This window comes from Rhipicephalus sanguineus, chromosome 1 (assembly GCF_013339695.2).
Source record: "Rhipicephalus sanguineus isolate Rsan-2018 chromosome 1, BIME_Rsan_1.4, whole genome shotgun sequence".
Lineage (NCBI taxonomy): Eukaryota > Metazoa > Arthropoda > Arachnida > Ixodida > Ixodidae > Rhipicephalus > Rhipicephalus sanguineus.
The window spans coordinates 226,802,598-227,047,489 of record NC_051176.1 but is presented as its reverse complement, the minus strand read 5'-3'; the positions used below and the strand labels follow the sequence as shown (position 1 = coordinate 227,047,489).

General features: G+C 46.1%; 2 protein-coding genes and 1 long non-coding RNA gene across 4 annotated transcripts; 2 read left to right on the top strand and 1 right to left on the bottom strand.

Moving 5' to 3' along the window:
- Positions 1 to 5,914: 5,914 nt before the first annotated feature.
- On the top strand, positions 5,915 to 37,469 carry LOC119373603 (PRELI domain containing protein 3B). The gene is made up of 6 exons (XM_037643658.2): positions 5,915 to 6,131; positions 10,070 to 10,235; positions 12,545 to 12,631; positions 19,946 to 20,016; positions 23,535 to 23,637; positions 34,805 to 37,469. Exons 1-6 carry the CDS (start codon positions 6,100 to 6,102, stop codon positions 34,973 to 34,975), a joined length of 630 nt encoding a protein of 209 aa, XP_037499586.1. The 5' UTR covers positions 5,915 to 6,099; the 3' UTR covers positions 34,976 to 37,469.
- Positions 37,470 to 49,840: 12,371 nt separating this feature from the next.
- LOC119373592 (clotting factor C) lies at positions 49,841 to 199,839 on the top strand. Of its 2 annotated transcripts, XM_037643648.2 has the most exons (18): positions 49,841 to 50,271; positions 67,555 to 67,681; positions 68,917 to 69,077; positions 71,651 to 71,746; positions 72,715 to 72,879; positions 73,785 to 73,991; positions 77,805 to 77,877; positions 79,149 to 79,346; positions 80,166 to 80,236; positions 82,204 to 82,374; positions 82,902 to 83,093; positions 86,488 to 86,676; positions 88,096 to 88,192; positions 90,807 to 91,048; positions 91,573 to 91,874; positions 92,586 to 92,753; positions 93,549 to 93,871; positions 199,775 to 199,839. In XM_037643648.2, exons 1-18 carry the CDS (start codon positions 50,253 to 50,255, stop codon positions 199,803 to 199,805), a joined length of 2,832 nt encoding a protein of 943 aa, XP_037499576.2. In that variant the 5' UTR covers positions 49,841 to 50,252; the 3' UTR covers positions 199,806 to 199,839. The 2 variants fall into 2 exon arrangements, with proteins under 2 accessions (XP_037499576.2, XP_049275871.1); XM_049419914.1 differs by lacking the exons at positions 49,841 to 50,271; positions 68,917 to 69,077; positions 199,775 to 199,839 and having other exon boundaries at positions 93,549 to 95,136.
- On the bottom strand, positions 195,205 to 196,852 carry LOC125760189 (uncharacterized). Its single transcript, XR_007417822.1, has 4 exons — positions 196,613 to 196,852; positions 196,317 to 196,512; positions 195,842 to 195,928; positions 195,205 to 195,472 (listed from the first exon to the last, which is right to left on the bottom strand). It is a non-coding gene; the product is annotated as an uncharacterized LOC125760189 (long non-coding RNA).
- Positions 199,840 to 244,892: the final 45,053 nt, after the last annotated feature.

Below are 244,892 nucleotides of genomic sequence, written 5' to 3'. Positions count from 1 at the left end.
GTAATTTGCCTACTTCTCAGCCCCATTAGAATTAGTCTTGCGTAAGTGTTTTGTGGGTGTCTTGTCGTCATGCAGAAGGCCCACAATGTGGCAGCACCGCAGCAATGTCACAGTAGATGAATGAGGCATATGTTCAAATATATTCTCATAATCAAAACTAAAAATGCTTCTTTTGGCCCTTCATGATGTCGACGATCTTGCGGGCGACTATTTTGCCAAGGCAACTATGTCTTGTGTCAATTTCTTCTGGACTGCCGCAACCGCACTCGAAAATGTGCCTGAAAGATTCTGTAAATAAACAGAGCCATGAAATCAGAAAACAGTAACACATCTTTAATTAAAGTTTACCTTTGAAGCAATGTATAGAAAGTAGGGGGCACAGTGAGAAATTATCTAGACCTTCATTCACTGCACATGTTCTCAATGTTGCAGCAGCTGAACTATAGCAAAAAACTGAGTGAAATATTACACACCCAACTGTGGCCTATTGCGTGAAAGAAAACAGTATATCAGCAAAATTTTGCGGCAGAAAAGGAAGGAAAAGAAAGGGGCAAAATTAAAAAAAAAAAATTAAGCAGCGCCTCGTCCCGTTTACACGCTTGCGCCCTGTGTTCTTTGAGCTGTACTCAAGAATGAACTGCAAACTCGTCCTTAAATTACAGCAAACTCAATAATCACTTACTATCTATGACGTGCTCTTTTTCACGATGGTGGGGCGACTATCATACCTAGAGCCTGCCACTAAATTTCAACTTAAAGACGGCATGAAATAAATTAAACTAGGGTAGATTCACGATGAGGCAATCAGTAATATGTAAGAGTGTAGTAAAGGGATTCCATGTCGTTGCAAGCCCAACACAGCAGTCAGGCTGCAATGAGTTGGATATAACACACGTGCTGCATGTTACATGCTTATGCAATTAAGCCAACAACATTAATAAATCGCACCAGTGTAGTACCACGGCCGCTCTCATCGAGCGGCCGTGGTAGTACATATGCTGTCAGTGGCGCACCGACGGGGGGGGGGGGGGGGGGGGGGTTTCGGGGGTTGTAACCCCCCCCCCCTGAGGCCGACCAACCCCCCCCCCCCGTAACTGCCCCGCTGTCCTTCTCATCGGTAGTCCAAGGTTCATATCCAGAGGTGTCCTGAGGTCGACTTTTCCTGACTGGCTCTAGAAATGTGTTATATTCACTCATCTACTCCTAAATTGAGGAGTGCTCTATGGCGTGCTCTATGGCTCTGCGTTCCTAAATTTCCAGGGAAGCAGCTTTCCAATAATAATATCTGGGGTTTAACGTCCCAAAACCACGATATGATTATGAGAGACGCCGTAGTGAAGGGCTCCTGAAATTTTCAACCCCTGGGGTTCTTTAATGTGCACCTAAATCTAAATACACGGGCCTCAATCGTATTTTCGCCTCCATCGAAAATGCAGCTGCCGCGGCCGGGATTCGATCCCGCGACCTTCGGGTCAGCAGTCGAGCGCCATAACTTATCACTAGACCACCGTAGCGGGGCGCAGCTTTCCAAGAAAAAATATGCTTTCACGGGTTGTCAGTCTGGCCCCTTTTTTATTTTCTTGCCCCTTTGATTACTACAATAGAGCATATGCCACGGCAAATATAAGAATGGAACACATCGAGGGACGAGCTCTCATTTCACTCCAGCCGCAACCAAAAATATTTCTCAGATACGTCTAAACGACTGTTTTTCGATCGTCAAGAGATCCTACGTCATAATTTTTCTCTCTCATATAAATTTCATTGAACGAGAATTCAATTCGCCCTTAAAACATAAGACTCTCGGCCGTCTTTCGATGTTCCCGTAGCCTGAAAATAAAACTCTGCAAAAACACCTACACAAGTCGATATCTTCGGTTTTCTTCAGACCCCCCCAAAAAGCGGAATATATTAGTCTTAGACATTAATACGAAGAGCCGGAACATACTGCAGCGCACAACGTGAAAAAACAAAAGAAAAACAGATGATATATTCAAGAAACTCACCAAGAACAGCTACGGAAAGTCATTTATTCAGAAAGCAGTTCACTTCCAAAAACACGACGCAAGCTGATAAATCCAGCAACACCCCCCCCCCCCCCCTTTTCCAATCAACACCACCACATAAATGCATCAGTCTCTACTATCCGAGTAGTTATCGAAACCATCGCTCCCAATGACCGGCCGCCGAAAGAGAAAATTCAAGACACCAGCTGAACCGAGAACCTGAAAGAAAGGCGGGAACCAATTTTGCAAGAGATCGCAACTCATAGCCGAAGATTCCGAGGACGCGGACCGCCGAATCAATTTTCCTGAAACAACAGTTGAAACCAACTACCAGAAATGAATCCTGACATATGTTAACGACCCAAACAACGTGAACCGCGCTCAATGCAACCTACCCCTTGTGTACAGCACACAAAAAAAAAGAAAGAAAGAAAGAGAGAGAGAGGCATCTGCGTACCCACTTCGACGCGTCCGTCTAAAAAGCTCCCCACCCCTTTCACTGTTCAACTCATGCCTTCCGGTCAAGCCCTTGCACTGCTCTGTTCTTTTGCCGACAAGCAGGGCCGCCGCCTGAAGCACCCTTCCATACCCGCCGAACAAGAAAAGAAGCCCTATTCATGTGTTTCCCTTCCTCAAACTCCGAAGAGGGAACCGTATGGTTTCGGGACAATGCTCACTCAAATTTTAAAGATAAGAACGCGTCGGCGGCATCTGATCCGTCCGCCAAGCTTCGACGCACGTGTTTTCTATTTTCTTCGGGGCTGCTGGTGAATGGTACCGTCTGTCGCTTAATGGCTGCAACGGAGTTGTCGCGCATTTTTTTTTTCTGAACCTCGTTGACAGCGGACGAACGAGACGTGTTAGTGCGGCGAGAAGAAAGGCCACCTCGCAAGCGGCTCGTTCATCAAAGAGACCGCGAACCCACGGAGGCTGTTTCTGAGCAAGCCTTGGAGCAACTAGTGTGTGCGTCGCCAGCCATTGTCGCAGCATCGCACGCACACAGTGACTCTAAGCATGCCCACGGCCGGTCTGGAGGCGCGCGCCGGCCGTGGCATGCCATGCGGAGTCTGGCCGTCACAAAGATGGGAGGAGCAAGAAGCCGTGGCAGAAGTAAATGTTTTTAACGACGCCTGCTAAGAAAAAAAAGAACCTTGGGAAAGTGCGGAAGGTCTGTTGGGGCGGCACGTTTTCTTTTTCTCAGTAAACGTCTCTCGCCCTCTCTTTTTACCACTTCTTTTTTGCATGTACATCGGACGGAAACTACAAAGTTTGATGTGCACACATGCGTGCACGTTCAGTTTGCTTGCTAGAACTTGTTGCTGTGTTTGCTGCGTGAATGTGAAGCCCTCTCTCGAAGCGCCTGTCGAACGAGGCTATGGTCGAACACATCCTCACCTACTACCCAAAAAGGATTTCGTGTTCATATTCAAGCGACGCAGCAACAACACCGGAATGCCCGATTACGTCCGTAGAGGAACCGGTAACTCAGCAGATATCGTCGTCTCATGCGTCCATTGACCAGCCAATTTTTACTAAGGATGGTTCAGCCGCCGAACCTATATGCGCCGGAGTGACCTGGGAATCTACGCTGGAAAGTCAGTAAGTGCGGCTCTAATGCAGTTTATCCGTGAGCTGAGAATTGTACTGTACGTGTGCTGCATTGAACTGTACATGCTATTTATAATCAATACTATGTAGTTTATAAGTAATATTTATGGTGCGCTTTGAAATTTATTGTTTGGTGAGACTCCAAGGAAGCGTAGGAAATTATCAGCTGCAGCGTTTTTAAGAGTTAAAGTTGCCATGCATGCGGGCTTGTTCGTATCATCGTATGGCATTTTCTTATTACACTGGTAGTGCAAATACACGGGACACAAGAAACGCACACGAAAACACACACGGCGCTGGGTGTCTTCATGTGCCTTTCTTGCGTCCAGTTTGTATGCGCTACCTACCATAGTAATAAAGTTTTAACATCATTGCGCGACCGCCAGCCAGCCGACATGTCGGTTCAATTTGTAGTTTATTTTCTACGTGCACTGCTCCACTGAACGGTTTTTTGGCCTTGTCAAGCTATTTCAAGACCTTTCTGTAAAACGCTGAATAATCATCATCATAATTCATGTTATTATTATTATTATTATTATTATTATTATTATTATTATTATTATTATTTTGTATTTTATTTGTTGTCGCATTACTCCAGCTGAAGCAAGGAAATGTCATATTATGCAATGTGCTTGCCCCCCCCCCCCCCGCACTCCTGTAATCTTGTCAGAAGTTCAACCCCCCCCTGAGAGAAATCCTGAGTGCGCTAATGTATGCTGTGCACATTTTGTATAATGAATTATCATGGGGCCTTCATGTAGTTCTTGTGGCGTTATGTCGAACAGGTATGATAAGCCGATTGGGGCGCACTACAACACAAACGGCATCGACTAGAGCGTTTTATTATGAGGCAATTAATAAACGCGTTTTCGGCTCAACACGCACGTTGTACATCTTACAAATGGTTTGCGAGACTCCAACTACACTCACGAGCACGGCGCCTGTCCTTTAACTCTAATCTATGCTACGTTTTTTTGTGCATACTGACAAACACAAAAAGAAACTGCAATAATATATGCACTCAGTCATTCAACCTCTATTAGAGCGTGGGGACTTGCAATCGAGGCGTCGCTGGTCTCGCTGTCATCAAATACCGGTGACAAAGGACGACGGACTTGTTTTCCCGGCCTTTCGGATTCCTCCCAAGCTTGAATACAAAAAGAAAGATGATATCAAACAAATACTAAATAGGAGTAAATACCATGCACACTCAACTCACCAAACAATCGGAGCACATACGGACCTTGAAGGTTGTTGCTCGTCTTGCCATTATTCTTGGTGCCACTTTGTAGAGTCGAAATCCAAGACATTTATGGCTGAGAACGTCTTAATCTGGTACACGCTGAACACAGTCTTCACGTCAATAAAGATGCTTCTGCGTCGTCTGAGCTTGCATAATTCCTATTGCTGAGCAGCGTCCCGGATCGTCTGCATGCTTACTGTTTTGATTGCAAAAGGCATAAAAAAGCACATCGCTGTTCATTCCGTGCATATGTACACCTGTCTATCTATCACACTAATTTGAAGTTATGCAGATCGAAACACACGAGGAGATCCGGAAGGATAACATTAGCAGCATCAGGTGAGTTGCACGACCACCCGTCACCTGCATCAGCCAGAAAAGCAGTCGCAAGGTCTTGGACAGAAAAAAATACAACACTCAATGACGAATGCTGATCCATTCCTTTAGAGATTTTACTCTTCAAAGGGGCGCCAAAGCGCAGGAATGCAGCTAAATGCACCGCGATGTATTCGGGGTGTTGGATTTATCCTATGTGAATAAGTCCGTAATTCCAATCGCTCTGCAAAAACTTGAATGCATCAGGCTTCCTCAAACACTGAGTTGGCCACGCACACGAAAAAAATTCGCTAACGCATCATGAGAAACAGAAGGGAACAATCTGGGAACAATCAACAAGTTTCCCACGTACACGCACGACCAGCGCAGCAACTACAACTGCCCATCTCGGAGGCTTTGTATCTCAACTTATCATAAATTACTTCAGGGGGCGGCGTCAGGTGGCGACACAGTAGTACGGTGTGCTCGCGCACTGTACACTTCTCGCACGGCACACTACTATAACACTACCCCATTCCAGTACACCATAGTACTGTGACGTGCTTGACCATCATTTTTTATAACATAATTGGAGACGGTCGAGCGCATTGTAGAGGACATTTGGCGTAGAATCACCGGCATACAAACTAAATTTTGTAATGCATACTTGAAAGCAAAACCGAAACCGAAACAAGGTTTAAAACACCGGAAGTTCGTCATAGAACGCTAGTGACTGCGCCTTGGACTTCCTCCCGCTTCCTCTTTCCGCCAAGGCTCGCCACAGCCGCGAACAGCTAGCTGACGCTAGTCGCAATTCATTCAAAAACGATACCTTTCCCGGAATTTGAAGCATCGGACGAAAAGGTTGGCCATCCAAGGCTTTCGTAACTGTTGGTCAGGTTCAACAATCTAAAAGGAACGCTTGAAATGAAGATCTGGACGTCAGAACACACGTTCAAGTAAGTGCGCGCCGTCTTCGACCTTGGAGGATCTGATGCAAGTTGTTTTGCTTGACAAATGCACTGCTTGGTGTCCACCGTGCTCGTACATAATTGTGACTGACGTTGTGGACGTAAAGCAACATTTATATCCATGAAACAGATGTTTGATGCACCTGGCATATAACTGTTGGCATCGACCTACAGCCCATTCAATCTTCCGTGTTCGGGCACTGCCGTTCGTTGGCCTAGCGGTATACAATGTGACAGTGTCAGTGTGTGTCGTTATACTGCTTTTTTGAGATTAAGTGTTCGAACTCTTCGGGGAGTACGTATATTGTTGATTCAAGGTTAACTTGGCACCTTTAATTTGCGGTGACGCTAAGAGAATGTATGAAATGCAGGACCGTTGCTTTCCCCGGTAAGACATTGTGGGTAGCTTCGCTCAAAGTTGGCTTGGGCGACGTGGTGCAGTTTGTTGTGCAGCGACTAAGAGTTCTTATCTCAATATTCTTCCTACACCCGGCTTAACGGAGAACCACCGTAGACTGCATGGTGGATGCCACAGCGGAAGAATGGTCGGTGCTTTGCGCCATGGCGTGACGTCACGGCCTTGTTGATAACGCTGGGAATGTTCCGCTCGCTTGCTGCGTTTCGTCGGTTTGACGTCAACCTCTCCAGTTTTAATTCGTGTGGTGTGCATTGAATGCCGCCGCCACAACTACTTTGTTGAAGACATGTTGCGTGCCTGATTGAAACATGCCGGTTTCAATCAGCCATTTCGATCTCGAGCATGTCCGATTTGCATCGAATTTCTCGACCGCATTGGTAGCAATCCGCATGTTCCGCGGATAAGCCAAATGTGATTGAACGTGCACCGTGTCATTCCCACACACGATTGCCCTCCACTACTTGGTTGCCATATTGGGCTACTCTTTATTTCTTTTGTCGTCTAAGAAAATTGATTTACCTGCATAGATATATCTGTGCTATTCTTTACCTTTGTACAGCGAAATGTAAATATTTGCGTTTAATCACAATAGTTTTAGAATAGGGTTCGGAGCACTTGCATTGCTTGTGTACATATGCTGTTTTCGAAATATAATGTGTGTACCTAAGAGGTTAGCGTAATATGCATGCACAGTGGCAACAAACGCTAATGCAAAGCTTTGTCTACCCTATTCTAAAACTAGAAAGTAGAGAGTTTTGAAATAGGGTTCGTAGCATTTGTGTTGTTTGGTTACGTAAGCTGTTTTTGAAATATAACGTGCCGACCCGCATCTTCCCGTAGCCACGCTTCCGGTTAGCATATGACGCATGAACAGTGGTGACAAATGCTATTGCAAGGCTTTACATACACTATTCCAAAATGCGCCTAATATTGTTTTAGCTGTACCAGTATACAATATGGTAATTACGCCAATACCGTACCGTTCTGATTGACACGCAGCCTTTTTTAAATGTCCTAGCCGTGCAAGTTGCTCATTGGATACGGTAACATGATGAGATGATGGCAGATAGAGCCCTTGCAGACTAAAAGAAGATGTGTACATTACGACCACAATGGTACAATATTGCCGTACTCACCATGTGGTAAACAGGCGCTGCTAAAGCACCCTATTTTAGAATAGGGTTTTTAGCATTAGCGTTGCTTGGGTATGTACGCAATTTTCAGAATATAACGTGTGTGCCCAAGGGGTTAGCATATGACACATGTGCAGTGGCAACCAGTGCTAACGCAAAGCTTTGCATACACTATTCTAAAACTGCCTAATAACCCCACTTCACTGCTACACAGACATCAAGTTAAGTCTGTAAAACCACCAATCAGCACTGCTTCATAAAATATGCATTCTTTGCCTGTTTTCATCGCTGCTAAGGCCTGTGGTTTGCAGCATATTCTTCTGCCAGATAACAAGCCTGCAACAGGTTTGTGGGGCGAAACTTTTAGCATGCACATTCTGTATATCTGTGTGGTGGTTATTTAGATGCCAAACATCCGTCCCGGTGGTCTCGTGGTTATAGTGCTCGACTGGTGACCCGAAAGTTGCGGGATTGAATCCATGCCGCGGTGGCTGCATTTCGATGGAGGCGAAATGCTAGACGCCCTAGTACTTAGTATTAGGTGCACATTAAAGAACACCAGATGGTCAAAATTTCCGGAGCCCTCCACTACGGCATCCCTCATAATCATATCGTCATTTTTGGACGTAAAACCCCAACAATTATTTTCATATTAGCTGCCAAACAAACAATTGTTGGACCCTGTGCTCTGTGTTGTGACAGTGAAAACACATTTTCATTCAAACTCGGTATCGTACATTTGCATAAAGCCCCAGTATCTATATGTGAAGAGACGAGTTGTGCAATTGACTTTTGTTGTTTTTAGGAATGTTGTACATTCTGCTCACCTCATGAGTAAATGTAGTGCAACGAATTTGAAACATTGAAGGCAAACTTTTAAAAACTTTAACATTAAAGAAAAGGGCATTGTTGTTTGTGTATTCCTCATTTTTGCTCTCAAAATGTGATTGTAGTGTATAGCTGCATTTCGCTGGAATTTAGCAACCCAGACATGCCTGCCTACTCATTTTATGCACACATTGTCTGAAATCATTATCTGTTATCATAGTAATCCAACAACAATGAAAAGGAGCAAGATGCTGACAGAAATCTATTCCTGTATTCATCTGTTCATGCTCTTCACACGGGCTGTCATCCAGTCACAGCTTTTCAATATAGTCGCTGTTAGCATCATGTTTTGAAGCATTCTTGTTGTAGAGCCAGTGAATGCCAGCTTGAAAATTGTATTGTAGACCTCTCAACCACTATGAGACAACTGAGACAGCCACTATGAGATCTGGCTAACATAGTGAATGATTTTAATTAACACTGAAACCATATTGTCCTCTTTTTTTCTTTGTTCTTGCGCACCGAAAAGTGGCTTAAACGAAACAAGTACTTCTCCAACGCGGAAAAGAGTAAAAAAAATGCTTGGATTTCTCCTTTATGCATCTATAAGGCACATTTGTAAACTTAAGCCAAGCTGTTCTCTAATGTAATACAGCTAAGTGTGAATATTTTAACAATATTTAATGCTAAAAAAGTATCCAACAAGCAGTGCATGTTAATGGCGTACTGTAGTTCTGAGCTCACCGTGGCCACGTCACAGAAATGAGACCAGCTGTGTAATGCAAATGCCAAGAACATGGAATCGGGACAACAATGGCATATGTTTATTATTCTCGTCACATTAAGTTTTGTAAGAAAAAGCCCACACACATTGAATATGTATTTGGATGTTTTTTTACTACGTTTTATGCCCACTTGGTGTTTTTTTTTATTTGACACTAGCTTAACAATAATCAAGATGTGTATTTTTTTTTTAGTTTTGCAAGGCTAGTATGTCTATATTTCTCTTGCTTCAGAAGAAAAAGTGATCTATGGTTCACTAGGCCATCGAACCTTTTTCGCAAGTTAAATACAAATTGTAGACAAATATCTGGTAAATAAACGAGATAATGGCTATTGTTTAAATGTGTTTATTGGAAACGCTAAAAATGAGAGCTCACGAAAGTTTCATGAAGTGAATTGGGGAACCTGTTCAAGTTGGTATGTTCTGTAGGAAGATAGCTTGCATTTGGAGACAACCCATAGATTTTAAGTGCCACAAACCATTTATATAGTCCTGTTTTAATGCCTCTCTGTGTTGTCTTAGGTACTGACCAGGTAATGCTGCAGCATATGTCTATGCTGCCAATGTAACTTTCTTTTTTTTTTTCATGGGAGCATTTAGGAATAATTCTGTGAAAAACAGATTTAATGAATGAGTGTTTACTCATCTGTAAAGCTCTCACCCAAGTTCATCTTTGTTCTGTGTACAGTTCTTAGTGACTGCTTTAAGAGAATGTTTGGTGGGTGCATTGTCATTGTGGCACTTTTTCTGGCACTTTACACAGCCATCCGTGGGAGACAGTTGCCCAGGCTGCATGGCGGAAGTACCCTAATCCAATGAATCCTGCTGTGGTCGGCATTGATGTTGTAGACAGACAGGTACACAACGGTGTCCTCAAGAGTCACCGCCTTATCAGCACAGCGTGGGGATTTCCTGCGTGGGCACAGAGGGTGAGCTGTTTTGTTGTGTCTACATTTGCTTTTAGTGTCTGTAGGTGTGCAAGAATGAAGTCTGACAATGCACATTCGTAAATATTGGGCATGTATTGTGACAAAATAGCCATTGTTTATTCCTGCGCTTTGACTGGCCTGTCACTCTATTTTGCTTGTTTCATGTTTTTCTTTCAATTAGATTAACTGAAACTATAATAACTGACACATTTGTTGTTTCTTCCTCACATTTATGGCTTGGTTCAATAACATATTTCAAACCTATATGGGGCTTTAGATGCTGTTGATGTGCACTTTTTTTTTTGGTCCTTGCACAAATGATGAGAAGCACATATTGTAAGCCTCCAGCATTTCACATTTTTCTCAACCTTTGCATTATATAAAACCTTTCTTCCCATGTGTTATGATGTAAATAATGCAATGAAAACTACTCATTGGTATGATTTTATGTTGGCTCTTATGTGAATGGACGAGTCAACATTATGCCTACTGTGATAAAAGCTGAAGACAGTGGAAACTAAAGTGTGTGCTTTACTTAGACCTAAATTGGTGCGTTTCATTCTGTGAGCTGTGTGCATCACTTTTCTTTGCATGCCACTGCACATCGTAAGCTAGTACTTGCCACGGTGACTTGGTGGCAGTGGCATGTTGCTGATGAGCGAAACCTTTAGAGCACATTAGTAAACCCAGCTATACTCCATCTCACCACTACCGTTCAGCACTACCAACGCTACTGGGTGTAAGTAAGCCACATGCATGCGCAGCAAAACATAGTTCCAGATATAATTACCTTACAATTCACTGGATTGAGACATTTGCACTTGTTTAGCAGATGCCTCTTCACATCAATGTGACATGTTTATTTTTCATCACATTTATGTCGTATTTCTTTAATTGTTGTATCAGTAACCGCCCGTAACTGTGGTTGCAAATCAACATGGCAGCGCCCATGCAGACGCGACTGCCCGCTTCGATCTGAACTTGCACTTGCTACTCGCCCACAGCGATGACAGCAACAAATGAATGGTGAAATGAACCATTGCTTTGTGCCATTTCACGATAACGACAAAGCATCAGGTACATTTTGTCGTTATTGGCGATATCACCTGTCTGTTTACACATGCCTGCTAAGCCTAACGCACCGAGAATTTGATAGTGGTTCATGAAAATAGTGCACTATATTCACGAACACACTGCTCTTGAAGCGTCAGGACATAAATATGAACCAAATAAAAGTGTAGGTATTGAACTTAAGGCCACACAAGGCACGACGACTACGTGATAAAATCGAGGTGGAGGGCACCAACATCGATGGGTGCAGCCATGTTCTTTCTTTTTTTTCGGCGCTGCCGTCTGCTTGCTTTGCCCAACGCACACGCGCAGACACCAGGGGGACGCTAAGCAGACGATGCGGTCCGGATGAGTACATTGTGACTGATTTTCTCCCTATTGGCTAAGGGGCCTTGTAGCCTCCGCAGTGTTGAACGGAACTTCTGAGATGGAGTATAGTCGAAATTCATTCGGTTTCCTCCACTATGGAATATAGCCTCATGGTTTGCTTTAGTACGTTGAACCCTACTATTGCACTTTTTAAAAAAACAATTATGAGGAATGCTTAGGACTTATGAAGATAGAAGCCTGGTTGAACCTTTTGTTAATCTGGTGTTAAAGCAGCTGCCTCTATCTCTGCTAATTTGGCATTCCCAGAATGCCTGCATCATAACATTAGGACCACATGTTGCTCTCATCGGCCTACTGCCGCAGCTTCATCCATAGCGGCTTCCTCCCGACAGTGGTTACATGCTAAACTTCGAGCTGGTCTAGCCTCTTTTGCCGTGGTTTACTTTCTTGGTCTCCCCCTCCCGCCACTAGGGCCTGGTCATGTGATATTTGTGCTTTCTAATTTTTTTTTTTTCTCATGCACTCGCTTGCTTTTTCATTTTTTTTACTCACATGAGCACCACAAAGACGAAAACATTCAGCTCGTGCACTTGTGTGATATATTCTGTAGCTCACAAAACAACCTTGAGAAAGATACATCAAAAGCTTTCGCCTTAAATATATTTTTGTGCTAGTGGTGATCTCTACTGATCTTGGTGGCCACTTTGCAGTAAGATGCAGCAGGGCACTTTTTGAAGTCATCCTGTTTGTTACTCTACTCCATAGAGTAACATAGAGTAGATGTTTAATTTAGTAATATACTGAAATTAAAACAAATTTTTTTCGTCACAGTTCCTGAATATTTAGCAGTGTAGTTTCACAAGACATTTCAGCCTAACATTATGCAACTTATTATGGCATGTGGGCAGATTCTGGGTGCCGACCGAACCTGCTATGCTAGCGAGCACTCTGTGGTGGACCCTGCACGGCGTACCATGACTATGCTGTCAAGAAATGTGAGTTCACTCTTAATTGTTTCTTCTCTCTGAACCTACTTTACGGGGTCATTGTTACTTAGGCTAAGGCCAAAGTTTGCATAGATGATTATTGAGTTGGTGCCAGGGTGTTGTTGAACAAAAAAAAAGGCAAGTTGGAATCTTATTATGGACATCCTTTTGTAATGAGAACGAATTTGAATTTTTTTTTTAGGTGTGAATAAATAGGTGGCATTGAATAGTTGTGGATGGCTGGTATCTTACCTCTTGTCTGGGTTATAGTATGTGTTTATTTGATGTGCAGTTGTCCTAGCACTATATTCCTTTGATAAGTATTTTCCTGTTGTGACAAATTGATTCTAAGTTTCTATTATAAATTGCTTTTCTTCATACAGTATGTGCACAGTGTCTTACAAGAGCCATTTTATTTGGACCTCATTTTCTTTCATATTGTTTGTTTTTGTTATATATATATATATATATATATATATATATATATATATAATAGTGTTTCCTTACCTGTACTGAACGTTCATAGTTTTCTTGAGAATGAGAGGATTAAAAAAAATATATAGAGGTCTCTTTACAGAAGCATTTGGCCTCTAACCACTGCCTATATTTCACTGGCCTGGAAGGTAGGCTCTGGTTAGAGGCTTTGCTTCTTTCTACCAGCACTTTTTTTTTACAGTGTCTGTCTTTATTGTGAAGTGATTACAGCTACTATTGGTACTCTTAATTTGCCTTCATACAATTTTCACTGTGGTGTGATGCTTTCTTTCCAAGGAAAACATGTGGGTTAAAATTGTAGGGGGACTACTTTCATATTAGAGGTTAATGCCTTCTTCTTCTTTTTTTGCTTTTACTGCAACAGCGGTTGAGTGTGCTTTATACTGGGTTAGTTTTTCTGTACATCTATAAGTCCCGTTACAAAGACTTGTCATGATTATGTTTCATTTGTCATTACGCCACCAAGTTATCCCTAGCCCAAGCATCCGCTGATTGATTGATTAGTGGGGTTTTGTGGCGCAAGGGCCATGGGTGGCCAAAGAGTCTTTGATGTGATAAACCGTCCGCATAGGGAAAAATAAAACTGTGCTCAACTGCTACCATAAGGAATCAGACCCATGCCACGGCAGTAATGTGTACTGGTACGAGTTGGGTGTGCTAATAACTAAGCTATTATGCAACATCAGTGCTATTACTGGAAGGTTTTCTATTCTACACAGACTATGAGAACAGCAGCATGTGTGCATGTACTTCAGAGGCCAAAGCTAGGAATATTGATGTGATGATATACAGCAAAACCCACATTATATGATCACGGCAGGCATGAATTTCGATGTGAAATGACTTCGTAATATTGCCTGGCCGAAATGTACTGCTTACTATGCAGAAAAGATTGGCTGTTCCGAACAGTTTTTTGCACTGTAGCGGATCATACGAATGCGTGAGCAACAGCGGCGAAGGTGGCAGCTGAGCCGTGGAGAACCATTCTCGGCGCGCATGAAGTGTGGAAGCTACCAAGCATGGGAGAGAGAGCCAGCCTTCGACAGCCTTACCTTTTGGCTCATTGGCAGGCACACCGTTACTGTTTTTTTTTTTTTAATATGCAACACTTGCCGTCTCGCCTCGCTGCCGCCAAGCATGGCTCTCTCTGCCTTTTGCGGAGTTCAGTAGTTAATGCGTGCGTTTTCATGTTCGCTTCATGTTACACGGTTTTCTCGTCTTTGGAGTTTGATCTGTTCCTCGCCAACATGACGCAACAGCGAAAGCCTAAGTCATTGCAGAAGTTTGACATTCTTTGTAAGTTGGATGAAGATCCAAAAAGAAAATGAACTGCCCTCACCAAGGAGTTAGGTTTTGCACCTTCCACTCTGCACAATTGTCGGTCAGCATGACTAGATAACACGCAATGCTAAAGAAGCAAAAACTGCACATCGTGTGCAGCTCAAGGAAGTTCTGTTAATGGGGTTTAGAGAAGTGATGGCGGTGGGAGTGCACATCATAGTTGGAATTGAAAATAGGGGTGAGCTGGGAGTTACTACTTGCACCGCGGACAATTCTGTCAATGCCATCTGCAACCGCGGGACCTGCAGTTTGCGTGCTGTGGAAGACATTGCCGAAGACCTTTCGACATCATAGCTTGATGCTTTGGTCAGCAAAGAAGAAGACTGTGCACTGCAGCAGCGACGGCCGAAACGCAATATTTGCTTCATGTGCTGAGCCGTGCGAAGACATCGAGGTCACAGTGAGGTCACATGTTCGCATTTTTACGAACCAGAAGGCAGTTGTTTCAAAAAAAAAGAAAATGCGGACGGATATTAAAGTTTTTGTGCCATGAATAAATTCATTTTTTCTTGTCTTTGTGTACTTTCTGATGATACGGTTTTTGGGTAATGCAAATAGTATTTCACCTGACCCTGCAAAATTTGTATCCCCAAGATTTTGCTGTATGTTGAATACATATAAATCGTTGTACTCGCGAAAACAGCATCGACAGTACCGAAGAGGTGACTTGACGATGTGAATGATATACCTGGAACATAGCAAATATTAAAAATAGAGGATGCTCCAAAAATCACACATTTGATGGAAAGCAACAAAGAAAGCATTTGATGTCACTATCGAAAATGACATTATATCGATTTTGCCACATAGTTTGTTACATAGTAGCTCACAAGATTTAGAACCACCAAGTGTCCGACACAGCGGTACTGCCCCTGTACAGAGATAAAAGAAAAAGAAAAATTGTGGCTCATGTTTTGTACATGGCACCATGTGATGTCACTTACAGGCATAAGTTGTGTAAGAAGATATGGCTTCAGAGTTTATTTGGCTTTGGAGGGCACAAAATTATCGCATTCAATCTTTTTTATTCTTGCTTTCAGCTGGATGAGTTCAGCATGCACAGGAAATAACTGATTGTGACATTCGCGGACGAATTCGACCAGGACCTTCTCCATTGTTGGGTAACAGTTGTAGGCCCATGGAGTGCTTCCTCTGTTAGTGGTTTGAAAGGTGCTATCGCAAGCTTCCTTCAGCCTGGACTTGTTGATTTGCATAGTTGAAGATGTTGTGCTGCACTTGGATTTCCTCTCACTTCAGACAACATGATTCTCTCTTACTGAAATGAAGCAATATACTGAGCTCTCTTCTCATTGCACCGGCTCCGTATTGTGCACAAGGCAGGCGTGAAAGCAATTGATGGAAACAGGCTTGATGAAACTCAAGGAAGAGCAAAGCTGTTCTGGATGGGTTTTACCAGAGAACAACTATGGTTTCATATGTCTGGTGTGACGGAATCCTGCAGTGTGCACGGGAAACAGTGGCACGCATTATGTAGCTGGGTGTACATATTCCTGTGCAGCCATTTCTGGGAGTGTTGCTGTGGTTGGTGACCTGCTGACAACGCATGTTACCATGTACCCACCTTAGCTGAGGCTGCATTCACCTATCTTTGAGGCATAAATTTGGCCTGTAGATTCTGTGTAGTGGCTGTGTGAGCTGCATAACTGAGGCCCATTAAAATGCACAAGCCATCTCTGCTATTATAGCACTGCATGGCTTCCGTAGCACACTGGTCTGCTTCGTCCACACGGCATGTGTCTTAAGCCGTGTCCAATTATCATAACATAATTAGCATACAGGGACTGTGCCTTGCATGGATGATCAGAAATCCCTAAGCGCACAGCTGACAAAAGATCAGGGTCTTGAAATAACACTTCCACAGTGAACATGTTGAATGGACAGGGTTCGCATGCCAATGACAGTATGATGAGGTCATAAGAGATACTCCAATTTCCTTATGTCCAGGCAAGCATTGCGGGTTTACCCACCTGACATCGTCATTAACATGAAATTCGATCTTGGATGAACATGGTACTGCCAGTGGTTGAATGCACAAAGCTTGACTATAAGTTTTGTGATTGGTCGGCCACCTTCACTAATAAAAAGTAATAATATGGCTACTGTGGCGATTAGGTGGCACCTGTTATTACACGCAGCACTCTGTAAGAACTTAAAGGGGTCATGAAGCACCCCTTGGGCTTGTTGAAAAAACACATCCTGCGGAAAGCTGACATGGCTATGAACTGCTCTGCCAAATACTATAGTCGTGCGCGCCGCGTAAAGGCCACAAGCGGAGCAGCGAAGTTGCCGTTTCCCCAGGCGCCCTCTTTTCAAACAGAGGCCGGTTCTCACTCTCGTCGGTGGGCGGGGTGTCTGGCAGTTTACGTCGCAAGAGACATAGCATGCTTATTGGCCGATAGCCGACGTAAATCGAGAGCGGCAGTTCGGATCAGATGCGCTTCTTGCCGCGGGGTGCCGCCACTTGCCGGCGCCGCACTCCTCAGTACACGGTAGCCGCACTCGCGCGAGCGAATCACAGCGGGAGAGCGATCGCGTTTCATGACGCGCGCTGACGTAACTTCTTTCCCCCATGCCATCCCTCCCTGTCTAGCTTCCAGTGCGCTCGTCGGCACGAGAAAAGAGAAAGCGCTGGGAGCGTGCGCCAAACCCCCGTAACTCCGCTGATCTTGACGGATTCGAGAAATTTTTGCGGCAATCGATTCGGGAGGCAGTAAACTCCGATACTGAGGTCATTACATCATTACTTGGAAAAGTGGTTCATGACCCCTTTAAGGGAAATGCTTCCCGGCTGGAGTCCAGGTGTTAACATTTTCCAGGGGTGTGAGAATATCAAATTTTCAACTTTGTAGCTCATTTGAATAATGGAAGCAAAGTGCGAATCAAATCAAATACACTCAAACCTTGATATAACGAAGCCGGATATAACGAATTATCGGTTATAACGAAGTAAATGAAGAATAGTCTTGTCATAGATACAGTGTTACAAATAAACGTTTATAACGAATTTTCGGATATAACGAAGTTATTCTCATGGCAGATGTGACTTTGTTATAATGAGGTTTGGGTGTATTTTTGAACATTATGAGTATACCACTACTTAATTTAGCAAAAAAAAAATTTTTCACCAACCAAAGATGAAAAAGCAAGCTTGTTTTACAAGAAATAATGTGCAAGAAACCTTTGCATTGTCCAACGCTAATGCGTGACAGTACCACATCTGCAGTTATTTAATGTCATGAAGGAAGGGTAGCTGCTCTGTATGTTAGAGAAGCAGCGACACCATTGTGCATGTCACATTTCCTCAGGCAACGAAACCAGCTGCTCCCTGGACACTAGTGTTGGTGTGTTTTAGCTTGTCCTAGTTTAATCCTCTAAGCATGCTTTCTCACTTTCGAGGTGCAATGACAGCTGATCGGCATGATGTTCAGTTCAGGAGCTTCATCGTAGGTTAGCCCAGAATAATGCTGGTTTTCTTTATATGTAGGCATTTCTTTTTCATTTCCCAATAGCTGCCTATTTGTTTTGGTGGTTTTCTTCAATACTATAACTTCAGCACTCTGTGCAGTAACGTGCATGGCCTCATGTGGCATTGCCATGCTCACCGCAGTGATGCTTGAGCACTGGTACAGTGTTTGCAAAAGTGCACTAAGGGGGGGATGTGGCAGCTCAAACCAATTTGTCTATTTTGCACAAAATTTCGTGGTGTTTAGCACAGGTATAAAATTCCTTATGCTAATTTCAAATTACTTGTTATAGTTCTGGAGTGACAGCATTTAGAACCTCCAGTGATTCATATCAAAATAATTTGTAAGGCTAATTTCACTAGATTTTTTGGGCTATGTTCCAAAGGCCTCTTCTGTGCCGTAAAGTTACTGCATTATTTTTTTGTCCCCACTGTGCACAAGAAAAGAATGTGAGAAGTATTGCATGTACATTAGCATGCAAGCCAGTTTCGAAAATTGTTGTTGCATATCGGGCTGATATGCAACAAACAGAATCCTTCTATCATGATTTCATGGGGAATAAGAGAGATGCATAAAGGAAACCACAAAAGAACATAAGCTGAAAAAACTGGCTCCTAAGTTAACTCTGTCAAGTTAGCTTGAAAAAAATGTTCATAATGCTCAAAATTCACATGGACCAGTAGTCATTCATCACTGGGGTTTATTTTGTTTTGAATACAGTGTCATTTCAGCCATTTTGGTTGCACTATCAGCTTTCAGCATTACCAAGCACAGCTTCATGTACGCCTGATTTTTTCTGCCAGCTGCTTGTTGACATAACTTTATCTGCCCGTGAAGTGCTCGGCTGTGGACTCCGATATGCTGACTCTTGAATATCTAGCTGCAGTTACAAGGAGTCGGCGTGTGATGTTTTTGGTTTTACATTTTGATGCGCCAACGATGCGTGAAGTTTGTAGCTGCAGTTCCGAACATTCAGTGCACAATGTGCTTCTTTGTGCAGTTCGAGGTGTCGATCTATGAAATGTTTAGCTGCAGGTTCGAGGAGTCCATGTCGTGTACGATGTTCTTGACCACTGTGGAGATAGGCTTGCGAGACGCTTACCTTACGAGGCGACCGGCAAGGGACGCGACGTTCTCCACTGCCGCAGCGAACAAAGACGCTACGACCAGCTTCGTCGACTCTCCAGCACGGCGCAGAAAAGGCACTCGAGGCAGGATGTCAACAAACACAGGTTTATTAACCCAGGATACAGCACAGTGCAACAATCACGGGTTTGCGGGCCGTCAGGGTAACTCCGCAAGACCGATTGAGTACGCTTGCCGGCGGCGCTTACGACCATCACACAAAGGGCAGCAGTCGAGCGCACGGATGAGAAGCCGCCTGCTCGAGCAGCGCGTCAACCTCTCGTGCCGGCCTGAGTGCATCTCCCGCGAGCAAGCCCGCGCCAGACAGAAGCGAGCTCATGGGGGAAGGGGGTTGTCACTGGCGGCCAATGAGGACAGACGTTGCGCAGTGACGTAAGCTAGCTTGGTGGCGTGAGCATGTTCGGATGCGTGGCTCGTGCGGGGAAGACCAACGCATGGCTCGCACCTAGCAAAAAGGCCTGGCGGTGTAGCCACGGTAGGCATGTCGCCGGCGGTTCCCGGCGCTCGAGCCGCGCGGGGCCAGCACACGCGTTAGCTGGGGAACGAGGCGCCAAAAAGGAGGATGCGCTCGATTCCCACACCACGCAGGTCGATGAAGTCTACTGTATCTTGCCTTGCCATGGAAATTTGGTCATAAATTTATGCTGTACACATTATTTGGGGGCCATATTGTGACTGCATATCATTGTGTCGTTTTAAGATGGTTGGTGTAAGTAAACATTTCGATAATATGCGCATGTGATCGCTTTTGCATATCTAGCAATGGTCGTTGAATACACATTTAAATAGATGCATATATGCCATATGTAGGTGCATTATAGGCTGTTTAAAATGCTCCTTTGTTTTATTCTTGCAGCTGACCTTCTGTAATGAGATTTCCATTGTGGAGAAACTTACTTACACAGAACACCCTCAGCAGAAGGGCAGGTGAGTACCCAGTTTGGCTGCATACCACACTGAAAAGTAGGCACTGTTTTGTTCTTGGGATTCTTGGGAGACTCAGAAAAAACGAAAGAGACAAGTACAATTTGCCTTGATAGAATAAAGAACTTATTCTCCTGGCAGTTCCTTTTCTTCTGGGATCTAGATTTGCTGTCTTTAAGATCACTTCTGCATATGCATCAATTGCATGCTAATTCAAGGGTTGTTACCTTGACAATAATGGTCTACACAAAGTTGCTGAAGAAAGACTGCAAGGTGGTCTTTGAGGTTGGGATATTTCCAATTGTTGGCCTGTAGAAACTCTTCCTAGTCGACACGCAGCTGAAGATCTCCTTTCTTTTGTTTTTGTTGCTCATGGTCGCAGTCCTCCAGCACACAAAAAAGGCGCGACGCAGCTATCTTCAGGTTGTGAAATAACTTTCCTTTGACATGAGCTCCTGTACTGAAAGCAGTGCATCGCCATTTGCCCTTCATTGGGAACCGATATGATGCATACACGTTGCAAACGAGCACAAAATAAACCCTAGTCAATGGCACTGACACTCTCTGACCTCTCCCTCTCTCTCTCTGACCTCTCTGAGGAGATATGGTTGCCAACACCATGAATGGGGTTTTTGTTTTGGACTTAATTCTAACAAACAGGCACATTTTGGACTGGTTTTATTGGAAGCAAGGCGCCCGTTAGACTTGAATAAATGCGGTAAAACGGCCTTTCCTTGCAATCCTGTACAATCGGAGTTGCAGATCACAAGGTTGTGATTTAAGCAACTTTCACATGATATTTAAGCATAGTTATGCTGGAGAGACTTTGTACTCAAGTAAAGAAACCTATGGACATTTTCACTCCCATCTTCGGTTTAGTGGTGCACGTCCGGTGGAGGGCGGGGTCTTCCCACTATTCCGCAATCCATTTTGGCTGGCTTGGAACACAGCAAACATGTAAATGCCTATTGCTAGGCAGAATCATAGAAGCAGATGTATGCTGCGATATGTGAAGAGGGACAGGAATGGTATATCTCTCGACTATTTCAACGAATACTATTGAGACCATTTAGTTTATAAATGTACGTTTAACCCTGCCAAAGGTGCTTATTGTTTCACCAAATCCACTATTTATTTCTGCCAAAATCTATGCTAAAAATCTTCGAGTAATCTGTGAGCATTTTGTAATTGTGTGTTCAGCTGACAGGCAATACACTGACGTTTTCCTAGCTGAAACAGTTTTTAGCTGCTCTCTTAAAGGGACAGACAACCACACAGAACACAAATTGATATAGCTTTGCTAATATAAAGATTGTCTATTGTATTGGCTAAAACAAACCCTGTTTTTCTCTTTAAACACGGATTTATATTTTTATTTCTCCACTAAAGTCGGTAAAAATTACTTTTGGCACCCCATGCGGCAAAAAAGTTAGGATGCATATGATCCCCATCACGGGACCTTTAACTGGTGTACATGCTTAATTGTATCTATATTAGTGTTGAAATGCAGTACACTTTTTTATTGTAATCTTTTCTAACCTAAAACGTGCAGATATGCCTTCATTTATACTGAGCAGAACAGTGGCGCGGTCTTCGCTTGACGTATGATTTGATGCTCATGAACGGCAGCATGAAAGTTGTTAGCTGAGGGCCTAGTGGCACCTGCCGAGTTGGAGAAGTATCAGGAGCGTCTGACTCGTGAGCATAGGTCGGCAAACTCACTCATGAGTCGACTCACTCAGACTCACTCAGACTCAGATCGAGCCCTGAGTCTGATTCTGAGTGAGGTCGAGTGGGTAATATTTTGGTGAGTTTGAGTCCGAGTGATTCCGGCTGAGAAAAATTTCAGTGAGTCTGAGTCCGAGTGAGTCCGGTGGAGAAAAAATTTGGTGAGTCTGAGTCCAAGTGAGCTCTCATGGCAAAATATATTTCATGAGTGAGTCTGAGTGAGCACCACACTTTTTTGCCGACCTATCGTTATTTCTACACAACTTCACCATTACTATCAGCCCTATGTCGGCTCACGTTTGTACTCCCGCCGACTCACACATACTTCAAAGCACTAGCGTTGATACACCAGATCTATATTTATCAATCAAAGGCGTGAGTTACGTATTGGGGGGCGGCAAGTTCACCTCCCCCCGCAATCTCTTTCACAGAAAATTCTTGATAAAAATATATCTGGAAGTTACCTCTTTCAAAAAAATGTCCTTACTGGATTGCAACCACTGATAACTTATATTTGAAGGTACGAGGTCAAAAGGTGGTGCCAAGTAGAGCATCAATTACGCCAGATATTGGTGTTTAAGAGCATTGACACCATGGTCAAGAAAGGCAATTATACGCTAACCGACTCATGAGTCGACTCACTCAGACTCACTCAGACTCAGATAGAGCCGTGAGTCTGAGTCTGAGTGAGTTCGTGTGAGTAATATTTTGGTGAGTTTGAGTCCGAGTGAGTCCGGCTGAGAAAAATTTCAGTGAGTCTGAGTCCGAGTGAGTCCGGTGGAGAAAAAATTTGGTGAGTCTGAGTACGAGTGAGCTCTCAGGGCAAAATATATTTCATGAGTGAGTCTGAGTGAGCTCCACACTTTTTGCCGACCTATGCTTCGTGAGGCGGTAAAGGGACTTCAGGTAACGACGAGCGTTCGGAAAACATACTCTACCTGCTTTTTATATATTCAAAAACGGTTGAAAATGTCAAAATGAAGTTTCACTCACTCCTGTGAAAGCAGGACCTTGAGCATAATGAACAGTTTTCGAAGAGGGCTACTGGCATCGCTATTGCTTCTCAGCATTGCTCGAGGAAGGACTCGAACTTTTTTAGTGGCTTCTCAGGTCGAAAAATTCTGTTTACAAAATATCCACACGCTTTTGGAATCAACTGCTGCAGGTTTAATCACTACCGAGGGGGAGCTTTTTGTTGCACCGTAAAAAACTGGGCCAAGAAAAATCGGTTGTCAGTCTCTTCAATGCTCCAAAGCACTGTCTTCCGGTTTAGATGGGCTGCTGCACCGCCTTGCTCAACGATATAAGTCGTCACTATTGGTATTTGACATTCTGGGTGAAGTACACAGTGAAGTGACCATTCCCACATCTGCTTGAATTACTCGATATTCTCATTTGCCACAACTTGTTACATTTCGCAACTCACGTGTCACTCACATTTTTGTCATGGTGATTCAATGGCAGGCTCATTGCAATGACAGAAGCTTAGCACGGTGAGCAGTCCTTTGAAGCTCTTGCTAGAATTTAACAGTCGAGTGATGTTTCTAGCTGCGCGATACAACATTCTGCTAAGGTTGTGCGTGTACTGCGTTCTGAGCTTCTGTGTTCATAAAAATGACAGCGCGGACAGGAAACTTGTATCGTGAGCGGCGCCTAGTGTTACTAGTAGCACCCACTGTGTGCAGAATGTTGTATCTCAAGCTTGTGAGAGCACAAACAAAGCAAGTGTAGGGATTGTAAAGGGGAACGTAAGTTTCAAAATTTCTGGTAAATTGACCTTTTTTTTCTTTCAGCACGTTAATGACACAGGAAGCAGTCATCACAATCAGAGGAGTGCCTTTGAGCAGCTACTTGGAGGACTTTGTAGCCAAAGCAATCTCTTCAAATGCTGGGAAGGTAACAAATTGTTTTTCTCATACGTTCAACTTCTCTCTCGTTGCTCTTGAGCAACTTTGGCATTTACAGCTTTCGTGTGCGTAGGAGAGTTATCATTGAAATTGTAAAAGGCCCTGAGCATGCCGTGTATTCCAGTCTGTAAGACGTGGCCCTTATCCTACATTTTTGTCTGTGCATCTTATGCAAAATGAACATGCTAGCGTGACCAATACAGTAAAACCTCATTAATTCAAAGTCACTGGGACTGGGAAAAATCTTCGAATTAAACGGGTTTTCAAATGAACCAAACATACAAAAAGAGGTATGCAAGGAACTTTGCATTACTGAAAGTAATCAGAGGTGGTTGTTTGATGTGCCTGCTAGTTTGCGGCTCCAAGGGATACGTTTTCCAGCAATACCCGGGGTCCCAATTTTGCCGCCAGACCGGGAAAACGGCGGCCCTCACTGCTGCTTACGCAAGAAATAAAGGAAAAAGAAAATGGCCTCGGGGTCAACTGAAATGCGTGCCTGCGGGAAAGAAGACTTACTTCACTGCAACACAATGGTGACATGCCGGCAGCATGTTACCTGCTGCTCGCAGCGTCAGCGTGTCATGATGCGACGATTTACCCGTTCTTTCTTGTAAAATAAAGAATTTAATAATGACCAGTGTGATGGAATTCACGATGTGTTCTGGGTGGAAAACAGGATCATTGAAGTCTTCAAACTGGGTTTTCGAAGTAGGCATTGCAGGCAAGTACTCCGCCAGCAGTGCAAGCGCGCAAATTGCCGGAGCAACCTGCCATTTGGAGGTTCGCATACACCGCGAAATTCTGTCAGACCATCCTTTATGAATTCTTTATTTTCCCAGAAAGAATGGGTAAATCATGACGCTCTGATGTTGCGAGAAGCATGCGTCATGCTGCCCACGTGTCACCGCTGTGTTGCAGTGAAGCACATCTCTTCCGCAGGTGCACATTTCAGCTGACCACGATACCGGTTTTTTTTTGTTTTTTTTTTTGCGCTGGCAGCAGCGAGGCTGGTGTGCTTCACCTGTCAGTCATTAGTATTGCTACACTGCATTGCCTTGTAGCTCCTAAGGACCATCGTTTCTGCGGATTTGCGGCGGGCTGGGGAATTGGCACATGGCACCCAACGTTTTCGAGTTAACCGGGCTGGTACTGACTGCTCCTTCTAATTATCCACTCAAGTTTGCATTGCAAAATACGGGACCGCAGAAATCCTTTGAATTAAGTGGGATTTCGAAATAACCGAGTTCAAATTAATTAGGTTTTACTTATATGCATATTTTTTCTCAAGTGCAATAAACCTTGCACAACAGCATCCTGGACACTTTTAAGCTCCAGGCCAGACCTCTACTCATCATTGGAGTTTGTACCGATACACTAGAACCCACTTATAACAATATTCTAGTGCCATGGAAATTGTATTGTCATGACTGGGTTCCACGGGGAAAAGATGGGAGTGGAGATGGAACCTTGTCAGTGCTTCCATCATTGTAATGTTGGCAATGTGGCTGATGCCCCTCCCCTCCTTTGCCCGACTGTGTATTGTCCTGCTGCTTCCACGGGGAAAAGATGGGAGTGGAGATGGAACCTTGTCAGTGCTTCCATCATTTTAATGGCGGCAATGTGGCTGATGCCCCTCCCCTCCTTTGCCCGACTGCGAAAGCTCATTGAAGTTGAAAAGTGGACCTACCTCATTTCATGCGGGACACTGGACGCACAGCTTTGCCTACTATGCTTCATTGCCTCTTGTGTCTAATCTGCACACTTCTGTCACGTGTGGTAGGGGTCTTTTCTAGGCTTGTGCGAATATGCGAGCGCTTCAAATATTCGAACGAATACAGTATGACAATATTCGAATTCACTTCGAAACGAATTTAAGTTATTCAAAATTTCGAAGTATTCGACATGAATGGACATATATAAACCCCCTGTAAAGGTGGTTTCACTGCAGTGGAGGGGTGCTATATACACCTTTCCAGGGGAAATCCGCACTGCTGCGAAGTCCCACTTCAAGGTTAAATGAACAAGTTACCCTCACATCGATTCATAATTTTATTGCGATAGCAATTATATGGACAATCTCGGCTGGATTTTGCCGTCGCCGCCGCCGCCGTCATGCACCGTATGTATAAGTATGTATATATATATAAAAGCTCCAAAGAAAAATTATTCAGAAAAATGCTTCCGAAGCGCGGAATCGAACCAGGGACCTCCTGCTCCACAGCGAGTGGCGCTATCCACTACGCCACGAAATGCAGATCCTCCATGTAGCTAACAGCGAGCATTATATACACACCCTTTACCTCTGGACGGACTCAGAGACGGCAGGCGATAATAAGCGTTTCTTCATTACCAGCGAGATAGCGCTAGGAGCGCGACAGGCGCATTTAAAAGTAATCGGCGAGCTCGCTCGCTTCTTCTTATATTTGCGCAGGGAGAACCTTGTCCTTCCGCTGTCTGCTCGCGCGGTTTTCTCGTGGTGAGGAGAAGAGGGATGTTTCAAGCTTTCACCGTGATGTCTCGCTCATGTTACGGAGCGTACGAAAGTAACTCGAGCTCAAGGGACGCCGCTAAGCGAACAAACAGAAGACGAGTGCGAACTATCAAGTGTCACAGCTCGACACTTGAAGCACGCTAGTTTCCTTCGCTGCTTCGGCTGCCTTTGCAACAGGAGCGCTGTTCAAACTGAGAGTATCCATTGGCGAGCCTCACTTCGTATAGCATTAATTTCTTGCTATCGCATTCATTGCTTCGCCCTTACGGCAAAACTGTGACTTTTTTAAAGTTTAAAAGCTTGTTATACTGGCTTATATGCTCTAAGTATAGTGAATTTTAAAACATAACTTATTTTACAGGTTATCACTTGTATTCTACCGAAAGTCAAATCCTGCTATTATTCAATGTTGCTTCCACTTCCCTTTGAACCAAAAAGAATGACATTTGCACATGCCTTGTTTCAATTTTAAAAAATGTTGTGCAGGTTAGTTGGGTCATGACATATATGCTCATTTTTCTTTATATGTGATATATACTATTTGAATTAGATTCGAAATTATTCGACCAAATCACTATTCGCTTCGAATTCACTTCGAACCTAAAATTTACTCTTTGCACGAGCCTAGTCTTTTCATATTCACTGCTGTAACGCTCACCCCTACGGCCTTTCTTTGAGCCAGCCGCAGATGGCCTGCAAGATAGTGCACAGGCTCGTTATCTTGCCTTCTACCATGCTCACGCCTGCATTCCCCCCACCCTCTTTACCGGACTTGTTTATTTCTCAATGGAAGACTAAACATCGCAGCTTCTAACACTGACAAAAGACAAGGAGAAAAGCCACATGGCCGTGAACGACTTCGACACAGTCAACAAAGACAAGCACAAGTGACTTAATCCATTGGCAGAACTGTGTGAAATGAGGAGCCAGCAAGCATTCTGGCAGCACTGTCAGTGCAGTTGGTGTGGTCAGTTGGCATTTTAGAGGGTGGCATGGCATAGAGCTTTGGGCACAGCCCATTATGTTCGGAGAGGTGAAGGGGTGATGGAAGAGAGGCATGGCAGGCCGCTGATGCGGCGAAGGTCAGACCATGCTCCCACAAGGGTTGCAGCAAGTAGCACCACCTTTTTCCTTAACCCTTTCAGCCTGGATTTTTATTTTTCAAGGACATTTTTGTGTTTGTTTTCAATATTTTGTTATGACCTCAGAAGGCCACAAACGATTGAGCCAGTGGTGCAATTATAATGACATGACAGACATGGACATGGTCATCAGGGCTCAGCGGTTGTGAAATGAGAAAATGGCATCTTTTTTGCTGCTATTCACTAGAGTACACAAAATGTGAACCACGTCTCATTTTTCAATGTGATACTCATTGAAACAGCTTCGGTACGTCGACCCGAAATTGCGCTTAGCCGCCTCAGCTGACCCGCCACGGCGTCACCGATGACTTCGGTCCAAGCTTCTTCTTCACTACGGCTCCCAGCTCCGCAAGCATGTCACCATTTTGGTGTCAAACGCAGTGGGGATCATTGAAGAAGTATTCCCCCAAGAATGGCGAGTTTTGGTTTCATTTCCGAGGTGCTAGGGGAAATGTTGTGTCATGGTGTCAATTGACACCGCCAGGGCCGAAAGGGTTAAGAACCACTCTCTCTGGAAAGCATGTTTGATTGCGCGAGCATGCTGTGGCCATTGGGGCAGTGGTTGAGGGTTCAGCAGCTCAAATTTCATTTCTTATTTTCAGTTGGATGCAAGTCCACAACAAACATGAAGCGGCAAGAAACTGTAAAAACGATGTCGTGATAAGAGAGTTACGGTGTTTAATGATCGACAATGTGGCGTCGACGCATTTTGTGCTTTTCTCCGCTACTCATACCTTGGTGGATCTCTCCTCCTCGCAGGGTACTTCTTTAATACCTGTGACACACGGGCATGTTTGAAAGGCCATTGAGTCGATGGCCATCGAAACGCTATAACTACATCAAACTTGATGGAGTTCTCGCGTTGCCACATGACAGTTTTCAACGGCCGTTGAGTGGTTCAGGTGTTTCTCGCAAAAATTTTGTGGCGCTGCTCATCTTATTTTCGTTTTCATGTCGTCGTAAGTGAACTAAAATAAATCCACTTAAAAGCACACATTTGTGCGCTGTTTTGTTCTAAAATATCAAAAAAATTGTTTATACATAATTATAAGTGCATTATTAGTTATAAGCAGAGTTGGTTATAAGTTTGTTGAACAGCGAAACTGTGGCTACGTTACAACCGCTCTACCCGTCCGGCCGCTTTTGCGGGTTTGCCACGTAGTTTTGCCTGGTTTTGCGGTTGCGTGTACTCATTTCGTTTCATTACGTGCTTGAGTGACCGCGAAACAGATGACAAGGCCGCTATGGTGTTCTACATGGCTGCGATCATGCAGCTTGATGCTGGGATCGAAGCGGCTTGTGGCAAAACAACTTGTGACAAAGTGATAACTTGAAAACTTCGAAAACAAAGTAAACACGAGGAAATGAAAAATAAAAAAAGCAGAGCGCACGAATGCAGAGAGCAAAAAAAAAAAAAAAGCCAGCAATCATTATGGCAGCGGGGACACAAATGTTGCTTGTAGGGTAGGGGGGTAAGGTGTACTTGCTGGCGATAACGAGCACAGCGAGTGTTATCGCGAGCATACACAATTCCTACATTCCAAATGACACAAATACTTAAGTAAATAAGTTATAACGCCCATGCACACTACTTTTAATGCATACTCGTTAAATTTTTCCTTTTCTAATCATGAGTACGAGCACACTGGGAACGAGAGGGCGTGGTGACGCTGTTTCTGCTTCCGCCGCTCGATGGCCGTCGAAGTTTCAATGGAGTCATGGAGTGCTCCGTCGACTCGATGAGCCACTGACTCAATAGCCTTCGAAACTGCCCGTGTGGCAGCGCGTGCATCCCTGTTGAGTCAATGGACCATCGGTTCAATGACCTTCGAAACGTCCGTGTGACACGGGTATTAGTCACGTAAACTCTATGTCACTACCAGCATCACATTTGCGCTTTTCTGCTTGTTTCAAAACACTGTGCACTTCTGTTACAACAGCTCTGTGCTTTTCGTTTGCACACTTGCTACTTTGCCCCCCCCCCCTCCATCTCATGCTTCACTGCCATGGTGCTGCCATGACTTACCGGTCAAAGACCGCAGGCCGCCACAACTGGCAGCGCAACCATCTGCTACAGTTGCTATTCGGGATAAAATAATGCTCTAGAATAAAGCAGTGGAAACGTTATATATTTTATGAAAATATATAATGTTTGCAATGTCAGATGTCTAGCCTCAGCGCGAGTTCTGGGACAAATTTTGTTCAGCTGCAGTAGTGTGTATACGGATAGCAACAAGGCATGGCAAACCGGCTCGGCTGTGCTTCTTGCATTCTAGCCGATGCTGCTGTGTACATCAGAATATTTCCTGTGTTTAAATTATTGTGAGGAGAAGGAAAAGCGGCAACTAACAGTGTCCTAATTGTGAGCATCAGTGGTTCATTCCGAAGTGCTGTCCGGATACAGCTTTTTCAAATTGAAACTGAAAAGAGGCCTGTGACGGTACCGACATTCACATGGTTAGTGGCATCAATACTGATGAAGACACCATAGCATAGCCACAATGACCACATCTCTCTAGCAGATTTTCCATGTTGTGAGGCTGCTGCAAAAAATTGGTCTCAAACGCCGTCCTCCATCAGGTAAGAAAACTTGCCAGTCATGAGTGAAACCGCTGTCAGCCCACAAAGAACGTTTGGTGTGTTGTCGTGGCATTGACATCCAGCTGTTGTGTTGTGTGTTCCTCCCAAATCACACTGCCAAGCACAGATACACTCGAGAACGATTGTAATTGAAACGCAGGCAGTGTGGCACTGCGAATTGCAAGTCAAAACATGCACTACTTGTGGACACAAGCGAAACAATAAGGTATGTGGCAATACAATCACCGAACGTTTATTCGGTCTTAGTTGGAACCGCCGAAAAGTTCGAATAATCGAAAGTCCGAAAAAAAAGTACCATATATACTCGTGTAAGGGTTGCACTTTTTTTTTTTTCGAAATATTTGCTTGGTGCGGCCCTTCACGAATCAGGCCGAATGCAGCTCACCAAAGGTCTGTACTGTTTCCGCAACGCTAGCAGAGTTCAAGAGAGTCGCAAATGACATGCCAGGAATGTTTTTATTACGATGCCATTTCACTATCGCTGACCTCGCTATTGCTGTCCTCGCTATTGCTGTCCTCGCTGAACATTCCATGGAGTTCAGTGTTGCTTTTAACCCTTCGAGGGTCGAATTTTTTTGCCAGATGCGACCCGCCAGGGTCGATTTTTTTATTGCTGATTTACATTCTTATCCATTTCAGGAAAAAATGTAAATTTTTTAGGGTGACCATAAAGTGACAAAAAAATCATTTGCGTTGTTACAAACACAGGGTTTATTCATGTGAGATCAATTCTAAAAAAAAAAAAAAAAACCTATATGACTAAAAAAATTGTGTTCCAATAAACGCCTGTGTAGTTCACAGACGTACAAAAATAAGTGCACAAAATGGCGTCAAGTGGAAACACTGAGGGAGAAAAGTCTCTTTTGATACAGTCAGCATCGTCTTGCCGCTCGCTCTTTTGAGATGTCGCTCGCTCATAAACATCCGAGTCATAACTCATAAGGAACTCCTCGTATGACGGGCTGATGTTTACTGAACCAGATTCTGATTTGGCAGTCGTGCGGGGATTCGGAGGAATCACCCCTAGACTCACTTGCGGCAGAGAAACCGGTGCGCACATCTATAGTGCTAGGAAACTGGGCGGGTGAGCGCACTGAAGAAAACTATGTTGTTGTGAGTGTGTCCAGAAAGCAGAAACAAGTCCAAAACCTATAATAATCATTTGTCTTATCGCCAACGAGACAGAAACAGTTTTTGTGAGTCCCCGAAACCACAGTGGCATCGTTTTTGTCAGTGCACTGCCTGCATGGAGACAGGCGTAATCACGTGCTGAGGAGCAGTAAACAAGAGAATAACAAATCTGTCACCTTTTGAAAGATTCTAAGCCAGAAAGCCATCAGTATTGCAGGCGCAACAATGCGGGGAGCGGCCGAAGGACAAAACCGAAACTAGCCGGTGCACCGCTGTAGTAAAGCATAAAAAAAAAATGGAGAGACATCGGTGCAAGAAAAAAATTCCATGTATTCCTGCAACGTGGCAGCACATGCCAAGCAAGAAAAAGGATTTAAAAAAGGCGCGTTCTTTAAATATACAAGCGATGACGTACATGAATGTTTTTGACAGTCTTGAGGGTCTTAGCAAATGATGTACGTCATTGACCCTGAAAGGGTTAAGGCTCCAGGTTAAGCTTCAAGTTTCAGGAAGTTGTCTACATTATAAAGAGAGCAGACTCATGACGTCATTAAGAAGTTGGGCAAGTGGCCGCTTATAGGGTGGCATAGTCCTAGCGATTCCCAGAACATCGACAACTGTCGTGAGAATGCGGTAGCAGATAGGTTGTCAGTATAGTTGCTGCCAGATTTAGCATCCCTAAACCAAAGGAAACCTGAGTACAGTAGAACCTCATTGATACGTTTCCGAAAAAACCGCGAAAAATAAACGTACGAGCCAGGAAAACATATCATCCAAATCCAGTAAAAAGTGAGGCTGACAATCCCATATTGAGATGCAAGGGCAAAAAACATTTATTTCTCAAAAAACATAGAGGGACTCTCGATTTTTGAACTTCTGACATCTCGCTGGCACCCAGAGGTCAGCCACCTAGTTCAGGTCCTGACAGGAAACGTCCTGGTCACATGTGTTCAAATCCCGAGACAACCCAGATATTGCAAAATCGAACGCTGGGACAACCAGCATAAGCGTAAAGAACCACTACCGCCGTGGCAGCAAATGAAACCTTTGCGCCGCGTGAGCGTATGTTCTTTCTGCATTGGCGCTTGGAATAATGTGGCTAGGTTTGCTGAAGAGCTGAAGCGATTTTCTCGAACATACGCAATCAGGATATGATCATGCACAACTCACCCCGTCCGTGAAGAAAACTACCATGCCGCTAACGGCTTAACAAGCTCAACTCTGCGCAGTGCATGTAACAATCGCGGTACAACACGATATGCAAAATCTCGCGAAAGTGATGAGCGTCCCTGAATGCGACAGCTGTTCGTGGCTGTCGCGTACTACGTCGCACACACACGCTGATCAGTTTCCGTTCTGTCTTAACTTGAGACATGTGGCGGTATGTTCGCCGCCACTCGTAATCGCACCATCTCGCACGGCGGAACGGGTTTTAAAGGATAACACCAGGCGTTATGGCAACCGAAGGCGAAGTCCCCAAGCGCCCGCATTGCGATCTGTCGAGTCCTTCCAAATATGTAGGTGAGCATGTATCGTTTATTTTTAGCGACTGACAGCCAGAAACGTTCCAGATACCTTCCAGAACAAATTTCCTGTAGGTTCTGGCTACTTGCGGGTAGGCAGAAATGTCAAGCCAGAGAAAAACAAATGGCGATTGGAAGTGCGCCGCGCGATGGGCGGAGCAACCTTAAAACGAACGCGCTCTGGGTGAAAAGTGGAGGAAATGATGTCTTATCGGCCATATACACTGCGCACAGTCGCGGCGTTGCTATGGTTACGTGGTGCGGCATATTGTGTAGCGGCAGCGGTACGTGCCTTTGTAAGCACAGGCTGCTTACAAATGTGCCCATTTTCATTTTTAAACTCCTGCATCTTCTGAGCCCATTCAGAAATCACTGCTACGCAGAAAAAAGAAAAGTGCATAGGAAGCGAAATCACAATTAATACTACAGTCACGCAGTGTGCGTGTGAGTGCGGCAGGTTTTGGAAGAATATGATCAGAACCATCGTCACTGGGCTTGTAATGCTAAGTGGGTGCAGTAAGGAAAGAATTAAGTGACAATGGATTTGGGTGACCCATACCTTAAGCTGATCGAGTGCCTTTGCTACTGATGAACTCTGAACTCCCGGAGCAGCGTATGACACTGGCATTGGTGTACAGTGAAGGCATCATGCTAACCATAATTCAAGCTTATTTTAACATCTGCAAGTGGAATATTGCACAAAAGTGAATCAGCGTATTTTCCAAGCTAGTAGGACAATAAAACATAACATTCTGCATCTCTTTGTAACAATCCTGAGACCAAGCCTTGCTTGTCTGAGGAACACAATTATATGCTCTTGGGATCTTTCACAAAGACACAGTATTCATAAACTACAGTAAATGCGCGGTAATCCGACCCCCGTTAATTTGGGAAATTGGATAATTTGGGCGTGTTCTCTGGTCCCTGAAAGCATATGTATTGTTTAATGCCATCAAACCTTCGTTAATTCGGTCATAGTATTTGGTCGCAACCCGGTTAATTCGGAAGATCCTCGGAGTGCGCCAAGGATGAGGCGCTGAAAATGTGCGACGCAAATAAGCGAAAATGGCGTTTGCGAACAACCGAAACTGCCTCGGGCCTTCAGAAAGGCGTGGTCGCCATCCACAATCTTACCACAATTGTGTTGTCGGCAACCAAGGCTACAGCGGCGGCAGCAAACTTGTTTCGTTTTCGTTTTTACTCGGCGCACCTGAATTGCGTGGGCGCTATATATGATCATGTCAATACAGACTGGGGTCAGAGCTGCGACAAGCAGTAGGTTTGTTTTCACCGCTTGCCTTCAGAACTGCGTAGTTGCCATCCATGATTGCGCATTAGCAAGTCAGGTTTATTCAGCGGCAGGTGTGGTGCTGAGCAGTTTTGTTTTGACTCTGAACATAGGCTGGACGCATGCCTTCACAACTGCATGGACGCTTCGATGATGTCTTTAGCGACCACGGTTTCGTCCTCAGTGGATTCGTCACTCAGTATCTTCGTTGTGACTACAGGCAGTGTGCCCGCAATGTCACAAAACTCAGATATGGTGGAAGCTGTTAAAGTGAAGAGCTTGAACCGCGGTCCACATGCTGGCATATAAATCGCTTGCTACATTGTGATGGATGAATGGTCAGTTGCCGGCCATTTTTCTGGTGAAAAAGTTATCACCACATGCGTGTGGTGGTGTTGGTGACGGTGCATATTGAGGGGTTCAGAGCACGTTTCGGCTGACGGCGCAGGGCTCTTGAGCCGCGGTCACATTGTGTACGACGTCGCAAATCACGAAAATGGCGGCTTTTACACTGCTCTTGTGCAAAATAAGTACTGGATTTATGTATTCACCAAGAAAGTGAAAATGCATTGGTGCAATAGGCACTTAAATAAAACTTTTAGCTGGGTGAGTTGGTTCATATTTCAAGGAAAACTGTGTTCGTCCGTGTTTGTCTTACTGTGTCCCTGTTTATCATTTAGTGCATACCAGTTTTCCATGTAATATGCACTTGTTGATTGTTTTCTTGATACTTTCGATAATTCGGCATTCGATTAACTGGAACATTTTTTTTTTCGGTCCTGTGAAATCCGAATGAACAAGCTTTTACTGTATAAACATATGAGGATATTTTTCTCCTGACATCACATTTTTGTCACCTATTTTTCAGTGGTAAATTAGTTCGGAAAAGGAGTTGCTTTTCTGTGAAATACAAATATGGCCTTTACGTTTTGCAGTTGCTGTTTCTTACACGGTGTATTGGCCTCATTCTCTCTGTGCAGGGACGCTTGGCTATGGAATGGGTTATAGGTCGTATGAGCCAAGAAGTACAAGAACTGACAAGCCGTACTGTGAAGAGTGTTGACGGGATCATCACATCAGCTGCCAAGAAAAGTATGGATGACTTGAGCCACTTGACTGCATCAGAGCCACATTACCATTTCAAGAACTGACATTGGGCCTTAGCTAACTGTATGTTTTTAAAAGGAAGGAGCAAGACACCAGATTAGGAAACTTAACCAATTGAGGACAACTGGCTGAACAGCCATTTGTTCTATCTGTGCCAGTGTGGGCGTGATGATGGAAGAGCTGATGATGGATGATGGAAGAGAGGTTAGATGTCTTTAGGTCTGCAGTGTTTGTGAAGGTTTTTGACCAATTTCCATCTTGGTGTGCCCACGCAAAGGTTGTGCATTTGTCATACATGTACAATGTTCTTGATGTATGTTGCATTCAAGGGAGCACAGTGCGCACATGTACAGCTGTGTTACGTGTTGACAGGGACTGTTTTGTCTCTGTTGAAATGGCAGGGCAGACTATTTGGCTGGCATTAGTGCGTGCAGTTCAGTGCATTTTTGTAGCTCTCCAGACTGTCTATTTATATGTGTGGATCTGCAGCAGTGACTTCTTTTTTTATACCATCTGGAAGTGAGTGGATGCTGCTCTGTATACGAGCCTCACATTATTTAATGGCATTTGCTTGTATTTTTAAGCCATTTGGTTTAATCATACAGGTCTCTCTCAATCTGAAGCTAGTAAACTCGCATTCTTGTTTGGCTGAAAGATGTTTTTTTCCTTCAAATTGAAAATCGAAATTCTGATTAAAGATTGCTGATAAGGACAGTCAGGCTAGAAATAACTGGTATCTCACTTTACTATAGTACCAAAGTTATAGCCTCTGGAACAGTTTTGCTACAGCAAATTGGATAGAAGTGCACTGGTCTTTTGCCTGTACTGTAATGTACGCTTTGTGTGTGTGCTGTGCCAGCTGCATGTTATTTAATGTTTGTGAACATAGGCATTCAGTTTTATTATGTAATAGAATATTTTCTTTTTTGCCAGCACACTTCTTGATTTTCACTTAGGGAACCATTTCATTTATTTTAACCTTTGCAGTCCACTTGTGCAATATTTATGCACTAGAAATCCTGGTATGTTTTTCTGCCATATGCAGAAATACTGCTGTTCATGCATATTGCATTTTTATAGGTGTCTCCAGGTAACGCATGTTGCCGCATAATGTGTGAATACGCTCGTACCTGTAAATTATGCTTCCTATGGTAAATTATTTAATTTTGCAGATTGATTTGGATTGTGCATTAGTCGTTTCTTTTTTTTTCATAATCGTGCTGCAGTTATAGTTACGAAGCTTTCTTGTTACTTCAATATTATTCTTTTAAATATTGAATGAACTTTTGTTATTTGCAAAATCAAGCATTAGACTAAAATATATACCTGCTCATATGCGAAAATAATGCAGTTATATACAACTGTGTATGAATATTTTCTTTAGCTATATACAGTATCTCTCCATTAAAGATAAATGTAGATCTGGTTGATGGGTAGAGAGCTTGAGTATTGGGACTCTTTAGACGCCATGTGGCAGGCGTTTCAATCATGTAGCCTCTGGAAACCTTGTGTCTGACTCGCATTGTGCTATTTGGGTATTCAGAACCTCCTTGACCATGTCATAGGCCTGCAAAAGCCAGGTACCACATCTGTAGCTCGATAGTGCTTGTCTGTCGAAGACCTTTGCTGTAAGGAGCCTCATAAAGCTTTGGTGTACATGTTACAGAATGCATTCTGTCCACCAGTTTTAGTAAAAATCCGAAAAATTCTGTGTGGAGAGTGTATATAGCCAAATAGCAGCAGTAAAATTTGCGAGCACAGTTATGTTGTCAGTGAAAAAAATGTGCCACAGTTGTTCTGCCGTGTTCGAGCAGTTTTTTGAGGTGACAAGCTTTTGTGAAAGCATAGTTATGGTAACGCAGACCCTCACTTTTAGCCAGAAATCTTGAGGAAGGTGTGCAGGCATAGGAATTCAATTTGCTGCAATTGAAGACACAAGTGTGACTGCCACTTTCACTAGGTCTTTCAGATGTGATTAAGCAGTCCATCGCACAACTGCACTCTTGTCAGCTGTTGGATTGCTGCATACATTTCTCGTTCGTACCTGTCAATCGTGTGGCCTAACGCTTTTACTGTTTTGCTCCTGCAAAGTTATCAGTCTTGGAGCATAGTTTCTGGTATTGTGGTTTCTTGGTGCTGATGTGTTCGACTGTGGCATGTGTTGTTGCAGGGCTGTGTATGAGTTGCGTCCAGTGTTTTGACATTGGTTGCTTGCTCAGCCTTGAAATGTACCTTAGTGTAAGTAATGTGGGATCAGCCAGTACCTTGAGAGATTCTTCCACTCTTGCTTTAGCATACTAGATGTAGGAGACGGAGAGTGTGCATGCGTGCATTTGCTCCGGGAACAAATTAAACAGGCTATTTTTATAATGACCTGAACTTTTCAACATTTGGTGCAAACCACACCTTGATATGTACTATACGTGAGACCAGCCATGTACTGTACAGTATTTAATTCTCTGGATTAGGGTTTTTGTCTACCAACTGAAGGTTTAAAAAAGCAAGTTAAATGCTGTAAACAATTTGGTATGAATAAAAATGGGAACATTATCACTGTCTCCAGAATTAATGTAGTAGTGTTTTTTGTTTCCTTCAACACTATGACCCTTTTCATAAATACGCCACCTGACGGTGGGATTTTCGTCAGTTTCGCTTCGCAAAGGAGCGTGGGATAGCCCGCGCCATCGTGAGGGCATGGAAAGCGAGCCGTCAAATGCGTGAGTGCTGTGATGTTTGTGTTGGCGGCTAGTTCTCCGTGTCATCCGCTGAAATCTCACCGTTTGCGTGCTTGAACGAGCTCTTAGTACTCTCCGTTGGCCTTTCTGAGGCGCTTCCGATGCACAATGAGCAACATTTTGTACCCTTCAACGGGTTGGACGAGCAGTTTGGCTCGACTGCCGCGGTTGCGGGACCGTGACCACAGCCAACTCGCGTGCGCGCCCGGACCGGGAAAAAAAGGCTCGCCGAAGCTACAAACTTCTCGCCGAAAGCTACAAACTACAAACTTCTCACCGAAGGAAAGGAAGGACGTCACTGTCGCGGAACTATGCGACCGCCGCTACCGGTGAAAATCCTGTCCGCCGCAAGCCACACCACGCAACTATTTTGCGGACGCCACGCGTTGGGTATATTTGAATGCAGTGGCGTAGCCAGGGAGGGGGGGGGGGGGGGGGCACACCGGGCCCGTGCCCCCCTCCGAAAGTTTTTTTTGCCATGGCACACAGAGCACAAAATGACACTCTACCACATCTGCCTGCCCGGCCCTCACTTCAGATCAAGTTGCCCCCCCCCCCCCCTCCCGAAAAAAATTTCTGCCTACGCCCCTGCTTGTATGTACTAAATGAACGGTACGCAACTTCATTTTTTATTTTTATGGCTGGCCTTACGAACCCTCGCAGTATTTCTGCACAAACAATCTATCGCAATGCACCGCATGCAGACACTCGGGATGAAGACTATTCATTCGTAAAAGCAAGGCTACACATGGCGCTGTGAAATAAGCACGTCCGTTTCTGTAGCGCGTTTACAAAAACGGCGCCCTTCCGCACGTTCGTTTGACATCACGTACGGAGAGAGAGCACGTGAGTTTGTTGTTCAAGTTATATCGTGTACCTTATCGCTGTTCTCGTCGCGATATCCTCGATGGTGGCACATGGGAACGCAGCACTTCTGCAGCATTGCAGCACGCCGTCTCTACGAAAAACGTTGATGGCAGTTCACGATTCGGCGGTGCTGAAATGTCACGCACTGGCACATTGCCGAAGCCTGCGTCGTCTGCTGCGGTGCCCTCACAATGGCGGCAGACTGTAGTTTGCGTGCGCGGCGCCAGGGGCGCCCTTTTTCGAAAAGGGTCTAATTTTAATGTGTAAATTAAATTCCAATGACAGTTTGTACAATGAATGCCATTCGATCTGTGGTGGTGCTACACAGGGAAAAGTAATGTCATTCAGTCATCATATCCTCGATGCCACATTTTACCTTGTGTCTCAAGTAGAGAGTGTTTATTTTCAGAATACCTGCATTCGAGTGCAATGCCAAACGAGTTTCTCGAACTCATTTGAATGCAGAAGTCATTTGATTCTAATGGCATTAAATATCACTGTGTAGCAGCAGAATAACGTCATTAGATGCTAATGTCATTTCCTTTTAATGACTGTAAAATGCCCAGTGTGACAAGAGTATATCATTTGCAACATAAAAATAGGTGTGCTTTAGTGGTAGTAATCATTTTAATGGCAACAGTACTTGCATAACAGTCCCACATTTCATGGCGAAGTCACAGTTCAGTAATTGTGAAATCTGATTGTCATGCACCTTTTCTCTGCAGCTGTGTTCCTTAAACCTTATTAGAATAGTTTTTTTTTTTTCATTAACTTTCATGTTCATCAAGGGCACAATGGTTGCAGCTATGATATTTTGCTTTTGGCTTTTTCATATAATTCCATGACAATTGTAAATGGCACTTTGTCATGGAATTTATTTATTTCACTGAAAAGGACCTGGCCAATTACCCCCCCCCCCCCCCATTTTTTTTCACTGATAATACTTGGCAAAAGCCAATTTTATTACAGCAGTGGGCTTTCATGATTTTTGTGAGTTTCCGAATTTGTAGGAATCTGAATCTGCCATGCTCATGCCTACAATAATAGGCTGTTCCTCACGCCATATTATGAAAATTAGTGCATATTGTGTCATAATGGGAAACACGAAGTCAGTTTAGTTAATGAAGCAACGTTTGCTATTGTCATTAATTGACAACAGCAAATCAGAATGACAGCAAGTGCACAATCATTGCATATTGCCAGTAGTAACATTTTAGCACCTGCGTTGTATCAATGTTACTTTCGTCCGTGTTTCTTAAGTTTCGTGCTGCTGCTTTCAAGGTCATGTACAAACCAGCTAGCCCGGCAGTACAGCCAAATTAACATACGGGGCTGAAACTGGGAGAATAACAGAGAAACTGGGAAAAAAAATAATTATGGCAGCTGCACACCAGTGGGGCCAAGCCTGAAGGAAAAGGGGAGCTGGGTGGGCTTCCTTGTTTCTCTTTCTTTCTTCTCTTTCTTTCACTTTCTCTCTGTTTCTATTTTTTTCTTTCTATCTCTATTTCTTTCTATTTCTCGCTCTTTCCTTTCTCTCTCTCTATCACTTTCTCTTTGTTTCTACCTCTTTCTCTCTCTCTTTCTTTGTTTCTCTCTCCGGGTGACGGAACTTGTTCTTCTAGTTCTTTTTCTTTGCCCTGTGTTATTCACTATATTTTAGGACGTCATATCCGTGACGGAAATGCGTCAGTGGAGCCGTGGTGGACCCCGGCATAGAACACTTTCGTGTTAGAAAAAATAATGGTGCTGAGCAACCTACATGCGTAGGACAGACAACGAGGTTCAGTTACATCGACAAGATGGATACCAAGGGATGGGAAAAGCAACCGAGGAAGGCGTAGATATGGTGACGTGATGAAATTAAAAGACATTTGCAGGCATAAAATGGCATCGGCTAGCACCAGACAGTATTAATATCTGGGGTCTTAAGTCCCAAAACCACCGCATGATTATGAGGGACGTCGTAGTAGAGGGCTTCGGAATACACCTCGTGCTGTTCTTTTCACGTATATGACGTCGCGCAGTACACGGGACTCTACCATTCCGCCTCCACCGAAATGTGACCGCTGCGGCCGGGATCGAACCCGCGACCTTCGGGTCAGCAGCCGAGCACCGTAACCTCTGATCCACCGTGGCGGGCTGCACCAGGCGGTGTAGTGGAGATAATTGGGACGAGCACTCGTTTATAGGGACCGTAGTGCAGTGAGCCTCGCTCGCTCAGGAATAGCCAGAAACGTGGTCCCAGTTGCAGATAGCAAGAAGCAAAACTAATTTTGAATACGAAGTTTATAAACAGTGCTAGAGTACTGCAGGGACAACTTCCTAATGTGACAACAAATTGCTGAATGTAAGCAACAGCTGCATTTCAAGGCTGTCATCGGACAGCTTGACTCGCTTCTTAGCGAATACGTTCGCACCTACCCTAAATAGGAGCTCGACGGATGCGCTATGCGGTACTCGTGTATTCACTTTCAGGAAGAGCTGGCGAACGCGCTGAAAGTTTTCCTTGAGCCAGCTCATCGCGATGTCATGCGGCACCAAAGACAGTCGCACGTCTTCAGTTGGCGATGATTTCGAAAAGGCATTCCCGAAGAAGTCATCCTCCGTTCTGTTGGAGCTCACACCGAGTTTTGATGTACACAAGCCAAACAAATCTCGACAGCTCGCTTTTGACGGTTACGAGGACTGCATGTCGCTTTACTTCATCGACATTCAAGGACAACTTGAACCTCTATAGCAAGATAGCCGAAACTATAGCAGATCCACTCAAGAAATTTCGGCAATTTGCTCCCCATTACAATTTGCCCCGCACAATAAAGGACCCCACGCGAGGTCGCCTTGTCAACGTTTGGAGGGCCGACAGCAGTCCACCGCTGTGACACAATAACGTTGCGGCGAGCTCTGGGGAAATGGCTCCTACAAGACGAATGAACTTTGTGTAAAACTCCCGGGATAATTGAAATAAAAAGTAACGAGTAACGCGACACCTCACGTTGCCGAAAAATGGTAACGTAACGACGTTACCTATTACAGTTCCAAAATAGTAACGTGTACGTTACTATAAGTTAGAATAAGGCAGAAGCGTAGGGTCCCGCTAGGCGTCACATCATGTGAAATACGTAAAGAGTAAATCGTTTAGAGCTGCTCACCCATTATAAAGGGCTCAGCTACAATTCATCATCGTCATCATCAGCCACAGCATCAACAAAGCGTGCCGCTACGCAGGTGCGCGTATTGTAAAGTGACCAGACGTCCCTAATTAGGCGGGATATGTCCCGGTTTTGTGGCTGGAGTCCCGCTGTCCCACCAAGCTGCTTGAGGGACGGTGTTTTGTCCCGCTTTCGGCCGAACGCCAGCTCGCAGTCGCGGTCAGCTAGCCCGGCCACCACACCCCTACGATATACTGTACTATACTATATTATACTATACTATACTACATTATACATGGCTATGACCTGCTTTCTTTCTCTCTTTCTCTCTTTTTATCGTTCTCTCGACCATAGCAACGCAATCATATGGTTCCCATAAATGCTTGTTCAGCTACCGCGCCTTGATAGCCGAGTGGTCACGACGCTCGCCTTCAGACCGTGGATACCCGGGCTCGATTCCCGCCTCGAAATTTTATTCCGTTTTATTTAAATCTGCTCCTCCTCTCCACTTCTCATCGCCTCTTCACTTCGCCGAGCAGAGTTTTCGCTTAGCGCTCGCCTCCCTCCCTCTTCGCAAGTCCTTGCTTCAGCGCTCCTCGTTTTACTAGGCTTTACTCTCTCCCACCCCAGGCTCCAACCTCCTTCCCCGTCTCTCTCCATCACTCTTCTTTGCCCCGCCCTCTCCCTCCAATGTCTTCACTCTCCCTCACACCTGCTGTACATGGTAGTGGGGCTTGCCCAATTGCTGCGGCGCACACACGCCCGAGTTTTTGCGTACACTACGCGGACTTCAACCCTAAAACAGCCCCGCTGTTAAAAGTGGAATTTTCTGTTTGAGCTATATGACACGCTGTTTCTTCCCTCATTCCTGGGCCGTTAAACTCCAACAATTATTATATTATTCCTTCCGTCATTCCGCAACACCCCCCCCCCCCCCCCCCGCCACCCTCTCCGTCCCGCTTTGGAGTCTGCGGAATATGGTCACATTACCTTGCAGAGACGTAGTGGGTACTTCACTGCAGAGGCGGGGCGTAGGATGACGCTATCGTGTTCCACTGTTGCAAGAGATGAAACTAGTGAATACGACCATAAGGAAAGCCTTCAAGCACAAAGTGCTAACAACGAGAAAGTAGAGAAACTAGACCTCTACAACATCTCTGAGGAATACACGAGCGCGGTACTTACAGCTCAAAGAAATAGGCTTTGCTCAACAAACCAGGGACGTACCGTTCTAGAAAAGCTGGGTTTTACACCGCGACCACTATATTGGGTCGAGGAAACGGTGCTACTGGATACGGACCCGAGATCTCGTTTCAACTTGGAATATGCAGCACCGCTGCCGAAGAATATGCACCAAACATACCATGCCGGTAGAAGACGAGCACTAGCTATAACCCTGCGGAATCGTTTCAGGCAAGGTTCGGCCGCTTACTACACAGATGCTAGCCGACCAAGTAGAGAGATTCTGAGAACCACACACTAACGTTTACCAACGACAACGTATCACAACGGATATACTGTCGTAACACGATCCACGTACGCCCGCGATAGCCTTGACCGTCACAGACGCGGAACACAGGAACGAGTCTTCAGTCATATATACTGTCCGACTTGCAGGTGGCATGTCGCATGTTTCGCAGATGGATGGTACCCAAAATGGCGCGCAGGATTTTGGTACGAACCTTGACAGAACACCACGACGTGATAATGCTGCCCGGCTGACGAAGGCTTGGAGAGTAAGTTGTGGCAGACCGTATACCTGTGTAAAAAACTTAAACAAGCGTCCGTAACTTCGATCTCCCAACCTCTGTACTCCTCACCAGCAAGCATATATATATATAGGTCGAGGATTCATCAACCGAGCTCTGGCCGGTCCAGAAAACATCCATACGCACTGGCCGGGCCGACCGTGGAACTTATCACAATGCTCTCGTGATATTCCTTTACAGCAACGGGAGGACCTCAGAGATTACGGTCATCTACACAAAACCCCCACTAGAAAGCAGAGTAGGGACTGATGACGCATTCAAACAGGTTCTGAAACCTGTACCACTTTAGCAGAATACATCCCATTAGGTTCCTGGACGTCTGTCCATGGTGTTCTGACAAACCCAAGCTACAGCGGGGGAGTGCCAGGTAAGGCCTTCACATATTACTAATCCATGTAGGGTCATTCCACGCCAAATGTCCCAGCCATTTTGGCGACTATCTCAAATGTACTCGAAAAAAAAAAAAAAAACCCCAGATTGTTTCCTTCCGCATTGGTCGTTAGCTGTTTATGACTGGTCGAAATTTTCTGAGTCATTTACACAGCTCCTGCTAGTAACGCGATGCAACAAATGACTTCAAAATGATCCACTGCGCAATGACCACTCATGCACGACTACATAAAAAAATAAGAGAATGCATTATTTTCAATACGTCATATTTCTGGCCATTGTTTCTTCGCCATTCGTCAAAAATTTTCGGTGTGTGCCATAAGATCGCGTGCTTGTTACGTGACCTCGCAAATCTGCAAAATATCGCGGTGTTAAAATGACGTGTGCACACTAAACAGCGCATTACTATGCTGAACAATACCTAAACATTTTTAAATGCGAAGCATTTCTTAGCGAACTTCTGCGACTGAGCGTATCTATCTATCTATCTATCTATCTATCTATCTATCTATCTATCTATCTATCTATCTATCTATCTATCTATCTATCTATCTATCTATCTATCTATCTATCTATCTATCTATCCATGGAGGAAGGAAAAACTAAGGAGAGGCCCTATCGTATTCCAATGCATTGCGAAAAGTGTGGCGGAAGTGACGTCAGATTTATGGGGCAAACAAACCGGTATGGGGCAAACAAAACAGCAGACGCCCGGCGGCGTGCTCTCCGCGGTGGTTCGCTTCTGCTCAGATTTGTAGTCCCGGCGTAAACTTAGCGCGTATTGTGCGGTTCGCACGTAGTAAAACGTTGCAAGCAGACGTTTACCAGGCTGTTCGTGCGTGACAGGCCCGAGCACTGCGTACTGAAATTCTTCGTGGAGCGTTTTTGTGCAGCAGTACAGAAACTACCGGTACGTGCCGTAATCAAAAACATTCAGCCCCTACATCACCGTATGCGAACTCACCTAGCAGTGACTTACGCGTTCTGCTGGGCGTTAGATCTTTCTTTTCCTTTCTCGTAGCCCGATTTCCCGATCTATTGCCCGATTAGCGGTTCTTTGCTCGTGTATATGGAATGAGCGCAGTGGCTATTCGGCGCAACGCCAACCTATAGTTGACGTAACTTCACGTCGAAAAGAGGACCCCGCTGTGTTGTATAGGCGATCGTGCACGTAAAGTTTGTAATTCCAGTGCGCGCACAACACAAGCACGCAGCGAGCGCACACCGCACAATACATACATCACGTAGTCTGATAATAACAACAAAAGTTTATTGCCCTTTCGTTGAACGACACAGCCTCTAAAACGTACGATGCCTTCAGCGCATGTTATGTACGGCGCGTCAGACGCCAAAAACAAAAGTTCACATGAGTTCTGAGTTGACAGAATGAGTAACAAGCAACAGGAGCGCACATCCGAGAGCTTCGCACGCAAATACCGTGCCTTAGTGATCAGCAATGAAGCGAACGTATACGTACACATGAAAAGTGACACCCGGTATTGTCCGCAGTGCGCGCGATTTGCACCGAGTATACGCAACAGCTGGACATTGCGTAGCTTTCCCGCTTGCACGGCGAAAAACAAACAAACAAAAAGGGCTGCAAAGTTTCGCGATGCGCGCATGCGCTTGCAAACGTCGCAACGGAAATCGCGAAATGTTTCGCTGCGTCTTCGCTAGGAGGCGATGCGGGTGTTTGCGATGTGGGGGCTTCACGAATGTGACGTCAAGGCCTCTCCTTAGTGATTCCTTCCTCCATGTATCTATCTATCTATCTATCTATCTATCTATCTATCTATCTATCTATCTATCTATCTATCTATCTATCTATCTATCTATCTATCTAGCCGCCTACGACTTTGTGCTCTCCTGGCCGTTTCGTTAATCGGATGTATACCAAAATTGGTGTGTCATAACATGGCCTTATTACGAACATAAATGACAGGTCATATCATGAAATTCATGCCACGCATGTCATGAACAGCATGATTTACATTCCACGGCCTTTGGGCTCCCTGGCCGTTCCGTTAATCGGATGTATACTAAAATTGGTGTGTCATAACATGGCCTTATTACGAACATAAATGACAGGTCATATCATGAAAATCATGACACGCATGTCATGAACAGCATGATTTACATTCCATGGCCTTTGGGCTCTTGCGGCCGTTCCGTTAATTTCATATATTCCAAAATTGGTACGGCGTGACAAAGTTCATGACGAACATAATGACATGTCCTGACGTGCAAATCACGACGCGCATGTCATGTGCAGCATGATTTACATGACATGGTCTCGGGGCGCTCGCGGCCGTTTAAATGAAGGGATACATACGAAAACTGGTATGACGGGGCATTTCTGTATGACGAACATAACTGACACGTGGTAACCTGAAAACCATGATATGCATGTCATGTATGACATGATTTACATGCGACGCTCATGGCGCACTAGCGGCCGTTTCGCTAGATTGATATACACCAAAATTGGTATTGTGCGATGTGACTTTATGAAGAACATGAATAACAGGTGGTAGCATGAAAACCATGACATCCATGACATGTATGTCATGATTTACATGCCACTCTCACGGTGCATTCGCGTCCGTTTCGCTTGCGTGATATACACCAAAATTGGTGTTACGCGACACGACTGTATGACGAACGTAAGTGAGACGTGGTAACATGAAAATCATGACATGCAAGTCATGTACGCCCTGATTTACATGCCACGCTCATGATGCGCTAGCGGCAGTTTCAGTGGATTGATATACACCAAAATTGGTATTGCGCGATGTGACTGTTTGAAGAACATGAATGACAGTTGGTAAGATGAAAACCATGACATTCATGTCATGTATGTCATGATTTAATTGCCACGCTCATGATGCATTCGCGGCCGCTTCGCTAGCTCGATGTACACCAAAATTGGCATTGTGCGAAGCGACTGTATGACGAAGGTAAATGAGACGTGGTAACACGAAAATCATGACATACATGACATGATTTACATGTCATGCTCATGACGCACTCGTGCCGTTTCGCTTGCTTTACATACACCAAAATTGGTATTGCGCGACGCGACTGCATGACGAACGTAAATGAGAGGTGGTAACATGGAAATTGTGACATGCAGGTTATGTATGTCATGATTTACATGCCGCGCTCATTGTGCATTCCCGGCCGTTTCGCTAGCTTGGTATACACCAAAATTGGTATTGCGCGACGCCACTGTATGACGAACGTAAATGAAAGGTGGTAACATGATAATCATGACATGCATGAAATGTACGACATGATTTACATGCCATGCTCATGGCGCACTCGTGGCCGTTTCGCTAGATTGATATGCACCAAAATTGGTATTGCGCGATGTGACTATGAAGAACATGAATAACAGGTGGTAACATGAAAACTATGACATGCATGCCATGTATGTCATGACTTACATGCCACGTTCATGGTGCATTCGCGGCCGTTTCGATAGCTTGATATACACCAAAACTGGTATTGCGCGATGTGACTGTATGATGAACATTAGTGACAGGTGGTAGCATGAAAAACCATAATATTCATGTCATGTATGGCATGATTTACATGCTCTACTCATGGTGCACTCGCGGCCATTTCGCTCCTTCGATATACACCAAAATTGGTATTGCGCGATGTGACTGTATGACGAACATAAATGAGAGGTCTTAACATGCGAATCATGTTATGCATGTCATGTACGGTATGATTCACATGCCACTGTCATGGTGCGCTTCCGGCCGTTTTGTTAACGTGATATATACCAAAATTGGTATGGCATGACACGAGTGCGTGATGAAAATAAACGACAGGTCATGCATTTATATACCAGAATATGCGTTTCCTTGGCACGCATGCGTGCATGGCAAACATGCGATATATGGTGGACTAGATGGCATGGCATGAATGATTTCATTTGGCTCAAAGACAAACAAGGCGATGTATGCAGCTCTTTGCTGGCTGCTTCGCATTACATCGATTCCCACAGTGCGTGGGATCTGCCGATTTTTTTCCTTCCGAGTTGTATTTTGCCCTGTACAAGTCAATTCGAGATGGCTCAAGGCCAACCAGCCCAGCTGTCAATTCAGTCTCTTTTGTCCAGAAAACCATGGACCATGACCATTTCCCTGGTCCGGTATATATCAAATTGCAGGACAAGCTTGAAAGCTGGGCTTCCTAATGTACTCGAGTCCACTGCCTTATTCGTCGCCTTGTTCCAAGCTGCCGCGATCGCTGTAAGCTACCATATGATAAGCAAGGCAAAGAAGGTTAATCGGAAACAAAAGCGGAAACCTTGTTTAGCTCACCCAATGCGGCCCAACTAAAATACTCAGAATTTCTCACTCGTCGACTCATAGCAAATTGGATATAGAGCAGCGGTGATGTTATATTCCTTTCCGATGAAAGAAAATGAATTTCCCGAAACAGAAAGAGCGTTTGATCAGCTCATAAAACGTTTACTGGTTTCTGCCCGTATTTGCGTCGTCGATTATGTAAATTTCAGGCCAGGCAGAGCAAAATAAAATCATGACGGCGTGCTCTAACGTTATAGAGCCCCTACTCACGGGTCGCCTTCTCTGCAATGCTGTAGCGCAAAGCGCGGAAGCGTCGCATAGGCGGCCTGCACCTCAGAGAACCTACAGTGCGTGGTCGTTAGACACGGGAGACTTTCTCCACAGCAGAAGCGCAGGACAAATTTCATTATATAATTAAGTGATTGCTGTGTAGCAGTAAAACTTCGCCTCAGTTGATGGTTTCCCAGTGTGCAGCCCACAGTGGCCACTGTAAAAAGTGGGGGGGCTCCGCCCCCTAACTTTTCTCAGCCCCCCCCCCTTCCCGGCTGATACGCCTATGAGTGTATGGCATACCACAGAAAACTCGAGCCCGTAATCAGCTTGGTGGTCGAAGGCAACGTAGCGCGCAAACTTTTGACCAGGAATATGCGTGTCGGTTTGCCACCATGAATGTTACAGTATTTTTGTATACAAAGTGGGGGGAACTCCCCTGGGTTGGAAATCAGTCAAATGGCGCTCTGACCACATCCTGCAGTCATGTTTTCCCTTCTCTGCCTCATGTGGCTTGGGGTGTCCTTTGCGAACGTCTCTGCCTGCCGCATCAGAATGGCAGACAGTGCTGCATGTGACTATTGCGGCAGTGACGAAACAATCGAACACATCCTATGTCATTGCCCTTAGTACAACTCCCAGAGACAACCCCTCTCAACAGTGTATGCATGCCTCGATGACCAGCCGCTTTCTTAACAGTCAATTTTGGAATGCCGGATTCATTGTGCTTCACGCCAGAAAGCGACGAAGGCGTTGTCGAAGTTTCTGTGAGCGACCCACCTCGCCGAACGATTATGAGACTCCTGTGTGTTTTTGTGTGTGTTTCTGCTTGCGTCCCTCCCTCTCTCATTCCTCTCTTCCTCACTTTTCTGTCTCCCCTTACCCCTTCCCCAGTGCAGGGTAGCAAACAGGATATTTATTTTCCGGTTAACATCCCTGCCTTTCCGCATTACATTTCTCTCTCTCTCTCTCTCTCTCTCTCTCATGTTTTCCCATCACGCTACGGGAAAAGCACGTTGGGGGAGCCCGAAACAAAGATAAACTTAGTGTAGCGAAAGATGAACTTACTTCCGTGTTAGCGGAACTTACGCTCGTCTTCGTCACTACCATTCGTTCTAACATTACGTATGGTGTTTCATTTCCTTCCAAGAAGGCGTGCGCGTTGCACCCGCCTTCGCGAAGATGAGGTTTCTCCTCGAGCAGCGATGAGATGATGCGCACCCACGGCCTCGTGCCCTCGAGGCGACGCGTCGTAATCTACGTCTGCGGCTGAGTAGCGGACAATCAGCAGGCGTTTCCTTCTGCGAGCAGGAAATCCCCCGCCACCTTGCACGATAGCTCGGCCCGCCAGCACGTGCCGCTGTGACGCGAACGAATGAATCCGGTTTGCCCATGCGTTCACCCGCTGTGAGAAGGCCAGTTAGAACGCGTAGTGTGCCAGTAAGAGAACGAACAGTCTTTGACCCGGCTGTCATCGCAGAAAAGACGAGCAAATATTGCCGGCGCCCGAGCATCGGAGAAAGTTGCTGTGGTTGTCGGACGGTGAGCGATGAACCGCATCGTCGGGCGGTCGTGTTGCTCGCAAGCGGCGCAATGAAGGTGGTTCTTCTGAGAAGGCAGAGGGCATCTCAGACGAGTCTTACGTCGGGACAGGCAAGGAGAGGGTCATTTCTACACATTACTTAAGCACGCCCTCTTCATTTTGGAAGGGTTGTACGGTTTACCATACATACTGCCAAGCTGTGACGACCATCACGTTGGGACTCGGCGTGTGCTGCGTTTATCGGGTGTGACCAGCGCGTGGACATTGCCATTTGACATGATTTCGTCGATAATACGTGAGTATGCTGCTGATAATTAGCACAATTTACTTCTTACCGAAATGAATGCCTAGGGCCACTCTCTCTCCGCCGTGCGAGCATGATCGCAAGAACGAGGGAGGCTGTAAATAAGACAAAGCAATAACAAGAAGTTACTGGGCGGGTGTGTTATAATATATTTATACGTACGTGATAGTTGCTGCAGTAGACTTCACGCACAAAGAAGCAAATGGGCAAAATAATATATTACTCTATTTTCAGGATTTAAGAGAGAGAGAGAGAGAGAGAGAGCGACTGGCTCGTGAAATTAAGACAGACACTGAGAGCGAACGAAAGATCTACCGCGCGGCGGTTCAGTGGCACGCGTTTTATTGCTGCATGAGCACGAGATTCGGTAGCTGGCCACACCTGCTGCGTTCTGACTCGGTCGAAATTTTATTTGGAGATACCCGTGTACTGAAAGTTTGCATGCACGTTAAGAACCGGTAGGCATTTATTAATCCTGAGTGGAGCACTGCACGGGCCGTGATTCTCGGCCGCGTTGAAGTTTACCTGCCCGAACCCGGCCCGGTGACTCAAAGCGAGAGCCGGTCCCGGCCCGAACCCGAGAAAAAATTTCACTTACCCGGCCCGGACCGGCCCGGCCCGAGCGCAGATCGGGCCCGACAGGGGCCTGAGCCAATAATCTAGGCGGTGGTGCCCGAACATGAAATCGACAGCAAGGCGTTTTAAGTAGCAAATATCCATGATTTCATGGCGCATGCTATGCAAACAATTATGCTTTATTCTACGGTAATTCCTTGTACAAAAGGGCCCCACTGTGGTAACATCTGACGGGACATACTGGGTACTATGAAATGTTTGTTATTCGGTAGCGGTATACTGTGCATATTTTTTCTACAAGTACAATGGGAATCATCAAGAGCGTTTGATAGCAGATATTGTGGCAAGAAAAGTGATTTGCAGCATGAGTTCAGTTTCAACAGGGAGCGCAGTAAGAACAGAGCAGACAGAGAACAGAACGTTCTCGTCCCTTTGTTTTTATTGCGCTCTCTATTGAAATTTAAAGCATGCTCCACCATCAAACCCAATCGTGCATCATTTCGGATATGTAGCCCTTGTCTTTGGCATAGTAGCACCTTGCCACGGCAAGAGAAATACAGGAAAAAAGCCAAATTTATTACCTTTGTTGTAAATACGCTAACCTAGATAACCTTAGCGCAGCTTGCACAAAGTCGCGCAAGGCTTGGTGACAGCAGAGCTGCTGGGCACCTAGCTGCTCCTGGCATGGCTAAGCTTTTACCCTCTCATCTCTCTCTTTACCACCCCTTGCCATACCATGCTATACATGCCTGTGCTTTCTCACTCTTTTTTTCTATGTTCTTTTTCTGTTTCTTTCCATCTCTTTGTCTCTCCGTCTATTTCCCTCTCTCTCTATATTTCTCTGTAGTCGTCCTCTCGCCTTCTATCTTTTTCTCTCTTTGTTCCCTTTGTTTCTTTTGATGTGTCTCTATCTCTTTGTACTCGTTCTTCCCTCCTCCTCAGCCACACATTCCTTTCCCACCCCCTTGCTATAGTCTATTATACAAGGCTATGCTATGCTCTGCTAGTGCGCCACGATAGCCGAGTGGTTAGGACGCTCTCCTGCGGATCGTGGGTATGCGCGTTCGAATCCCACCTCGCCAAGAATCTTTCTTTTTCGCTTTCTTTCTCTATACTGATTCTCTCGTCCATCAGAGTTCTTGCGTCCCACGCCGGACAAATTGGTGTACGTGTTCTGGGAGCGAAGAAAAATATGAAGTTCTAAGAGAACGAAGAGAGCGCATGGCGGTTCATTATGACGATAATCTTCTTTCTACGACACATGACAAACCTCAAGTAGAGTGTACTAGAACAGGGGAGTGCCCGGAACGAGCTTCGAAAAGTGAAGCCCAAACAGGGTCAATCCGCTTGCAGCGCTGCGATCAATAGTCTGCATATGTGTCGTCGTTTAAGAGTTGCGCACGGCTCCGCCGAAGTGATGCAGGGGTAGAATCGAATCGCAGCTGTAGATGGTGGGTTCTTATTATTAGTGGCACCTTATAGCTGTATCGGTTTTCCTTTGTTTCTTAAAACTAGCTTCAGTTGCTACGTGTTGGTTCAAAAAGTAGCGCACAACTAATAAGTAAAATAGAAGAAATTTGGCAGTGAGCGCAGTTATTTGCAGCGCCACCGCCCGGGATTGAACAAAAACGTAAAGTATGGCCTCCGAGATTTTCGTGAATACGAGACTCGAAACGAGATTTCACATTTTACGTTACTTTTTGTAGCAACACGTAGCAACAGAAGCTAGTTTTACGAAACAAAGGAAAACCAACACGGCTATAAAAGGTGGCACTAAGAATAAAAACCTACCATCTACTGCCGCGATTCGAACCCGGGCCTTTTGAGTGGGAAGCGGGCATTCTACCCCTGCCCCACATTGGAGGAGCCGTGCGCAACTCTTAAACGACGACACATTGCAGACTACCGATCGCAGCGCCGCAGGTGGACTGACCCGGTTTGGGCTTCACTTTCAGTACATTGGTGCTGCGGCCGTTCCGAGCACTCCCTTGCTCTAGTCAATGCCTCCTTGACTAGATGCCCGCCGCGTCGCTCGCTTTCCCATTGCGGCGGCGGTTCCCTTAGTTCACCACAAAATCCGTGAGGCAGCGCTCGTAGCCTGACCGACTTCCGGCACCAGCGGAAATACGCTTACACCTTCGAGACTGTAACAGGCGTAATGGCAATCTCGGAGGCAGCAGCACGTGACCTTTGTTAGCAAGTAAGTAAAAGTAAGTAAGTAAGTAAGGTGTTCCTATTCCCTTTTAACACAGGACAGGCGTTTTAAGTGCCGCAGGAAGAAAAACCCGTTGCATCCGTTGCAGGCGTGCGCTATAGGGGACGCTCGTGGCCTGACCGCGGAGAAAAAAAGAGGGAGAGGGTACGGAACCGGGTTACCGGACCACGCGGCGGGCATCTAGTCAAGGAGGCATTGCTCTAGTACACTCTACCTCAAGCGTAACAGTTATGCTGTAAAACTATTCGCCGCGAGATCGGGCTATAGGTGGCAGCACCGTCGCCGCATTTGTGTGGGTAGGCGGTCGGCGGCGCGTATACAAATGTACGCAGCAGCGCTTCGCCGTAGGTGGTTTGAGTCGATTGTCGGCGAATAAAGCGCGTTGGCTGCAGCCTAATGGTTCTGTATTCGCCCTCCATTGTTAAATTAATGCACGAAATCGGCCTAACGTCCCTATTACGTGTGAGAGAAGCGCAACCTGCCAAACAATGGGGTACTGGCCTTCGGTCACATTCGTGTATTGCACTGTGCTCGATGTTTTTTTCATGCTTCATTTGCATGTGTTTAAATTGTGTTTTGCCTATACTATAATATAAATAGTTTTGCGCGACTGAGCCAAATAAGTATTTACTTCTTGCTGTAGCGTCTACAAAAAAAAAAGGGGGGGGGGAGCCTGTATTTCTGCGTAATTAGATAAAGTAGAACTTTGTGCACTCTGCTTTTCTTTCGTATGAATGCGCGTACTGCTATAGAAATTAGTGGCTTCAGGTCCTTTTACCGCTAACCGACCTCTCCAGAAGCTAGTTCATGCTTTGCGGTAACAAGGATTTTCAAATCGCCAACACTTCACGTGACGGTGTCGCTAAAATTCTGCATTGACACCTCGACATTTAGTACCTTTTTTTTCGTTTAGGACGACGCCAAATACACTATGTGATGTGCTTGAACGACAAAGTGGTAACCACATTGAAATGATTTTGGCGAATGGACGGTACGATGGTTAAACCTAGCGCCATACCGACACGTGCATGCGCTCGCGTATTAGAGTGCATACAATTCTAGTAAGGCGAAATGCTAATGTATATCGTGTAGGCATACGTACAAGCATGTGATACTGTGCTAGCACAACGGAATAAGCTGTAATCTGAGGACGTGCATGACGTACGCGCACATGCGAACATGGTGTGGCTAGCAGACGACGCAAGGAGCCATCCACACCACGGTGTTTCGTCCGCTCGCCGCTAGGTGCCGACTCAGCTCGATCTCGCGGCCAATAACGAACTCCGTGATCCACGTGTACTTTTCGAAATACGTATAAACAGCCGAAAGGACGAAAGAACCTATTTATTATAGCATTATTTTCATATATCACACCACTGCTAGTATATACAGTCTATAGGGCCGAAGAACTTTTATCTTTATTGATTGTTTGCTGCGTGTCTTGTTTGCTTTTACTTCTATTTTTTTACTCACTCCCCTCTCTAGCAAGACTTTGATTTGGGCGAGTTGGTACATGCTTAGCTGGGGAAAAACAGCGCAATAAAAGACGAGGACGCAAGAACACAGTAGACTGGACTGGAGTTGTAAGTTCAGCGCTCGTCCAGTCTACTGTGTTCCTGCGTCCTCGTCTTTTATTGCGCTGTTTTTCCCCAGCTAAGCATCCCCTCTCTAATGCCTTTGGGTTTGAGGGCATCAATAAATGAAAATGAAATGAAATAAGTTTTTTGTGGCATAGTTTACAATTCATTTCTTGACATGTTATTGTGCGAAATGTCAAATTACGAAGAGATTCCGGCTATAAGCACGCCATGCTCTGTTGCAGAAGATATCCTGCCGCGCAACAGTTTCTTGAACTGCTTGCGCTAGCCGCAGGGGAGCACGAAATCTTCCTTGCGAATTCTGAAGGCGGCGGCAGTCGTAGTTCTCAGACTTCCACCACTGGAGCAAATTTCGGACGTCTCTGCGGACTTCTGCAGAATGAACATAATTGTCCAGCTCGTAGCTTCATCTCTCTTGTTCCCGAACGTCGTGCCACTCCTCAACATAATCTATAAAACTCCTCGTTGAGGGTTTCTCCTTGCAGGTTTCAGTAGTGCATGTTACGCAGGGTTTGTACTGTGCTGTTTTTTTCTCTCATTATATTATGGCGTATGCCTTGCTAACGATGTTGTAAAAGCAGAAGGTAGTAATTGGACTACGCGGCTAGTACTGGCAGGAGGTGGACGAAGAGATTTCGATCTATTTTCGGGGTTCGTTCCAGTTCGGTAATAAAGGCGCTAATAAGCTTCTCAACGCTTAAGCATTGTATACACATGGTTCGAGGTAAGGGGACATCACCCAGCACGGAATTTGTAACTGTCTTTTTTCAAGCCAGATATATCGTCAAGTGAATATGGTCTGCCCGACACCTTGTTTATTGGACATATGCTATTCCTGCACATTCGAACGCTGTTGCGGTAGTATCACGTAGCTCTCGCACCATACAGCGGAACACGACGAAAGCTCAGACGTTAACAATGTGGGCCCGCAAAGCAAGCTGTGCATGTCCATGTCGCGTCACATGACCACTGGGAGCCGTGACGCAGCCACTGAAAAAGAACGTGTCTTTATAGTGATTCTACGTAACCTTTCGTTTTAGTGGACTGCGGGAACTTTCAAGAACGTTGCCCTGCTTTGGAGCTCTGTGATCGCTCTTTCGATGATAAGGTATACATATAATGTTACTATATAAATGTATGGTATTACATTTATGGCTGCGATTACAGAATAACACTTGGGATATAAAATAAAAGCGGTCGGTACGCATTTGGGCTGGTTGGTTCATGATTAACAGTAGACAAACAGCGCTAAGAGACGGGACGAAGCAAGGACACATACCACGGCGCTGAATGCAATTAATAAAGCACATAACAGTTTAGTTTGGAAAAGCTTTATTACACAGAATAGTGCGATGTTACACCTATATAAGCGCCTAGTCTATCAAGTAGCTTATGCAAGAAGCAAAAGAAGTTGAGTATTTGTCTCTCATAAAACTTCTCCGAAGTGTTTGCCCCAGATAAAAGAAAATGTTTTTAGGGGCGTAGCTCCTCTTAGTCTAACCTTGTCACGTCTCCGTTGTCCGGCGTAAACGGATCTCCCGTATGATGCAATAGATGGCGCTGTCTCATAGAAGTACACACAAACTGCAGTTCAGGGACGATATTCTAGATGGCGCTGTACACAACCTGTGTCCAGAGCCGTCGATGGGGAGAGTCTGGCGAATGGGCGGGGCAGTGACGTCGCGGCGCAGCGATGACGCTGTTCACGTCACCGCCACGCCTCCGCTCCGGCGGCGTCCGCCATATATAGTCTTTCCGCGCGACGGGCGCACGGCTGAGGCTATGTACGCTCTGTTCATTCGTGAAATCTAGCGCTACTAAAAAAAATTTCGAAAGCGAAATTGTGCAAGAACATTGTTATACGAATTTAATGAAGAATATGGAGTGAATTAGACGTGTCTAAATCATCGTTTAACTGAGTTATGCACGCCGATTCGAGTCCACGACGCGATACGCGCTGTGCTTTTTCGTCGCAGCTCTTAGACGCCTGTTCCTGTGTTGTTTGACATCGCCGTTGGCGTAGTCGGCGTAACCGATAGAGCGAACGATGACGAAATACAGCGAACGTGGATTCTGTCGATGTCACGAGCTACTGGCCTCTAACATTTCTTCCTCCGTCATGCGTGCTCGCCCTTCGGTCGGAGCTCGTGCGCATGTAGAGCTGGTGGGTGCGCTGCTACTGTCTCGCTTGTCGTGACGGGGATGTCGATGACGCCTGCAATGCACAGAGTGGCGTGCGTAGCACTCGAGCACTGGCAGTTTGTTCCAATGCGGATAGCCAGAAATTCAAACACAGTTCGCGTTGCCTCAACACAAAGCTGCGCTCAGAATTTGCATGAGGGAGTATCGTGATCATCGGTGACTTTTCGAGCTATGAAGACCTGTGGTTTTGCGTTTATCTTGGTTTTTTTAAATGCGAGGCATTTCTTAGCGAACTTCTACGACTTTGAGCGTATCTATGTGTCTATCTACCTATCTAGCCGCCTACGAATTTGTGCTCTCCTGGCCGTTTCGTTCATGGGGTGTATACCAAAATTGGTATGGCATAATGTGACTGTATGACAAACATAAATGACTGGTCTTAACATGAAAATCATTACATGCATGTCATGTACAGCATGATTCACATGCCACACTCTTGGTGCTGTTGCGGCCGTTTCGTTAATTTGATATATACCAAAATTGTTATGGCTGGACGAGAGTGAATGGCGAACATAAATAACGGGAGTTATTATGAAAATCATGATACGCATGTCATGTACAGCACGACTTACGTGCCACGCTCATGGTGCGCTGGCGGACGTTGCGCTAGCTTGATATACACCAAAATTGGTATTGCGCGACATGACTGTGTGACGAACATAAATAACGAGAGTTAATACGAAAATCATGACACACGTGTCATGTATGACTTACTTGCTACGCTCATGGTGCGCTGGCGGCCGTTGCGCTAGCTTGATATAGACCAAAATTGGTAGTGCGCGACATGACTGTGTGACGAACATAAATAACGGAAGTTAATGTGAATATCATGACACACGTGTCATGTACAGCGTGACTTACGTGCCACGGTCATGGTGCGATGGTGGCCGTTCCGCGAGATTGATATACACCAAAATTGGTATTGCGTGATGCGACTCTGTGACGAGCATATATAACAGGTGTGATTTTTGTAACATGTGACGTGACAAGTGTTACGTGAGAATCATTGCATACCACGCCGGAAAAGTCTGTGCACGTGTTCTGGCACCAAAGCAGAATATAAAGAAGCGGACGGATTGCGTGCCGCTTCCAGATGGTGACAATTTTTATTCGCCACTAACGGGGATTCTCCAAGCTTAAACAGCTCTGCTTTTAAAAGAAACAGATACCAGCGCACGTAATTGTATTAAGGCCACAAAAGCGCAAAAGCGGGCGTACACAAACGGCTTGGGGATCTCGAGCCTTAAATTTCCTCTTAGAGAATTTTAGTGCCGGGACTCCAAAGTGCCTTGCGTACGTAAGCCCCTTACGTTCCTCTTTATAGTCCATGGGTGCGGCTGAGAGTACAAGGGAACGTAAGAGGGTGAATAAGGAAGCGGCTTGGAGTCCCCGGCACTAAAACTCTCTAATAAGAGAGAAAAAAGAAAACTCACAGGGTCCCTTATGCATTCGCCTAAGACCACTCGAAGGCGAAAGCCGCCTTCCTTTTCTTCAGTTGATGTATTGTTCCTCACGCCCCCTCCCCCCCCCCCCCTCTCGAAAGCTTTGTGACCTAACATTGTTTTGCACTGCCTCCAATATCGGAGGCACTGCAATCTTTCTACACCACATCTGGTCATGTGCTGACGTCATCGCGTGAAGTCACGTTATTCGACGTCATGATGACGTCACAATCTTTGGTCGTATGGTCACGTCATTACGTGATGGTTTTTGACATCCCTCGTGTTGACGCCGCCGACGCGGGACGCCGACGCCGCGGACGCCGGCGGTCAATTTTCGCGTTTGCTGAGGCACTGAGGTTTTCGTCAGAGCAGGTGCAGGGCCCCCAGTAGGCGCGCGTTCAATGAAAACAATACCTCGTTCGGCTAGTCTTAAAGCGGACATCCTGTTGGTTTACTTTACAAAATCATTTTTCTGCTCAACATCTTCGCGCTCTATACTTCCTAATCACGAAATTTGATCGAGCACACAAGGGCCCCTTGCTATTCTGGAAGAGCTTCCTGCGCGAGCACAGACATCGTGCACTATAAGTACATGACTAAAAAGCGCAAGGCACATTCGCTTAGCACAGAGGCGCAGATTAATTTACATGCGCGAATTAAACGTGAAACTGCTGGCATGCACACAAGTGGCAACACAGCGGTAAATGACACCATAGGCTGACAGCCACAGAAACACAGACCACATAACGTACAACACATGCCAGGTAACCGCCGCAGCTGACGCGCGACGGCACTAACCTGCGATATCGAAATAAATCTTCCCCTCACAACATCACGGCAACATCCCAAGCTCGTGCTCAGAACGCGCGATAAATTACGTAAAGGCAACACATCACGCTTGAGACTTATAGCGTGATCGCTCCAAAATTTCAATCTGCCCAAGCGATCGAAACCATAAAACCCTTTATTTCAGCGTGACAAAATTATTTTTTAAGTATGTGCGCCTGAAAGGGCCTCATTGCACAACAAATAATAAGTTGGTGTTAATGAAACGCTGTTTATAATACCAGCAATATTCAAGCTAAATACTCAAGTACGTATCTCGCATAGCACGGAGCAGTCGTTCGGGGTCCATTTGCTGCGTCTGATGTTGCTGATCCAAAGGCGTCGTCGCTTCTTTTCCTTCGGAAGCATAAAAGGCGGAAACCCTGCGCGCTGCTGTTTGAACAGCCAACCGCGCAACAGCAGCCCACCGCACGCAACAAATTCACGCTTGAATGCGAGGAGCAGTCGCCATGACTACGCGCGGATTCGCACAAGAGCTTCGTAACCTACGCGCGCTCCTCAGCGATCGTGTAAGTGCGGCGCGCCGGCGTCTCGCCGTCGCGGCAGCGCCGGACTCCGCGCCGCGCTGTCGCCCGCCGCCGTCGGCGAGGAGAGAGGGTTTACGTCACGAGAAGAGGGCGGCGCTGGGGCGGAGCTCGGAGAGCGGCGAGATGAAACAATCGCCAAACTCTCCCGAAGGGTATATATGGCTCTGCCTGTGTCGTCATCACCATTTCTCGTCTCATTTCCTAGATGGCGTTGGTCCAGTAGAATTGTGTGCAATATGGCGCTTGTGTGAATCGACACTAGATGGAGCTGGAAGTGCCGCTGCTCTCCGATTGGCTGCTGCGCGGGCTGCGCGGGGATGCGCGGGGATGCGCGGGGAGCGAGCGCCTCTCTCATTCTCCTGGATCGTCGCCGTACGTGTCGGATCGGTGGAGCATGGACGATGCGCAGCGGCGGGCGCTCGCTTGGCGGCAGCCAGGCGGATCCCGTGACGGTGCGCGCCAAGGACGCCGCTGCGAAACGATCTCAACGAGAAGCGAATCCCGAGACCATGATTGCTTCAGGAGCTTCGCCCAAGCTCTTCATCATTCACCCGTGGATATGCTGTAATTTTTTTCGAAATTCAATATGTGGAACATATATGTATGCACAACGTGTGTGGAACAATCTTAAGAACTGAGCAAAGTCCAAGCCCGGCCCGATCCGAGCCCGCCACCTCAAACCCGGGCCCGACCCAAAGCCCGGAGCTTCGGGCCCGGGTTTTCGGGCAGGCCCGAGCCCGTGCAGTGCTCTAATCCTGAGGCCACCAGCGTCACTACCACGCTGCTCGAAAACGCCTGGTTAACGTTCAGGAAGCCAAATATCATCACCATCATCAGCCTAACTACGCCCACTGCCGGGAAAAGGCCTCTCCCATGTTTCTCCAATTAAGCCGGTCGTGTGCTTACCGTGGCCACGTTATCTCTGCAAAATTCTTACTCTTATCTGCCCACCTAACCTTCTGCCTCCCCCTTCCGCGCTTGCCTACTCTTTGAAAACAGTCTGTTACTCTTAATGACCAGCGGTTATAGTGACTTCTCACTGCATGCGCTGCCCATGCCCTCCTCTTCTCGATTTCAACTAAGATGTCATTAACGCGCGTTTGTTCCCTGACCCACTCTGCTCTCTTCCTGTCCCTTAATGTTACACCTATCATTTTACTTTCCATGGCTCGCTGCGTCGTCCTTAAAATGTTATGAGTGATTAATAAAAGAGACGTCTCCGCTGCACATTCGTGCTCCCGAAACCGCCATTATACGGACAGCCATATTTTATTTATTTTTATTTATTTACACTTCACCTACATCGCCGTAAGGCATTGCGTAGGGGAGGTACACATGGGTAAATAACACAGTTAACAATCGATGTAATAGTTACAACAACGACAACGATACACAAGATACTTTTAAGAAACAAAACACTCGAATAACAGTGAATTACACAAATTATAAACAATGACACAGTCATACATTTTTAACACCTAAACGCTTCGAGGCAACAAATCATTCTTATTGGCAGTGATATTGTGGGCATTGTTAGAGGGAAGAAAAAAAGGTTTCATTATCAGTTTCATTAACGATATCGTCCGGGAGACGGTTCCATTCCTGTATTGTTTTGACGAAGAAGGAACTGCCAAAAGAGTGGGTTTTGTAGGGGTATTCTAATATTTTCCGTGAATTATCTCGTCGATTTGAGACGTACGTTGGTGCTAAGAGATAATCAAGGGGGTTAATGGCATTTCTATTGTAGTAAATACTATGAAGAAATTTAAGCCGCAGTTTCTGCCTCCTCACCATTAGTGGCTCCCATCCCAATGTTTGTTTTATTTCTGTTATACTTGAAAAGGAATTACAGTTGTTGCTAACAAATCTGGCTGCTTGATTTTGAATTTTTCCAGTCTGTCAATCAAGTATTGCTGATGGGGATCCCAGATTACACAAGCATAATCCAGAATAGATCTTACATACATGAGATAGAGGGTTTGTTTCACGGCCTGTGTAACTTGCTTAAAATTTCTGCGTATGAAGTATAGCATTCTACCCGCCTTTGTCACATTCTACCCGCCTTTGTATATTTCTGTCGTAACCGAGAACACTATACGCGCTTCTAAGCCAGGGTTACTGATATACCATACTCATATGTCGCGCCTCGTGGCGCACGTGCTGACTGCCGACTGCAGCCTGGACGATAAGCTCAGTTCGGTTCCTGTTACACAAACGCGCTGGGAAGCGAGCCTTTTATCTGCCGACACGTGCCTCGACAGATGCGTAGAACGCCATTGCAATAATTCGTCGGGCTCAATCACGATGTAACTCGGCTTTACACAGGACTAGGGCTTACCTCATCGTCTGTGCGCGATAATGTTTTTCGTGCATAAGAACGGGCGTCCTCCAGTCGTGATAAAAACTCATGGTATCATCCCAAAAACGCTGGCTGAGGACAGACAGTTAAAAAAATGTGTATAAATCCACGGCCCCCGATCCATAGAAATGTCTACTTGAAGTCTAAGACGACGATGAGATTTTATTTGTTTATTAAATGTTTACCCACGGAGACGCTGGCGCCTCTTGGAGGCGCCGGCAACTCGTCTGCTATGACGTATTCATAAATATAGTTGGAACACCGTGTGATATCGCAATTACGAGTGGCATACTACAGCGAACCAGCCTACTTGCATACTTTAGTGAGGTGGGAAAGATGTGTTGTGAGCTCGCACTGGCGTGTATAAAGCAAGTGAGAAAGAAAACTATCCCGTAATCGGAACGATCCAATCAAGCATGAAATGTACAGACTTAGTCTTACCTTCACGTTACCTCTAGTTAGGCATGCATGCGTGCCCTTCATCGTTCACCAATGTTACTTCAATTTCATGCTTGGCATCCTATTTTTTCATCCGTGGATGACGTCAAATGTATCTGACGTCCGTATTGGGCGAACAGAACGCCCAGAGGCATGTTATCCCACCGGAAAATATTAATGACGGAATTTTAGTGAAGTGGACAAAGTTATTTCAAGATCTTTGCGAATGATGTAGTAGTATGTATGCTGTCGTTCTCCAATACAATAAATAATGAGTAGAGGATATATGTCGTAATTAGGTACATACAGTTAAAACTCGATCTAACGAAACCCGATTTTACGAAGTTTCCGATCTAACGAAGAAATTTCGATTCCCCAGCAAATACCCATAGGGCTCAGTGTTATCATCAATCTGAATTAACGAACTAGCTTGGCTACCGAACCCGATTTAACGAAGTTTTTCCAGAAATAACTGAGTGAAAAAGCGGTGATTTCCTTCCAATTTTGCAGACAGGTTTTTCTTCGCGCGTGCGCTCTAACGATATCGTATTAAAACGTCTAGGCGCCCTACTCACGAGGCTGCACGCCGCGCCCATGCATGGAGCAATGGACTCGACCGTCGGTAGCGCACCGGATGGTGCTACGGGCGACGGTGGTTGGTTTCGTGATGTCATGGCACGTGTCATCTCCTCGCAACTTTCCGGCTCGGTGCTCGCACAATCACTACATTCGTTCTCCGCGTCTCCGCATATTGTTCGCCCGTCATTGCTTCACCTAACTAACGTAACGGTCTCTCTGGCTTGCATCGCCCGGACATGGTGCCCCGTATTTCCGGGCGACATGGGAGGCTCCATTTCAGGGCCGCCCTCGCATACTTCTCACGTGCGTAGGAGTAGATTGTTAGTAAGAACAACGACCTCGTAGCTTTTGGTTTTCGCTACTTTACAATTTCAGATTTCGAAGAGACGAAAAATCTCTTTCTCAATTTTACGAACTTCCCGATTTAACGAAATAATTCGAGCGTCCCCATCACTTCGTTAGATCGAGTTTCAACTGTATATCAAGGCAGCCGCAGTACTCAAAGCAGAGACTTATACAAGAAGTTTTTCTCCGTGCACTGGTTTAGAGAAATAATTACGCAGGAATTGCTGCGGAGTACACTGCAGTGAATATGTTTCCGGGCTATAAGAATATCGAGTTCGGAAAACTCTAAACTTTACCGTCAACGCCTTAACACCACATTTACATCCATGCTTCTCGAACTGGCACTAATCACAAGGCTTCAAACCTGAATGTTATGCTATAAGCACCGTGGCTGACTTCATGTGTGCAATAAAGACATGTCTCCTAAGGCAACTAAGTTGACAATTAAAATTTTGTAGTAACTATATTGGATATTGTAGCGCAAGTTTTTATGCCTGCAACTATACTGCAGTATGAATGAAGCTTGGTCAGTAAAATTTATGAATTCAAGAAACGTGGCGGTGTAATTGTCGCAGTGATCTAACGCTGACCCGTGATATTGCTGTTTACCGACGTGATTATAAGCGCCACCCGCGCAAATTACACTTTCGGTGACGGTGACGATGATTTCGATGCAACAGAGCACAAGAGGTGTTGAGCAAGCGGCAAACAATATATAAAAAATTAGGTGAGAAAATTTAGCACCACTGTTCTACAGTGCTGCAGCTTAAAAAAACTGTACGCATTATGTTGGTTGGACATTCAATAGGGATCGTGACATGGCCTTTCAATTGGGTTCGCGAGTTGAAGAAATGCCGGTTTGAAGTAATTCTGGTGCATGTTGAGAACTTCAAATCGTCAAACTTAAACGAAAGCTTCCCACATTAGCATTATGTATTACCTATATGGTGTATTATTGCAAATTTTGCAAAGTTTAATAAAAATTTGTGATCAGGTGTTCCTCTGCATAACGCCGTCGGTTTGAACTTCAACAATAACGCACGTTCAAAACCACCAGCAGTATTCGGATGCACAGTTAGACTGACAAAGCGCCTACTCTGCGCCGACATGAGACTCCGTCTTCTTGCCCTTATCAAAATCTGTCACTCTTGCAAACCAGGAAGCGCACTTGCACCTGACGGCGTTGTGCCATTCATTTTATCGTATACGCTTTCAGTGATGCACTGCAAGGCAGCTTCGTCAGCTGACACGTATGCTCTCTTTGACGAAGGGGAACATTCTAAATGTACAGCGTACCAGAAGACATCATCTGAGCCGTTCGCTGCAGCTCCGACTTCTATCCGGATTTTATCGACCTGAAACATCGCTTCTCTGCCGACTCTGGTTGGGAGTTACCCTCGCGAAGGCACTAATTGAAATGACCGGCAATGTTGCGTGCGAGCTCGGCGGCAGTGCAAAAAAAAAAAAAAAAAAAGTGAGAGAAGAACAACATTGAATACCATTTGTGCCACCGACCTCGATTTGACTCAGAAGCCGAATCACCTTATAACACGTTGCGACGACAGGACGGCGAACGCTTTCCGTGCAGGTGCTAACAGAATACAGGTCTCGTCGCTAGTTGGCCCACAAGGCAATAAGTGCACTATCGTGCTTCTTGAGGATGACGAGCCTTTGCGCATGCCTTTGACCAAGTGATGCAGTCCCGCACGCGTGACCGATCTATCGCACATTTCCTTCTTTCCTTCCCTCCCCTTTCTCTCGTTGTTTTATTCCCTTTCCCCCATTGCAGGGTAGCCAACCAGACGTTTTTATGGCTAACCTCCCTGCCTTCTGCCGTTCTGTTTCTTCCTCCTATCGGCATCAACTGGGCAGTCGCACTCTTAATGTGCACTGAATTGTTTCAAAGTGATGGTGGCCACACACAATTGAGGCACATGGAAAAAAGGACAAGACGGGACAAAGTTTCTAAACATTCCGCTGCCACATTCGCTATGAATTATTACCAACATACCCACTACCACGCCTTCTCACTGAAATGTGACTGATTGTGTTTCACGAAAAGTTTGCCCTGATGAGTTATATTGGTTCGACTGCGCTAGAAGTACACTCCACTGCCGGATAACAAGTGTTCGCTATCGTCAAGGTGTTCATTCCACTCATATAGGCTGACGGTTTGACCCGCTTCCTTCCTTCGATATCTGAACCTTCATATGCTGCGCGTTTTAACAATGTTAGCCACCCTAACAGCGGAGCCTGGTCCGGTCGGAGTGGAACGAAAACTATCATTATCATTAGCGCTGCTTCTCACGAGCTATGCATGACGTTGGCAAAAACTCGGAAGGCGCACGCTCTCTTCGTCCTCTTCTTCACCTTCTGCATAGAAAGAAAAAGAAAGAGAGAAAAAAAGAAAGAAAGGGAAGAAAGAAAGATAGAAAGTGTGCGAAAGAGAGAGAAAGAAAAAGATAGAAAGAGAAAAATCGAGAGAGGGAGAGAGAGATAAAAAGAGAGAGGAGAAAAACTACAGAAAGAGCGAGAAAGAGAGAGAAAGAACTAGAGAGTGAGAAAGAAAGAAATGGAAAGGAACAGAGACACAAAAGAGATAGAAAAACAGAGAGAAAGAGAGAAAAAGAAAGAAAGAGAGGAAGAGAGAGAGGGAAAAATAAGGACAAACAAGGAATGCCGCCCAGCTCCGCTGTTCATTCAGGCTTGGCCCCACTAGTGCGAAGCTGCCTGAATTTTTTACAGCGACAGGTGTTATGAGATCACAACAGCAGCCGATTTTGGAGCCGTAGTTGTTCGCCGCCGCCGCCGGTGTCCGTAACCGCTATCGCGCCAAATAAGAAAAACATGGCTGATCCCCCTTTCATAGGAATCGGTATAACACGAAAGTAATACATGTCTTCACAGGGGTAGTTGAACGTTTATTGTGCATTGTTTCGCCACAAGTGCGAAGGAATGAATGCCATGGAAACAAATTCTAATGTCACGCGAAGAACGGCAAGCAGCTCGGAACTTGCAGCGCGCTCTAAAGCAGAAAGGACGCACGAACAGTACATAAACAGGACGAGCGTGAAAAACTGTCACAAATGTTAGTTCTTTGTGTGTGAGCAGCGCGCGCCTTTCGGAAACGCGGCCGCTGCAGCGAGAGAAGTGACCATCGTGCTCTCTGTAACGTCAACGGAAACTTCCGGTGAAAGCACAAGACGTACAAACCACCCCATCGCGAGATAAGCGCGCGCGCACGAGAGCTACCCCATGCATAGGGCGCGCTCGCATCGCAACGTGCCTCTACGGGGTTTAAAGCGCACCCTCCGCGCCATCTCGCTAGTGACAACAAGAACGCGCTGAAGCCACCGAGCTCTGAGTACCGCCATCGGTAAATGGTGTATATAAATGGCTCGCCGTTAGAAAGCTGACGAACGTACGCTCTGTGGCCGAGTGGCTTCGCGCCGCGCGCTGCCGGAAATACGTCAGTGGAGCCGTGGTTGACCCCGGCATAAAACACTTTCGTGTTAAAATTTAAATGAGAAAAAAATTCTAATGTCGCATGGGATTTGAACCTAGGCCCACTCCGTGGCAGTCCAATATTCTATCACAGAGCCACACTGGTGCCTGAAACTCCTTCGAAAAAAGACCCGATACAAGCGTCATGTCGGGCAAGGAATCGCGTCAACATACTTAATAAGCGTGGTAGAAGAGTAAAACAACAATCAGGCATCACGCAATGCGAATTACGCAACGAGTCGGTCGTCAAATGCTTCCAACCCATTACAAAAGGATCATTCATAATTCTTCATCATCATTAGCCACAGCACAAACAAAGTACACGTGCCTTACAGATGTACGCGGGCACCACGGTTTTCCGCAGAATGACGAAGAATTACATTGTGGGTGTTTCCCTACTTCATAAAAATTGCGATGATTTATGGCGTAGTGGATACCTTGCATGTGTACTTGTATTAGTTGCCCCAAGAAAGTCTACAACGGGCTCTTTCAGCTTTCGTTGGGACTGTGCTGCGTGTTCCGCGCAGGCCTGGCGATTTTTTTTGTTTTGTTTTGTTTGTTCGCTTGCTGTTGTCTTGCGAAGTTGTACGAGTTCAGGGGCACACCTTTGTTCTTTATCTTTTTTTCTCTCTGAAACTTTCAGGTGCTGCAGTGTTTACTGCGTTGATTCATTTCATTTACTCGGTTGACATCAAGGGTTTCTGCCATAACGAGTCGCACGACTGTCCTTGCGGTTCCACCGGGACAACAGTGAACGTTAAAGTAGACGGGTGAGTCGCGCTGCAGTTATAATAAAGCAACATGAGCGGTACACGTGCATTCAATTTCTCTAACTAAAATGCAAGACAGGAGCACTATTGTGTCTGCGTACTGAAAGCTCCTTATTCTCGCCGGATAATACATAGGACGCATTATTAACGAAAAAAGAAAAAAAGTCAGCGAAATCTCGTAATCAGATCTTGGTTCTTGCACGTAAAACCTCAGAAATGATTTTTGAAAATAAAATTCTTACCCGAAATTTGCGACGAACTACATTGGTTCATCACGTATTGCTTTCTACAAGGACATTTCTTAAGCAATACATTTTTTTCCTGTTTATTGTGTAGTTGTTTCTCATGCATTGTGGGATTTTTTTTAGATCTTGATGCCCCTATAACAATGTGCTACATAAACTAACTATGTTTGAAATTCAATGCTTTCTGTTCTGAATTCTAGACTATATATTTCGGGGTACAACTTTAGAAGGCAGAGGGATTTTTCTCCTTAAAGGTAGATGAGTGTGAGTTTGCACTAATGGGCGCGTACCCTTGAATGACGTCATTGGCAAGACGGCTGGTGACTCCGCCGTCGGGCTCATGCACGGAACTATTTCTTTCACGGGTCGCGCACTGCACAAGCACAAGGGAAGGAAGCAGAAAACGAAAAAGAACGGTTGCTTGGGCTAGTTGGTGATTTAGCTTCGACATGTTTGAATAGCGCAAAATGAACGAGGACGGAGAACGGAGACCGAGGAAAACGAGACAGCAAAGGGCGCAGACTTCCAACATTGGAAGTCTGCACTCTTTCCTGCCTCTTTTTCTGCTTCTTTCCTTCGTGCTTGCACAGTACGCTACCCGTTCGATATGAACCAACTAGCCTGCAACAAGGTTTTATTACTATTTATTTAGTCGCGGAGGCAATCGGTGGTCACGGTTCAGTCATCTGGACGGGCCTCCCCTGCCTTCTTTAGCTGTATCTGGCTGCAGTACCTATACACATGTGGAAATCTCAACCGATTTTTATGATGACCATTATAGCACCGTTGCTTCCCTAACTTATTTTTTAATTCATGCTCCGGGAGCGCTTCATCGTGATAAAACTGAACACTGTGTGTCGACGTCTTTTCCAACATCTATAGGCATAAACCGGATCAGATAGCTCGGCCCATTGATATGACTGTTTGTTGTGTTATATGACTCAAGAGGAATTGGTGTATTCTCACATATTCGAAATACTCTGCTTGCAGATGCAGCTACGTCCGTCGCTTCGAGTTTCGGTGCCGACCTTGTGACAGTGACACTTACGACAAGATCTGTCCAAACTATGCGCACTGTCAGACGTGTGCATCAGGCCTGAAAGGCTGCGAAACCTGCCCACCCGGAAAGTACGGCGTATGGTGCACCTTGGGTATGTTGTCAGCGAACGGATGGCTGCGGTGGGCCGATGAACTGTTTCCAAGTTGCTCAGGACTTTTGAAGTCATAATCACATCTTCCGAAGCAATATTATAACTTGTATAACGTAACCACGGGGAACAGTAAAGCTCTATTATGAAATTTAAAGTGTCCCTGAAACGTTCTCTTGAATTTGTGTAAACCCATATGGATATAAAGTGTTATCAAACCATTCGCAGAATAATTTAAGCGGCGCACCTCGTACCAGAGGAGATACAGGCGATCAACCGTTATCCTCCTTCTCGACATCGCTCTTCCTTCTCAACTTCTTCGCCGAGTGGTCGACATTCACCGGACACTAGTGGTCGGGGCTAGGCACCGCCTCCTGCGCGGCCGTTCGCCAGCCGCGCAGGAGCCGGTAATCCGACAATCTGAAAACGCCACGAAGTTGGCGGACAAACTAAAATGGACAGCGATCGGTAACCAGTGAGCGTAAATACAGGAATTGTGGCGGTAGTCTTGTGGCGTGAAGTGACGGCCGCAAACGCGCGGATCCTGGCGTCGATCCGATACCGAACGCACGATACTCAGTCCATACCGGTCCGCTGCAACCACTCCGTTGGCCGGTTGCCTTGCACAGGCATACGATGTCGCAGTTTGACACATCGCCAATCACTAGAGTTGCAACCCGCAGCGCAGCAAGGGTGATTCATGGTGTTGGAGAAAATAAACTTCAAGATCAACGCTGGTCGCCTATAGCTCACGTCAACATGGAGCCGTCGTGACACAGGCAGACGACGCTCGCTGTCCGCCGAAAGTTCCTAAGTGTGCAGTAAATCGTGATTGTGTATTCTCTTTCTGTTATTGATTTTTTAACACAACAAATTATAAAGCTTTCCAATTATTGCGAACATTAGTTCACATTTAGTTGGAAATATTATCCCTGACTTCAATGGTACAGCTAAATAAAGTGCTCGCCTATGGGACGTCGCTCACCCATGCACCGTGCCATGGGCAGGGGCGGCTGAACGCTCGATTATCAGCTTCGCTGCGTTCTGTAGCGATGCGCACATTTAAAACCTGTAATAAATTACACACTTTGCTCAGAGATGAAAAATCCCTGAACAGGGGGAGTTTCTTTTTGGAAAATCCTCGAACAAGCCTCCATTTAATTCCCCTAACTTCTTTCATACTTACACTAAACTCGGAGCGCTTAAGGTTTGCTAATGATCCGGAGGATTTGGGATACTGGCTCAATGCGTTTGTGCAAAATCGTGAAATCCGTGTCAGGGTCCCCGTCGCAGTTGTATGACAATGCTTTATTAAAAAAAAAAAACAGTCTTAGCATGGATAATATACAGCTTACACCAAAAAAGAAAGAAAAAAAGCCTACCATTGGGCTGCATTAAGAAATGCACTAGTGTTATTGTCTCCGTAGATTTCAGATCCGCACCAGTGACGAGAACAGGAAGTGATCACAGTGTATGCACCACCACAGAAATAAAATATGGAGATTTAGCAAGAAAAAATGGTCTTCGTAATGTCAATGCCCCCCTTCGTATCCCTATCAGTCATGTACCTGGTGCGTACACGTTAAAGAAACAAAAAAGACATCAAAAGTCCATAATCCGATCACCAATAGATATGATACATGTTTATAGCATCTGAGCTTGCAGAACAAAACTTCCAAGGTTGTAGGTCTGTCCCGTTTGGCTTCATATAACGATGTCTTCATTCGCTGTTGTTGACACAAGTGTTGCTGTTACTGCTAGTCTCATTATTGCACTATAGGCACTGCGACTGCGTCTATTAGCGCAGCCTTGAGGAAGCTTCGTGTTTTTTTAGAAGAAAAAATAGAAGTGCGTGAAGCAAAGTTAATTACTTTTTGCACAATGTGAAACAATTAAAACGGGATACATTCGCTTTTCGGACAGCAGGACCTTACTCGGAAGGATATGGGCAAGCTTTGTTAGCTTCTTAAAATGAAATGTAAGATGGCCGTCCTAGAGCTGCGGCGATATCACTTACGGGCCACCTACCTCATTTGCACGGCGAACTGTTTTGTCCGCATGAATTGCCAGCGCGTCGATTTGGGAGACACGACTGGAACTGTCAGCGGCTGATTTGGGACCGATTAGATTCAAGTGGCCTGGTGCTATTGCTTTCATGACAACGCCATCGGTTCGGAATGGAACGCCTGCCATAGAAACCATCGTGAGTAGCGCAACGTGACAGGACACCAGAAAGGAACAGACGAGCACAGGCGCAATGCTCGTCCCGTTTTCCTTTCTGGTGTCCGGTCACGTTGCGCTACTCACGATGGTTTCTATGTACAAACACCAACTCGCCCAACAGTCAACTGTTTTAACGCTAGCCATTTCTGGCCGTGGCAGTGTTGTTTCCTTCCACGAGGCCCTGAGAATGGATATCAAATTCAAATAGAAGTAAACGTCCTACATTCGCGATAAGCACAAACGAGAACTAACGGTGATTTTCTTTTACATAAGCTCTACGCCTGTATTGTGCGCCTGCATAGCACACTTTGGCAACGTGAGTACTTGTTTTGAAGCATGCCTTTCTCGTGCAGATTGCAGGTGCCAGAACGGAGGAGTCTGCGACAAGGACACCGGCAATTGCCGGTGTCTCCCAGGATTCTCTGGTACACTTTGCGAAATCAGAGATGGTAAGGGGGATGAGCATGCATCTTATGCTGTTTGCATTATTCATTGTTTAACTGGGGGAGCAGATAAGGGGTGTAATACGCAGACTGAAAAGGCGTGTTTTGCTGCCGTTAAAATAAACGTCTTTTAAAACGTCCAGCGTGTCATGTTGCTACCTCAGTTTGTGTTTTCGTATTACTCCTGGCACGTTACGCAGTAGTGGTACAGTAGGCATGTGTTACTGTTGCATCCACGAGCATGGACGTCGTCAGGGGTGTGCAAAGAGGGCAGTTTCTCCCCCCCCCTCCCGGCCCCCCTCGTAAGCCACACCGCCCCTCAAGCCCCACTAGCGACCCCAGCGCCAGGATTCAACATAAGTTTGACCCCTCCTCCCCCGCACCCCTTTACATCCCTCCCCGCCCTCCAATAGACATAATCCTGCCGACGCCTGCGACCACAAGCTGAGGTCGTATTTTTGTTTCACGTATAATTTTACTGCGCTCTTCATTAATTGACAGCATTATGTGTTACCTAAAAGAAATGGAAAGAAATTGTGTTTTGCTCAAAGCGGACATCACACGTCTGCAACGATCAAACTTTTTTTAGTACGTGGAGCGAGCCAAGCGAGTGATATTTATTTACTGCCATATCTGGTGTCCGCAGTAGAATTTTGCTATCCTTCTACGCTCGTTTATTGCCAATGTTTGATGTATCGATGCCACCGTGCTCCGGATAAGCTTTTGGTCATGTCGAGTACTCTATTTACTAGATTAACGAAGTAATAGCACGTACGTTTATATGTTCTCTTAACTCGTGGTTTCAACGCCCTGCTCAAGGTCTCATAGCCTTTTGATTTTGTATTTACTGGTCACCGTTCGTTCTTTATTACTTATCCAATTAAAACTATTTACACTTTATTGTTTTTTATTTTAATTGACCTACACATGATCGTTATTACTGCGTTGCTTAAATATTGCTGGATTCTTGTCAGGCTGCCCCCCTCCAGCTCATCCGCAAGGTGTCTTAGCTACCATGGCGCCTCCAAACCTACCAAAGATTATCCACTACAACTGCCCAACTGGCTTCAAGAGGATCGGTGCTGGCACCATCAACTGCCAGAACGATGGCTCCTGGAATGGAGTGCCACCCTATTGTGGTAAGACCGCCATCTGGATGCTGCGTCTCCTTCTCTTGTATTTTCTCTTCGTCGGATGCAAAAAAATATGGGGGACATTATATAAAGGACCTTCATTTATTCACTCTGCTCTATATGGTTAGCGTTATAAACGTATAATGGTGTCACAGCGCTGTGGGGATATGGTAATGATATCACTTGAAATCAAAGACCTCAAAGGTTATGTTGCATGATCATCGAACTTCAGTTGCCGTCAAGGCGTGTTAGCTTTTGTCCAACTTGGCGCGCTGGACGGGCAACACACACCGTGCGCCTTCTCGATCGCTCAAACCTATCATATAAATAGTTGTCGTAAAAATGCAGTCCTTTAACGACGTAATGGTCTTCGAGGGAAAGAACAAACTGAGTCGGTATCCTTTTATGGAGTCTTGAGAAGGTGTTCGGGATGGTTCAAGTTATGTGACTTCATGCGGTGATAATTTAGCAGCCTAAATGAAAGCCTCGTTTGGTTTCCAGTCTACCCCTCTCGTTCTTTTTCGTCATTGAATCCTCAGGCGACACCCACAATTGTAGCTTATTCTGGAACGCTCGCGATGCGCCCTACTATAACGCTCGCTAATATCCTTCGCTGCACTCTCTCTCAGGCTACCGCCTTTAGTGACTCTAATTATGCCATTGCCAGGGACACGCAGAGTAGAATGCAGACATTATGTCTTCGCCAGTCCGAACTCTCTCAGCTAAAGGAAATAAAAATCCAGAAAAGCGTCGGGAAGATCCACTTTTACTAATAGCGCCATACGAGAGAGCAATTATTTCGCAATCTACGTTTCACAAGCTTGCAGGACTCGCGCGGGGTTCACCTTTTCTCCCATATTTTCTGTATTTTTCTGTCCTTACTTGCCGTTTTTCGTGCGGCCCTTACGCAGAGAGGCAGGTGCCGTGCCCTCCGTTACCCGACGTGGCTCGGAGCGTCGTGCAGGTGCATGGCGCCGCGACGAGCGTGCGGGAGATCCAGTACAACGGCACCACCGTGACCTACTCATGCGCCGACGGATACGAAGCCGTTGGCGCAAAGTCTCTGGAGTGCACCCACGAGGGCGTCTGGACGGCGTCGCCGCCATCCTGCCTCAAAGGTCAGTCTGGCGAGCAGAGAAGGCTTTAAATGTGTACCGGTGATCACGCAGCTCACATAGGCAGTCAGGAGCGAGAAAGCAGCAGCCGTATATGAATGAAGCAAACGGCTGATCTGCATATTGATAAGAACCCAACCACCAATAAGTGTATTGATGTCCGTTGGCATAGTATGCACTTCATACCACGCAAGAGTGACCGACTGTTTCTGTGTGTGCTATGCTACCACGCAAGAGTGACCGACTGATTCTATGTGTGCTGTGTCGTGCTATCTTTTTATCTTTCTCTCTCTCTCTCTCTCTTTCCTCTCCATCTTTAAATCTCCCCCACCCTGTCCCCATGTGTAGGGTAGCAAACCGGTTGTCCTATACTGGTTAACCTCCCTGCCTTTCCTTCTCTACTATTTCTTCTCTCTCTTCATATAATGCGTCTCAAAATTATTCTTTTTTGTATGATATTATTTTGTTTTGTGCGGATTAAATGTTGTCGGCTCTGCAACTGGCACCCTGACGCGGCTCCACTGGAAGCATAAACGGTTTTATCGGTCAAATATCGGCCTTCATACACGTTCCAAGTGTCGGGTATCTTCTGTAAATGTGAATTAAATTTTAGATGGATGTCGCCGAGGGCAGTTATGGTATCTGGCCAGTATTCTTTAGGTGTGATTTCATACCTTGATATTCACGTTAATGCAAGTTAAAACTCAGGGAAGAGAGGAGGCATCGTTGGAAACTGTGGCGCGGCGCCATACAAAACGCGCGCCCGGGCAAACTTTGAGTGCGGATTCCACTAGCGACCTGTCTTGTCCTTTTAGACTTTTTAACCTTTGCCCATAATCAGGAATGTTAGTAATAATACAACAAGTGCCCCTTCGACAGATCAACAAAACGCTTGAATTCTCCTGTGCTTTTTTTTCTTGGAACTCTCGTTCACTGATGTGTTTCTTGGCAATTAATTTATACGATATTAGATGCGAAGCAGCTTTTGCTCGGGGCCGAGTCCGGCGTCGGCGGTGGCGTCCGCGCTCCACTGCGCATGCGTCTACTCTCTCTCCCACTCTCCTCCTTTACGCAGGTGTTCGGTCGCCTTCTCTCCTCTCCTCCCCCGCGCTGCAGCCGCGGCGCAGCCTCTCCTCCCACGTGATGCCGCCGTGCCGCAGCCAAATATACAGCCCGTAACCCACTCTCTCCTCTCCCTCCCTCATTTCATGTTTATATAAGCGCGTGCGCTCGGTCGGCTTCCGTCATTCTCTCTTCGCTCCCGTTCAGATGAGTTGTAAGGTCAACGTCGGCACCACTCGTTCACTCGGCGCTAACGGAAAGCAACGCACAAACACAACCTAATGAGAACAGAAACACTAAATACAAACCTCACACACTAACGGAAACGCCGAGTGAACGTAATGGAAACTTGGTGTGCGCCCCCAATGCTGCTTCGCATCCCCTCATGGTTCCCTTAAGTGGGAGATGGTGTCATTGTCATTTATGTTTTAGCTGTTAGGTGTAGCTTCAGAACGACTAGTTTTGATTCACATAGTTGTATCAGCGCACTTCATTCGCAGAACGAGTACATAGTGCATGGACATGCAGAAGCCATTGCTATATCTCTACAAACCAATTTGTGTAGCTTTGTTGAAGAGTCGACGAGTGGGCGATTTCGTATACCGTATTATTGTATACAGCCACACGACACAATGCGCTCTGCATCGTAGAATTTGCATCGTTTCTTCCTCTTTCCATGCTGCTCTGTTGCTATGCCCACAATGGCGACGCAAACCAGCGCTAAAAGGGAACACATTGATCGTAATTAACTTACAAAGCTCATTTTTATTTCCTTGCTCAAGTAATGAACTTGTAACCAGCTTGACGTGCGGCTCCATGGAAGTTCTATGTTTCTGCAGGGCCGAATTCATGAAGTTCATATAAGTATATTCTTTTGCAATTAGCAGCGGTACCCCTGTGACGTCGGACATCATGTCCACTCTTACGAACATTTCTAAAGAAGTTTTTGTAAGCACGAGCCATGATTTCATATGGATACACAGACGCGCACACGCCCAGTAGATCGCTTTCACAACCATGCCGCAGTCATGGGAGCTGGGTCAGATGGCGAAAGAAGTACAACGGCCTATCTTAGACAACGAGACAATTAAGAACATTTAAGAGATGACTGACCTCGCGTTTCAGTAAGCTAGAAAGAGCTCACTGGGGCAAGCATGAAACGGGAACGAAGTATCTGTTTTCGGCCTCTTCACATTCAGTAGTTTGTGTCTATACGTCCGATATTCCACTAAGCTACATAATTCATTATACGTGCATTGTTAACGATTTTTTAAATCAATGTTTTTTTCTCAACACTACTAATGCGTCTTCTGACCGCATGTCGTGCTCAACTAAAGCATGGAAACCATGAAAAAAAAAACGAGAAAAAAACTGGGCGTAGCTTGCTCTAGTGGCGGAAGGCTATAGAGACACTGCGGAGCTGATCGGTACCTAGCTGGTCCTGGCCTTTCGAGGTTTTGCTTAGTTTTTACCAAGCTTTGTGAAGTCATACTAGGTTTTACTATGTTGTGCTAGGCATTGCGAAGTTTCTCCTGTGTTGCCAAGTGTTGCGAGGCGATGCCCAGACTCGCCAAGTCCCACTCTGTCACTCTAAGCCAGCCTTCAGACTCGGTAGGTGCTTCCGCATCAAAGACGAGTGCAGCATTGCCGGGCGGTAGCCAGTAGTGCTCAACTTCGGGACAGGACCAGCTGTAGGTGCCGATCAGGCTGCGTTGTGTCTCTAGCCTTGCGCCACTAGTGCAAGTTACGTCCAGATTTTTTGAGCCATGTAGCCGGCCTTGCCGCGTAAGGGCTAGATAGCGGAGTGAGGGCGAAGACATGCACAGATGTGCCAGGGGTTGCTAGGCAACGCGAGGTGGCGTCATCGCTCCGCCAGGTTTTTTGTCCACGACGGACGTACCATACACTCGGCTTAAAGAGCTCCGTTGTTGAAAAAAAAAAAGGTTCCTGACAGCTTCAAGCTTCCAATTGAACCTGAAATGTTCGATCATGCAGTGTATGCGTCACTTGACTTCTGCAAACTACCTTCCATTTCTATGCTGCGTGGCGAAGCCTCGAAGCAACTCTCGTAAATAACCCAAAACGCTGGTAACACGAGATAGAACGTGGCCCACAACACAAGCACTCGTGTTGAGCGCGTGCCTTCTCAGTGCGAAACGGAGCGACATACTTATATATACACTATGAGTAAAAAGTGGTGTACGCATAATCGTGTGGCATGACGTATGTAGACCCGACGGGCAGGTGCCTGAACGACATATTCAAAGAGTCTAAGCGTAAAAGAGCAAAAATACTATCTGGTATTTAGCTACAGACTGCAGTTGCGCTCTTTTGTTGGAGGATTCTAGCGTATACTGCGTAGATCAGTTGATCGGGTGACTAAATGCTGGGCGAATAATGTGTAAGCGAGGTACGCCATCGGTCAAGGATGTCTACTTCCTATCGGCATCTGGTATGTATCCGCGGTTTGTCTTCTTGTTGATTTTCTTCCCTGTATTACTAATAATGTGCATCTTCTGTCATTCTTGCCAACCAGCTTTTATTCTTCGCGGTGAAGAAATAACAACTTCCGTTGTTAGTGCGCCTTGTCTATTTATTGTTTCTTGTCCTTCGTCTTCTCTGGTGCCGTCTTCTGTTACGATACTCTCTGTCACGAAATCAGGCTCTCACTAACTGTCTCGCTTCTTGCCGATAGAAAATCAATGTGCCGCGTCTAATACTCCTCCACACAGAAAGGGATATATTTTCTTCCAGTTGCCGAAACAGAAGTGACGTGCTCAACAAAAGCCAACGAGATCTTATCTGATGACAGCGACACGGCGGTGAGGTAAGTTGAGCACTCACACATTGTTCATAATGCGATAGAAATTTTCTTCAACTGTTTCTGTTCATTGAATGATTGCGCATGTTTATTCCACTCATGTTGACCAATTTGACTGTATTATGAATACGTACCTCCTCCCCCTTATGTATTACCCCAATCGGAGCGCTTTGAGGGAAGGATAAATAATGATGATGAGGACTTTGTCGACAAACATTACAGGAGATGCGCACTCTTTAACGATGAGCTTGCTGCAGTGTTCACCTGGTCTCATGGTCGGACAGCCGTGCATAAGCTATTACTAGACGTTGTGCCGGAATTGCTCCTTTATACTATACGCCACGTAAGTATCAATGAGCTTTGTACAATTTTTATAACGAAGGTAAATACTAGGTCCAAACGATAAAGAGACACATATCTTTGAAGTTGTTCCCTGAACGCTAATAACAGCCCTGTTATTAGCGTTCAGGGAACAACATGTTTCGCCTATAATTTGCCCCTGGGCAAATTATAGGCGAAACATGCATATCACGTCCCTGAGCCCTCATGGGAAGGAAATCCCTGCGGCTTTCCTTCGTGTGGCTTATCACCTTGCTATGTTCTCTAATGAAATAACAACATTGTTTTTTTTTTCTTCGTGCAGCAGATTCAGTTGCAACAGTTTGAAACAAACCTGATGGTCACTTCTGGCGCGAGCGCGCTTTTGCAAGCATGCAGTCTGCTTGTCGTGCCTCCTCTGTGGTAAATCATGGTGTCCGTCGAGCGGCAGCGCGGCACAGGTGTGAGTGGTGGTTGTCCACGAACTCGTACCGTGCAAAAGGCACCCATTCCAGCTTGAGTCTCCCTCTGCGGCTAAAGTTCGCAACCAGCGGTATATTCATTTTGCACTTATGTGGCGCCTGCGAATAGCCGGCTCCTCACGTGAAGGCACATGTTTACACCGCTAAATATTTCAATTGTTTTTTTGTCCTTTTTTTGTAGTTCTCGCATTTCGCGAAAGTGCGCTCAGATGTATATAACCGCTAAAAATAGAACGATTCCGCTTTCTTTTTTGAATTTCGTATCGCTGTATCTATTGCTAGCACGTACTGTCTATAATGTTGGGGTTTATGGCGTAATAGATGCTTTATAAAAGGTTAAGGTAAACAACAACTGCATGTAGCTGCGCTTCAACGTATAGGGTTGATTTGGCTGTCATGGACGGCGTTACTCTGAACTGCATCACGCGAATATGGTTATCTCATCTCGTCCCGCTGTAAATTGCTGACCACTCGCAGGGTGCACTGTCCTCCCGGCTGCGGCTTGGTGTCCGGCTCGGTGATCGGCTCCTATCAATACCACGTTCTCTCCTCGATCTGCCGCGCGGCCGTGCACGCTGGCCGAGTGAACAACGCCGGCGGCGCGGTGCATGTGCGAGCGGCGGGCGCTTACGCCGACTTCGTCGCCTCTACGGCCCACGGTGTCTCCTCAGCCAAGTGAGTTCTTCGGCCCCCGGGGTTTTTCTGTAGTGCGGTCTTTCCGATGCTCATTGACCTTGCGCTTGTACTTGAGCAACGTCTTGCCGCGTGTATGTATACGTATTGGGGGAAGTTAAAGTAGAGTTTGGGAAGAAGCCTGAAGTTTCTTCGGTTGCCTGTCTGACCAGACTAAATCTTTAGGACTCCAGAAATCCCAGTGACAGACAAAACGAGCATACGATATATACACTAAGAAAATAAAACGATGCATTTAAAAAGTATGTTCGCGAGAGGGAGAGAAATGAAGGGAGGGAAAGAGAGGGGGAGGGATGCTAACGTTCCCGTAATGCCGTGTGGGTTTTGTGGAATGGAGGCTCCGCATTGATTCTTGCCGCGAGAAATTCCGTAACAAACAGAGAAAGCACGATACTCGGGCGGTTTTCTTTATTTCAACGTCACTGAAACGTGACCGGCGCGAGAATTGAACCCCCCACCTCATACCATACTCAGCAGCAGCGCGCCATATCGACTGAGACAGCACAATATGTCCAGGTTTGTTCGTTGGCACGCTTACTCGCACCTGCACGTTCTCATCTTTTTTTTTTTTCTTTCTTTCTTATATCTATACTTTCACATAAATAAGTTAAAGCGATGTGGACCAGAAAAAAAAAAGAAGAGTATTCGTTGCCGGCTTCCTGTTGTCGAGACTTCCGTCAGGGTAGCCGACACCTTATTTTCTTCTGGGGCCGCCGCGACGGTCCTCTTATTGTCGCTTCCCGACCAGACGGGCTTCCGCCACAATCTCGAATTTATGCTTTCATATTTTCGTTATTTCAGCTTCTCCTCTCTTGGAGCCAGTTTCAGATTCGTCACTGTGGACGACTCGCAATGGAGGATTCCTGATGAAGGTGCGTATATCGGCATACGAATAAACATGCGCGCATAGTGCTACGCCGTGTATCATTATCGGCAATGCCTAACATGAACGCCTCAAGAGGAGCACTGCAGCTGATAATACGTGAAGTATACATAAGCAACGATGTGCGATGACGTAGTTCCCAATGATCGCAGCTAAGATTCTAACAGAGTTGTTGCACGTACAGTCATCCACAAAAGCTTGCGGTCCTCGCGAGCGCGTGGCCAAGAGCCTCTTCGCGACATTTCCGCTACGTCAGCGGTGATCGACAGCAGCGCTACGCCCAAGACGCGACGAACTAACTGAAAGCAACGAACTAGCAGTGTGCTGCGCGGCCGCAGAAAATTGATATACCAGTGAACAACAAGATGTGTTTCCGGCCCAGCGCTGTGGTCGACGGTAGGTGGCGCACCGCTTGGTGGTGCGGACAGGCAGTTTGGCGCGCGCTCGCGTGATCCGTAAACTTTTGTGGTTGACTGCACCTAATTTCGGCCATTGGCACTTGTCATTTGTGGTCGTATCGGGCTTGTTCTTGACGGCGCTCCCAAACTTATGATTGCTCTGATGCAGAGCGTAGCCGGAAATCTTTTTCGGGCAGGGGGAGAGTGTTTTAACCACCCTTTATGCATGTTCGTGCGTGTGTTTTTATGTGTGCGTGTATATACACACATGCAAAATCGAAAATGTTGGGGGGGGGGGCGTTTGAACCCCCCAACCCCACTTCCTCCTAACTACGCCAGTGCTTTTATAGGTATAACGTACAATTCGGTCGGGCTATATTTGGCACAAATCCATGATGGTAGGAAACGCAAATTTTTTACAAAGACACTAAAACACTGAAGCGTCTTTGGTTTGTGGTTCGGTATTTTAGCGTCTTTGTTGTAGAAAACTTGCGCTACCTACAATCATTGCTTGAACACTTATACAAACTCGATAAGCAATGAAGCCAATTAAAACATAGTGGAAAATTGACGGTTCTTATTGCGCATAGCTAATCACTTATAAGAATGAAATTTACATTAGGCCTAATATTATAATCGAAGCGAAAAGGCCACGCAAGAACAGACAACTTGTCACCAGTAAGAACCGAACCTGGAACGTTTGCATGACGTGGGCAGTGTTTTACAAAGTGAACTACGGTGACGATCGTCCTTTAGTCAACTTTCTTAAGTATTCATGCATATTTATGACTCGTCATGCTAAGGTTAATAATAATAATAATATCTGGGGTTTAACGTCCCAAAACCACGATATGATTATGAGAGACGCCGTAGTGGAGGGCTCCGGAAATTTCGACCACCTGGGGTTCTTTAACGTGCACCTAAAGCTAAGCACACGAGCCTCAAGCATTTTCGCCTCCATCGAAAATGCAGCCGCCGCGGCCGGGATTCGATCCCGCGACCTTCGGGTCAGCAGTCGAGCGCCATAACCACTAGACCACCGTGGCGGGGCATGCTAAGGTTGCGAGCTCGGATCTTACCGGTATGTCTCTTCTTGCAATTTCACGTAAAAAAATCAAATTATATAAATTTATTTTCCAAATCACGACATGATTGAGGCACACCGTGGTGGCGTATCCGCATTATTAATGCGCAGTAAGGATTCCTTAATGCACATTTATATGGACGTTCATAAGCGTTTCTGCATTTCACCTTTATTTAAAGGTCACGGTCGCGGCAGGTATCGACCAGTGACCTATATGGAGATCAGCAGTGCAACTCCGTAGCCACTAAGCTACCACGCCGGGTCACTTACATGGCCGTTCTCCTTCGTTTAAATTGTTAATGTATCAAAGATTTAACGCGCATCCATAATTATACAGTTCAATAACAGTTTTCATATTCAATGCGGTTTTTTTTTAGTTCATTGTGTGTAGGGGTTCACTTGGTTGTCGAGTAAACCGATTCCCGTTGTTGTACTCGCTGATACAACAATTTCTGTGTTAACTCCTCTTCGCAGGCTGTCCTCCCAAGTGGACAGATTCCGGCAGCTTCTGTTTTTACTCCGCCGGAAAAAGCCGTCCTCAGGCACCGGCGAGGAATTTTTGCCGAAATCTGGGAAGCCAACCTATAGCTCTTCGCGGAGACAACGCTACGAAGGCCCTTGTTGCCGAATTTCTGGCCGCTAATGGTATTTCCTTTCTCTATTGGTTGTTCAAACGAAGTGCAATTTTATTGATTTTCGCCTACACATTCGCACTCGATAAACATTCGTTACAGTTAACTTCGTCATTAACGATGTATCTCAGAAATTAATCTCTTAAATAACATTTTTTTTTATTTCTTTCAAATGCAGAATATATTCTAGACACTAAGCGGAGGCTTAGGTTGAGAGATTGAAAGCGCTTGATTTTTTAAATCTATCTGGCAACTGGGCGATTGCATGCCACGATAATATAATTTCATCAATGGGCCAACAGACTAATAACCAAGATACCTTTAGAAAACTTGAAGGCTGCCTGTGTCAAGTGATAAGAATATCTTAAGCACCATTGTACAAATTCTTTAAATATGCTTCAAATTCTAAAAAGAAAAAAGATGCACCGTTACAATGCTGTTTTAGGAGTTAGTGTAGCACCGCCGTAATATTGTAGTGGTCAGCGCGCTTACATGTTTGCAATAAAAAGGTAAGTTAAAGCACTTGTGCTATACTTGCAGGAATCGTAGAAACATGGCTTTCAGAGCTGCAAGTCCAGTCGCCGTTCCTCCTGAACCCGGAAAACAGCGGCACGCCTGGGGACACCTGCGTGGCTCTTAGCGTCGCCAACCCCAGCCAGCCCGAAGTCATAACAAGGCCGTGCGGTCTTGCTCTTCCAGTCACTTGCTTTGCGCTCAAGACCTTAAAACTAGGTGAGAACGATAGCGTCTCTGAGCTTTTGCGTGCTTTGGGGTGACTTCAGAATTATACGGAACGAATTACATGTGATTACCTATTCGTAATCAATCACATTTTTTGTTTGTTTCTAAGTTAATCGATTACTTTAGTTGCCCACTTTAATTCGAGAAGCTATCAAACGCAACACAGTTTTGAGCACTTTAATTTGGAGGAACTATGCAACATAACCTCCAGAGGTCATGCCGTGAAGTATAACGGATAGGTGGGCAAATTGATTTGGGTTCATAATTCGTACAGCTGAACCTGGCTGCTTGCCTTTGTTTCTTTGTCCTGATGATGTTTGCAGGCTAATTGAACAGGTGTTGGTATGGCTCTGTAGCGATAGGCCCTGCCGCCCTGCAGCTTTTAACTGACCCTACCGGGAGGGCCTTCCTCGAGTCCTAACAATTGCAATGCTCTGCACTTTATGGAAGACCCAAGCGCGAGCATCGCGTTAATGTAGCCACAATCTTGTGCATAAAGTGCTCGCACGTTAGAACACTGCCCTTTTCTCCAGCGCTCACATCAAGCGAGTTTTCAGCGCATGCAAAGCAACGATGGCAAATGGCCGGCGAAAATTTCGTAAAATGTTAATAACTGCTGGGAGGAAAGTAACTCGGAAGTAACCGATTGCTCAAGAAAATTCTCAATTTCCTTTTGGGAATTAATTGGTCATTTTAATTAATTACAGTTCTGAAGAAAGTAATTGTGATCGATTGCTTTTTTTTTAACTTGAGGAAGTCTGCTTGGGTTAAAGCCACTTCCTTTTAAGAGTGATACGCTGTAAATTTTCGTTACAACAACCCGAAAGGGTAGCTCAAGCAGTCACTAGTTTTCCTTTAAGTCAGGTTACGCTCAGTTCGTCTCATTAGCTGAAACTTGTTATAGCTAATTGGCAGTCAGTTCCTGAATCCCTACAGATTCCATATGCTAAAATCAAATTAAAGTACATAGTAATCTGGCATATATGCGCGTTTCACTGCCAAATTATGAAGCAGTGCAACCACCTTGAAGATCACTCTGCGTGTTATCATTTCGCTGCAGTTAAACAGGATCCAGTACTTCTGGCAATACATCCGTACACGTCTGCCCGGTTAGCGAGTAGTTAGCGAGTAGTAAATGAACATTAACGTGCAGAATGAGGATCGTGAAGGGACAAGGAAGAGGTACTCGTACACTCTAAGAAAAAAGAGAGTATGCGTGACTCTTTTCGGAGAGTTCTGACTTGCCACGTATACGACTCTCTTTAAATAGTCACGGTGACTCTCTTGGTGGGTCAGGGTCGGCTCGCTCTAGGAGAGTCCCCTGACCCTCTAGGAAGAGTGCAAAGACTCTCATCGGGAGGATCACGTTATCACTCATAGGGAGTCAGACGACTCTTGCCGGTAACGCTCCTAGGGGGGTCAAGGGACCCACACCAAAGCATCAAGCGACTCCACAAGTATTTTAAGCTACTCATTTGATCCTTGCTCTATTTTTGCGCGACTACTGTTGAAAATAGTGGAGTATTCATTTTAAGCAAGTCCAATAATACTTGCCGTTCTGCCCAGCGACTGTAAAAAAAGAATAGTTCAGTTTTATAATTATTTTTAAAAAACTCGTCAAAACAACACATATTTTCCAACAAAGTTATATAGAAAGCGCGAAAAGATGGTCTGTGATTTCCAATTAAGAAGTTTGGGTATTCCTCATTTACATGCTTCTATGAGTATAGCCAAATAAATGTGTGACTGTGATGTGCACAGTGTCATATGGTGCTAAATGAACAGCAGAAATCGCCATCATGTTTCCATATTTATTCCTTGTGATTAAGAATAAATCAAAAAGTGGTGACGGCTGGAAGCATCAGACTTGTGGCTTGCTAGGTTGTCGCTCCTGTCCAGCGTGAGCACCATGAAAAACGGTATCTGAAAAGCAGAACGTGATATTATGATGAGAAAATGAAATTGCAGTAAACGTTTGCACAACCTACACAATATAAGTGGTTCACACAGACATAATAAAGGCTAACAACAAAACAACAAAGCACATCCTCCGGCAGCCAGAGGCATGCCGTGAGCGGTTATTGACCGCACGTTTTACAAACGTAACCCATCCTTAAATACTCAGATAAACAGATGCGAGTACTAGGGCCCGAACGACACCCAGCGCGTGCGTACGCCGTCTACGTCGAGATCAGACATGTCATATGCTAGAATTAGCGCACATAACTCCCACAATCACGTACACTCACTCGATTCTGTTATAGCGCCCAACGTCATCGCACTGTATGCAAACCACGAAAACAGCAAACAGAAACGAGGGAAAAGAGTGCACGCCGGCGGCCGCAACAACGCGCGCCGTCGAAAGTCTAGAGCTTTTTCACTTTCACCGGCGAGGCGTGTCCAACTTTAATGACTACCGCATACTTTCTGGAAGCCACCGTACTATATCTGCACCTCAAACTACCGTCTTTAAGCCAACAAAAACCATTACATATAGTGCGTCTAAGGGTTCTGTACACAGGCTCTTTTTTTTCACGTTCCCACGCGTGGAAGCACGCTGCACACTCAAGGTAGATAGAAATGTTATGATGAAGTAGACTTAAGTGCTTCTCAAAACGACATCTTGCACCTTCAGTAGTGCAGACACGACGTGCGATCAGCAAGAAATGACTCTCGATTATTGTTTGCATCGCTCACTTTATGGGAGCTTGTACAGCAACGCGCATAACGGTGGGAACTCGTTAACTGACAGCTATAGTTGGCCATCCGCAACAGCCCCGCGGGCACAGGCTGCTGTTGGAAATGGCTGGCAGATAACTTCCGCAGAGCTGCTGCAGACGCCCAGCTAAAGCTGTATAATTAGTGCCTACGAAAGCAGTACACTCACCGTTAACTGGCGCCCGTTGTCCGTATCCACAGCTCCATGAATATTCCGCCCTCCAAGCGTCACTTCGTGCACGGAGCCGGCGTCAATACCACCGAAGACGCGCAACCAACTCATCCACGCAACGCATTCCAATAGACCAGGAGACTGAGACGACTGAGAGAGGAGAGCGGCGCGCCACCCCGGCGCCAACCCCGTCTGCGTCGCCGAGCAATGCGCCACAACGGCGCCAAAGGGCGAGCGTGCGATATGTATGGCGTATACGGCGGCTCTTCCGTATACCGAAGCCAATCGAAACGCGCTTCAGGAGGGTCCAGTGACTCCTTCCCAAATGCGAACTCTTTTTTTCTGCCTGTACCTTCCAAAAGGGGTCAGATGGACACCCGAGGAGAGTCACGGTTCCATGACCCTCTTTTGACTCTCTTTTTTCTTAGAGTGTACGCGCAACAACGTGATGCAGATCGCGTCGATATGAACGCGATTGCCGTTTTTTGTGCGCAGTCCAGTGCGAGGACCCAGGCCCAGTCAAGGGTGGTTCGGCGCTGGTGGAGAAGACAGCGCACGGCCGCTTCCTGGAGGGAAGCCGGATATCCTACTACTGCAAGGAGCTGCACTACCTCAGTGGAGAGGGAAGGCTCACGTGCACCGCCAACGGCACCTGGAGTGCCCAGAAGCCTCGCTGCATTCCCGGTGCGTGCTAATATAGCGCCGCTACTTCGGCCGTACCGTGGAACGATCAATGCAGGGAAAACACTCGCACCCCAGCCCGGCGAAAACACTTGCTGGGCTTTAAACGAGTTCCATGCATTGTCTATGCTCGCTATAACAATTTTGGCTTCTTCTCTAACGTTTATATTTTTAGTTTTACTGTTTATGTGACGTATAACATTTCTGGAGTGGGTATAGTTCTTATATAGAACGTAAAACGCCCATGTGTCTTCCGGCATATTATTTGCCTAAGAAAAGTGCTCCACAGAATGGCGTTCAAGGCTTCGTGACTCTTCTAAGAATCCTCAGGAAAGAGCAGTGATGTTGAGTAGAGCACTGAAATAGCCGTGGAAAATACAATGTATTTTCACTGCTGCATGACGGGTACCTGCTGTGGTTGCTTAACGCGTAAAGTGCCGCGCTGCTGAGCTCCAGTGCGCTGGTTCGATTCCCGGCCTCGGCGGCCGCGTTTCGATGGGCGCGAAATGCAAAGAATACTCCCGTACTTAGATTTAAGTGCACATCCAAGAACATCAGCTGGTCGATTTTAAACCGGAGTCGCCCACTACGGCGCGCCTCATAACCACGTGGTGGTTTGAGCACGTAAAACCTCAGCAGTGTATGATTGATCCTTTTGAGAAAAGCCTATGCCGGCACACTAACCTCGGTCGCTGTGCAGATGCATCGCAAGCAGCAGATGGGTAGCAATGCGTGTTATTCTGATATGTCATTCTGGAAGAGTATAGGGAGAAGCTACAATATTTAATTTTTTTTATGTTGTTTCACTTTTTAAGCTGTGATTACCGTTTGTGAATGTCCAGCGGTCAAGGTTTGTACGTAGGCGAGCAATAACATGACCTACATTCTGGCCTAATGATGGCCTACTTCGTTAGATCGAACATGCCCCCCGTGTGTTTACAAATCCATGTAATATAGCAATGTCCTTATATTATAATTATAGTTAGCAACCGCGCATGACAAGGTTCCTTAAAGCGACCTTCAGTCTGCAGATTCGGCAACTGTAAAGAATCCAAACGCCAAATATTTGACCGCAGAGCTTGTACTATAACAACGTGTACATTGACTTTTTCAAACATTGATTCACACGAATTAATTTGCAGACGTACCGTGCACATGCACACGGTAAGCTGGTTGCAGTCAGTTCCGCATCTCCCGTATACTCGGACATCACATAAATGGTACAACTTAGTACTGAAAAATGGCAGCAGCAAAGCGATCTCAATTAACATGCAAGACGCTCAATAATTATCGGAACGTAAAGACGCTCGAATAAATATTGGTGCTTTGCTGGCTTGCGCCGCACAATTGGTAGCTTCTTTCGCGCGCTTTTTTTTTTTTAAATCCTGTCCATTCGTACCACTCTCCTGGTGATATCTGCAGTGGTCACCTGCGGAGAGCCCGAAGTTCCAAGTCACGGGACCATCCGCGTGCTTCCCCCTATACGTGGTGGTGATCCCAGGCGCGGACCAGTGCGCGGGTGAGCGATTTTTTTTCTCTCTTTGGTTTTAGGCTTCTATATGTTGTTGGAGCCAAATATATGTTCCAGCGCGCAAGAAAACAATATGAAAAAGAGCGCAGAGGCATAGAAGAAAAAAAAAAGAACGAACGACGGCAGGAGAGGTAGAACGAAAGGTGAGGCTGAATGAGAGGTTCACTCAGTCAGTTATTTTGATTCGCGTGGCTTTTATGAGGTCGACAAACATTATCTACGAACTTTATGAATGGCGGGTCTCATGAATGCGTGCGCATTCACAGCCCACGCATGCCTCCCAGTGTTATGTGAGAGTTTCTGGTAGTTCTTTCAGTGTCGCCGTTGCAGTCCTCCTAAATACTTCCAGGCATAGCTTCTTCGCGAGACCACATCGCATAAGTCTCTTAACATATTGTGGATTCGGCTGTACTCATAAGTGCTTTTACAGTAATTGAGTTCAGGGAACACAGCTCCGCCGAAGACGTAGAACATTTCTCTCTTGAATTGAATTGAAAACAATAGAATTAGGTCCTGCGGAACACGACTGGGCCGCGCTTAGACAGCCGTGAGCTGATCCTTTTCTCAATTTTGTAAAAGCAGTGATATTGCTGGCTTTAATTGGTACGAATGTAGCAATATATTATGACCAGAATAGGGGATCCTTGGATGTGGACAAGCCTAATCCAAATATAAGAGACTCTTCATACGACAAGTACCGGTCAGTACACAGTGACCTAGGATGAATTGCAAAGGCAGTTGGGTCGACTGACTCAATATCATGGGTGCCTCGTACATCGCAGATTCGGCTCAGGAGCGAAGAAGGGACAGTTATCAAATCAATTGTACGCCCTCCCTACTAACAGCTGAGCGCGACGTCTATGAGTCAGCGCCATTTTGAGGTCTCCCGACTACACGGAGACGTCAATGAGTCAATGAAAATGTTCTTCGATTACGAACTAAAAACAAAGAAGTACCCGTAACGCTCGCTGAAACTATCGTAGTGATTGTTTCTGTAGTCAGATACAACTTTAGAAGTCCGCGGCATTTCCTCCTCAAAGGCGGATGCACACAAGCCGGCACCAATGGCCGCGCACTCCGGAATGACGTCATGAGCCGGACGGCCGGTGACCCCGCCTTCGGAGAACATTGCCGAGTGAATGAGAGGGACTACTGCTTTAGACGCGGAGGTGATCGGCTGCCGTGCTTCGGTAGTCCGGGCGGGGCCTCTCCGGGCTTCTTAAGTTGTATCCGACTACAGTTGAAACCCGCAATAACGAAATCGGCGGGGTAAGCACAAAATTTCGCTCTTGCGGGAATTTAGTTGGCGCGAGAATGCGGCAGAAAAGACATGGAATTTACAAAAAACAGATTTTATTTCCAAAATTCAGTAAGTTTGCTTTCGCGGGCCTTACCATGCAGCAATTTCATGCCTCTCGATCGGGAATCTCGTTTGCCACGGCACAAAGTTCGCCCACGCACTGGTCAGTGCGTGGGCGGCATCTTCGCAGGCAGCGAAATCGCACGAAGCAATCGCAACACACAGTTCACGTTGCACCAAGCGGCTAAGCAAACGCTACACAAATGGCTCCCCACATGCGACCGCGTGTGCGCGCAAAGCCGACAAAGCGGATTCATCGTGCATCATCGTCAACATGTTCATGCGGCCACGACGACGAGGATGTGCATCATCTGTTGCTCGACTGTCCCAAGTACGACACGCATAGACAGCGACTCGAACAAGAACTTCACACGCTGGACTCTGAGCGATCGTTTTCTTTAGCGAAAATACTAGGCCCATGGCCGACTAGGATAAACCGTAAAGCAATGAAAGTGCTCCAGCGTTTTTTTGAAGAGACTAATATTTGCGATGGCTACTGAGTTCTTGAACTTGTACGACTGCTAGATATATATATATATATATATATATACATATATATATATATATATATACTATATATATATATATATATATATACTATATATATATCATATTTTTTTTTCTTTTATTTATCTGTTTATCTTAACAACTAGGTGGAAAGGGTAGCCGTCACCAAGCAATGGTGACAACAACTCCTTCATTTATTTTCTATTTCAATAAAAAAAAAAGCCAAGCTCAGAGCCAAGCAAACGAGCGAAACTCCATGAAGAATGTGGAGCCTGCGATAACGAGCAGGTTTTCGGCAAGCCATCATCATCATCATCACTGTCGCCAGCTTTGTTTTTTTGTAAACAATGATGGCGGCTGCTTCTCAATTGCGCTGTAGCGATAGTTCTGCAAAATTTAAGTGCAGCATGAATGCATTTCAGCAGTTTTCGAATGTAGTTAATGCTGCGAGAGTAGATTATTTGCGCACTCGCGTTTCAAAAATTTCGTTATTGAGGGAATGTGGTATGAATATCTTTCGTCGTCGCGAGTTACGAAATGCATGGAATCTTATGGGCGTTCGCCGGTGCTCCGAAAATATTTCGTTGCTGTGAGAATTTCGTTCCCGCGGGATTTCGTTATCGCGGGTTTCGACTGTATAGAGCATCACATCAAAGAATGAAGTCGTGGCAAGTGCAGTTAGTTGAGAGAACGTGCTTCGATACCAGCTTAATGGATGAGGTGGTGTGCGCGCAGGCATGCGCGGGCGTCCGTGCCTATACGTCTGCAGCGTCCGCTCAGCCTAAGCTCCACGGCGTACGATGGCAACGATACGAGGGCGGCTGAGGAGGCGAACGTGGTGCTGCCGCCGGGACATCACCGCGTCGGCTCCCGCGCCGAGTACGCCTGCCTGCCGCAGTACGAGATGGCTGGCTCCACGGTGCGGCGGTGCCTGTCGTCAGGACAATGGAGTGGTTTGCCGGCCACTTGTATTCCCGGTGAGTAGACATGCAGGGGACAGCGTACGATAATATCTCCCGTGTGCTTTCTCTAGCTCCCTGTGAACCGCAGTTTTGATATGTGAAATGAGACCCATCGTGTTGATTCTATCATTCATGCTTTCGTTTTTGTAGTCTTGGTTAACACCGACCGTGGATTGACGTAACACACACACTCACGCATATATATATATATATATATATAATATATATATATTATATATATATATATTATATATATATTATATATATATAGATATATATATATATATATAGAGAGAGAGAGAGAGAGAGAGAGAGAGTAACAAGACATGACCCGAGTCCTCCCCTATGCTACATGGAAGCGAGTCGACCGAGTTAGTCACAGATTCTAACACTTACGTGCTTTCAGCGGGGCACCGATGCCTCAAAGAAAAATCTTGCTGTTATACTATTAGTATAATTTATGTATTAAAAAGCCGTTGGAAAGTGATTGCGTGCTGCCTTTCTGCGCGCCGTGACAACGCCTTATCTACGCGCTGCAGTATGCGGCCGGTCGGACTCCCCACGCAGTCCGCTCATCTACAACGGAAACGCATCGGATGTGGGCCAGTGGCCGTGGCAAGCGGCACTAAGCGTGCGCAACCCTACGTCCAACGACAGTGCTGCCGAGTGGGTGCTCAACTGCGGCGGCAGCCTGCTATCGGAGACCTGGGTGGTGACCGCGGCCCACTGCGTCACGTATGAGGCGTCGCGCGTCGTCATACCGCGCGAGATCCTGCGCGTCGCGCTGGGCAAGCACTTCCGCAGCGATAGCAAAGACGACGCCAACGTCCAAGTGCGCCAGGTGAGACTTTTCAGCTCATGCACGGAGGCTTAGCGGTGAAGCGGTGCCACAGAAAACGTTAAATTAAACTAGAGATGAAAAAAAGAATTCCGCCAGTTCCACGTCGTGAAAACCATCGCGCAGTGAAGCTGTAAGCGCACGAGCGTATATGTGATTGGCTGGCATCGCCATCATCATCGTCGTTTCGTTTTATTTATTTATTCACTCCCTCCTCTGGTAACGTGATCTGGATGACTACTACTACTACTACTACTACTACTACTACTACTACTACTACTACTACTACTACTACTGCTGCTGCTGCTGCTGCTGCTGCTGCTGCTGCTGCTACTACTACTACTACTACTACTACTACTACTACTACTACTACTACTACTACTACTACTACTGCTGCTGCTGCTGCTGCTACTACACTACTACTACTACTACTACTACTACTACTACTACTGCTACTACTACTACTACTACTACTACTACTACTGCTGCTGCTGCTGCTACTACTATGACGACGACGACGACAGCACATGGTAGGACAAGACAGCTTCGCTGTAAAAAAGAAAGGAGGGAAGACATGTGATGTGATGTGTGTGAACTTATGTGTGTTTTTTCTCTCCTAAAAAGACATGAAGTTCCAAATTTTATTGTGCAACAAGAAAAAATGGCGTTACTTAATTTCTCCTGCCGCAGCTTTGAACCTTGAATGCTTCGCAGGTTGCTGAGATCCACGTGAACTTTGACTACGATCCCACCACATACGACAACGACATCGCCCTGGTGCAACTGGACGAGGCCGTGGAGCTGACGCCTCGCGTGAGGCCCGTCTGCCTGCCCACGGACCGATCGGCCAGGGTGCATCTGCAGGAAGGAAAACTGGGAGTGGTAAGCACACTCACTGCAATTCTCGCGTTGAGTTCCACAGCTCTAAACGAAGCTAGGCAGACGGTATGAACAGGATCAAATATGCAAAGCGCCCACTTCCTACTTCAACAAGCCCGAATTTCGTCAGGACTGAAGACTGAAGGCGCCCTTACCTGGTCTTTTTCATGCTGCAAGTGAATGTGCATTTGTTTGTGTTCTTACCGTCTAACACTGTTTCTCATAGCGTACAATCCTGACCAGTTACCTGTTTTCTGCAATTCAATTTACGTTCTTGAGCCCTGAACTGATCAGAGGAACACACTCGCCATTCAAAACTTCCACGTGAGAACGAGAAACCATTGCAAAATTGAAGCTGACGCCATACGTAGTTACTAAGCCATAAAGGTCCCTTGCGGTTAACTGTCGCAAAGGTGATACTCACGTGGACTTCATGCAACTGTTGCAAAACGAAACACGGCGAGTGGCCACATCACCACACCACTGCAGCCTCCAAGCAGCCGCCAGGAGTTTCATACTCGCACACATTTCTCACGCCCCGCTGAACATTGAATTGTATATACTTAGGTGTATACATCTTGTGCTCTGATCCTCAGGTAGTAGCTCTCAGTTTGCTCTTGCATAGCGAACTTGTTTTAAAATAACTTTTTATTTATTGTTATAATTGTTACACATCCCTGACAAGTCGTTGAGACACCTTTATTATGTTCAGTTGAGTCACAGTGCTATTAGGGTGGAGAGGTAAACGGGCATGAACTAGCGCTGCGACTCAGTGACATGCGTACGATCTCTCTCCAGGCGACCGGCTGGGGCCTGACGGAGACCGGTGAGTACGCGGACGTGCTGAGCGAGGCCGTGCTGCCCGTGGTCGCGAACGAAAAGTGCCAAGAGGCGTACGAGCGCGCGGGCGTGCCGCTCACAGTGTCCGAGGCCATGTTCTGCGCGGGTCACGCTAACGCCACGTCGGATGCGTGTAGCGGCGACTCGGGCGGTCCCATGGTGTTCCTCGACGACGCGGTCACGACCGAACGGCGGTGGATCCTCGAGGGCGTCGTCAGCTGGGGGAGCCCGTCCGGGTGCGCCGTGGCCAACCAGTACGGCGGATTCACGAGGGTCTTCGCCTTTCTTCCCTGGATCAAGCAGTTCGTCTGAGCGCGACAGCCTCGTTTCTGTGGGCCCGAACGAACAACTCGTCGGAGATGCTGCGTGGGCCGGCTGTGACTGAGCACGGAAGTCGATCCCGTTCGCTGTACACCAAATGGATGGCCGCCCACTGGCTCCGGACTGACAAGAGACCGATTTGCTTTTTACCTTCGACGCCCGGTTGACGAAGGGACTCCTTTTTATTTGTTTTCCTTCTTTTACACTTCGGCATTCGCGCGCGGAAGCGTCGGACCTCAGCTTACTTGCAGTAGCGCATTTTAACCAAAGTCCATTGTTATTCGTACAATCGTACGATGTCTGCCCACCTCTCGAGTTCTGCTCAAAACAGAGATGTGAAAACGGTGCCTCTTACCTGAGGAAACAACAAAGGGTGGCTGATTTTCAGGCGTCGAAATATAGCAAAGGCTGCGTGGGCTTGCGGGTAGGCACTTTCCTCATAAGGCAGAAAAACACTACACTACAAAAACGAACAAACCCTGGCGCTTGTGTTCGTGTGATCATTCGTCTTTTGGTCTGCCGTGTTGCGCCGTTCTAAATCCATGCACCTGTACCTTTAGGCTGCATATTTGTTTTACTGCTATGCAACGAGTTTTCTGCCACCTCGCGCCTAAAATTTTATAGCATTCGCGCAACGTTTTTATAAAAAGCAATCGCTAATGTGCTCGCTGAAAAATGAAGCTGTTAATGATCGCAGCATTGTTCCACTCGATTTGCAGGGAAATTGAGAATTTTACTCGTACACTGCTGATGACTTTCATTTGCCATTCGAGCCATTTCTATACCATTTCTACGCCATAGAGCTATTTCTATACCATCTATATACCATTTCTTGTCTTGCTTCTCACCTAAGTCACTTTTATAAGCTAAGTCATTTTAAACCAAACAGGCGTCTTTTCAATAAAATATGAAGGAAACGAAGTCACGTCAATTCCATACGGGCATACAAGTGTCAGTAATAGTTTTATTCGCGTGCTGTCCCATTTTTTTTAGATATATGAAGTATGATACAAAGTTTGCCTGGCGATGCAATACCTTCCGTTAAAAAAAAAAAAACGCCTTTCCTCAGCAGTGCGCGCTGAAGTCCGCATACGAAAGTCTGAACACACCAAATGTGCCCGATGCAGCCCAGCTAGGCTGATGCTAAATCGTAGTGCAACAGTCTTACGTCAAAACGTTGTTAAGTTTCTTCAATATCGCATTTTGCAATAAATTGCCATGTGAACAACTTCCTCTCTTGACTTGATTTTACAGCGAAAGTTGGGATGAGATCACAACAACAGTTCCGTATAGTTGTCCGCCGCCGCCGGTGTCCGTAACCACTATCGCGCGATATAAGAAAAAATGAAATAAAAAAATATCCTAAATCGGATGGGTTTTGAACCCGTCCCTCTTCGTGCCATTCCAGCATTCTACCACAGAGCCACGCTGGTTTTCTTTAGTTTTTTTAACGCGAAAGTGTTTTATGTCGGGGTCCACCACGGCTACACTGACGTATTTCTGTCACGGATATGACGTTGTAAAATATAACGACTGAGAGATGGCAAAGAAAAAAAACTGGAAGAGAAAGTTCCGTCACCGGGAGTCGAACTTACGACCCCTCACTCCGCAGCGTGCGGCGCGAAACGATTAGGCTACAGACGGCACGTTCTTCGCCTTGCTAACGGCGAGCTATTTATATACACCATTTGCCGGTGGCGGTACTCAGAGATCGGTGGTACATCAGCGTGTTTTCGTTATCACTATCGAGATAGCGCGAAGGGCTCGAAGAGCGCGCTTTAGAGGTCGACGCCCCACGCGTCGCGATGAGTGCGCGCCTCTACAGGGCGTGGTCGCTCGTGTGCGCGCTTATCTCTTGATGGCGGTGGTTTGTACGTCTTGTGCTCTGACAGCAAGTTTGCGTTAAGAGCACGAAGATCACTTCGCTCACTGCAGCGGCCGCTTTTACGAAAGGAGCGCGCTGCTCACACAAAAATAAGTTACAACTGTGACAGTTCGCGCTCATCTTATGTTCGTTCCTGCGTCCTTTCTGCTTCAGCAGCGGGTTGCAAGTTTTGAGCTGCTTGCCGCTCTTCGCGTGACATTACAATTTGTTTCTATAACATTCATTCCTTCGCCGTTGGGGTGAAAGAATGCCCAACAAAGGCTCAACTATGTCTGTGAAGTAAGACACGTTTCTCTTTCTTGTTATACCGATTCCTATGACAGAGGAATCAGCCATGTTTTTCTTCTTTATTGCCCCACACAAGAATTACACAAGAATTACGGATGAGCCACGCTGGTGCTTGAAACTCATTCGCAAAAAGCCCCTATACATGCGTCATGTCAGGCAAGGAATCGCGTTAACGTAGGTAATATAGCATGGCAGAAGAGTACAATAACAACCAGGCGCAACACAATACTAACTGCGCAACGAGTGTGTGGTTTAAGGATTCTCACCCACTACAAAATGCTCAGCCATAATTCTTTATCGCCGTCGGCCTGGCCTGACGGTCTGGACGTCGGAGTCGCCCACTGCGCGCTAGGGCGCGTCCCGAAGGACCTCATTAAAGTTATTTCAATCAATCAATCAATCAATCAATCAATCAATCAATCAGTGAGCCACATGCAGCATCAACAAAGTGCACATAATGTATTACAGATGTGTAACGGGTACCTCGCTTATCCGTAGAAAGCCTAATAATGGCATAGTGGGGGCTTCCCTATACATCGCAAAAGTTATGATTTATGGCGTAGTGGATACCTTGCATGTGTCCTACTTGTTTAGATGCCCCAAGAGCGTTTCGAACGCGCTCTAAAAAGGCCGATCTTCCAGCTTTCGGTGTGACTCTGCTGCGCATTGCGCGCATGCCTGGCGTTCTTTAACGCGATAGCGTTAAAGAGCTCGCTTCGCAGAAATTGCGGTGTCGGCGTTGGCGTCGTTGGTTGTGAGCGAAAAATCATCATCTTGTCCCTGACCGAAAAATCGAGAAAGATTCAAATAAAATGAATAATAAAAAAAATGCCCCCACCTCCCGAAGAGAATCGTGAGGAAATGCGACTGCATTTCTTGCGCCGAGAGAGGGTACCGTTGCCGTCAGACATTCGCCTTCACCGACTACTGCCATCGCCTTGAGAGGCGCCCAGCCAGCGAACGGTCGAGAGTGAGGCGCGAGCGGACGGTAGAGTGGGGCGCCAGCGTTCTCGGCTCGGCGTTGGCGTTTCACAGCGGCGTCTCGAGCACACATTTCCGGATGTTCTTGAGAGGCGCCCAGCCAGCGAACGGTCGAGAGTGAGGCGCGAGCGGACGGGAGAGTGGGGAGAGAGAGCGAACGGCGAGAGAAGGAGTGGCGAAGCACTGCACCTACCCTCTCCTACACTCTCTCGCACCACATGCTCCGGTTGCTAGGGGCGAGGATAAGCGCGCGCGCCTGCAGCTGTTGCTATGGGAGAGGGCGTCGCGGACAACGCCGGATGCCTGACATAGCCCGACTAAGAAATGCATTCGCATTTAAAATCTTAGGTTGGAGAGAGTATCGAACCCAGGCCGTCTGCATGGCAAGCAGGTGTTCTACCCGAGAGCCACGCTATTTCTTGAAACTGCTTCGGAAAATAACACTGTATGAATGTCATGTAGTGGAAGGAATATCAACGCATGTAATATTACATGGCAGAAGCGTAGAATCGCGCCAGGCGTCAAAACATGTGAATTGCGCAATGAGTGGGTGCTTTAAAGGCCCACCCATTACAAAGCGCTCGGACATATTTACAAATCATCATCAGCAATAAAAACAAAAAAAAAGTGAGCAGCTGCGTAGGTTAGCGTGTTGCCTTACAGACGCTTAGTGGGCCCTTCGCTGATTCGCAGAAGGGGCACAGCGCAACTGTACTTGCAGTAGGCAATCTAGGATAGTTTGAAACGGCTAATGTTACGCGCACAGTCGTTCGTTTCCTTACGGGACGGTTGAGGCGTGCACCGAGAACCGAAGCCAGGCTATAGCAATTGAGACGGTGATGCGCACGGGGCCCGATTACGCTATTGCGTTCTACTCTTGAAGGCGAAGCTCCAGCATCTTCCAAGTTTTTTTCATTACTTCCTTTTTTGCAAATGCTAGCACGAGAGAGACAACTCACCAAGAAAGGCAGGGAGGTTAACCAGGCTGAACTGGGTTGGATACTGGGTTGGATTTGGGGCGACTGAAAGGTGCTAAACGCGACAAAAAGACGTTGAATTGGCATAAAAAGTTTCATATTAACCGAATAGCTATACTCGCATTATTATGTACTTGCGGTTTCATATTAAGCGAATAGCTTGTGTACTCGATGAAAGCGACATGAAAGATGCACTAGGAGCCGTTCAGGACAAGAAGTATTTGTGGACCAACGTCTCCTTACAACCATGCATGTCAATAAAAGAACAAATTATAAAATTGATATTTAAGAAGAAGAATATTCATTCTAATTGTTTTTATTAGTTCTAGTGTAAAGTGAGATGCTTAAAATCGTTTCTGTCCGTCCGATTCTCGACAAATCCTCCTGAATGGGTAAGTGCACAAATTCCTTGGAGCATCAGCATCACCATCATTATGCCACTGGCGCTGCCGCGAGGTTAATTGGTGTCCCATGTTCTCCACACTCACAGCGGCAAGAGAGTGCTAGCAACTCTCTTTGCGAGAGTAAACGCTTGTCCCATATTTCACTCCCTTTTCAGGAGTGCTGGGAACTCTCTGCTGCACCGAGTAGGCACACTCTCTCGACAGAGTTCTGGAACTCTGGCTGAACCAGAGTGAACAAGCTCCCTCGCCAGAGTAAAGTCACGCTTTTGAAATGAGGTACATACACTCTCGGCTGGAACTGCGCTACTCCCTCGCAGAGTTTTACAATGCTGGTTGGGCTAGAGTGCATGAACTCCCTCCAAGAGTAGAATCACTCTTGCTGCTAGGACTAACGTTTAAAAAAAGGGGAAAAAAAAGAAAACCTTCGTGCGTTTTCTACAATGTAACAGTGAACCTGACTGAAATGCCTCAAGCTTACCTCACACATACACAGAACTCACATCCGCACACTCATTCATACACAACACAGCAACACTGAACATATGCACTATGCAGAGATGCGTCAAGGAATGTAAAGAATTTCATAACCAAGCGTTTCACAAGTGCGTGTTCTAATGGGACCGACGAGTGTTATCCGACGAACAAGAAAAACAGCGCATCGAGCTCAAAGAAAGTCTGGCGGTGCTTGATCTCCAAGGAGTTGTGGAGCGCCACAGCGCCAGGCTCTGGATTCAACATTTGTGGAGCGGCACGTCACCTCGGTAGTCATATGCGAAGGAACAACTTTGGATAACTTCGCGAGTGGTCGCAACCCTCTTCTTCTCTCGAGGAAACACGCACACGCCTAAAAAGGGTAACACGTTCTTCGTTGTCGGGAAAGTGCATGTATTGCGGCGCATTGCACTCCACAGCGTGACCAAGGGATCCGACGCGAAAGTGGCCTTATGGAGTATCGGCGTGGTCTTTCGAACGACGCACTTAGAAGTGTTGTAGATAGAAAAAAAAAAGAGCAGGAACAGAGCCCGCGAATCGTGATTCAACTTCTTACGGAAAAGTCGCGCAGTTAAGCTGGCGCATCTTGTGAATGACCCCACGTCCGCCTGGTCACCAGGCGGCCGCGTGTGGCCCTCAGCGTGAGCGTGATAGCGCATGTCGGAAACGCGGTATATGACGCTGCAGCGTCTTAGTGCTTGCGTGATGGCGTGCTGAAAGCCGCCGAAGTCGGCAGCCTTACGACATAGCTTGGGGGATACCATACCTAGTTAATGGAGAGGTTTGCGTCGCTTTCTGAGGCTATCAATAGATTATGGCCATTTCTTCGAAAAGCGTTCCGCACGATAGCTCATGAATGGAGGAATGGTTCCAGCAGTACACATATAGGTATGCATACTCTATACAGCCTGATTTTGTTCATTTTCTGACTTCCGCAATGAAAATGTAAAGGCTGTTTCGCTTCTCTTTTTGTTAAAGGATAGGAGCAGGAAGAATGTAAATTTGGGCTCCTGAAACGGTTAACGCTGTTCGAACATCAAAACTGAGGCAATTTAGGCTGTCGGGACGGGTAGGCCCAGTTACTTATTTAACCAGTGTCATCTATGATGCTGCCGGCAATGACCAGGGAAGTGAGGGAGAGGGGAAGTAAAGGCAGGAGGTTAACCGGACTTTGTCCAGAGGAGGAAAATGAGAAGATGAAAGAGAGAGAAAGCATGAGTGCAGATGATTCCCAATTCACAATCCCAGTGAAGCGTAGCTACATGGAGATCACTTAGGTCAGTTGCCTTCAAGTATTGCAGAAGGTCTCGTGTGACTTTCTGGTCTGATGAGCTGTGATGACAGGCTTCCAACATCTTTTCTACGAGATTTAATGACATCACACAACAGTATACAAACTGCAAAGGTGCGTTTTTCCACCACCTCACCAAAAGTTAAGCAAGAAGCAGTCTGTCGACTGGCGGCGATTACAGACCAGAATTTATATGCGAACCCGGTGATCTCACACCTCATTTACCCAGACTTATGCAAGACATATAAATGCAAGAACTGTGGCTCCGGAGCCACGCTGGAGCGCTGGAGCACCTACACTCTAAGCCAAAAATGGAAAAAATGAGAGTAACTGCGGGTTTTAGTCCTAAAGACCAACTGTTACCCCCCAAAAAGACCAACTGGAACAAGATGGCTGACATGTCTAAAGATGAGGGGAGTGGTCCAAATCCGGGCTGTCCAGAGGGCCCGCAATTTGGCGGAGGGGCTCGCTCTTCCTGTCCCCACGTGGGCGCGGCCCGCAGCCGACCCTCCTTCTTGAGGGGAATCGGCTCCTCAGGACAATTTATAAATAAAGTTCATTGACTGACTGACTGAGTAACCGTTTAGTGTTAGGTTGGAAGGGAGTAACAGAAGGACGAACGGCAACATTTGCTCTCGGCGCGCAACCATTGCTCTCCTGCAGGACGCACCCTGTATCGGTCGATGCATGGGCCACATTTCCTTGCAGGCTGGCGTAAGGAAACTACTTTTTGTAAACTGAACAGAGAAATACGCACGCTAATAGGAACATTTAGCTTGTACGTATACTTTTTAACGTTACAGTATTACCGGAACACATGTTTTAAGGGCCCCTGACAGCAAAATTTTTGTTGGTGACTTTTTTACTGTAATTTGTAGCTTTGTGTCTGGTAATCCCTAAGTAAAATCGTAAATGCTCTAGCGTATCGCATAACTAATTCTAGCGTAGTTAATTGTGACCATTTTATCGTCACTTCAAAACGCCCGCCTAAAAACCACAAGAAACTAGCGCCCCATGCGGGGGAGCGTCAGAGACCACGTGCACTCAAGCTGTGGTGACGTTGACAGCGCGGTTTTCAAATCGGGGCCCCGCGGGCGGTAGAGATTGAAAGTATGTGGGTGCCTCGGTATGGGTTAAACCTGTTAAGCGCGTGTCCCTTCACGAAAACTACTTCGAGAGCAGCCCGATAACAAAGCGAGAGGGGTGCGGAACAATAGGCCTCGCCGGGTGCCAGTCGTCGTATTGTGCACGTGCACTCCGCAAACCTTCCGTGACGTCCACAATACTTGCTTTACTCGTGGAACGTCACACGGGGCCTCTATCTACGTCATACCAGGATGTCGCGAGGTGCAGCCAACTCATATGAGCACTCACGCTTACTTTTAAAACCAAATTAAGATATCTTAAAGGCAACGTTCGTCACTAATAATCAGTCAGATGTGTCCCCGTATACAGGAAAGTCAAACAACAAAAACATCTCGAGGTTTCAAATTTGGTGTCAGGGGTCCTTTAGAAAAGTTTTAGCTCCCCATACGTAAACGTTTACGTAAGTACGTAAACGGATACCTTTAGGTCTCAGTAAAACATTAAAAGGTGATGATAACGGCATTTCAATTGTATTTAATTTAGATAAGATTGTACCACCACTGCGGCAAAATCACGAGGGGTTTTTAGCGTGTACAGTATCCCGGTATACGCAAAGGGGTGTAGAATACCGGGTTATCCGACGATGGTGTCGCCATCTTGTGACGCTTCGTGCAACTATAGTATGGGCACGTTTGTTTTCGCCTAGTGTTTTTGAGGAAAAAATGACTCATTCGTAATTATGCCGCGGCAAGGCATTTACACCAGAAGTAGAACGCACGATGTTTCTGCAATAACAATTTTTTGCTTGCCTGGTTCATCTTGTTCCCGCTAGATGGCGTCACCTATTCAGCCTGTCGGGGTATTTATGTCAAGGCTTCTCACGTTTTTACGGCTTCGGTATTTCTAGCCGCTGAAACAAGGTGAACCGCAATTGGCACTCGCACTTCGGCTTATTTTTACTAGGCGGCTGGAGCCTCGGTAAAGCGGGTATCGCGAGTAGCCGCGAACGAACGTGGATTTGCGAGATAGGGCCGTAAATGTAAAGCCAATCCGGCAAGTAGTTCATGTTCCGTAACGGCCCGCGCATGCACATATTCCTTCCGGCAACTCGTAACATGGTAACGTAAAGCTAAAAGCCCCTAATACACAAAAATATATACACCACTAATCACAACGATCTCAACTATCGGCTCATGATACGACAACTCTTTAGACTAACAAGAAAAACTATTCGTACTACTACGCAGAATACCACATGCGTCGGACGGCGAACACACCTAAAAAAACAACAAATGATTCACTCATTTAGAAAAACAAAAATTTCATACACTCTTTTCGATTCCACTCGCGACATCAGGTACTGACGCGATATTAGGACGCTAAACTAAGGAATGATAGTTCCTTATCGTGTAGGTGTACAGACGGCTGGCTTACGCACGAGGTGCCTTGCCTCTGGATGATGCAAGCCTCAGTTATCTCACGAGTTAATTGTACCTTGTCTACGTCTCTATCTTTTGTTCCGTGTTTTTGCGCTACCCAGTCGAAGTAATGCAACTTTACCAACCTGCCCAACTTGCCGCACTTATCAGCCCTAATGCAAGCTAAACGTTCCTAATAAAAGGCATGGTTGCACTCGAACGCCAGCACCTGAAGCTGCTGTCGTCGCAAGTTAAATGACGTGTTTGCGTATGACATTTGCCATAAATATATAGCCTGAGAATGTGGCAATACAATGCGAAGCTTCGCGATTCACGACAAAGAAGCGGTTGAGAGAAGTACTCAGTTAACAGAGTTTACATTTGCGGTTTTTTGCTGAACGGCAGTATCCAGTACAAATCAGCAAAAGCCCCGACTGCAGGGTTGGAGCCGAGATGACGCAACGAACACTTTTATCGCGATGCGCAGAAAGACTGACAGCGAGCTAACGCCGCTGCCACCCCCCCCCTCATCTCTACCTTGTCACTGGCTGATTTTGGCGGGAGGGCAGCTATAGCAATCGGGTGCGGTAGTTTGACTTTGCGTTTAATCTCGGAGCAAATGGACGTTATCAGCTCGGGCTGTGTTGTCTTTTCAAAGGGGAGGTGACTCTTCCGCAAAAACGAAAAAATATAATATTATTTATATTGATATTAATAATAATAATAATGATAATAAAGAAGAAAACACACCTCCGGGCAAAAAAAAGAAAAAAAGAAATTACTGGCCTTTTAGCTATAGCGCAAAAGAGAGCTCTGGCAGAGCGTGTGTTTTCACGAGAGACTCATTAACTTGACGTTTTCAGATGTTTACACTGTTACTTTCGATTCTCTTTCGAACTTCTCCACTGGTTCTGCACGCCTATGCTCATTTCACTAACGTGTCAGAAAGCGCAACGACCCGTCGGTACCTACATAACCCCGTTTCCTTTCAGACGGTGCCGTAGCGTATGGTGGCTTAGTGGTTAGCGTACGCGCATGGCGATTAAGTTGTTGCAAGTTCAAATCCTGTGTTTGTTGCAAATTTTCTGAAATTTATTTTGGAATGACATGTCTGTACATCGTTTGTACATCCAAACAAATATCTGTCTCAATATGCTCTATATGTCAATCAAAAACGATTTTTTTGGCCCAAGAAGAAACTAAGGAGTAACGGGAAGGAGCATCCGTTGCTCCCTTGAGGAGCACCAGGAAGGAGTAACAGTTGGTCCTCAAGGAGCAACTGGGGGGACTAACCGTTCATCCTCTGAAGGGGCAGCTGAAAGGAGAGCAACGGTTCGTCCCCTTGAAGTTGTCCTTGATCAAAAAAATTCCGATGGATGCAAAGAATAAAAATCGGCTTTCAAGCTTGGGCTATGAAGGCGTCATATCAGGCTATACGAGTCACGCTAACAGATATTAATATTGCGTGGCAGAAGCGTAAGGTCGTACCAGGCGTCACATCATGTGAAATGCGTAAAGAGTAGGTCATTAAAAGCTGTTCACCCATTATAAAGGGCTCAGCCACAATTCATCATCATCATCATCAACCACATCATCAACAAAGAGTGCCGCCATTGCCTTACAGAGACGTAGTGGGAACTTCGCTTCAGAGGCGGGGCGCAAGATGACGCTGTCGCGTTCCACTGTTGCAAGAGATGAAACTAGTGAATACGGCCATGAGGAAAGCCTTCAAGCAGCTTGCATCCCCGAATGTGCTAACAACGATAGAGTAGAGAAACTAGGACTGTACAACAGCTTGAATGCACGAGCGCGGTACTCACAGCTCAAAGAAAGATGCTTTGCTGAACAAACCAGGGACGTACAGTTCTAGAAATTCTGGGTTTTACACCGCGGCCACAATATTGGGACGAGAAAACGGGGCTACTGGATAGGGACCCGAGATCTCCTTTCAATGTGGAATCTGCAGCACCGCTGCCGAAGAATATTCACCCAACATACCACGCCGGTATAGAAGAGGAGCACGAGCTATTACCCTGCGGAATCGTTTCGGGCAAGGTTCGGCCGCTCACACAACAAGTAGAGAGATCCACACAGTAGCGGTTACCAACAACGTTCCACAACGGCGCGATCCACATGCACCTGCGATAGCCGTGAGTGTTAAAGACGCGGAACATGCACAAGAACGAGTCGTCAGTCATATATACTGTCCGACTCGTAGGCGGCATGTCGCATGTTTCTCCGAGGGATGGTATACCCAAAACGACACGCAGAATTTTCTACGAACCTTGACAGAACACCCCGACGTTATAATGCTGCCCGGCTCACGAAGGCTTGGAAAGTAAGTTGCGGCAGACCGTATAGCTCGACGATCCATGAACCGAGCTCTGGCCTGGCCAGAAAACGTCTCTACGCACTGGCCGGGCCGACCGTGGAACTTATCACAATGCTCTTGTGATATTCTTCTACAGCAATGGGAGGACCTCGGAGATTGAGGTCATCCCCACAAGGCTCCCAATAGAAAGCAGAGTAGTGACCGATGGCGCATTCTATCAAATTCCGAAACCGGCGCCACCTTAGCAGAATGCATCCCATTAGATTTCTGGACGTCTGTCCATGGTGTTGTGACAAACGCAAACTAGCATCCATGGGAGTGCCCGGTAAGGCCTTCACATTTTACTAATCCATATATTATATCACAAACACTTATGTTACATGGGCAGTGGGATGCATTTCGTGCGCGTGGAGCCCTGGCTAAGGGCCCGACCATAATCTCCTAATTTTCTTTTCTAATAAAGTTTATTTCCTTCCTTCCTTAAACGCGAAGGTAAAGCACCCTGCAATTTTAAGTATGTAATTTGTAAGAGGTGCTGGCGCCTTTAAATGGCAGCAGTTATCACGTAACATACAAAGTAATGAAGGCCACGGACGTGAAAAAACACGTCGCACAAAAGTGCACACAACCTTATATGTCAAGTCGTATAAATCGGTCAGATACTCAGCCTTAAAACAATGTCATAAAAAGAACACAGAAACACGAATGTCAGTCACATAACAACACTAAAGATATACGATGTCCAATCACAGGTACAGGGAAAATGTTCCCACTGCGGCACGTGTAGCCAGAAACATAATGGGACGCTGTCGGGTCAAATCAAATACATACACTGTGCTTACAATAAATGAGAAATACTGTTCTAAATATTTTCCGTGAATATCGCTTGCCGAAATATCTTGTGCACCATTAAAGGGACCGACAACTGATTTTTCTCGACCCATTTTTTTACGCATGACAGAAAGCTCACCCTTCGCAGTGTTTGTAGCTGCAGCAGTTAATCCCAAAAGCACGCAGTTATTTTACAAGCAGTATTTTTATATCTTAAAGACTCTAAACATGGACGCATCTTTCCTCCAGCTGAGAATTGATAGCGTTGCCGCCAGCCCTTCTCGCGATCTGTGAAAGCTATCGTTGTTCGGCTTTCGCAGGAGTTGCTGTAACTATGCTTAACCACCTTTATTTATAGCTTTTCAACCATTTTTGAAAATAACAAGCTGTTACAATGAGATGATGTGGCATTATACACCTTCCCTGTATCTGTACCGCGTTTTGTGCGCATGCGTCCAAGGTTGCCTGCGCCTGTGTCATGAGTGGCTTGTCCCGGCGTCGTTACTCTCTCTATGCACGAGCGAAGTCAAGTCATCGAAAACGTCGCTACGAATATGCGCGGCCGCGCCGAGTAGCAGCACGCGTCATTTCTGAGACGTAGTGTAGGTAGCAAAACTACACTCTTAAAAAAAAGGTAGTGCTACTTACTAACTTTGAGGTAGTAAATTGTTGTCACAACATTCACTACCTAAGTAGTAACTGCAGGTAGTAAACGGCAAGGTAGTAAAGTTACTACCATGTCATTTACTACCTGCAGTTACTACATACCAGAAGGTAGTAACAGAAAGTTAGTAAATTTACTACCATGACGGTTACTAGTTCCTTTTACTACTTATTGGAAGGTAGTAAGCTAAGCTAGTAACATTACTACCATGACGGTTACTAGTTCCTTTTACTACTTATTGGAAGGTAGTAAGCTAAGCTAGTAACATTACTACCATGACGGTTACTAGTTACTGAATGCAGGAAAATAGTATTTGAAAGTTAGCAAACTTCCACCGTGAATGCTAGCTATTTGCAGCAACTACTGATGAAAACTTGCTACACCATGGCAACGTCAGTCAACTTCATGAACTAGAAAAATGCATCTTACTTAATACAAGGAGCATGCATCAGCTAATCTCACAGAAGTATATCCCTTATAAAAATATTTAATGTATTTCAATAAAGAGACTAATGTTTTTAGACATCAGAATCATTAACAGTCTAATGCGCTTTCTAATCCACACCTAATGAGGGTCTACAAGAAATTGGCTGCTGTTAGTGTGTACAATTTTGATGCATGAGTTTCAGCGTATTGCAGCCTTATGCCTGCAACAGCATGTTTGCTGCACACAGTTAATAAATCTTTTTGTGGTTAACAATACGAAAGTGTGTACGCTTTAGAGGTTCGTAACAAAAATATTAGCAGACCATTTCCAGCAATGACTATATCAACAGCGTTCTTTACATGTAAGAGTACTTTGAAGCCAATAAGCAATCTTGTAGGCCTATGATGCAGGCATTTGGAAACAAGCTCTACATTGTCAATTTATTCAGTTTTAATGGGACAATAAATGGGGCTAGTTCATTCAATTCCCATGAAAGTGCAGTTTTATAATCACAAACAAACAAATATGACGATACGAGAAGTTTCCAGGAGTAAGCGCTTTTTTATTTAATTTCTCGACACGGCACTGACGATAGGATCTCCTGTGCTGCACTGTTGTGGTGGTACAGTTGCTGTATTTGAAAAACCTGCAAGAGAGAATGTGAAAATGTAGTTTGGCACTGAAGCGAACAGCTTAGACAACACATCAACAGATGCTGCAATTTATGACTGATGACTTTGTTTCGAAATGGTGGTATCATTTTTACCATTTTATTTGAATAATCCATGTGTATTCAATGTCCATCCCCACAGCCTTGGCTTCATGCTGCTTTGATCAAAAACATCAGAAAACAAACCGCTATACAGCACTTCTGCAGGCTGTAGTGTCATAGATAGGCCAGCTATCATATACAGACCGATTAGCTCGGTCAGCTTCTTTGATGTAACTTTGCATAATAGCGTCCTTTCGCTACTCAAATGATACTCCATGCATGACTCCTGGGTGCATCAGTAGGCCTATTCCACTCGATTGTTTTAAAGAAAACTATCACAGAGCAATTTGTAGCTCATGCTCAGCTTGTGCAAGGTGCAGTTGAGCAATAGGCACGTGGAATGTGGAGCTGCATCTTGGTGATACAGCAACACAAATACTAAATTCTAGTCAGAAGAATGATAAAATGGTGGTTTCTGTAACAACCCACAATACATTTTATCAATATGCATGTTGCAACAGGTTACGAATCATTTCTACAAAAATTTAGAAACGGAGCATTAGAGGAAGCAAGCCAAAGGTATATTCACCAGGTACCTTGAACAGGTCACAAAAGTTTTATGAAAATGGAAATACTTGTTCGTGGTTCCATCCTTAAGAGTACGCACTTACAATATCAGCTAGCAAATATTGTATAGTCATGAAATTGATCACCTATCTTTTACAAACAACAGAAGAATCTACAAGAGGATATAGGTGGGCTAGTCGGTTCATGAACATTGTGGCAAAGCAGCGCAGACAACAGGATGAAGAACATACAGGACACAGTGCTAACTATCAACTGATTTCTTTATTGGAAAGGCAGGGAATATATAGGCCGGCAAACAAAAATCGAAAAATGGCACAAACGCTATCGAGTGATTCAGTCGGCTGGCATTACTATCAATTTCATAAGGGTTTACAAGGTGTGACAAAAGCAGATTTCATTAAAACGTAAACACGAGCAAGAAATGGCAAAAAAGAACGATGACATGGCGGTCGTACGAAACTGATTAAAACCGCTAAAATCGGACATCCATAAATCAACAAAAACCATGAACTGGGGACTAACAAAGAAAGGTTTGCAAGCAAGTGACAGCAAGGCTAGAAAACTGCAACCATGAACAATAAAACAGAAAACAAAACAAGAAAACAAAAGCATTGACAATAAGCTTAGTGATCACAATTGAGGCTCATGGCAGCTAATTTCTTCGTCAAAGAGTGCTAGTGATGGCGCACTAACGCAAGCTGCTCCCCTTTTGTGAATTATGTGCGCCTCACAAATTTTGTGTGCTCATTGATCCTGATACTTCAGAACTTGCACATTGTCAAGCAAAGGGGAGCAGCCACATGATGTACAATGCCAGGTTACTGCCTGTTGCTGCTTTTAAAGAATTGGCATGTTCACGCATTCTGTCATTCATGCACCGTCCGATTTGTCCTACATATGATTTCTGCATGATAATGGAATGTCATAAACGACGTTCTTCACGCATTCAATGAAACGATTTCTGTGCTTCTTGTCACAGCAAGAGGAGATTGTTTCATCCCTGTTCAACAGCCTGCATAAGGAGGCCAGATGGTTTGGGGCGGAAAACAAAACTCGTACGCCTACTCTGCCTGCAGCCTTATTCAACCTATGAGAGAAACCGTGAATGTAGGGAATGACAGCCAAGCGAGAGCGAGTGTGCTCATTTGGCGTGTTATTTCTCGTCGTTCTAAGAGTGACCAGCAGCTTTTCAGCTAGGGAGCTCAAAAGAGTGCTGGGGAACCCTGCGCTCCTCAAGCGTTTCACCTGAATCATAAAACTTGTTTCTGTTCGATGAGGGCATGATTAGACGAGGGCGCTTCTCATGGCGGAATAAGCTATTTCTCTTAGCTAGATTAAAGTCCGCGAAAGAATACGGAAGCAAGTTCTTCTGAGACTGCGGAAAATAACTCCAGCAGATGTGGTCTTCATGGACTACGAGCAGCAAAACCAAGAACCTTAGCTCACTTTGTACCAATACTTCTTTAGTAGTTGGCAAATCTTGGAGGTTCTCGTCAAAAGCGCAATGAATAACGTCAATGGTGGTGAATATTGAAGGAAACTTCTTCGTCCAGAAAAAGGCTGTGTGTACACGGTCGTGCGTCGCGCCTGCGCTGAGTGATCTCTTGGTGACGCAGTACGATAGAGACCTTGAGGCAGTCTTCGAATGTATCAAATGTATTCAGGTACGTCGACGATTACCTTGTGATCCTGCGATCCTCAACAGTGGTACCAACCGAGGCCGTTGACGTTGTTCACCGAGCATCTGACGAGAACCTCCAAGATTTGCAAACCACTAAAGAAGTACCCGTACAAGGTGAGCTGAGGTTCTTGGATTTGCTGCTCGTAGCCCATGAAGACCACAGCTGCTGGAGATATTTTCCTTGGTCTCAGAAGAATTCGCTTCCGTATCCTTCTGCATACTCTAAGCTAGTTAAAAAAGGAATAGGCTATTCCACCATCAGAAACGCCCTCGTCCGATCATGCCCTCAGTGGACGGAAACAAGTTTTATGATTCAGGTGGAACGCTCGAGCAGCGCAGGGTTCCCTAGTGCTCTTTTGAGCTCGCCAGCTGAAAAGCTGCTGGTCACTCTTAGAACGACAAGAAATAACAGGCCAAACGAGCACACTCGCTCTCGCTTGGCTGTCGTTCCCTACATTCACAGTTTCTCTCATAGGTTGAAGAAGACTGCCGGCAGAGTAGGTGTAAGAGTTTTGTTCTCTGCCCCAAACCGTCTGGCCTCCCTATGCAGGGCAGTGAACAGGGATGAAACAATCTCCTCTTGCTGTGACAAGAAGCACCAGAAATCGTTTCATTGAATGTGTGAAAAACGTTGTTCATGACATTCCATTATCATGCGGAAATCACATGTAGGACATACTGGACGGTGCATAAATGACAGAATGCGTGAGCATGAGAATTCTTTAAAGGCGACAACAGGCAGTAACCTGGCATTGTACATCATGCGGCTGCTCCCCTTTGCTTGACAATGTGCAACTTCTCACGAAATATTGAGATCAATGTGCACACAAAATTTGAGGCGCACATAGTACACAAAAGGGGAGTAGCTAGCTTTAGCGCGCCATCACTAGCACTCTTTGACAAAGAAATTAGCTACCTTGAGCCTCAATTGTGATCACTACGCTTGTTGCAGGCCCGTAGCCAGGAATTTTTTCGGAGGGGGGCCCACTTGTTGAAAGCCTTGACTATTTGAGAAAAACGCCTATTTTCATGATTTATTTTCGATAAAACACCATGTGTCCTCAAAATTTTGGAGGGAGGGGGGGGGAGGGCGACCCCCCCCCTTCCCGCATGGCTACGGGCCTGGCTTGTTGTCACATGTTTTTGTTTTCTGTTTGATTGTTTGTAGCTGCAGTTTTCAAGCCTTGCTGTCACTTGCTTAAAACCTTTTTTTTTAGACCCTGGTTCTTTGTTTCTGTTGATTTATGAGTCAGGTTTTAGCGGTTTTAATTGGTTTGGTACTGACCACCATGTCATTGTTATTTTTTGCCATTTTTTTTGCTCGTCTTTAAGTTTTAATGAAATCTGCTTTTGCCACATCTTGTAAACCCTATCCGAATTGATAGTAATGCGGGGCGGCCGAGTCACTTGATAGCGTATGTGCCATTTTTCGATTTTTGCTCGCCTGCCTACAGATTCTCTGTCTTCCCAATAAAGAAATCAGTTGATTGCCAGCGTTGTGCCCTGTATGTTCTTCGTCCCGTTGTCTGCGCTGTTTTGCCACAAAGAAGAATCCACATTCGAGTGTGTTGTGACGTACAGGTTCATGGTACCTTTATAGATGTGGTGGGATCATGTTCCAGACAATGTGATGAAACATACAGGTATGCCCTGCCTTCTAATGAAGGCTCTCTCCGATACAGATTATCACTCTCAGGCTTATCGATTATTTGACAGCAAGGCTTTGTTAGAAGGAAATAAGTGCTTAAAGCTAGGTTGCGCCACAACCTATAAAAATACCATAAATCTGTTCATACATAGCAGTGAGGTCAGAAGAGGGAATATTAAGGCCCACCACATAGAGAAATAGAGCATCGGAATGCACTGCGAAAGTGTGTCCTAGAGCTTTGCACGAGTCAGTTTTGTATCACTTGATAATATAGTGGCAGAATATATGTTTTATTGCCTTTTGCTGTTTGTAAATGCCTGCAGATGATGTCATCAATGCAAGAACACATGGGTACGCATAATATTGAAACCATTATGTTTATCGCAGAGACTAGTGAGGACAGGACAAGAAGGGACACAGATAGGCACTAACTTTTAAGTGTTTTTTGGACTCACATCACACATATTTATAATTTAAAAAGAAAAACTTCAACATGCGCAGGCACAGCTGCGTCCAGGAAAAATAGTTCTTTCTTTGACAAATAGTGTAATGACACACTAACGCAATCTCGAGAATATGAATACTTGCTGATTCAATGATCAATGCAGTATAGTTTCTTACTGTTTGGCAAATCGGCAATCCCTGCCTTTCTTTACATTGTTGCAATGTTCCCTGAATCTTTCCTTGAGATGCTGCCCCACTTGCCCTCCATAATACTTACCTCATGATAGGGGTATCTGATAAACGGTACCTTCCTTGCAGGGCATGTAACGTGTCCTGTGTTTCTTATTGCAGCCAATCCTCTCCTCTGAGTATCTGGGTTGCTGCTTTTCCATAGTTTGGCATGCTTATTTGAGGCCATGAACACTATGCTGATGATCCCGAGCACCAACTGTTTTTATATTGTTGAATATCTCATGCAGACATGACATAGTGGCAAACATTTTTTGGCCATCAAGATTTGCCTTTTTTTTGGCTTGGCAACTGGAAGGTGGTTTTCTGGGTAGAGTATATGCAACCGATACAGCAAGGTGAACAGGATATCCTGCTTGTGTCAGGGGAGTTCCTTGGAAATTAAGGCTTGTCCACAAGAAACAGGAACAGAAATTTTTACCGTGTTAGCGAGCCACACAGGCATAGGCAGAAATTCATTTCGGGGAGGAGGGCGGATGGGGGCTTGGGCTCGGTCTGCTACCCCCTCGCTACGCCACTGTCGAGGCAGTCAGACAATGCACCTTTTTACCATTATTGAGTGGGAGAAACTAAAAGGCAGCAATGGCTTTTTTCCCATCAGTTTGTATCCTGCTCCCCTTGCTGTATTGGCCCTGCAGAAGCCCTACTCAAAAAAACACCTCCCAGTTGCCAGGCCAAGGAAACGGCTAATCGTGATGGCCAAAATATGTTTGCCACTATGTCATACCCTGCACAGGATATCCAACAATTTAAAAACGGTTGGTGCTCGGGCAATCTTCAGCATAGTGTTCACGGCCTCAAATAAGCGTGCTAAATTATGAAAAAGTTGCAACCCAGACACTCACTTGGCTGCAATAGGAATCACAGGACACGTTATGCGCTCTGTAAAGAAGGCATCGTTTATCAGATCATGGGATAAGCATTATGTGGGGCAAATGGGTGAGTGTATCAAAGAAGGGCTCAGGGAACACTGAAACATAAAGAAAGGCAGTGATGATTTGTTACCTGAACACTGGAGCATGTGTGGTTGCGTCCCACTTTTTGATGAGTTTTATTGTGCGTAAGCACAGCGACGAAACTACTACATTAAAATTGAGTCGACAACTATTAATAATCTTGGCTGAGATTGCGTTAGTGTGCCTTCACTATCTTTAACAAAGAAATAACTATTTTTCTTCGATGCAGCTGTGCCTGCGCACGCCTGAGTCTTTTGTTTCATGGCAGCACAAACACAGATGTTCGGTGGAAGATGGAGGAGGCTTGAAGAGACGAAGAAATCCTCAAACAGGGTATGTCGCTGCAGCCAACTCTTGAACGAGTAGACTTGCCTTCATCAAGATAGCAACATCAAGAATTAACAGTTGCTCCCTCTATGAAGACAACTGCAAGTTTCAAAACGTTGGCTCTGACGACATCCCATGTTCAAAAATTACGAACTCAACAATACAAACTATTCCACGTTCCATGTTCAAGGAATGCAAACTAAATAATATGCATTGCACTGAAGTGCAGAAGATAGGTTTCCCACCCCTAAGCTAAAGGCCAGTATATGCTGTATCTCAATAGGTGCTACGTGTCCAAACTGTCCCAATCTGGTGATGAAAAGAAATGCCTACCACTCATTATGGCTTGCCCGGGCTTGCAGGAAGTATGCTCCGATCTTGTGCTGCAACCTGTCCTCTGTGTCGGTGCCATGAATAGCTCTCTCTCATCGCTGATACATGCATAACAGATACCACAAAGAAATGTTGATTTTCATGCAAAACAAACCCAACCACATACAGATAGTGAGTACCAAACATGTCTCCAGGCAAGTCTATATTCATATATTAAAGAGACTGATCATTCAATAAAGGGATCAGGGTGCAATAAGAACAGCTGTATTAGTGAACTAGCCACTTGCAGACTATTGAAGGAGTGTCATTGCGTGCTCAACATTCACACATGTACACAGTAAGCACTTCCCAGAATATGCACATAGCCATATGGGTGATTCACATGACAAAAACGATATACACACTTTTATCGAAATATAAAAAAAAAATTAAAAGAGTGCGTGGTCCATGTGCTTGGTGTGAGGTGGGAACGAGCCATACACATTGTATTACATCATGAATGTAAGCCATTCAGGAAACAAAACTTTTGGTTCTCTACAGCGAATTCACATGTAGTGTGTCTTGTATAGTTGAGCTGTCAATTTGATTTCATTTTCAGTTATGCAAGCCCTTCACAAAACCGAGAATATTTGCCAACTTTCTGTGAACTTCTGGAACATATAGTGAGAATTGAGATCTTTTTAATTTATGACCTTACAAAGCTAAATAAACACTAAATCACTGCATACTAAACCTTGGTTATGCATTTAAGTAAGAGAGCAATATTGGTACCATGTTGAGTAAAAAAAAAAAAAGCATGAAAATACAATAACTTAAAGCACCACACAATAAAGCAACGTTCTTATTACATGAGCATAATCTAAGTTATTTGTGATAGAGAACCTCGTGTGCTTCAAGATGCTAAGAAAAAATATATGACAGAACAGGAGCTCATGTAGATGCTAAGAAAAAATATATAATGGCAGAACAAGAGCTCACGCATATTTTATCAAACACACAATATTGCAACAAAGAGTAGCATGTGTTAGCTTAATTAACCTAAGTGAATTGACATATTCATCTAATAACACTATTTGATATAACATGTGTTTCTTCAAATTAAGTACGCATTTTCTGGAGTGTGCACTTAGTACCAGTACGTAACGTATTTCACTCAAATACATTTACTTCAAGTGAGCTCCTTTAAAACATTATGAGGCAGCTAGGCTGAAATCCTAACCACAAAACAACTACATGAATTTCTGGCGAAAAGCTCGGGGACGCAACCACGAAAACATATCCATCATCGTGTGCGCGTGTCAGGGCTGTGTGTTTTTCTATCACGTCCCCAGTCTTGTGATGTCCCCAGTTTTGTGATATTTTTGCGCGTTATATTACCGAGTTTGGTGAACTCTCGCAGCAACACCGTGAAAACATTATGGGACAACCCATGTGTTTAAAAAGCAAACACTTTCTAACGGCGACAAGGGATTCTAGAAACACTCTAAAGCGATGATCTCGTACAGTAAACAGTCAAGGAATAACAGCACAACGACCCGAGGCTTGCATGATCGAAGCATAAGATCGGGTAACGCAACGCGCATCCTTCAAACATGTAATTTATGGTGGTGTATATAAGTGCACTCAAAGCACAAAACATACCTGCCTATCGGGTATCTGGTTGATCATCCTCGCTATGCCAACACGCCGGTTCCTGTATAGGAGTCATCATGCAATGAAGTAACAAAGTTATGTAGTTCAGCGACCTCCAACTTACCCAAGTTTGGCATTGGCTGTGCACTCTTCATAGTCGCTCGTCAAAAGGCTCACGCTTCCCCTCCTGTGGAACCGCAGTCGCCGCTTGTCCAAACACTAGGACGCGGATTGTCTTCGGAAGTACACTCGATATTGAATCACTCGATGAACGTGAGTAATCGATGAACAAAGCAAGAAAGCACTTTTGAGCGCGGACACAAAGCTGCGCGTCCCATGAGGCTGTGTTGAGCGGCAACGAACGACGACCATCATCCGCCACTGGATTAAGGCAGGAGAACGCCTCAACACACGGAAAATGCCCAGTCGACGAATGTCGAGTACGATAAGCACACAATAAACGCACACAATATCCATCAACACGGTAAACATGCAAGCGCGAGGCACATGTGTTCACGGGAAGCGGGTTCCTGCAGTACAACGAGACCTGTTGCAACTGTTAGCTTACAGACTAAACCAAAAAGAATGTAGGTGGCAGTAGTGTCGTGCTATGCTACAGGTCATATTTTTTTTAGAAATAAAACGTATTTGCGGCTCATGGTCGTCTCTGATTCTTTGTAAAGCAACGCTGCAATGTACAGATCTCAGAGGCAATGCTTTTGTGCACTACAGGTGCCGAACACAATTTTTTTCAGAGTTAGAGGCTTTGCCGGTGCGTAGTGAAGCATGAATAACATGCATTCTCTCACATAAGAGAGGAAGGGTGTACCTGACCAGGTGCCCATTCCTCTACTTTCTCTGCGTAGCAGCTGCTGTTGTTACAGCAAGCAGAAACGTCAGCTGCAGGAGGGGAGTCATGGGTGCGCAACTCCCGCCTCCCTCACCCCCGCTCGCCTGAATTTACCGACGAGGGAGGGTGGGTACTTACCAACGAGGAAGCGGAGGGTAAGGGGGGGGGGGGGGGGTATGCGGGTGCGCTTACGTTGCCAGCCACTGTTACCAGCCGTATTTTTGTTGTAAGTGCACTTTCAAATTCTGACAACGATATGACAGGTTTATCTCGTGTGCTTTCCTCAATCTTCACTGTTCAGCTAATCCAATCCCCCAGCCTCCGGGCAAATGAAAAACTGACGCTTTTATTTAACTGTTCGGGGTATCGCTTCACCGCATGCGATCGACACTATTCTTGTTAGTCAATTAGTGAGCGCTTCGTTATATCCGGTGGATAACTTTCAATCTATATTGAGTTTTAGAACCTTGTCGTACAACACTTGGTGCATGAGTATTTTGTTGCTTTCGGTTCTGGTGCACAAACATTCCTGGGTGGCTTTCCCTGCAAATTTGTATTTAGACCATGCACAGGGGATGTCACTGCTCAGTGTAGCCTATTTATTTACTATGCGTGTCATCCGATAGAGCACAGTTAATTCTTGCGTAAGAATACTCTTGCCCTTTCTACCTCGCCAAAACGAAAAACGCTACACTCTCGCATTGAGAATAATGTTGCGCAATAAAAATATTTGTAAAAAAGCATTGTGTGGTGTCAATAGACCTCTCTTCAACCAATTCACATCCCCTTTGACCCACTGACGACATGTTACTCTAGATGCGGCTGCACCCCCTTTCTTTACACGTCAGAAGCGGACGTATGTGTGCAAGTACGCAAGTAGTAACGTTTACTAACACGCCACTAGGCAGGTAGTGCCGGTTTACTACCTCTGACATTTACGACCTCGTGTGTACTTCTGAGGTAGTAAAAGGACCGCAATACGTAGTAATGGGGTCACAAAGGTAGTAACGGGTCCCGTTACTACCTTTTCTACTACCTTTTTTTTAAGAGTGTATGTCGCTCCAAAATCTTAGCGACCTGGAAACTGCGTGCACGATTGCATGAGCACGCTGATAAGTTGCTCAGTACGCGCTGTCGAGCATGGGATCATTACGTCATGCGAAGGCAGCGCCACTTTAACGCATATTACTAACGCAGGCCTATATGCACATTTTTATGGAGTAATACTTTTTAATATAAAGAAACGAAGAATATTTCAATACTAACAAAAAAATCATCGACCGCGTACAGCAATCAACGGTCACGTGGCCGGTTTCATCGAATCGTTCATGTTTTTGCCGCCAGAGGCGCCACAGGTCATTTTTCGCGACTTTCAATTAAGAAATAAAAATATAAATCCATCTCTCACGAAAACAACAGGGTTGGTTTGAGTCAATGCGATGGACAATACTTCCATCAGTGGAGACATCTCATTTCATGTTCTGGGCAGTTGTCGGTCCCTTTATTGCCCACTTTTGCAAGGAATATGTTGACTATAGACCTAGGATCCTCCAGAAGCCTGCGGTCTGATGCCTTTAAATCACGTAATAATTTACGTTGTTTTTGTGTGTCGCGTCGCGTTCATTGAAGCACAATATACACATCTTAATTCATGTAGCAATAAGTGCATAGAGGGCCAGCTCGTGAAATTTCGTGCAGCTGGACAGTGCTTTGCGTACGCTTTACCGAGTCGAGGGTGGTGAACCATATCGTTTGAAAGACTCTGTTTGTATCCAATGCGGACGGGATTTCAGCATGGGAGTCAAGGGCCAATGTAAAGTAAATCAGAAGATTTTGAATTCTGATTAAACTAGGTCGCTTTGCAAACACGGGCAGCAATATCTGTCGTAGTCATCGATTCTTACAGCGGACAGCATCAAAACAAAACTTCCAGTGCCGCAGTTTTTTCTACGCGTGCTCAGTGACATCGTGGAACGTTGGTATTCTCCCACGCAATGGAATGGGTAACCTCTCTCCTCAGTTGTACTCCGTATACAACAAATATAGCTGAATAATTATTACCTTATTGACTACACACGCGTCCTTTCTAATCACAGATCATACACATTTCCTTCCCATTCTATGGACCATATATACCTATAAACATTATAATGTAAGTAGTTTAGCGTCGATATCTGACTCAAGGTATCCGAGGTTCTTTTTATTTTTACAAGCGACGCAGCCACAAAGTTTTCCACAACTGCGCTGTTTGTGCAAAGTCTTCCTCCATGCTGGAGGACGGGAGTGGTCCCCTACACACCAAATTTCAATGTCGTTACAATTAACTCACGTGTTATGTTGATGTACTCTAAAACCGAGTCTTCAGGTTTAATCGAAAAAACGTGTTTGAGAACGTGTAGACGTTAGAATGACTTGCTGGTGAAGGTTAATCCCGCGGTGCGATGGAATAGTCACTTGAGTTGACGCACATTTTGGCAACGCAAGGCAAACTCTTAGAGCCTGAGCTTGTACAGCCCGCAATGTGCGAATATTTTTCTTGCAATTTTGGTCAGTACGGACACATTATATCTAAAACAAAAAAAAACCGAAAAACAGTGATCTGTACACCTATGCAAACGCACATTGCGGTGGAAGCCTTGAGAGCTCATATCAGGATTTTTCCCGTGCTCATTGCCACCTTCCAGCCCTGCCTTCAGAAAGGCCACAGGCGTCGTATTGCGCAACGATTTCAAACTATTCTGCCCACCTTCTGTCAGGCTTCAGCGCCGCATCTAAGCCAACGATACCTCCTTGGTGCTTCATTCGACCTAAAGTTCACCTCAGTGTACCGTGAATCAGAAAAAAATCTGAGCTATCATCACCAGTGCTGAAACAACTGTATCTGCTTCTTTTGCACGAGAGGTACGCCGATCACGTACATGTTTGTACTGATGTATCAACAACTTTCAAGTGTTCGTCCGGGGCAGTGGTTGGCCCAACGAAAGCTATTACCTTCAGTTTCAAGACAGACCACCCAACGACATCGACGGCTGCGGAACTTGCCGCTCTTTGCGCTACACTTTGGGTAGTCAATCGCGAACAGCCTCAACGATTGTCAAGCTTCAGCAATTCGAAGGCAGCCCTGCAATCTTTGTTATCAGCCTTGCGGCATGGACCATACGAACAATTGGTCTTCGAGATTAGGTATCTCCTCCATACTTCATTAGAGAAAGGACACCACGTGACATTTCAGTGGCTGCCAAGTCAGTGCGGCGTGATAGGCAATGAACACGCCGACAATGCTGCTCACTCAAATGACTGTTCCTCACACTTTCCTTCAAACATTTCAAGGTACAGGCCGATATCCCCTGATACCGAATATGGCTGCATGTACCTGGACATCCAGAACTCTGCCTCCTTGTTGAGAAGAGGTGCCACTTGCTGGGGACAATTGCAAGACCTTTACTCAACTTCGGGAGTTCCAACTCAAGTTCTAGTCTACGGAGCTCAATCTCACGCTCCAGTCTTTCTGTTTCGCGTTTTACGCGGCGTTCCTCTCCCTCTCACGCTGTCTGAGCTGCTCTTCCTTTTTTTGCATGATGATGTCCCATTCTTCACAGAGCTCTTCATCATCGGCCCCTAAATCAATGATTGCCTTGTATGATTAGGGATTTTCATGCCAAACCCTTTGTATCGATCCCCAATTCCTCACACAACACTGCAACAAGTCCGGTTCCTGCAGCTTCTGTAAGTCCATGATCGTTCCGAGTAGGGGTGTGCGAATAGTGAAATTTTATCTCGAATCGAATTCGAATCGAATAGTGCCGAATATAGTTAAAAAATATCCAATATCGAATATAAAAAATGTTATTGAAAATTGAAAGAAAGAACAGGGAAATGAAATCTGCTCATGGTCCTTGAGCACACAATGCGGTGAATGACTGCTACCGAGTGACTACAGATTCTCATGCACAAACACAAGCTTTTCCACATGACCTGGCTTCCGGCTCGCACCGGACGTTACGATAATTCCTGCTGTGGAAAACATGCGCTCATTGGGCACCTCAGCTGCAGGAATGGGAAGGTATCGCAAACAATTTTGGCGATACTTGGATAAAGTGTAGCTCCATGCTCTTTCCAGTATTTCAAGGGATCACCCTTTTTGGGCATCGGGGGCTCATTGAAGTATTTTTGAACCTTTTGACTATAAGGTCTGAGCTTAGTGTGCGGCTTATTTTTTTACGTTAGCAGTTCTACAATCTCCCAGACTGTTCCCTGGCCTTCATTTGCTGGAACCATGACGTACGGAAATGACAATCTCCTTTAAAAATAACATGCGCTTGCTTTTGAACCAGGATATTGGTGAAAGTTTTAACGAAAGGCATACTGTAACGACGTTAGCGTTAGTTCTAGCCGCCCCATCCTAACCAAGTTGCACCATTGGCCTTTGTTGCGTCTTAGATATTCGTCCTGTCGAATTATTCGAAACTTAGAATACTAGCTGTTCGAAAGTCGAATCGAATTATTCGATCAGGTATTATTCTATTCGAATTCGAAACTCGAATATTCGCACACCTCTAGTTCTGAGTGCTCGCTATTTCCAAAACAACCATCCGAAAGCACGTAACCTCGAGTCTTTCGGCAAAGTTATCTACCAGTTCTACAATTTAACCCTTTTTTAGAACTTGGTCCACATCAAAGAAAACGCCAAGCACTCACCCACACGTGATCGATGTCTCGAGACAGCTGCTTTTCCTCAAGCCGACTGTTGTTGTCGCTTGTAGCTTGAGATCCCAGCGCTGATCACCAGTCGTTGTGACCGGGGTTTAGATCCGCCCAACCGCTGCAACCAGTTGTTGCGACGTTAGGGTTTCGTCGTACCCGGACTCCATTTGGTAGCGTGACCGGGTTGAGGAACCGGGTTGAGGAACTGATGCTAACAATTTGGGAAAACGAAAACGAACATGTTTACTGGCACTTTTTGTACACTTATTCACATAGTGAAAAGGTAAGAGTTCAGCGATGAGCGAACTGGATGAGCCTTTAAAGGGGTCATGAAGCACCCCTTGGCTGATTGAAAACACACCCTGCGGAAAGCTGACACGGCTGTGAACTGCTCTGCCAATATTACAGTCGTGCGCGCCGCGTAATGGCCACAAGCGGAGCGCGAAGTTGCCGTTTCCCCAGGCACCCTCTTTTCAAACAGAGGCCGGTTCTCACTCTCGTCGGTGGGCGGGGCGTCGGTCCGCTGTACGTCGCAAGACCCATAGCATGCTTATTGGCCGATAGCCGACGTAAATCGAGAGCGGCGTTCGGATCAGATGCGCTTCTTGCCGCGGGGTGCCGCCCCTTGCCGCGCCGCACTCCTCAGTACACGGTAGCCGCACTCGCGCAAGCGAATCACAGCGGGAGAGCGATCGCGTTTCATGACGCGCGCTGGCGTAACTTCTTTCCCCCATGCCATCCCTCCCTGTCTAGCTTCCAGTGCGCTCGCCGGCACGAGAAAAGAGAGAAAGCGCTGGGAGCGTGCGCCAAACCCCCGTAACTCCGCTGATTCTTGACGGATTCGAGAAATTTTTGCGGCAATCGATTCGGGAGGCAGGACACTCCGATACTGAGGCCATTAGATCATTACTTGGAAAAGTGGTTCATGACCCCTTTAACCCAGGCTCAGAGCCCTTTTTCTCACTCAGCACCGTCGTTATAATTCCTCAGGCTGCTCCTCCTTCTTGATTGTAACCAATCACACACACCGCACCCCCACCATGGCACCAGCCAATGACACTGTCGCTGAGGGATCGTTGCACTCACTGTAATAACAAAGGCCCTGTGGTCAACGACACGGGAGCACAGGATACTCGGGACGGCCGGTCTGGAGCGAGCGCGCGCCTCTAGACCGGCCGTGACTCGGCAAGTTCATTTGCCTCTCCCCAGAGGGCAGGAAGGCTTTGCGGCGACTTAATGACTCCCGTCAAAACATGCAAGACCGGTCGTCACCGCAGCATACCAAACCATGTCAAAGTGGTCCATTGTGAAGACGTCGCCAACTTTGACGTCTCTCTGCTAGTTCATTGCATCTCGGCCGCCCAACGGAACTCGTTCGAGGCTCCTCCCATTCTCGGGCGCTTCCCGTCACGAGAGTCCGTTTCTGGGATGGTTGCAGGTGCTCCAGTAGTGTGAGAACGCATCTCCCGTCCATTCTCTTAGTCACGGTGCAGTCACCAATGGCACGGCTCCGCGAGCCATTGCCGCCAACCCGCTTTCGTTCCGTCTTTCTGTTATCGCCTTTTTCTTTTTTCGCGACAAAAGCAATGCCCTGTCGCTGTAAAGAAAGCGAAGGAACCTCCTATGGAGAGGATGAGGACGTTGTAGGTTGCCGGCGGATCTAGCCTTGCGAAATTCGCAGGCAATTGCTCCGCTCCGTTTTCTCTTTTCAGATTATATTGAAAGAGGAAACGAGGATTATATTGAAAAGAGGAAATTATATTGAAAGAGGATTATATTGAAAAGTGCCTGCAGACCACGACGGTGGTTACGTTGCCATTGTCACGAAATGCAGCGCGGCGATTGTTTCACTTTGAGAGGAATTTAGAATGCGAAATATCTGTTCGCGTAGCTCTTGCAGGAGCTTGTTTTGAAACTTCTTCGCTCACATGATCACATAGAGCATGAGCTCCTACCTACAAATCTGTTTTAGCCACCTGACAACGATAAAGAGTTACTAAAATTTCGCTAACTACGCGCGAAACTTCTCCAAGTATTCTTTTATCTACAGACTGCAAGTCAATATGGTCGATATAACAGCAATATCGACACCATGTTCTGTATATATCTAACTTTAAATATGGTGGACGTAAAAAAAAGACATCCGGTATATAAAAATGCACGTGACATACACGATCAAATGTTCTGTTCTTTCCTGCGCGGCGTATTTGAGAGGGGCACCTTTGAGTGTGGACATGTCATACGCTTCTTTCGAAAATATTTTTGCCGGATTTCTTTCGGATGCAGAAAATAATATTACGTAATTAATTGTAAGTTAGAAGTTACTGAATTTGATGTTTCCTTGAGCGCTGTGCAACCTTCTTTCTGGAAGCCTCGCCCTAACAATAATACTTGCGACGTTGCGTGGTTAATTATTGTTTTCTACTTGTGCAGTTAATCAGCACGCAAAAATAACCGGACTTGCTCCGTGCAACAGCCAATTATACATGAATTTGGTTTTGTCCTACAGAATGTTTCATGAATTTACTAAGATTTCATATCTCAGCCATAGTTATCTGAAACCACGTAAATCTTATCAAATGCAAACACAATCTGGCCGTAAATCTAGAACGTATCTTTCAAGTATTCAAATGTGAGGTCACTTCAAAAAAAAAAAAAGAAATATACACAGAAAAAGATTGAAATTCTTTTTACACTGTCTTAAGGCAATCTCGAAGATTGCCTTAAGACAGTATAAAGTCTTCAAATGCAGTGCAGGCATCATCACACCAGTGCAGGACGAAGGCCTCTCCGAATGACTCCAATTTGCCCTATCTCGTGGTAGTTGATTCATTTGCATTGCTGCGAACGTCTCGATTTCGTCGCCCTGCGTTTTCCAATCCATTCGTATCCATGTTGAGGAAAGTTCAGCCCTCCTCCCCCCCCCAAAAAAAAAAATTTCAACACTGCGGGTGTATACATACGCACACACGAACGTACATAAAAGATGATCAACCGTAAAGCCCCCCCCCCCCCCCCTCCGCAAAAATTTCTGGCTACGCCCTTGCACCGCTTGTCTGTCCTGCGCATTAAGTGGTCCAGCAGGAGAAGAGAGAGAAAGATAAAAGCGAAGGAAAGGCAGGGAGGTTTACCAGGTTGCACCCAGTTTGCTACCCTACACGGGGGGAGGGGAAGGGAAAAAAAGAGTAGAGAGAGCAAGGAGAGAGAGAGAACAAGTAATACGCGCACACATATCAGTGTTCACCACACACACAGAGACAGTCACAACAGAAAAATATGACATCGGTTTTCTGCGGTTGTCTAAAAGTATACGCTTAAAAAAGGCTTGCGAGGACTGGCTCCAAGGAATCCAGAACTTGTAGAGCACATTGAGCTGATGGAGTGGTCATTCCGTTGAGGAGAGTGCGCATCGTGGTCATGAAGACCTCAACACAGCGCGGACTTGTAGGTTTTTGTCGTGGCAATCATCTGTGGACGATGGTGTACATTGCGGGCCATTCTGCATCGGCTCTTTATGACGCGCAGTGGTGGCAGTGAGGCCACGCGACATCCGCCGCCGCTTTTAAAGCCTCTGCGTCTTTCCGGCTCTCCGATTGTGATGCAGTGGCGGTGGTGGTGGTGCGGCAGTGGTGGTAGCTGTCGCTTCAGAGAAGTCTGACAGCCTGTCGGAGTAGGAGTCGCGTTGTCCGTCCAGATTGGGCAGCAGTAGTCTTAGACCTTCGTCGCCGACGCGAGCGTCGTTGTCTATTTCTCACCACATCAGCAGCCTCTTTGTGCGTTGAGCCGTCCCGTACCATCTGTTTCATGACGCTCCATTCCTTTTTCACCAATGGACAGTCCCTTGATGAGGCTTCGTGTGGTCCATGGCAGTTGGTACACTTCAGGCAGTTGCTCGGCAGGATTCCGCATTGTGTGGCTCTGCACAGCGGGGGCAAACCGCCACGTTCCTGCAAACTCCGCTTACATGACCCATTTTTTGACATTTACGGCACTGGAGTGGTCTTGGTGTAAACGGACGGACCACGTGACGAAAGTGTCCCACCTTCACGTGGATGGCAATATGTCTCCTTTGAAGACAATCTTTACGCAACGCGAGTTGCGCAGACGTGAGACTTAGACGATGTTGCTATGGTCACTAACTTCCTTGATGAGCATTGGAAGGTCGCCACAAGGAATGGAGATGTCGACATCGTATATGACACCTACCACCATGTCCTTGTTAAGTGGAAGGTGAGCGCGAACCTTGATACCGTCGAAGTCTGTGACCCTGGTCAGAGCAAGCAGAGATGCCTGGTGTATAACCCCTGTTTACAGTCGTAAACCAAAACGAAGATCTATGAGTGCTTCACCAGCTTCAACCGCATCTACTGTGAAGCCGAAGGTGGCTTCAACGAACTACACCGTCTTATTGTGCCAGTTACGCCATCAGACAATCTGAGACACCTGAATCGGCAGACCATCTCGAGGAAACTCGAGTCTCTGGCTCCAAACGAAATCAAGGATGTTCGGGTCCAGCAGGTATTCGCATTGCAGCCGGTATACACTAACGTCTAGCTGATTACTTGTTGCATATGAGGTTTTCAATTTAGAGACGAAGGTGCGTGCGTTAGTATTTGTCGCGCGCCAGCGTGCCGACGCAGCGAGGACGATGAAGTCTGAGGAGGCACGAGAGGGGAACGTGTGGGCGATCGAATAAAATGAGTTGGTTTTGGTAACGCATGTAGTTGCATCTTCCTTCCTCTGCCTCTCCGCTACATATTCAACTCTGCGGCAATCGCTTCCACTTTCACGTACCATCCAATTCCACGGGCGTCCGTGTCGTGTAGACATCTTGTCGACACAATCGTACCCAGCGCTCTGATTCATGTATGTTCCAATCTACAGCAACACCAGTGTCCGTGCGGAACCTGAAAACATTGAAGAAAGCATTGCAGTGAAGCCCAGCTCTCTGCAGTCAGCATCCGATCGCTATGAAACCCAGCTTCTCTGGCTGACGTCAACTCGGGAACGTACAGCTTTTGTTAAAAGTCTCGCACCACAGAGCCGAACGACGTCGTTCGGCAATGTGGTGTGCTTCGAGTTGTGCACTTTAAACTGCAGAACTCTAGTTAGCGCACGCGAGAGATTTTGCTTTTCCCACAGTATCACAGCGTATTGCACACCACAAAAAGCTCCAGCACGTAATCAGCTTGAAGTTCTAAGGCAACGTAGCGCGCAAACTTTCGACCAGGAATGTGCGTGTCGGTTTGCCACCATGAATCTTACAGTATTTTTTGTACAGGGGGCAGGGGGTTCATGACCAGACAGGAACTTCTTGGGTTCGAAGTCAGTCAAATGTCCCTCTGAACACATTTTGCAGTCAAGTTTTCCCATCCGGCTACAGGAAAAGCATGTTGGGGGAGCCTGAAACAAAGATAAGCTCAGTGTAGCGAAAGATGAGCTTACTTCCGTGCTAGCGGAACTTGCGCTCATATTTGTCACTACCAGTCGCTCTAAATTACGTATGGCGTTTCATTTCCTTCCAAGAAGGCGTACGCGTTTCACCCGCCTGCGCGAATTCGAAGAGGTTTCTTCCCGAGCAGCGATGAGATGATGCGCACCCACGGCCTCCTGCCCTCGAGGCGGCGCGTCTTAATCTATGCCTGCTACTGAGTAGCGGGCAATCACCAGGCATTTCCTTGGCAGGAAACCCCCCTGCATCTTGCACGATAGCTCACCCCGCCAGCACATCCGCTGTGGCACGAACGAGTGAAGACGGTTTGCCCATGCGTTCATCCGCAGTGAGAACGTCACTTAGAACGCGTAGTGTGCCCAGTACGAGAACGAACAGTCTTTGTCCCGACTGCCACCTCAGAAAAGACGAGCAGATATTGCCGGCGCCCGAGCATCGGAGAAAGTTTGGTTGTCGGACGGTGAGCGATGAATCGCATGGTCGGGCGGTCTTGTTGCTCGAAAGCGGTGCGGTGAAGGTGGTTCTTCTGCGGGAAGGCGCCGGGTACCTCAGATGAGTCTTAAGTCGAGACAAGCAAGGAGAGGGTCATTTCTACACATCACTTAAGCGCACCCTCTTCATTTTGGAAGGGTTGTACGGTGTGCTATAGGCAGAAGAACTGACATTTGGGCAAGTTGGAATTGGTTATGCATCTTTGGAATGGGCAGCACAAAAGCAAGGACACGAGAAAAAGTACAACACACCACAGAGCGCCTTCTCACAACTAACTTTATTAGAAAGAACACTCACTATTTAAACCTTCACCTAGTCTCACGTGCTCTTACATCATTGATAGCCAAAACGAGAACGAAAAACATGTGGTCCTGCAAAGATTAGAAACGGGTACTAAAACGATGGTCATATGTACACTTTTTTTCTATGTAATGAAACGATTGAGGAAAGAAATTTCATCGCCATGCAGTGCTCTTGAGGGCATGCTTACATATAGATTGCCTTTTTTTCTTAATGTAATGAGCCTCAACACTTTCTCTAGTAGCTTGATGGTTATGTCTGAAAATACACATGGTGTCACGAAATTTAGGGGTGCGTCCGTGTTGCGCACAGTGTCGAGCAACGTGCGAGTACGTGTTGCTATCCAATGAGCGCTTGTGTTCCGACAACCTTACATTCAGGCAACGACAAAGCGCTCATTGGATGGCAACGCATACTCGCACGTTGCTCGACACTGCACAACACGGATGCACCCCTAACTTTCGTGACACCATATGTATATTCAGGCATAATCATCAAGCTACTTGAGAAATTGTTGAGGTTCATTACAATAACACACACAAAAAAAGGCAATCTATGTGTAAGCATGCATGCCCTCAAGAGCACTGCATGACAATGAAATTTCTTTCCTCAGTCGTTTCATTACATAGTAAAAAAGTGTGCATGTGATCATCGTTTTGTAACCGTTTCTAATCTTTGCAGGAGCACATGTTTTTCCTTCTCGTTTTGGCTATCAATGATGTAAGAGCACGTGATACTTAATGAAGGTTTGAATAGTGAGTGCTCTTTCTAATAAAGTTAGTTGTGAGAAGGCGCTCTGTGTTGTGTGGTACTTTTTCTCGTGTCATTGTTTTTGCGCTGCCCTTTCAAAGGTGCTATAGGCTTCCAAGCAATGTCGAGCGGCGCGCACTATAGCTCAGGCCGACATCTATGCCTTCAAATAAGTTCTCGCTCTCTCTCTCCCTCTTCGAGCGGCGCCACTGCTCTTATCGTAACTGGAAATACTTACGGCGCGTATCCCCTCGCCACAACACTGCCGCCCCCGCTTCCAAGCAAAGATCTCGGATTGCACCTGTGGTGCGTCAAAGTGCAACTATTGCTGACCAGCATTGTTCCGGGCCGAATGAGCTCATGCGCGCAAGTGTCCTTGCCGCCGCCGCTGCCGAATCCGGCGACAAACCGCTTTCGCCGGCAGCGTCTATCCCCAGTTACGCATAGCTCGGCCGCGCGAGCGTCGCGCCTAAACTTGAGGTTGGGCTCCCTATATATGCCAAGCTGTGAAGAGTGTCACGTTGGGGCTCGCGTGCGCTACGTTTCGGGTCTGCCAGCGCGTCGATATTGCCATTTGACATGATTTCGTCGATAATACGTGAGTATGCTGCTGGAAATCAGCATGATTTTCTTCTTACCGGAGGAATGCCCAGGACCACTTTTTTTCCGCCGTGCGAGCATGACCGTAAGAATGAGGGATGCTGAAAATAAGATAATTAACTAGCAACTACGAGTGGATCTTTAAAACATAATTAGACGATGCGAGATAGCTGCTGCAGTAAACTTCGCACAAAAAGAAGCAAATAGGCAAAATAATAAATTACTTTATGTTCAGGATGTAAGAGAGAGGACGACTGGCTTGTGAAATTAAGAAGAGCTAGCGAGACCGAACGCAATGTGTCCCACCGCGGCAGTTCAGTGGAACGCGTTTCATTGCTGAGGGCGAGATTCGTTTTCTAGCCACACCTGCTGCTGCTGACGGGGCAGAAATTATATGTAGAGACACCCGTGTGCTGCAATTTTGCATGCACGTTAAGAACCATCGTTCATTTGTCAACCAAGAGGTCATAAGCGTCCCTACCATGCACGCCGCTCGTACGCCAGATTAAAGTTCAGGAAGCAAAAAAATCATCAGCCTGACGACACCCCTTGGAGGACAAATGCCTCTATACCATTGTTCTCCAATTAACACGGTCCTGTGCATGCTTGCTGCGACCACATTATCCCCACAGACTTCTTAATCTTATCTATACCCACCTAACTGTGTGCCTCCCTCTGCCGCGCTTGCCTACTCTTTGAATCCAGTCTGTTACTCTTAATGACAAGTGGTTTATAGTGACTTCTCACTGCATGCGCTGCCCATGCCCTCTTCTTCTCGATTTCAACTACGACGTGATTAACAGGCTTTTGTTCCCGGACCCACACTGCTCTCTCTTGTCCCTTAACGTTACACTAATTTTACTTTCCATGGCTCGCCGCGTTGTCCTCAAAATGTTATAATGGCGAATTCCATTGGGAAAACAGGAGCACTCAAAGCACGCTGAAAGTGCTCTCTTGAGAGCCGGCGTGTTTCAGTGGTCGAACAGGAGTAGGAGCACTCTCATCCAGTGGAAGCGCGAGGGCGCTTTTGCGGCGCCGAGAGGAGATAGGAGCATTTGAGTGCTCTCGCCTGAAAAGCGGAGTAGGCGCAGTACGACATGCAGTACGACGAGAGTCACGTGACTTTTATACGTCACATTCTCCGTATTTGTTCTAATTTGCTTCAGCCGGCGAGCGCGGCGACAATGGTAGCAACCATATGTAGTTTGACACCACTGATGTTGGCCGTATTGGCGCCGTTTGTATACGCGTGTAGCGACAATGACGGCTACGAAGTGTACGCGGCTACGTTTGCTGGCTGCGTCGTTCCATAAACGTACTGTGTAACTGCGAATTAGGATAATGGCGAACATGCGACTGACAGATTTCATGCGTATTTTGCTGCTGCCCCACACAGAGTGGGGCTTCGAATGTTTGGTCACATGGTACACTTCTCCCCACTAATCACCCTCTCACCTGCGCTCTGGGAGCGTGCCGTATTCCAGTGGCAGATCGAGTGTCCCTGCTCTCAGTGCTCTACCCCCCACTCCTCACTGCACGACCCTACTCCTGTTCTCTCAATGGAATTCGCCATAATAGTAAAAGAAACGTCTCCGCTGCATTCGTGCTTCCGAAACAGCCACTATATACGGAGAGCCATATTTCTGTCGTAACTGAGAACACTATACGCGCTTCGTAGCCAGAGTTACTGATATGAATATGTCGTGTCTCGTGGCGCACGTGCTGACTGCAGACTGCAGCAAGCTCAGTTCGGTTGCTGTTACACGAACGTGCTGGGAAGCGAGCATTTTGTCTGCCGACACGTACGTCTCCCGACAAATCCGTAGAACGCCATTTCATTAATTCGTCGGGCTCAATTACGATGTGACTCGCCCTTACTCAGTACCAGGACTTACCTACTCATCTGTGGGCGAGAATTTTTTGGTCGTGATAAAATCTGATGGCAGCCTCCCGAAAACACTGGCTGATGACAAATAGTAAAAAAAAATGCAACAAACAAAAAATGTATAAATCCGCGGCCCCAGATCCATAGAAATATATACTTAACGAAGTCTAAGACGACAATGAGATATTATTGGTTGGTAAAAAGTGTACGCATGGAGACACAAGCGCCTCTTGGAGGCGCCGGCAATTCCTCCGCTATGACGTAGTCATAATTATAGTGGTAACACCGTGTGATATCGCAATTACGAATGTGATACCGCATTTACGAGTGGCATAGTACAGCGAACCAGCCTATACTTGCATACTTTAGTGAGGTGGGAAGGAAGTATTGTGAGGTCGCATTGACGTGTATAAGGCAGGTGAGAAAGAAACTATCCCGTAGTCGGAACGATACAATGAAGCATGAAATGTACAGACACTCTTAGTGTTACCTCCATGTTAACTCTAGTTAGGCCCGCATGCGTGCCCCTCGTCGTTCACCAATGTTACTTCAATTTCATGCTTTGCATCCTAGTTTTTCATCCGTGGATGACGTCAAATGTATCTGACGTCCGTATTGGGCGAACAGAATGCCCAGAGGCCCGTTATCCCACCGGAAACCGTTAATTAGTGGTGCGTACAAAGTTATTTCAAGGTCCTTGCGAATGGTGTAGCATACATGCTGTCCTCCTATCTAATAAATAATGAATATAGGGGATATATCGTAATTACAAATATCAAGGAAGCCACGGTACTAAAAGCAGAGCCTTCTACAAGAATTTTTTTCTCCCTGCGCTGGTTTAGAGAAATAAGTACTCAGGAATTACTGCGGAGGGCATTGCAGTGATATGTTTCCGGGCTATAAGAATATCGAGTTCGGAGAACTCTAAACTTTACCGTTAATGTCTTACACCACATTTACATCCATGTTTCTCGAACTGGCGCTAATCACAAGGCTTCAAACCTGAATGTTATGCTTTAAGCAGCGTGGCTGACTTCATGTGTGCAATAAAGAAATTTTTGTAGTAACTATATTGGATATTGCAGCGCAATTTTCTATGCCCGCAACTATACTGCAGTATAAATGAAGTTTGGTCAGTAAAATTTATGAATTCATGTCCAATCCCTTATCTCGAAGGGTAGCGGCTTGGGCTAGTTGTAATTGCCTTATCTCGAATAATTTTAGGCAGCCTTCGAAGAAACATGGGGGTGTGAGTGTCGCAGTGATCTAACGCTAACTCGTGACATCACTGTTTTCCAACGAGATTATAAGCGCCACCCGCGCTAATTACAGTTTCGGTGACGGTGACGATGATTTTGATGAAACAGAGCACGGGAGGTACTGAGCAAGCGGCAAACAATTAGGTGAAAACTTTAGCACCACTACTTACATTGCCGTAGATCGAATTCTACTAATTTACTAATCGAATTCTACCATTATGTTGCTTGGATTTTCAATGGGATCGTGACATGGCCTTTCGATTGGTTTCGCGAGTTGAAGAAATGCCGGTTTGCAGTAATTCTGGTGCATGTTAAGCACTTCTGACTGGTAAAAATTGTACGAAAGATTCCCGCAATAGAAATATCTATTGCTTATACGGCGTCTCATAACAAATATTGCAATGTTAAACAAAAAAAAAATGAGGTCAAGTGCTCCTCCGCTTGAATCCATCGGTTTGAACTTCAGCAATAGTAACTGCACATGCACGTTCAAAACGACCAACGGTATTCTGATTGCTCAGTTAGGCTTTGACAGCGCCGACTCTACGCCGACGTCGGACACTGTGTTCTGCCTCTCTCTGTACAAAATCTGTCACTGTTGCAGAGCAGGAAGCGCACTAGCGGCTGACTTCGTTGCGCCATTCATTTTATCGTGTACGATTTCGGTCATGCACTGCAAGGCAGCTTCACCAGGCAGCACGTATGCTCTCTTTGACGGAGTGCAACATTCTAAGCGTACAGCGTACCAGACAGACAACGTCAACTGAGCCCTTCACTGCAGCTCCGCGACTTCCGACCGGATTTTATCGAGGTGAAGCATCGCTCATCGCTTCTCTGTCGGCCTTTGTTGGCAGTTGCCTTCGCGAAGACACTAATTGGAATGATCGGGAGTTCAGCGTGCGCGCTCTGCGCAGTGCAGCAAAGAGCATATATATATATATATATATATATATAATATATCTATATATATATATATATATATATATTATATATATATTAATATATATATATATATATATTTTTTTTTAAGTGTGAAAAAAAGCGTGAACAAAAAGCGCAGGATTCAAGCGGGGGCCTTTTCGCAGCAAATAATGCGAGTCATACACAGTGGCGTACCAACTCTCGTTCGCAAGTGGGAGAATGGCGTCGCTCACGCTATCCGCCGTGTATATATATAATAGATATATATATATATATATATATATATAATATATATATATATATATATATATATATATATATATATATATATATTTATATATTATATATAGAGGTAGACAGAGAAATAAACAATAGGAACAGACACAATCCTTTGCAGGATCATATATATATATATATATATATATATATATATAGTAGTGGGAGAAGAATCACGCAGACCCCGATAGAATAAGGAATGAAGAAAGAGACCGACTTTCGTTGGTTTGGCACTGTGTATTTTCAGAAACGTTTCGTCTGGTGGACCAGATATATTTGATTTGAGGCGATTTTTTATATTGCTAGAGCTGATCAGATGACTTGCTTTTCAAAACTGTTTGTTTTTAAATCAAGGAAGAGTCTGCACAAACAGATTGTGCAGGCTGGGCCGCCCTATACCGCCACAATACAGCATTCATAACATTATGGAAATATTACCGGGAAGCTTAAAAAGCACACCCAAATTTAACCTGATCATCTCAGCATTCCATCAGCAAACTTCCCAGTCTTAGTTTGGCGTTGTAGATACGATGAGTATGAAGAACCTGCTATGACTCTAGTACCTTAAATTCTCACCTATTAAACAAAACAAGTACTTCACATAAATCTTCAGGATAAGACGAGTGCCAATTCCTTTACTGTTAGAGACCTCTAATATAAAGTCTTTCTTAAGAAGAAGACCAAGTTCAGTCGATCAATACTCAAGCAAACCACATTGAGCTGGTTGTGAATCGTTATGAGATTATAAATGACTACGAATTTATATACTAGGTATCATTCCTTGCCCTCCTACTTTTCCTAGCTTGGGTTGGGGGTGGACGGGAAAGTGAAGTGGCCCTTTTAGATGCGAAGTATCTTAAGGCGGAGCTCAATCCGGTGGTGGTGTGGTGGTGGTGGTGGGTGCGGCGTGGCCACCCTTACTGCGCATGCGCATACCCTCTCCACACACTCCTCTCCATCATCCTCTCCCTCCCCCTCTCCACTTTACCTCCACCTTCCCCTCTCCACTTTCCCTCTCCCCTCCCCCTCTCCCATACCCCTCTCCCCCTCCCCTCTCCACTTTCCCTCTCCCCTTCCCCTCTCCCATATCCCTCTCCCCTCCCCCTTTCCACTCTTCCTCTGAAACGCGGGCTAGACATGCCGAAATTCTCTCCTGCGCAACGCCGCGGTGAGCTCGAGCGCATGCGCGTCCCCTCCCTTCTCTCTCCTTCTACGCTGCCCCCCTCTCGCCCGCCTGTCGACCGCGTTCCCCGCTCGCCCTGTGAGAATTAACGGCCAGGCTAGATGGAAGATACGACGCGCGTAGCGTCCCTCTTCGCGTTCCACGACGCGAGGTCGGTAGCATGCCCAACGATCGCCAACGGAACGCGATCGTGCAAGTGCTCCGGCTTCGCATCGCCTCATGGTCCCCTTTAGCGGGAGATGGTGTAATTTACTCCTCCCCTCAGGTTTCTCCAAGTAAATAGTCTACGTAAATTGTGTAAGCTCAAATTTTCCTTGAAAAAATGTGGGCGATTATAACGTTAAACTACCCCGCATTGTTTCCTTCCGTATAGGTCATTATAGCTGTTAATGATTGGTCGAAATTTTCTGGATCATGCTCACAGCACCTGCTTGTAAAACGACGCAACAAATGACGCGTAAGTGATCCACCGCGTAATTACCACGAACGCATGACTACGTTAAAAAAATAAACTATTTTCAATACGGCGTATTGTTTCTCATTGGTTATTCGCTATTCGTCAAAAATTTTCAATGTGCCATAAAATCGCCTTCAATTGTTACGCGACGTCACAAGTCTGCGAAAACTCGCGGCTTTAAAATGAAGTGTGCACAGTAAGCAGCACATTACTGTGCCTAACAATAACTCTTTTTTTTTTCAGAATAGCCAGACGGTGTCTCTTTCTGAACGTAATTTGAGAAGGCTGCCCGCCAATCACATTGGCAGCGGCTGCTTATAGCAGCGGGCGAGATGGATCAATATGTGCATAATAGATACTTTCAGTTGTAGTATAACGATGCTGAGCTGTTTTTGTACAACCCTCTGTGAACTTATCGTTGCTGACAAAGAGGTAGAGAGAGAAATAAACATTATTAGGAACAGACACAATCCTTTGCAGTGTTAAGCTGTTTATTGGACGGCACTCGCGAGAGGTACCGGGATTGATACCCAGCACCTCCACCAATTTGTTAAGCTGTTTATGGGCGGCACTCGGCGATAATGCACTATGGCGACAGTCAAGGCAAAAACACGGGTTCCGAGCGCGAGCGGCGTTTAGAAGAGGACGACCTACTAGGAGCCGCTGGAGAGCGCAACCGTTAAACAGTACCAATTGCTTCGCCACAGCAGGTAGGCAGCCTTCTTAGTCCAGAAAACCGTGGACGCTGATCATCTCCCTGGTGAGGTAGATCAAGTAACGGGGCTAACTTGAAAGCTGGGCGTCTCAATGTGCTTGAGCCCACTGCCTTGTTACAAGCCGCCACGATCGCTGCAGGCTACCATATGATAAGACAAGTGAAGCAGGCTAATCGGAGACTAAAGTGGGAATCTATTTTAGCTGTCCTGGCTAGGCACAACTAAAATACTGGACCAGGCCCTTAGCCAAGAATTTCTTCCGGGAGGGGAGGGGGGCACTTGCTGAAAACCTTGACTTTTTGAGAAAAACACCTGTTTTTATTGTTTATTTTTGGTAAAAACACATACTTCACCAAAATTTCGGGGGGGGCTAGCCCCCCCCCCCCCCGGCTACGGGCCTGTACTAGACACTTCTGCACATTCATCAACTCACAGCAGCGTGAATATGGAGCGGTGGCGATGCTATTCATTTTCAAATAAACGGAATTTCCTGGAAGAGGAGAGCATTTGGTCTGGCTATAGAACGTTTACTGGTTCCCGCCGATATTTTCGTCGCGGATTACTTAAATTGCAGGCCAGGCAGGACAAAATAAAATCATGACAGGTTGCTGCAATGTTATAGAGCCCCTGCTGAGCGATAGCCTCCTCTGCAATGCTCGAGCGCAAGACGCACAAGCGTGGAATAGGCAAGCCGTAGCCTACAGTGCGTGGTCATGACACACAGAGGACAGTTTTCACAGCAGAATTGTAAGACAAATTTTATTATAAAATTACGTTATTGCTGCGTTCAAGTAAAACTTTGTCTGTCTTGTTAGTTTCCCAGTCTGCAGCCGACAATAACCAATGTCAAAAGTGGGAGGTATATAGATAGATAGATAGATAGATAGATAGATAGATAGATAGATAGATAGATAGATAGATAGATAGATAGATAGATAGATAGATAGATAGATAGATAGATAGATAGATAGATAGATAGATAGATAGATAGAAACGCTCAAAGTGCCAAAGGTTCGCTAAAAAATGCTTCGCATTTAAAGGGACACTAAAGGCAAATATTAGGTCGACGTTGATTGTTCAAATAGCGGTCTAGAAACCTCGTAGTGACTTTTATGCCAAGGAAGTGCTATTTTGAAATAAAATCACGTTTTAGTGGTCCGCGTCGCTTTAGCGCACTTCATATCACCCGCCTGAAAGCGGTATTTCGCACGTCACTGTTGCCGTGCCCAACGTTGCCCGCCTTTACTGCGCGGCGGCGTGCACTGGCGGCGTGCACCATTCGGGCATCCGGCAACATCACATGCATGCGGTATTTTGTGAACTTTCTGTCAGAGCGACTTTTACGAGCGTGCAAAACACACACGGCAGTACGCGATACCGAAACTACCACTGAGACGCGACCGCGTGAGCGAAGCAGGGCGCCGGGCGAAGCGCAGTTCGGCGAAAACGGAACTTTTGAACCACGCGCGCCGTTCCCCGCGTCAACGCCAAAGGGGTTCTTTTTTCCATGAATCAAACAGAAACGAACAAGCAGCATTTTATTGCGTCTCTTGATGCATGGAAGGTTCTCTTTTTTTTTATTGCAGCTAGTTTGATTACTAGTGATTATTTGTATTCAGACTCTCCCACGTCATCGGGATCACTTCCAAAATTTCCCACTCGTGGCGCTCATCGTGTGATACATTTAGCTTAATTTCTCGGTAAGTAGGGCACTGCTGAACTTCAATTGATGGCGCAAATGTTAAGACAGGAACGTAGAAGACACGTAAGACACGGACAAGCGCACACTCGCAACTAAATTTTATTTTTCCGAAAGCTTAGCTTAAGAACCCTCAAGCAAGCGCACAACACCACAAAAGCAAAATCAATCTCTGATACCATCGCTTGATCAAAACCTATCCACCAAAAAACGATACTCATTTTGAGAAAGAGTTATAGAAGGAACGCTGACACTGAAGTTCAGCTATGCGCGCTGAAGCTATGCACCAACTAGCCCGACAGCAAACGCTATTAGGGCACTGCTGTTGATAATACTGCCGTTTTAGACGTTGGCATACATTGAGCTTTCACTCTGACATAAATTGTTATTTGCCTTTAGTGTCCCTTTAAAATTGGGTATGGGCGAAGCATGTAGAGACGGGTGCTCCAGCTCCACTAAAGTGAAACCTGCGGAGGGGCAAAGCATGCAGTGTGCGCCGGTGTTTCCCCAGAAAAATCACTGCTAATGGGCAATGAGAGACAGAAGAGAGATTAGACACAGAGACCCGCAGTCCGCTTTTTGTTAACGTGCACGCTGCGAATCTTATTGTTCAACTACGCACAAGAGAAATCTCCCACGTGCACTACATTGCAGGTCACGATCCAGTGCCTATATACGCGGTGGCCGGTGAACGGTTGCGCAACGCGAGCAGTCGGTTTTTTTCAATAAAGATACTCGCTAGCACACGCTGCCTGCATCGGCGTTGTCTCTCGCGGGCGAGGCCGCGTTTTCGTTCCTTGCGAGCTGCTAGTTCAGCGTTCATGGCCGAAAGAGCATTTCCATAGTCAACGCGCGCCGTTCGCTCTCTCTCGCCAGGCGGCGAGCGCAGAGAGAGGACACGACGATGCACGCGAGACAGGACACGACGATGCCCGCCGACACGCCGAGACCCTAAGGTGCTTCGCCCCTAAAAAGTCACAGTTTCCCCGCAACGGCGAAGCAATTTCCAGCGCGTCGCTCAAGCGCAAGAAATGCACGAAAAGAACACACACAGGACGAGTGCGAACTATCAAGTGTCACAGCTCGACACTTCAAACGCGCTACTCAAACATAAAGAAGGACGCACGAAACGAACGCACAGGTATACACAGGACGAGCGCGAACTAACAACTGTCACAGTTGTTACTTCTTTCTGTTTTAACAGCGCGCTCCTTTCGCAAATGCTGCCGCTGCAGCGAGCATATATATATATATATATATATATCGCGCACTTGTTGTAACACTATCCTTGATGTGAATAAAAAAAATTACGCCATCTCCCGCTAAGGAGACCATGAGGCGATGCGAAGCCGGAGCACTTGCACGATCGCGTTCCGTTGGCGTTCGTAGGGCATGCTACCGACCTCGCGTCGTGGAACGCGAAGAGGAACACTACGCGCATCGTGTCTTCCCTCTAGCCTGGCCGTTAATTCTCACACGGCGAGCGGGGAACGCGGTCGACAGGCGCTCGAGGGGGCAGCGTAGGAGATGAGAGAGAGGGAGGGGACGCGCATGCGCTGGCACTCATCGCGGCGCTGCGCAGGAAAGAATTTCGAACGCGGTCGACAGGCGCGTGAGAGGGAGGCAGAGTAGGAGAGGAGAGAGACCGGATGGGACGCGCATGCGCTGGCGCTCATGGCGGCGCTGCGCAGGAGAGAATTTCGGCATGTCGGGCCCGCACTTCAGAGGAATCAGCCGAAGCACGCGCTGGACTGAACGCGCGCAGCGCTCTACCAGTTGAAGGAGAGGAGACTAGAGGAGGAGAGTAACGCATGCGCCGCAAGAGCAGAAGCGAGAGCGCAGGAGAAGCGCAAGCAGGTGCTGGTAGAGAAGTGGAGAGAGTAACGCGCAGCTGTTGGAGAGAGGGAAGGAGGAGAGTTGTGCATGCGTAGTGTGAGTGCGGACTACCACGCCGCGGGACGTACCCCCGAGCAAGAGATGCTTCGCATCTAAAAGCGAATCACATTCCAATGCAGCTGCTAACAGAACATCGGCCTCGTCGCTAGTTGGCCCACAAGGCAATAAATGCACTTTTGGCTTCTTGAGGATGACAGGCCTCTGCGCACACCTTTGACCAAGCGATGCAGTCTCGCACATGAGACCAATCTATCGCACATTTCCTTCTTTCCTTCCCTCCCCTCTCTCTCTCTCTTGTCTTTTTGTTCCCTTTCCCCCAGTGCAGGGTAGCCAACCAGACGTTTTCCTGGCTATCCTCCCTGCCTTCTGCCATTCTGTTTCTTCCTCCTATAGGCATCAACTTGGCAGTCGCACTCTCAATGTACACTGAATGGTTCCATAGTGATGGTGTCAGGACACTGTCGAGGAACACGGAAAGAAGAACAAGACGGGACGAAGTTCCTAAAAATTTCGCTGGCACGTCTATGTACACGGGTGAGTCGCGCTGCAGTGCAATAAAACATGAGCTGCACACGTGCTTTCAATTTCACTTACCAAAATGCAAGACAGGAACACTATTGTTCCTGCATACGGAAAGCGCCTTATTCTCGCCGGATAATACATAGGACACATTAATAGCGAAAAAAGAAAGTCAGCAAAATATCGTGATCAGGGGTGCTATGCAGGATGGCCCGAGCTTCTCGGGAACACGAGTTTGCTCCGAGCTCGCACTACGGCGGTCACGATAGGATGAGAGCGTGAAGCGCGCGATTTCAGCGTTGATAAAAACGGCTGAAAGAACGAGCATGGCGTAGCAAACGGATGTGCGGCATTTGCGGCGGTTTTCAAAGGAACATCGCGTGTGAACGCGTAAGCGCCGCCACTCAGTCAACATTTCAATAGTGCAGAGAGGTCCGCGTGATTGTCGCGCTACCTTTTTGCCAACTGAACGTGGCGCCTCCCACAGGCGTGTTTGTGGGCGTTTGTCCTCTTTTGGGCAAGTTCTTTCGTTCCACCTGCAGCGTGGAAATATCCACCCTCAAAGGCAACAAGGGCTAAACGAGCTGCGCGAGAGTGCTGCAGCACTCTCGTGCAGCTCGTTTCGCTTCTCTCGAATATTACAGATAAATAAATGGACAGGTTACTGCTGCTTACATTACACGTCTGAAGATTTTTCTGCAGTAACGAATCAGTAGATCAATGTCCAAGGTATGTGTAAACCGGTAGCGAAACTTCCATAGAAGCCAATGTGTCAAGTAGTTGGCGGCTCGTTACCACCGTCGCCATCTACGTATCGCGGGGACAACTAACAGCAAACAAAAAAATAAAAATAAAAATAAAAAATGATGTAACAACCGCAAGCGGTAGCGACGTCACGCATTTGCACTACATAGCGCGAAATGAATTTTTTTAATTGCTCATCTTTTACATGCTTTTGATAACTACGCGATTTTATTGAGTCTTTATGGCTTGCCAATAGCGTGTGCGAGAGAAAATGAAGATGAAGAAGAAAGATTGTGGAAGCAAGCTTGTTTTATTAGCCAAATAGTGTACTTGCAATGTACACCGAAATACTTTGAAGATGAAGAAATTATGATACAATGACTGACTCACGAGCACAATAGCACAATAGTTGGAAAACTCACGTTGCCCAATCGAGGAAAACCACTGGAGCGAGACAGCAGCCTTGAAGGTATTACTTTGGCAAGCTTAGAGTAGAGCGTTTCTTCACTTAGCGGTCGCATTCACCGTCACGAAGGCGAGGGCACGCCGACCGTGAACCAGCGAAAGCAGTCTGCAGTCACAGGAGCAGTTATCTACACATTCTATGATCTAGTTTAGCTTCTCTGAAGTGCCACGGCAGTAAAAAAAACACATAACAAATAAATAACCTGCGGAAGATACGCGTGAAACCACCGTGCAAAAGTGAACGATGCCATGTTGACCCGACAGTGCGTCGAAGCTGGTTGAACCGGCCGAACTGAACATAATCCCACATAGCAGACTGCCTGATACGCCCACCATTTATGGCGCTCAACCAACAAAAAATTGAGGCAAAAAAAATGAGCCAAATGACCCATAAACCGTAAAGTGAATTTCTAGTTTACTTTGTCATTTATAAAATTAAGAATATTCGAAAAAAAATCAATTGAGTTCTTGGTTTTCGTCATTGATCCCCTGCGCACCTAGTCGCGCTTCAATCGTACGGCGGTCGCTGATATCTGTGGCAATAGCTTGTCGACCACTTCAAACGTTTCGCGACCATTATAATTAGATCATGCAATGTCTCCACAAGCAAGTAATAACATTCCTCGCCGCAAATTCCACCAGGGGCGCTTGCTTCATGGCTGTGAGTGGTACGTCGTGAGCACGGTGAAATTGAATGCGAGACATCGCAGCCACGAGATGATATACCCTTTAGTTCTTCGTGCGTGTGTGCCTAGTCTGTGCGATGAAGCTCATAAAGGAATCGCGCCGCTCGCTGGCGTTGCGACGTGAGCACTGCTATTCGGCAAGAGCAAACGAGGTGGGCAGACCCGATATTCGCCGCGGGCGTCTGTCAATCAAACTAACTGACGCGCGAACTCGGGTACAAACTCGTTGATTTTGAAAAATCCCGAGTTCAACTCGTCACTGTCATAGCGCCGGTGTGCCTGTCAAGCGTTTCATGTGGTGGACGCTACTCAGCAGCTTCTTTGCATCATAAAATAATTTGGTCAGCTTGCACTACTTGTGCAGGCTGGGGCCATCGGAGGAGCTTGTGATTACCTAGCTTCTTCCAGCTTTTACGTGGCCCGTCTACTCAGTCTGCTTCGTAGTGACGACCACATCAGTTCGGTCTCAAATTTATTGGTATTGATTAGCTAAGTCTTAATGAACATGACATTGAATAGTTATGTCGTAATTGGTAACGTTTTCATTAACACTTCATTAATTACTCATGTTTAATTAGCAAGATTTTAAATAGTTTGATACTAATGATCGAAATACGATACAGCACGATCCTAATTAGCACGACCTTAGTGAGTAAGGTCCTTATTAGCTTGGTATTAATTAGTACGCCCCTAATTCGTATCGTGTTAATTACCACGATCATAATTAGCTTGGTCTTTTTTTACACGGCTTCATTAGCCTGGTCTTAGTAAGCTGCTGCTTACTCAGCTCGGTCTTAACATGACTTGGCTTGATTAGCTTCGTCATACCACGTCCTGGCTTAATTAGCATGGTATACCGATCAGCCAATTAGCTAAGCAGCCGAGCGCACGTGCTCGGGGAGCGAGCAGACGATTAATAAGAGGACGAAGAGGGCGCGTGCCGGCCAGCAGCGCGCTGGAATGTACAGGTTAACCATGATGATTACACACGTGACCCCGGCGCTTAGCTCCGGCCGCGGTGTGTAAGGCTCTCGGCCGGAGCCAATCTCAGAGGCCGCGGTGTTGATTATTCTAAAGGATACTTAGTGCAGGCATTAAACGCTTGAAAAGGAATTTAAACAGCCCGTACCTCTAAAAATAGCGTTAGTGAAAGTTTCTGACACTTTTCTTGCATGGGTGCACTTCTGCACTCAGTGGAACGACAAAAAAATGAAGAAGATGCCTCTGGTTTGAAGACACCACCCAACGTTTTCGACCGCCCTTGACGTGACGCCGCGTTCCATCATAACCAATTGAACGTTGCGCGCGCTGAGGGATAGATTTGACCTTTCTGTACTGTTAGCTCGTTCAAAGGGGGTGTCACCAGAGCTCGGAAAGATTCCGAGTTTCACCAAACTCGGGCCATCCTGCATAGCACCCCAGATCATGGCTTTTACACCTAAAACTCAGGAATTAGTTTTTTTTTTCTTACCCGGAATTTGCGACGGACTACGTTGGTTCCCACGTACTGCTTTCTGCAAGAACCTTTCTTTTGCAATGCATTCTTTGTTGTCCTGTCTAAAGTGTAGTTGGTTCTCATGAATCTAAGAATTTTTTTTTAGCTTATCCCTATTAAAGATGTGCTTATGATGAAACAAGCGCAATATGCACGAAGACTTAGCAAGGACAGAGGACGGAGCGCTAGCCTTCTGGCATATGCGCTTGTTTCATCATAAACCTTTACCAACACGCCCAACTGGCAGTCCTCTTAACAGATGTGCTATGTACATAAACAAACTGTGTTTGAATTTCAGTGCTTTCTGTTCTGAATTCTAGACTATATATTTTCGGGTACAACTCTAGAAGGCAGCGGGATTTTTCTCCTCAAAGGTAGATGAATATGCGTACCCTTGAATGACGTCATTAACAAGACGGCCGGTGACTCAGCCACCGGGCTCAGCCGCGGGACTACTTTAACGGGTGGCGCACTGCGCAAGCACGAGGGAAGGAAGCAGAAAATGAGACAGGAAAGGGCACAGACTTCTAACATTGGAATCTGCGCTCTTTCCTGTCTCTTTTCTGCTTCTTTCCTTCGTGCTTGTGCAGTACCCCACCCTTTCGATATGAACCAACCAACATGCAAGAATTATTTATTACCATTTATTCATTTCTTTAGTCGCAGACTCAATCAAAGGGGTCTCTCTGGCGGGGTCTCTCCGGCCTTAAGGTAGGTCACCACCCTCAAAAACGTATTTTTCTGATTACACGTATCTGCTTACAGTGCCTACACATGTGTAAATCTCGATGGATTTTTTATAATGACCATTATAGTACGGGTGCTTCCCGAACGTTTGTTTGAATTCATGCTCCGATAGCGCGTCATCATAATAAAACTGTGTGTCGACGTCTTTTCCAACATTTATAGGTATTATAAACTGGATCAGATAGCCCGGCCAATTGACATGACTGTCTGTTAGGTTATGACTGACGAAGAATCGGTGTATTCTCACATATGAGAAAAACTCTGCTTGCAGATGCAGGTACGTCCGTTCCTTGGGTTTCGGTGCCAACCTTGTGAAAGGAACCCACTACGAGGTCTGTCAAAACTATGCGCGCTGCCAGACGTGTGCATCAGGCCTGACTGGTTGCGAAACCTGCCCACCCGGAAAGTACGGCGTATGGTGCACCTTGGGTAAGTTGTCAGGAAACGGATGGCTGCGGTGGGCCGATGAACTCTTTCCAACTTGCTCAGGACTTCTGAAGTCATAATCACATCTTTCGGAGCAGTATTACAGCTCGTTTGAAGTAACGAGCGGGAACAGTAATGCTCGATTATGAAAATTAAAGTGTTCCGGAAACGGTCTTTTGAATTTGTGTAAGCCCATAGGATATACAGCGTTATCAAATCGTTCGCGCTATAAATTAAGTGGAACACCTCGTAAAACGAGCTAAAGCCGATTAACTGTTACCCTCCTTCTCGGCCTGGCTCTGCCTTCTCAACTTCTTCGCCGCGTGGTACTGTTCACCGGACATTAGCGGCTGGACTAAGCACCACCTCTTGAGCGGCCGTCCGCCAGCGCGTGGCTCTACGCCACAAAACTCCAGGCCGCTGGCCGCTCACATTTTCTTCACCGGTAATTCGATAATCTGAATATATATATATATATATATATATATATATATATATATATATGAAGGAAAGATTACTTTTAAGGGCTCGTTCTTTGTCTTTGTTCGACAAATTAATGAGAGCAGACAGCAATGCCAAGGAAAGTATAGGGGGTGTTATTTGTAGTAATTAGAATATAAATGTGAAGAAAGTAAAGTGGACGAAAAGATAACTTGCTGCCGGCAGGGACCGAACCTGCGACCTTCGAATAACGCGTCCGCTCTACCACTGAGCTACGGCGGCGGTCATCTCCCCCGTCCACTTTATAGGGTATATATGTGGATTGAAACTTAGGGTCAGTCAGCGCCAGTCGCAGCCATGGCGGCGAGTGTGGAACACTTTTTTTTCTGCCTTTTTTTGGCGTCACGTAGCACGTGATCTATTTACGAGCAGGCAGCTGACCAATATTCCCTCGCATACTACCCGAAGGCATCATGTCTGCCAGAACGAGACCCTCGCTATGAATGAAGGAAAGATTACTTTTAAGGGCTCGTTTATATATTATATATAATATATATATATATATATTATTACATCCATTGAGACGTCTGAAATGAAGGAAGAATCTACACAAAGAGATTGTACAGGCTGGGCTGCCGTATACCGCGACAACACACAGCAGTTTAATACCCTTTTGGACATTTTATCGCCGACTTTAATAAGTACAGCCACCTTTAGCCTGTTCTTCATCTGAGCATTCCATATGCAAACTTCACAGTCTCAGTTTGGCGTTGTAAATACGGTGAGTATGAAGCACCTGCTATGACTCTAGCACCTTAAATTCTCACTTATTAACAAAACATGTGGCTGACAAAAGAAGGTACTTCGCAGAAGTCTTCAGAATAAGCCGAGTGCCAATTTCTTTACTGTTAGAGCCCTCTAATATAAAGTATTTCTAAAGAAGACCAAGTTCAGTCGATTAATATTTATAGAAACCACATTCAGCTGGTTGTGTATAGTTATAAGATTATAAATGACTACGAATTTGTATGCCAGGTGTCGTTCCTTGCCCTCCTACTTTTCCCAGCTAGGGTGGGGAGTGAACGGGAAAGCGGTGAAGTGGCTCTTTACTGCTCTCCTCCGGCTACTCCTACGTAATTCTAAGCTCAAACATTCTTTCAAAAAATGTGGGCGATTATAACGTTAAACTGCCCCGCGTTGTTTCCTTCCGTATAGGTCGTTAGCTCTTAATGACTGGTCGAATTTCTGGGACATGGTCGAATTTTCGGGGTCATGTTCACTGCACCTGCTCATAAGACGACGCAACAAATGACGCGTAAGTGATCCACCGCGTAATTACCACTTACGCATGCCGTTAAAAAAATAAACTCTTTTCAATACGGCGTATTGTTCGACATTGGTTCTTCGCTATTCGCCAAATTTTTCGGTGTGCCATAAAATCGCCTCCTTGTTACGAGACGTCACAAGTCTGCGAAAACTCGCGGCGTTAAATAAAGTGTGCACAATAAGCAGCGCGTTACTGTGCTGAACAATAACAATTTTTTTTTTTTTTGGAATAGCCAGACAGTGTCTCATTCTGAACGTAATTCCAGAAGGCTGCCCACCAACCACTTTGGCAGCGGCTACTTATAGCAGCGAGCGAGATGGATTCAGTGTTTACAGATACTTTCAGTTGTAGTATAATGACGTTGACCTGTTTTTGCGCGTGTACAACTCTCTGTGAACTCATCGTTGCTGACAGAGAGGTAGAGAGAAATAAACATTATTGGAACGGGCACAATCCTTCGCAGGTGGGCAGCCTTCTTAGTCCAGAAAACCATGGACGCTGATAATCTCCCTGGTGAGGTATAGATCAAGCTACAGGGCAAACTTGAAAGATGGGCTTTTCAATGTGCTAAGTCCACTGCCTTGTACAAGCCGCCGCGACCGCTGCAGGCTACCGTAGGAGAAGCAACTTGTGACGCAGGCTAATCGAAAACTAAGTGGGGATCTTTTTAGCTCTTCTGGATCGGCACAACTAAATACTCGACACTCTGCACACTCATCAGCTCACAGCCGCTTGGATATGAAACAGTGGCGAGGCTATTCGTTTTGAATGAAAAAACTAAATTTCCTGAAAAAGGAGAGCGTTTGATCGGGCTATAAAACGTTTACTGGTTCCCGCCCGTATTTGCGTCACCGATACTTAAGTTTCAGGCCAGGCCGAACAAAATAAAATCATGACAGATAGCTGTAATCTTATAGAGCCCCTGCTGAGCGATAGCCTCCTCTGCAATGCTCGAGCGCAAGGCGCGAAAGCGTGGAATAGGCAGCCCGCACCGCAGAGAGCCTACAATGCTACAATGCGTGGTCATGACACATGGAGGACAGTCGTCCCAGCCGAATTGTAGGAAACTTATTTTACATAGAGTGATTGCTGCGTTCAAGTAAAACTTTGCCTCACTTGTTAGTTTCCTAGTCCGCAGCCGACAATGACCACTGTCGTAAGTGGGGGGGCTCCGCCCCCCTAACATTTCTCAGTGGGCGGAGGTGCTAGCGCCCCCCTTGACCCCCCGGTAGATACGCCTATGGCTGAAACCACTCCGTTCGCCGGCTGCCTTGCAGAGCATGATGTCGCAGTTTGACACGTCACCAATCACTAGATTTTCAACCCACAAGGCAGCAGGGTGATTCATGGTGTCAGAAAAAAATCACAGTTTCACCGCGAGGGCGAAGCAATGAATGCGATAGGAAACAAATTGTAATATCATACGAGTAATGCTGGTAGCTAGCTATTTTGGATCCGATGTCGTGAACTCTACAAAACGCTGGTGTGAGAGAATGCGGCCGCTCCAGGGAGAGATGCTCTTTTCACACAGTTTCTTCGCGTTGAGAGCCCAGCACCTAGAAGGTACACGAGCCGACCGATGATGCCTGCCGAGATAGCGCGCGCGCCAGCCATCGTGACCGCGCACTGAGAATCGAAGTTCACAGCCGCTCGATCGATCCGCCTATAGGCAATGCAACTGCGTCTATTAGCGCAGCCTTAAGGAAGCTTCATGCCTTTTTTGGAAGAAAAAATTTGTTTTGTTTCAAGTGCGCGAACAAAGGTAATTACTTTTTATATGATATGAAACAATTAAAACGCGATACATTCGCTTTTCGGACACCAGGACCTTATTCGGAAGGATATGGAAGGATCGTACTATTGGTTTCATGACAACGCCATCGGTTTCGGCATCGTACGCTAGCCATTTCTGACCGCGGCTGTGTTGTTTCCTCCCACGAGGCCTGTGAATGGATATCAAATTGAAATAGTGCGCCTGCATAGCAAACTTTGGCAACGTCTGCACTTGTTTTGAAGCATGCCTTTCTCGTGCAGATTGCTGGTGCCAGAATGGAGGAGTCTGCGACAAGGACACAGGCAATTGCCGGTGTCTCCCAGGATTCTCTGTACACTTTGCGAAATCGATGGTAAGGGGATGAGCATGCATCTTATGCTGTTTGTATTATCATTGTTTTACTGGGGAGCAGAGCAGGGGTGTATACGCAACTGAAACGGCGTGTTTTGCTGCCGTTAAATAAACGTCTTTAAAAACGTCCAGCGTGTCATGTGATGCCTCAATTTCTGTTTTCCTATTACGTCTGCCATGTTCGCAGTATCGTAAAGTAGGCATGTGTTACGTTTCCATGCACGAGCATGGGCTCGGCGGAGTGCACAAATTGGGCACATTTTCCGGATAAGCTTTTGTTCATGTTGTGTACTTTATTTACTAGATTAACTAAGTAACAGCACGTATGTTTATATGTTCTGAACTCCTCGCATCATATCGACTTTCTAGACTAACTCGTGGTTCACGCCCTGTTTCAAGGCCTCACAGCTTTTTTGTTTTGTATTTATTCTTCCCATTTGTTTTTATTACCTATCCAACTAACACGATTTACATTTTATTTTTTTTTCTTTCAATTGACCTAATATGATCGTTAGTACTCCGTTGCTTAAATATTGCTGGATTCTTGTCAGGCTGCCCCCCTCCAGCTCATCCGCAAGGTGTCTTAGCTACCATGGCGCCTCCAAACCTACCAATGATTATCCACTACAACTGCCCAACTGGCTTCAAGAGGATCGGTGCTGGCACCATCAACTGCCTGAACGATGGCTCCTGGAATGGAGTGCACCCTATTGTGGTAAGACCGCCATCGGATGCGGCGTCTCCTCTTGCATGTTTAGATGCGAAGCGGCTTTTGCTCGGGGCTGTGTCCGTCCCTTGGCGACCATCCACTCGGGAACCAGGTGTGCTGGCACGCTAGCGCGTTCGGCCTGTGTAAAGGGCTGGGTAAGATGCTGGCCTCTCCCCCTTACACTCTACAGCAATCATGTGATGGCGTCGGGGAAAGAGATTCTGCAGACGCGCGATGAACCAACGCGTTGTATCCTAGTCAGAACGCGTGGCACGCGCTAGCGCGTTCGGGCCTGTGTAAGGGGCAGGGTAAGACTGTGGCCTCTCCCCCTTACACTCTCACAGCAATCATGTGATGGCATCGGGGAAAGATATCTGCAGACGCGCGATGAACCAACGCGTTGTATCCTAGTCAGAACGCGCTGCGCTAGCGCGTTCGGGCCTGTGTAAGGGCTGGGTAAGACGCTGTGGCCTCTTTCCCTTACACTCTCTCATAATCACGGAACATTAAGTCGACCCATGCGCTGCTTCGCATCCCCACATGGTTCCCTTTAGTGGGAGATGGTGTATTTTTTTCTACTTCGATGTAAAAAATACGGGGTCTTTATACAAGGATCCTAATTTATTTACGCTGAGCTATATGGTTAGCGTTATAATCGTAGATGATGTCACAGCGCTGTGAAACATGGTAATGGTATCGCTTGAAATCAAAGCCCTCAAAGGTTATGTTGCATTATCACCGAACTTCACTTGTCAAGGCGTAAGCTTTATTTCAACTCGACGCTCTGGATGTACAACATACACGCGAGCCTTACTTTGAGTGCTTACTCGAAGTTTTCGTATAAGTGGTCGTCATAAGAACGCATCCCCTTAACGACGTAATGGTCTTCGAGGGAAGGGACAAACTGAGTCGGTATCCTTTTATGGAGTCTTGAGAAGGTGTTCGGGACGGTTCAAGTTATGTGACTTCATGCGGTGATAATTTAGTAGCCTAAATGAAAGCCTCGTTTGCTTTCCAGTCTACCTCTCTCGTTCTTTTTCGTCATAGAAGCCTCAGGTGGACACCCACAATTGTAGCTTATTCTGGAACGCTCGCGATGCGCCCTACTATAACGCTCGCTAATATCCTTCGCTGCACTCTCTCTCAGGCTCCGCCTTTAGTGAGTCTAATTATGCCATTGCCAGGGACACGCAGAGTAGAATGCAGACATTACGTCTTCGCCAGTCCGAACTTTTTGAGCTAAAGAAAATAAAATGCAGAAAAGCGTCGGGAAGATCCACTTTTACTAATTAGCGCAGACGCAGAAATTACTTCGCAATCTACGTTCACAAGTGCAGCGACTCGCGCGGGGTTCACCATTCTCCCATCTTTTCTGATTTTCTCTCCTTACTTGCCGTTTTTTTGTGCGGCCTACGCAGAGAGGCAGGTGCCCGTGCCCCCGTTAACCCGACGTGGCTGGAGCGTCGTGCAGGTGCATGGCACTGCGACCAGCGTGCGACAGATCCAGTACAACGGCACCACCGTGACCTATTCATGCGCCGACGGATACGAAGTCGTTGGCGCAAAGACGCTGGAGTGCACCCACGAGGCGTCTGGACGGCGTCGCCGCCATCCTGCCTCAAAGGTCAGTCTGGCGCGCAGAAGGCTTTAAATGTGTAGCGGTGATCACGCAGCTCCCATAGGCAGTCAGGAGAGAGAAGCAGCAGCCGTAATGGATGAAGCAAACGGCTGATCTGCATATTGATAAAACCAACCTCCAATAAGTGTATTGATGTCCGTTGGCTTAGTATGCACTTCATATAATGCGTCTGGCAATTATTCTTTTTTGTATATTATTATTTTCTTTTGTGCGGATTAAAGGTTTTCGGCTCTGCAACAGGCACTCTTACGCGGCTCCACTGGTAGCATAAACGGCTTTATCGGTCAAATATCGGTCTTCACATACGTTCCAAGTGTTGAGTATCTTCTGTAAATGTGAATTAAATTTTAGATGGATGTCGCCGAGGATATAGTTTGGTCTCTGGCCAGTGTTGTTGAGGTGTGATTTTATACCTTGATATTTACGTTAATACAAGTTAAAACGGAGGGAAGAGAGGAGGCATCGTTGGAAACTGTGGCGCGGCGCCGTACAAAACGCGCCCGCAGCAATTTTCAGTGCGCATTCTACTAGCGACCTGTCTTGTCCTTTTAGACTTTTCAACCGTTGCCCATAATCAGGAATGTTACTAATAATACAACAAGCGCACCGTCGACAGATCAACAAAACGCTTAATTTCTCCTGTGGTTTTATTGTAACTCTCAATCTCTGGTGTGTTTCTTGGCAATTGATTTATATGATATTGTTTGAGCTGTTAGATGTAACTTCAGAACGACTAATTTTGATTTACATAGTTGTATCAGTGCACTTGATTCGCAGAAGGAGAACATAGTGCATGGACATGCAGGAGCCATTGCTATATCTCTACAAACCAATTCGTGTAGCTTTGTTGAAAAGTTGACGAGTTGAGCGATTTCGTACCGTATTATTGTATACAGCCACACGACACAATGCGCACTGCATCGTAACGTTTGCATCGTTCCTTCCTCTTTCCATGCTACTTTGTTGCTATGCTCATATAGCGGTGATGCAAACCAACGCTAACAAGGAACACACTCATCGTAATTAATTTAGAAAGCTCATTTTATTTGCCTGCTCAAGTAATGAACTTGTAACCAGCTTGACGTGCGGCTCCATGGGAAGTTTTATGCTTCTGCAGGGCCGAATTCACGGTGATTTAAGTTCGTATAAGTATACTCTTTTGCAATTAGCAGCGGTACCCCTGTGACGTCCGACATCATGTCCACTCTTAGGAACATTTCTAAAGAAGTTTTTGTAAGCACCAGCCATGATTTCATAGGGATACACAGACGCGCACACGCCCAGTAGATCGCTTTCACAACCGTGCCGCAGTCATGGGAGCTGGGTCAGATGGCGAAAGAAGTACAACGGCCTATCTTAGACAATGAGACAATCAAGAACATTTAAGAGATGACTGACCTCGCGTTTCAGTAAGCTAGAAAGAGCTCACTGGGACAAGCACAAAACGGGAACAAAGTATCTGTTTTCGGCCTCTGTACATTGTAGCAGTTTGTGTCTATACGTCCGATATTCCACTAAGCTCCACATTGCATTATACGGGCATTGTTAACGATTTGTTAAATCAATAGTTTTACTCTACACGATTATTGCGTCTTTTGACTGCATGCCATGCTCAACTAAATAAAGCATGTAAGCCATGAAAAAAGAAAAAAAATTCCTCAGAGCTTTGAAATGAAACTGAAATGTTCGACCCTGTAGCGTGTGATTTAATTGACTTCTACAAACTGCCTTCAATTTCTGTGCTGCGTGGCGACGCCTTGACGAAATTCTCATAAACAACCCAAAATGCTGTAAAGACGAGGTACGAAGAACGTGACACACAACGAAAACGCTCGTGTTGAGCGCATGCGTTCTCAATGTGAAACACTGCGGCATACTTGTATACAATTCGAAGAAAAAAGGATGTACGCATTATCATGCGGCACGACGTATGTAGACCATCAGATGGACAGGCGCCTGAACGATATATTGAAAGAGCCTAAGCGTAAAATAACGAAAATACTATCGGGTATTGAGCTTTCACTGTAGAGAGTGCAGTTGCGCTCTTTCGTTGGAAGATGCTATGTGTATACTGCGTAGGTCAGTTAATCGGGAGACTAAATGCTGGGCGAATAATGTGTAGGCGAGGCATGTAATCGGAGAAGGATGCCTGCTACCTGTCGGCATCTAGCATGTGTCCGCAGTAGGTCTTGTTTTCTTGTTTATTGTCTTCCTTGTACGACTAATAATGTGCCGCCTATGGCTAGGGGTGGCCTTCACGAATGCCATTTCGAATCGGAATGGCCAGCAGCCCGACATGTGATAACTGTAGGTGCGAGGAGACAATCGCCCGTTTTCTCTGTGAGTGTCCTCGCTTCAGTGCACCAAGCCCCGCCCCTGTGGTTTAGTGGTTATGGCGCTCGACTGCTGACCCGAAGGTCGCGGGATCGAATCCCGCCCGCGGCGGCTGCATTTTCGATGGAGGCGGAAATGTATGAGGCCCGTGTACTTAGATTTAGGTGCACGTTAAAGAACCCCAGGTGGTCGAAATCTCCGAAGCCCTCCACTATATACGGCGTCTCTCATAATCATATCGTGGTTTTGGGACGTTAAACCCCAGATAATATTATCATTACTTCAGTGCACCAACAAAGGAACTATAAAAAGTGTTAGATAGACTTGAGAATCGCCCAATGCCGGAGGAAAAGGTCTTAGGACACTGGCCGAAACCGTCCTCGGCACGAAAAGCTTTGAGAGCGTTGTTGCGCTTCTTGCGGGCAACTAGTCTCAGAGACAGACTTTAAGCAGTATCGTTTATCGCATTATTGTTCTTTTCTCTCTCTCTCTCTATTGAAACATCTCTTTTCTATCATCTTTTATTCTCCTTAGCCCTTTTCCCAGCACAGTGTAGACAGCCGGTATGAGAATTGGCTAACCTCCCCGTCCTTCCGTTTTTTCCCCCTCCTCTACGTCTTCTGTCATTCTCGCGTACCAGGTTTCATTATTCGCTGTCAAGAAAAAGCATGTTGCCAGTGCGCCTTGTAGTTGTCTACATATCGTTTCTAGTGCCTCGTCTTCTCTTTTGCCGTTTGCTGCTATTGAGATCCTGTCTGACAAGAAATCAGACTGTCACTAGCTGTCTCGCTATTTGCCTAGAAAATCGACGTGCCGCGTCTGATAATCCTCTTCACAGAAAGCGATACATTTCCTTCCAGTTGCCGAAACAGAAGTGACGTGCTCAACAAAAGCCAAAGAGGTCTTATCTGGTGACAGCGAAACGGCAGTGAGGTAAGTAAGGCGCGTACACTGTTCATATTGAGCTAGAAAGCAGGCGCTTATCGACGGGAGATGTGCACTCTTTAACGATAAGAGCGTTGCAACATTCGCCTGGTATCATGGCCATGCTGCAATGTTCGCCTGGTCTCATGGTCGGGAGGCCGTGCATAACTTAATACTGGACGCCGTGCAGGAACTCCTCCTTTATACTACACCGCGTAAATAAAAATGAGCCTTGCATAATTCTATAACGAAAGTAAGGACTAGGGCCATGCGACAAATATATATATATTTTAGAGGTTGTTACCGTTGGATAAATAAAGTTTATTCAAATCCAATCGAAATTAGAGGGTGTTCACTGAACAAAGCCGCCTTGCAAAGGTAATGACAGAGGATGGTCGAAAAATGCATATCAAGTGTCTGAGGCCTCATACGAAGGAAATCCCTGCGGATTTCCTCCGTATGGTTTAGCATCTTGCTATATTCTCTAATGAATTGACAACTTCTTTGTGTGTGATTCAGTTGCAACATATTTAAACAATCCTCTGGTCACGCTCGGGATAACTTCTGGCGTGAGCGCGCTGCTCCAAGCATGGATGCTGCTTGTCGTGCCTCGTCTATATATGTTAGGTCATGGTGTCTGTCGAACGGTAGCGCGACACAGGTGTGATCGGTGGTTGTCTCCGAACTTGTGCCTCGCAGAAGGCATCCATTTCAGCTTCAGTGTGGCGCCTGCGAAGAGCTGGCTCCTTACGTCAAGGCACATCTTTAGACCGCGAAATTTCAGCTTTTTTTTTTCCTTTGTGTGTCTCTCTCTCTCTCTCTCTCTCTTTTTTTTGCAGTTCTCGCATTTCGCAAAAATTGTGCTCAGGTATATAACCACTCTCGAGTAACAAAATTAAAGGATTCCGCTTTCCTTTTGACTTTCGTATCGCAATATCTCGGTTAATAGCTTGTTTTGTCTATAATGCTTATGGTGCAATAGACGCTTCCTAAAACGTCAGAGTAAGCAACGACTCTATATAGCTGCGCTTCAATGCAAGACGGTTGATTTGGCTGTCGAGGACGAGCGCGCGCGGCGTTACTCTGAACTTCATCATGCAAACACGGTTATCGCATCTCGTCCCGATGTAAATTTCTGACCACTCGCAGGTTGCACTGTCCCCCCGGCTGCGGCCTGGTGTCCGACTTGGTGATTGGCTCCTATCAATACCACGTTCTCTCCTCGATCTGCCGCGCAGCCGTGCAAGCTGGCCGAGTCAACAACGCCGGCGGCACGGTGCATGTGCGAGCAGCGGGCGCTTACGCCGACTTCGTCGCCTCCAAGGCCCACGGTGTCTCCTCAGCTAAGTGAGTGCCGCCGGCCCCGAGGTTTTACTGTAGTGCGGTCTTTCCGATGCTCACTGACTCTGCGCTGGTAATTCAGCAACACGTTGCCGCGTGTATGTATACATATTGGGGGAAGTTCAAATAGAGTTTGTGAAAAGCCTGAAGTTTCTTCGGTTGTATGCCTGGCGAGACTGTATCTTTAAGGCCCCAGAAATTCCAGTGACAGGTGGAACACGCTAAGAGCATATGACGTATACGCTAAGAGTATAACATAATAAGATGAATGAACGAAAGAAGGGGAGCTTCTAGGGGCTCGTTTTTTCCTTGTTAGACAGAACATTAATTAGAACTAACAGACAAGAAAAGCCAAGGGAAGTATGGGGATGTTATTTGTAGTAATTATGACGTAATATGAAGAAAGTAAAGTGGACGAAAGATAACTTGCCGCTGGCAGGGACCGAAGCAGACAGGGTCAGCTGGCAAGCTCGTAAAAGAAAAAAAAGAAGGAAAGAGAGAAAAATATCACGTGCTTCGTGACGCCAGCAGGCACAAAAATAGTGTTCCACACTCGCCGTCATGGCTACTAGCGCCGCTGACTAACATATCACAAGTTTAAATGCACTGTATACCCCATAAAGTGGACGGGAGATGAACGCCGCTGTAGCTCAGCTGGTAGAGCATCGGACGCGTTATTCGAAGGTCGCAGGTTCGGTCCCTGCTAGCGACAAGTTATCTCTTCCTCCATTTTACTTTCTTCACATTTACATCATAATTACCACAAATAACATCCCCTGTACTTTTCTTGGCTTTTCTCGTCTGTTAGTTCTAATTAATAATACGACGAAGTAATTTAAACAGTGTCTGTGAGAGAGAGAGAGGATTGAAGCCAGAGGCCAAGGGAGGGGGTAACTTTCCTTAAGTGCCCTGTGGGTCTGAGGGACAGCGTAGTGGAGGGTTCCGGATAAATTTGGCCGCGAGATGTTCTGCAAAGAGCACCTAAAGCATGATACTTAGGCGTTTTATTTCAACTTCACTGAAACGCGGTCGCCGCGGTAATCGAACCTGCCACCTCATACTATATACGCAGCAGAGCGCCATAGCCAATGAGGCAGTATAACATGTCCAGGCTTCGTCGTTGGGTCAAGCTCGGCACGCTTACTCATACTTGCACATATCTCATGATTTTTTTTTTCTTCTCTAATACCCATACTTGCGCATAAATAAGTTAAAGCGACGAGGACCACAAAAGAACATGAAGAGTACACGTTGCAGGCTTCTTCTTGTCAGGGCTTCCCGTCAGGGTAGCCGACCTTATTTTCGTCTGGGGCCGCCGCGACGTCCTCTTATTTTCGCTTCCCTACAAGACGGGATTCCGCCACAATCTCTATTTTATGCTTTCATATTTTCGTTATTTCAGCTTCTCCTCTCTTGGAGCCAGTTTCAGATTCGTCACTGTGGACGACTCGCAATGGAGGATTCCTGATGAAGGTGCGTATGTCGGCATACGAATAAACATGCGCGCTATAGTGCTACGCCGTGTATCATCATCGGCAATGCTTAACATGGTCACCTCAGGAACAGCACTGCAGCTGATAATACGTGAAGTATAAATCACTTATATTAGTGATCGATTAATCACTTACATATTAATCGCTTATAAGAATGAAATTTCTGTAGGCCTAATATTCTAATCGAAGCGAAAAGGCCACGCAACAACAGACAACTTGTCACCAGTAAAAACCGAAGCTGGAACATTTGTATGACGTGGGCAGTGTTTTGCAAAGTGAACTACGGTGACGATCGTTCTTTAGTCAACTTTCTGAAGTATTCATGCATATTTATGACTCGTCATGCGAAGGTTGCCAGCTCGGATCTTACCGGTGCGTCTATTCTTGCAATTTCACGTAAAAAAATCAAATTATACAACTTTAATTTCCAAATCACGACATGATTGAGGCACACCGTAGTGGCGTATCCGCATTATTAATGCGCAGTAGGAATTCTTAATGCGCACTTATATGCAAGTTCATAAGCGTTTCTGCATTTCACCTTTATTTAAATGTCACGGTCGCGGCAGGTATCGACCAGTGACCTATGGAGATCAGCAGTGCAACTCCGTAGCCACTAAGCTACCACACCGGGTCACTTGCATGACCGTTCTCCTTCGTTTAAATTGTTAATGTATCAAAGATTTAACGCGCATCCATAATTATACAGTTCAATAACAGTTTTCATATTCAATGCGGTTTTTTTTTTAGTTCATTGTGTGTAGGGGTTCACTTGGTTTTCGAGTAAACCGATTCCCGTTGTACTCGCTGATACAACAATTTCTGTGTTAACTCCTCTTCGCAGGCTGTCCTTCCAAGTGGACAGATTCCGGCAGCTTCTGTTTTTACCTCCGCCGGAAAAAGCCGTCCTCAGGCACCGGCGAGGAATTTTTGCCGAAATCTGGGAAGCCAAGCTATAGCTCTTCGCGGAGACAACGCTACGAAGGCCCTTGTTGCCGAATTTCTGGCCGCTAATGGTATTTCCTTTCTCTATTCGTTGTTCAAACGAAGTGCAATTTTATTGATTTTCGCCTACACATTCGCTACAGTTAACTTCGTCATTAACAATTCATCTCAGAAATTAATCTCTCAAATAACAATTTTTTCAGCATTTCTTGAAACAAAATATATTCTAGACCCTAAGCGGAGGGTTAGGTTGAAAGATTGAAAGCGCTTGATTTTTTTTTAATCTTTCTGGCAACTGGGCGATTGCATGCTACGATAATATGATTTCATCAATGGGCCAACAGATTAATAACCAGGATACCTTTAGAAACTTGAAGGCTGCCTGTGTCAAGTGATAAGAATATCTTAAGCACCAATGTAGGAATTTTTTAAGTATGCTTCAAATTCGAAAATAAAAAAAAAAAATCACAGCATATCCACGGAGTGAATGATGATGAGTGGGCGAAGCTGCGGAGGTTCATCGGTAAACCGTGAATCTTCCGTGAATTCTGCCCAGCACATCATCACCGACGTGAGATCGGGCGCGTTTATATTAAAGGTTCGATGAGTTATGACGACTTGCAGCTCCCTTTAATTTTACATGTACGCTGTGAATTTTCATTGTTTAGAAAACCATTGCTTTAGAAAACATCTGGCGTCTTTCGTAAGCAGCTGGCGTCTTTTCATTTTGCTTTAGAAACATCTGGCGTTCTTTCGTTTTGCTTTTACAAAACATCTGGCGTCTTTCGTTGGTTTATTCATCAATCAACGGCGTTTTGAACAAAATTTTTATTGTTTAATGACGCACAGGAGAAATCTCACCAGGCACTACCTTAGAGGTAAACAGGCTGCTAATGGGAATGAGAGACAGAAGAAGTCGGCTTTTAGCTAGCACTTACACTTCTACTTCTACTAACGTTTCCTACTGGAACATGCCAATGGCTGCTAATGGGGAATGAGAGACAGAAGAATTCGGCTTTTAGTTAACGCGCACGCTGCGAATTTTTTATTGTTCAACAACGCACAGGAAATATCTCCCACCGGCACCACCTTGGAGGTCAAAGCGTAAGAATGGTTACGCACTACGACTACTACTACGACTACGAGGGACGAACGGGTGCCGCCTTAAGGAGCTTCGCCCCTAAAAAGATGCACCGTTACAATGCTGTTTTAGGAGTTCGTGCAGCACCGCCGTAATAGTGTAGTCTCCGCCCTTACATGTTTGCAATGAAAAGGTAAGTTAAAGCACTTGTGCTATACTTGCAGGAATTGTGGAAACATGGCTTTCAGAGCTGCAAGTTCAGTCGCCGTTCCTCCTGAATCCGGAAAACAGCGGCACGCCTGGGGACACCTGCGTGGCACTTAGCGTCACCAACCCCAGCCAGCCCGAAGTCTTAACAAGGCCATGCGGTCTTGCTCTTCCAGTCACTTGCTTTGCGGTCAAGACATTAAAACTAGGTGAGAACGATAGCCTCTCTGAGCTTTTGCGCGCTTTGGGGTGACTTCAGACGTACGGAACGAATTACATGTGATTACCTATTGGTAATCAATGACATTTGTTTTTTGTTTCGAAATTAATGGATTACTTTAGTTGCACGCTTTAATTCTATTCCCCCCTTTTTGAGTGATCAGTTACATATTACCAGTTACTTGAGTAACGAGAAGCTATTAAAGGCATCACATCTTTAAGCACTTCAATTTGGCGGGAACTATGCGACATAACCTCCAGAGGCCATGCCGTGAAGTATAACGGATAGGTGGGCAAGTTGATTTGGGTTCATAATCTGTACAGCTAAATCCGGCTGCTTTGCCTTTGTTTCTTTGTCCTGATGATGTTTGCCGGCTAATTGAACAGGCGTTGGTATGGCTCTGTAGCGATGGCCACTGCAGCATTTAACTGACTCTACCGGGAGTGCCTTCCCCAAGCCCTAGGAATTGCTACGCGCTGCACTTCATGGAGGGCCCAAGCGCGAGCGTCGCGGCGGCGCAAGCACAATCTTGTGCGCAAAATTGTTCGTACGTAAGAACAGTACCCTTTTCTCCAGCGCGCACATCGAGCGGGTTTTCGGGGTGCGCTGCTGATCTTTACAAATAACGATGGAAGATGACCGACGAAATTCTTAAAAGCAATTTGTAAGGTTCGGAGAAACCAGCGAGCCGGGGGCAGGTGTTGGTCCCTGTATGCCCGCAACGTCGCCCGCGCGCAGAGAGAAGGCGCGGGGGTTGCAGACGGCTGCCACCTGGGCAAGTACAATGCCACCACGGCTGGACAGCTAGGTGAGTCGCCGTAGGCAAGTTGGCTCTGAGGGAAGACAGCCGGTGGCAGCAACTCTCCCGAGTACGCTATCACGGAAGGACTCCGAATGTCACCCCTCCCCTTCGGTAGAGCCCTTTCCCCGCAGGTGCAGCTACACGGACGCTGCTGCATGAAAGGCGCGCCAAGGTCGGCGAGACCACGTGACTGCTAGTGGGGAAAGCAGGTGCGCAAGGGGACGAAAGATCTGGACCGTGGAAGAAGGCCCGTCTGGTCTGAGCGGTGTTACAGCTAGGCAGTGCTCGGGGCTCCCGAGGTTGGACGATGTCCAAAGTAGCCGGCCAGAAGTTGTAAATACCATGTAAATATGTTCTTCTCGTAACCACTTCTGTACATAAAACTGCTTGCTCCAAGATCCCCGAGCCTCTGCTTGCAAGTCGCCACAACAACCGTCTCTGACGGGCACCTCGAGTGTAAAACTTCAAAAGCCTGGTGGTCAGCCTCCGATCGCGGGTAAAGAACCCAACTTTACTCAATTATTGCTGTAGAGAAACATGATGTGAAGGGCTGAAGAGGACGCAGTGAAATAACCAGGCCCCTCAGTGGACTAAGGAAATTTTGGGCCCTGACAGTGCTTCCTTCCCCTTTTCTTTTAATCCCTTTCCCCCAGTGTAGTGTAGCAAACCGGACGCGCGTCTTATTGACCTCCCTACCTTTCATTCCTTTCCTTCCTCCCCTCCTTGGGCCCGTGGCCAACAAGAGATTTGCAGAAGTGAGCTTTAAAAGCGTTCAAAACTTTTCTGTAAGATGGGGCATTCTTAGCCGTTACTAACGCATTTAAAGGGGTACTCACACGAAGTTTTTCAGTTGTCATTTTATTGCGTCAAATGAAAGGCCAAGCCCTCAAGAACCTAGAAAAGGCAGTGCTAAGCGCGAGCGCACCCTGACAAAGTAATTACAATATGTTTTTAAAAGCTGGTTTCGGTTCCTACTGTGCCCTGACGTCACAACACGGCATGAGCTTCTCGTCACGTGCTCGCACAATATATGGTGACGTGTCTACGGCCGCGCCGCACCGTGGCCCCATTGGTGACGCACAAGCCGCCATTTTGAATGTTTTGGTGACGCACAAGCGGCCATCTTGGAAGTTTTGGTACCTGACGTCATCACAACTAGCCGTACTGCTGCGTGAGTCACCAGAATTAGTACTGTAGCATGACGCCAAGCTAGTGTCGATGTCGGTAGCTGCGCCACGGAAAAATTGACTTTAACATCGAAATAATATACCTTATCAGCATTTTCTGAGCTTTCCCACTTGCTCGGAGCCGTCTCGCCGAAAAAAAGGTGTCAGTACCCCTTTAAGCTTTGTTCTGTTTTACGTCACATTGTATATTTATGTGACTGTTGACTATTTTCCTCTTGGACGTTATGTTATATGTTACATTTTATTTTAACCCACCGCGTATGTGCATTATGTGACTGTTGGCTATGTTTTCTTGAATGTTATGTTTTTACGTTATGCCTTTTACTGTTATGTATTTATGTGGTAATTCATCTACATCATGTATGTTCAGGCTTTATATAAGGGGAGATTATCCGCTGTATTTTTGAGAAGTCATAGTGCCATGGTGTTCTTCAATTTGTACATTGTGTGCGCTGAGGATTTTTATATACGGAAATTTTGGACGCTGTATGCTCTATTTCGTACACCTCTAAGAGCTGAGGAGTAGCCGGTGCCTTATTTGTGGGCCAGCATCGTCTTACGTCATGTCAATAATAAAAAAAATTAATGGTTGCACTAAGTCGCGCAAAGCTTCGCACCGCGAAGCACGGGCCCGTCGCCACTTCTATTACCCGTCGACCGACACGTAGCTTCGAGATGCGCAGCTTCCTCCTAGGGAGTACGCACTCTCTTAGGACGCCCATGATTCTCTAGGTCTGCTCGCATGCTCTGCTAGCGTGCCTGGATAGCCGAGTGGTTAGGACGCTCGCCTTCGGATCGAGGGTAACACGGGTTCGACTCCCGCCACATGAATATTTTTTTCGGCAAGAAATTTTTCTCGTTCTCTTTCTTTCTATCCTTTTCTCTCTCTTTCGTTGATGTTCTCTCTTTCTCTTTATTTCTCTCTTTCTCATTCTTTCTGTGCGACGCTTTACTCTCTGCCCTCCTCCTTTTCCCTCCCCCTCCACGAAGGTCGGGATCGAATCCCGGCCGCGGCTGCTGCATTTTCGATGGAGGCGAAATATGTTAGGCCGTGTACCTATATAGATTTAGGTGCACGTTAAAGAACCCGAGGTGGTCGAAATTTTCGGAGCCCTCCACTACGGCGTCTCTCATAATCATATCGTGGTTTTGGGACGTTAAACCTCAGATATCATCGTCATTTCCCTCCCCCTCGTCACGCTCACTTCCCTTTCCAACCCCCTTGCTACACTATACTGTGCAAGGCTGCTAGCGTGCCTGGATAGCTGAGTGGTTAGGAAGCCGTCTTCGGATCGAGGGATCGAATCCCGCCACGTGAAGAATTTTTTTTCGGCAATAGTTTTTCTCTCTTTCCTTTTATATATTATTTCCGTCTGTGTGTTTGTTCTCTCTCTCCTGTTGTACTCGTGCTGTCACCCATCGGGTTATAACAGGCCACGCCGTAGAGGTGTAGTAGTGGGATTTGCCCAAATTCTGCGGCACATTATTGTTCATGATGATGATAGTTTGCGACAGGGTCGACATAGGGCCAGCTTAAACAGCTTTGCTGTTAAAAAAGGTGCCAGGCCAACTCCTTCTCGTATTTTTGGAGTCGTACAATGTTAACTATTGGGAGGAAAGTAACCCAGGAGTAATCGATTGCTTGAGTAATTCTACACCTGTTTTGGGAGCATTAATTGTTCATTACAACTAAACTGCAGTTGTGAAGAAGGAATTGCAATCGATTACTTTTTTTATTGCGATAGCAATATATGGACAGTCTCGGCTGGGTTTTTGCCGCCGCCGCATGCACCGTATAATGTATGTATATATATATAAAAGTCCCAAGGAAATTAATTCAGAAAAATGCTTCCGAAGCGCGGAATCGAACCAGCGACCACTCGCGGCAGCGCGTGGCGCTAACCACTGCGCCACAAATCGCAGACCTTTCACGTAGTAACGGCGAGCATTATATACACAGCCTTTACCGCTGGCAGGACTCGGAGACGGCTAGCGCCTATAAGCGTTTCTTCATTACCACGAGATGGCGCGAGGAGCGCCAACGGGCGCATTTAAAAATCGTCGGCCAGCCGCTCGCTTTCTTCCAGTATTTGCGCAGGGAGAACCTTACCCTTCCGCTGTCTGCTCGGCGGTAGTTGCTGTCGGGGGGTAGATGTTTCTGCAGCGTAGCAGCGTTCATCACGGGCCGCTTTCTTGCTATCGCATCATTGCTTCGCCCTTGCGGAGAAACTGTGACTTTTTTCTAACTTGAACAAGTCTGCTCGGCTTAAAAACACTTCACTTTAGATGTGATATGTCTGCATTTTTTCTTGCACCCTCAAAGGATAGCCCAAGCAGTCGCTAGTATTCCTTTAAGTTAGGTTAAGTACAGTTTGTCTTATTAGCCGAAATTTCTTATAGCTAATTGGCAGTCACTTCCTGAATCCATTCAGGTTCCGTGTACTACGTCAAATGAATGTTTATAGTAATTTGACATATATGCGTGTTTCGCTACGAAATCATGAAGTAGTAAAACCACCTTCAATATTTCTCTGCGGGTTATTTCGCTGCAGTTAAACTGGATCCAGTACTTTTCTCAATCCATCCGTACACGTCTGCCCGGTTAGCGAGTAGTAAATGAACATTAACGTGCAGAATGAGGATCGTGAAGGGACAAGGAAGAGGCACTCGTACGCGCAACAACGTGATGCAGATCGCGGCGATATGAACGCCATTGCCGTTTTTTGTGCGCAGTCCCGTGCGAGGACCCAGGCCCAGTCAAGGGTGGTTCGGCGCTGGTGGAGAAGACAGCGCACGGCCGCTTCCTGGAGGGAAGCCGGATATCCTACTACTGCAAGGAGCTGCACTACCTCAGTGGAGAGGGAAGGCTCACGTGCACCGCCAACGGCACCTGGAGTGCCCAGAAGCATCGCTGCATTCCCGGTGCGTGCTAATATAGCGCCACTACTTCGGCCGTACCGTGGAACGATCAATGCAGGGAAAGCACTCGCACCCCAGCCCGGCGAAAACACTTGCTGGGCTTTAAACGAGTTCCATGCATTCTATAAGCTCGCCATAACAATTTTTGTTTTTTAAATGCGAAGCATTTCTTAGCGAACTTCTGCGACTTTGAGCGTATCTATCTATCTATCTATCTATCTATCTATCTATCTACTATCTATCTATCTATCTATCTATCTATCTATCTATCTATCTATCTATCTATCTATCTATCTATCTATCTATCTATCTATCTATCTAGCCGCCTACGACTTTGTGCTCTCCTGGTCGCTTGGTTCATCGAATGTGCACCAAAATTGGTATGGCGTAACATGACTGTATGACGAACATGAATGGCAAGTCATAACATGAAAATCATGACACGCATGTCATGTACAGCATGATTTACATGCTACGCTCATGGTGCGCTGGCGGCCGTTTCGCTAGTTTGATATACACCAAAATTGGTATCTTGCGACGTGACTGTGTGACGAACATAATAACACGCGTTAACATGAAAATCATGACACGATGTCACGTACAGCATGACTTACGTGCCACGCTCATGGGGCGCTTGCGGCCGTTTCGCTAGTTTGATACACCAAAATTGGTATCTTGCGACGTGACTGTGTGACGAACATAAAACACGAGTTAACATGAAAGTCATGAACGCATGTCATGTACAGCATGTCTTACGTGGCACGCTCATGGGGCGCTGGCGGCAGTTTCGTTAGCTTGATCTACCCCGAAATTGGTATTGCGCGACACGTGACTGTATGACGGACATAAAAACACGAGTTAACATGAAAATCATGACACGCATGTCATGTACAGCATGACTTAAGTGCCACGCTCATGGAGCGCTGGCGGCAGTTTCGCTAGCTTGATCTACCCCGAAATTGGTATTGCGCGACGTGACTGGTGACGAACATAAAAACTCGAGTTAACATGAAAATCATGACACGCATGTCATGTACAGCATGACTTCCGTGCCACGCTCATGGAGCGCTGGCGGCCGTTTCGCTAGCTTGATCTACCACGAAATTAGTATTGCGCGACGTGACTGTGTCACGAACATAAAAAACACGAGTTAGCATGACAATCATGACACGCATGTCATGTACAGCATGACTTACGTGCCACGCTCATGGGGCGCTGGCGGCGGTTTCGCTAGATTTATATACACCAAAATTGGTATCTTGTGACGTGACTGTGTGACGAACATAAAAACACGAGTTAACATGAAAATCATGACACGCATGTCATGTACAGCATGACTTACGTGGCACGCTCATGGGGCGCGGCGGCAGTTTCGTTAGCTTGATCTACCCCGAAATTGGTATTGCGCGACGTGACTGTATGACGAGCATAAAAACACGAGTTAACATGAAATCATGACACGCATGTCATGTACAGCATGACTTAAGTGCCACGCTCATGGAGCGCTAGCGGCAGTTTCGCTAGCTTGATCTACCCCGAAATTGGTATTGCGGCGACGTGACTGTGGACGAACATAAAACTCGAGTTAACATGAAAATCATGACACGCATGTCATGTACAGCATGACTTCCGTGCCACGCTCATGGAGCGCTGGCGGCCGTTTCGCTAGCTTGATCTACCACGAAATTAGTATTGCGCGACGTGACTGTGTCACGAACATAAAAAACACGAGTTAACATGACAATCATGACACGCATGTCATGTACAGCATGACTTACGTGCCACGCTCATGGGGCGCTGGCGGCGGTTTCGCTAGATTTATATACACCAAAATTGGTATCTTGTGACGTGACTGTGTAACGAACATAAATAACACGAGTTAACATGAAAATCATGACACGCATGTCATGTACAGCATGACTCACGTGCCACGCTCATGGGGCGCTGGCGGCCGTTTCGCTAGCTTCATCTACCCCTAAATTGGTATTGCGCCACGTGACTGTGTAACGAACACAAATAACACGAGTTAACATGAAAATCATGACACGCATGTCATGTACAGCATGACTTACGTGCCACGCTCATGGGGTGCTGGCGGCGGTTTCGCTAGATTTATATGCACCAAAATTGGTATCTTGCGACGTGACCGTGGAGGAACATAAATAACACGAGTTAACATGAAAGTCCTGACATGTATGTCATGTACAGCATGACTTGCGTGCCACGCTCATGGGGCGCTGGCGGCCGTTTCTCTAGCTTGATCGACCCCAAAGTTGGTATTGCGCGACGTTACTGTGTGACGAACATAAATAATAGGAGTTAACATGAAAACCATGACACGCATTTTTCTCAATGACATACAAGACGATGTATGCATCTCTTGCTGGCTGCTTCGCATTACATCGATTCCCACAATGCGTGGGATCTGCCGGCTTTTTCTCTCACGTTTATATTTTTAGTTTTTATGGTTTATGTGACGTATAACATTTTGGAGTGGGTATAGTTTTTATACAGAACGTAAAACGCCAGTGTCTTCCGCATATTACTGCCTAAGGAAAGTGCTCCACAGAAATGCGGTCAAGGCTTCGTGATTTTCTAGAATCCTCAGGAAAAAGCAGTGATGTTGAGTAGAGCAGTGAAATAGCCATGAAAAATGCCAATGTATTTTCACTGCTGCATGACGGGTGCCCGCTGTGATAGCTCAGCAAGTAAGGTGCCGCGCTGCTGAGCTCGAGTGCACGGGTTCGATCGGCGCCCCGGGGGGCACTATATCGATGGGGCGAAATGGAAGGGACACTCCTCTACTGAGATTTAGGTACGCATCGAAGAGCCCAGGTGGTCTATTTTAAACCGAGTTGCCCACTACGGCGTGCCTCATAATCATATCTGGTTTAGTACGTAAAACTAGGGGGCGGAAACTCCGTATACCTCCCATGGGACGCGCTCTCGCATGCTTATATGCTGCGGCAGCGCCGCTTCCACGACTGGCGGCTGTTGGGCCTCCAACTGAAATAAGTCACAAACAAACATTCTTTCGTGACGTCACGGGTGAGGTCAGTAAATATAGGGAAGTGGGCGAAACCCAGAGGAGGAGGGTTGCCGCGGAAGCTCTCCTTTCCCACAAGTGGAATGTGTTCGTGCTCTTTTGCAGGTCCGCTAGCCGCTCGGGCGACGCGGCCATTCGTTAAGCCTAATGAACTATATTTTTAACTTTGTTTGTTTGTTGTTAAGTGGACAACTAAAGCTGACCGATTTCTCAACAAGGCAAAGCTGGACCAACACAAGTAAATTTAAATCTTTTTTTTTTAATCACACGTGTCGTACTAAAACACAGAGACATACATGTAGTGCGAAGTGTCAATCTGCTAAAGCAGCTTTAATTCACAATTGAAATATGCACATAATGAGCAAACATTGAACTAGAATATCCGAACCATGCGAACATTCTTAACAATCACGAGCAGGCCACGCCGTGCTCGACTCAATCACGTCTCTTATGACGGCGGACATATTTTCTTACAGAACCTTGAGAAGCCAAATAAAACAGAAGTTCAGGGAAGATGGAGGTGTGAAGCGATGAGAAATCGTCGAAAAGGGAATGCCGCTGGAGACCAAGTTTCGGCAAGTTGACTTGTCCTCGTCAGGGCAGCAGCATTGCCTTGACGAAGAAAATTCCACTTGCCAAAACGTTGGCTCAACGGCATTCCTTGTTAAACGAATTCTAGAAGCATACAGTCAGTCCATTCCTGTATTTCAGTGACAGTATTAGCAGCAAAGGCCCAGCATTTTTCAAACTGGCTACATGCATTCCATGACAGGAAGGAGCCTATAATTGCTTCACGTCATTTGAACGCAGAAAGGCGCATGGCTCGCAGGATTCTGCACGACGCGGGCCATCGAGCTTCCTACAATGCGCTAGTGTCTATGAGAGCTGCAACACATCACGCTTCAGCCAGCATATAATGATGGGTAGTACACGAATTTGTCTAAACTTCGTCCTTTCGGCTCCGTTTGGCTCCGCGTCACCTGCATCCGCTTTGTCGCAAAAGGAAGTTCAGCAAAATTCAGCAGTTCCACTTCACCACTTTAACTTTTTTAGGCTCACCAATTCAAATCTGGTCACGAAGTTCACAACGGATCCATTCTTTTATCCGAAAGAAAACCAGAACACAGCAATAAACAAAGCCACAAGTGCGTTTGAAGCCAGCAAGTACGAAGACTAGGCAAATCCGTGTACTACCCATCATTCCCATGGTGGCTGAACATCGCAGCGCCAGAGTCCCATCTAGTAGTTTTAGGAAACTCTATGACGTGGGCGAAGAAAGAATATAGAACTGAAGGCGCCCCTGACGGGCACTGATGGCAGCAGCGCGGCTTCGCTCGAGCCGGCGATAAGACGAGTATCAAAATATCGAGATGGGGTCAGCCGGATATGCCGACGTACTCTCGATATATGCTGCGCATATTGCCCATAGATCGCGCTGGCATGCAGTTTTGCCCAGTTTGCACAGCTCGCGTGCTCCGTTTTTATATACTTTTGGGGGCACCTGTACTCATGCAAATGAATACCCGCTCAAACACTTGACCCAATACTTGCACTCACCCGTTGTCACTACGAAACCTAGAAAACCTTCGCGGGAACTGGCAATCCTGGGTTAACACAACACAGAACCGCACAAAACATGTGAATGCCCCGATTTTAGCCATCTTCGTCCAATGCATGGTTGACCTGCTCGACGTAGCTCACTGTGGCTTCCGTCGCGCACACCACATCGAACGCCCTATTTTTTCCCGTATTCATACTTGGCACGCCAACCGAGCGAGATAACCGAATGCGATCCAACTTGTAATATCGCTGAGCGATGGCAAGGGCGGGCTGAGGCAAGCGCCACGAACGCAAGTGAACCAGCCCCCGCGCTTCGCCCGACTTAAAATTCACGAAATAAGAAATAAAAAAGACAAATAAACAAAAGAAGAGTTTTCACAGTTCAATCAAATTTCTTCATTTGCAAGAACTCGTGAAAGACAATAAATGCGAACATCAACATCATCCTCACTCGTTCAACCAGATCTTAGGATGCCGGCAACCACTACGAGCGCGGCAATGTTCCAGTGAAACCGAAATTGGCCCTCAGTTTTCGGGGCCTGGTAAAACCTCAGCAATGTATGATTGATCATTTTGAAAAAAAAGTCTTTGCCGGCACACTAATCTCGGTCCATGTGCAGAGCATCGCGAGCAGTAGATAGATGTATAGCAATGCGTGTTATTCTGATATGCCATTCTGGACGAGTATAGGGAGAAGCTATAATGTTTTTTTTTTTGGTTTTTTATGTTGTTGCACTTTTTAAGCAGCGATTACCGCTTGCTCAAAGTCCCAGCGGTCAAGGTTTGTGCGCAGGCGAGGATAACGACATATATTTCGGCTTAATGATAGCCTACTTCGTAGCTCCGTGTGTTCACAAATCGACGTAATATAGCAATGCCCGTATAGCCCACGTAGCAACATTATTGCAATATTGTTGTTACCAACCGCGCCACAACAGTGTTCTTAAAGCGACCTTCAGTCTCCTGATTCGACAACTGTATATAATCCAAACGCCAAGGCAGATCTTGTACTAAACAACGTTTACAGTGACCTTTTCAAACATTGATGCACGCGCATTTATTGCAGATTTGCCGTGCATATCCACACGGTATAAGCTGGTTGCAGCCAGGTCCGCAGCTTCCATATACTCAGACATCACATAGATGTTATAACTGAGCACTGAAAAACGGCGGCAACATGCAATCTCAATTAACGTGTAAGCCGCTCAGTAATTATCGGATAGTGAAGACGCTCGATAAATATTGTTGCTGTGCTGGCCCGCGCCGGACAGTCTGTAGCTTCTTTGCGAGATTTTTTTTTAAATTCTGTCCATTCGTACCACTCTCCCGGTGATAACTGCAGTGGTCACCTGCGTAGAGCCCGAAGTTCCAAGTCACGGGACCATGCGCGTGCTCCCCCCTCTACGCGGTGTTGATCCCAGACGTGGACCAGTGCGCCGGTGAGCTATCTTTTTTTTCTCTCTTTGTATTTTAGTTTGTAGATGCTGTTGAAACCAGAGATATGTCCAGCGAATAATAAAAATTATGAAAAAGATCGCAGAGGCCGAAAAAAAAAGAGAAGAAGAACGACGACAAGAACGAGATGCGATGCTGAATAACAGGTGTACTTAGTCAGTTATTTTGACATGCGTCGATTTTATGAGGGCGACAAGCATGATTTACGAACCTTATGAATCTTGGCGGGTCTTATGAACGCATGCCTCACAGCGTTTGTGGGAGTTTCTGGCAGTTCTTCCAGAGCGGCCGTTGCAGTCCTCTCAAATATTCGAGGCATAGCGGAGGCTTCTTCGCGAGATCCGTGACATCGTAGTTTATAAACATATTGTGGCTTCGGATATACTGATAAGTGCTTTACATTGCAGTTGAGTTATAGGAACCCCAGCTCTCCTGAAGACTGAGGACATTTCTCTCTCCTTTTTTTTAGTTTTGGAAGAGCAGTGACATTGCTGGCATTTATTAGTAAAAGTGAATAAATATATTATTTATTCACTCAAATATTTGGATGAGGAGAAGCCTCATTCAAATATATGAGTCTGTTCATTCGAACAAGTACTGGTAAGTACACAGTGACAAACACTTAGACAGCACACAGTGACAGTGGTAAGTACACAGTGAATTACAAAGGCAATTGGGTCCCGAATGGGCGACTTGTATCGCAGATTCGGCTCAGTGGCGAAAGGAACCGTTCTCAGATCAATTGTATGCCCTCGCTACTAACCGCTCAGCGTGGTGTCAACGGATCAGCGCCATTTTTAGGCCTCCCAATCATACGGACGCAACAGGGAGCCAATGAAAATGTTATTCGATTAAATGCTGAAAAAAAAAAACAAAGAGGGAGATGTAACCCTCACTGGGAGCAACCATAGCAAACGTCTATATAGCATTACGTCAAAGAACGAAGTCATGGCAAGTGCAGTTAATTGAGAGTGCGTGCTTCGATTCCAGTTAAAAAGTCACAGTTTCGCCGCAAGGGCGAAGCAATAAATGCGATAGCAAGAAAAACGGCCCGTGATGAACGCGCTGCGACGCTGCAGAAACATCTGGCCCCCCGGCAGCAACTACCGCGCGAGCGGACAGTGGAAGGGCAAGGTTCTCCCTGCGCAAATATTGGAAGAAGCGAGCGAGCTGGCCGACGACTTTTAAATGCGCCCGTTTCGCTCCTCGCGCCATATCGCTGGTAATGAATAAATGCTTATAAGCGCCTGCCGTCTCCGAGTACTGCGGTAAAGGGTGTTTATATAACGCTCGCCGTTAGCTACCTGAACGATCTGCGTTTTGTTGTGGCGTAGTAGTTAGCGTCACGCGCTGCGGAGCGGGAGGTCGCTGGTTCGATTCCGCGCTTCGGAGCATTTCGAATTATATTTCCTTGGGACTTTTATATATATATATACATACTTATACATATACGGTGCATGACGACGGCGACGGCAAAAAACCAGCCGAGACTGTCCATATAATGGCTATCGCAATAATAATGGATGAGGCGGTGCGCGTGCAGGCGGCGTCCGTGCCTATCGTCTGCAGCGTCCGCTCAGCGGAACCTCCACGGCGTACCATGGCAACGATACGAGGGCGGCCGAGGAAGCGAACGTGGTGCTGCCACCGGGAAAATCACCGCGTCGGCTGCCTGCCTCAGTACGAGATGGTTGGCTCCCAAGGTGCGGACGGTGCCTGTCGTCAGGACAATGGAGTGGTTTTCCGACCACTTGTATTCCCGGTGAGTGCGCTTACAGAGACGAGCGCACGATCTATCGTGCGATGTCTATAGTTTCCTGCGACCATCAGTTTTGATATGGGAAATTAAAATAAGACCGTCAGTGTTCATTCCATTGATTAACACCGGCCGGGCGGACTGACGTACTATATATATATATATATATATATATATATATATATATATATATATTATATGGGTCACTCCATGGGCGTGCGCAGGATTCCCCTTCAGGGGGGCGAAGGTTCGTCGCAGCGCCCATAGAGTTTCCTAAAATTAACCAGAGGGGACTCTGCGCTGCGATCGTTCAGCCCCCATGGGAATGATGGGTAGTACACGCATCTTCGTGCTTACGGCTTCGAACGCACTTGTGGCTTTGTTTATTGCTGTGTTTTGGCGTTCGTTTTAGACAAAGAATGGGCCATTGTGAACTTCGTGACAAGATTTGAATTCGTGAGCCTCCAAAAAGTTAAAGTGGTGAAGTGGAACTGCTGATTTTGCTGAACTTCGTTTTGCGACAAAGCGGATGCAGGCGATGCGGAGCCAAACGGAGCCGAAAGAACGAAGTTTAGACAAACTTGTGTACTACCATCATTCCCATGCTGGCTGAAGCGCCATGCGTTGCAGCTCCCATGGACACTAGCGCCAGAGTTCCCTCTAGTATGTATTGTAGGAAACTCTAGGCAGCGCCCCCCTCCGAGCTATGTCAATGTATAGCGCTGACATTGCGCCCCCCCTCCCCTTGATTCGCAGCGCCCCCCTCCCTATTATGTCAATGTGTTGGGGCTGACTTTGCGCCCCCCTCTTAGGTGAATAGGGGGGGCGCCCCCCCCCCCCCCTGTGCGCACGCCTATGGGTCGTTCCACTGTGTAACAGGTTAATTTTCGACCATCTCCGATCATGAAAAAAAAAATCGTGCAGGTATATGTGAATGTGAGAAATTGTTACTGAGACATTATATTTCGGCAAAAAATTTTGTGTTGCCTAGAGGGCGCTTCAAACTTCTGACCGCATTCTGACCCATACTGCGGCTTTATTTTCGCGATGTAGCGCTCCAAGTAAAAATCTGTTGGAGGTTTCACGAAGCTAGCGATTTGGCGCCATGTTGGAGGCTTGTGTCCGAATCTTATTGCTGTCGCTGCTATAACCTCTTGCTTGTATCTGCTTTGGTAGTGGCAACCGGGGCATAAAAACGTCAGACGAGTGTGAAACGGCATGTACACGTTACAGGCAATTCCTAGTTATTATGTTGACAGTTATTACGTGTAAATAACTGTCTCACAACGAGAAGAAGGTACAAGTTTGTCACCAAGTCACATGTAGGCCTGCCGTCGTTGAGAATGAAGCTTTGCTCTATTAGGGTACCGATATGGGCTTGTTGGTTCATCTTGAACAGGCTAGTAGCATAGCGCGGGAAGACACACGGACAAGAAGAGGTACGAGACGAACACAAGCGCTAACTTTCAACAACGAAAATTTTATTTTTCAGGATCGGTCATATATACACACACATGAAATCACGCGACCGCAGTGAGATATTTTCGTTTACAACTGATAGCACATGGAAAATTGCGTTCAATCTTATCCGTCACACAGCGTTTAAACATGGCAACCAACCTTAACTATCGGGCATGCGTAAATATTCAATTTCTTTGGTGGATAATGACAGTGACACCTTGCTGATACAGTGGTCGCCGGCGGAAAGAATGCGATCTGTCTCTATTATCAGTCGTACAGGCTCCGATTTACTTCTTGAAAGAATGGCAGTATTCTCTAGTACCGGGTGGCATGCACACGTTTGCAGTGAAGTGCTAAAAAACCGTCACCTGACACGCCTTTTACTTTATTTCGGTGTTCCCTCAACCGGTCATTAAGCATCTTCCGGTCTGGCCTATGTAACAATTGCCGCACGAGAGGGGAATGCGATAAACAACGCCAACAGCGCATGGACAAACTGATCCTTGTGTTTCTTATCACAGACCGACCGGGTAGTCATTACAGGATTAGTAGCTCTACATAGGGTGCTCAACTTGTCGGAGCTGAAAAGACCACGTTATGTTTTCTCGCCCTCCTATTTTCTTCAACTGTGAGATAACTGATGTATGTAAGGTATTACAGCTGTTCTCTTGGGTTCACGCCCGTTACCTTCACCGTTTGTCGGGGGGGCACCTGTTCGAGCGTTCCTGCTTTAGCACCTTTTCCGCTACTGACACTAGCACATGTTTAGGATAGCCGGCGTCTTCCAGACGTGTCACCTGTTGATGAAAAACTTGCCTTCATTAGGTGAGGGCACGACTTTTTGAGGGAATTTTTGAAGCACAGGTTAGTTATGCCCCTCTCACCAGCTTGGATGAGCCGAATGATACTGGAGAAGAGGTTTGTTAGCTCTTGGGCTGTAGGACCAGCAGGTCAGATGTCAGTGAACATGAGGTGAACATCGAGAAACCGTAGTGAACCATCGACTGGCATTTCAAAAGTCACGTCAAGAGGTTTTAAACACTCGCGAACAGTTATGAAGCATCGTCACACTCCTTTTTAAAACTCATAGCTAGGCAGTCAAGAACAACCAAAAAAATCGTCAACAAACCTAAAGGCTTTTCTAAATACGGTTACTCTCGTGAGGCGTTCACACATGGCTCCGTCTAATTTCGCTAAAACAAGTTACTAAGCACTGGAGCAAGGCACGAACCGATGCAAAATCCCCTTTTTCTGTAGATAAGGAGTTTTAAAAAGGAGTGTGACGATGGCGTTCATAACTGTTCGCGGTGTTTTAAAACCTCTTGACGTGACTTTTGAAATGCCAGTCGATGGTTCACTACGGTTTCTCGATGTTTCACCCTCATGTTCACTGACAATCTGACCTGCTGGTCCTACAGCCCAAGAGCTAACAAACCTCTTCTCCAGTTCATTCGGCTCATTCCAAGCTGGTGAAGAGGTGCATAACTAACCTGTGCTTCAAAAATTCCCCTCAAAAGTCGTGCCCTCACCTAATGAAGGCAAGTTTTCATCAACAGGTGGACACGTCTGGAAGACGCCGGCTATCCTAAACATGTGCTAGTGTCAGTAGCGGAAAAAGGTGCTAAAGCAGGAACGCTCGAACAGGTGCCCCCGACAAACGGTGAAGGTAACGGGCGTGAACCCAAGAGAACAGCTGAATACCTTACATACATCAGTTATCTCACAGTTTGAAGAAAATAGGAGGGCGAGGAAAACATCAACGTGTCTTTTCAGCTCCGAACAAGTGAGCACCCTATGTAGAGCTACTAATCCTGTAATGACTACCGGTCGGTCTGTGATAAGAAACACAAGGATCAGTTTGTCCCAGCGCTGTTGGCGTTGTTTATCGCATTCCCCTCTCGTGCGGCAATTGTTTACATAGGCCAGACCGGAAGATGCATTAATGACCGGTGATGGGAACACCGAAATAAAGTAAAGGCGTGTCAGGTGACGGTTTTTTAGCACTTCACTGCAAAACGTGTGCATGCCACCCGGTACTAGAGAATACTGCCATTCTTTCAAGAAGTAAATCGGAGGCCTGTACGACTGATAATAGAGACAGATCGCATTCTTTCCGCCGGCGACCACTGTATCAGCAAGGTGTCACTGTCATTATCCACCAAAGAAATTGAATATTTACGCATGCCGATAGTTAAGGTTGGTTGCCATGTTTAAACGCTGTGTGACGGATAAGATTGAACGCAATTTTCCATGTGCTATTCAGTTGTAAACGAAAATATCTCACTGCGGTCGCGTGATTTCATGTGTGTGGTATATATGACCGATCCTGAAAATAAAATTTTCGTGTTGAAAGTTAGCGCTTGTGTTCGTCTCGTACCTCTTCTTGTCCGTGTGTCTTCCCGCGCTATGCTACTAGCTTTGCTCTATGTTATAAATTTTGTCTGTCTGCTTTCAGTGTAACGAATAAAGCGTTGTTAGCTATCTGAATACCATGCGTGTAGTGTAGGATGTTTGGGAGGAGGCTTTGGCGCGCAACACAGCTAGGAATAGTTATAAACGGTAAGTTGACACATGTCAATGTTGACCCATTTCAAAGCGGACATGCATGCTGTAAATAACACGAACGTCAAGAATACTCGCGTTCGCATCGTCGCTTTCGGCGCTTAATGGCGCCTTAAAATTTCAACCCGCTTCCGTAAGGCAGTTTTGCGTCGCCGACTGAACGCTTGCGAACCCACCTCAGCGCGTAACCAACGGTTACGCACCCACGGTCGTGTGTAACACATTTGTCGGAACAGCATTCTTTTCAATTTCATACGAAAAGTGCCACACACAAGCATCTGTTAAAGGGGTCATGAAACGAAAATGAAACTTCCCGGTTGCAATTTTCCCTGATTTAATACGGATTAGACATACCAATTCCAAAATATTTCGGCACAATATCCATTCTGTAATTAATGACACCCATTTGAAATCACAGTTCTTTGGAGATCGCTAGCGACCATGCGCGACCGTCGGCCGCTAAAAGCACTAAAATGTGACGTCATTGATACGTCATGTATGAGAAGTTACAAAGAGAGCGTTCGCTTTATTTTGCTCTGAAGTAATATAATTATAGGATACTAAAAAAAGAAAAAAGCAGCAGAGCTATTTTGGCGCTCTGAGTTCTAAGCTGTACAATCACAGTGAGTGATCTGCTCGGTTCCGCTTTCAAGTACATCCGGGCTCTTCACGTGTGTATCCACGCCTTCCCGTCGGTTTGCTGGGCTCGGTCGATGAGTCAGTGCAGGCGTCGCAAGTTGTGTTCTACTGTGTGTTCTCGGTGGCTTAGTCTCGCTATGCCAACTGTGTGCGTCGTCAGACAGTGCCGCACAACTTATGAAAGTGCAAACAACGTTCGCTTTCACAAGCTGCCCAGCGAGCCACAGCGCAGAGCAGTGTGGCTCGAGCTATCAACCGCGATGGCCCCGATGGTCTGGGCTCAGAGAGTGGTTTCGTGTGTTCCGACCACTTTCTGCCAGAAGACTACCAAACCAACCTCAATGTCCTTCGGAGTCTCGGTTTGGACACAAAAAACCTCGCCTCAAGCGTGACGCCCGTACCGACGCAGAACCTCTTGCCGACGCACCAACCGAAAAAGCTCAGGAGTTGTGGGTCATGGTCGGGGCTTCCGCTAGCGCAGGTTTTTCCACGTGGTCTCGATACAGGTGCCTCCACGGCGCAGGCTTCTTCACCGTCGTCGCCGCTGCCGCTGTCTTGCTCTGACGATGGCCGGTCTCGCACCCGCATGGGTGCGTCGGCGTACGGCTCAAAGCCTAACAGCCGACACCGCTCTAGCAGACGACGCTGTAGTTCGGGAAGGTCAGCCATCGCCCGCTGTGTGTCCATGATGTAATGGTGTTGCGGGTCTCCCTTTTCGGAGGTGCACTGAGGTACGGGGGCGGAGTCACTTTTCTTTTTGTTGTTGTTTGTTTCCTGACGTCATTTCCGTTTTGTTTTTTTTTTTGCAGAAGAGAGAGCGCATTTTTGTTGTTTGTTTCCTGACGTCATTTCCGTTTCTTTTTTACTTATTTTTTGTTTTTTTGCGTGGAGGGTTGTACGTTGTTGTCCGCACAGCTCTGCTCCAGCTGTGTGGAGCGGTGGACGCGTGATTCCGTAGCCTAAACTGTCAAGCAGCGTGGACCCGGCAGCGCCGACGGGCTGACACGGGCACATTTGATCGCAGGTTTGGTCCCGACTTAGAGGTGCTGTTGCATGGTCACATTTCATCGCGATTTGGCTAACCTCCGAGCCAAACTCAAGCAGTATGGGCCCTGATTCGCGACCAGGAAGGGTCTGAGAGCAAGCTCGACGGCACGCAGACGTTCGAGCCGCCGTGGTGATAGGTGTTTATGACGGTGAAGTTCAGTTATACACAGCTCGCTGGAGGCGCACGTAATATTCCAAAGATATTCTCAAGCCTCTTAATCGCTGCCGGCCAGAAGTCAGCTGAGTTCAGTAACTGGAATTAAATGAAACTGCTGGACGAGTTGAAGTTAGTACTTTAGTGAGAATGCGTCCAATGTACGTCGACCGCATCCTGGATTAAGCGTTGTACGTATACGACATCACGTCGGCCATCGTTCCAGTATCAGACACAGTACTATGTTGTTTTGATATAAAACACTGGAACGGTGGCCCGCGGGCTGGTCGTATGCCGTATCCATTCTTCAGTCGCGCGTCGCAGGCAGACGAACAATAAATCGATCGAGCAATGTTGGAGGACCAAAAGCGACAAACTTTGCGTCATTGCCAGAGAGCAAATTGTTTTTATTTACAAAATACTGCAGACCCAAGTTAGGGCTCGCGCAGGAGGGGTACACAAGGTTTTACACAACTACAAACAGCAATTCATCGCAAGTTATGAAGGCGCAAAGATGTATACGTGTGCATATATTTATATAAACACAGCATGACACATCAACGAGCATATTATGATTATGCCAGTGACAGTAATGCTCCAAGCAAACTCAGATTACAAATTATAGAGAAAAAAAAACAATCCTAGAGTTGGACCAAGGAAGGAAAAAAGGCATTTCATATTATGATGTTAATGTGTAGACTTGGTCACTGCTCTGAAGCACACAAGTATGGCAGTTATCAGTGTAAAAATCTAGTTTTAAAGAATGACACAGAAATGCAATGCATTGGGAATTATTGGACTTGGATTTTTTACTGTAACACGCTGGCCATAGCGCACCATATGCAAGGTGAACGTTTGATTTTAACAATTTGACAGCTGCACATAACATTGAGAAACACCAGCACTGTGCACTGGGCATGAAGCTACGCTCCACTTGCGAAAGTGCCCTAAGCGTACGAGGAGCACGGCGACCGGTTTTCCGCGCTCTGCGCTCAAAACGAAGCGGCAGTCAAAACCGAACTGCGAAGTGCGCGAAGCGCCAGATAAACCTGAAACCGAAATTGAACACCGACGTGAGAATCGCATGCTTTTGTTTTGCGTGCATTTCGTTTCTTGCTTTCTATTTTTGAACGGCTTTTCAAAAATAGAAAGCAAGAAACGAAATGCACGCAAAACAAAAGCATGCGATTCTCACGTCGGTGTTTAATTTCGGTTTCAGGTTTATCTGTCGCTTCGCGCGCTCCGCACATTCGCTACCGCTTCGTTTGAGCGCAGAGCGCGGGAACTTCGCTCGCCGTGCTCCTCGTGCGCTTAGGGCATTTTCGCAAGTGGAGCGTAGCTTCATGCTCACATGCAATGAGTAGTGCAGCTAGTTCAAGCAAGTGTAATGGCACTGAAGAGGATACGCTGCGCAAGCATCTCAGGGACCTGAAGAGAGAAGGGACGCAATGGACAGGATTTGTTGAATCCAAGACTTCGCTTCAAGCTCTTACCCGCGACTTCGCGGTGATGAACGTTTCTTACACAACTGAGTCATCACATTACAAGTCAGAAGAACAGCGAAGGAAAGGTATGTATTCTTCAAACTTCTCTGCAAAGCAAGTGGAAAACAGGCTGTCAGAAGTCTCATTTTATTTCGGTCTCTCTCTTTCCAGCCAAACTTGTGTTTTCTGCGTCAAAAGGTGCGGTTCCAATATCTCTCACAGCCCCTTTCAGGGTACTGTCTTCTGTCCACAAGGGCTGCATTTTTGGGAAGGATCGTCACAATGTGCAGTCACAGCCAGAACAAAACGTGAGTTAAAGTCTGCATGAGGTGGCTGTCTGCGAAACACAAAACAGCATGCAAAAAAAAATAATAATAATATTAAAAAGAAGGGTGACACGTGAGGTGCAAGTTTACGTAGAGTGCAATAATTTTATTTGTATTTCAAAATATGAACAGAAAAAAAAAGAAAAAAGGAAACTAACCACACATAGTTTAAATAGACAAACATCCTTAGGCAAACATCAGCAGAAGTGAATAGCAGTGTGAGGTGCATGCACAAAATACATTTGTTGTATTTGTCTAATATTGGGAAGCATGAGCGTCGACAGGATTTTGTCTTGGGGGGTGCGAAACCGTTTTGCGTCGCGGCTGGGGGATGGGGAGTGCTGGTGTAGCTTGGGTGGGGGCAAGTGCTAGTGTGGCTTGAGGAGGGTAAGAGCCCCTTTTGCACCCCCCAGCCGACGCCCGTGTTGGGAAGCAGTCCCCCACTTCGGAGAAGCTTTAATTGGAAGGGCCCGCGGCGAAAAGGGGGAAGAAGGACAACCCGGGAGAACGCGTTTTCGGGGTTGCAACCACAGCGGCCCGCAATTCGAAGGCGACGAGTACGGGAAGAGCGGAGAGCGTCCTTGACATCGTCGTTTTTACGACCTACACGCCCACCCCGTGAAAGAACACTGAAAGCAACAGGGAAAGCGTCTTCTCCCTCTGTTCTTCAAGTCCGTTGCACGTGCGGGGTGCAGAGAAATCTCTTTTGACTGTACTTGCGTTTCTGTGTTTCTCTTTTCGTTTTCATCTCGCTGCATTTCCGCCTCAACAATCAAACAAATGCAAAGTACAAAAAATGGAATAGACTTCCACGTTTGTGAAAGAGGACGGACCGCACATTAAGACATTCACACAATAATAACAGTTTTGCAAAGCTCACTGTATATATGTGTGTGTGTGTGTATACACACACACAAACAAATAAGTAATGAGCTGCAATATGTACCACAGCTCTTTAAGAGGAACATAGATATTTGTGGAGCATACCATAAAGAAGTGCAGTGGGAATAGAATTTAATATGATAGCTGCGCAAGCGCTGGTAAAATTTGATTCTTTTATAGAGAAACTGAGCAAACAAAAAGTAAGATACAAATAGCTGAATATTAAAAGGTATGTGGCTTCCACAATTGCTTTTCAAAGTGTGGGCCAAAAACAGAAATGCAGGTAGAACATATTTATTCTTCACGAGTTAACAAAGTTGTTTCGGTAATGTTGCCCAATAACAGCTAATTTTCGAGTCAGACCCTGGCCTCTACCATGAGTGTAATGTCAGTTTTATTTATGGATCAGCTCAGAGAGCAAGCTGATTACATAAAAAGGCAATCTAGGTCAAATTTCTCTTTTAGGATGAATAACAACAAGACCTGTCCCCCCCCCCCCTTTTTTTCTTTTGTTGTACAGAAATCCTCCTGCACTGGCTCCTGTGACTGGAATGCAGATACATTCAAGAAAACGAAGATCAAGGTACAGGGAACCAAGAAGAAAGGCTGCCCAGCTACCATGCACATAACTGAAATTGAAGTCTTTCCTGAGCATTGCGTGAGTACAGAAACTAAAATGAGACCAAGGGATTAAATGAACAAGTAGACCTAAGGCCAGAAGACTTGAACTCAATTGAATTTGTTTGAATTTTGCAAGTGATATTTAAAAAATCATGCAGCTGCAGGCACGTAGGCAGGGGAGGGGGCAGCACCCCCCCCTCCCGAAATTCGTCCAGCCTTCTATATTCCCGAGCAACCTTTTTTTTTCTTTTTGCCATGGAATGACTCTTTTTCGAAGAATTAGGCCTTGAGTACCCCCCGAAAAAAAATCCTGGCTACGTGCCTGTGCAGCTGTAATGAATAAAAGCTGCCCGCAAGGGCCTCTGTACGCTCAAGCCACACTGTGCCTTCCCACAGGCAGCCCATGTTCTGCCACTATAGCAGTCGTCGCTCCTGACATCACGAAAAGCAGCCCTGAACTTTTGCTTGAGCCGGCGACTGCCCATCTGTGTGTTTCTCATAGGCTGTTGTGATGTGACGTCTTCACAGCTAAAATAGGGCTTGCTCGAAGCGAAGCGGCACGCAAGGCCTTGGCTTGCTACCTCGCTTCTTGACATATCAATGAGATGACGCTGCTCTTTATGGAGACACATTCAGCACATGCAAAAATGTTGGCATTTCATGGTTTCAATCCTAGCAAGGTGTCTTGTCAGCAATAATAACCAACATTTACTTTCAGCCAAACGTTCTGCCCTCGAAAACATCTCAGAGGCATCTCTGCTTATGGTGCAATTTTACGCACATGTTGCTTTTATGTCACACATATTATATTGCACATGTGCACTGCTTAACTCCCAATTCCTTGCCGAAACCTCGCCACTTGCAGCTATTCTTATATCAAAGCAGAACTTTCATGTATACGGTTGAGTCAGATTTCATTATGCTTGAAAAGTTTGCAAGCAGCAACCACAACAATTAATGTTTGGTAATGGAGACCTTCTGTGGTGATTTTGTACTGGAAAGGAAAGAAAGAAGCATTCCTAGATTCCAGTACTTCATGCTTACATTGAAGCTTCACAGCGTAAAAAATGGGAACATGGAAGCGGAAGTAAATAAACATGTTGTACTTGAAGATTCACACGTGATCATTGATAAAGAGGATAGACTTGTTGATCTACAGCTATATTCAACAAGCAAAGCATCTCTATGCTAAACCGTTTAGAAATAATGTTGAAGCACCCATAACGTACAACACTAATGCCACAACAGTCCCCTTATTCAATGGTCTAAGAACATTTGTGTGTATGTGTGAGTGCACATGCACATGTTTGCTTGCAGCCATTCACAAGCATAGCTACAAGTAGAAATTTGAACCCACATTTACAAGAATATGCCATGGTCGTCTACTGTTGGTGATTGTTGCCGACCTTCTGTTGAACTGTTGCCAGCACTGAACAGATATCACATTGTCCAATCAGAGTGTGCATCTAGGCTGCCCATGCGACTCCTGCGTACATGGCTATTTGTGACCACACCTGTCTTCCACACGCCAATCGCATGCGGTTCATATTCCTCACTGTGTGGAGCAGCAGTACAGCTTGAGCATACAGAGGCCCTAATTCAGAATAGGCTAATCTTGTGAGGCGTGCTTGTTTACCACCTTGCCAGGTGTTGTGTCAGCTTAACACATAAAGTAAAGCACAACCTCGGTTTCTGCGAATTAAACAATTCCAATGAGACTTCCAAGGACACTTGTGACAGCAGTAAAATGCAAAAATACCTAGATATGTGTGGCTTATGCAAGTTGTAGCGACACAAGGAAGTGATCATTCTCAGCCTTCCCATTTAGGATCCATTGTCCCAGAGGTTGCTTCATTGTGTCGGAACCCAGATAAGGCTCGAGTGCATGTGGCAGCCTTGCTTAGTTTGGTTTGCAACTCTGTTGCTGCCAAGTTCCTGAAAAGTATTTTATTAACAAGCAATGGCAAATAAGTAAATAAATAAATAAATAAATACCCTAAGCTGGAAAGATGACTAAGTTTTCTCCACTGTGAGTCAACACTCCTCCTATACAAATACCAGAACACCTTCCCTGCCCATTTACTCTCTTTCATTGCATTACTTTGCTCTGGCATGCCCACTAATGGCAACTCTCAACAAGGGTAGGCTTTCACTAGCCACCAATGGTCACGCATTCACTTTCAATTATTTTATTTGACCTGGCATTTGTGTGCCCAAAGGCAACATACACATGAATGACATAATGATCTAGCCTGGGTCTCAGTTAAAGGAGTCACACGTGGAGGCGCACTGAATCCCGCTCTGCACTACAAAAGCAATTTTTACCATGGTCAAGGGCATAAAGTTGTTTTGTGAATGAAGCAAGCATGCCGTGTTACATCATTCTGTGCGGAACGGGCACACCAATCAAACCACATGAGAGTAAACGTTGAAGTAAAGGCCTTGTTAATAGGTAGCATGATCGCAGCTTGTGTGAATCATGCAACAAATTACAGTTGTGCGCTTGCGTGTTTTCAGTTGAACCTGCCACCTGATGCAAGTGGGAGAAGACGGAAACAAGCCTCAAAGGCGGCACTATCACGTCTGGCTGAAAAGCTGCAAACAACTGAAGGTGCATCCGAGGTGATAAGTGAAAAGCGCTACTACATTTCCCTCACATCCAAAGAAGGGCACAAGAACCACACTTTTGACACCGCACTGAGCCATGCCCAACCAGTTGACCCACGGGTGTCTGAACGTATACAGACACTGGTCAAAGGCGGAATAACGTCAGTCAAGGAGGTACAAAAGTGCATAAGGTTTTTTGTGCAAGATGTACTGTTTGCTAATGAAACACCACCTCCTGAGTCCTCCCGGGCATTTTTTCCAACTAAAAAAGACTTTGAGAACCACATACAAACAGCGCTAAGAAAAGAGAGGTTTAGCGATGAAGATCAGCAGAATGTCATGGCCCTCCTTGAGGATCTTAAAAATAGAGAGCCAACTGCCAACATGATTTTCCGGCCCTTCCAAATCCGTGACTCTGTGCCAAATGACAGCCTAAATGAAGAATGTGACATGGAAGATGACGACCAAGCTTTTATCCTGGCCAGAGAGTGCACAGACACACTAATGTTCTGTTATCAATCGGACTTCATGCGATCTATTCTTACAATGTATGCAAAAAATGTAATCTGCCTTGATGCTACCTACAAAACTACAGATTACGCGTTGCCACTGTTTTTTCTTGTTGTGCGCACCCCTGTAGCCTACGTGACTGTGGGCGCATTCATTGTGCAGTTTGAAACGTCCCAGCACATTGAAGAAGCACTCAAGATATTTAAACAGTGGTGCCCAGAAATGAATCCTAAGTACTGGATGGTTGACTGCAGTGTCACAGAAATGAATGCCATCACGGCAGCTTTTCCCGAAGCACACATTGCGATTTGCGACTTTCACCGTGAACAAGCCTGGGAAAGGTGGTGCACTCGCAAGGAAAATAATGTTGACAAACACCAAGCACTACCTCTTCTGCGCAAGGTTGCTCGAGCTGCGACAGAAGAAGAATATGAAGCTGCTTTGCACAACCTGCAATCTTCGTCTGCCTGGAAAGACAGTGAGCAGCTCCAACATTATTTTTCCCGCCAGTGGCTGCCACTTAAACAGAGTTGGGTCAAGTGCTTTATGACCGATCTTCAAATAACGACGAACAACGGAACGGAGGCCCAGAACAGAAAGCTTAAGGAATGTTACCTAAAAAATTGTTCCGGACGACGCAGCTTGGCAGGTCTCATTGACGTACTAACCAGCCAGTTTTTTCCAGATTGTGAAAAGGAATTTAATTTTATGAACGTCACCTCTACCAGTGACTACAGGATATTTCATGCATCAGTTCCGTCTTACCTGCACAATCGACCACCAGCAGTGATCAAGCACATCTCGCAAAGACTTCAACATGCTGCTGAGTTTTCGGCAAGTGACGTGACACCAGGTGAAGAGTATGGCACGTTCATAGTGCAGTCCCAAACATTACCAGGGGAGACTTACGTAGTGAGCTTTATCGTGCCTTCCTGCAGTTGCAGAGATTTCATCAAGCACCAGCTGCCGTGCAAACATTTTTGCGCAGTTTTTAGTTTTCAGCAAGGCTGGGGTTTTGACAACCTTCCTGAAAGCTATAGGAATGGCCCTCTTCTGACACTGACCACTGGACTGAGCCATGGTGCGGTAGCAGCCAGTTCACTCAGCCGCAGCACAGAAATGGATGCTGCACCTGGTCACAGTGGAGGAGACGAGGAGAGCGGTAACCAAAGTGCTCCTCTCCTAGATGCTGGACCAGAGTTGTTTTGTGACCTTCCAAGGCACCAGAAAAGCGGTATGGGTCACAAAAGAAGAATGATTTTGTCAGGCTTAGAAAAATGCAAGGACATTGTTCACTACTGCAACAATGCGGAGAGCCTAGAGAAGGCACTCAAGCTAGTGGATGAGCTGAGTGGTGTTCTACAAGAGGGAACTCCAGCATGCCGTGGCCTCAGCTTAAGGTCCTCTCCGACTAAAGGCTGCTCCGGACAAAAAAAAAGAAAACTTGAGTCCACTTCACACATGCGAATGCGGAAGTTACAGAAGTACAGTCACCCCAACAAAGAGCACTGGAGGACAAAAGGAAGAGTTGGAGCAAGAGCCGATAACCTGCGGCGGGCATACGTTATGCCTCCAAACCAAGTGGAGTAGAATGTTGCCGACAGATTTTTTTCAGGGGGGGGGGGTCAACCATACTTCATGTATGTTGCTGCGTGTGTTTGTATATGTGCGTGTATATATACGCAAGCAAAATGAGCTGAACTTCCCCCCCCCCCCGCCGAAAATTTTCGGGGGGGGGGGAGTTGAATCCCCCCAACTCACCCCCTTACTGATGCATTTTTAGTAGGACCATGACAAAAAAAGGCATCCGATATTCCAATGTATAAATATCTCACTCTGCCCTATGACTGCCAATTATTGTATTGTGTCGACAGTTCTATGGCTGGCAATGTATTGTGCTTATGCATTTTATTTTTTAAAGTAAATCAAATATTTTAAAGGGACTGACAACCAGTCAGAACGTGTCACAAGACACTGGTGGAAGTGGAATGATTGTGAAATATAGTGATGTAATTGAGCATTCTTTTTGCGATTTGAGTAGAATTTGTATTTTTAAAGGGACACTAAAGGGCAAAATGATTTTTCTCATATTAGTAAAGTACTCTTTCGCAATCCCAAAAACACCACGCTTGCTGCGAGAAGACGCTTAGTAAGTGAGAAAACGAGCAAAAACAAAATGTGGGGTTTTCACACCATTCTCCGTGACGTCACATGTTTTGACGGCACCTACTGGGACTATGTAGTTCCTAATCGGTAAAAACGAAGTAAATTGTCCTCTGAGGGGCCATAGACTTAACATACCAAGTTTGAGGTAATTTTGTTGAGCCAATGGCGCCAAAACACGATAAGTACACTATGACATCCGTGACATCATGTGGGGAGATTTCGGCGCGAGATTTAGAAATGAAACTTTGAACTTGATTTTCTCCTCTATTAATAAACCTATGTTGGCGAAAAGAACGACATTATAGTTCTCAAAGCACAATTTATCGATCTAAACAGATTCATTGTTTCTCTTTAGTGTCCCTTTAAATTGCGTTTGAAAGTCATGAAAACTGGCACATTGTGTCACCAGGAGACAAGCCTTGCCACAGTGTGAATGAGTCTTTCAGATTGCTGCTATTCAGGCACACTACAATTTGTGCTCATAAAGTAAAAGGAGTTGACACTGAGAAGGTGTGCTGCTTTTGCAGCAACAAGTGTAACCGTATCGAGCCCTGCGTGTGTGTCTTTGTCAGCACTGCGGACAGAAAAATTCTGGTAAAAGATGTTTCATAGCGTTTTCTGTGTTACCATTCCATGATTATATACTCGGACCAGTAAGCTTTCTGTTGCACTAAATAAAATGGGTAACGTAAAAATTGGTTGGCAGTCTATTTAACAAAGGTCAAAATAAACACAATACATCAAGTTGGCATCTGCACGGCCACAGAATAATCACCTCAACTACAATGGCTACATATTGTAACACCACTGCCAGCATGAACCAAACACAACATAGATGAAAAACCTCACAGCATGGCATGTCATGTGGTTGTCCGAGGCAGCCATACTTCCAGCTGAAACCATTTTACTGTACCGCTTCTCACGCTTGGCACACTGCCTTGTAATACAAGCTTCTCGTGTTCCAACAAGTTGTGCAAGCCTTTATTTAAGAAGGGTGTCGACTTGGGCTTGTTGGTTTGTCATTCTTGTAAACTGTTGCATGCGAAAGACGTAGACAGGGAACACAAAAAGACACACACGGAGCGCACACTGTCAACAAATTTTACTAGCAGAGCGACGTGACCTTATATACCTGGCAAAACCCAATGCGCATGACAGCAAGTACATACCAACAACACCAGGCACGTAGCCAGAATTTTTTTTCGGGGGGGGGCCCAAGGCCTAATTGTTCGAAAGAAAGTATTTCCATGACAAAAATAAAACAAAAGTTGCCGGGAATATAGAAGGCCGGACGAATTTGGGGGGGGGGGGGGGGGGGGCCCGGGCCCCCCCCTTGCCTACGTGCCTGAACAACACGGTCCACTCAATATACACGTGTTGTGCCACACAGATACGCGATTTCCTTGTCGGAAAGTGAGATGGACGCTTGGCTGACGCATTTTTCTTTTAAGCCCAAGATCTTGTGAGCCTCAATGATGAGACGCGACATTTCGTTGTTGCTATTTGCGATTATGTTGCACTTGTGAAACTGTGGGATACAGCCACAATTATTGCAATGAATTGCAAGCCATCCCTCTGTTTTGTTTTTTACATTGTTGGCGTGCTCACGAAGCCTGTCGTTTATACAACGACCCGTTTGTCCTACGTAAGAACAACTACATGTTAACGGAATTTCATAGACGAGGCCTTCATTGCATTTCACATATTTTGTTTTATGGTTCTTAGTGCAGGTTTTCTTATCTTTACGATTTGGGTTTGTCATCTTGCACACCTTGGCAAGTTTCTGTGGAGCGGAAAACACTACTTTAACATCTGCTCTTTGGGCGATCTTTTTAATGTTGTGGGAAACCTGGTGGACACACGGAATAACCGCGAACTTCTTCCTTTCTTGTTCATCCTCTCGGGAAGTGGGAAGGTCTCACGAGACGCCCTGAGATTCCTCAGGAGCTTTTCCGCTACCGACATGATTAAGAGCTTCGGATACCCTGCTTCTAAAAGCCGTGTCATCTGCTGGTTCAAGCATTGGTCCATTTGGTGGGCTTTTAGATTTGTTAATGATTTTTTGTTTCTTTTAGAATGTGACCCGGCAGTTTTTAATCAGGAATCAGAAAGCGTTCTTTCTGTTGCTAGGAGTTGCTTGAATCCCTTACTAATTACTCATGAACTTCCTAGCCACAATAGCATTTGTTTCCTAGATATCAGGCTCTTCTTTGAAGGAAGCCACGTATGCTGGCGCTATGAACCCTGGGCCAATAAACCTGCTGTGCCGTTCAGGTCAGCCCACTCGAAATTAGTGAAGAGAGCTGTCGCGAACCTCTGCATGAAAAATGCTTTGGAATGTCTTTCGCGCGCAACAGTTTATGAGAAGCCTTTATTGGTATGCAACAACACATTGTTTTGAGTATATATATTTCTTCTTGCAAGTGTGCCTCACTCGTTGCCCTGAAATAGTGCTGTCGTGGTTTATTTTCTGTTTCTCCATTTCACAGTGCTGGTGTTTCTCAATGTTATGTGCAGCTGTCAAATTGTTAAAATCAAATGTTCACCTCGCCTGTGGTGTGCTATGGCCAGCGTGTTACAGTAAAAAATCAAGTCCAATAATTCCCAATGCATTGCATTTCTGTGTCATTCTTTAAAACTAGATTTTTACACTGATAACTGCCATACTTGTGTGCATCAGAGCAGTGACTAAGTCTACACATTAACATCATATATGAAGTGCCTTTTTTCCTTCCGTGGTCCAACTCTAGGATTGTTTTTTTTTTCTATAATTTGTAATCTGAGTTTGCTTGGAGCATTACTGTCACTGGCATAATCATAATATGCTCGTTGATGTGTCATGCTATGTTTATATAAATATATGCACACGTATACATCTTTGCGCCTTCATAACTTGCGATGAATTGCTGTTTGTAGTTGTGTGTAAAACCTTGTGTACCCCTCCTGCGCGAGCCCTAACTTGGGTCTGCAGTATTTTGTAAATAAAAACAATTTGCTCTCTGGCATTGACGCACAGTTTGTCGCTTTTGGTCCTTCAACATTGCTCGATCGATTTATTGTTCGTCTACCTGCGACGCGCGACTGAAGAATGGATACGACATACGACCAGCCCGCGGGCCACCGTTCCAGTGTTTTATATCAAAACAACCTAGTACTGTGTCTGATACTGGAACGATGGCCGACGTGATGTCGTATACGTACAACGCTTAATCCAGGATGCGGTCGACGTACATTGGACGCATTCTCACTAAAGTACTAACTTCAACTCGTCCAGCAGTTTAATTCCAGTTACTGAACTCAGCTGACTTCTGGCCGGCAGCGATCAAGCGCGTCCGGTTTCCAAAACAGGTTCTTTGGGAACGCAAGAGGCTTGAGAATCTTTGGAAATATTACGTACGCCTCCAGCGAGCTGTGTATAACTGAACTTCACCGTCATAACACCTGTCCCCACGACGGCTAGAACTTCTGCGTGCCGTCCAGCTTGCTCTCAGACCCTTTCCTGGTCGCGATCAGGGCCCATACGGATTGAGTTTGGCTCGGAGGTTAGCCAAATCGCGATGAAATGTGACCATGCAACAGCACTTCCGACTAAGTCGGGACCAAACCTGCGATCAAATGTGCCCAATGTGCCCGTGTCAGCCCGTCGGCGCTGCCGGGTCCACGCCATCCACGCTGCGTGACCGTTTAGGCTACGGAATCGCGCGTCCACGCTCCGCACAGCTTGACTTCAATAACAACGTGCAACCCCTCCGCGCAAAAAAAAGAAATAAAAAAATAAATAAAAAGGAAACGGAAATGACGTCAGGAAACAACAAAAATGCGCTCTCTCGTCTGCAAAAAAACAAAAACAAAACGGAAATGACGTCAGGAAGCAAACAACAACAAAAAGCAAAGTGGCTCCGCCTCCGTCCCTCAGTGCACCTCCGGAAAGGGCGACCCTGGTGTTGCCGGCACCACAATCTAAACAGTATGATGCTACGAACCACGGTCAACTAAAACTCAAAAACATCGCTGCGTCGCCATGTTTTGTCAACGACAGAGACTTTTCATTGGCTGTCTTAAAATGACGTCAGCTACACAGTTGACTGGAACGTGAGCGGGGAAACCGAAATTGCGCTTTTTTAGTAATTCAGCGAACCCAGACATCAAACGAGTCGATGTATAGTACTAAATGGACGGCCAGGATTCTGAATACACACGTAGTTGAAAATTTTTGGAGGACGTTTCACGACCCCTTTAATATTTCATAGCACACAGGGGTGGATACGGGATTTTTCCAAAGGGGGTCAGCTTCTGGGAGAGCATGATATATGTGCTCCTCTGGGGTACGTATAAATAAAAAAGTAAGGGAGGGCGGTCAGGCCATCCTGGCCGCCCCTCTGAATTTGGTGGTGATAGCACATGAAATGCTTGAAAAATACGCATAGTGAAGCAATACGCCCACAAAGCATCCCACCAAATGTTACCTTGTGAAACTACACAATCGAAAACCAACTACAAACAACACGCTCCAGCACAATCGGTCCGTTCACTGAGAATCGATGACGCACTCGACCGACCTGTCTAACATGTAATTGTTATCGCAGTGTAATAAACAAAGTAATGTCAACAGCAGCGCAGGCACGCGTGTGCAGCCGCGATGCAGCTTTGAAGCTCGTACACGAAGCTGCGGTTTGTCTGTGCCTGCAAGCGCACGGCGCGAAAACTGTCTGGTTCCGGCATGACACGAAAAAGTGTTCTCTGATGAGTGCCGATGCTGTCCCATACCGCATCTATTAAGAACGGCGAACCCAAACACGGCGTTAGTCGTGAGCAGTAGCCGGAGCAACGGAACGATCGGCCGCTTCTCGTCGGCAGCGAGGAAATCTAATAACATGAAGGTTAGTTTCCTGTTAACCTTTTTTCAGCACCCCAATTTCCTCAATCTGAGCAACACGGCACACGAAAATGTCGGAATTGCCGTTTCTATCAACCGCCAGACGTCGATACGTACGCTCCGTGTGTGCACATGTGGAACGCGCTTAGCCTTCAACATTGCGGAAATGCGCACGGCGGCCGCTAGATGGCAGCAGATTTTGCATAAGGTCTATACATCGTTGTATATTATGGTTTGTTGGTATGGCATACAGAAAGTTTGAAAAGAGTAGCTTTTCTTTTAAACGAGAAAAAAAATTTTCAACTCTACAACCACACGGTTGTAAGAAGTTTGCCTTTTGCCTCGCCTTCACTGCATAGCACGACAGCGCAGGATTCCGGCGGGGAAGTGATCGGGAAATGATTGCGTGCCGCCTTTCTGCGCGTCGTGACAACTCCTTATCTACGCGCTGCAGTGTGCGGCCGGTCGGGCTCCCCACGCAGTCTGCACATCTACAACGGAAACGCATCGGATGTGGGCCAGTGGCCATGGCAAGCGGCGCTAAGCGTGCGCAACCCTACGTCAAAAGACGGTGCTGCCGAGTGGGTGCTCAACTGCGGCGGCAGCCTGCTATCGGAGACCTGGGTGGTGACCACCATAGAGTTTCCTACAATACTTACTAGAGGGAACTCTGGCGCTAGTGTCTATGGGAGCTGCAATGCATCGCGCTTCAGCCCAACGTCTATAGAACTTGCTTCAGTTGCCAAACTCCCCGCCTCCGCCGTACTCTGAAAACGGCGCGCAACCGACTTCCGGTGCAGGTGGCGCTACTGCAGCAACAGGCTCTACGTAGCAGACGGCGAAGCGCGAGTGAAGACTGCGGACAACTGCGATTGTGCTCGCGAATATTGAATGGCTTATCAACAGAGTTACGAAAACGACTTGCTTTTCCGTTTAGGTAATCGTGTTCAAAGCACGATTGTGTGCAGCAGTATTTGAGACCGGGTCTGCACGTGTTCAGTGTTACGCGAATGACTGCAGGCACCGTGAGCACGGCCGTCGCTGCTACTCTCGTCATGTTCATTGCTACAGACATTAGCGTTACTTACTGGCTAGGTGCGATATTGAAATACCAGTAGAGCTGATTTCACAAACCTTTTTTGCCTGACTATATATCAGAAGAGTCTGTAATTGTTTTCGTAGGTATTTGGAAACAAATAGGTCATTGCATAATTTCGTTGGAGGCTCGAGAGAATCCTTTCGTGATGTCCCTCCTCTGACAGCCTTCGCCTTGCCCAATTACAGGTTTTATTGCAATTTGGATTACTGCTTATGTGAAGTGCCCAAGGAACGGCAAGAATACCACGAAAGGCCGCTGTACATTGTCGTTATTCATATCAATATAAAGCAATGTAGTAGCCACCGTAACTGTAGGGCACGTTTGTAGAATTTCAGTCTCGCAAGCTCGTGATATTATTACATGTACCTTGACTGTAATCGGCGGCGTAGCCAGGGGTGCGTTGGGTAATTCTATGCCCACCCTCCTTCCGGAAATTAAACTTCTCGCCATGCCCCTGCTGTCAATAAATCAGCTTTTCCGATTTCGGTGCTTCGGAATTAGCTGAATACTATTATATAAAAAATCAGTTGATAAAGTGATAAGTGGTACATTTATAGAGTACAACAGTGCATGTCAAAAACACGCCTAAATCGCGTGTTTAATTGAAATGTTTGCGGGTTACTTCAGTATTTACAATTACACACCAACCTCTGAAGATTTTCAGGAAAATTGAAAGATTTCAGGAAAATTTCTGAATCTCTGAAGATTTCAGGAAAATTCATGAAATTTTCAGGAAATTTCATGAATTGCTCATTAATGATTCTTTAGAAAACCAGCGAAAAAAGACGCACACACGAAGGAAGGAATCACAACACCACGCTAGACTTACAACTGGCATATACGTGAAAACCACAATGGCCTGAAACAACCAAAACATGCACCATGCTCTGAGCAAAGTACAAAGAAAAAAAAGATAAAACACCATATTTGCCCTAACTTAATGTTTGCATCTGTTTTCGCGGGTTTTCTGAAGTTTAGTATGAAGAACTGACCCAGCAAGCAGCACTTCTACAGCACAATCGTTCATTAATTTGGGATTTGTCTGGCAGCCTTTTATTCCGCCTGATCATGCTGAGCCCAAAAGTTCCGCGGTCATTTGTTTGTCCTATTCCCGCTGTACAGCCCGGCACAAAACATGTCGGCATTGAGGACGCGTAACACGTGTAACATCTTTTGCTGCGTATTACAAAATCCGGAATCTCTGTTCTTCAATACAACGCAGTGACGCATCTGATCCGGCGCGCCGATACGGTAGCAGCCATAGCAGCGGCCGCACCGGCGCACCCTAGGAAAATTGCTGGAGTGGAAGCCGCCTATACTTACCCATAGGGCAGAGTGAAGCCGGCGGCGGCCATCTTGTGGTGGGCAGGAAGGCGGCCGCGTAGCATATATTGCACTTCCGCGGCCGTTTTTTTTTGCAAATGATTGCTGCTAGAGATGTAAAAACGTGCTCACATAGTCGCCGATACATTGGCAGTATTTAAAGAGACCACAGAACGTTTCGTTTTTCATGTGTTGAAATTTTATTTGTACAGCTTTCTCAGGCTTTAGCCAACATGAACGTTACGGCCAAGTTGTTCACTGATTCCTAAAAATGACGAGTCTTGAAAGCAAAGACCTAACCTTATCTTTCACGAGTTCCCGGCTTCGTTCCTTTGTCATGTGGTGCAGCCTGATCTTGATGTAGAGCTCCAATACTTGCTTACTCAAGTTGTAAATATGATTGTCCAACACGTCGACGTCAAAAAGATGTTGTTCCAATTGTGAAAACCACCTCTTTTCCAGTGATTGACTGAGAATCTCCAGGACTAGTTGTTTGGTATTGGCATGTATGTTCTTAAGGCATTGAGTGCAAGCCTGCAGTCGACGCAGCCCCTTTTCCGCTGTTTCGCACAGTGACACAACGTCTTCGGAAGGGTAAAAGAGTCCACCTCGATTTTTTTGTCTCACCAATAGAGATGTATCCTCTCCATGAAGAGCTTCTATGCACACCTCACAGGTGTTTGTAGTAGCGATTTTGCGAGCGACAAAGCCTGCAATGTAAGGCACGACAGAGCAAACGAATGTGGAGAGGCTCTCTGGATAGTCAATTCGGTCTGTGTAATCGTGGTCCTCTGGTTGTAGGATGGCAGACCTTCGCGATGTGACCTCAGTGGTTGCACAAACTGTAGTGACAGAGGCAGATGCACTCAGAATGGAAACAATATCTTGCGAACAGTTGCCTGAGGTGGACGATCTCACTTCTGTCTGAACCAATAGACGCTTATAAGCCGCCATGAATTGGGCAGCTGTAGGGTTGTTGTTGAACCCCCCACGTCCTCGCACACAGCCGAAGAAAGTTTCTGCATGATCTTGGCTCATCTTGTGCGTGAGCAGATTAGTTAAGTTGACCTTCATGAACTAGTTCCTTGAAGATACTTTCTGTGCTTTGTATACACACAAGAAAACCCACAAATCCTGTCCTCTTTGTTCCCTGCAAAAGTGGTCGACCGAACGGATCTTTCAAAGCACATATGTACTGTCGAGCGTCGGCAAAAAATGGCTTCCAACAAGCCTCATTTTGCTTTCGAAGAGGTGCTTTGTATGATTTTGCAAACGCATTTCTGGAGTTTAGCAAATCGAAGAGATGATCAAACACCCTCACAAATTTCGCCGTGGCACTAGCACCTCTAAATTGTGGCAGCTTCAGCGTTTGCTCGCAAAATTCAAGAGCGTCTGCAACTGAAGCGCTGAGTGCCTGAACTGCGAGGCGTACCTTCATCTTTTGCTTCTCCCACTGCATATGCACCTTAGTTAGCTTATTGCCAAGGCGGAGCCCTTCCTCGCGCTGTAGAGCCTCCAGTGCCTTTATGTAAGCCCATTTTATGTGGTTTCCATCAACATCAGTGATGTAGCACATTGTTGCCAGTGAATTTCTAATCAACTTAATCATGTGGCATGGGTCAAGCAGGATATGCACATCCCTTGATTCATCAACTGGGTTTTAAAGGATGTGGAGAACTCGACAGGATCAGGCTTGAGTTCTGCACCAAGGCATTTCGCCATAGTGAAATTTGATGACGCACCATCAAACGTTAGACTGACAACTTGAACTTTCACAGATTCCAGTCGTTCAATGCATTGTTTTGTTAGTTCAGCCCTCTCAGAACCAGTGAGTGAGTGGATAAGGAAGTAGCCGACTGGTATTTTCAGCCTCATGTTTATGCCAACAACAATATAAACACAAACATTTGTGGCTTCAGGGAGGCTGTCATCATCAAGAGATGCTCCAAAATCAACATAGCCAACTATCCTGTCTCCTACAAGTTCAACGTGTTTCCTAATCGACATATCATCGACAATCAGAGCACAGTAAAGAGTTTCAGAGCGACCTTGAACCAACTTCTCCAAGAAAGAAAATGCTTCCCCTGTAAAGCCTGGTTGGCCGTTAACAGACCTATACCATTCTCTGATTGTGCGCTGCGAAGGGAGGGCGTCATTAAACATTGATCGAACAAATTCGTAGGCTGCTGGTGAGTAGAAATGTAAAGTAAGTGCAAACGTTCGCAGCTCTGGAGGGTATTTACCTCCACTTTCTGTCCGTGCCCGGTGAAGCAGTTGTTGTATGTCAGGAGAAAATGCTGCATCAACATCTTGGAGCCCTCTTCTGACAAAAGCTTCTGTTCTTGGATGCCTCTAATAATTTCTTCAGCGGTGATTTTCTTTTGTGTCAGCCTTCGCTTGTTCTGCTGCAACGTTTTAATCTTTTTCTTCAGGTGCAATCTTTCGTCTTCTTTTCCTGCAACTTCGTCTTGTACCACTGCTTTGATGGTGATACAGTGACATGGTCTTCGGTATTTAAGGCCTCTTGCTGCTGAGCAGGACTGCATCCTCGAGGTTTTGGTGCTGGCCGCTTCCTTTTCACCTGAAATAAGCACATAGTGGGAATTAACTGCTTCTAGAAAATATATATATATATATATATATATATATCTATATATATATATATATATATATATATATATATATATATATATATATATATATATATTATTATATATATATATATACATCAATTATTGCACATAACATGAATATATGTATTCACGAAAGCATGTTCGGGAACATTCGACAATGATCATGCGCGAATCGTGTGTGGAGCGATATTGTAAACGAGCGAATGGAACGAAAAGCTCGCGAAGAAACACGCAGCAATACAGTCACGTCGACAAAACATGAAAGAAGAGATATGCCTATGTCATTCCAGCCTCCCTGATGTCAGAGCACTATATCTGCGAAGTTCCGATGATTACCGGTGCCAGGAGGTGGGCAGGGAAAGCAGCGAACGAAGTCGGCACACTTCCCGCTTTCAATGTTGTTTGTCCGGTCCGGTCAAAACACGCCGGATCAAAGTGCGCAGAGCAAAGGCGATCTTTATCTGTCGGTTTCCAGCGTTCACGACGCACAGCTCGCTCCCATAGGTTCCGTGTCTCAGCATCTTTTGGAAACCTGCCAATAATTTCCGAAAATTAATTCCTCAAGCCTACCAATGAAAAACACGAGTCAGCCGTATCAGACCGCGTAAGCACTACGTGCTTTCAGTACGCACCTGTGAAATGTGATCTTGGAAGCAGGAATCGCGCGATTTGCGCACCCATACGCTACGCAGGATTGTACCATGCTCGCTTGAATCGAGCCGCACGCATTCGAATGCACTGCAGATACACACTGGCACACTTGTCAAGGAAAGACAGGCGCACGAACCGCGATCAACCGCCGCTGCAGGTGAACTGGCAGCCAACCGAGCCAGCCGAGCCGAGCTTTCTGCCCACCACAAGATGGCGGCGCTGGCTTCACTTGAAGAGCGCCACTCGCCGCCTCCGCTCGCAGCGGAGCCGCGCAACAGAGCCGAGTTTTCAAACTGAAGTAGTTCTAGAAACGTTGCTTCAGCCAGCATGGGAATCATGGGTAGTACACGGATTTGTCTAAACTTCGTTCTTTCGGCTCCGTTTGGCTCCGCGTGGCCTGCATCTGCTTTGTCGCAAAACGAGGTTGAGCAAAAGTCAGCAGTTTCACTTCACCACTTTAACTTCTTTAGGCTCACCGATTCAAATCTGGTCACGAAGTTCACAACGATCCATTCTTTTATCCGAAAGAAAGCCAAAACATAGCAATAAACAAAGTCACAAGTGCGTTCGAAGCCCACAAGCACGAAGACTAGGCAAATCCGTGTACTACCCATCATTCCCATGGTGGCTGAACTATCGCAGCGCCAGAGTTCCCTCTAGGTCATTTTAGGAAACTCTACGGTGACCACAGCCCACTGCGTCACGTATGAGGTGTCGCGCGTCGTCATACCGCGCGAGATCCTGCGCGTCGCGCTGGGCAAGCACTTCCGCAGTGATAGCAAAGACGACGCCCATGTCCAAGTGCGCAAGGTGAGACTTTTCAGCTCATGCACGCAGGCTAAGCTGGGAAGCAGTTACAAAAAACAAAAAAACCGTTAAACAAAAGAACAATAAAAAGAAAGGAGGGAGTACGTGTGGTGTGTGTGTGTGTGTGTGTGTGTGCGTGTGTGCGTGTGTGCGTGTGTGTGTGTGCGTGTGTGTGTGTGTGTGTGTGTGTGTGTGTGTGTGTGTGTGTGTGTGTGTGTGTGTGTGTGTGTGTGTGTGTGTGTGTGTGTGTGTGTGTGTGTGTGTGTTTCATCTCTCTTACAAAGGCGTACTACGTGTGTTGAAGTTCCAACCTTGAATGCTTCGCAGGTTGCTGAGATCCACGTGCACTTTAACTACGGCCCTACCACATACGACAACGACATCGCCCTGGTGCAACTGGACAAGGCCGTGGAGCTGACGCCTCGCGTGAGGCCCGTCTGCCTGCCCACGGACCGATCGGCCAGGGTGCATCTGCAGGAAGGAAAACTGGGAGTGGTAAGCGCACTCACTGCAATTCACGCGTTGAGTTCCATAGCTCTGGGAGAAGTTAGGCAGACTGTACGAACAGGATCAAATATGCAAAGCGTCCACTTCCTACTTAAAAAACCTGTATTTCCTGAAGGCTCAAGGCGCGCTCAATTGGCCTTTAGCAGGCTGCACTTGAATGTGCAGTTGCTCCCATCCTTACCGTCTAACACTGTTTCTCGAAGTGCACGTAAACGGAACACCTACCTATTTTCTTTAATGTAGTGTACGTCCTTGAACACTGAACTGAGCAGAGGAACACGTTCGCCATTTCAAAGCTTCCACGAATTCCACAACCGAACCTCTGAGCGCGAGAAACCATGGGAAAAGTGAAGCCACGGGTGGTTACTGAGCCTAAGGTCTTGCAGTTAACCGTCGCAAAGGCGACGAGCAAGTGACCATGCACTGCACTCGCCATGCAAGACAGTCGGAGAGACAAGCTGTATAGCGACTCGAAAGCGGCCGTCAGGGCATTCCGGAAAGGCCGGGTAGCTCGGCAGGTAGTTGAAATTCTGAAAGGCGCCAAAAACAGTGACAGCTCCACACACTCTATTTTTTGGTTACCTGCCCACGTCGGGGCGATTGAAGGGGTTCCTCTGAAACTTTACGAGTCTGCCCACGATGCTGCGCGTGGCTGTATTGACCGCGCTGCCCTAGGATCGAGCTGCTTTCCTCCCGGACACAGGCACGCTCCTAGCGCGCACAATGAAATAACTAAATTCCTTTACTTAGAGAGAAAGGTCTTCCCGCCGCCTCATTCCAAGCTAAGCAGGCCGCAGGCAGTCACGCTCAGACTCCTGCAAACCAACTCCTACCCAAACCCGGCGTCCCTTGGCATATATCCCGACATTCACACGAATAGTTCTTGCGCTGCCTGTGGCGAGGATGCTACGTTGTCTCACATGCTTTGGGAGTGCGGCTCATTGGGCCCGAAGTTCATTAAGGAAGAGTGGGACACGCTCCTGCGAAGTCCTGCCTATGAAGGCAAAATCATGGCCGTGCAGCACGCCCGTGATCGGGCCGGCAGGCTAGACCTATCGGTCTCGTCGTGGGATTAGCTGGGTACGCGTTTTATCGCGTTTTGCTGGAACAAATAAAAGTTTATTCATACCACTCACTAGCTCATGCTCACGTGGACTCCATGTAACTGTTTCATAGCGAAACACGGCCAGTGGCCATATTAGCACAGCAATGCACTCCAAACAGCCATCAAGAGTTTCATCATATACATTCCTGGTGGACCACTAGACATTGAATTGTATATACTGAGCTATACCTCTTGTGCTCTTATCCTCAGGTAATAGATTTGCTCTTGTAAAGCGAATTGTTTTATAGCTGTTAAATTATTGGTATATTTTACACATCCCTTACGAGTCGCTGTGACACTTTCATTTATATTCATTTCAGTCACAGTGCTGTTATAGTAGAGTGGTCAACTTCGTTAATGAAATAGCGCGGTGACTCATTGCCACGATGTTGTCTGTCCAGGCGACCGGCTGGGGCCTGACGGAGACCGGCGAGTACGCGGACGTGCTGAGCGAGGCCATGCTGCCCGTGGTGGCGAACGAAAAGTGCCAAGAGGCGTACGAGCGCGCGGGCGTGCCGCTCACAGTGTCCGAGGCCATGTTCTGCGCGGGTCACGCCAACGCCACGTCGAACACGTGTACCGGTGACTCGGGCAGTCCCATGGTGTTCCTCGACGACGCGGTTACCACCGAACGGCGCTGGATCCTCGAGGGCGTCGTCAGTTGGGGGAGCCCGTACGGGTGCGCCGTGGCCAACCAGTATAGCGGATTAACCAGGGTCTTCACCTTCCTCCCCTGGATCAAGCAGTTCATCTGAGCGCGCGAACCTCATTTCTGTGGGCCCGAACGAGCGATGCGTCGAAGGTGCTGCGTGGGCCCGCTCTGACTGAGCACGAAAATCTTGTTCGCTGTACACCAAATTGATGGCCACCCACTGGATCCGGAATGACAAGATAGCGATTCGCTTTTTACGTGCGATGCCCTGTCGACGAAGGGACTCATTTTATTTTACCTTTTTGTTTAGTTTGGCACTCGCGCATGGAAGCGACGGGCCTCAGCTCACTTGCAGTAACGCCTTTTCCCCACAGTCCCCACGTCATGGCTCACATGAGCAGCTGGTCGCGGAAATCAGGCAAGTCCACCATGAAGCAATAGAAAGAGGCCACCAAGTAATATTCCAGTGGCTTCCTAGTCACTGTGGTATTCAGGGAAATGACCAAGCGGACGCAACTGCTCGATCCGCTCGCGACGGTGTCAGCAATATCGCTATTCCCCTGTCAAGATCGGACGCCGCAAAAGAACTTCGTGTGCTTGCCCGTCGTCTAACGTTGGACTTGTGGAAGTCACCGACATTTACAAGTGCACGGCCGCATACCTTGGACCCTGATCTTGAACTACACATCCAGTCCAGCTTATCACGACGTGACTCTACCCTGCTGGTCCGTCGATGGCTTGGAGTGGCCTTCTCAAATGCCTATTCGTTTATTATTGGAATGGCTGAGAGCCCATCATGTGAAGTCTGCGGGTGCAGCGAAATAATCGCGCACCTTCTCTGTGAGTGCACCCTCTTCAACTCCGAAAGGGCGGCCCTCTCAGCCGCATTAGGCCAGCTGGACAACCGCCCTCTCACGGAGAACAAAATTCTAAGGCCCTGGCCTACCCGGTTCTCAACACAAGCCGCTCTGAGGGCGTTGTTGCGATTTCTTCAAGCAACCGGACTCAATGTCAAACTGTGACTGTTGGCAGAAAATGTTGCTGTGAAGTACTTGGACTACGGTCATGACCTTTTCTTTTTTTTTTTTTGTCGCGTGCTGTGATCACATCTCTTCTTCCTGTTCATTCTTTTACATCCCCTTTTGCCCTTCCCACGTACAGGGTAGCAAACCGGAGGCTTCCTCTGGTTAACCTCTCTGTCTTTCCTTTCTCTCTCTTCTCTCACTCTCCCCACAGTCCATTGTTATTCGTACAATCATACGACGTGTGCCCACCTCTCGAGTTCTGCTCAAAACAGAGGTGTGAGATTAGCGCATCTTGCTTGAGGAAACAACCAAGACTGGCTGATTTTCAGGCGTCCAAATAGAGTGAAGGCTACGTAGGCTTGCAGGAAGACACTTTCCTTATAGTGTAGACAAAAAAAAACACCAAAAAAAAGCAAGCGCTGTAGCTTTGAGCTGCGTATTTGTTTTACTGCTACGGAATGAGTCTTCTGCCACCTCGCGCCTAAAATTTTAAAGCATTCGCGCAACGTTTTTATGAGAAGCATTCGCAACTACGTAAGCTGCAAATAGAAACTGTTAATGATCGCAGCATTGTTCCACAAGATCTGCAGGGAAATTTAGAAATTTACTCGTGAATTGCTGAGGACGTTCTACCATTTCTATACCATTTCTTGTACTGCTTCTCCACCTAAGTCAATTCTATGAACTATAAGGAGTGGGGTTCGGCGGGTCTCGTAAGGTAGCTGGCTCCCGCCGTCCCTCCCCATAGCTGATGTTTTCCCAGTGAGGAGGCGCGTTCTTACAAAAAGGAACGTAGGTTTATTTATATTTTAATCAACTCACTCGAGTGAACTGATCTACTATAAAAGACTTCAGCTTTTAAAGCCCCGTGTCTGTCAACGCTGAGGGCCCTGAAACCGATGCCCGCAGCTCCCGCCAATCCTGTGACTTGCCGTCCCGGCGTCCGGCCTCCAGAAAGGAGGCAATGAGCCACACAATACACTTGTAGGTCGGGAAGTCCAATTGGGGAACACACAATTCACGCGCCACGCCCCGACGACTCGAATATAGGAATGTCTGCAAGGAGATTGATTCCGAATTAGGGGTGGGGGTGAAAGGTCGATGACCTCTGCTGCCGGGAACACTCGCAAGAAGCGTTGATAGCTGCCTTCGGGTGGAAGGCCTCACTCGGTTCGATGAAAGCGGCTACAGCGGCGCTGTCCCACGCTGACAAATACCTCACAAGAACGTAGAGGTATCGAATTCGGAGACAAGGAGACAATCCACTCCAGCACGTGCAAACCTTCATGCCTGCGTTCGTGTAAAAGAGTGCAGTGGTTTGGTGAGAATCCCTCCAGAGGTACCATCTCGCGCTGAAAACACCGAGCCAAAAAGGGGTCTCCGAATTTCAACGTCCTTTTCTGGGAAATCTGTCCACGGTGACGTGCCCGGCTCGCTCGGCATAAGCCCCCCCCCCCCCCTCCCAGGAAGATGTGGCGTTCCGTGCCTCCGTCTAAGCGCCGATACGGGGGGGAGACAGCATTCCAGCAGACAGGTGCACGCAAAATGGCTTCTGCCACGAAGAATACCGGAGCCAAACGAAACAGAACTAAGTCATTTTAAACCAAACAGACATCTTTTTCAATAAAATGTAAAGGAAACAATGTCACGCCATTTCCGAACGGGCATACAAGTGTCAGTAATACTTTTATTCGCGTGATGTCCAATTTTTAGATATGGGAAATATCATACAAATAAAGTCCCTAGATTTTTCTTTCTTCTAAAAATCTAGGCACTAGGGAAAGATCTAGGGACTTTAGATACAAACTTTGCCTGGCTATGCAATACCTTCCGTAAAAAAAAAAAAAAAAAAACCTTCCTTCACTCAACTGTGCGCGTTGAAGTCTGCGTACGAGATTCTGAACACACCATATGTGCACAGTGCTGCCCAGCTAGGCTGATGCTAAATAGCAGTGCAATATTCTTACGTTAAAAAGTCATTTTTCATCCAAAAATCACATTTTGCAATAAACTGCCATGCGAACAACTTCCTCTTTTGACTTGATTTTTTTCGTTACTTTCTTTGTTGCAAACGCAAGCACGCGAGAGAGAAGTCATCAGGAAAGGCAGGGTGGATAACCAAGCTGAACTCTGTTGGAAAGCCTGCATCGTGAAAAATGGAAATGCGGGAATGCCGGAGTGCTTTGCGAGATAGAAGTTGGGTAGGGTAAGGCGGGGCGAAATGATGCGCGGGACAAAACGCGACACTAACTTTGTTGTCATTTACACCTAAAACAAAACAAATTATCTCGAGATTCTTGGGATGAAAGGGACATGAAATATGCACTAGAAGCCGTTCAGGACAAACTTTTAAAATTGATATTTATGAAGAAGAATATTCATTCTAATTACCGTAATAAGTTATAGTGTAAAGCGAAATTTTTAAAACCATTTATGCCGTCCGATTCTCGGCAAATCTCCCTGAGTGGGTGGGTGCCCATATTCCTTGGAGCATCACCATCAACAACGTTACTGCATTGTCGCTGCCGCGACGTTACTCGGTGTCCCCAAGGATGTGCTCCTGAGACATGGCTGGGCAAAGATACCTTGAAATTGTATCGCGATACGATACAAGATACTCCGACAAGAAGTATTTCAGGTACGGATAGAAGATACTTCCTGAATAATTGTGTCCGATACTATATTTCCCAATTGTATCTGAAGATACTTCGATGCATTTGCAAATTTTGTTATTGTAGATCTATACTGTATAATGAAGCATCAAAGGCCTAGGTACAAAAGTGTTTACTTGAAAATTTCTTAAGTGCGACCAACTTTCTTTAATTTGAACGAAATACCTGTTTGTATCCCAAGATTTCTGTGTTTCTTGCTGAAAGTATATTAGTCTCATTCGGAAACAACTTATTGGGATTTGTTTGGATGCTTAATATGACAGCTCTTGAACCACTGCGCTTTTAGTGCTTTTTGCTTGGCACTTTTGTAATTGATGGGTGTGGCTGCTCTATTTGGCGACCAGCTAGCGGTTTGCCATCTACTTACAAGAACGTCATTAAGAAGCCTCCGCACGATGGCGCAAATACCCTGTGCAGTCTTACCTTGTCGACAAGCGTATTATCGTTTTCGTAATACCGCATCAACCGACAGGTGTAGATCAGCAACAACGTTGGTAGCGATATTGTTTGTGACGCATCGTGTGAAGACGACGAACTACATAGTCAGCGCTCATATTTTATTGAGGACATAAAACTGCAGTGACTTTTCATATTCTACTTATCTGCTAACGTAAAGCGTTCGTTAGAAACATATTCACTAACGTGCAATCTTTTACCATTTCTTCTCCGATAAAACTTGTGCCGCCAGACACGTCTCGGACGTATTGTAGTGGCACAAAGCGTTGCCGGATAGTACTGCTATTCACGGTATTGCCACTAATAACTCTGCTTACCTGCTGATTTGTAAGAATAAGAAAACTTTATGGTGACCTAAAGAAAAAAAGGAAAAACGAATATATCTAAGTCAAATAGCAAGGCAGTTCGGTATTAAACAATCAAAGTGAATAAGTATATACAGGGTGTTTCACGTAAATAGAACCAAATGTTAAAAAAAATTATAAGAAACATAGTTAACCGCTACTGAATGAAGCCAATGCTATAGGGTTTACCGTCATGCGGCGCTCGTTATGGTACTTTTATAATCCGCATAATTGTTTAATTAAATAAGGTCAACTATGTGACAGTTTTAACATTTACTTTAGGGCCAAGTGCGCTTCGTCACGTCATAGAGCACATTTAAAAACAACCGATCCAAATTTTTTCACGGCGTACATGCTGCGTAGTGAATATTTTCGGGATTTTAAAAACGGCCGCGAAATATGAAAGACCGCGTTACTGAGCTCATGCGGTTCCGTAATGCAGCGCTCTCGAATGTGCTTTGAGCGAAACAACGGGCGCGCGGACCGACAGCCTATCGCTCCTCGGGGACGCTGGCGTTTCCTTGCCGTGTGTGGTCGTCAGAAACGTCGACGCACTATGGAGCGAATGCCGCCCATTTCAGCAGCGGTCGCTCATTTCGCCATGGTCCACGTGCCGTTTGTTTCACTGGAAGCACGTTTGAGAGAGCTGCAGTACGGTAGCGCAAGAGGGCAGTAACGTGGTCATATTTATCGGGCTCTCATTAAACGCCGGAAAAAATCACTACGCAGCATGTACGTTTTCAGAAAAAATCGGAAGGTCGTTTCGGAATGCCTTCTACAACGTAACAAAAGGCACTTGGCCCTAAAAAAAATGCTGCATAGTGCAGCTTCTTAATTAACAATTTAAGCGCGATATAAAAATACCCTAACGAGAACGACATGACGGAAAACGATATCGTTGGTTTTATTCAGCTGAGGTTGACCACTTCCTTGTAAATATTTGGTTCCAGTTACGTGAAACACCCTGTATAAACACGATACAGGCGGCACTCTAGCAGCTATGAGAACAGAGCATGATGTATCGTAAACTTATATGTTAAGGTCAGACAATAGAAAACTCAGTTCCTATGGAAGATAGCATAAAATGGCTCGTGGGGACTCGAATGAGAAAAACGGAGTACTTGGTATTACGTTTCTCAAATGCCCTTCCTAACATCGCCTTTTATAAGATTTTTTTTCTTATAATTTCCAATGTTATATTGCGAACTCAATTTCGCCATTTTACTAAATTGTAACCGGAATTTTCGTTACTGTATACTCTAGAGACGCTCAGATTATTTTACCTTTGTCCTTAACATCGCCTTGACATAACAGTAAACTCGCATGGAATGCAGATATGTAAATATTAGCGATGACACAAAGAGAGTTAAAAGATGAGAATAACCCTAGTAGCACGCAATGTTGTCACAACGTTGAAGCAACTGTCTCAATGTGGCGGCAACCTTGTTATAGGCGTATCTACCGGGGGGGCAAGGGGGGCGCTAGCCGCCCCACTGAGAAATGTTAGGGGGGCGGAGCCCCTCCACTTTCGACAGTGGTCATTGTCGGCTGCAGACTGGGAAACTAACAAGTGAGGCACTTTTACTTGAACGCAGCGATCACGTATTTATGTAAAATAAGTTTCCTACAATCCTTCTGTGACGACTGTCCTCCATGTGTCATGACCACGCATTGTAGGCTCTCTGCGGTGCGGGCTGCCTATTCCACGCTTTCGCGCCTTGCGCTCGAGCATTGCAGAGCAGGCTATTGCTCAGAAGGGGCTCTATAAGATTACAGCTATCTGTCATGATTTTATTTTGCTCGGCCTGGCCTGAAACTTAAGTAATCGGTGACGCAAATACGGGCGGGAACCAGTAAACGTTTTATAGCCCGATCAAGCGCTCTCCTTTTTCAGGAAATTTAGTTTCTTCTTTCAAACGAATAGCATCGCCACTGTTTCATATCCAAGAGGCTGTGAGCTGATGAGTATGCAGAAGTGTCGAGTATTTTAGTTGTGCCGATCCAGGAGAGATAAAAAAGATTCCCACTTTAGTCTCCGATTAGCCTGCTTCACAAGTTACTTATCATATGGTAGCCTGCAGCGGTCGCGGCGGCTTGTAGCAAGGCAGTGGACCCAGCACATTAAGAAGCCTAGCTTTCAAGTTTGCCTTGTAGCTTGATCTACCTCACCAGGGAGATCATCAGCATCCATAGTTTTCTGGACTAAGGCTGCCCACCTGCGAAGGATTTTCTGTTCCTAAAAATGTTTATTTCTCTCTCTACCTTTCTGTCAGCAACGATGAGTTCACAGAAAGTTGTATACGCGCAAAAACAGCTCAACATCGCTATACTACAACTGAAAGTATCTGTTATACACATATGAATCCATCTCGCTCGCTGCTCTAAGTAGCCGCTGACAAAGTGATTGGTGGGCAGCCTTCTTGAATGACGTTCAGAATGAGACACTGTCTGGCTATTCCACCAAACATTTTGTTGTTCAGCACAGTAATGCGCTGCTTATTATGCACACTTCATTTCAACACCGCGAGTTCTCGCAGACTTGTGACGTCGCGTAACAAGGGGGCGATTTTATGGCACAACAAATAGTCTTGACGAATAGCGAAGAACCAATGTCGAACAATACGCTGTATTGAACATAGTTCATTTTTTTTAACGTAGTCATGCGTAAGTGGTAATTACGCGGTGGATCACTTACGCGACATTTGTTGCGTCGTGTTACGAGCACGTGCTGTGAGCATGACCCAGAAAATTTCGACCAATCATTAACAGCTAACGACCTATACGGAAGGAGACAATGCAGGGCAGTTTAACGTTAAAATCGACCTCATTTTTTCAAAGAATATTTGAGCTTACACAGTTTACGTAGGCTATTTACTCGTAGTAGCCTGAGGGGAACAGTAAAGATCCGCTTCACCGCTTCACCGCTTTCCCGTTCACCCCCCACCCAAGCTGGGAAAAGTAGGAGGGCAAGGAACGACATCTAGCATATACATTCGTAGTCATTGACAATCTTATTGTATACACAACCAGCTCAATGTGGTTTCTAGAAATATTATACGACTGAACTTCGTCTTCTTCTTTAGAAAGACTTTATATTAGAGGGCTCTAACAGTAAAGAAATTGGCACACGGCTTATTTTGAAGACTTCTGCTAAGTACCTTGCTTTGTCAGCCACATGTCTTGTTTAATAAGTGCAGAATATAAGGCGCTAGAGTCATATCAGCTCCTTCATACACACTGTATTTACAACGCCAAACTGAGACTGAAGTTTGCAGATGGAATGCTCAGATGAAGACCAGGTTAAATGTGGCTGTACTTTTTAAACTTGACGACGGTAAAATTTCCAAAATGTTATTAACCATTGCTGTGTTGTCCAGGTATAGGACGGCCCAGCCTGCACAATCTCTTTGTGCAGATTCTTCCTTGAGTTCAGACATCTCTATGAATATAAAAAAATGACGCCAAATTGAGAGGAAATGCAGTTCTCTCTCTCTCTTTATATATATATATATATATATATATATATATACATATATATATATATATATATATATATATATATATATATATATATATATATATATATATATATATATATATATATATGGCGGACAGAGTGAGCGACGCCAGCCCCCCCCCCCCCCCCCCCCCCCCCCTCACTCGCGCACGAGTTGGTACGCCACTGAACCTTGTGTAAACATTTGCTGCTACTAGGGAAAGAAGAGAACGTACTTTAGTAGTAGGTTACAAAATACATTTTAGAATAAACAGATGGGCAAAGACTACGCAGAGGACTAGGTAATGTATGGGATGCAAACGGAGGAGAGCAAAGAGAGCACTTGCGCTAAAAATCAAATTATAATTAAAAGAACTTCCCGAATAATTCAGCAGGAAGAACAATGATACAGTACGTCAAAATATTTTCTGTTACGTAAACGCTTGTTCTATCGCAGCATGGGCACCGATAGTACAACGGTTGTTAGAACTTCATTTGCATGAAAGTCAATCTCATCATATGTAAGTCAAGGTTACATCCACACGACTTTTCAAATCGCTGATGTGTGAATGCCGCGAGACGCAAATCAGCCCCATTCTTGCATTCTTGGGACTCTGCAACGAAGCATCACGCACGACAAACTTCGATAACGACAGTATAGCGGCATCAGGACTTGTGCAAAAGACGCCGCACGTATTGGGGTACGCAGCACAGTGGAGTGGCTACGAACAGGTGTCATGGTACCAACACAACCAAGAAGAAAGGAAACATAGAAAAAACAAAAGGTAGGCTGCGCGCAGACGTTCGCACGCTTGTTTTTGTCGAGATGGCTGGAGCGCCATCACGTGACTCTCTCTCGTGGGTTGTCCATAGCTGCCCGGTGGATACCTTCGCACGTGGGCATTGCTGGAAATGAAGAGGCTGATCGCCTCGCTTCATCTTGTAATCACGATGAATGTGACTGGTCGGAAATTTCGTCTATGATGGACAACGCTCGTCTGCTTATACGCCGCCACCTCCCAAAACAGCACCCAGACCAGCGTGTCGCGAACGGATCGTTCCCTCCCCGTGTTCGTGGTCGTGGCTTGCCTCGTCCGTTCCAGAGCACTGTTATATAAACTTATAGTCGGCTCAGTATTGGTGCGGGAACGCTTATACCGTCAAGGAGGTGTGAACAGTCCGTTGTGTGCAGCTTGTGGCTCCTGTTAAACACTTGAGCATCTTATATTACACTGTCCCGCGTTTGTTACGCGGCGGGCTTTGGTGATTAAGCAATATAAATTCCTCGGATTTAAGTGCGCGACAGTGGACGATTACCTCTTTCCGAGAGGTTGTGTATCTCGACGCGACCAGGCCCATCGAGCTCTGCTGACCTTTATGGACCAAACAGATCTGGCCACCCGTTTATAAGCGTTTCTTTGTGTGTGTGTGTGTGTGTGTGTGTGTGTGTGTGTGTGTGTGTGTGTGTGTGTGTGTGTGTGTGTGTGTGTGTGTGTGTGTGTGTGTGTGTGTGTGTGCGTGTGCGTGTGCGTGTGCGTGTGTGTGTGTGTGTGTGTGTGTGTGTGTGTGTGTGTGCGTGCGTGCGTGTGTGTGTGTGTGTGTGTGTGTGTGTGTGTTTACCTATTTTTGTCGAAGTTTTCGTCAATTTTTTTTCTTCACTTTCCTATCTTCATTCCTCTTTCTCTCCTCCATCTTCCTTTCCCTCCTTCAGAAAGAGTAGGCAGGCGTTGTGCCCCTCTAGGTTGCAGTTGCCAGCTTGCTCTCTCCCTCTTTTCTCTGTGTCCTTGTGTATGTTTGCATGCAAATCAAATGAATAATCTGCACCACCAATAGGGACGCGTACTCCGCATCTTCTGCTCTCGCTGGAGCACTCCGGCGGAAATATACACGAATGTCACTGTCGTTGGTCTTATTCAGGTGGCTTAGTGGCAGCGATATCACCTTGAGAAGCGTGATTCAGGTCGATGTTTATTGTTTCGCTCGGTGGTGTTTTATAGCAGTATCTTATATCTTAAGATACACGATACATTATTGAATGTCTCGGAAAGACTGATACAGACACTCGTTTTGCGAGACGTATCGCGATACCAAAAGATACCAAAAGAGTATCTAAGATAGTATCTAAGATACATGTACCTTCGATACTGCCTAACACTGTCCTAAGACGCGTCAGAAAATGTAAGGAATTTCATAACCAAACGCTTCCGAAATGCGTGTTGGAATGGGCACGAAGAGTTTAATCTATCGAACAAGAAAAGCAGCTAGCTCATCGAGCTGAAAGAAAGTCTGGCGGTGCTCGACGTCCAAGCAGTTGTGAAGCAACACAGCGCCAACCTCTGTTTGGATTCATCAATTGTGGCATCGCCACGGTAGCCGTACGTGAACGATAAACCTTGGAAAGCTTAGTGAGTGGCATAAACCATCTTCTTCTCTCACAGAAACACGCACACGCTTAAAAATGGCAACGCGCTCTGAGTTGTCAGTATAGTGCGTGTATTGCGGTGCATTGCACTCCGACAACGTGACCAAGGGATTCGATGCGAAGGTCTGGACAAAGACGTGCGTCGCCTTTATGGCGTATCGGCGTCGTTTTTCGAACGACGCACTCAGAAGTGTGTAGAAAAAAAAAGGGGGTTGGGGGAACAGGAACAGAGACCACGAATGTAATTCAACTTCTTTCGGAAAACTCGGGCCGTTAAGCTCGCACAATTTATGAATGAATGGCTGATTTGTATATATATATATGTGTTTGTGACTGTAAGTACGTATTGTTAGTGTGTATATGTTATCATTGTATATATCATAGTCATCACCCGACTCCTGCAGTAGCAAGCCAGACGATAAAGCAGGCTAACATCTCCGGGGATATCATTAAAGATTGCTATCTCTTTCTCTCTATCTCTCCCTCGTCCGCCTGGTCACCAAGCGGCCGCGTGTGCGCTTCAGCGTGAGCGCGATCGCGCATGTCTGAAACCCGGTATATAGCACTGTCGCGTCGTAGTGTTTGCGTGATCGCGTGCACAAAGGAAAAAGAAAAAAGAAAAAAAAAGATCGAATACTGTTGAGCCGAAGTCGGCAGCCTTACGCAAAAGCTTGGGGGATACCATTCTTAGTGGAGAGGTTTGCGACGCTTCCTGAAGCTATCAATAGATTACGGTCTCTTCTTCGAAAAGCGTTCGGCGCGATAGCTCATGAATGGAGCAATGGTTCCAGCAGTAAATATATAGGTATGTACACTCTATACAGCCAGCCCGACTTTGTTCATTTTCTGACTTCCGCAATGAAAATGTAAAGACTGTTTCGCTTCTCTTTTTGTTAAAGGATAGGAGCAGGAATAATGTATATTTGGGCTCCTGAAATGGTTAACGCTGCTCGAACATCAAAACTGAGGCAGTTTAGGCTGTGGGGACGGGTAGGCCCAGTTACTGATTTAGCCAGTGTCATCTATAATACTGCCAGCAATGACTAGAGAGAGAGAGTGAAGGGGAGGTTAAGTAAGGGCAGGAGTTTAACCGGACTTTGTCCAGAGGAGGTAAATGAGGGGATGAAAGAGAGAGAAAGCATGACTGCAGAAGATTCACAATTCACATTTCCATTGAAGCGTAGCTACATGGAGATCACTTAGGTCAGTAATTGTCTCCAAGTATCGCAGAAGGTCTTGTGTGACTTTCTGGTCTGATGAGCTGTGATGACAGCTAAAATCTTTTCTTCCGTAAAAGGCCGATCTTCAAGTCTGCCCAAGACACACTGGAATGTATGGCGATGTTTATCGAGTATGGCGCAGTGGCATAGAAGGTGACTGATGGTCACATTTGCAGTGAGCACACTCGGGTCAATCAGTCATTCCATTGCGACAGCTGTATGCGTTGGTGAATGCTTCGCCGACCCAGAGCCGATACAGTATTACATAGCGTTCCTCCTAGAAGTCTGTTGGCACTTGCAGCTGGAATGATGGCGGTGACTTTAGGTATACCGTAAGCTATGCCGGTGAAGCTGGGGACGCTGGAGTGAAGTCTGCGCGCTCCACAATCAGACGGCTTGCTGATAACTTTCTTATTCGCAACATCAACGGCAATGAGAGAGGTGACATACACGTCTCGCAATTTGCTATCAGTCAGTGACCTCAGCATAGGCACAGCGAAGAAGCAAATACGCCTAGAATAGAAACAAACTTGCCTGGAACTGAATCAGGCAAACTTGCGTTCACTTTGGCAGTCCTCAATCTATTGTACATGCACAATTGTCAAACCTGACGGTTATCGCATTACACACGCAATTTTACTTCATAACTGTCTCAGAGTGGTGAAAAAAAAAACTTAATGGAGGTGTCGAAACAAAAGTATTACTGAGCAAACTCATGACCCGAGATAATCTAACGATTATGTATAGTTTTTACTTTCATTGGGCACATCTATAGCGGTTCGAGTGTTATTTCGCCTACATTATTTATTTATTTAGTTTTTTATTTGGCAATGTCAACCCCGTTCATGGAGTCATTACAGGGAGGGTAATGTGCATAATATTCACATACACAAAGGATAAAATTCTAAGCAATATACAAATTCATTTACATTATTGGTAATTAGCAAAAAAACATGGCTGATCCCTCTGTCATAGGAATCGGTATAACACGAAAGTGAAACGTGCCTTCACAGACGTAGTTGAGCGTTTGTTGCGCATTCTTTCGTTTCGAGGGTGAAGGAATGAATGCTACAGCAACAAATTGTAATGTCACGCGAAGAACGGCAAGCAGCTCGAAACTTGCAACGCGCTGCTCAAGAAGAAAGGACGCACGGAGCGAACATACACAGGATGAGAGCGAACTAACTGTCACATTTGTAACTTATTTCTGAGTGAGCAACGCGCTCCTTTCGCAAAAGCGGCTGCTGCAGTGAGCCAAGTGACCTTCATGCTCTCAACGCGAGACGTACAAACCACCGCGATCACGAGATAAGGGCAGGCACAAGCGACCACGCCCTGTAGACGCGGGCGCGGCGACGATCTTTCAAGCGCGCTCTTGGAGCCCTTCGCGCCATCTCGCTAGTGGTAACGAAAACACGCTGTAACACCGATCTCCGAGTTCCGCCAGCGGCAAATGGTGTATATAAATAGCTCGCCGTTAGCATCGCGAATAACGTGCCGTCCGTGGCCGAATCGTTTCGCGCTGCGGGGTCGTAAGTTCGATTCCCCGTGACGGAACTTTTTTTTTCTTTGCCCACTCTTAGCCTTTATGTTTTACAACGTCATTTCCGTGACGGAAATACGTCAGTGGAGCCGTGGTGGACCCCGGCATAAAATACTTTAGTGTTAATAAAAACACAAGGATCAATAACAGTAATTTTACAATGAATATCAGCAATGAAATGCTCATACCAAGATTCAATATACACAATTACAAAAAACTCAAATCTAATGCATTTTCAAAATGGAGGGACTGTTCCGTCATTGCTTTATTTCCAGGTTTATGGCCATGCAGGTTTTAGACGGTAATGGCAGCCGAGAATCCCTGATATTGCATTCTAAGAACTGTTTACATCATACTTTTGGCCCCAGCGAAACCGGGGACCAAAGGCAAGCCTTTGTGAGAAGATCGTCATCACTTCGTGTTCATTTTTGCATCCATTGCGAAGCTTGTTTCCTCTCGGACTTGACCAATAGAGGGGGGGGGGGGGGTGCTGTGTTGAAATTTCGCTCCCCTTGACGGGGAACCCTGCGCGCGCCGATGGTAAATTGTTGGCTGCCTTTATCAAAACGGAAATTTTAGTTATTTGGCATGTGTTCATCTTGATGGGAAAAGGTGCGCTCACAGACGCACTCGCTTCTTGTTTCCCTAGTCCGCGCCTGTGAGTGCGCCTTTTTCCATCGTCACCTTCCTGCCGCGAGTCTTTGTGCGTAATGTCCGTAGTCTCTTCCAATACGCTCATATAAATAGACATGTTGGGCGGAGGGGGGGGGGGGGCATATAGATGAAAACTTGAACCTTAAGAGGCACAACGTCTGCCTATACAGTCCAAGAAGGACTGTGCACGAAGGCAGAAAGGGACAATAAAAAGACGGAAAGGAAAGAGGGAAACAAAAACAAACAGAGGGAACGCATTTTATAGCACAACATGAGTACGCGTTTCCCGAATGTGGTGGTAGGCACAATGTTCGCAGCAGAAGGTTATGCTTTCAGCACGTGCCGTCTCGAAATATGCAATTGCTAGACACCCGCTGAAGCCAATAATCAATGCGCTAATTAGTAATTTTAAAGATCATTGTTTATTGCGCAGATGACCGCTTCTGCCATGTCTGTATGCGATACTATCAGCAAAAATTATGACTTTGTTTCGATTCCGCTATCTTACATATAATAGCCAGCGGTCACAGCAACACGAGGTACTCATAGCACCGTGTTTTTATTTTTAAATATTCGTCTTTTGCCGATTGCGTTCGTTCCGCCGTTTCAGTTGTACTGTGCCGAGCGATCGAAATGCAGTGCACCGAGCGCATACCTGCTGCACTTTTTTTTTACAGCCGCAGCGTCTTCTCTCGCCGCCATGGTGACGAGAAAGTACGTAAAGTGCAGCTAAATACACAGAATACCTGTATATGGCCTGCAATGATGCTCGCGTGACTTCCGTTATGTCATAGCAGAGCGCGTCCAAACGTTGCATAAACAAGCAGCATGACAGCAAGACAGGTGCGGTGCGTCTTGTGCTTGAGCGATGTATTTACATAAGTATGATAATCTGGGGTTGAAATGCTCGCAGTCAAAAGCAAACAATACACGCGTGATAGTATGACACAATAACGTATTTCATTGTGTGGTCGCCATGTTCAGGTGCTAGCACGTCCTGAGGTTATGTGAAAACTATTTACACTTTGAGCGACTCAGAGTTGCATGACAGGTAAGTACAGAAGTTATAGTTAGTACGGTCAATTCGTCGGCATAAAAAACGCCCATTGGCTTGAGACATTGAACAATTGAGAAAGGCTCGAAAGTACTCACCGTTGATAAATTCAAGAACTTTTCTATATCCTGCCAGTCATGAGTTCTAGAAATGACACGTTGAATACTCATCATGTTTGCTTACCATCCCGAAAATAGAGTTGGTAGCGGCGTGCATAATTAAAAAAAGGACACACGTTCATGAAAGCGACTTGGTAGCTACCAACGTTCCAGGGAAGCTGGAACATATAAACACGATACACGTACACGAGAAACTCAGGATCGAGTGAATTAAACTGGTTCATTCGGTGTGCAGTTCTTGCGCGATGATTCCAAGGCGTGTGACCACGTTGACAAAGTGAGTGTCTAAGTGGACGGAGATGACGTCAAGACGATCTGGTCGCAGCCGCAGCAACAAAAAACTACACTCTGTACACAGCAGGGCTGATTACTCGATAGGTCAGTGGCACGGGGTGCGGCTGTTTTTCTTTTCTTTAATTTTTCAGCCCTACGTGATTCATCGTTGGTGCGGAATGCTGCGATGCTTAAGTCGGCCACGCGTGCAGCCTTTGAGTCGATCGGCAGCTGCGCACGCACCGCCCCAAGGTGCTTCTGTTGGTCGCCGCGACTCATATATAAGAACTTGAGATGGGCAGTAAGAATGCGCCCTACTTTTCGTAATGAGTCTTCATCGCGTGAACAGGAGTAGTAGATGCGCGAATAAATGTATAACATGCTCGGAGCTATCCTGTTATCGCAGTATCGCCGCTCACTCACCCATTTTAATGACTTGTAATGACAGAGAATAGTTGTCTGGCGCATATTATTGTTCACGGTGGCCGCTCTCGCGCTGTTTTACCACAGACTTCCACCGAGTACGCGCATACAGAGCACCGGCGATCTATACAAATTTCCCTTGTTTTTAAGGGCCAAGCCTTCAAAGGACACTAAAATAAAACAGCGAGTCAATTTTTATTGATAATACCTATGAAAGCTCTACATTTACCTCTTTTACAATCGTACGTTTATTAATAGAAGAGAAAATGAAGGCCAAAGTTTCAGTCTCAAATTTCGCGCCGAAATATATGCTCATGAATGTCAGCGTGACATCACGGATATCAAGGTGTTATGTATTTATTTTGTACACATCGCTTTCACAAAATTTCCTGAAACTTGGTGCGTTAGGTTTCTGACCCCTTCAAAGGACAATGCACTTCATTTTCACTGTTTAAGGACTACTAGGCCTCCCTGGTAGATGACGTCAAAATGTATCACATCACAGGGAGTTGGTGCGTGAACTCCAAGATGAGAACCGCCATCTGCATTTTGTTTTCGCATCTGCATTTATGTGCGTGCAGCACAAAAAAAAAAAAACATATTATATGGTTTTTAGTGAGTTTAAGAAAAAAACCTTAGTGAGTTTAAGAAAAAAATCTTATGAAAATCCAGGCATTCTGCGTGGCAGTCAGGTATTCTACCACATGAGCCACGCCAGCGCTTGAAGCCGCTTTGGAAAAAAGACCCTGTACTGTCGTCATATCCGGCAAGAGTCACATTAACTGATATAATATCGCGTGGCAGAAGCATACGTAGAATCGCTACCAAGCGCCACCCTACGTGAACTGCGCAACGAGTGGGTGGCTCAAAGCTATCAACCCATTATAAAGGGTTGAGCTAAAATACATCGTTATCATCACCAGCCACAGCATCAAAGTTCGCACTGGTACTCAAGTGACCTCTCAAGCACCGATGATGATGATGATGATGATGATGATGATGATGATGATGATATAGCCACACCGAATAGCCACCCCGAATGGCTTTCGCCTTCGAGTCGTCTCGGGCGAATGCAAAACGGACCATGTGAGGTATTTTTTTTATATTTCTTAAGGATGTTAATGTTATCATTATAACCTTGAGGAACTGGGGAAAACTAGCCTTGTATTTGTAGACTGTGTTGTTGGTAGCATGCACTAGCATTTAGTTATTGTTGTACTATAGAGCAGAGGAGACGGAAAGAAAGAAAATATCTCTGAAGACTTGAGTCCCAGTCACCCGCCGTGGTAGTTTAGCACGCAAGGTGTCGCGCTGCTAAGCTCGAGGGCGCGGGTTCGATTCCCGGCCAAGGCGGCCGCATATCGATGGGGGCACAATGCAAAAGAAAACCCGTGTACTTAGATTTAGGCGTACGTTAAAGAACCCCAGGTGGTCAAATTTAATCGAAGTCCTCAAATACGGCGAGCCTCATAACCATATCGTGATTTTGGCGCGTTAAACACCAGCAATTACAATTACGAATCCCAGTCTTGCCTTATGAAACTCGCTTTCTTCGCGTCCACTTAATTAACCCCTGTACATACGTGGAAAAGTGGTATAGTTAATTGCTGTTTTTCTTTTATTCTCCACAGTTACGTCTATACTTGGGCGATTACATGCGTAATAATCGGCAACGTTCTCTAGGCAGTCGTGCTTCGGCTCGTCCGAGTAACTATGCGTACTTTCTGTACGCCAACGCGACTGTGTGCTTTGTTTGGCGCTTGCAGCACGGTATGTGACTGATGTTAAAATTCAGTATACAGAGCTTGTCTCTCTTGTGACTCCCACGTGCACGCAACGCATTGAAAGACAAGAGGGAGACTGCGCTTAGCGAATAAAAGCATACAACCTAAATTACGCCCAGTCTAAAAGTGAGGCAACGTATATATATATATTATATATATATATTATATATATATATATATATATATATATATATATATATATACATATACATATATTGGAGTGCCTACACTACTCGCTCTCGGCAAAGGCACACAAGGAAGTCACTTCAGGCTTTCCCGAGAAAGTCAGTCATGTGATTGTTTTAAACATATCTCAGATAGTGTGCGCATTTGTGATCATCGCCCGTGCGTGAATGTGTACATGCGTACGTTCCTCATCGCCATACGTGCTACGAATATGAGCAAGCTAACATCTCCACTTTCTGTTGCAGTTTGCACGCATCTTCCTTTCTCTTTCTCATGCAGCTCTTTATGTGTCATGCTTCAGCACGCTAGTAGCTCTACCGGCTTACGGCAAGCTGGAAAGTTTCTGCGCCGTGTGCTTTTCATCTTGTTCATTGTGCACCATGATAGGGTTAATTTAAGTCGGCCATCTTATAGTAATTCGAACCCGTGTACAGCCTCACGGTCAACACCTGTCTCTCCAGTGCCAACCATGCCATGGTAATAACTATGAGCCCTCTACACGCGCTACATCTGGGAGTACTGAACTGAGAGAATTTCACACCCTCACATCTCAATGGTTCCAAAAAAAGAAACGTCCTCGACGGTTTTAGTGAAAAGTAAGAGGATATGTGTATACGGTGAAACGAGAGGAAAAATTCCGTGTATACTTAGAATGGCAATTAAAGGGACGAATATTATACGCTATAGCTTCCAAAGCGCGCAGGATTTCTCTCGTCTCGTCTCGAACGTGCTTTCAACGGAGGTTTCGCGTACGCGCATCCTTGTGGAGAGCGTTGGCTGGACGCAGCAGCGTCGTTGGGAAAAAGTCGGGCGCTCCGGGTGAAATTGGGTCGGTGGTTTTCAGCTCGAGGGAGGGAAGAAGCCGACAGGGCGGAGGAGGGAGCGCGCGCGCCGTCGCTCCGGTCTCCAGTGTTTTCAAGGCCAAACAATTCTCCGAGCTCTCCCTTCGCTCTTTTCGCGTCTGCGCCCGCTGATTCGGCCGGCGGCAACGTTCACGGTCGAGCGATTTGGGCCCCCTTTGTTTCTCGTAAGGAGCACCGCGAGCGTAAAATGAGGAGCCCAAGAGCGACCAGGGGAGGGAGCTTTCGTGCAGACAGATGGAAAAAAGAACAAAAAAAAAAAAAAAGCAACCGAAGGCGACGAGCCATCTTGCGAGGCGCGCGCGCGCCGGTATGGCAGCGTCCTCGTGGTCAGCTAGAAGTATCCCGGTAACCAGGTCGATCCCTCCACGCCCCGGGGCCGCCGGCAACCTACGCTTGCACCAAACTGGGAGGAGTGAAAATAAAAAGAACAAAAAGGTGTGCGGCCCCAGGGGAAGAAACCCATGCATTACGCTGTTTAGCCTCTTGCGGCAGTCGCCCAACTCTCTCCTCTGCAGGCGGCGAACGGATGAGTGCAAGCAAGAGCGAGATGCGCTTCGAGGATCGCCTGACAAAAAAAAAGTCACTGAACCGTTATGCGCCATAAAACTGGAATTGGGCGCTGCTACCGAGACACTCTGCGGCCAGGCGGCACACGGCACAGTTCTTTGAGTTCTGCCCAGTTGGTGCTTTCGTGCTCATCCTCGTAAAACCTTACGACGACGGTGACGCAGCGGCTGTCGCGCCGTTCGGCTCCTCGAGCCGACCACACCTGCCACGGGCGTGGCCTTCGGACGACGATCACGGACGTACACGCGTGCGAACACTGACCTGGACTTCGCCCCATTGATCTGAAACTGACAGCGTTGTTTGTGTTTGACTGGCCATGAGGATTCTCACGGTAAGGGTATGGTCTGACTGCTGTCTCGCCAGCCGAGATTTCTCTTTGCAGTAGGAGAGAAGCTGTATTTGTCCCGACGTTGACAAAAACAGGTCCTCCTGCAAATGTTTTTTCGGTATTGGTTATACTGTAAATCTTTATGCTTTGTTCCAAAGCGAGCGTACGGTGTACTTGTGTTCTCGTGATTTTCACGGAAAAGACGTTTACTTGCGAGTATAAATTATCTATTTTTTTCTAAGAGAGCCGTATCGATATTAAAGCAGTGGGTAACGGTAGCTATAGGCCCAGTTCGAAATTCCATATAGGGATTTTTTGTTTTTTACAAACAGTCAATGCAAATTGTTACCCATTCGGCACTTGTGTCACGCATAAAAATTTGCATTTGTAACATGTTAAGGCCAGAAATGAGATATGCAAAAAGTGACTGTTAATAAGTTAGCTTGTTGTTATAGCTTCACGCTGTTCGATCAAACTTTTAGTAGCCGCAAATAGATCAACACGAGGGGTACACCGTTAGACGACACATGTTGATTTTTGCCAGCTCAGATGAAGCTTTCAGTGAAGGAGAAGGATTCTTTCGTTCAAAGCCATGGATGTCAGAAATGAATTCCCTTTAATGTCAGTGAAGAAGAATGCTCCTTTCTAATGAATGCCCTTTAAATGTAAGTAGCTTCTTCCCCCATTACATAATGAATTTAATTGGTGAAAGCACAGTTTGCTTTTGGTCTATGGGATCCACGCTGCATAAACCCCCAGTGCCACCATCCCGATCTACGCGATTTTCTTGGTTGCCTATGAAAACGAAAGAAAGTACGTGACCCTTGAGTTTGAGAGCAAACGAGGCACAATAATGATTTACAAGGACAAGCAGTTCACAAAGCATGTTGACAGTATCAAGAATTTCTATAGTGTGCTCATTAACTGACATTTCACCGACAAGTGTGTAAGGTTCACTGCACGGGCTTATTTTGCACGGGCTTATACACTCATACGCGCACTAAAGTTGGCCCTCAATATCGCGTACAGTGTTCCAGCGACTGAAACAACATACGCAAGTCCTCGCCCAAGCATACGTTAAATGACACGTCTCATCGATCAGCCTTTTCACTTTCACGTATATCGTTCCGATAGTTTCAATGTCGAGCTCTAATAACCCTTGGAACGTGGCGTGCGGTTCAATAACTCACGTGAATTTAATAAAGGTCAGAGTTCGACTCGGACTGTCATCAATCTGCGCGGCATTCAAGTGTTTTACCACATATTCACGTCAGCACTTGGAACTGCTTTTGAAAAAGACCCTACATAGGCGTCATGTCGGTCGAGGAGTGACGTTAACACACGCAATCTTGCGCAGCAGAAGCGCAGAATCGTACTAAGCGTCATACCTCGTGAATTGCCTGACGAGTTAGTGGTGTAAAGCTTCCCACCGATTACAAAGGGCTCATCAATAATTCTTCATCATCATCATCGTCATCATCATCATCATCGTGAGCAGCCACAGCATCAGTAACGTGTGCAGCTGCGTAGGTGCGCGTAATTGCCATATAGAGGCGCAATGTGTACTTCGTTAAGTCTGCACTCATAAAACGACATACAAAGACAAAAGTGCTCGCATGGGGCGTTGAAATGGTCGATCTAATGCCAAACATATGTACTTCCTTGTTGCGGCTCATTTGTCTTACATGAGTGGCAGCCAGGCTTTCGCCTTCTTGTGCTACAAGACTGTGACACCTGCCGAATTTTTTGGTGTCGTGATGGTGAGATCAAATGCAGGTGAGATCAATAGCATTCGTTTAACCTTCCATGGTTAAATACACTGACATGGAAGCTTCAAATGCTACATTAACATTAGGGCTACACAAGAATAATTTAGGAAATGTGTATGAAATAAATATGTCGCCTTCTACAACGTATAATGGGTTAGAAACGTTAAGGTTATGGTCATTACTCTATTATTCCCTTTTAATAGCAATAAACGCTCGGTGAACATAGAGAAACGCCGTGATTGCGGTATTTAACTCAGCGTAGGGAATATTTTGAAACCTCCTGCTTTTACCTTAGCGTGTACGTTTGGTGTTGAACCACCTTTCAAGAGAACAAAGAATCAGCACTTCACTTCATGAGCCCCCCCCCCCCTCCCGATAAAGCAATAAGAAGAAAGCTCATGACTTCCAGACAGCTTCGCCAGAAAGATTTTTTCGGTGCAACTGTAGTGTCCATATCTATGAAGGAATCTCAGAGTCAGGCATATGCATCGACTGCGAGGAAGCACCGTCACGATGAATTAACAGCCAACTTACGATCGGAACTTTGTCTATTTACCAGCATAAAAGTAGTATACAGCCTGAGAATGAATCGGATTTATTTGTAAATTCTGTCGCAGTAAACATTATCTGTTGTTATTTAAACACATCAACGAACAAGAACATGTAGATTAGGCCTCCTGCAAGCTCAGTCTTTCAGATGTAACCAAATGCGTTCTGAAAGGACGCAGTCGCATTTATTGCGTTCTGTCATGAACACGGATTGGGAGAAATCTGAATGTCAGAAAATATGGGAAAACTGGACGCGCCTAGTTTTCAGTGATTTTAATTAAAAGCGTTAATAATTAGAGTGTCGGAAATTTAGAAACGAAGTATTTGAAGCATTAGTGCGTCACCACGAAACAGGCAAGAAGACAAACGCTGCGTCTTCCCGTCCCATCTTCATGCGTGGCTATCATCTTCTAAGGTGTTAGCTTACTAATGCAGATTAGCGCTTTGCTAAAGCTTATAAATGCGCCTAAAGCTGGCTTAGTTGGTACAGGGATTTTATCAAGAGGATGTCAACAGACCGAAAGATAAACGAGAAAAATAGAGGGAAAGCCACATAAAAAGTTGAAGGTAAAATTTGCTTGCAAGAGACCGAAAAGGTGTGTGCGTAACAGCGCAGTAGTAATCACTTCTTAAACGGCACGACATTCTACACGGTCACATAAAAGAAGACAAGCTCTTTGCTTGTCAGGAACAAGCTTTTTGAAACGGAATGACAGAGAACACATTTTACAACCGTAACTATGTTCAAATAGCCCAGTGCAACCGCATTACTTACTACGCAAATGTAGACTGCTTCCCCGTGCATGTTAGAAATGACTTGGCATGCAGGCGCATCCTTTAATTGAGGCAACATCTCGATTGCCCTGCTTAAACTTTACACACGTCAGCCGAACCTTGTATCTACACCATACACATGCTGCATCTAATATACATATTCACGTGAGCCGTATTCCCCTCCATTCTGTACCCACCATAGGAGGAGGAGGACAGTTGCTTGCCGCACGCTGACCTAGCGCTTTCCATGAGCTGTCGGCAATTGCTCTTCTAGTGCACCACTTATTAAGGGTGGTGCAGGGTCACCGTACTCTGAGACACGATTACAGAGAGCCACATTACAGGGCGCTTAATGGCCTTCTAAAGTTACTCTCTCTCTCTCTCCACACACACACACAAAATGCGTGCGAAAAGAAACAGTGGGGCGTAATGACTGCTCAAAGGAGATTGTAAATTTAGGTGCGCACTATTCACGGAACGCGTCGAAAGTTTGACCATTGAACAAATGAAGCGTTATGTTTTAGATTTATACGGGGTGTTTCACGTAACTAAAACCAAATATTAAAAAAAAACAAGGAGCTGTTGCCTTATCTGGAGAATGGGGGACCTTTGCGTGTGCGTGCCTCATGTTCTACTTTTCTTTCTTTTTTTCTTTTTTTCTTTCTTTCTATCGCGTTGCGCAATACTCCCTCCTATCTGTTTCCTTCTTCTATGCCGGGAATCGGTCCATCACCCACGTACTTAGCAGCGCAGCACTTCGGTTGCTACAGGCCACAACCACAGTCGTGCGCTCATATCCACACAACGAAAAAAAAAAAGGCAACCTGAAATGAAGTGACCTCGATAAAGGACCACACTGTGATGTCAGAAACAGCTGATCGCCGGCAAGCCCACGATCTAGAGAGCATCATTTATTGGAAAATGGCGCATACAAATACGCATTTGCGGGCGCACTTTCGAGGGCCGCATTTCTGTAAGCTCGCCGTCACCGGGTTTCTAGCATACGACGCCACCAAATTCTTTGAGTTATAAGAAGCTTCGCTTGAAAAGGTGGTTAAGTGCAACTGAATGGAACCAACGACATATGATTTGCCGTCATGTGGCGCTCGTTAGGGTGTTTTTTACATTGCGCTTAATCAACAAATAATTAAGATCAATTACGTAATTTTTTTTTAAATATTCATTTTAAGGCCAAGTGCCTTTAGTCACGCTGTAGAGGGCATTACAAAACGACCGATCCAATTTTTTGTGGCAGTGTACATGCTGCGTGGCGATTTTTCCTGGCCTTTGGAGAAAACCCGCGAAATGTGAAATAAACCACGTGCCTGTACTACAGCACTCTCAAGCGTGATTCGAGCGAAGCGACCGACGCACGCACTCTAACGAAATGACGCCCCTCCAACCGGTCTATCAGAACGGCTTTGACTGGAACGTCCTGCCTGTGTGTGCAAATGTGAATTCTTTTTTCGTTTTCTTTATGTCCTCTTTCCATCCCCTATTTCCCCACCCCTGTGCAGGGTAACAGGCTGGCTACTAGTACCAGGTTAACCTCCCTGTCTTTCCTTTTCCTCTATTTCTCTCCCTCTTGACGGCCGCACACGGCAAGGAAGTGCCGTCGTTCACGATAAAGGTTGTAGATATAGTTGGTCACCGTTTGGAGAAAAGCTACGCTGTTCTTATCTAAGCGCTACATTTCTTTTTATCGTAGCGATTCTATAAGATTTGTTTTAAAAGGACGTTTGACTATATATCTGAACCAAAGATTAGCTCCAACAGTCACACTATTCCACTGTTACATTTATATGTGAAAGTAGCATTCAAGTAGCTGCTGTGCACAGCAGCCATGCACAGCAGCCCTCGTCGCCTAATGAGACCATTTACATGATGTGCATCACGTATGTTAAAATTGGCCGCGTATCTGCATGCTTCGCTGCAAATGTCGTCGAAAGACGATAGTCTTGTGCCGGCCGTACTACACGAGTCCTCCTCCTCTATCTGGCTCATAGCGTCGCATTTTCAGCGCAGCCTAACAAACATTAGGGTCTTTAGAATTACTTAGCTATGTATTTTCTAGTAAAGGAACACACCATCTGATACTTACGTATTGATTTTGCGCCTCAGATATGCGTAATATTTACTTTTTCATCGACAATGCTCACAAGTATGAACGGCCGTACCAGTTCAAGAGGGCTGGGCGTTCAGAGAGGGGTTAAACTTTGACCGGGTGGCTGAATTGGGTGACAGACAAACAGAAAGACAGACAGACAGACAGACAGACAGACCAAAATTTCTGCGTTTAAGTTCCCCAGGAAAGACTATCGTCTTTAAAATGTCGCCCGCATCTTCCCACGGGGGGAACTCGAGTAAATGTGTCGTAGGGTGGCGGGGGTATCGCGTGAATGTTGCGTAATTGGGTTTCGTAGAAGCGTCGCGCTGCCCGAGTGATGGATCCGCTGCTCGATGTTCGCAACGGTTGCTGCTTCTCCAGCACGACGTTCAGGATCCACAGCCCATCGTTGCCGTTTCGCAGCTGCTTCTCGTTCCTCGAGCGAAGGATCCGCAGCCCGTCGTTGCCGTCTCGCAGCAGCTTCTCGTGCACGAAGTTCCGGGTCCGCAGCTCGCTTCAAACGCTTGCGTTCATCGTCGTATGCTCGTCTCTTCGCAGCCTTGTCTTCTGCGTTGCTTGCTGTTGTTGACGCCGACGACAGTGAGGGTGAGGTAACGTTGCCTTCAACGAGTGGTGGGACGCTGATTGAAGGTACTGTTGCTTTCATCGCATCTACTCGAGTTCAGTTTTAAAAAAAAGAAGTCACAGTTTCGCCGCAAGGGCGAAGCAATGAATGCGATAGAAAGAAATTGAAATGTGACACGAAGAACCAGAAGCAGCTCGATACTTGCAGGGCGCTGCTGAAGCACAAAGAAGGATGCCCTAAAAGAACGCAACAGGGCGAGCGTTAACTAACAACTGTCACATTTGTTACGTATATGTGCTAGAGAAACGCGCTGCAAGTGTCGAAAATGGAGAATCAGACGCTATTAGATATTTATTTTTCTTTTAAACTGCGCCGCGTGGAGTGACCCCCTGCGTCTCCTGCCACACGGGGGCGTCTGATGGAAGGTACGCCCTGTGTTCTTTGTTTTTTTTTTCCTTCAACATCATGAGTGGGTACAGAAAATAGCCACTTTGTCAGGGGCGTCTGAAGCGTAGTTTTCGAATTGAAAGAAAATTAGGAGCTCTGCGTCTACGAGTGTCGACAATGGAGAATCAGACGATCTAAGATATTTATTTTTCTTTTAAACTGCGGTGCGTGGAGTGACCCCCTGCGTCTCCAGCTACACGGGGGCGTCTGATGCAAGGTGTGCCCGGTGTTCTTTGTTTTTTTTTTTAACTGAAAGAAAATTAGGAGCGTTGCGTGATATATAACACGCTCACGCTCCTCCGAGATTTGCTTACCACCAGCGGTGCATGGTGTATATAAATAGCTCGCCGTTATTTCGCCGGCGCATACATGGCGCGCGCTTGAGTTGTCTAACATAGCGCGCTGGGGAGCGAGGGGTTGCTGGTTCGAATCCGCGGTCGGGTACTTCAGAATTTTTTTCTTCTGCTGTGATTTTCTTTGCGCCTTTTTTATATATATACATGCATATACATATCCGGGGTATGACAGCGACGGCAAAAATCAGACGAGAGGGTCCATATAATTGCTATTGCAATAAAAAAAGAAATCCGAGAGATCCCTCGCCTTGTGGGAATCGATGTCATGCGAAGCAGTCTGCCTACACGGCGCGTCTGTTTATTTTTTCTTGGAGCCAAGCGTTACGAGGTGGATCAACGTTTTTGTGTACATAAAGTACCTGTGGGCATATCGTGGGCTTACGAGGTACGTCGACTGCATCGGCGCCTAAAAGGTAGCTTATGGTCCTACGTAACATCAGCCCTCACGTTACAGCACAGACGTCAGTTTTATGGCAACGAACAACACACTACGATTAGGTGCATATCGTAAGTAGCGATCATTGGCCTATTCCTACGCGGTGGAGCAACACTTGACTATAGCATGCTGAGTCATAGGAGTATATACGTAATGTTAATTACATTGTTATAAAATCGGATAGCCATCACTGGATCCAGATTCGGCGTTGACCCGAGATGAGCTTTTCTGAAGCAGCTTCAAGGACAGGAGTGACTCCGTGGTAGAATACTTGACTGTCATGCAAAATGTCTGGGTACGATTCCAGATCGAACCATGATATTTATCCTTTCCGTATACGAGATTGTTTTTTTCACACAACGCCGCAAACGCTGACACCAGACTTTCTGTGACATGAGCTCCTGAACGATCTCGTATTAAGATTTCCAAAGTCTGTTCCCGCCGTTCTTGGGTTGATATAGATTGTGAATCACTGTGGCGCATATCCGCATTCTATGGGCCGTGGTATGCGGGTATGTGCCACACGTCACTGAGGAAAAGGGTTTTATGACGTACGCGACAAGTATGTCACTTAATTCTTGTGATGAACCGTTAATAGTGTTCGTGATACACTAATGTCCTCCTTGCTAATTTTAGTATATAGAAAGTCAAGGAGTCGGCCACGAGATCTCAATGGTAGGCGGATAGATAGATAGATAGATAGATAGATAGATAGATAGATAGATAGATAGATAGATAGATAGATAGATAGATAGATAGATAGATAGATAGATAGATAGATAGATAGATAGATAGATAGATAGATAGATAGATAGATAGATAGAAACGGTCTAAGTGACTTTGGTAAGCAAAGAAATGCTTTGCATTTAAAATATTTCTCTCTCTCTCTCTCTCTCCTCTTTTCAACCCTTATTTCCCCTACCCGAGTGTAGGGTTAGGGTGGCTAGTAGGGTTGCACAGCGGAAATTAGCATCCGGTTAACATCCCTGCACTCACTCACTCACTCACTCACTCACTCACTCACTCACTCACTCACTCACTCACTCACTCACTCACTCACTCACTCACTCACTCACTCACTCACTCACTCACTCACTCACTCACTCACTCACTCACTCACTCACTCACTCACTGGTGTACGCTGATGCTTTGTTCCTCACGCGTAAGGCGAAGAATGCGCACACGTCGCTTCCCTTTTTGTGGCTGAATGACGGGAAAATACAGAGGCTCAGAAGCTGCGGATTTCCTGTCGAGCAATACACTCGGCGCTCGGCGAGGTAACCCTCTGCACCGCAGGAATGAATTGCATTTTCTGTTCTTATTTTATTAATTTACTAAAGCCGTAATCTCCTATCTGGAAATTTTTGAAGGGTGACTTTAAACATACGCAGTAGTACACAAAGTAGGCAGAAATATTACAGGAAGCATGATAGCATGGCAGAGCGTGTGAGGCCGTTAAACCGAATTAGTTGCCGACAGTGTTAGCACTCGTGCCAGCACTGAGCTATGTAGTCCACTAAGTAACAGTTCACGGAAAAAAGAAGGCACACTTAAAAACAACTATTTCTAACATTAACGGGTTTTAATAGATAATTTATTTGCCTGGTGGCGTAACGGATGAGAAATGAATCGTTATTATTATTACTCTGTGGTGTCGATGCCATGATTACCTTTAATTAATTGATAGAGTATCATCAGGCTGGAGCAGTTGTTTCTATGGCTTGCGGTTAATAAATTGCCTTCGAAGGGAAAGTTAACTTTTAGATGAACAGTCGAAACACGAAACGCAAGATAAATAAAAAGAAACAGTCGATTACTACTTTGGCACTCTTTCCAGTTTATCAGCATTTGTTTCAATACAGTTTACGATGTTTATAAGATTTATATACTTCGTCTAATCAAGGCTTTCGCTAAATAAAGACTACCATCTTAAATAGTGGATAGCGCGGATTCGGCTCTATGCTAATACTCAGTCACTAAGAAGAGGAATACATTATATGCAGAATAAAGAAGGGTAAGAGGGTTCTTGCGGCCATTCTTTAAACAGTACCTTGTTTATGTAAATAGATATTCGCTAGGCGTTGTACTCACAATAATTTTTCAGGAATGTCTCATTCCATAATAATTGGTTCAACAATAATTCTGCTATATTCTACCATTTCCGTTTTTGTAGTGTCATTGCATAACGGACTTCTAAGTGCGAATGAAGAGGGTGGCGGTGCGGGCTTGTTGGTTTGTCATGCTTTTAGGTGTTGAGCGCGAAAAAAGGACAGGGACAAAAGGAGGAAGCGCCGGTGTGTGTGTGTCTGCACGTTTCTACTTTTGTCCGTGTCCTTTTTTCCCGCTCAACACCTGAAGGTTTGTAAGTGCATTAGACAGAAGAGCAAAATGTTTGTACTGTGCTGTAAATGCAGAAAACGAAACGTTTGTGGCACGACGAACAAGACACCGTGAAATGACCATCGGACCATGCAAGCAGCGCTTAACAGTGAAGAGATGTCCTAATGTGGTCGCAGTGGTGACCCCGCTGCCTTCTCTAGTTTCATTTGCCAAGCGGACGAGAGCGATCTGTGCAGATTACATCAGCTTCAAACAACCTGACCTTGCTGCTACAAGAGGCCGAATTCGCAAAACTCTTGTTTCGTAAGTACTACTTGCCACTGCCCTGATGCTTTCGCTAATGAAATGCCCAGCATCATGATTGGCGCAAATTTCGCCTTTTAACAATTTTAACTTAAGAGGTTTTTGCGAATTCGGGTCTAGGTTATCAGCCTCCCACGGCTGATGCTGAGATCGAGCGACAGACTTTAGCTTCCCCTTGACAACATGCCACGATGTCCGTCGATAGATTTGCGTCAAATACATATACATGCCTACATACATGCATATTTGGTCTCGTTCTGATCTATAGTATACTATTCAGTCGTTCTAAGCACACAGTACTTTTTGGTTGACCTGGTATTCATCATGACACCCTTATTCTTATTAGCTAATGAATTAAGAATGAGGCACCTATACGTAAACTGAGGCAAATAATTATCGAGAAAGAAATTGTATCTTTAGTACACGGGAGCCTACTTGGCAGGGCACATGTTTATTGCAACTTGCAATACAACGGAATGAATGCAACGCGCACACGTGGCGGTCTTATAAGCTAACAGAACTAGCAGTGACGTAAGAGAGCCAACCCTTACACGCGCATCTTATCTTAGGTACGACACGCCAAGCAACGAGTGACGTCAGAGCATGACTAACGCACGTTCTATCTTAAGTGGAATAACACAACACTCCCTGCTTGAGAAGACACAACACTCCCTGCATGACCTGCTTAAGAAGATTTTTTTTCAACGTCTGTACACAACGCTCCGCGCTGCCGTTCGATGCCGGGTGACAAGGCGGCGATTTTGTGTGCCGGATGCCATTCCGTCTCATGAACGTCTCGAAAAGTTCCGAGGTAAATTGCGGGCCATTGTCTGTTACCACTTCTTCCGGTAATCCGTACGCTGCAAATACTGTGCGCAGTTTTTCTATTGTCTTTTCGCTGCTAGTTGACCTCATCAGAAACACTTCAACCCACTTGGAGTAGGAATCAACAAGCACTAGAAACCAATGCTGATCTCGATGAGCGAAATCTAAGTGCACACGCTCCCATCGGCGCCCCGCCACTCCCCATGACATCACCGGAACTTTGGGCGCCGCATTTTGCGTCAACTGGCATGTTACACACTAACTTTTTGCTCAACATCCTACGTAAGGCGAGGCCACCACACGTGGCTTCTAGACAGCATTTTCATACGGGCCATTCCAGGATGGCCCTCATGCAACAGTGATAGCACTTTTTCGCGGAGAGACAATGGCACTATCACTCGGTTTCCCCACGTCACACAATCTCTGTCAACAGAAAGCTCGCTGCGTCGCACAAAATAGGGCGCCAGAGCGTCGTCAGACACCTTTGAAGGCCAACCGTTTTGCGTGTAAAACAACACTTTTGATAACAGGCTGTCTTTCCTCGTTTCCCCTCTGATGTGTTCTGCGGAGAGTGGGAGCCCATCTATAGCATAGAAAAAGCTATGTACTCCGACACGTCATCCGAGTTCCTAAGCGGCAGGCGTGAAAGTGCGTCTGCATTGCCAATATCCCGTGATTTGCGATAAACCCATTTGTAGTCATAAGCAGCAATCTGCAGGGCCCATCGCTGCACGCGTGCCGCCGACATAGCAGGAATTGGCCTATCCTGTCCCAATAATCCCGCCAAGGGTTGATCAGAGTATATTCCAAATTTTCGCCCAAAAAGGTACTTGTGAAACTTCTTTAGCCCGTACACTACAGCCAGTGCTTCTTTTTCGATATGGGCGTATGCCTGCTCTGTTTTAGTGAGAGTTCTAGAGGCAAAAGCGATTGGCCTTTCTTCTGAGCCTACCTTGTGAAAAAGGACTGCCCCTAGACCATACGCAGATGCGTCGCAAACGAGCCCTAGCTCCTTTGAAGGGTCATAGTAGGTGAGTACAGACGTACTCAGCAACCAGCTCTTGGATGCTTTGAAAGCTTTTTCGGTGGCCCCCGTCCATTTCCACTTGGTACTCTCAGCTAGCAAGTCATGCAATGGTTTAAGCTGTGCCGACATGTTTGGTACGAACTTCCCATAGAAATTTAACAAGCCTAAGTAAGCTCTCAGCTCATTCTTGTTTTTTGGAGTTGGTGCCTCTTTGATAGCACGCACCTTGTCCTCTGAAGGGCGGATTCCGCTTTCGTCAATCACGTGACCCAAATATGTCACCGACTTTTCAAAAAACTTGCATTTTTCTTTCCGCAATCTCACCCCCCGTTCCTTGAACCTTGTCAGCACAGCTTGCACTCTATCATAACATTCTTCCATCGTTTCCCCCGCGATTAACACATCATCAAGATAACATGACACTCTGTCCAAACCCTTCAGCATGTCATCCATTACCGCTTGGAAAATGGATGGAGCACTTGTTATACCGTACGGCATACGTGTGTATTGAAAAAGCCCTAGGTGAGTGTTCACAGTGACTAAGGGTTGCGACTCGGGATGCAACTGCAATTGTTGGTACGCTGTCGACAGGTCAAGGACAGTAAAACACTTGCATTTTATGCAACGCTACAAAAGCATCTTCCAATGTTGGGAGAGGGTAATAATCAGTTCTCAGACAACGGTCCAAAGTCACTTTGTAGTCTCCGCATATTCGCACTTTGTTGTTGGCCTTGGGGACAACTACTAGAGGCGTTGCCCATTCACTGTGTTTTACTGGAACCAGCACTCCAGATTCCACTAGTGAATGTAACTCTGATGCTACTGCGTCCCTGAGTGCGAATGGCACCGGGCGATGCTTGCAGAAAACGGGCGTACAGTTGTCTTTTAGCACCAGTTTGACCGACGTGTCAGCTATCAGTCCTAGTGACGGATTAAACACTTCCGAAAACTTTTTGATGAGTGCGGTTGATCTATCAACTGTGTTTGATCTCTCAAAGTTGATATTACACACGCTGGACCAATTCAGCTTCAAAGCCTCTAGCCAGTTGCGGCCCAACAACAAAGTGTCACAATTTTTTTCTGTTCGAACTACAATTAACGGCAAGGTCGCGGTTTGCCCATCGTGCTCTACACGCACCGTCAAATTTCCGGCAATTTTTAGTGACGAACCCCCATAAGTTTTTAACCGTAAAGTACATCTTTCTAGGGGTACCTCCGGCCAGTACCGTCTGTACATTTGTTCCGGCACAATAGACACAGATGCCCCGGTATCAACCTGCATAGTGACATTTCTGCCTGCTATCTTAACTGTCACAACGTAGCCACCGTAACTACTCCGACATAAAAAAATATGACTAAGCAAGGCATAGTTCTCACCACTTTTATCGTCCCAGTCACCGGAGTCTTCTAAGTCAGTGCTCTCTTCAAGAGAGTGCACCGAACGTGGCGTTGTTCTGCAGACCCTTGCCAGGTGTCCCATCTTTTTGCAGGCACGACATCGAAATTTGCGAAAGGGGCAAGTGGCGGCGTCATGCGTTGCTCCGCACCGGGAACAGTCCGTTGTCTCGGCATGCCGCTCCGTGTTTTTGCTCGCGACCTTTCTTGTCCCAGTGGTCCGCTGTGGGTGTTGCTGTACCAGGTTCACGTCGCCGAGTTCTTTTGGGTGAATTTTTCTTGTTTCCGTGCGAGCAAGTTCCCCACTTTTCGCCAAGTCGTAGGCAGTTTGAAACGTCAGGGTACTCTTCTTAAGCAGCTCTGCTTGTGCCGTTTCATCTCTCAGTCCGGCCACGAATCGATCCCGTAAGGCGTCATCCAAGAATTGCCCGAACTCACAGGATCCAGCCAGCCTTTTTAGTTCCAATGCAAACGCGGCCACTGGCTCATTTTCCAGCTGCGACCAACGGTTGAACCGGAATCTTTCCGCTATCACCAAAGGCTTCGGAGAATAGTAGCCTTTCAGTATCTGGAGCAGTTCGGCATACGTTTTCTCTTCCGGCTTGGTCGGGGCCAATAAATTTTTCAGCGTGCGGTAGGCCTGTTTTCCAATGGCGGTGACAAATACTGATACCTTCAAGTCTTCACTGACCTGGGTAGCTCGGACGTAATGTTCAAAGCGTTCCGCATAAGAGTCGAAGTCTTCGTCTCCCTCCTCGTGAACGGCTCAAACCGCCCAAAGGAAGCCATGTCGTGGTAATCCGCCCAGGCGCTTCCGCTCCTAGAATACCGACGCCCGAGAACATCCCATCTTCGTCGCCACTGTCGTATCTTTAGTACACAGGAGCCTACTTGGCAGGGCACATGTTTATTGCAACTTGCAATACAACGGAATGAATGCAACGCGCACACGTGGCGGTCTTATAAGCTAACAGAGAACTAACAGTGACGTAAGAGAGCCAACCCTTACACGTGCATCTTATCTTAGGTACGACACGCCAAGCAACGAGTGACGTCAGAGCATGACTAACGCACGTAACACAACAGAAATCTCTCAATTTCCATTTTTTAACAGCGGAGCTATTTAAGGCGGACGTTAGTGCATGAGCCGCGAACAGAAAATGATTATCATCATAAACCGACGTGCGCTATCTTCGTCCTCTTCTTCATCCTCGTCCTCTTTGTCATCTTCTGCTTCGCTCCCTGAACACGCGCACAGATTTGTCCGGCGCGGGATGCAATAACTTTGATGGGCGAGAGAACGAGTACAGAGAGAGAGAAAGAAAGAGAAATAGAGAGAATAGAGAGACATACTAGGGGAGCAATTTCTTCGTGAGGCGAGATTCGGACCCACGTACGCACGATCCGAAGGCGAACGTCTTAACTACTCGGCTATCCAGGCACGCTAGCAGAGCATAGCATAGCTTTGTATAGTATAGCACAACAAGGAGGTGGGAAATGGAAGTGAGGGTGAGGAGGAGGGAAAGGAGGAGGGGAGAGAGTGATGCATAGCATAGAAATAAATAGAAAGTGAGAAAAAGAGAGAACGAAAGGCAGAAAAAGAAAGAAGGAGAGAAAGAGAGAGAAAGAAATAGATAGAGGAAGCGAGAGAAAGAAAGAAATAGAAATAAGCATCGACAAAAAAGACTCACAAAAACAGAAACAAGATAGAAAACGAAATACAGGGAAAAAGAAACAGAAAATTGGCAAAACTTAGCGAAACAGCAACAGCCAGGACTGCCTAGGGGCCAATCAGCTCCACTGTCTGTTTAGCATTGCGTCTCCAGCGCAAGCTACGCATTTTTTTTTTTTAGTTTTTCGATACCAGCTATAGTGAAGTGCGATGGTGTTCGATGATCGCAAAGAGAGAATAAAAATCAATTGTTGATATAAGAATGAAAGAAGGGGAATGCATCGAAGGGCTCGTTTCTTTGTTCGACACAGCCTAACGAAGCCAACAGTCTGTTGATTTCATTACGCGAATACCTATAAGAAAACAAAAGAATATTAAAAGCACATACCAACGTGCAGAGTACCGCATGGTTAACAGAAGAAAATCCGTGGCCCTAACCTCTGCATAAAAAAGAAGCGGAAGCGGTGGTATTTATGCCCCCGCACGTTTATTTTTTTTAAATTCTCTTTGTTTTAAAAATGTGGGGGAGAGAAAAGTGGTTGTCTCAGTGAGAATGGGGAACTCTTGGTCACCACTGTGGTGCCAATATTTAATACGCTCCCTTTTTTTTGTCAGAGTTTCCTTAATTGACAAAATGCGACCCCTTGGGTGACGGAGCGGGTAGACTGAATTCCCTTCCGAGCAATGCGTTCCCACGTTTACGTTATCTTTCGCCTGTAAACCTGACACCAGTGGTTCTCATCCAGGGATGTTTCGGGGACACCTTGTGGACCGGTGGAAGTGATGAGGAACCCGTTGCAAGAGAGAAGGGGCGAGGTTCATAATTTAACACAACACGAAGCGTGAAATAGGTGCCTTTTATTTCTCCCTGGCAAAGAATGGTCAAACTGAAGTGCCACGCCGATTCGATCTCAACAGCTTGTCAATAAGTTTTGCGGTCTGCAGCCACATTAAACCTGTCTCTGGCTATGTTTGATCTTCAAATACGCAAGCCTAGAAGAAGAACGCTCGAGTGCATATGTTGTAGTAAACTGCAACGAAAACTTTACAACCATCTGATGGAGACGGGGAAAACAAAAGCTAGCTCCGCCGCCATGCAGGGTTGTTATGCGCCGAAGCATATGGCCCCTGTCACGGGACAGTGTGCCTCCAAAAAACGCAGTTTTTTTTTTTTTTTTCGAGGATGGGTTTTGCGAACCCCAAAAGTGGCTTCGTGGACCCCCTGGGGTCCACTGACGCCTATTTGAGAACCACTGCCTGGCACCGTTCGTAGAGAGCGATATATCGCGGAAAATGTGGAGGCAGCATTCTTCATTTCATTAACAGCAGAGAGCAGCTAAAACAATCCCGCTGATTAACCACTGGTTCGAGGTGAAATGACCACTGTAAAATTAAGTTTCCCTCTTTTTCTCTCCATCTTATGCAGTGTACTGGAATTTATTTTGTCGCAAAATTGCTTGTACTCATCTTAGCTAATGCCTAGTTTAGTCGGGAAATCGGTACACGCATGGGTCAGGATTGGGGAGCAAGATTGTCGTTTAGTGCAACAGAAAATAGTAAGGAGACTATTACAAAAACAAAAAAATAAGCTTTTCAGGCGTTTAACCAAGTGCAGAAAAACGAAGCAACCTCCGTCGGAAACACGAAAGACACCTTGCCGCTCGAAAAGAAACACGTTGTCGCACCAAGAGAGCAGTTTTGCTGCGCCCGAAGAAAGTGTGGTTAGCTTGGCGGCCGAAAGATGGCGTCACAAATAAGGTAGACTTAGAGTTACTGTATATGCTACCTTTAGGTAGCATATACATTAGAGTTACTGTATATGCTACCTAAAGGTAGCATATACAGTAACTCTAGGTAGACTCACCAGCAAGTATACGGCTGGCAGCGTAGGCGATATGGCAACAAAGACCGTTAAGCGAAAAGTCAGTCAGGCGTAGAGGATTTATTGAATGGCAACGATTGAAAAAAAGCCGGCTCTCAGTAACTACCGAAATGACAAAAACGAATTAAGGAGGGATGCATTTTATGAAATTCAAGGAGAAGCATTCAAGGGGAAGGGGGAGCATAAAGAGATTATCTGCAGCAATGTTCTTGGACGTGAAAGGCGCGTATGACAATGTATTGCATGAAGCCATCCTGAACGCCTTGGGTAACATTTGATTGGGGGGCCGCGTCTATCACTGGATCTACAGCTATTTGAAGGAAAGAACCTTCTTTGTTCAGACAGAAGATGGTACAACAACGCAACATTGTACTTGTCGCGGCGTACCTCAAGGTGGAGTCCTGAGCCCCATACTCTTTAACCTTGCGCTCATCGGTCTTGTTGACGTTCTTCCGCGGTCTGTGCCTCTGTCAATATACGCAGACGACATCTGCATCTGGGCGTCAGGGGTCACGTGTCTACACATACGAGCCAGGCTTCAGCGAGCCGCTACACTGACGGCAAACTACCTCCAAGGACGGGGACTGGAACTGTCGCCTGAAAAATGCTCAGTGGTTGCGTTTACGCGCAAGGTAATGACCCCATACGTCATCAAAATCAATGGGCGCACGATCAGCTACGTGAAGACCCACCGTTTCCTGGGAGTAATCATAGATCGCGACTTGTCCTGGAGCCCCCAGGTCGCCTACATAAAAAAGAAGCTCGCCATGATCACACACGTCCTAAGGTTTCTTGCGGGAAAATCGTGGGGTGCATCTGTACGAGCGATGATTCAACTGTATACTGCACTTTTCCTCGGCTTCATGCGCTACAGTTTACCTGTACTGGGCAGGACCCGACGAACAAACTTACGCGTACTCCAGTCGATTCAAGATCAAGCACTGAGGATATGCCTTGGGCTTCCGAGATGCGCGTCCTCAGCAGCGACTGTCGTCATCGCTCGTGATCACCCCATCACAACATACATTCGCGCCGATGCTTTAAGAATGCACATAAGACATGCCGCCCGGATTCCATCACACCACCTCGCCTCACTTCCAACTGCTAGGCCACACTCTGCATTCAGCGGAATTATTGCTTCGCATAGCGCAGTGATTCCCACGAACTTCACGCACGCAGCAAGACCGCCGTTGCCGTTGTGGTGTCTACATCCACTGGAAGCCCTGATAACCATTCCCGGTATACAAAAGAAAAAAACACTCGTCACATCTGGCCCTACAGCAAGCCACTCTATTGTTCCTGCATGCAAAACACAGTGGACGCCTTCATATTTATACTGACGGCTCAGTTTGTTCTACATGTTCAGCAGGGGCAGTGGTCATACCGGAGAAATCCGTCACCATAAAGTTCAAGACGTCGCACTTGACATCATCGACGGCTGCAGAACTCACCGCCATCCATGCTGCTCTAGAGTTCGTAGTGGAAGAAACGCCACAGGCGTGGTCAGTCTTCTCTGACTCCAAAGCAGCGCTCCAGTGCATTATGTCCCCATATCGTCATGGACCAAATGAACAGTTAGTCGCTGACATAAGACTGCTTCATCACCGCGCCATTGAGAAGCACCACAGCGTAATCTATCAGTGGATACCGGGCCATTGCGGCATCTACGGAAATGACCGTGCTGATGAGGCTGCCCGATCTGCCCATGATGCTCTCCATTGTGCAGCTATACCGCTGTCAAGAACGGACGCCGCAACAAGGCTTCGTTCCCATGCACGTGAACTGACACTGGCACAGTGGAACTCGACGGAATTTACCAACGCCCGTCTTCACAACTTGGACCCGAATCTACAGCTCCCTCTGTCGTCGGGAATAACTAGAGCTGAGGAGACGCTCCTGTGCCGCCTGTGGCTCGGGGTGGCCTTCACGAAGGCCTACTCATTTCGAATTGGAATGGCCAGCAGCCCGACATGTGATAACTGTAGCTGCGAGGAGACAATCGCCCATCTTCTCTGTGAGTGTCCTCGCTTCAGTGCACAAAGAGAAGAACTGTCCAAAGCGTTAAATAGACTTGACAATCGTCCACTGTCGGAGGAAAAGATCTTACGACACTGGCCGCAACCATCCTCGGCACGGAAAGCTTTGAAAGCGCTATTACGCTTTTTGCGCAAAACTAGTCTCATAGACAGACTTTAAGCAGTGTCGTTTATCGTACTATTGTTCTTTTTTTTTCTTTTTGTAACATCTCTTTTCTATCATCTTTCACTCCCCCTTCCCCTTTCCCCAGCACAGGGTAGCCAGCCGGTCTGAGAACTGGCTAACCTCCCTGTCTTTCCGTTTTTCTTCTCCTCCTCCTCCTCCTCAAGGGGAAGCGCTTTACTGTTTGAAGCAAGGTCGGGTTGTCTTAGAACGGGTAGTTATAAAGCGAGATTCAGAAAAGAAGGAGAACAATGTACATGCTGTGGGGAAGCTAAGGAAACGACGGAGCATGTTCTGACTGAATGTGGAGATGTCCTCCCAGGTGTACGTTTGGGCACGAGCCTACATGGAGCATTGTGTTTTAGGGACAACAATGGAAAGCTGAACAGGTCCGCGATAAAAATAAGCAGAGATGGTTAGAGTATTGATGGCAGAAAAGTGGAGAGAAAGGACAAAAATAAATAGTGGGAAAAATAAGGTCATTCTGCCGCAAGCGGCAGAATGCTGGGCTGTGAATTTGTTCTTTTGTTTTTTTTTTTTCCTATGGTAAGGCCAAGGTAATCGAATGAGACAAGGTATTAGGCCAACTAAAAAAAAGAAAGAGAAGAGTGTTTTTTTTTTTTTTTTTCGTCGAGCCCCGTTGTAAAGGGGACGCTCATAGCATCCATCCATCCACCCATCCGAAGGGCGCGCTTCCCTTATGCTCGTTGGTGTCTCAGTGCTTGCAACGTTGCTAGGCAAATTAATCATTGAATTGAGATTGAATGGAAACAATGCTGCTTCTAGAACCGCGGACAGCCAACAGTTAGCCGACGTCGGCCTGTGCTGGTTGTGAGCGAGTAAATACGGCAGTTGAGTATGGTCAGAAATTATTATCGGGCGCTATCACACCCCACTACAGAAAGAGGACGATGCCCTGGCATACACATCATCGCGAGATTTCAAAAACTGCGGCGAATTTCGCTGATGGGAACTGTCATGTGAGCAAAGGCATTAACTGCTCATGCCATGCACCGGCAACACCAGCCAACATTGTCAAATTTTAGGCAGTAGTTTGCCAGTGCTAATATTATGCGTCCAGAGGCCTTCCACTCCTACCACAAAATTCCGTAACAACATCCTAATGGAGCTTCCTTTCAAAATTATCTCATCTTGTCGTTTATATTTCCTCTTGGTTATACTTTATTGTGACTGTTCACTTCACTACTTCCTTTACTTCTCTAATCTCGCCGCCACAGTGGCTCAGCGGTTACAATGCTCGGTTGCTGACCCGAATGAGCGGATTCGATCCCGGTCGCGGTGGACGCATTTTGACAGGCGGCGAAATGTCAGAAGCCCGTGTACTGTGCGATGTCAGGGGACATTAAAGAACCCCAGGTGGCCGAAATTATCCCGAACGCTCCACTACGGCGTCTCTCATAGCCCAGCAGAGTCACTTTTAGACGTTAAACCCCATAAACCAACTTCTCCAGGGTTTATTTCGTTTTTGTTTCAATTCTAGCCCAGGAAATGATGTTTATTTGAACCCGAAAACTGCTTCCGAAACCTCAGCTAACCTCTCATATAGAATGCGTCGCATCAGTATTTAGCGTTTCATGTGTTGCGTTTCTCCGCCACGAGCGCTGTCCACGTCTAGTCAAAAGTTGAATATATATAGAGTTCAGTAGCGGTAGTTAAATATTCTTGGCGTGAGATCAAATCATATACACGCATTCACACGCTATGGGCGATGCGTACTGGGGATTGCATTTTCACTCGACTGATTGAATTATTCGACCAATGTACGGGGGGGGGGGGGGCGTGGAATGAAACGCGAACAGCGAAGCCAGCTGTTTTAATCACGCTCTGACATTGGTGGCAATAAAAAGACCTAGAATGGTTCTTGATTGCATCATGGATGACTCTAGAAACTTTTTGTTACCATCCAGGCTGCAACCGCTTGAATAGAAATGCAGAACAGCAGATAATGTAGATGTCACACTATTCGCTTTTCTTTCCATCCCCTCAAACGTAAGACATAAAAGGACGTTGGAGGGGTCTGCAGCCTGTGTCCGCCGCACGAAAACGCGAGATTCGGCGTGAGCTGCGTGTCCGTTCTGTTTGTTCCGTCATTATTCCCGGGAAATAGGGTGTAGACTGACCGCAGGAAAGGGACAGGCATGTCAAATTATTAGATGAGCAACATCCGCGAGAGTTCAAAGACAGAGGACATCCGCTGTACTGCATCACAGGTGTATCCGTTGTGCCACCAGTTCAATCATCCGTATAATGCCGTTTTCTTTACGCGATGTTGGAAATATGTAGGTGCGTAGGGCATTCGAGGAGCGTGAGGAGTATGTCGTCTAAACCACGCATGAATTCCCTTCAGGCGCGGACTTTGCTACATCGGCCAAACAGACCGATGCTTGAACGACCGGCTAAGAGAACACGCGGTGCCCAGTCAATTAGCCCAGCACTTCAAAGCACGTGGTTGTCAGCCAATCCTTGAGCAGTGCACCGTTTTGGAAACATACAGAGAACAAAGATCACGTGAGATAAGCGAAGCATACCATATTCATGCACGCGGAAAAGCTTGCGTCTGTGTGCACTCGGTTTCCCTGCATATAGATGTGATATAAGCTACTTGTTAAAAACGCGACAGCCTGTTTTGCCGACGCATGTGACGTGTGACTTCTTTTCTATCTCTGCGCAGATACTGCGTTTTTGTTGGTCTTCTGCGCGAAGCTTCTGTAGGAGTTGCATTTCCCAGCAATAAACCAGTGGTTGTTAGCTTAGCGCCCTGTCTGTCGTTCAATCGGCGGAAATTGCGGCAAACGGAAGCGCTTTGCTTGGGGCACTGTAGCCTATAGCTAACGAATTTCCGGCTGCACAGGCTATACGCCAAGAGCTCTGATATTGATTTTTTTATCCTCTCATACTACATTTGCCTCTGAAAGAAAATCAACACATGACAACGCGATCAGATGTAATGGGTTTTGTAAACGTTGACTAGTAGAAATTATACATATTACAACATAACCACAGATCAATGCACTGCCTACCGCTCGGACTTCTTAGGTACGACTGAAAACTACATGACATTTACGCTGACATAGAACTAAAAACACTTCCCAGAAGCAACGAGCTTGCTCCCGCTGGAGGTGCCAGGTCTCGCGCGTCTTATTTCTATATATATATATATATATATATTATATATATATATATATATATATATATATATATATATATATATATATATATATATATATATATATATATATATATATATATATATATATATATATATATATATATAGGTGCCAGGTCTCGCGCGTCTTAGAGTTATGTTACGCTAGAACTGTTACACACACACACACACACACACACACACACACACACACACACACACACACACACACACACACACACACACACACACACACACACACACACACACACACACACACACACACACGGGTTCTTCATTGTTTATTGTTGACCATCGGCGAAGGACCCTGCATGGGTGTTTGAAATACCGCAGGTCCATATAACTCATCATTTCTAAGACGAAGCTGACTACGCGAAGTTTACATATTAATTTGTTTAGAAACATGGAAATATTCAATTCGACATTTGAAGGTTATTTCGCTTGCATACGACTCGATTCCGAAATCTTATTAATCAAACGCGTGTATTTTTTTTAATTTGTTCTTTGCCCCGTCATCCAACGTTTTACGAGTGACTGCTCATGCAAACTCATTTATTGTTTAATTACATGACAGCCATGAAACGTGCAACCCCACTAAAAGCGCCTCACCTGAAGAGCCCAACAATCGTCCGCTTGTCTGCGCACCGTGGTTGCGGCCGGAACGAAGCCTGCGAAAGGAGACAAGCAAAACTATGGCCGAGGCTATCCTACTTTTTCATCGTCGGCGACCATTCGATCCAGCGTATGCAGTGCTCCGTCGAACCATTTATTTTCATTTGAAGTCGTTGGCAGACCTCCGTGTCAGAAATGTCCTCGTGCGCCCGGAACATACACCGTGGTCGTGGAGTCAACATTTGGGAGCTTCTTCCTGCTTTTCCATCTGACAGGGCAACGCAGATGCGGCTGTGTTTCGGCGTAGGTCGTGAAAAGAGCGGTTTCCGTTTGCCGCGGCTCGTTCCCATCCTGTCGAGTTGATCGGGGGCCGGCTGACCGGAATCGCTGCACCAAGAGAAATTGAAGAATGACGGGTCTAGAAATGAAACCGGGCAAAGCTAAGCCAAGGGAGAGAGAGAGAGAGAGAGGAAGAAACGCATACAGCACTCAGAGGAAAGACATAGAAAACAAAGACAAATCCCCCGGCTTATACACGCACACGCGCTCGGAAGCGAAGTAGATTTTCAAGAAAGCGATGTTTCTCATGTGTGCGCACTCGCGTGCACTGCCATCAAGACCGTACCCACCTAATGCAGGAAGGATTTCGCGCAGAACTCGCATCCCCTTCTTTCTTTCTTTCTTTCTTTCTTTCTTTCTTTCTTTCTTTCTTTCTTTCTTTCTTTCTTTCTTTCTTTCTTTCTTTCTTTCTTTCTTTCTTTCGGGGATCGGAGAGAGAGATGGACATGTCTACCCGCCGTCGGGGTTGGGCGTTCGGCACGAAGAAGCAGGCGGCCCAGGTTTGCGTCGCCCATGTGATGACCGCTGTGTGGTCCGCACAATGCATAAGTGGAGGCGCAATCGCCAGCGATTCCGCGATTTCGCGATTGGCGGCATCAGGAGGCCCGCTGCAACCGCTGCGTCGGCCGCCTGAACAAAAGGAAAGGCAGTAAAGGAGAAAGTGGCGGTAACACCGACCGTATCAGGTAAAAAAAGCAAAACAAGTCCGGCAGCTTCTGCGCCCGGAACTTTCAGTAGAACAAAGCCTGCTCCAAGTAACTGGTCTTTCTGTTTGGAACCGCAGGCCTGCGTGCGCGTAATGGGGCGTTGTATCGTGATGCGGGTAGACCAGTACCGCCCAACCCTTCCGCCGGAGACAGACTGAGATGAACAAGTTCTGGCGAGCCCCTTACTTTGCCACTGTACCTTCTTTTATCGCGAAAGAGTATCGATATTCAAATCTAGATGTCCTCACATCAGGAGTTCGATCAAAGAAAGCGAAGGGGATCAAAGTACGACACGGTACCTCCTGCATAAATGACAGGACAATGCGTTACGTCCAAAGTCGAGCACAGCACGTATCCTTGTGATACTGCTGTTGCGTGGTACAATACGGATTTTGTTACACAGAGTGTACACGAAATAAATAAAAGTGGGCTCGTATGAAAAGAGGAGCAAAATACTTCGCGCAGAGGTAGATGCGTGCGCTGTATGATCGATGCACGCGTAGAAATTTATTTATTTTATTTATTTATTTTTACATACTGCAGCCTCAATGAGGCTATTGCAGGAGCGGGAAAGAAAACAAAACAATAACAGCAAATCAACATTCATGAACATGCTTCCAGAAATTCTTTCAGTGGTATAAGAAACGCACACTTCCGGGCAACAAATTCCAGGCTACTATAGTTGCAGGAAAAAAGCTATATTTGAACATGTCAGTGCGGGTGAAAAAAGCTGTAATGTTAAGGGCGTGGTCGCTCCGCGTAGATAAATTATTACTTAGTAGATAATTATTACTTTTTTTTAAGGCAGCGCAGAACACGGCAAGACAAGACAAGGAAAACCACAGGACAAGGCTTCGAACCAACTCGCCCAACCTCACATTTTGTTGCAATGTATTACTGTATAGGAGTATACGAATTTAAATTACTGCCGCTTTTCTCCTCCCGCGAAAGGATATCAACACACCGCTTAGGCATTAATCCAATATACGTGTTATGCATGACGCATAAATATAGCAACAGTGACAAACCGTTGAGTCAATCTAAAAAATATGCCTTCCTTTCGTACCACACTAAACCACTCAGCCACTGAAGTTGTTACGGGAGCCACAAATTACGTTCGTGCGAACAGGATCAGGTCAAAAATAGAAATGTCAGCGTGACTGTTTACTCAACCCTGTGTTTTTATTCATACACGACAATTACGTGAAAACGCTGAGGGATTTGGCCAGTGACAGCCATGTTGCCAGCGCGGACGTCGGTTCTTGACATAATTGACTATAGTGAAAAGGAGTGGCGCCTACTAGTATGCAGTTCCTAACAGATTACCACTCATCTCTTATGCATGAAGTCAGCCGGATGTATTGCAAATGACAGTACCATGATCCGCAAATGTGCGCCTCACTGCAACGTAACCTTGTCATTTGTCCTTCGTCCTTTTGTTTTTACCGTCGTTTATTTTATGCAAGCCGACTCACAGGCAAACCGTGGGAAGATCCTTTGGATGTCAAAGTAAGCTTCGCACGGCTGAACGGCTTTGTCGAGTGTGACGGCCATGTATGTGCAGTGAGTGCGCGGGAAAAGGACACACATCTGCGTGGGAACAAATGTTAACCTGGAAGTACAGTTGCTAACTTTGGAAACTACAAAGATGAAAAAAAATTAAGCACCATTCTAAATTAAACATATACTTATAGATGTAACAATAGGATGGAGGGAAAGCCAATAACGCCGAGTTCATAATTGAAACAAGGAAAAGAACAGGTGGTGGTGGGAGGGGCTGTCCGATGACCCCGTTCAGATACCATACACCACTAACATATCTACTAAAGTACACCTTAGAGATGTGCTCACCAGGAAGCAAGGACGGTATAACGACGCAGCCTACCTCGAATCGATTTGTTTCCTGGCGCTTCACTATACAGACTTGCGCTTTAACCTCTGCAGTGCCTCACCTTCATTATCAGTATCGAGCATTCGGCGAGGCGGATGGAAACAACACAAAAAAAAGTGAGCAAGAGGTGCAGCTAGTCGCATTACACTGCGCGCTGTGTGTTAGAGCTAAGTGCATAGCTTAGACACTACAGTAACCTATAGTTTTCCTCACGCCTACGAAACTGCAGTACATCTCAGATCTCAGTACATCAACAACCCTAAGCGTATATTCTCCTCTTGGAAGAAAAAAAAAAGAAAAAAGAAAGAAAAAGCACTTGTAGCGTGGTTTCTTCGGTGATGAGTTGATACTTGTGCGG

What these genes read in the sequence shown, in the direction of transcription:
- LOC119373603 (XM_037643658.2), top strand. Translation starts at nt 6,100, where the DNA reads ATGAAGATCTGGACGTCAGAACACACGTTCAA. An exon ending in ACGTCAGAACACACGTTCAA is followed by an intron (nt 6,132 to 10,069) that starts GTAAGTGCGCGC and finishes CACTTTACACAG; the next exon opens with CCATCCGTGGGAGACAGTTG. An exon ending in TGACTATGCTGTCAAGAAAT is followed by an intron (nt 12,632 to 19,945) that starts GTGAGTTCACTC and finishes TTATTCTTGCAG; the next exon opens with CTGACCTTCTGTAATGAGAT.
- LOC119373592 (XM_037643648.2), top strand. An exon ending in CACGGTGTCTCCTCAGCCAA is followed by an intron (nt 79,347 to 80,165) that starts GTGAGTTCTTCG and finishes TCGTTATTTCAG; the next exon opens with CTTCTCCTCTCTTGGAGCCA. An exon ending in GGATTCACGAGGGTCTTCGC is followed by an intron (nt 93,872 to 199,774) that starts CTTTCTTCCCTG and finishes CAGGGTCTTCAC; the next exon opens with CTTCCTCCCCTGGATCAAGC.